We start from the raw sequence: 288,358 nt of genomic DNA, 5'->3' as shown, positions 1-288,358 counted from the left end.
TGGCCAGGTCAATGAAACACCATGGTTTATTTCGGGTGCTCTACGTAATTAAAGAGAAAGGATATTATACCTTCAATAACTTGTGTTATTGTATCATAAATTTATTAAACCAATAAATGTCGATTTTTGATCCAAACTGATGAATTGATGGATTGTGGTTTTGCAAAACACGCACCTAGTTGCGATTAATTCGCTGCCTTTGTTCACTTTAGTAATTCTGTTGAACCCTGAGGTCCAATTCATTTTTGTTTTACTTATTGCCCACACCCACCTCATCAACGGTTATGCAACATAATGCAATCAGAATTTTAAGAGTCATCTTCACATAATAAAGGCATTTCCAATTAGGCTTGAACCTGTCCTTCGGACTTTCAGCACTAACCGAAGTTTAATGACTTGCCCGAGCTTCGATATTCCGAATGGATAAAGTGAGGCGGAGGAGAGACGCCGAGCCGATGAAGTAACCAGACTGCCGAGCTTCACTTGCAAACGCTCTCTGTAGATTTAAAACACGGCGAACAACTATTGTTACTCCCGTCCATGAGGATGCTTTATCCTTTCCTTTCTTTCAAAATACAACGGAACCTTAGTGCTAACTTTACAGAATACAACGCTCTGTATATTCTGCAAAGTTAATTTGAGGTCTCGTTTTACTTTTGGGTTGAGAGGAATGGAGAAAACCGGAAAACCTCATGCGAATTTCTCACCTCCATGTCAACTTAAGTGCTCGGTTTGCTTTAATCAGTTCAACATTAAAATACAGATTTCCAAGATTTAAATATAAATATATATATGGTAAAACTGAGTCTTTTTACTGTTTCCAAATAATATATATATATATACACACACACACACACACACACACACACACACACACACACACACACACACACACATTATATTATCATATATGTGTGTGTGTGTGTGTGTGTGTGTGTGTGTGTGTGTGTGTGTATGTGTGTGTGTGTATGTATGTGTGTGTGTGTGTGTGTGTGTGTGTGTGTGTGTGTGTGTGTGTGTGTGTGTGTATACATACACATATATATATATATGATAATATATGTATGTATAATATGTACATATATATGATATATATAATAATATATAATTTTTTGGAAACAGTAAAAAGGCTCAGTTTTTCCGAGAAAAGTTTAGATTTTGTCAAGGATAGACAGAAAAAGCCGGAGTAATTCTGTGGGTCAGGCAGCATCTCTGGAAGAAAGGAATGGGTGACGTTTCGGGTCGAGACCCTTCTTCGGCTTATTGATACCCAATTCCGCCTATCCCAGTCTCTACATTTATATGCAGGGATTGAACGGATTTTATAATTAATTAATTGATTAAGCGCATGTTACAATTAATTGTACGACCAGCCACTGGAGGTGGCCGTTTTGTGGGGATTTCTCTGCCTTCGGACTGTGATTGCCGGTTGCTGATTTAAACTACGGGTGCCAATATCGCAACTATAACACTGCTGTCGGATAGGGCAAAGCTAACGAATATTTCCTCAGCGGGAACCTACCACCGGACACAGCACTGAAATGTTTAATTGGTGGAAAATATACTCCCACGCAGTTGCAACCAACCTTTACATAAAATCTAAAGCGGGTGGTGGGGTGGGATTTAATTGCGTTCGTTTTCAATTATCACCAGCTATTTATCTTGTACTTATCTGTAACTTCAGAGCTGAAGCGGAAGCTCTGGAGTACTGCAATGCCAACACGCTGGGGCATTTGTGTTAAGGGATCCCTCCTGGACTGAGTCCTGGCGTGTAGTGGGATTAGCAAGAAAGTCGCGGACGCATGGGTCGAGGCAGCGCAGACGTGGGCTATTGAGCCCGTCGTGCATTTACAGGCCGACTCAACCGGAGGCCCTAACCCCCACCCGCCCCCCTTCAGATTCCAAGCGGTAAATCATCCCCGACAGGTACACAAAAATGCTGTTGAAACTCAGCGGGTGCAGCAGCATCTATGGAGCGAAGGAAATAGGCAACGTTTCGGGCCGAAACCCTACACGCCAGGACTCAGTCCAGGAGAGATCCTTTAACACAAATGCCCCCGACACATGGTTTCCCTTCCCCCGACTCTCAGTCTGAAGAAGGGTCTCGACTCGAAACGTCACCTATTCCTTTTCTCCAGAGATGCTGTCTGACTCGCTGAGTTGCGCCAGCTTTTTGTGTCTATCCTCCACACATGGCCTCGGGTCTCAAAAAATTCGTCGCACCCACCCGGTCCCCAAACCAAGTTTATATTATTAACATGACCCACTCATCCTTAACGCTGTAGTGCACTGTGATCCACAGTAGCCTTACGCGGATTTGTAAATTCCTTCATTCTGGTGCTCCCACTAGCCCCAAGTCCCCCCTAAAGGGCAGGAGAACCTGGGGTTTGGGGAACCCCGAATGTCCTCTCCGCGGGTGTGTGTCGGCAGCCAGTTTACTCGAACAGTAAATAGCTTTAACGAATTCGGCGCGGTCAACATTAAACCGGGTACATAACATTTAATTTCTAACCCCCTGCCCAAGAAATGTGTGAGAGGATCGGATTTGGGGCCAATTGTCTCCCCGACTGAGGGGAGAATTGAAGAGGGGGGAGGGGAGAGGGGGGGGGGGGGGAGAGAAATCCATACAGAGGATTGTATACCATCACATACAACATTTGCAACAAAAATGCCCACGAATTAACGCATCGTTTAAAATATCTTGGAGAAGATTCGGTAAAGTGAAGAAAGATGCATTTTCTTTGGTCACCAAACACGAATAGGGCAGAACAGTTTTCGCACACAGATGAACCAAGATCTTGGGGGGTTGTTCAGGGATGACTGAGAATTGAATACGCATCGAGCCAACTGGCTACTAAGGCCTTTATCTGTTTACTAAAGGCTATTCTGTACTTCTCTTAAGAGTACTTTTAAACAAAATCTCACGGGACCCATAGCACAAAAATAAGACACGGCCGAGTGATTGACTCCCACTACCTTGATGCTGTGCCCAGTATGTGACTATGTGACTGCGGACAGGCGGCATTGGTCAGCTGAAGGTGCAGTTCACCCGGCCTTTCCCCACAGTAACATCGTTTCCAATGCCCATTTCCAACAACTGGGAATATTTGTTACCTGCTCTTCAAGGTAATCGCTTTGATTTCACATGGTATTCTGAACATTCTCTTTGTTTTTGCGGGCAGGTTAAATACATATATATTTTGTATAAAATTATATTTAAATATATATAAAAGAGATTTTTCAGAATAGCATGTGAAATCAAAGTGATCAACTTGAACCGGTAACAAATATCAACAAGTGATCAACTTACACGTACTATATATACACACACACACACACACACACACACACACACACACACACACACACACACACACACACACACACACACACACACACACACACACACACACACACTTGCAAACAATTAAATATATATATTTTGTATAAAAATTTTTTTAAATATATATATATATATAAGAGAATGTTCAGAATAGCATGTGAAATCAAAGTGATCAACTTGAACCGGTAACAAATATCAACCAGTGATTAAAAAGAATGCTGTTTGTAATATATATATATATATATATATATATATATATATATATATATATATATATATATATTACAAACAGCATTCTTTTTAATATATACATCAGTGCATCAGATACCAGTGTACACACACATACATATCTTACAAACTGCATTATTTTTAATATATACATTAGTGCACCAGATACTAATGCATGATCACGCCAAAACGAATACAATTCTGATGTATTTCTGTCGCTTTAAATTATTTTTTATTCCCCGAACTGTTGTGGCAACGATTGCTGTTTGCTTACTGCAGCCGAACGAGTTTCACCTTGTCTTTGAGGTACTTACAAAGTAATTGCCTTTGATGCCTTTAATGAATACCAACCCTCAACATTTAAAAAATAAATCAGGGGTTCATGTGAAAAATCTGCGACTTGTCAGCGATCGGCAGCAGACACGGGCAGGGCCACTTATGAACGTTGGTTTCAGGGCTGCTAATCCCACCTCGGTCAGCGAGCGAGAAAGAAAGCTGAAAGTAAATGTCGCCTCACATATTCGTTTCACTCTACATACACCCGCATACATCGCTTCGCTTCCATAAAGTGTTTGTGTGTGGAAGGAGCGTCCATATTGTGTGCACCGGTGTTTTCAACATCGTATGAACTTAAGAAAACACGGGAAAAATGATTACAAATTATGGTAAATCGGCGAGAATTAAAGGCAGAGAGATGATTGTGTGTGAATGCTTGCACTGGGCATAAGATGCACCAACACCTGTCATGTCACCTTGCATCGCTTCAGAAATTACCACAATTACCAAACGCATCATTGCAAAATGTCGATTCGTCTTCAAGTATTGAATCAAGCAAGTGTACACGGAGTTATCACACCCAACCTTTTCACTCTAAACACCTTGGCGATGGATGGTAATGCGCCTCCATTATACATCTTTGTCAATTCGGTAAAAGCAGGAATTGGTGATACAAACGCAGTCAGAGTTTTCAAATAGCCCCCATTGACAAAGCAGTCAGTGCCACCATCCCATATAAATCGCCGACCGCGAGGCGTTATTAGTAAATTTGCAATATCTTAGCAATTCTCCGCGATACTAAATATTCCCGTGAAACTTTCCTCAGATAATTCAGTGGAATCTAGTTCATTGGTCGGGCCCATTCCTTTTTGAGGGAACTTTTATCCGGGAGCGTTTGATGGGGCCGTGGTCTACCTTCCCTCGTTGAATGGAGTAGACTCAGATGGAACAGTAAAGTGGAAAGTCACCTCACATCTACCACCTTTTTCTAAATTTAAAAAATAACATTGTGGAATATTTATTTTAATAACCTTGTTTCAAAAAAATATATATATATTTAAATTCCGCACGGTGATTTGTTAAGGGACGTTTGGACACACATTGCAACTGGGCGACATGACTGAAATGTATATGAAGAAACTGCAGATGCTGGTTTACACCGGTTCGACGCAAAATGCTGGAGTAACTCGGCGGGACAGGCAGCATCTTTTTTATGCCCCTGTCCCACTTAGGAAACCTGAACGCAAACCTCTGGAGACTTTGCGCCCCACCCAAGGTTTCCGTGCGGTTCCCGGAGGTTGCAGGTGGTTGCCGGAGGTTGCAGGTAGTGGAAGCATGTAGGGAGACTGACAAAAACCTCTGGGAACCGCACGGAAACCTTGGGTGGGGCACAAAGTCTCCAGAGGTTTCCTAAGTGGGACTTACTCCTAAGGAGAGAAGAGATGGGTGACGTTTCGGGTCGAGACTACCTCTTCAGACTGAGAGGCAGAGGAGAGGGAGACATAGAGATATGGAAGGGTAAGGTGTGAAAACGAGAGATCAAGGTTCAAAGAAATGTTGTTCGCCAGGGGAAGTTGACAACGGGGCATTCAAGCAGTACAATTTAATCAGGAGGACAGTGGAACTAATCGGAGAATTAGAATGGGGAGGGACGGAGAAAGCGATAGGGGGAAGGCAAGAACTACTTGAAGTTCGAAAAGAGATATTGAACATAGAAATGAAAGGCATGCAAACAAATTAACGAGGTGCAATACACAAGACCCAGGGTGTAGGTTATGGGGGATAAAAAGGGGAGAAGAAAGCGCCAGCGCTATAGTTGGGTGAATAAACCACGTTCAATGCTTTACCCCGAGTTTTGCAAAGCCCGTCCGCTCACGACCCACGCCAATGTTTAAGAAACATCAGATTATAAATTTGGGTTCATATAATACTTTAAAATCCCATTTCCAGTCACATAGACGACATAGACACGTTTCATGTGTAGTCACTTGTGCATTGCAAGAGGACCAGCAAGATGTCTGTGCAACAACCTCATACAAACAACCACGCGGCGCCGACCAAATCATTTGATTAGAGATAAATATTGACCAGGATAAATTCCCTCCTCTTGTTGTTGATAGGGTGGTGAGATCTTTTACCTCTACTGGAAAGACGGAGAGCAACAGGTTTCACATCTCAAGGTACACAAAAAATGCTGGAGAAACTCAGCGGGTGCAGCAGCATCTATGGAGCGAAGGAAATAGGCAACGTTTCGGGCCGAAACCCTTCTTCAGACCCACATCTCAAGGACAATGTTTCTACAAATGAAGCACTCCCGCCGGTGGACTGGATTGGTACCGGGAAGGAACTGGAATCTATAAAGTTCTGCAGCGATTTTCTTTACACCGGCTACCCCGAGCGTTTCGTTTCATAAAATTACCTCTAAGTCATTCAAGAGTATACAACCAGTGACTGCAGCAGAAATGAATAAAAAGTACATTTGGACACTAAAATGCTTCACAGCGAAAATAACCAATGCTTATTATATTTTGACAGTGAATGTAACGTTGGACTGTTTAACGCATGATTAATGTTCTAGCCGATTGAGCTGAATAGCCGCCTTCGTTTGTTTTATCCCAGCTTTCGCATATTTTTAATGAAACTAATTTTCTGCAAGCCGCAATGGAGGTTTCTTTCTTAAGTTTGTTTAGAGTGTGAAGAATGGTCTCGACCCGAAACGTTACCTATCCATTTTTCTCCAGAAATGATGCCCGCATTTTGTGTCTATCTGAAGATTCTTTGATAACTTGTTGTGGGTCAATAGACAATAGACAACAGGTGCAGGAGTAGGCCGTTCGGCCCCTCAAGCCAGTAGGCCATTCAATGTGGTCATGGCTGATCATCCACAATCAGTACCCCGTTCCTGCCTTCTCCCCGTATCCTCTGACTTCGCTATCTTCAAGAGCCCTATCTAGCTCTCTCTTGGAAGTATCCAGAGAACCGGCCTCTGAAACAAAGAATTCCACAGACTCACAACGTGAAAAGTGTTTCCTCATCGCCGTTCTAAATGGCTTACCCCTTATTTTTAAACGGTGGCCCCTAGTTCTGGACTCCCCCAACATCGGGAACATGTTTCCTGCCTCTAGCGTGTCCAAACCCTTAATAATCTTATATGTTTCAATAAGATACCCTCTCATCCTTCTAAATTCCAGAGTACACAAGCCCAGCCGCTCCATTCTCTCAGCATATGACAGTCCCCCCAACCCTGGAATTAACCTACCTGCACTCCGTCAATAGCAAGAATGTCCTTCCTCAAATTTGGAGACCAAAACTGCACACAATACTCTAGGTGTGGTCTCACTAGGGCCATGTACAACTGCAAGAGGACCTATTTGCTCTTATACTCAACTCATCTTGTTAGGAAGGCCAAAGAAGTCTGCTTTCTTCACTGCCTGCTGCACCTACATGCTTACTTTCATTGACTGATGAACAAGGACACCCAGATCCTGTTGTACATTCCTTTCTCCCAACTTGACACCATCTCGGTCCTAAAAGACTTCCCCCTTATCCTTAAATTGTGACCCCTTGTCCTGGACTTCCCCAACATCGGGACCAATCTTCCTGCATCTAGCCTGTCCAACCCCTTAAGAATGTTGTAAGTTTCTATAAGAGTGAGTTGGGGCTGCAGTTTAACTACATAAAAGGTCTGGGATTGATTATTGTAGCTGGGACCAGTGGACAATATACAGTTACAAAGCAGCATTCCTGCTGTCACGGACACCCGATGGTTACACTCTTCTGCATGGCTCTGGTGTTCAATATTAAAGCTGAAGTGTTTTCAGAGTGGATAGATTCGACCAAACACTCATAACTTAAAACAAAACACACCCTTTCCATTTACTATGTACTTAAGCAAACAAGTTAATTCAGCATTTGATAAATTCAGTTCAGTGAAACACAACTATTTCAACAGAGCCGCTCCCGAGAGGAGAGGGGACCTAGATCTGGAGTTACGTCACTATTTTAGCAGGAACCCTTTAATTTAGAGTGAAGCATAAGTAAAGGATTAGCTACCCTACTGAAATGCTTTGATTAAAATGATAGTGTCTACAGTGGAGATTAAACAAGCTGCCTTTCCTTCTGCGCAACTATCAAATGTATGTGAGATTGTCATATATTCCCTTTGCCATTACATGAAGTTATCATCAGAGGCTGTCATGTATCATTTGCCAGTAATTCAGGTTCAAGGATTTGCAAATGTTCACAATTACACACACTCTTTATGACATTTCCAAAGAGAATGTATCGGAGCGGGACCGGTGGTGCAGCGGTAGAGTTGCTGCCTTATAGCACCAGAGTCCAGGGTTCGATCCTGACTACGGGTGCTGTCTGTATGGAGTTGTACATTCTCCCCGTGAACTGCGTGGGTTTACTCCGAGAGCTCCGGCTTCCTCCCACACGTACAGGTTTGTAGGTTAATTGGCTTGATAGAATTGTAAATTGTCCCTAGTGTGTGCAGGATAGTGTTAATGTGCAGGGATCGCATGGAGCCGGTGGGCCGAAGGGCCTGTTTCCACGCTGCATCTGAAAACTAAACTAAAGCTAACCACAAACCCACGTTTATGGTGTATACCATCTGCTCTGTCTCCTCCACATTCAGCTTCAGTGATAAAAGCAGACTTCTTTGGCAATAAGATTGGGACTATCCAGTCTTCCATCCTTTCTCTCCATGACTTACAATGCCTTACTTCTCTGGTTGCCTCTTCTAAGGTTCCCATAATGCCCTCCCATCACCTCCTCATGAATTGTGTACATTCATGTCATCCAGTTCCCCATTCTCATGATCTGCTCATTTCCAACTCAAACACTGACCTTCATTCCCAGCTGCCGAGCAAGATGATATTGATATTTCCCTGAGCTCAGTTCCATGCCCCTTTTGAAAGTGTGATATCATTAACTCTCTCCTGAAAAAAACTCTGTTCACCCTTCCTTCCCTGCAACTTCCCATATGTCCTCCACCCTCTTTGCATTACTTGTATCGTGGCTTGGTTATGCATTGTATGATTTGACTTGATAACATACAAACCAGGTTTTTCACTGCATCTGGGTATCATGACTATAATATTAAATAATAATAATAATAATAATAATAATAATAATAATAATAATAATAATAATAATAATAATAATAATAATAATAATAATAATTTTAAAAAACTATAATTTAGACTCAAGGTGCAGACAAGGGGCAACATTACATAAAAATGCATTAAAAAAAATATCATAAAGTACATATAAAATCTTAGTATATCACTTATAAATCATAAATTATATATTTTAAAAATACACAATACATGAATTAAAATCCAGAATAAAAGAATGATCAATGTCCTACAACGAGACAACGATACCAGTGTCTCCACAGCTGGGATTCGTAGCGTGTAGTGCTAACCCTTATGTTTGACAAGGCCACAATAATTACATTTTTAGAGTCATTTATCCTGCAAATGAATTTGTACATATGATTTCTTAGGATAGCTTCTAAAGTACTGACTCCTGCAGCCACAAACATGTTACTAGCACTACACCATCTAGGTTTCCTTAGCAGTGTTCTCATGACATCGTTATATGCCACCTTTAGTCTCTGCAAACTTGTCTTTCCATAGTTCGACCACAGGTGTGCAGTGTAGAGTGGTGTGCAGTATGCTCTAAATAGCGACATCTTCACCACATCTGCACACGCACCAAACTTATGCAAGAGAATATTTGCCTGTACATACAGCATGCGTCGTTGCCTATAAATATCCTCATCATCTGTCATTTGTTCTGTAATAAAATGCCCTAGATATTTTACCTTATTACAGACACTAAGATTATTGTCAGACAATTTAAAATCAGGAAATTTAGACATTTATCCTCTTTGGTTCTACAGATCATAACAGCACTCTTGCTAGCATTATATTTAATATCATGTTCCATGCCATACCAGATACCAGCTCAATAACAGATCGTCTACTTGGAATCAAAGTGTAACCTCCAATAGAAATAGGGGCCTGGACAATCAGAGGTTTGCTTACATCAAAGGATCACGCAGTTTTAACTGATAAGAAAAACTGTGCAATAACATTAGATTGACGCAACTATTTAACCTTTGTTCACTACAATTAAAGCAAATCAAATGACCGAAAAATAGGGGAAACTGAGATTACTTCTAAATGTCCCTTGCACTGCATAGTCAGGCAATCACTTCCACTATAACCAACAAAAACCAAGCTCCACTTTAAAGAGGCATTCTGTTCCAGGGAAATGTCATTCTGTAGTATGTAGTCGGAAGGCCTGCACCTCATGGCTTCCGCTTTGAATCAGAAAGAAATTGATGTGATCTCTGAAGGTGAGAAAATACTTGATGTGAATATCAGTCAAGTATAGAGAATCAAACACATTGCACATACCTGGCACAGTGTCATATTAATAAAACAAATTTAAGAATATACTTGAAAGAATAATTACAGTTGTACATTGTCCAAGTAGATCTGATTTTCACTGTTCACGTAGAATCATCGAAATATAGAAAATTGGTGCCGGAGTAGGCCATTCAGCCCTTCGAGCCAGCACCACCATTCAATGTGATCATGGCTGATCATCCACAATCAGTACCCCGTTCCTGCCTTCTCCCCATATCCCTTGATTCCACTAGCCCTAAGAGCTCTAATTCTCTTTTGAATGCATCCAGTGAATTGGCCTCCTCTGCCTTCTGAGGCAGAGTATTCCACAAATTCACAACTCTCTGGGTGAAAAAGTTTTTCCTCATCTCAGTTCTAAATGGCCTACCCCTTATTCTTAAAATGTGGCCCCTGGTTCTGGACTCCCCCAACGTCGGGAATATGTTTTCTGCATCTAGCCTGTCCAATGACCCCATAGCAGAAGCGTCCACGTCGCGGGGCTGGAAACTGGAAGTATCCTGAGCTAATTCTGCTACCACCATCATCTATTGTAACAAGTGGTGGCTCCCACTGATTGTTGCCGGAAGCTTGCGTCCTTTTCAGGACGGACGATGACAGCAATGTCAACAAGACGGACTCAAAAGAAGAAGAAGAATCCCTTAGTAATTTTATATGTTTCTATTAGATCCCCTCTCATCCTAAATTCCAGTGAATACAAGCCCAGTTGTTCCATTCTTTTATCATACGACAGTCCCGCCAGCTAGGGAAATAACCTATGCTGCACTCCCTCAATAGCAAGAATGTCCTTCCTCAAATTAGACGACCAATACTGCACACAATACTCCAGGTGTGTTCTCACCAGGGCACTGTACAACTGCAGAAGAACCTCTTTGCTCCGATACTCAAATCCTCTCACTATGAAGGCCAACATGCCATGAGCTTTCTTCACTGCCTCCTGTACCTGCATGCTTACTTTCAGTGACTGATGTACAAGGACCCCCAGGTCTCGCTGCACTTCCCCTTCTCCTAATCTGACACCAATCAGATAACAATCTGCCTTCTTGTTCTTGCCACCAAAGTGGCTAACCTCACTCTTATCCACATTATACTGCATCTGCCATGCATCTGCCCACTCACCCAACCTGTCCAGGTCACCCTGCATCCTCATAGCATCCTCTTCCAGTTCACATGGCCACCCAGCTTTGTGTCATCTGCAAATTTGCTAATGTTACATTTAATTCCTTCATCTAAATCATTGATGTATATTGTAAATTGCTGCGGTCCCAGCACTGAGCTTTGCGGCACCCCACTAGTCACTGCCTGCCATTCTGAAAGGGACCCGTTAAATCTACTCTTTGTTTCCTGTCAACCAACCAATTTTCTATCCATGTCAATATCCTATCCCCAATACCATGTTCTCTAGTTTTGCCCACTAATCTCCTGTGTGGGACCTTATCAAAGGCTTGTTGAAAGTCCAGGTACACTATATCCACTGACTCTCCCTTATCCATTTTACTTGTTACATCCTCAAAAAATTCCAGATTAGTCAAGCATAATTTCCCCTTCGTAAATCCATGCTGGTGGACCGATCCTGTTCCTGCTTTCCAAATGTGCTGCTATTTCATCGTTAATAATTGTCTCCAGCAATTCACACTGATCCTCTTAGAATTAATGAAGCATTTGCTAAATTCTACGCTGAACTATACGTTTCCGATTGTCCTCCCACTGCAGGTGACATGCTCAGTAGTATGACGTTTCCCCGAATTGACGATGAAGCCATGAGAGACTTGGGTGGTCCCATAACTGTTGCTGAGGTCCAAGCAGCCATCACATCGCTGCAAAGCGGAAAGTCACCCGGCCCTGACGGCTTCACTGTAGAATATTACAAAGCTTTCTCTGCTCTCCTCGCACCAGTCCTGAGAGATATGTACACTGAGGCGTTTTTACATTGTCGCCTACCGCCCACCTTGTCGTTGGCTACTATCTCCCTAATTCTTAAAAAGGAGAAAGATCCCCTGCTTTGTAGTAGCTATAGACCAATTTCACTCCTGAATGTGGACCTCAAAATCCTCTCTAAAGCCCTTGCGCTCCGTCTTCAACGAGTGATGCCCTCTATTATCTCGTTAGACCAAACAGGGTTCATACCAGGTCGACAGTCCTCCCACAATACTAGGCGTCTCCTTAACATCATCCATTCACCGAGTAGTGAGACCCCGGAGATAGTGGTCTCCCTCGACGCCAAAAAAGCTTTCGACAGGGTCGAGTGGAGGTACCTATATGAGGCGATGGACAGGTTTGGCCTCGGTAACAGTTTTATTCTTTGGGTCAGTCTATTATACTCGTCCCCGGTGACCTCAGTACAAACAAACGGCACACTGTCGCCCCACTTCCCCCTTCAGAGAGGTACCAGGCAGGGTTTCCCGTTATCACCACTTCTGTTTGCTGTCGCGATAGAACCCATGGCGGTCTGGTTACGCTCAGAGAAGGGCTTTAAAGGTATTACACGGTTCGACACAACTCATAAAGCCTCATTGTATGCGGATGACCTGCTCCTGTACATCTCGAACCCAGTCCTCTCCCTGTGATTACGAATATTTTAGAACGGTTTGGCGCGTATTCTGGTTATAAACTTAACTACCAAAAGAGTGAGCTATTACCGATTAACTCATTGGCTAAGCAGCTCCCTCGCTCTTTAACCTCATTCAAATGGGCAGAGGACGGGTTTCGCTACCTCGGCACTTTATCACAACACCCTTATCTGATATGTTCCGCACAAACTTTCTGCCTCTGGTTGAGAAAGCTGAAAGAGACTTTGACCGCTGGTCAGTTTTACCGCTATCCCTCGTGGGCCGGATAAATCTGGTCAAGATGGTCGTCCTACCCAAATTCCTGTATCTTTTCCAGCACGTCCCTATACTTATCACTAAATCTTTTTTTGATAAATTAGAAAGGACAATATCTAAATTTTTATGGGGTAGCAAACCGGCTAGAATCCGAAAGGCGATACTGCAGTCTCCTAAGATTGACGGCAGTTTGGCACTTCCTGACTTTAGGCGATACTATTGGGCAGTTAACTTGCAAAAACTCCTGTATTGGATGAATGATGATTGCGATCACCTACCGACCTGGGTACACATGGAAAAGGCGAGTTCACATCTCCCGTTGCGGTCTGTCCTATGCTCCCAACTCCCTCTTCCTATAACATCTGTGGGTGCAGGCCCAATTGCGTCCCTCTCGCTCAAGATATGGAGTCAACTCAGGAAAAACTTCGGTTTACAAGGCCCTTCCATCTTGACCCCACTGCTTAAAAACCACATCTTTAAACCTTCAAGTACAGACCACGCATTCAAAACCTGGCATAGCAACGGTATCAGAAGTATCAAAAACCTATACAAGGATGGCATCTTTTCGTCTTTTGCGGAGCTCTCGTCCAACTATAACCTCCCAAACTCCCACCTTTTTCATTTTTTCCAGATTAGGGATTTTGTGAAGAAGACATTCCCCCATTTCCCAAATCGCCCCCCTGAAACCCTGACCGATACCATCTTAGCTCTAGATCCCAACCGGAAGAAATGCATCTCTGTTTTGTATAACTTGTTAGGGTCGGTTATATTGAAACCTCATACCTCATTAAAAGCTGCGTGGGAGGGCAAGCTGAATACGAAACTAACAGACCAGCAATGGGACTCTGCCTTGGACTTGACCCATTCTTCCTCCATATGTGCCCGTCATGGCCTAATCCAATGCAAAGTCCTTCACAAAGTCCACTACACAAATGCAAGATTATCTAGAATTTACCCCGCTGTTAGGGACACCTGCAACAGATGTAATCAATCTCCTGCCAACCATAGCCATATGTTTTGGTCTTGCCCTAAGCTAGCAGCCTTTTGGAGGAGTGCTTTCGACTTGATAAGCAGAGCCTACGGCCAGACTATTCCTCCAAACCCACTGTCAGCCATTTTCGGTACCCCTCCCAACACCAACCTCTCTGTTGCGGTGAAACGGGTCCTAGCTTTTACAATCTTGTTAGCCCGGAGACTGATCTTGCTTAACTGGAGGCTCACCTGTCCCCCGACACACGCCCGCTGGATTAAGGAGGTGCTTTACAATTTAAAGCTTGAAAAACTTAGGTTCTCTCTCAAAGGCTCTACCAAGACATTCCTAGATACATGGAACCCTTTCTTGGAACTTGTTAACTCTCTCAACTTGTCCCCGGACTCGGAAGAGGACTGAGTGCTCTCCACCATTGTTCTGCTCTACTGCAGCTGCTCTCCCCTTAACCCCCCCCCCCCTCCCCACACTTATTTATTTAATTACTTACTTATTTACTGTTATTAGTGACCCCTTTTTAAATTTTTTTTTTTTTTTTAATTTTTTAATTTTTAAATTTTTTTTAGTACTTTTTGTTTCGTTTATCTTACCATATTTGTGTGGATGTGTATGTATGTGAGTGTTGTTTGTCCTCGTTTGGTTCCGACCTGATTCGGGTGGGTTGAAGGTGGGTAAGGGTAAGGGCTTTGAGGGTCGCTTACATACTGTTGCACAATTATGCCTTGACTGTCACTGTCTGTTATCATTGTATGTATGCAAATTGCTGTGAAATTCAAATAAAAAGATTTAAATCAATAATTGTCTCCAGCATCTTCCCCACCACCGATGTCGGGCTAACTGGTCTATAATCCCCTTTTTTCTCTCTCACTCCTTCCTTAAAAAGTGGGATAATATTAGCTACCCTCCAATCCACAGGAACTGATCCAGAATCTATAGAACATTGGAAAATGATCACCAATGCGTCCACGATTTCTAGAGCCACCTCCTTGAATACCCTGGGATTCGGACCATCAGGCCCTGGGGATTTATCAGCCTTCAGTCCCATCAGTCTACCCAACACCATTTCCTGATTAATGTGAATTTCCTTCAGTTCCTCCATCCTCCTAGATCCTCTGTCCCCTAGTACATCTGGGAGATTGCTTGTGTCTTCCTTAGTGAAGACAGAACCAAAGTATCTGTTCATCTCGTCTGCCATTTCCTTGTTCCCCATAATAAATTCACCTGTTTCTGTATTCAAGGAACCCACATTTGTCTTAACTAATCTTTTCCTTTTCACATACCTAAAGAAGCTTTTACTATCCTCCTTTATATTCTTGGCTAGCTTACCTTTATACTTCATCTTTTCTCCCCATTTGCCTTTTTAGTTAACTTCTGTTGTTCTTTAAAAGTATCCCAATCCTCTGGCTTCCTGCTCATCTTTGCTATGTTATATGTCTTCTCTTCTAGTTTTAAACTGTCCTTGACTTTCCTTGTCAGCCACGGTCGCCTCTTATGCCCCTTAGAAATTTTCAACGACTCTTGGTTTGTTCTTCATACAAGTTATTCAGAAATGGATTTCTCCGGTAAGCTTCCAGAAATGTCAATAAATCATTAAACCTTCCAAGTTAGAAGCACAACAATGAAACATGGACCAAAAGCCATTCTCCAGTCTAAAGTCAAGTCATTTGTTACTAGAATCTGAAAATTAGTCATTTGTAATTCAACACAATCAAAGTTTTAGCATATAACATACTGACACTCTGCTGATTCCTTGTCTTTATTGTTATCCACTTTGACTCAAAGCACGCACACCTGCTTTCAATAGCTGCTTCATTTCTAATAAGGCCTTACCGCTATTTAAATTAGGAAGGATAACTGTTTCAAGGTCTAATTTCTAAGTGAACCTGTTCTAAATTAATCACAATAAAAGGTTTAAAAAAAAACTAGTCTGTTCAGTTTGACTAAATTCTCATAGGAGAAATAAGTCCCTTTCTTAGCACAGCAATATGTCACATATGTCATGCTGTTATGATTTATTATTTCCTGGCTTATACCTGATAGAAGCAAAGGAAAGCTTGGACTATGTGTGTGTGTGTGTGTGTGTGGTTGCTGTGCATACATCATCTGCAAGGTGCACTGGAGCAACTCAACAGAGGCTCTGTAAAAGTATTTCACAAATTTGTAATTTCATCCATTTAAAGGCACAAGGGGTACAGGCACACTAGAATATCTTTAACTTCAAGTTGGCCTATAACGCAATTATCAAAAAAGCTCATCAGCGCCTCTACTTCCTGAGAAGATTACGGAGAGTTGGATTGTCAAGGAAGACTCTCTCTAACTTCTACAGTTGCACAGTCGAGAGCATGCTGACCGGTTGCATCGTGGCTTGGTTCGGCAATTTGAGCGCCCTGGAGAGGAAAAGACTACAAAAAGTAGTAAACACTGCCCAGTCCATCATCGGCTCTGAACTTCCTTCCATCGAGGGGATTTATCGCAGTCGCTGCCTCAAAAAGGCTGGCAGTATCATCAAAGACCCACACCATCCTGGCCACACACTCATCTCCCTGCTACCTTCAGGTAGAAGGTACAGGAGCCTGAAGACTGCAACAACCAGGTTCAGGAATAGCTACTTCCCCTCAGCCATCAGGCTATTAAACCTGGCTCGGACAAAACTCTGATTATTAGCAACCACTTTCTGTTATTTGCACTACCAGTTTATTTATTCATGTGTGTATATATTTATATCATGGTATATGGACACATTTATCTGTTTTGTAGTAAATGCCTACTATTTTCTGTGTGCTTAAGCAAAGCAAGAATTTCATTGTCCTATACAGGGACACATGACAATAAACTCACTTGAACTTGATCTAAGGTGAAACTAAGGTGAAACTATCTAAGGTGAAACTTATCTAAGGTGAAACTATCTTTATCCAGAGTTTTAAGGCAAGGAGGATTTGTTGAGATTATGTAGGACTTTAATGAGACACCTTTTGGAGTATAGTGTACACAGCCTTGTTCTCTTCACCTCAGCAAAGATATAAGTGCAGCTTACAATTTCCTAATTGATCCTTTAAATTTTTTTGGGGGGATTCCTGAATGTGTAATGTTCCAAAAAATGTAAATTATCCATTGGTTGTGGGAAAGATCTTATGGAATAAGACTTGAAAAAGATTAATACATGGTATTATAAATATTTCAATAAGTCTACAATGTATGAGAATACAAATTCTTCAATGTTCTACAATACCTGCACTCTCTGTGGCATGCTTTAAAAACCTATCAAAAAGCGATGCCAAAAATCTGAAGTAAACGATCTGGAAATACTCACTAGGTAAAACAGCATAGTGCCCCTGTCCCACTTAGGAAACCTGAACGGAAACCTCTGGAGACTTTGTGCCCCACCCAAGGTTTCCGTGCGGTTCCCGAAGGTTTTTGTCAGTCTCCCTACCTGCTTCCATTGCCTGCAACCTCCGGAAACCACCTGCAACCTCCGGGAACCGCACAGAAACCTTGGGTGGGGCGCAAAGTCTCCAGAGGTTCCCGTTCAGGTTTCGTAAGTGGGACAGGGGCATAAATGTTTCAGGTTGATACTGTTGTTGATAGTCAAATGAAAGGTCCTTGATTGAAATGTTAACTAAATTTGTTTCTCTGCAGATGCTGCCCAATCTCCTACGTATTGCCAGCAGTTTCTGCTCTTACTTTAAAATATATATATTCCTGTACAATTGAATTAGTTTAAGATAATTCACTCATTTAAATCTAAAGGCTTGGCAATTGCATTGTGGAAGTTGCTGCCAACCAAAACCTGTACCAATGCAGGGTTTTATCGAATTGTAACTTTATCATTTTATACTTAGAACTTCGCATAAAGGTACACGAAATGAGGAAGTTATATAACATAAAGAACCAATGTATATTTCCTTTACCTGGGAAAGATCGAGTTATTTTTGCGTTAGTGCCATTTAGAATCACCAGACTGTTTCTTGGGATGAGGAAGCTCTCCAGCAGAGGAGAGTAAAAGCCCTGTCCCACTGTACAAGCTCATTCAAGAGCTCTCCCGAGTTTAAAAAAATAAATCAAACTTGTGGTAAGCACGTAGAATGTACGTAGCGGGTACGTCGGAGCTCGGGACGTCTCTTAGCGGCTCGTAACGCTAACGGCAGGTACTCGGGAAACGCGGTAAGCTCGGGAAGACTCGTGAAGATTTTTCAACATGTTGAAAAATGTCCACGCGAGCCCCGAGTACCTATGGCCATTACCGTAAATCTCTGAGTTTGAATCAGGGGAAACTCGGGAGAACTCTTGAATGAACGTACAGTGGGACAGGGCTCTGAGGGTAAGACTGGCAAAAAAACTATACACAAAGGAGTTTAGAAGCCTAGAAGACGAGAAGAATTGGCGGAGTAGTCTAGTTGGAACTAATGGGTAGTGACCCAGAATAAGAGGATGTGAATATAGAAAGGTGATGAGTTGTAATTTATTTTGGTTGATTTTGGCATTCTCTGCCTCAAGAAGCTCGAAGTTCCCAATCATTGAATCATACCATTAAGCAGGAAAATGCACATGCCCAGAGTCAATCATGATTTTATTGAATAGAGGATCAGGGTGGAAAAGTTACCAAGCCTTTTGTATGTTATAACCAGGCTACTGGAGAGCAAGTGGCACTGGATTGCATTGTCACCTCTTTGGTAATAATTGACATCAAACTGAGAGATAGACAGGTCTAAAGAAGAGTCTTGACCTGAAACTTCACCCATTCCTTCTCTCCAGAGATGCTGTCTGTCCCGCTGAGTTACTCCAGCTTTTTGTGTCTATCTTCAACTGGACTTGTCTTGCTCTTTATGCTCATGGGAGAAACTTGTGGTTGAGTAGATCCCACTATTGTGGTCACAAGTTAACAGCTAGGTTGTGGAACAGCTATTCCAAACTGTCATTCTCCAGAAATCCAGCTTGGATGCTATCCGGAGCTGAGGACTTTGCTTTATCCAGTTATTCTCACTCAATGATGAGTGTTTGACGGCACTGGGCCTGTACTCGCTGGATTTTAGATGGATGTGAGGGGGGACCTCATTGAAACCTACTGAATAATAATAATAATAATAATAATAATAATAATAATAAATACTTTATTGATCCCCTCAGGGAAATTCAGATGTCCAGAAGCCCCCAACCAACAAACCCACAGATTCAAAACAAACGCAGACAGAAAATACATAGAATACAATGTGGACACTACCTGAGAGCAATAAATACTTAAAAAGACCAATAATTAACAATTTAAAATTAAAAATTGCAAAATGCATCCCCCTACAGCCTAGAATTATAAAATCTAATGGCTGCAGGGGTGAAGGATCTCCTGAACCGCTCCGTTCTACAGGGCAGGGAGAGGAGCCGGTTGTTGTTCCGAGTGCTCTTTTGACTCTCCGGAATTACATGGAGGGGATGCCCGGGGTTTTTCAGGATGACCTGCACCTTGTGCCTCATACGCCTCTCAAGCACATCCATCCCAGAGTCTACTCTCCCCTCCAGCACTGAGCTAGCTCGTTTAACCAGTTTGACCAGCTTCTTGTTGTTTTTTGCACTAATGCTGTTGCCCCAGCAGACAACAGCGTAGTAAATAACACTTGCAACCACCGTGTTGTAAAAACATGTGCAGCATATCATTACACACATTGAAGGATTTGAGCCTTCTGAGGAAAAAGAGTCTGCTCTGGCCTTTTTTGTAGAGGGAGTCAGAGTTGACAGACCAGTCCAGTTTGTTATCAAGGTGCACTCCAAGGTATTTATATGTCTGCACCACCTCAATGTCAGCCCCTGCAGCGTTGACCGGCTGAAGGGGGAGCTTGGACCTGCCAAAGTTAACCACCATCTCTTTAGTCTTAGTTGTGTTCAGGATGAGACAGTTCTCTTCACTCCAGGCACAAAAAGCACCGGTCAAGTTCCTGTATTCCTCCTCCTGCCCGTTCCTTACACATGCCACAATCGCTGTATCATCTGAATATTTCTGTACGTGGCATGTGTCAGACTTATAGTTAAAGTCTGCTGTATACAGGGTGAAGAGGAACGGGGCCAGAACCGTTCCCTGTGGGGCTCCAACATTGCACACCACTGTGCCAGAGACACTGTCCCCCAGCTTGACAAACTGTGGTCGACCCGTCAGGTAGTCGTATATCCAGGAGATAAATGTGGAATCCACCCCCATCTTCTTAAGCTTGTCATTCAGAATCAGGGGTTGGATGGTGTTGAACGCACTTGAGAAGTCGAAGAACATAATAGTGAAAGGCCTGGATAGAGTGGATGTGGAGATGATGTTCCAACTAGTGGTAGAGTCCAGGATCAGAGGCCATAGTCTCAGAATAAAAGGACGTTTCATTAGAACGATGAGGAGGAATTTCTTTAGTCAGAGGGTGGTGAATTTGTAGAATTCAATACCACAGAAGGCTATGGAGGCTGAGTCAATGGATATTTTTAAGGCAGAGATTGATAGATTCTTGACGAATGCAGAGTTATGGGGAGAAGGCAGAAGAATAGGATTGACAGGGAGAGATAGATCAGCCATGATTGAACGGCGGAGTAGGCCTGATGGGCCGAATGGCCTAATTCTACCCCTACAACCTCTGAACTTATGAATACTTGTCATGCCATGGAGTGGATCCAGTTGCCTGAGGGGTGACCTCTGAGATGTTGGAGCCCTCAGGGAGAAGCTGCTGGAGCTTTTACTTGGTCTACTGGAGGAACGTGGTTACGAATGTTTCAGTCTTGTCGATAATACTCACATGTTGGGCCCCGCACCAAAAATAATAAGGATCTTCTCCTTCTTCTCATGTTAGCTGTTTCTTTGTCCACTATCATTAATGACTGGAATACAGATGGTAATTAACACAATCCAGCTCCAGAGGTTCTCCCCAGTAATTAGAAAAAGCAATGCTAAATGCATGAACGATGTCAAGCATTTTAATGAGTGAACGTTGTGGCAGTAACGTGGACCCAGGAAGCAGAGAAGGAACAGGTGAAGTGCAATAAGTGCAACAGCAAAATGTAATCTTTGCTAGATTTCACCAAACAAATATAACATAAAAAGCAGAAGACAGCTTTTGATAGATTAAAAATCTCTTCTCTTCAATGACTGTCAGTTGATATTGGCTAAAATTAATTACAATTCGCAATTACATCATAATATATACATTATTCAAAGTTGGTATTGACTGAAAATGTTTGTAAAAGCACAATGTGAATGTACAGATATTTCCTTATACTTGCTATTATTATATTGATGTAATTTCAAGGAATTTCAGAAAAGCAATTACTTTGTGCAATATACCATGAAAATAGACCTCAAATCCCACTTGAGTGAGAAATGTCATCTTGAAATGTACTACTCCTTTAGAGATCTTGCATCATTCAAGACTCACACAATCAGAGGCTGCCAACCCATACTATCGCTGACTGCTGGCAATTTATTTCTCTAGAAGCTGCATTGAAAAATAATGGTGGCAGCAAACCACGTCTGAGCCAGGCTCTGATTCCATATTAATTAAGCCGATTTATTTACCAAAATCAAACATCATATAAACTGCATTCAGTGACTTCTGCAATCTTTGACAAATTTCTGATCTTTGAAAAAACATACTCTGTTGCTGACAACTGTAAATGTAGCCAATCTCTTCATCAGAATTCCGTCATACCTGTTTTCAGTTCTGCTTCACCCAAGATCATCTGGTTCCCATACTTTTGAGATCCAGTTTTCCACTCCCTCATTCCTTGGATGAAAGTTTGGCCAGCCTAAAAGTGCAGTTAACAGGTTAGAGTTTCCTCTGAGATTTTCATTGCCAGATTCAATGATCTGTACATTGGTGTTATTCACTCTTCTTAAATTCTTGACTTCAAGAACCTTCATAGATTTGTGGTGTTGAAGCCCAAACTAGAGAGATTGCAAATTCTCCGAAGCCAGGTAAAACAGGCAGATTGATGGTGGATACAATACATTTGAAGAACTATCTATTTCTCTTCTGGTCTTGCCTCAGTCCAACTTTATACAGGACCAATTCCTACCAAAATGACGCTGAAACTGGAATTTTGCTGGATTAACTGAGTGGGACAAGCAGCACCTCTGGAGGACATGGATGGGTGCTGTTTTCAGTCAGAAACAGACTCTAATAATGTACTTTAATTAGGCCAGTATAAGCAACTAAATCAGTACCCCCTTTACATTTAAAAAAACACAAAGTGTTGCAGTAACTCAACGCGTGAGGCAGCATCTCTGGAGAACATGGATAGATAACGTTTCAGGTTAGGACCCTTCCTCAAACTGATTGCGTGGGAGGGGAAAGAAAGCTGGTGAGATGTGGGGCAGGACAAAGCCTGGTCGGGGGATAAGTACATGGTTGCACAAAGGCCAGAGATGAAACGACATACCCGTGAGACAAAAGGAGTGAAGAGAAAAAATGTAGGTAGAATGGGAGGGGACAAACAGGTCCAGGTGGGTCACAGGGGAGAGCAGAGGCAATAAGAAAGGGAAGGTGGGTGATGGAGGGTGAGGGGGAGTTTTGTCATGAACTAATATTGGACAGTTCAATGTTCATACCATTGGGTTGTATGCTAAAATCTATCCAGGACAGGTCCTTCCAGTTCCAGGTGAGACAGAGGTTCCTCCTCTCACCTCATCTACTGCATCCAATGCTCCCGATGTGACTTCCTTTACATCGGTGAGACCCAGCGTAGACCGAGTGACCAATTAGACCAAACACTTGCGCTCGATCTGTCAAGGCCTACTGGGTCACCATGTTGCTAACCATTTTAATTCCTCTTCCCATTCCCATATTGACCATTCTGTCTTGGGCTTCAACCACTGCCAGAGTGAAGCCACGTGCAAACTGGAGGAACAGCACCCCATACCCTGCTTGGGTAACAGGCAACCCAGTGGTATGAACATTGATTTCTCCAATTTTAGGTAACTACAACCCTCCCTCCCTCTTCTTCCCTCAGCCTCCCTTTCTGTCACCTCCCCTCTCCCTATGCCACACCTGGACTTGCACCAATTCCCCCCTCCCCTTTCCACACACATTTCTCCCTCTAGCTTCACAAATTGCAACTCTTCCTTCCTTTTGTCTCACACCTTGTGTCTTTTTACCTCTGTCCTTTGACAAACCATCTCCCTCCCCCCCTCACCTGTATCCACCTATTACTTTTCAATCTCTCTCTTGCCCCTCCTCTCTTCCAGCTTTCTTTCCCCAGCCCACTGTCAGTCTGAAGAAGGGCCCTGACACGAAACTTCACCCATCTATGTTCTCCAGCTGACTCACTGATCCATGTTACACCAGCACTTTGTATATTTTTTTCTTGTAAACCAACATCTGCAGTTCCTTGAGTCTGTTCATTTGTATCAGTTCTGTGCGTTCGTCCTGGGACCTGCTCTGTTAAAATCCAGCCCATGAAACAGTTTCGACACGTCCATCTACATTGTAATTTCAACATTACATCTCGAACATCTGGATATATACCCCAAGAAAGAAATGCCCCTTTGTCAGTTGAAATCTGTCCTTCCAGGTGGAGCAGTTTAGACCAACACAAATCAAAATTTATACCTAAGTTTTTCATTTTAGTTTTGATGGCACAATTTTCTTAGCTTATTTGAAAATCTAATATTGCATTTGAATTTATTCTTCAATGTTCCATTAATGAAAGACATAATTTAATTCAATTTAAATTATTACATAGACTATATTATTCAAAAACGAGGTTGAATAGATTTTACCCAAACGTCTCTCCCAGATGCGATAAATGTTTGTTTCAAAATGCTAATATAACACATTCGTTTGTAGGATGTATAAAGTTGAATACATTTTGGAGCGATATATTTGATATATTTACAAAGCTTTTCAAGTCAAGAATAGAACCTAATACGGAATGGATTATATTTGGAATAATAGTAGAAGATATCAATTTAAATAAGGACCAAAAAGTTTTTTTTAATTATGGGTTAATAATTGGAAAGAAATTGATACTTAAATTTTGGAAAAATACAGCTATTCCAACTGTTAAAATGTGGATTAGGAATATGATGGACATAGCACGCCTTGAAGAAATGAGACTCCGACTAATAGATAAATATGACCAATTCTTAAGGAGTTGGTCTCCTTTCATCGACTTTTTGGAATCATGTGATGCAGTGGTACCGTAGGATTGCTGATTTCAGTTCATGACGTGGATAGATCTACATCTCCGAATAAAGATTTGAAAATATCTCTTTTATGGGTCTTTTACTCATATTTCTACTTTCCCCTTTTTCTTTTCTTATACACACACTTCACGTTTTTCTATTTTCTACTATCTATTTTTCCTCTTTTTCTCTTCTCCAATTCTTTTTTTTTTCCCCCTTCTTCTTGTCTTTCTTATTTTCTTTTCAAAAACATAAAACTAGAGGTTGTACATAGAATGTATAATTACGTTATGACAAAGTTGGCACCTAAAATTAGGTCCCACTGTATTGTTTTGTATTGTACTAACTTCTAATAAAATTAAATAAAAAAAAGAAGAAAAAAAAAGAATTTATTCTTCAATTGCATTTATTCCTCAAATCAAACTGGGGTGGATATTTTAAAGTGGTTTATCTGAAGATTACGCATGCTAGGCTTAATATAATGTGCAGGGAGGAACTGCAAATGCTATTTTAAACCAGAGACAGACAAAGGGCTGGAGTAGCTCAGCGGGTCAAGCATCTCTGTAGAAAAGGAATAGGTGACGTTTCAGGTCAAGATCCTTCTTCAGACTGAGAATCGGTAAAAGGGGAACGAGAGATACAGTGGGTACTTAGGAGAAATTAATGGTAGATATGCAAAAAGCAACGATAATTAAATAAATATGGGGCACACAATAGGCCATTGCTGGCAGTGGGTTAGGTGATAACGAGTTAGAGATAGAGGAACTCACCAGGATGACAGTGAAACTAGTACAACGACTAGGGTGGGAGGGACGGAGAGAGAGAGGGGGATGCAAAGGCTATTCAAAGATAAAGAAACCAATATTCATACCGCTGGGCTGTAAGCTGCCCAAGCAAAATATGAGATGCTGTTCCTCCAATTTAAGTTTGGCCTCACTCTGACAATGGAGGAGGCCCAGGACAGAAAGGCCAGTATGGGAATGGGAGGGGGAGTTAAAGTGTTTGGCAACTGGGAGATCACGTAGGCCGAGGTGGACTGAGCGAAGGTGTTCAGTGAAACAATCTCCCAGTCTAGGTGTGGCTTGGTTCAGCGAATCGATGGTTGAACGTAACCACTATTTCATTACATGCATTTACTCTAGAATCATCCCAGATACTTGTCTCTGTCAGAAAGCTACTTGTTCAAGTCCTTATCTGGAATTCTACCAACAAAGATCTAGACTGATGTCCAATGTAGCACGGAGGGAAGATTGAACTCTCAGACTGGCTATTTTTCAGATGAGTTGCCAAATCAGTGTTCTATCCATAACACCTTAAGTGGCAGCGCATTGTGGCAGCGGCTCGACTGCAGTCCGTCTGTCTTTTCTATCTTTTTGTTCCGTTAGGTGTATGTTCTTGGATTTTTTTTTTTTAGATGCGTATATGTGGGGGGTGGGGAAACTTTTAAAACGTTTTCATATCTTCTCTGTACGGGGACCCGACCTTTTCCCTGTCGTGTCTCCGTTGTCGTTTACCTAACATCGTGGAGCCGGCGGCCTCCAACTGGAACCAACCTGAGGGCTCCAGCCGCGGAGCCTGCGGACTCGCCATCGTGGAGCTGGCCGACTTCGGAGCGTGGAGAGCTGATGTGGCGTGCGGCTGTGACCCGACTTTGGAGCTTCGGAGGCTCCAGCCGCAGGTCCGGTGGTTGGTGACATCGGGAGCTCGTGGGTCCCTAGTGGGAGACCGCTTTTTGGAGCTCCCGCAACGGCAACTTCTTCCGCCCGAATCACGGGGTTAAAAACGACCCGGAGTGGGGTCTTACATCGCCCGGCGCGGCTTTAACGACCGCGGGACTTGCCATCGCCCGCCGGGGGCTCCAACATCAAGACCCGGAGCAGGGCCTTACATCGCCCGGTGCGGCCTTATCGGCCGCGGGACTTACCATCGCCCGCTGGGGGCTTTAACATCGGGAGAAGAATAAGGAACGGGGAGAGACAAGACTTTGCCTTCCATCACAGTGAGGAGATGTTTGTAGATTCACTGTGATGGATGTTTGTGTAAATTGTGTTAATTGTGCGTCTTGGTTTTTTTCTTGTTCGTATGACTGCAGAAACGAAATTTTTTTGAACTTAGGTTCAAATGACAATAAACGGTATTCTGATTCTGATTCTGATTCTGGTGAGGAGTAGAGTATCCTTGCCAACTTTTCCAATGTTTATCCCCCAACCAACGTCGCAAAGACAGATTACTAATTTGCCAGAATTGTTATTTAGGAGAGGTTGTTATGTTTGAAAGAACAGTGCTTCAAACTGGCTGCTGCCTTAACTCTCTCACCAGCTGTAAAGCTGTATTGGAACAGCCAGAAAGGTATGTGATTGGAATTAAATAAAAGCAAGTTTTTATTTCTTTTGCTTCAGTGGGTCCAACACTAATAATTTAAAGGGGATTGCAACAATTAAATCATGGACCTACTTTAAAAAAAAAGATATTGTTTGCAGATTTTAGGTCAAGCTGTATTTTAGAGGAAGCTCCACAGTACACATTGGAATTTACCCTGCTGATGCGCTGAATTGGTCGGTCGGGGCGCTGCAAGCCAGCAGCCCTGCCAGCAGCGTGTTTGTTTTTTCTACTTTCTTTGTTTTTTTAGTATGTTTTTAATGTTTCTCGGTGTGTCTTGTGTGGGGGCTGATGACGGGGGGTAAGGGGGAAACCGTTTTGGCCGCCTCCTCCATGGCAAGGCAACTTTTTCCATGTCGCCTCCCCCTTGGCCTAACAGCAAGGATCGGTGCGGCCTTTCCTGGAGACGGGCCCGGGGCTTCGGGTGCGGGCGCAGTGCGGACTCTCGTTGTGGAGCGGGCCTGGGGTCCCTCGTTGGGGACCCGGGAGAAGAGCTCCAAACGCCGGCCCTTGGCCAACTTCTACCGCGGGTGCGGTGGGGACTTACCATCGGGGTTCATTTGCCAGGGATCCCTGGAGAGGAGCTCTGACCATCGGCCCTGCAGTCTGCGGTGCTTCTGGCTGCGGCGCGGCGGGGACTTTAAATCTTCGACCGCCGGCCTGCGGCCTACACCAACCTGAAGCCGCGGTCTCCGGTGGGGAGGCACTGATTCAGGACTTACCTGGACTTTACCCTGTCTGTACATCTGGACACCCGCAGCGGCGACTGCGGAGGGTTGAGGTCCCGACCACACGGTAAAATGGAGGAGGACTGGCCAAATTTTGTGCCTTCCACCACAGTGATGAATGCTGTGGTGGATGTTTGTGTTACATTTTTTTATTGTGTATGTGTGTTCTTTCTTATTGTACCGCTGCTGGCAAATTCATTTCACTTGAACTTATGTCCAAGTGACGAATAAAACTTGATTGATTGATTGAACTCAGAACACCATGACAATGATGGAGTTACTCAAATCAATTCACACAGTGGAATATGCGTGGGTTAGCAGCTTGGCTCTGCTGGTGGAGTTGCTGCCTCACAGATCCAGTGACCCGGGTTCGATCCTAACCTAAGGCTAAGATAGCCACAAAAAGCTGGTGTAACTCAGCGGGTCAGACAGCACCCTGCGACTCTTCTTCAGACCCGAAACGTTATCTATCCTTTTACTACAGAGATGCTGTCTGAGCCGCTGAGTTACTCCAGCATTGTGTGTCTATCTGCAGTCTAAACCAGCATCTGTAGTCGTCCCTACACCAAACCAAAGGCTGCTCTTTGTGTGGGCTTTGTATTTTCACTCTGTGATGGTCTGGGTTTACCCCAGCTGGCCTAGTTTCCCTCCACATGCCAAAGACATGGGCGGTGGCGCAGCGGTAGAGTTGCTGCCTTACAGTGCCAGAGACCTGGGTTCGATCCTGACTACGGGTACTGTCTGTAAGTAGCTTGTACATTCTCCCATGACCTGCATGGGTTTTCTCCGGAATCCCCGGTTTCCTCCCACACTCCATAGAAATGCAGGTTTGTAGGTTAATTGTCTTGATATAATTGTAAATTGTCCCTAGTGTGTATAGATAGCATTAATGTGCGAGGATCTCAGGTTGGCGCAGACGCGGTGGGCCGAAGGGCCTGTTTCCGCGCTAAATCTCTAAACTAAACTAAACTAAACTAGACATGCTGATTGGTAGGTTAATTAGTTACTGTAAATTATTCCCAGTGTAGGTGGTTGGTAGGAAAACCAGTGCGGTTCATGGACATATAAGAGAAAATAGGTTACTGAGAGACATGTGGGGAAATAGAAATTCATTAAGAGCTGGAATAGTATCAGTGGACTGAATGGCCTCCTTCTATAGCACATTAATCCAATGATCTAGAGCAGTGGTTCTCAAATGGGGGTACGCGTACCCCTGGGGGTACGTGAAGGCACTCCAGGGGGTACGTGAGATTTTAAAATATAGGCCTACATATGTAGGCCTATATTTTTGCGCTGGTTAGGGGGTACTTGGCTGAAAAAATATTTCACAAGGGGTACATCACTGAAAAAAGGTTGAGAACCACTGATCTAGAGGCACGAGTTGAGATCCAACAAGGATACCAAGATGCATTCTATTGAATGAAACTCTGAGATTTATCTAAAAAAAATGATCTGGTACAACTAAAGGTGGCTGTTTAGTTTAGTTTTTTAGTTTAGTTTAGAGATACTGTGCGGATACAGGCCCTTCGGCCCATCGAGTCCGCACTGGCCAGCGACCCTCACACATCAACATTACCCAACACACTAGGGACAATTTTGCATTTACACCAAGTCAATTAACCTACAAACCTGTAGGTCTTTGGAGTGTGGGAGTAAACCAAAGGTCTTGGAGAAAACCCACGCTGGTCACGGTGAGAAGGTACAAACTCCGTACGGACAGCACCTGTAGTCTAGATTGAACCCGGGTCTCTGGTACGGCAAGTGATGTAAGGCAGCAACTCTACCGCTGTGCCACCGCGATGCCTTACGGCTGTTAATAGAACTCAAGAAATTCACTCTGCTGTTTTGGCAAAAAATCTGCCATCCTTAGCTGGCCTGTTCTCTGTGTGACATCAGAACCATGGTATAATCTAGCTGACTCTGGGCTGACCTCTGATTGTCCACCCAACCCATTCAGTCTAAGGATGATTAGGAACCGGCAGCAGGTGCCATCGTTAACAGCGACACTTATGTCTTGCAAATTAATAGAACAATTCCAATTTAGGAAATAGATTAGGGCAGGCATGATGGCGCAGTGGTAGAGTTGCTGCCTTACAGCGCTTGCAGCGCCAGAAACCCGGGTTCTATCCTGAATATGTCTGTATGGAGTTTGTACATTCTCCCCGTGACCACGTGGGTTTTCTCCAGGATCTCCAGTTTCCTCCCACACTCCAAATACGTACAGGTTTGTAGGTTAATTGGCTTGGAAGTGTAAATTAGCCTTAGTGTGTGTAGGATAGTGTTAATGTGTGGGGATCGCTGACCGGTGCGGACTCAGTGGGCCGAAGGGCCTGTTTCCGCGCTTTCTCTAAACTAGAATGGTCATCTAATTCAGATTCAGATTCAATTTTATTGTCATTGCACTTTTCAGTGCAATGAAATGGTTTAGCCTGCAGTCATAACATGGAATAAACAACAAAACACACACTCAACACAGTTTAACATCCACCACAGTGAGCTCACCAGGCACCTCCTCACTGTGATGGAAGGCAAAAAGTCCCAAAGTCATTGTCTCTTCCCTCCTTGCTCTTTCTCTGCGCCGAGGCAATCTAGGCCTCCGATGTTGTGACCCCGCCGGGTGATGGTAAGTAAGTCCCGCGGCTGAATCCGTGCTCCGCAAACGGGCCGGTTCAAACTCCGCGGCCCGGGGCGGTCGAAGCTGCCGAAGCTGCCGCCCTCCAGTCCAGCGGACGAAGCTGTTGTTGCGGGAGCTCCGGAAAAACAGGTCACCAACCTGTGACCTGCGAGCTCCCGACGGTGTCGTCCACTGGCCCGCGGCCAAGGCTCCGAAGTCGGGTCGGAAGTTGGGTCTCAACGCCACTGACAGCCCCGAAGTCGGCCAGCCTCGTGTTGGTAAGTCCTGGCTGGCTCTGCCTCCGGAGCCTCGAGGTCGGTCCCAGTTGGAGGCCGCCAGCTCCGCGATGGGCTTCAGCGCAGACGGAGACGGAGACAGGGGATACGGCAAGAAAGGTCGCATCCCCCCCGAAGGAAGTGTCAAAAATCATGTTTCACGCACCCCCCCACACAATACACAACTAAATAAACCGAAATAAACTGTAACAACGGGACAAAAGAAAACATAAAAAAGAAAAGACAAACGGGCTGCAGGCGAGCCGCAGCTGCAAGGCAGCGCCACCACTTCCGGTAGCATGTCACAGCTCAGGAGATGTTCCATAGTCTGGAGACCCCATCCGCACTGGCAGTCTAACTTTCCAACTACATATATTAAGCTCACTGGCCTATAGTTCCCAGCCTTTTCCCTGCAGCCCTTTTTGAACTGAATTGCCAATCAAGCTGTCTGCAAATGGAAACAGCTCAAAGAGGCTGATTGTCATAAAAGTGCCACATCCACTGAAGATGCAGCAGACTGCCAGTGCGGATGGGGCCATCACAAAATTCAACAGTTGTGTGATGACACAAGAAAAAATATATATAATTATGAAATGAAATGAAATGAAAGCAGACCGTTCAGCAAATACTCTACAAGTCAGGCAGCATCCGTGAAGTCAGAAACAGAAGAAGGGGCCCAACCCAAAACATGGCCCGTCCACTTCCTGGTGAGTTAGTCCAGCACTTTGTGGTTGCTTGAAACAGTTAATGTTACCTGAAATTTAATAGTTGTTCTGATTTTAACCATAGTCAGCCTGAATTCTCACTATCTGCAATACCACCCACTTTTGTATCATCTATAAACTTGCTAAACTTGCCATGTACATGCTCATCCAAATCATTGACAGAGATGACAAACAGTAATGGACCCAGCACTGAACTTTGGGTCACATCACTAGTCACAGGCCTCCAGTCTGAGAAGCAAGCTTCCACCATCACCCTCTGCTTCCTTCCTTGGTCAATTTTCTATCTATTCAGCTATCTCTCCTTGGATCCCATGCGATCTAAATTTCCAGAGCAGCCTACCATGCGGGACCTTCTCAAATGCTTTGTTGAAGTCCATGTATACAACATCTACAACTCTTCCCCCATCAACCTTTTTGATCACATCTTCAAAAAATTGTAAACAGATTCGTGAGACACAAAATCCAAAGTACAAAACCATGCTGACTATCCCTTATCTATCTAAATGCGTGTATATCCTCTCCCTCAGAATACTCTCCAGTAACTTTCCAACTACAGATATTAAGCTCACTGGCCTATAGTTCCCAGCCTTTTCCCTGCAGCCCTTTTTGAACTGAATTGCCAATCAAGCTGTCTGCAAATGGAACCAGCTCAAAGAGGCTGTTTGTCATAAAATTCACAAGGCACTCTGGAAATATGTTCTTCATTCAAGTTCTCTTTCAACACCACCTCACATACATCCCATTTCCAAGTAAAAATCCATCCCATTGTTGTAGTAATGTTCTGCAAATCACTGGTCAGCTCTTACTCGTAATATACCTCTGTTTAAAAGGAAACAATTTCTCCCCAGAGAATCTTTACTGTTCATTGTCTGTAAATTTAGAACTTTCTTTTGAGCCATGCATTTCAGACAATGAGGTCGTTAAGTAATACATCGGATGGTTTATCTGCTCCCCTGGTACACCTAGTGCAGAGCATCAATAGTTCCTGTCTATGTTGCCGAACTAATTAGATGGGACTGTACATACTGAAATGGGTTTTAGAGGCATTCACAAACTTGACACATTGCAAATTGCATCTTGCAGGTGGGATTGGCTTGTATTTAACAAGTGCAAAACATTTCATGCTGGAGGCAACTGAGGCAGTGAACTGAATCCAACCTTTTCAGGAGCAGGTGGCAGTCAAGATGTGCACTCGTTTTGATTTCAGGTCCAATTTCTCCCCATCATATGTTTTCTCCCTTGCCCTATATCCAAGTGACTCAGGTACCTTCAAAACACTCTAGCCTGGAAACTGGATACATTGGATTTTAATTGGAAAATGGTATTTGAACATAGAGTATATTATCTTAGTTTAGTTTAGTTTAGTTTCGAGATACAGTGTGAAAACAGGCCCTTTGGCCCACTGAGTCAGAGTCGACCAATGATCACCCGTACGCCTGTTTTATCCCACACACTAAGGATAATTTACAGAAGCTAATTAACCTACAAACCTGCATGTCTTTAAGATGTGGGAGAAAACTGGAGCACCTGAAGAAAAGCCACACGACCACAGAACGAATGTACAAACCCTGTACAGATAGCACCAATAGTCAAGAGTCTAACCTGGGTCCATGGCGCTGTAAGGCAGCAACTCTACCGCTGTGCTACTGTGCGCTCTAAGGACAAAATCATGCCCTTTGGGAAATTGGACTGGCTACTCTTGTGAACTGTTCAGAATACATTGCCTGATAACTTCCCCACTGTTAGGGACACAGCTGATGACACTACCATTCACGCTATGACCAGGTCTGCCGTCTCAGACATAACATGGAGCCTGCAGAAGGGTCCCGAAACAAAACGTTGTCTGCCATTTCCTTGCACAGATACTGCCTGGCCCACTGAGTTCCTCCAGCAGTTTGTTTTTTTGGTCACCATTTAAAGATAAAAGTGTAATCTATAGCCAAATTGGAACACTCAGTATGACTGTCAGCACATTGTTGCTTTTATCGAACATAGACAGAAAATGCTGGAGTAACTCAGCGGGTCAGACAGCATCTCTGGACAAAAGGAATAGGTGATGTTTCAGGTCGAGACCCTTCTTCAGACTGAGAGTCAGGGGAAAAGGAAACGAGAGATATAGATGGTGATATAGAGAGATATCGAACACATGAATGAAAGAAATGCAAAAAGTAACAATGATCAAGGAAGCAGGCCATTGTTAGCTGTGTTCTAGGTGAAGATGGGTACAGACAGAGAGACTCAACAAGATGACTTTGAAGCTGGTACAATTTGCGTGGGGGAGGGATGGAGAGAGAAGGAATGCAGGGGTTATTTGTAGTAAGAGAACTCATTATTCATACCACTGGGTTGTAAGCTGCCGAATCAAAATGTGAGATGCTGTTCCTTCAACTTGCGTTTAGCCTCCATCACGTTTAGCCTAGTGCTTTTATTATTGTTTACAGAGACATTTTGTGGACATGGGAACACATGTGGGTTGAGTGCTCAGACATGGCCAAAGTCAGAACAAACGCAGTGTTTCCTCCAGCATTTAGTTACTGAGGTGCTCATTCCACGGGTGTCTGAGCCATGACTTTCCTGGCAGCATTTCACTGGCAGCTTCCCGGGGTGAGGAATGGCAGACTGAGCGATGCCAACAATCTCTGCGATTTACCTAAAACAAGGATGTTTTCACACAGTGCCAGGGGAAGTCAAAATCATAAACTCAACCGTTACTGAAATCAAAAGCGGTGTGTGTGGATGTACCTGCCTGCTGGGGTGAGAACTGCAGATGCTGGTTTAAATCGAAGGTAGACACAAATTGCTGGAGTAACTCAGCAGGACAAGGCAGCATCTGGAGTCTAAAGAAGGGTCTCGATCCAAAAAGTCACCCATTCCTTCTCTCCAGAGATGCTGCCTGTCCCGCTGAGTTACTCCAGCATTATGTGTCTATCTGCTGTGATTCTGGCCGTTTGCTGGCTCAGCCCGGCTCTGTAGGTTCGACAGGTGGCCCTGAACTCTGGGTGCCAGCAGAATGTTGCTCTCTTGTGTGGCCAGAACTAGTCTGCATGTTCGGGCTACTGATGCCCCTTCGTGAGGAGATACACAGTTCTAATACGGTGGTGTAGAGGTAGAATTACCGCCTTACAGCGCCAGGGAACCCGGGTTCGATCCGGACTATTTTGATTTGATTTTGATTTGATTTCGTTTATTGTCATTGTCTTCAATGAAGAGACAGCGAAATTCTTTTTCCCTTACAGTCATACAAAAATAAATAAATAAAATAAATAAAAAACACAATAGTCCACAACACAAACATCCCCACAGCAGCACCAAAGTTCCCCACTGTGAGGGAGGGAACCAAAGTCCAGTCAACCTCCTCGCCGATGTTCCCCAATGTTCACCCCTTGTCGGGGCGTCCACTACGGGCGCTGTCTGTACGGGGTTTGTACGTTCTCCCCGTGACCTGCGTGGGTTTTCTCCAAGATTTTCGGTTTCCTCCCACACTCCAAAGACTTACAGGTTTGTAGGTTAATTGGCTTGGTATGAATGTAAAATTGTCCCTAGTGTGTGCAGGGTAGTGCTAATGTGCGGGGTTCATTATTGGTCGGTGCGGACTCAGTTGGCTGAAGGGCCTGTTTCTGCGCTGTATCTCTAAACTAATGTAAACTGAACTGAACTAAATATGCCAGGTCTTCACTACTGTTGCAGTGTCATGCTGCAGCCCTGACCATCAAGTGCAACTGGTTGCTCACTCACCATGAAGCCACTGGGGAACTGCATGGTGCCCAGCGGTCCATCTCTGTGCATACGGAGAGGAGCTACCCTTTTTGCCACTCAATGACATTAACCTGCTCCAGCTGGTGACATATCTTAGCTGTTTCAGAGCTTCAAGCTGCTCCCGTGTGTGACACAGCTGATCAGAGTGAGACCACAATGATCACATGGCCTCCCTCTGAGCCTTCACATCAGCAGCCCTGTGAACCAGGAGGTGTTATGGAATGGGGTCGCCCCTAATCTTCAGCAGAGACGTGCATACAACATCCAGAGTGAACCTCATGGTCTCCTGACTCTGCACAACCTTCCGTCAGAGCATGGAGATGGAATCCCAAATGCTCCTTATCGTAAGAACATACAGAATTAATGGAACAGCTATTGCAGTAGGATCTGGCCTCAGGATCTCATCTTGGCCTCAGTACTATGTTCCTGCTTGTTCCTCGAGTCTCCTGGTTCCCCTGCTGTCCACAAGCCTATTGGTTTCAGCCTTAAATATAATCACTGAATCAGTCTTCATAGCTCTCTGGAGGAGCAAATGACACAAATTCACAGCCCTGTGGATAAAACACTTCCTCACCCCCATCCTAAATGCTGTTACCATAAAATAATGTCCCCTGAATTAAGAATTTGCCATGAGGGGAACCATCTCTCAGTATCTAATTTGTCAAGCCCCCTTATAACCTTAAGTTTCAATAAGATCACTATTTGTCTATCTTATGTTTCAATAAGATCACTATTTATTCTGTAGGAAATGAACTGCAGATGCTGGTTTAAACCAAAGATAGACACAAAAAGCTGGAGTAACTCAGCGGGATGGGCAGCGAACATCTCTGGAGAGAAGGAATGGGTGATGTTTCGGGTTGAGACCCTTCTTCGGACTGGAGAAGGGTCTCGACCCGAAATATCACCCATTCCTTCTCTCCAGAGATGCTGCCTGTCTCACTATTTCTTCTTCTAAGTTCCAACAAGCAAAGGCACAACCTGTTAAATTCCTCCTCCCATAGTATTCCCTTCATCCCAGGCATCAATCAACACAGAGGACCTTCCCTGAACTGTTTCCATTGAAAATACACCTCCTCCAAAATAAGGAGACCAAAACAGCACACGATATTCCAGCTGTGGTACCACAGCTGTCACAAGTCTTCCCCACTTACACACTCCATTCCCTTTCTAATAAAAGGCAGCATTCCACTTGCCGTCTTAATAACTTGCAACACCTGCGTGCTAACTTGTTCTGTTTCATGTCAATGGACACCCAGATTCCTTGGTGCAGCAATATCCTGAAGTCTCACTATTAAAGTAGTATTCAGGTTTTCAATTCTTCCTGATTGAAGTCTCTTCTCTCCATTCACCATTCCATTTTTACTGTGATTTGGATCGTTTTAATATTCTCTGCAGTCAAAATATATATGGTCAAAATCTTTTACCACCTCCTTACATACCGTTCATCATTGCTCGCATTCATCCTTCCATCGACCCACATTTACAAGGACTACATTCTTCCTTTCTGTACACCTGGTGAAGTGTCTCCTGTGTGCATTGTGGCAGGCCTGATAGCTCACTGCTGCCTTGATGTGTATCCACATTAGCCTGGTTATGGAAAAATATCCTCGGCTGAGTTCACTGGGGCATGGGCTAACTAAACCCCAAGCAGCAACACGCCTGCCCTGTGTTCCTTGTAACTGGCTCTGATTGCAGTTCTTAAATTGTCCAGAAAACCACCACCCTCTGACCTAATCTGCACAGCTTTAGTGGTGCCTCTGTCTTAGATGGTGTGTTGGACCCCTTATCATTGTTGTCTTCTCCTCTTCTTCCCCTTCCTTCGTTCCCTGCTTTATCTCCCACTCCTCCACCTCTGTGTCCCCTTCTTCTAGGGTTCAGGAGACTCATCAATATCCTGTAAAGATAACATAGTATGTGCATTTATATGGTGCATTCAAAACATCTGCATGATGATGCATCAGCGCTGATGTTACTGGGGGTATCTGCAGTTAATCACATCAAAAGCAACATAATAATTGAATGGAATGGAATACTCTATTGTTGCATGTGACAAGTCACAGTGAAATCCTTTGCTTGCGTACCCATGGTATGTAAATAGTTGACATGTAAATGGCACTGACAGTTACAACGTACCTCATGCTGGCTCCTCCATTGTTCTTCCCCCTCCTCGCCCTCACAGCGGTTCCCCTGCGCCCTCATCGACCGCCGACCGTGGACCGACCCGCGAGGCTCCGTCGGCCATGAGGCCCTGCTGCTGCTCGCAGCCGCCGAGTCTCACCGCTGCCAAAGCTCCACCACTGCCGAGGCTCGCCACTGCCGAAGCTTCACCACTGCCGAGGCTCACCGCTGCCAAAGCTTCACCACTGCCGAGGCTCGCCGCTGCCGAGGCTCACCGCTGCCGAGGCTCGCCGCTGCCGAGGCTCACCGCTGCCGAAGCTTCACCACTGCCGAGGCTCACCACTGCCAAAGCTCCACCGCCGCCAAGGCTCGCCGCTGCCAAAGCTTCACCGCCGCCAAATATTCACCACCACAGCCAAGGCGATTTCATTGAAATGCTGCTAGTGAGCAGACCAGTGGGCAAGTTAGTGGGCAACTTGGGCCGAAGGCCCTGTTTCCACGCTATGACCTGTCAGATTGCTGAATGCTTTTCCTCCTGAGGAGCTTTATAGCTTGGTGGGCCTTCGGCCTGTGCAGGATGGTCTCATCAATCTTGGTCATGTGTTGCACTCAAGATGTCTTCCCTTGATGTCTGAATGGATGCTTGAGAGTGTGGTGTGTTGTGATGTTTGTCTGACTCAGCATGAACAGGGAAGAGCGGTATTTGTTCTGGCCTGGGAGTCACTGTGACATATCCTGGAGGAGCCAACAGCTATCACCTTCTGCATGCCTCTTCTCCGTGCAAACCTAGCAGACTCCTGGCCCATCTGATGCACAGAATATCCCCCAGGTCTTTATGTCCTGTGCATGACTTTGACCTGTGAGAGTGAATTGTGGTGTTCTCTCCCGCTCTCGGCCGTGACATTATTGTAGCTTGGCCACCATGGGAATGCACCTTCACAAGATGACTCCCTTCTGCCATCGATGGTAGCTACTTTGAGCAGTGCATGGTCCTGTGGTGAATGCACCAGGGCTCTATTATAGGGCTCCTTTGTCTACATCATTGGTGATCCTCGGACTATCTGTAATCGGACTTTGCTGGCTTTACCTTGCACTAAACGTTATTCCCTCATGTGTAGGAAGCAACTGCAGATGCTGGTTTAAATCGAAGATGGACAGAAAAAACTGGAGTAACTCAGCGGGTCAGGCAGCATCTCCGGAGAGAAGGAATGGGTGACGTTTGGGGTCGAGAGCCTTCTTCAGATCATTTATCTCTACACTGTAAATGGCTCGATTGTAATCATGTATTGTCTTTCTGCTGATTAGTTATGGCCCTGTCCTACTGTACGAGTTCATTCAAGAGCTCTCCCGAGTTTAAAAAAAAATCAACGCGTGGTAAGCACGTAGAATGATCGTAGCGGGTACGTCGGAGCTCGGAGATGTCTCTTAGTGGCCCGTAACGCTAACGGCAGGTACTCGTGAAATGCGGTAAACTCGGGAAGACTCGTGAAGATTTTTTAACATGTTGAAAAATGTCCACGAGAGCCCCGAGTACCGACGAGCGGCCATTACCGTAAATCTCCAAATTCAAATCAGGGCAAACACGGGAGAACTCTTTGAATGAACTCGTACAGTGGGACAGGGCTTTTAGCACGCAACAAAAGTTTTCCACTGCACCTCGGTACACGTGACAATAAACTAAACTGTACCTGTTATAGTGTGTCTTTCTGAATGTAAATCAGACTGACACTCTTTCAAATATCACTTTGGCCAACTTTATGATATTTTTCGTGGGAATTTGATCCGGTATTGGCATAAAAACAATAACATTCAGTTACCAGGCTTCATGACTTTAGGTGCCCATGGCAATGGTCCCACTCTGGTTAATGCAACAAGGTGACCGGAGCATTAGCCCCAGCTTACCTCCTACATTCTGCAACATTGATCTTCAATTAAAAAAGGAACATTGCAATGTGATTAGCAAATTGTTGATACCGTACTGTTAGCAAAAGAGATGAAGAGCATTTTCAAAAAAGTATTCACAAGTCCACAAGTTATAGGAGTAGCATTAGGCCATTCTGCCCATCGAGTCTACTCCGCCATTCAATCATGGCTGATCTCTGCCACCTAATCTAATTTTCCTGCCTTGTCCCCATAACCCTTGACACCCATTCTAATCAAGAATTTGTCTATCTCTGCCTTAAAAATATCCACCGACTTGGCCTCCACAGCCCTCTGTGGCAATGAGTTCCACAGATTAACTACCCTCTGACTAAAGAAGTTTCTCCTCACCTCCTTCATTAAAAGAGCGCCCTTTAATTCTGAAGCTATGACCTCTGGTCCTGGACTCTCCCACCAGTAAAAACATCCTTTCCACATCCACTCTATCTGTGCCAATATTGTCAATTCCCTCTGTATATTGACCTACATATAACTGGTTAAGTAACTCTTTTGCCGAAGTTATGCTGGAACTAACTGCACCTGTGGAGGAGTTGAAGCCCGCTTTCTATATAACAATTTTGTTTCCACATACAGTACAACATCAGAACGTGTGTGATCTGACTGAATAGCTTGAATCCAATCTGGGGATCTCCATTAAATATGTCCCATAGTTTTGTGCTCGGATGCTTGCTGCTGTGTGGCACTCAGAGAAAATTATCTGTACAAAAATAGGAAAAAAATAGGAAAACATTGTTGCTTCCCATGCCGAATGAGACAGGAGAAATTATTGGGCAATATGGAAAAGGAATAATTAATAATTAAATAAATATTTATGCGATATGGAATAAATAAACAAATATTTCTCGTCTGAAGATTACATTGAAAAGCTTCTTGCAAATAGTGAAATCTTGTTCTTCTTCTTTTCGTGTCCGTCTTGTTACAAATGTTGGCCTCGCTGTCATCGTCCGTTCTGAAAAGGACGCAAGCTTCCGGCGACAATCAGTGGGAGCCATCACTTGTTGCAATAGATGATGGTGGTAGCAGAATTAGCTCAGGATACTTCCAGTTTCCAGCCCCGCGACGTGGGCGCTTCTGCTATGGGGCCAATAGTGGAAGAAAGAGTTTAGAGTGATTAAGGAACTGAAAGAAATTAGCACTGGTACCAAAATAGTCGTGGATAAATGGACGTGCCTGAAGGCAAATAAAACCAAGGAGCTGATGAAGATAGAAGAGGCCGGACTCTGGAATCTTGAGCAGCAAACCGATTGTTGGAGGAACTCAGCGGGTCTGGCAGCATCAGGGGAGGGAAATGGAGAGACAACGTTTCGGTTCGGGGCCCTTCTTCAGACGGATGGAGAAAGGGTGGGAGAAAGCTGGAAAAGAGAAGTTGGAATGGGCAAAGCTTGGCAAATAATAGTTGGATACATGTGTTGAAGGGGTGACTGGAAGAGGAATGGAGATAGTGACAAGGCTGGAGTGAACTGGAGCCTAAAGGATGTCAGATAAGGGAAGAAGAGGAGGAGTGAAATGTAAATCTGGAGGGAGGGATATGGGTGGAAGTGGGCGGAGGGAATAGGAAAAGGGGTCGAAATGGGAGCTCAGAGATGGGAGGAGTGGGAGATGACCTGAAGGTGGGAGGGGGGTAGGGGGACGGGAATGATGGGAGAAATGTTTGCAGCTGGGAGGAGAGCTGCTGGGGTAGGAGTGGGGAGAAAGAGAAGTACAGGGGTCTGGGGGCATTACTTGAAATTGAAGAGTTTATTGTTCACACCATTGGGTTGTAAGCTGCCCGAACGGAATATGAGGTCCGGTATTTCCAGATTGCGTGTGGCCTCACCCTGGCCAGGGAGGAGGTGAAGGGCAGGAAGCTCAGTAAGGGAAGGGGAAATGGGGTGAGAATGGTTAGCAACCCGGAGATCCAGTTGACGGACCGAGCGCAAGTGTTGGGCAAAATCTACGCTTGGCCTTGCCGATGAAGAGAAGGTCACATCGGGAGCAGCAGTGACAGTAGATGAGGGGAGAGTGACCCTCTATCCCTCCTGGAAGTTGAGGATGTAATTAAAGAGGAGTAATTGAGGATGTACGTGAATGAGAGTGCACTCCAGCCCAATTGATCTTTGCTCCCATAACTTATGATTAGCTCGCCTGCCTCTTCAATGCTGTAATTCATTGATTATCTGCTCGTATACCGGCTTGGAGAAGAATTAACCTCTGAGGCAAGGCGATCTGAAGGAATATTTTCCTCATTCCATTGGCTCCAGTCAGACAGTGCCATCACCTGTCCTTTATGGGAACTCACTCAGCGTTTCCTGTTCAAAACCCCAACACGTCCATCTGTGGCACAGATGGTTGCAGGTGCCTGAGTTAGAAGGGAGTTAGAGTGCGGTTAAAGCTGCCCTAAGGTTGAAGCTCTAATGAAGTCATGGGAGTGTGCTGTAATGTCAGAGGTACTGCCTTATAAAGAGGACATTTAACTGAGACCCTGCCCACTGCTCAGCTGAACATGAATGTCCTTTGGTACACTTGGTATAACAGCCAGGAAGTCAAGTTGCAGATTTATAAGACTTTACTGAAGCTAGTTGGAGTGTTGTGCGAAGTTCTCTTTACCATATCATAGAATGGATGTGAAGGCTTTAGAGAGGGGGCTGATGCTTACCAGAATGCTGCCTGGACTAGATTGTATTACCTCTAAGAAGAGGGTAGACAAACTTGGATTGTTTCCTCTGGAACGTTTGAGGCTGAGGGGATGCTTGATAGAAGTCAGATTCAGATTCAGTTTCAGATTCAGATTCAATCTTTATTGTCATTGTGCAGTGCACAGTACAGAGACAATGAAATGCAGTTAGCATCTCTCCCAAAAGAGCGAACATAGAATAATGAGCAGTAAAATATATATATGTACAACATTAGTAGTAGTGCATTTTTTCTGGGGGAAGGAGTGTCCGGGGGGTGGGGGGGGGGGGGGTGACTGGCAATCACCAAGGTGCAGAGTTGAGTTGTGTAACAGCCGCAGGGAAGAAGCTGTTCCTGAACCTGCTGGTCTGACAACGGAGAGACCTGTAGCGCCTCCCGGATGGTAGGAGGGTAAACAGTCTGTGGCTGGGGTGAGAGCAGTCCTTGACGATGCTGAGCGCCCTTCGCAGACAACGCTTGCTTTGGACAGACTCAATGGAGGGGAATGAGGAACCGGTGATGCGTTGGGCAATTTTCACCACCCTCTGCAGTGCTTTCCGGTCGGAGACAGAGCAGTTGCCATACCATACTGTGATACAGTTGGTTAGGATGCTCTCGATGGTGCAGCGGTAGAAGTTCACCAGAATCTGAGGAGACAGATGGACCTTCTTCAGTCTCCTCAGGAAGAAGAGACGCTGGTGAGCCTTCTTGACCAGTGTTGAGGTATTGTGGGTCTAAGAGAGGTCAGAGATGTTGACCCCCAGAAACCTGAAGCTGGAAACACGTTCCACCTCCGTCCCGTTAATATGGATGGGGGTGTGCGTGCCGCCCCTAGACCTTCTGAAGTCCACAATGAGCTCCTTGGTCTTCTTGGAATTAAGGGCCAGGTTGTTGTCAGCGCACCATGCTGCTAGGAGCTGGATCTCCTCCCTATAGGCCGACTCATTGTTTTCACTGATGAGGCCAATCACCGTTGTATCATCTGCATACTTGATGATGGTGTTAGTACCATGTACAGGTGTGCAGTCGTAGGTGAAGAGGGAGTAGAGGAGGGGGCTCAGCACACAGCCCTGTGGAACGCTGGTGTTCAGGGTAAGGGTTGAAGAGGTGTGGTTGTCTGACCTAACAGACTGGGGTATATAAAATCATAAGAGTCATAAGTTTGAGTAAATAGTCACAACTTTTTACCCAGGGTGGAAATATCAAAGACAAGAGGGCACAGCTTTAAGGAAAGAGGGGCACATTTTAAAGATGTGCGGGGCATATGTTTTACCCAGAGTGTGACGGGTGCCTGGAATAGGCTGCCAAGATGATCGTGGACTCTGCATATCCGACAATGGCTTTTAAGAGGCTTTTAGAATGGCATATGGATATGCAGAGAATGAATGGATATTGATCATATGCGGGCATAGGAGATTGATTTAACTTTGTCAGGGCCTGATTAGCTTAACCTGGAGCCATAGAATCGGCCTATCTGGTCTTTTTCATGTGGCAGTTTCTGAAGGTTTGCTGTGTGTAATAAGGCTGCCTTGCTTACATTGCAACCCCATGAACCCACTTCTAAAGTAATTAAGTTAATGTAAAAGATAATTGGAATTGCTTAAATAAGGATATAAACGGCAGCCTTGACCTAACATATTCCTTCATTACAGTGGGATAGGCTCTCTGAACTCAGTTCATGCTCCCTCTCATTATTCAGTAGAGAAAAGGTGAACATTTTAATGTTTTTATGAAGGGATTCAACACTGGTTCCTCAATGATTTATGACATTAAACCACAAAGTGCAAAGCTTGAGAAGTTCTTTGTTGATTTGGAGAGTGATAAAATATGGTTTAACAACAAATACTCGTGTATGATGTACAGTCAAGTTTTTTCTGTACAATTTTCAGGCAACCGGCGTATTCATGCTGCAGGCATCCCATTCCCAACAGATGCTGGGTGGCTGAGAGTGTACTGTATAAAGTTTCATGCTTAATTATGACATTTTTTACTGCTTGTATCTGCTTAGCCCCAGCGCATTATATCTGCTTGCACAATCCAGTGGGATTATTGACGGTTTTTTATCTGGTGTGTTGTGAGATGGTTCATGCATACTTTGTACACAACAGGCTATTATACCGCCCTTAAACTCCCTGGAAGCACATGAATGTGAGTAAGGCCAGTGTCTCCGCGCTCTCCAGCAGCATCTGCGATCAATAAGCAACCAAAATGAACTCTTCAGAGTGCAGATTACTCAGCTGTTATAGTAACTAACTCAACTACCTCCTCCGGCAGCTCGTTCCATATACCTATCACTTAAGGATGCCCAGGATTAATTTTTGATCTCCCAACCTACTTTGTACTTTTTCAATCTGCACTTTCTCTGTAGCTGTGACACTATATTCTGCCATTCTGTTTCTTTTTCTCTCTTGCACTACCTTGGTGTACTTATGCATGGTATGATTTTCCTGGGTTGCATGTAAATCAAAGTTTTTCACTGCGCCTCAGTGCATCTGACAATAATAAAACCAATACCAATCATATTACTCACATATAAGAAAAACCTGTGGCAATATGTATAAACTCTTGGTTGATGTAGCATGCAAATGTGATTTTGTTACTTGACAGATGAATTAACATTGATGGCTGTTGTTTATCATTCTCATACATTAAAAACATGCTTTGGCTAAGACCATTTACCTGCTCCAAAATACCCTGATGTTATATTGACAGCAGAGAGGTGGAAATGAAGGACTCTGGTGATTTCAACTGTGGCAACCAAATGGTGTAAACAAACTCGTGCCCTCATTTGAGATTAGAGAGCTCCAGGGCATCAGGTGACGAGCTGGTGTGACATGGTGTGTGCTCCCATTTCTCTACAGCAGCATGGCACCCACTTATTAGTTGAATACTCTGATGGTAGGACAAATATTAATACAAGTCAGTTAGCTAACGCTATGACGCTATGTGAACCATCGACCAAGATGTGATCACAGCAGGCAAACAAGCAAACTTTAAAGGAACGCCTTGTGTATTAAGTTTATTACAAACACCATGTCACAGTACATTCAAGTCATTTCATCAATTTTCCTAAGGCTAGATGTAAGAGTACTGAATTCAATGCTCCCTGAGTAACCTGCTCTCTATTCACTTTGGGGAGAGTGAATCTGCTCTTCATGGCCTTGCTTTTGACAGCTGCATCAAAATCCGGACAAACAGACTCAAGACCCAGTTTCTTTCCCTGGGCTATCAGAACTCTAAATATCCTCAAATATACACATGACATGAAAAGATGCTGTCATCCATTCCACTATAAAACAGACCACTCCGCTAATATTTCTCCTTTTTTAATTATTTTAAAGTCTATCACTGGCATCAGCCTCTCCATCAAAGGGCATCCACACGAGACACTGCTTCAAGAAGGAGGCATCTATCATTAAGGATCCCCACCATCCAGGTCATGATCTTTTCTCGTTCCTACCATCAAGCAGGAAGTACAGGAGCCCGAGGTCACACACCACCATGTTCAGAAACAGCTACCTTTCTATAACCGAAGTCAGACACAAAATGCTGGAGTAACTCAGCGGGTGAGGCAGCATCTATGGAGAGAAAGAATGGGCTTTCGTTTTTTTTTAAATTATTTTTATTAGAAGCAAACCCATATTACAAACATTTCATGTATATCAGTCATACATTGTTAATATTACCAGTTATGGATTGGTTCTGCTTCTAGTTTTTTTTTAAAGATAGAAAGAGAGAGAGAAATAGGAAAAAAAAAAGAACATAGATGTCAAGATAAAAAAAAGAATTGAATGGTTTACTAATAATACATCTTTGGAGATAGGTTCGTGGATTATAAAGTATAACTTTCATCTAATCCTGAGTTCAAGCTTCGGTTAGGTTCCCGTGCTGGACCGATCTACCCCTTCAAATAGTCAATGAATGGAGACCATATTCTAACAAAAAGTTCTTGTTTGTCCATTAAGACAAATCTGATTCTTTCCAGGTGTAGGGTCTCTGACATTTCCATAAATGGGCGACGTTTCGACCTGAAATGTCTCGATCTGAAACGTCGCCCATTACTTCTCTCCATAGATGCTGCCTCACCCACTGAGTTACTCCAGCAATGTGTGTCTACCTTCGGTTATATCCAGCATCTGCAGTTCTTTCTTACACACCTTCCTATAACCCTCAGGTTCCTAAACCAACCTGTACCGCCATAATCCTACCTCAACAACAGAACACAACAGTCCATTTCTTGCACTATCATGGAATTATATTTTTCTATTTTCTTTCTTTTTGAAATTCTATGTGTAATTTATGTTAATGCATTTGTCAGAATCGATGTGCTTGCGCATCAAGCTTTTCCTTGTACCTGTACCTTGTCATGCATGTGCATCTAATAAACTCCACTTGACTTGACATCAAACTCTGTCATTTCATCGTGAAACATCCCCATCTTATTTACTCCCTTTAATTCACATCCCCTTCCTTCGATCTAGCATTTGGCCCAAATATCATTTTCCTTGCTCAGACTTTCTCTGGTCAATTTGGGGACATTGTTCTGTGTGAGAAGTAACAATAACATAATTACTAGTCATTTTCTTCTAGGATGCCATTCCATAAAACCGAGGAACTTGAACTTTTGAACCATGGTCTAACAAAGAGCTTGCAGATCTCAGCACTGCAAATGTCAAATGTATGAAAGAGGACAAAAAAACAACCTAGCTGACCACTGGTCAATAACTGGTGCAGCAAATATATGTAACAGGGGCAAGCAGATTAAGCTTGCTTGGTATGGCCACTATCTTATACTAACATTGCAAGTCAAGGCTTTTACGTGAAGATAGTTGTGAACGATTGCAGCAGGATCTGGATCGATTGGCCAGGTGGGCAGAGGAATGGTTGATGGAATTTAATACAGAGAAATGTGAGGTGTTGCATTTTGGGACGTCGAACAAGGGTAGGACCTACACAGTAAATGGTAGGCCTCTGTGTAGTGTTGTAGAGCAGAGGGATCTAGGAGTACAGGTGCCTGGTTCCTTGAATGTCGAGTCGCAGGTAGATAAGGTGGTCAAAAAGGCTTTTGGCACTTTGGCCTTCATCAGTCAGAGTATTGAGAATAGAAGTTGGGAGGTCATGTTGCAGTTGTATAAGACGTTGGTGAGAACTCATTCAGAATATTGTGTTCAGTTATGGGCACCAAGTTATAGGAAAGATATTGTCAAGCTTGAAAGGGTTCAGAGAAGATTTACGAGGATGTTGCCAGGACTGGAGGGTGTGAGCTTTAGGGAGAGGTTGAGGAGGCTGGGTCTCTATTCCATGGAGCGCAGGAGGATGAGGGGGGTTCTTATAGAGGTGTGCAAAATCACGAGAGGAATAGATCAGGTAGATGCAGAGTCTGTTGCCCAGAGTAGGGGAATCAAGGACCAGAGGACATAGGTTCAAGCTGAAGGGGAAAAGATTTAATAGGAATCCAAGGGGTAACTTTTTCACACAGAGGGTGGTGGGTGTATGGAACAAGGTGCCAGAGGAAGTAGTTGAGGCTCGGACTATCCCATCGTTTAAGAAACAGTTAGCCAGGTACACGGATAGGACAGGTTTGGAGGGATATGGACCAAGGTGGGACTAGTGTAGCTGGGACATTGTTGGCCGGTGTGGGCAAGTTGGGCCGAAGGGCCTGTTTCCACACTGCATCACTGTATGACTCTAACCAGGAGCTAAGTGGAGGAGGAGCCATCTTGGTGAACGGCTGCTAGCCAGCAGCCGTCCGTTTTAAATTCGTTTTTTTAATAGTTTTTAGTGAGTCCTGTTTTTTGTTTGTAGGGGATATGGTCTTTTTAATGTGGGGGGTAGGTGTAAACGTTATTTCTAGGTCCCTACCTGGTCGGTGTGGCAGCCTTTTCTCCGGGCTGCCCGTCGACCCGTCCTCGTGGCCTACCAGCGGGCTTGGAGCGCCGTTTCCTGGCAGGGACAGCCCAGCCCCTCGGCCTCGGCGGCGGCACAGCGTTGAAGCGCCATCGCGGAGCGGAGCGGGCGACGCCTTGCCTGGGTCGCCGCGCTGGACCGCCGAGAGCAACATCTCCGGGCTGCGGGTCTGCGGAGCGGCGAGGCGGCGGTGCGGAGAGGCGGCAGTGCGGAGAGGCGGCGCCGACTTTTTCATCGGGAGCCAGGGAGCTCCAAACCGGCGCGGCCTTGTCGGCTTCGGCAGCCGCGGGCTCCAACCAGGAAGCAGCCGTTCCAGGTGGCCCAGCCGCCGAAAGGACTCTCCCGACGCCGGGGCAAGACCACCCGGTGAGAACGGCCAGGGACATCGGGCCTCCGTAGAGGCAATTGCGGTGGCCTCAATAGGCCTGACTTTGGGGGTCAACATGGGGTGGGGATGGACATTGTGCCTTCCTCCACAGTGCTACCCACTGTGGGGGGATGATTTTTTTGTCTAATTGTAGTCCTGTAGGTCTGTGTCCAAGATGGCTGCCGTGAAGAGAGAGTGGACGCTGGCGCGCTTTGGCTGCCGCTGCTCTCTCTTCACACTGTGTTTTTGATTTTCTGTTTTTGGATTGAATTCTGTTTTTAATTTGTGTCTCTGTGATGTCTTTATTACTTGTTATATTCCGATTATATGTTATTCCGATTACTATGTAAGGTGTCCTTGAGATGTCTGAAAGGCGCCCATTAAATAAAATTTATTATTATTATTAATAAGTGACATGCTGCCATGGAACAGGACTCCAGCAAGAGTCAGCATCTTTGGGAGTATGAGGGAGAGATGTGAGTGTACATAAGTAGAGCCATAGCCAAGAAATCTCAGAACAAAGAACAGATACCTGAGAACAAAGACATGGCCTGGGGCAAGATGGATTTGTTCTGCTCTCTTGCATGCTCCATGCTAGGCGTTAGAAGTCTGTGCAGTGATTTACTCAACAACAGGCTGGATTGCCTTAAAACAACTAGCAGATCAGACATAGCACAACTTGTTCTTGCCATCTGGTGCTGCAACCTAGCGAGCAGGAATTGAGGGTCTCTTCAAAAGGGCTTAATATTGCAATAATTTAAAACAATATATATATGGTAAAGTCGTATTTATTGAAGGATTGAATTGTAGGCAACCACTGAATGGTTTTAGTTACTACGATACCTTAATTTCATATTGCAACAAAGGAACACTTTCAATGCAGAATATGGAAATATTTTATACTGTATAATATCCTAAATTCTAGTGTAAGAACCACATTTGGAACCAGCACTATTTTAGTGTGATAAACTGCATCGAAAATAGCAATGAACTACAAATGCCAACTTAATTTCCCAGCAATTAGGATGAATTACATTGTAACTCTGGTACCGAAGTGCAGTGTCTATTCATAGGCCAGAGTCCCACTGCCGTACTTCCTGTCCATTCAGCTGCTTTCTATGTGTCCACATTAAATCTTACCAGCCATTATACAACATCTCCTTTACACAAAGGCTGAGATTCTCTGCCACCTCCCAGGACGATAGCAGGATGCTGGTTTGTCAACATCCTGCTGATTCATGCAACTTGCAACATCTTCGGCAGAAAGGAAAGTGGTGCCCATTGTGCTTCTACCAAATTTAGGTGTTCCATATGGATCAATGCAAGACTTGGCCCTTTGTTAACTGTCTTGGCAGCTCTTAAGCATTCAGCTCCCAATACCAATATCCAGCTTCTGAGCATCCATTTATTTTAGCAATCAATAATCAATCTGAAGTGTGCAGGAAGGAACTGCAGTTGTTGGTTTACACTGAAGATAGACACAAAATGCTGGAGTACCTCAGCGGGACAGGCAGCATCTCTGGAGAGTAGGAATGGGTGAAGAAGGGTCTCGACCCAAACGTCATGCATTCCTTATCTCCGGAAATGCTGCCTGTCCCGCTGAGTTACTCCAACATATTGTTTCTTTCTTCGATAATAAATCTGATATTGCCTGCACAATAATAGTTGCATATAATCAGCATGTGTTATTATGAGGAATATTTATCGCTTTGGTACAAACTAGACATTGTTGCCATAGAGGGAGTACAGAGAAGGTTCACCAGAATGATTCCTGGGATGTCAGGACTTTCATATGAAGAAAGACTGGATAGACTCGGTTTGTACTCGCTAGAATTTAGAAGATTGAGGGGGGATCTTATAGAAACTTACAAAATTCTTAAGGGGTTGGACAGGCTAGATGCAGGAAGATTGTTCCCGATGTTGGGGAAGTCCAGAACAAGGGGTCACAGTTTAAGGATAAGGGGGAAATCTTTTAGGACCGAGATGAGGAAAACTTTTTTCACACAGAGAGTGGTGAATCTGTGGAATTCTCTGCCGCAGAAGGTAGTTGAGGCCAGTTCATTGGCTATATTTAAGAGGGAGTTAGATGTGGCCCTTGTGGCTAAAGGGATCAGGGGGTATGGAGAGAAGGCAGGTACAGGATACTGAGTTGAATGATCAGCCATGATCATATTGAATGGCGGTGCAGGCTCGAAGGGCCGAATGGCCTACTCCTGCACCTATTTTCTATGTTTCTATGTTTCTATTAACTATTGATTTCATACCTTTCAGTATTTTACAATTCAATTCAGTACTGATCTGTATAACTCCTTATATTCAACTCATCGAGCTTTGCCATTAATAGGTGGATGGGTGCAAAGGAATTAACAGGTAACCGAATCCTCCTCCCTCCTGTAACATTACTGTTAGTTGACCTTAGCCATGCATTTATTATCTTTACTTTGCTGCCTTGATGCAGTCTCTTTATCAAACCACATTTTGAAAGTGAGCTACAGTTATCCATCTGTGGCTGGCAAACCATGGAGAGCATTTGGCTGATGGACACCCTTTCTGAGGCAATGTGAATCTGGCCAGGAGTATCTTTTTGCCCAGGTGGATGGTCACTAGCTGGGTGGCCTGAGGTTATCCCAAATTTGCGATTGCCAAATCAATTTGCCAATCTGTGATGGTGCAACAGAATGGCAAGGCAGGCAAGATATGCCATATTTCCATTAACATGTGCGCGTTTGTGTGTGTGTGTGTGTTGGCTTTCTCTTCCTGATCCCAGTGTGGGATATGGAGGTGTCCTCAAGGCATGAATGGCTGCCTCGTGGTTTAAGAATGTTCATTTATACTAATATTTCTAGAAATTAAAATTATTCAGCAGTAAACATGTCTGTACAGTTGTGGTGAAAAATAAAATGCTTCATTCATCTCCTTAAGGGAAGTAAACCTGGCTTTCTGACCTAATCTAGCCCATGTTCACCTTCAGTTGCCATAGAAGTTGTTGACTGGCACTTGCCCTCTGTGCAGTTATCTCAAACCTCTACAGCCTCAGACTGCAGTGCCCCAAGTACTGCCGGGGCAGCACGGTGGCGCAGCAGTAGAGCTACTGCCTTACAGCACCAGAGACCCGTGATCGATCCTGACGACGGATGGTGTCTGTACAGAGTTTGCACGTTCTCCCCATGACGCACGTGGGGTTTCCTCTGGGATCTCCGGTTTACAACCACACTCCAAAGACATACAGGTTTATAGGTTAATTGGCTTGGTATAATTGTAACTTGTCACTAGTGTGTGTAGGATAGCGTTAGCGTGCGGGGATCGCTGGTCATTGTGGACTCGGTTTCCACGCTGTATCTCTAAGCTAAACTAAACTCAAAGTAGAGGATCACTCCAGCACCTTCTTGGGGCAACTACAAATGGATAGGTCAATGCACTAGTGACCATATGAATTTAAAACAGCAACAGTGCGGCCTTATGGTTTCTGCAATTGGAATCCCGGACCTTCTGCAGCAGGTAATCATCTCTTGGCGGTCGAAAGGGCCCGTCCCACTTGGGCGTCATTTGCGCATCACGCAGGTGGCGCGCGAAGATTTTGTGAATCCACAAATCCTGGGGCGTAGCACACGATCGAGTGTCACTGCCTACGTCACCATGCACCATGCGCGCGTAATGCACGCCATGCGCGTAATACCCGCCATGCGCGCATAATGCACGCCATGCGCGCATAATGCACGCCATGCATAAATGATGTCGCGTAAATGACGCGCAAATGACACCCAATTGGGACAGGCTCTTAAGGAACTGAAGTCATTATGCCTGGGTCTGAGCCTGGGCTCCAATGCTCAGCGGTAGACACAAAATGCTGGACTAACTCAGTGGGTGAGGCAGCAACTATAGAGAGAAGGAATTGGCAACGTTTCTGGTTGAGACCCTTCTTCAGACTGATGTCAGTGGAGGGGGCGGGACAAAGAAAGAATGTAGGCGGAGACAGTAAAGACTGGTGGGAACTGGGAAGGAGGAGGGGATGGAGAGAGTGGGAAAGCCAGGGCTCTCTGAAGTGTCAGTGTCCAGTCAACATCCTCTAGCAGTTGTCATTACAATGCCTCGGTTTTCCTATCCATTTGTGCAATGGAGACCTGCCTGGTACAATCTTGTACAAACATCTGCTTTGTAGTCTCATCAACATGTTCACAATAATAGAGACACAGACACTGCAAATGCCAGAGTCTGATTTCAGTTAAATCCCCAGACTCTTTGCTTCTCATCACTGATGAGCACATCTTTCTCCCATTCCCCTCATCTGTTATCCTCTGTTCCTTGCATCTCCTGCTTCCACTCATCTCCCACCTGTCCCTACTTTGTCCCTTGCTTTCCTTTTATCGCCCATTTTTCAGCTCCCTTCGATCCCCTTCTTCTCACTATCCCTCCCACCGGCTTTACATTTCACTGCTCTTCTTCCTTACCTGGCACCTTTTTGCTCCATTTCACCTCTAGCCTTGGTTACTGTGTCCATCCATCTACCCCTCACCGCTCCCCACCTTCACCCACGTATCATTAGCCAGTTTTTGCCCCACTCCGTCCCTTCACTTCTCTTTCCCAACTTCTCCCCTTTACTTCATTGGTCTGAAAAAGGTTTCCCAGCCCGAAATGTTGCCTGTCCATTTCCCACCACAAACGCTGCCTGGCCCGCTCAGTCCCTCCAGAATCATGCTTATTGCTCGAGTACAGAATGATATTGCCACTGGCAAACTGAGAATTTCATCCTGAGAATCTCAAGAGCAAACGCAACATTAAATATCAGTGCAAATAATCGAGATCCAAAAAACATGGAGAACTAATGCCATGTCCATATCTTGTGCTTTTCAGATATCTCTGGACTTATCTCAGGATGAATATCACTTTCAGACACGGAATACCAAGTAATTACAGGTAAATCACCAAATAAAGGGCCTGTCCCACGAGCATGCGACTGCATGCGGCAAGCGCGACCAACCGGAAGCGGGGGCCACGCGGGGGACGCGCGGAGGTCGAGTGATCACCGTACAGGGCCGGTCCCACCAGCATGCGACTGCATGCGGCGAGCGCGACCAAACCGGAAGCGGGGGCCGCGCGGAGGTCGAGTGAGTGACGTGAAGTTCGAGCGAAGTCCGCGGGAAGTTCGCGCGTGACGTACAGCGTCAAGACGCTGCGTATGCCCATCGAGGCGGTGCATACGGCGTCGAGGCGGCTGCGGGCCGGCAGGCCGTTGCCGCACGGAATTTTTGAACACTGTCAGTTTTCCGGAGCCGCGCGCGATGTCGGGACCAGCTCCGCAAAACTCCAAACGGCTCCAGCGATCGAAGTGGGACCGGCCCCGCGAGGCTGTACGACTCAAGCAACCATGTTAGGTCGCCCTTGCCGCATGCAGTCGCATGCTCGTGGGACAGCCCCTTAAATCTCATGATATTCCAGGAGACCAAGGGGTGACATTTATTGGGATGTACAAGTCCATGAGGGGCGTGGATAAAGTGGACTCTGTGTGTTCACTTTATCCATGACCCTTATGGTCTTGTACGCCTCGGTAAAGTAATTGCGGTAGAAGATTCTAAAACTAACTAGAGTGGATTTCCAGTAATGGGAGTGTCATGGGCCAGAGGGCACAGCCTCAGAATAAAAGGACGTACCTTTAGAATGGAGATGAGGAGGAATTTCTTTAACCAGAGGGTGGTGAATCTGTGGGATTCACAGACAGCCGTGGATGCCAAGTCATTGGGTACTTTTAAAACTGAAATTGATAGGTTCTCGATTAGAAAGGGCATCAAAGGTCACGGGGAGAAGGAAACAGCATGCGGTTGAGACTATGAACGAATGGCAGAGTAGACTCGATGGACCGAATTGCCTAATTCTGCTCCTGTCACGGTCTAACTAGAGGGCAGAGCCTTAAAGGGAGAGGGGAGACATTTAAGAGGAACTTCAGGGGCAACTATTTCACTCAGTGGGTTGCCTGTATTTGGAATGAACTGCCAGAGGCAACTTGAAAAGCAGATACTATAATGACTTTCAAAAGACATTTGGCAGTAGTATGGACAGGAAGGGTTTAAAGGGATACGGGTCTAATGCAGGTAAATGGGACTAGACCAGTAGGCCAACTTGGTCGGCATGGACAATGTAGGTCGACGGTACTGTTTCTGTACTGTTCTGACTCTATGACTAGGTGTGCCTGTAAGGGTCAGATGAAATGGCATGCTCCAGCTGAAAAGAACACTATGTGGCAACGTGGCCAGACCTGTCCTGCATAATACCCGAGACTAATGAAACTCAGCACAAAGTGACACTTGGTGCACACGTATCCACACTTCATGCATACTTTGATCCAGCTACATACAAAGTAGGTATGTTACAAAACTTACCTTCAGCGGCGCTGCAGTTCTGCCACTGGCCGTGTGCGCGACTTTGGCGCCTTTGAGGGGGGGGGGGCGGAATGAAGTAATTTTCTCATGCCTGTCCGAGATATATTTTCTCGGGCTGCTAGCTGATGCTGAAAAATCGTTCCGACTTGCGTTCTCTGAAGTTTTTTTTTTAAATCGCGGGACAATTTAATCGCTGGAGTAAAATAAAGCGACTTCTAACGCCGTCAACGGGACGGATCTCACGTAGGGGACAAAATATAAGGTAAGTCGTTTATTTTACATATAAACTTGCTTCTTAGGATGACTTTAATCAAAATTTCCGTGGCGAAAATGTGATTTTTCCTGCCGATATGGGGTTCAAATTCACTGCTACCGCAACGTTCCAATCGATCGCGTTCCACAAAAACCCACTCCCAAGATTATTAAATGGCCATTAATTTACGGGAATTAAACATTAAATTCCTTCCATTTGGCCTATAAATTCATGACAATGAGATTTTAAAATCATGTTATATTGTGAATTCTTGTGTGAATGTTATTTGGACACTTAGGCTATTTAAAAATGTTAATCTTTTCTTAAGAAATGGATAGATGTTTAGATCTAGTAATTGAATTTTATAATTAGCTACAATTAGGTAACTAACTAATTATATGCTTTAATTTAAGGTCATCCAAGTAAGATTGTTTCATATTTGTTTCAGAATGCTTCAATCTATAATCTGAAAATTTTGTTCAGTTCTCTTAATTTTTAAGAAAGTTATGGGCTTTTGACTGTCCTCGATCACAGCTTTTGTGTTAAGTCAATGGAAAAACAATAGGGAACAAGATGCTAATGTCCGAGTATGAAATTGGCCATAACCTTTTTAATACTGAAGATATGAAAGTGAATTAGGTGTCAAAATAAGCTTCTTTTTATGCTTTGTCTGATGGGATAAATTGCAGACTTGATTTTTTAAATCTCAAAATGTTGTTACTTTCCTATACAAAGGTAGTCATTGGGGTGAGGGCATGAGGAGTTTATTGTTCTTCCTTTCTCTGGACATTTGTACATTAAGTCTTTGTGAGGTATTGTCTGGTTTTGGTACCTGATAAAGGTGATGGCTGGAGTGCAGGATGACAACTGAATCCCTTACAGCAGCACTGAGGACTCGTACTCGGCCCCCCCCCCCCCCCCCCCCCCCCACACAATCTCCTGGCCGTGTTGCTTCTTGGTAAAGCACTCAGCCAGCTTGTGGGTGCTGACCCATGTTCCCTCCAGTCTTGGTGACCAGAACTGACTTTGTTTAGTTTAGAGATACAGCATGGAAACAGGCCCTTCAGCCTATTGAGTCTGCACCAACCAGCGATCCCCGCAAATTAAAGGGCCTGTCCCACTTAGGCTATTTTTAGGCGACTATGCTGTCGCCACATGGTCGCCGGGGTGTCGCCTGTATGGTCATGAGTAGTCTCCTCAGTCGCCCAAAGAGTTGTAGCATCTTTCTGGTCGCCGCTGGATTTTCAACATGTTCAAAAAATTTCGGCGACAGTGAGTTGATGCCAATGAGCGTTGCTTGACTTCTCCTGACGTAGGTGCTGACGTAGGTTGTCGCCAGGTGACTTTGGTTGTCACCGGTGCCGACTTCAGTGAATTCCATTGGCGACTACCTACGTCAACCTACGTCAACCGGCTTCAGTCGTCTACAGTTGTCGCCGACAGGGTCGTAGCACGGGTGGACGTAGGTTGACCGGTTGTTGTAGGTTGTTGCTTGTGTGGTTGTAGGTTGTTGTAGGTGTGGTCGTAGGTGGACATCCTAATGGGTCGCTGGTAGCTTGCCATAGCTTGACGTTGACTAGGTGGTAGGTTGTTGTAGCTTGTCGTAGACATTATCGTAGGGGGCTCCAGTCGCCGTTTATTCGGCGACCTGCTACCACTGTGACAGTTACCTAAATAAATCGCCTAAGTGGAACAGGCCTTTAACACGACCCTACACACACTAGAGACAATTTTACATTTATACCAAGCAAATTAACCTACAAACCTGTATATCTTTGGAGTGTGGTCAGGTCACGCAGGTCACGGTGAGACCATAAAACTCCATACAGACAAGCACCCGTAGTCAGGATCGAACCTGGGTCTCTGGCATTGTAAAACAGTTGCTCGATCCACTACACCACAGGGCCATCCCCAATGTATGCTGCAATTATCTCTACAAAGTATTTCTCAATCTCCAGATGAACAGTGGATCCAGGCAGAAGGGAATGATTCATCCATGCACGGGGAGGCTTTGACCTATCACCTCCCCTGCCTGACCACATCATCCTTTCTATAGCCGCATTCCTCCTTATTGGTAGAACACAAACCAGAAAGAGAGAAGCCATCCTTCTGTCTGAAGAAGGGTCTCGACACTCGGCACTACAACCTATTCCTTTTTCCAGAGATGCTGTCTGACCCGCTGAGTTACTCCAGCGTTTTGTGTCTAGCAACAGGGGTATTGTGCCAATCCAACTTGTGCAACCCAGTTTAAACCCCACTATTTTTTCTGGGGTCAACAGCTTTGCAGCAGCTTCCAAACCCTCTGCACTTCCTGTAGCTGGCATCCAGCCAGCAGGAGGCAGTGATCAGCGAACATAAGAATTTCGTCACTGGTGCTGCCCAAAGATCTTATAGCTGTCCCGCTGAGTTACTCCAGCTTTCTGTGTCTATCTTCGGTTTAAACCAGCATCTGCAGTTCCTTCCTACACAGATAGTTGAAGTCACTGCCCCGAATGGTTGAATGGGATGTGGTCCGCAATGGTGGGAGTTGCTGGAATTGTTCATGCAGTATCTGGCCATACACACTGATGCACTGGGATGGAACATTTTTGTTCAGGCCAGTTATTGAAGAGATATTTGGTTCTATGGTTCTATTTTGGGTTTGCGTCGGTATTAGGGCGTAACGAGTCATAGAAGCGTAGAAACATAGAAAATAGGTGCAGGAGGAGGCCATTCGGCCCTTCGAGCCAGCACCGCCATTCATTGTGATCATGGCTGTTCGTCCCAAATTAATAACCCGTGCCTGCCTTCTCCCCATATTCCTTGATTCCTTGAGTCATGGCCAAAAGTTACATAGAGTAGCAACCATTGATTTAATGATCCAAGCAAGAATCGATCTTCAAACCACTTATAAATGTAACTTACATGCAGGAATCAATGTTGAGATTACAAGAATGGTACAATAATAAATAGCATTGCCTGTGAAGGGAGCAAGCTATCTTCTCACAACAGGATGACACTTTAGACCAATGCTAGAGAAACAGAAAGGAGTTGTATCTCAAGCACCTGCATGGGAAGATGAAGGGAGGGGGGGTGGGGTGGGTGTTGTTAGTGAAGAGGAAGGAGTGAGCTCGATGTCACCAGAGGAACAGGATCTGTCACAGAGGACCCAGGGGAACCACTGATTGTGGAAGGTTGAGAGCAGAAATTCAGGAAATCGAAGAAAGGGCAAGGCACATCAGAGACCTTCATTCCTAATACCAGTGGAGGGAGTGGAGCCCGCAGATCTCTGGTATGCACGCCATGACAACGTGAAGAGGAGAAGGAATAACACCTTTTATCTTTTGAGTCTGAAGAAGGGTCCTGACCCAAAATGTCACTCATCCATGTTCTCCAGAGATGCTGCTTGAGTTCCTCCAGCAGACTGTTTGTTGTTCCACATTCCAGCATCTGCAGTCTCTTATGGCTCCATGTCTTATAACTTATTGATATTCCTGGGTAATTTCTTCTCTCCTCCTGATCAATACATGATGGAATGCTGCGTTTCCAGACCCGAGACAAAATCCCTGCTACCTGCTCCATGATAAATCTGTGCTTCCTAGTAGCCTAGTTGCCTCCAAAATCAGCTCAGACCAATTTTGAGACACCATTAATGCCGGTCACTCTATCAATAGGTGAGCGGACCAGTGTGGTGTTCACTGGTTCAAAACATCTCTCGAAAAAAATATCCGACAAGAAGCCTGAAGTGTCAAGCAACATCTGCTTTGTTCAGCTGGACACAGCATGCCAGGGTAGAGTCCACATACTCAATTCATTTTAAGCCCTTAGGTGTTACATGGCTGTGTGTGAAGACATTCCTTTGATTCAATCTTTGCACGTGGAAAAATTCTCAATCTGGAGAGGAAATATAACAGACGGCGAGAGTCAGATCATGTTTTCCTATCCGCTGAGAGATTCTGAGTTCAATTTCCCTTCTTTCCACCCGAAGCACCGGAACAGAAAGCACCGCGTAACCTACATGCACTCAAATATGGTCATTACTTCTCCGTGTATATTTCACCCTACATGCACTCAAATATGGTCATTACTTCTCCGTGTATATTTCACCCTGGTGCAGTAATGCCAACAGTATAACCTCTGCCAAAACATACTTATAAAGTAATTGAACATATAATCCAAATTGTTTTGATTTCTACTTCATTTATTTTTCATGTCAATGTAAAACTGCAGTGTAGAGATAAATCACCAGTTGTGTGTCAATGCTTGTGTGCATTTGTGTGTCGACATATCCATATGCATGTCTGTGCGTGTATAGAAACATAGAAAATAGGTGCAGGAGTAGGCCATTCGGCTCTTCGAGCCTGCACCGCCATTCGATATGATCATGGCTGATCATCCAACTCAGTATCCCATCCCTGCCTTCTCTCCATACCCCCTGATCCCTTTAGCCACAAGGGCCACATCTAACTCCCTCTTAAATATAGCCAATGAACTGGCCTCAACTACCTTCTGTGGCAGAGAATTCCACAGATTCACCACTCTCTGTGTAAAAAATGATTTTCTCATCTCGGTCCTAAAAGACTTCCCTCTTATCCTTAAACTGTGACCCCTAGTTCTGGACTTCCCCAACATCGGGAATAATCTTCCTGCATCTAGCCTGTCCAACCCCTTAAGAATTTTGTAAGTTTCTATAAGATCCCCCCTCAATCTTCTGAATTCCAGCGTGTACAAGCCGAGTCTATCCAGTCTTTCTTCATATGAAAGTCCTGCCATCCCAGGAATCAGTCTGGTGAACCTTCTCTGTACTCCCTCTATGGCAAGAATGTCTTTCCTCAGATTAGGAGACCAAAACTGTACACAATACTCCAGGTGTGGTCTCACCAAGACCCTGTACAACTGCAGTAGAACCTCCCTGCTCTTATACTCAAATCCTTTTGCTATGAACTGTGTGGCTGTGTGTGTTTATATGTGTCTGTGTGTGTGTGTGTCTGCATGTGACTCTGTGTATGTGTGTGTGTCAGGACTTGAATGTTTGCACACACACTTAATCTGCATGTGCTATATGTGTGTGTGTGCATGTGTGTCTGTGCCTGTGCAAGTGTATTTGCCTGTGCAAGTATATGCATTTGTAGAAACGCTCCGGTCAAGAATGATCCCAGGAATGAGTGGGTTAACCTATGATGAGCGTTTGTCGGCACTGGGCCTGTACTCGCTGGAGTTGAACAGAATGAGGTGGGCCTCATTGAAACATACAGAATAGTGAAAGGCTTGGATAGAGTGGATGTGGAGAGGATGTTTCTACTAGTGGGAGAGTAGAGGACTAGATGTCATAGCCTTAGAATTAAAGGACGTTCTTTTAGGAAGGAGATGAGGAAAACTTTCTTTAGTCAGATGGTGGTGAATCTGTGGAATTCTTTGCCACAGAGGGCTGTAGAGACCAAGTCAGTGAATATTTTTAAGGCAGAGATAGATGGATTTTTGATTAGAATGGGTGTCAGAGGTTATGTGGAGAAGGCAGAAGAATGGGTTTTGGAAGGGGAGATTGATCAGACTTATGTGCGCGCGCACGTAGACATGATAGGCCAAATGGCCTAATTCTATTCCTATCACCTTTGACATGATCTAATATTACATGGATAACTCACCCAATTATTCTTTTCATCTTTTATTTTGATTTAAAAGGATAATTTACCTGGTATATTCATATTAAAGTATCTTCCAATTAAATATAATGATGGATCCAATAGAAACAAAGGTAATGTGCAACATTTTACATTGTGGAGACTGCTGAATATGAGCCATTTTAGGAAGTCCCATTTTCATCACTTGATGGATGGCAAGATGGTGAGACAAAAGTGAATGAAAATGGGTTTACTTTCCAGCAGGATAATGTTCACAAGTTCACAAGTTCCAGGAGTAGACTTAGGCCATTCAGCCCGTCGGGTTTACTCCTCCATTCAATCATGGCTGATCTCTTCCTCCTAATCCCATTTCCCTGCCTTCTCCCCAATACCCTTGACACCCGTTCCAATCAATAAGGTTGCTCTGATAATGATCAGCAATGCTGCCAACTGGTGGATCACACTGCCTGGGCAGCTTACAACCCGGCGGTATGAATATTGATTTCTCTAGCTTCAAGTAACCCTTGCTTTCCCTCTCTCTCGTCCCTTCCCCCCCACACACCCTAGTTCTCCAACTAGTTTCACTGTCCTCCTGATAAATGTTATTGTTTGTATGCCTCGTTGTCACCTTCCTCTCAGCCAACATTCTACGTTTCCTAGATCATCGTCTGCTTTGATCTGTTGTTTTCACACCTTACATTTTCTGTTCCCTTCCATATCTCTCGTTTTACTCTACCCTGACTTTCAGTCTGAAGAAGGGTCTCAACCCGAAACGTCACCCATTCCTTCTCTCCGGAGATGCTGCCTGTCCCGCTGAGTTACTCCAGCACTTTGTATCTATCTTTGTATATATTATATACATTCCTTCCTTCTCCCATCAGTCTGAAGAAGGGTTTCGGCCCGAAACGTTACCTATTTCCTTCGCTCTATAGATGCTGCTGCACCCGCTGAGTTTCTCCAGCATTTGTGTGTACCTTTGTATCTATCTTTGGTTTCAGTTTTCCTGAGTCAGGTGGAACAACTTCCCTGGTGATTTGGAGCCATTCTCATCACGCCCACAACACAATATCAATCCACAAATAAATTTGTCTGAGCTCATTCTAAAATAATACTCTGTCATTTTTTTAGAATATTCGGATTCTTGTTGATTAGTTTTGAATAATAATAATATATATTTTATTGTCATTGCACGTCAGTGCAACGAGAATACTAAATGTTGGTTTTGATACAGATCCTGTAGCAGTCTCCAAAGGATTCACATTGGGCTCGTGAGGATGGGAATTTGTTTTAGATTTCACAAGATAATTTCTGCCATACAACTTCCTGTTTAGTTTAGATTAATTTAGAGATACAGCGTGGAAACAGACTCTTCGGCCCACCGAGACTGCACCGACCAGCGATCCCCGCACATTAACACTATCCTACACACACTGGGGACAATTTATAACTGTACCAAGCCAACTAGCCTACAAACCTGTGTCTTTTGAGTGTGGGAGGAAACCGGATATCCCATGCAAGTCACAGGGAGAAAGTATAAACTCCATATAGCCAGCACCCGCAGTCAGGGTCAAACAGGGTCTTTAGCGCTGAATGGCAGTAACTCTACAGCTGTGTCACCATACCGCCCTGTTATAAAGCTTTGGTGTAATATTTTATGCACACTGGATAGGATTATGATAATACATCTAATCAGACAATTGATTTCCTTTGCTCTCTATCCTGCTCATGCAGGGAGCCAAAGATCAACCTTAACTTACTGGGATTAATACATCCTGAAGTCTACCCTCTTCAGAGACTGCAACAATTCTCTCTTCAAAGACTACAAAAAAAAACTCATCCCTTATTTCAATTCCCCATCAAATAGCTGATATTACCTCCATGTTTGGAGATTCTTGTGGAACTGCCTTGTGCAACAGTGAAGTCCTATTCTCAATTATCCATTTACAGATAAGTTATTGTTTCCTTTGGATATCTAAACCAACACAATTCAATGTTCATCTCAAGAAGAAAAAAAAGAAATATTTGTAAATCTTCGCAAAAATAGGAAAAGCTGGAATTGCTAAAGCAGATTTGTAAAAATCTGAAGAGGGACAATTTAATGTGCCAGGTGCAGGCTTTTCAATCATTTTTGATGAAAGGTCCAAGTCTGAAATACTAACTTATTTTGTTACTGTACAGATGCCGACATGTGTGTTGTGTATTGCCAGCACTTTCTGCTATTTCATTCTGGGTGCAATTCAATCATTTCTGTATTTCTTTTTGACCTGAACAAATGTTATTAACACACAATGTGTGCCTACCAGAGCTAATTACTTCAACATGAGGCGAAGAAGAGACATAAGGAATAGGTTTGGTTTCTGTTTTATCATGTATTGGAAATGTACTTCCAACTTTTGAAATCGCTCATAATACAAACTAAATGTCTAAATACATAAAGGCAAAGCAATCTAAGCATAGTGGGATTAGTAATAGGTCGCACAAGCAAGAAACCTACACAGCTTCCATCAATTGAATAATCCCTGGTTCTGCAAACATCTATGGCTCTTCAGTCTTAATTCAATACAATGTGCTACCTCAATTAAGCAACTAATGTGGAATGGTCAGCATTAATGTGGCGATCAAAGTATGAATATAATGGGAGGTATATCGAAATATTTATCTAGATGTCAACACACACCCCTCAACATCAGTGGCACCACGGTGGAGAGAGTGGAGAGCATAAAGTTCCTCGGAGTTCAAATTACAGACAGTCTCACCTGGTCCAGGAACAACACTGGGATTGTCCAACGGGCTCATCAGCGATTGCACTACCTGAGGAAACTCAAACAGGCCTCACTCCCCACCAACATCCTCAGGACTTTCTACAGGGGCACGGTGGAGTCTGTACTCATGTGCTGCATGAACACGTGGTACTCCAACTGTAACTGCTCAGACAGGAAGGCTCTGCAGAGGGTAGTGAGGGGAGCAGAGAGGATCATTGGCGTCTCCCTACCCTCGGTACAAGAACTGTTCCAGAGCTGCTGTCTGAAAAAAGCTCTGAGAATAGCTAAGGACAAACTGCACCCCCGCCACATACACCTGGATCTCCTGCCATCAAGCAAGAGATACCGTAGCATCAAAGCCCGGACTACCAGACTACTAAACAGCTTCCTGCCACAGGCTGTGAGGCTGCTAAACAGTCACTCTGTACTCACAGTCACCTGATTCTGCGGCTTTGCACTGACATTTTAATAACTCTGGCACTGGCCACTCAAATCAGCTGCCCTGGACATTTTAATGATTGTTTTTACTGTATTTTAATGTTGCTGTTTTACCTGCTTTTAATTATTTATACTGTTTCATCAGGGACTGGATTGTTTTTACTGTTATTATGTGTGAAATGTTTGAGTTATGTGCGATGCTCCGGTATTCCCTAGGAAACGTCTTCTCATTTTGCACTGTACAACTGTTGCTTGCAAGATGACAATAAAGGTCTGAAGAAGGGTTTCGGCCCGAAACGTTGCCTACTTCCTTTGCTCCATAGATGCTGCTGCACCCGCTGAGTTTCTCCAGCATTTTTGTGTACCTTCGATTTTCCAGCATCTGCAGTTCCTTCTTAAACAATTGATTGATTGATTGATTGATTGATTGATTGATTGATTGATTGATTGATTGATTGATTGATTGATTGATTGATTGATTGATTGATTGATCTACATCGGTGAGACCAAGCGTAGGCTTGGCGATCGTTTCGCCGAACACCTCCGCTCGATCCGCATTAACCAACCTGATCTCCCTGTGGCTCAGCACTTCAACTCCCTCTCCCATTCCGAATCTGACCTTTCGGTCCTGGGCCTCCTCCATGGCCAGAGTGAGCACCACCGGAAATTGGAGGAGCAGCACCTCATATTACGCTTGAGCAGTCTGCACCCCAGCGGCTTGAACATTGACTTATCCAATTTCCGGTAGCCCTTGCTGTCTCCTCCCTTTCTCAGCTCTCCCTCAGCACTCTGGCTCCTCCTCTTCCTTTCTTCTTCCCGCCCGCCCCCATACTACATCAGTCTGAAGAAGGGTTTCGGCCCGAAATGTTGCCTATTTCCTTCGCTCCATAGATGCTGCCGCACCCGCTGAGTTTCTCCAGCACTTTTGTCTACCTTCAAATTATTTATCTCTTTCATCTGATCAATTAAGACAACTGCATCGAGTTTAAAAAATATAACAACAAACAGACCAATATTATCTCCTGTAAACAGACGGAATCGGATCCACTCAGAATAGTGACTGTAATAAATAGGTATGGTCATTGGTATCTGAAACTCCAATTGCAAATGAACCTGTCACTGGATTGAAATAAAACATGAAAACTTTTTTCAGCATTAATGGTTGATAGAGGTACTAATGTGATAATGGTATGAATGAATACAAGGATAGGGCAACACGGTGGTGCAGCGGTGTTGCTGCTTTATAATAATAATAATAATAATAATAATAATAATAATAATATATCTTTTATTGTCATTGCACGTCAGTGCAACGAGATTTAGTGTGCAGCTCCACTGATGTACAAGAAAGGTAAATAAATACAATACATAAATAAACAAGCTGAATTGATTGACGTGACCATCTGAGGGAGACTGTCCAAAGGGAGTGGGTGGGGGGGCACTCATTAGGGCCGGTTCAGAGCCGCTATAGCTCTTGGGATGAAACTGTTCCTGAGTCTGGAGGTTCGGGCGTAGAAGGCCTTGTAACGTCTGCCGGAGGGAAGTAGTTGAAACAGACCGTGGCAGGGGTGTGATGAGTCCTTATGGATGCTGAGGGCCTTCCTGAGGCACCGCGTGTGGTAGATGCCCTCCAAGGCTGGTAGCTCTGTCCCGATGATCCGCTGCGCTCTGTTGATGACGCGCTGAAGAGCTCTCCTCTCCGCCTCCATGCAGCTGAGATACCACACAGAGATGCCATACGTTAATATGCTCTCTGTGGTGCAGCGGTAGAACGTTGTCAGCAGCTGTTGGGGCAGACCAGTCTTTTTTAATGTCCTCAGGAAGAACAGTCGTTGCTGTGCCTTCTTGACCAGTGCGGCGGTGTTTGTGGACCATGTGAGGTCTTCTGAAATGTGAGTGCCCAGAAACTTAAAGCTGGACACTCTCTCCACACTTTCCCCGTAAATGGAGATTGGGGCGTATTCTCCAGAATGGGACCTCCTGAAGTCAATAATCAGCTCCTTGGTCTTGGAGGTGTTTAGTGCCAAGTTGTAGTTGTTATAGCGCCAGAGTGCGGTGCTGTCTGTGTGGAATTTGTACATTCTCCCCGTGTCCTGCGTGGGTTTTCTCTGGATGCTTCAATTTCCTCCCACACTCCAAAGACGTGCAGACTTGGAGGTTAATTGCCTTTGGTAACATTGTAAATTGTCCCTAGTGTGTCCCTGGTCAGCACGGACACAGTGGGTCGAAGGGCCTGTTTCCGCCCGGTATCTCTAAAACTAAAAAAACTAAATAAAAATCATGTTCCCAGCCTTAAATACATATCTGAATGGATAATTACCTATCGTCAGATGGCACAATGGGCTAAGTGTTCGGCTGGCAACCGGTAGGTAGCCGGTTCGAATCCTGCTTGGAGTGCATACTGTCGTTGTGTCCATGGGCAAGACACTTCACCCACCTTTGCCTGTGTGTGAATGTGTGTGAATGTGTGTGAGTGATTGGTGGTGGTCGGAGGGGCCGTAGGCGCAGATTGGCAGCCACGCTTCCGTCAGTCTGCCCCAGGGCAGCTGTGGCTACAGAAGTAGCTTACCACCACCGAGTGTGACTGAGGAGTGAATGAATAATGCGATGTAAAGCACCTTGAGTATTAGAAAGGCGCTATATAAATCCCATCCATTATTATTATTATCAACTTTCATAACAGAACCTCCCGTACACACAGGATCTATTGAATGTGCATCCCGAACCAGTATCTAAAACTGTATTAAATACTTTAAAAATGATAAAACGTTGATCTAATTTCTAGTTTTAAACTGAACTATTCCACTGCCGTTGTAACCCGTGAATATCAACCATACAATATGATTATCATTTTGTTGGGATTTTTATGGGGCTTAATTAGAGAATGTTGTTTTTGTAAGTGGGTAGGATCGGAGAAGGACTCAACACATTGCTGGATGTGTATTTTTCAACCAAAATAAAAAGCAAGCACCAGTGGAAAAATAAGAGGATGCAGCACATATTAATTTGCATACCTAAATCTGGGATGAAAATTATAACCATGGATAGAAATAATTACATTTCCTTGACCATACATTCGTGCTAGGCTACATTTGTGTCCGTCAAAACATTATTTAAAAAATAAGAAGTATGTTACTGACCAAAAAAAAACCATTTAATTGTGCGTTGCGGTTGTAGATCTTTTCTGGTTAACCCAGCATGTAGTTAGTGGCAAAGAGGAGGATAATGGTCTAACTAACCGACATATAGCATTCTGATGAAAGGTCGTCAACTTGATGCATCAACTCTACTTTTCTCTCGAAGATAGATACAAAATGCTGGAGTGACTCAGCGGGACAGGCAGCATCTCTGGAGAGAAGGAATGGGTGGCGTTTCAGGTCGAGACCCTTATTCGGACTGAGAGTCAGGGGAGAGGGAGACTGTGGGATATGGAGGAGACCCTTGTGAGGGCCTCATCTATGATGGAAGAGAGGAACCCCCGTTTCCCTAAAGAATGAAGACATCACAGATGGACACCTCTCCACTGATACTGCCTGAACAGCTGCATATTTCCAGCACCTATTTCAAATTTCTGGCATTTTGCATTTGTTGTCATCAATATAAATTCCTTTTTGCCAGGTGCAGCATTAATAGGACAAAGGAAAGGAGACCTTTTTCCAGCATCAGTCATCTCCTCTCCTACTGTGTGACAGTATCTTCAGTCAATTAGTAGGTCAACACGACAATCATACCACTACCTCAATCTGTCATGGTGAAATGACTTCAGCACAACAGCAGCATAGAAACATAGAAATTAGGTGCAGGAGTAGGCCATTCAGCCCTTCAAGCCTGCACCGCCATTCAATATGATCATGGCTGATCATCCAACTCAGTATCCCGTACCTGCCTTCTCTCCATACCCCCTGATACCTTTAGCCACAAGGGCCACATCTAACTCCCTCTTAAATATAGCTAATGAACTGGCCTCAACTACCTTATGTGGCAGAGAATTACAGAGATTCACCACTCTCTGTGTGAAAAATGTTTTTCTCATCTCGGTCCTAAAAGATTTCCCCCTTATCCTTAAACTGTGACCCCTTGATCTGGACTTCCCCAACATCGGGAATAATCTTCCTGCATCTAGCCTGTCCAACCCCTTAAGAATTTTGTAAGATTCTATAAGATCCCCCCTCAATCTTCTAAATTCTAACGAGTACAAGCCAAGTCTATCCAGCCTTTCTTCATATGAAAGTCCAGACATCCCAGGAATCAGTCTGGTGAACCTTCTCTGCACTCCCTCTATGGCAAGAATGTCTTTCCTCAGATTAGGAGACGTAAACTGTACGCAATACTCCAGGTGTGGTCTCACCAAGACCCTGTACAACTGCAGTAGAACTTCCCTGCTCCTATACTCAAATCCTTTTGCTATGAATGCTAACATACCATTCTCTTTCTTCACTGCCTGCTGCACCTGCATGCCTACTTTCAATGACTGGTGTACCATGACACCCAGGTCTCGTTGCATCACCCCTTTTCCTAATCGGCCACCATTCAGATAATAGTCTACTTTCCTGTTTTTGCCACCAAAGTGGATAACCTCACATTTATCCACATTATACTGCATCTGCCATGCATTTGCCCACTCACCCAGCCTATCCAAGTCACCTTGCAGCCTCCTAACATCCTCCTCACAGCTAACACTGCCCCCCAGCTTCATGTCATCCGCAAACTTGGAGATGTTGCATTCAATTCCTTCGTCCAAATCATTAATATATATTGTAAATAGCTGGGGTCCCAGCACTGAGCCTTGCGGTACCCCACTAGTCACTGCCTGCCATTCTGAAAAGGACCCGTTTACTCCTACTCTTTGCTTCCTGTCTGCCAGCCAGTTCTCTATCCACATCAATACTGAACCCCCAATACCATGTGCTTTAAGTTTGTATACTAATCTCTTATATGGGACCTTGTCGAAAGCCTTCTGAAAGTCCAGATATAACACATCCACTGGTTCTCCCTTATCCACTCTACTAGTTACATCCTCGAAAAATTCTATAAGATTCGTCAGACATGATTTACCTTTCATAAATCCATGCTGACTTTGTCCAATGATTTCACCACTTTCCAAATGTGCTGCTATCCCATCTTTAATAACTGACTCTAGCAGTTTCCCCACTACCGATGTTAGACTAACTGGTCTGTAATTCCCCGTTTTCTCTCTCCCTCCCTTTTTGAAAAATGGGGTTACATTAACTATCCTCCAATCCTCAGGAACTACTCCAGAATCTAAAGAGTTTTGAAAAATTATCACTAATGTATCCACTATTTCTGGGGCTACTTCCTTAAGTACTCTGGGATGCAGCCTATCTGGCCCTGGGGATTTATCGGCCTTTAATCCATTCAATTTACCTAACACCACTTCCCGGCTAACCTGGATTTCACTCAGTTCCTCCATCTCATTTGACCCCCGGTCCCCTGCTATTTCCGGCAGATTATTTCTGTCTTCCTTATTGAAGACAGAACCAAAGTAGTTATTCAATTGGTCTGCCATGTCCTTGTTCCCCATGATCAATTCACCTGTTTCTGACTGCAAGGGACCTACATTTGTTTTAACTAATCTTTTTCTCTTCACATATCTATAAAAACTTTTGCAGTCAGTTTTTATGTTCCCTGCCAGTTTTCTTTCATAATCTATTTTCCCTTTCCTAATTAACCCCTTTGTCCTCCTCTGCTGGACTGAATTTCTCCCAGTCCTCTGGTAGGCTGCTTTTTCTGGCTAATTTGTATGCTTCATCTTTTGTTTTGATACTATCCCTGATTTCCCTTGTTATCCACGGATGTACTACCTTCCCTGATTTATTCTTTTGCCAAACTGGGATGAACAATTGTTGTAGTTCATCCATGCAGTCTTTAAATGCCTTCCATTGCATATCCGCCGTCAACCCTTTAAGAATTAATTGCCAGTCAATCTTGGCCAATTCACGTCTCATACCCTCAAAGTTACCTTTCTTTAAGTTCAGAACCCTTGTATCTGAATTAACAATGTCACTCACCATCCTAATGAAGAATTCAACCATATTATGGTCACTCTTGCCCAAGGGGCCACGCACAACAAGACTGCTAACTAACCCTTCCTCATTACTCAATACCCAGTCTAGAATAGCCTGCTCTCTCGTTGGTTCCTCTACATGTTGGTTTAGAAAACTATCCCGCATACATTCCAAGAAATCCTCTTCCTCAGCACCCCTGCCAATTTGATTCACCCAATCTATATGTAGTTTGAAGTCACCCATTATAACTGTTTTATCTTTGTTGCACGCATTTCTAATTTCCTGTTTGATGCCATCCCCAACTCCACAACAGGGCTTGCTGTCTCTCCCTTCGTGGGAATGCCACTTTTTTGTCGTATCCCCCTTCTCTGCCTCCGTCTGCGCTGAGGCCTAATGGCGGAGCTGGCGACCTCGAGACTCCGGAAGCAGAGCCAGTCAGGACTTGCCCTGGGCTCGCTCCCGTGAGGGCGGTCCGGCTCGGGGCTGGAATGGCGCTCCCGTGAGGGGCTGTGACGCTCCCGTGAGGGCGGCCTGGCGCGGGGCCGAGACTCTCCCGTGAGGGGCTGTGGTGCTCCCGTCGGGGCGGCCCAGCCCGAGGGTGGAATGGCGCTCCCGTCGGAGCGGCCCAGCTCGAGGGAGGTACGGCGCTCCCGTCGGAGCGGCCCAGCTCGAGGGAGGAACGGCACTCACGTGAGGGCGATCCGGCTCGCGGCTGGAACGGTGCTCCGGTGGCTGGGACGGCGTTCTGGCGGCGGTGACCTGAGTCCGGGGTTCAGCCGCGGGCCAGCAGCTGCGTCCGCTGGACTGGAGGGCGGCAGCTTCGACCACCCCGGGCCGCGGTGTTTGAGCCGGCCCGTTTGCGGGGTTCGGTGAGCCGCGGGACTGTTTGTACCATCGCCCGGTGGGGTATCGCCTCAGCGCAGAGGGAGAAGAGGAGGGAAGAGACAGTAACCCTAAGATTTTTGCCTCCACCACAGTGAGGAGGTGCTTGGAGGACTCACTGTGGTGGATGTTAATTTGTGTTCATTGTTGTTTATTATTGTATTATTGTATGTATGACTGCAGGCACGAAATTTCGTTCAGACCGTAAGGTCTGAATGACAATAAAGGTAATTCTAATTCTAATCTGCACATTCAACTCATCCACCTTATTACGAATGCTCCTTGCATTGAGACACAAGCCTTCAGGCTTGTTTTAACAACACTCTTACCCCTTATACAATTATGTTGAAAAGTGGCCCTTATTGATTTTTGCCCTGGATTTGTCTGCCTGCCACATTTCACCTTGCTACCTATTGTTTCTACCCTCATTTTACACCCCTCTGTCTCTCCGCTCACACATTTAAGAAACATTTTCCCTTTAACTCCATCCTCGACTATCCCATTTGACCCCCCACCCCCCTTATTCAGTTTAAAACCACCCGTGTAGCAGTGGCAAACTTGCCTGCCAGAATGCTGGTCCCCCACCTGTTAAGATGCAATCCGTCCCTTTTGTACAGTTCCCCCTTACTCCAAAACAGATCCCAGTGATCTAAGAATCTAAATCCCTGCCCCGTGCACCAGTTCCTCAGCCACACATTCAGGTCCCGTATCTCCCTGTTCCTGCTCTTGCCAGCACGAGGAACTGGAAGCAAACCGGAGATAACAACCCTGGAGGTCCTGCTTTTCAGCATTTTTCCGAGCTCTCTAAAGTCACGCTGCAGAATATTCATCCTCTTCTTTCCGACATCGTTTGTGCCGACATGCACTACCACTTCCGGCTGTTCACCTTCGCCCTTGAGGATTTTCTGCAATCTGTCCGTGACATCCTGGCACCAGGAAGGCAGCACACCATCCTCGAATCCCGTCTGTTGCCGCAGAAACCCCTGTCCGTACCTCTCACAATGGAGTCTCCCACTACAATGGCGTTGCCTGACTTTGGCCTATTTGGTTTTGGCTCAACAGCCCTATTTGCTTCGCAAGCCAGTCCGCCGCTCAGTGTAACAACGTCCTCTGTCCCGACAGCTTCTAAGTGGGTGAACCTGTTCACAAGAGGTACAACACCCGGGGACGTTTGAATTCCATGCTTCCCTCCCTTTCTCACCGTCACCCACCTTCTCTCTTCCAGTACCTTAGGTGTAACAATCTTACTGTAGGACTTGTCGAGGAACGACTCAGTTTCTCGGACGAACCTGAGGTCATCCACTTGCTTCTCCAGTTCCCCAACATGCCTTCAGGAGCTGTACCTGGATGCACTTCTCACATTTGTAGCAGCCAGAGGCACCAGCAGTGTCCTTGACCTCCCACATACTGCAAACATCACACTGAATCAGTTTGCCTGACATCTCCTTCTTTCGTCTCTCCCTCTCCAGCGTTTTGCGTAGCCTCCTCTCCTCAGCCTCCTCGCCGAAGACTCTCGAGCCAAAGACTCATACTTTTCTCACAGGGCACTTCCCTCACAAGGCCACTCCCTCACTGCCACTCCCTAAGAACAGTCTTGTTTATATTGACTGATAAATTGCCTAATTTACCAATTTACAAACCAAATTCCTCAGTTTTCAACTGTTTTCCCCCCTCTGACTCACTTCTAACTCTCCTCCCACTTGGGCTAGAGGCAATCAGTATTTTCTCTTGCTGCTCTTTGTTGCTGTTGCTTCCAAATTCACAGGAGCATGGAGTCATAGAGTGATAAAGTGTGGAAACGGGCCCTTCAGCCCAACTTGCCCACACCAGCAAATATATCCCAGCTACACCAGTCCCACTTGCCTGCGTTTGGTTCATATCCCTCCAAACCTGCCCTATCCAAGTACCTGTCTAACTGTTTCTTAAATGTTGGGACAGTCCCAGCCTCAACTACCTCCTCTGGCAGCTTGTTCCAGCTTTGTGTGAAAAAGTTACCCCTCAGATGCCTATTAAATCTTTCCTGCTTGACCTTAAACCTATGTCCTCTGGCCCTCGATTCACCTACTCTGGGCAAGAGACTCTGTGCATCTACCTGACCCTCTCAGCAGCAATAGATCTTTGGACTTGAGTTGATATTCTGACTCCAACTGCACTAAAGATAATAAGTGTAAAACCACTTACCATCGTGGAGCGTGCAATCCCTTCGCCGGGGATCGACTGTGGAGAGCTCCAACCGCGGGCCTGTGGACTTTAACATCGTGGAGACCGCATTCCCGGATTTGAGACCGATTCTGGAGCTCCAAGCCGTGGAAAGTTTCAACCATCCCGGCGCGGGAGTTTCGATCACCCTGACACGAGGGCTTCGGATCGCCGGCTGCGGCAGCTTTGATCGCCCTGACTGTGGATGGTTCGACAGCCATGACCGCGGGAAAATAAATAGGGAGAAGATTGGACTTTATTACCATCCATCACAGTGAGGAATGTGGGGACCCGCTGTGGTGGATGTTTATGTTAACTTTTATTTTATGTGGCTGTGTGTCTTGCTTTTCACTTAGTATGGCTGTATGGTAACTCATATTATTAATGTTTAATGTTTTATGTGTCATTCCTAATTGTCACTGTATGTCAGGTTGTCACTTGCAGGCGGAGCACCAAGGCAAATTCTTTGTATGTGAATTCATTCAAATTTCACTGTACCTTAGTGGTACATGTGACAATAAACTGACCTTGAAACCCTTGAAACCATGATAGTGAAAGTGTTTTTTTGTTTTTTTTTTAATTTGTTTATTTTATTAGAAGTTAATACAATACAAAACAATACAGTGGCACCTAATTTTAGGTGCCAACTATGTCATACCGTAATCCATTCTATGTACAACCTCTAGTTTTATGTTATGAGAAGGAAGTAAGCAAGACAAGAAAAAGAAAACAATAGAAAGGGGAAAGAGTGGAAAAATAGATGGTAGAAAGTAGAAAAATGTGAAGTGTGTATATAAAAAATAAAAATAAAAAAATAAAATAAAAAAGAAAAGGTGGAAAGTAGAAATAGAAGAGAAGGCCCCTTAAAAGAGAATTTTTCAAACCATAAGGATTGCTGATTTCAGTTCATGACGTGGATAGATCTACATCTCCGAATATAGATGTGAAAGTGTTTGTTATGCATACTATCCAGGCAAACCATATCAAAAATGATATTGTAAAAAGTAAAAGGAAACAGAGTACAGAACATATTGTTACAGCTACAAAGAAAGTGCAGATAAAAGAAGCGCAAGGACTCCAACAATGTAGATTGGGAGATAAGTAAAGGGCCTTCCCACTTGGACGTCATTCGCGCGTAATTTACGCGACATCATTTACGCGTCGTGACACGCATGTGATGCGCGCACGGTGCACATTATACGCGCATGGTGCGTGGTGACATAGGCAGTGACGCGCAGTCGCACACGGCGTCCCAGGATTTTGTGATGTACAAAATCTTTGCGCGCCATCTGCGTGACAGGCAAATGATAGCCATGTGGAATAGGCCCTTATAACATCCTTAGCATATGAGAGGTCTGGTCCAGTGTCTTATCACAGCAGGGAAAAAGCTCTTCTTCAATCTGGCAGTACATGCTTTAAAACAGCAGTGACGTCCTTGTAACAACAATAAAATAATAATCAGATCATCTTCTGACACCGGTGAAGGAACCAGAACATTGAAGGAGAGCAAGGGTTTTTTTTCCCCCCCCAATTAATAGCTAGAAATTGTTTGCACATCACCAAAACAAAACATTGCAGATTTGACACAAATAGCTGAAGTAACTCAGAGGGTCAGACAGCATCTCTGGAGAAAAGGAATATGTAACGTTTCGGCTCGAGACCTTTCTTCAGGTCTGAAGAAGGGTCTGGACCAGAAATGGGTCTGAAGAAGGGTCTCGACCTGAAATGTCATCCTTTTCTCCGGAGATGCTGTCTGACCCGCTGAGTTACTCCAGCTTTTTGTGTCTAACTTCGGTTAAACCAGCATCAGCAGTTCCTTCAAGATTCAAGAGAGTTTATTGTCATGTATCCCTGATAGGACAATGAAATTCTTGCTTTGCTTCAGCACAACAGAATATAGTAGGCATAAATACAGAACAGATCAGTGTGTCCATATACCATTGAATATATATACACACATAAATAAATAAACAGATAAAGTGCATTGGGCTATTAATGTTCAGAGTTTTGTTTAATAGCCTGATGGTTGTGGGGAATAAGCTATTCCTGAACCTGGATGTTTCAGATTTCAGGCTCCTGTACCTTCTACCTGAAGGTAGCGGGGAAATGAGAGTGTGGCCAGGATGGTGTGGGTCCTTGATGATGCTGCCAGCCTTTTTGAGGCAGCGACTGCGGTAGATCCTCTCGATGGTAGGGAGGTCAGAGCTGATGATGGACTAGGCAGTGTTTACAACTTTTTGTAGTCTTTTCCGCTCCTGGGGGCTCAAGTTGCCGAACCAGGCCACGATGCAACCGGTCAGCATGCTCTCCACTGTGCACCTGTAGAAGTTAGAGAGTCCTCCTTGACATTCCTGCAAATTGCTGAGTTGATGCTTTTCCCCCCACACATTTCCAATGGCTAATTGGTCCCATTTGGACAAGATATTTGTGTTCACCAGTACAGTTTTTCCACCATCAGAGGATGTCAACAGTAGCTCTATGTCATTGACAGTGAAAGCTTTCAACCACATTAGCCTAAATAAGAATAGTTGCCAATCACCTGCAAACACATCAACATTGAGACTTGAAGGGGAACAGTATTTAAAGATCCAATCACAGCAGACTTCATCCACAGCTGAACTATTACCTCCGACCGCACAAATATACAGTTCACTGCTCATGCAGCAGATTGGCCTATGCTAGACAAGGGACAATTACAGTAGCCATGAACCTACCAACTGAGCTGGCAACTATGTATGCATCTGCTGTTGCTCATTTGCTGCCCTATTTTTGCCATGTATTCTGATTGTAAATATTTGAAAGATTGGGAAATTGAGGGTTATGGGCTACTGACGCAGAAGAGGATCTGTGGGCAGCATAGATCAGCCAGGATTACATAAGGCAGGACAACCTTGAGGGACCTGGTGCCTACTCCTGCTCCTATATTGTTTAAGAATTTAGAATTTAGGAGATTGAGAGGGGATCTTATAGAAACGTATAAAATTCTTAAGGGGTTGGACAGGCTAGATGCAGGAAGATTGCTCCCGATGTTGGGGAAGTCCAGGACAAGGGGTCACAGCTTAAGGATAAGTGGGAAATCCTTTAAAACCGAGATGAGAAGAACTTTTTTCACACAGAGAGTGGTGAATCTCTGGAACTCTCTGCCACAGAGGGTAGTCGAGGCCAGTTCGTTGGCTATATTTAAGAGGGAGTTAGATGTGCCCCTTTTGGCTAAGGGGATCAGAGGGTATGGAGAGAAGGCAGGTACGGGATACTGAGTTGGATGATCAGCCATGATCATATTGAATGGCGGTGCAGGCTCGAAGGGCCGAATGGCCTACTCCTGCACCTAATTTCTATGTTTCTATGTTTCTAAGAAGGAACTGCAGATGCTGGAAAATCGAAGGTAGACAAAAATGCTGGAGAAACACTGCGGGTGAGGCAGCATCTATGGAGCGAAGGAAATAGGCAACGTTTCGTGTCGAAACCCTTCTTCAGACTATATCCTTCGCTCCATAGATGCTGCCTCACCTGCTCCTATATTCTTGTGTTGTGGCTATTGATAGAGTTGGCATGGGACCAAATTCAAAGAGAAAAACCAAACAAAGCTAAAACAAGGAAAGATTAACACAGTTCTTTAAAACTCAATGCCCTTGTTCAAGGAAGGTTACAGATCGAAGATAGATATGAACCACCTGATGGTCACACACACACACACACCATAAAGTCAGTTAATTATTATTAGCTTCAAGGAAGTAGTGTTAAACTTGCTTTAACCCAGGATGTACCCTATGCATCTAATAATGAGTTCAACAGATACTGTATTTTTTAGATTACAATCATATATAACTTTACAGCACAGAAATATGCAATAGAATTTCAGTAAGTAGTTCTGCAGATCGATGGGATTACGGGACCATTATACTTCAGTGATCAGATTTGGACCAGAACGTGCAAAGAATAAAGTAAGATTTCAAGGTCTTATGTATATATTACAACTCTGCTCACTGCAGGCAGAAACGTGCATGTTAAAGCAGAGTTCCTCTCAACAACATGTACATTTGCACAGCAGCCTTGCTCTGCCACGATTCTGCTAATATTAAAATATAAGTTTGCAATGACACTGCAGTGAATGTCAGTTTTAATCATGCAAGGCGACTTTCAAAACAACCAACCTCTCTAAAATGGGCAACATTGGATTGGCCATAACAAAACCTAGCGAGGTCAGGGAGGAAAAGACTGCTATGGTGTATAGGGGACAACCACTCCACTCTTGGCCACCTCACACCCTTTTTATAAAGTTGATTTTTAGCCCGAAAGTAATGTAATCTGGGCAGCAGGAATACAATGCAAAGGGGTCTCGGCATCAAATATTAATATCACTGAATCTTTAAATATCCTAGTCATTTCAGTGAGTATTAATATCTTGTTTTTATTCAATGACTCAAGAGTAACAAATATTTATTGTGAAAATACAGATCAATATAATATGGTTTTGGCTGCCAACGTTGATAGTCGTCCTCAGTTTAAGACATTCAGGTGTAAGTATCTATTGTCGACCACATTCAAACATTGCGTATAAAAATGGGATTGAACATCACTAAGCACATGAGTTCCTTCATGTCAAATGCACCAGGGAGTTAAATTTCAGCTATATCATTCAAAGTTAAATCCCCAATTTTGTTATGTTTCAGTTTTCTGAAAGAACTGAACCACATTAACCACAAAACATTCCTTTTCACAAAATCAAGTTTCTTGGTTACCTTATCAGTTTACTTCTTCTGCCATTAATGTCCTAGTTATTCAGCAGAGAGCCCTCTGAGTCTGTGACAACCATCAGGCATTTACACTAACCCTGTGTATCCTTTATACTCACTACACTCCCCAGAATTCCCCCCAGATTCTACCACAACTACACCCTTGGGCCAATATTTAGTGGTCTATTAACTTATCAACCAATATGTCTTTGGGATGCAGGAGTGAACCCACGGGGATCACAGGGAGAATGTACAGAGTCCACACAGACAGCACTGAAAGCCAGGATTGAACCAGGGCCGCTGGTGCTGTTTAGGTTAAGACTCATTGTCACGTGTACCAAGGTACAGCCAAAAGCTTTGTTTTCCATACTATCCAACCAGATCAGATAATACAATACATAAATACAATTGTGTCATAGTCAAATACAATAAGCAGGGCAAAGGAGAAGATACAGAGTGTAGATTATAGTTCTCAGACCTATTGTAGTGCAGTAGCTCCTGGCACAAAGTCCAATATCTGCAATGGGGCTGAGGTGAAACGAACAGTATCAAACGAACACCAACTAGTGGACTGGTGCGGCAACAACAATCTAGCATTAAATGTCGACAAAACAAAGGAGATGATTGTCGACTTCAGGAGGGCGCAGCCAAAACACACACCCCTCAGCATCAGTGGCACCACAGTGGAGAGAGTGGAAAGCATAAAGTTCCTCAGAGTGCAAATTACAGACAGTCTCACCTGGTCCAGGAACACCACTGGGATTGTCAAACGGGCCCATCAGCGACTGCACTACCTGAGGAAACTCAAACAGGCCTCACTCCCCACCAACATCCTCAGGACTTTTTACAGGGGCACGGTGGAGTCTGTACTCACGTACTGCATGAACACGTGGTACTCCAACTGTAACTGCTCAGACAGGAAGGCTCTGCAGAGGATAGTGAGGGGAGCAGAGAGGATCATTGGCATCTCCCTACCCTCGGTACAAGAACTGTTCCAGAGCCGCTGTCTGAAAAAAGCTCTGAGAATAGCTAAGGACAAACTGCACCCCCTCCACACACACCTGGATCTCCTGCCATCAGGCAAGAGATACCGTAGCATCAAAGCCCGGACTACCAGACTGCTAAACAGCTTCCTACCACAGGCTGTGAGGCTGCTAAACAGTCACTCTGTACTCACAGTCACCTGATTCTGCGGCTTTGCACTGACATTTTAATAACTCTGGCACTGGCCACTCAACTCAGCTGATGATTGTTTTTACTGTATTTTAATGTTGCTGTTTTACCTGCTTTTAACTATTTATACTGTTTCATGAGGGACTGGATTGTTTTTACTGTTATTATGTGTGAAATGTTTCAAGTTTTATGTGCGATGCTCCGGTATTCCCTGGGAAACGTCTTCTCATTTTGCACTGTACAACTATTGCTTTGCAAGATGACAATAAAGGTTGATGTTGATGTTAGCTTATGGAAGGACCATTCAGATACAGAGGGGAAGAAGCTGTTTCTGAGTCTGGCGATGTGCTCTTTCAAGCTTCTGTACCTTTTGCCCAATGGCAACAAGGAGAAGAAGGAATGACCGAGGTGGGACAATTCTTTGGTTATGGTGGCTGCTTTTTCTTGGTAGAGTAAAGTATTCAGTGATGGGGAGTCTGTGCTGGACTGGACTACATCTACAACTCTGCAATTTCTTAGGGTCTTGGTCAGAGTTGTTTCCAAACCAAGCAGCGATGCAACCTGACAGTTTGCTTTCAATGGTGCATCTGTAGAAGTTTGTAAGAGTCATTGGAGACATGCCGAATTTCCTTAGCCTCCAGCAGAAGTAGAGGCATTGGTTTGCCTTGGATGCCACATCAATGTGGTTGGTCAACGATAGATCGTTGGGAACATTAACACCAAGGAACTTGATGATATCATCCCTTTCTGCTTCAGCACCATTAACGTTGGTTATGGCTTGTACTCCACCACCCTTCCTGAAGTCGGTAACTAGCTCCTTCGTCTTGTTGACATTGAAGGAGAGGCTAAGTTACTAAGTTTCCTATCTCCTTCCTATACATCATCTCGTCATTGTTCGTAATTTGGCAAACCGCAGTGGTGTCAGCTGCAAACCTATAGATGGAATTAAGAGCCAAATTTAGCTGTACAGTCGTGAGTTAAACTCACCAGGAAAGCCGGCTCCACCCTGGGGACGGAGTTGGATTCATGGCAGGTGGTCTTGGAGGGGAGGGTGCTCCTCAAACTGCGGAGCATCCTGGACAATACAGCTCACCCCCTCCAGGACACACTGGTCAACCTGAGGAGCACCTTCAGCAACAGGCCCGATCTTTGCACATCCCAATCCTTTCCACTCGTCACTTTAATTTCATGTTTCATGTATTTTGTGTTTTATGACTGTTGGCAATTTCCCTCCTGGGTTAAATAAAATTCTATCATATTGTGCAGTATCATATATAGGCAGGATATTAGAACGCATCCTTGCAGGGGACTGGTGCCGAGAATTATTGTGCTGGAGGTATTGTCAGCTATCCTCACTGAATGTGCTCCGCGGGTCAGAAAGTCAAGGATCCAGTGTCAGAGGGGGGTGCTGACTCCGATGTCCAACACCACAGTGCCTGTAATGGCAATTTCAAACTTTTCCAATGTCCAACTTTCCATTGCCATTACTACACGGGTAAGTGGGAGTGATCTGATGCAGACTAGATGAGGGGGGATCTTCGTTATTTCCAGCTCAATTGGTTATTTATTGAAGTAGTAGAGCTTTTAAAGATAGCAGAGTCAAGGGATATGGGGAGAAGGCAGGAACGGGGATGATCAGCCATGATCACAGTGAATGGCGGTGCTGGCTCAAAGGGCCGAATGGCCTACTCCTGCACCTATTGTCTATAGTTGTACAGACAAAAAAATGAACATTCCAGATCCTCTTCTTATACAAATTGTAGCTTTCCGTTCTTACTATCTGTTACGAACCGTTTTCTCTCCAATTCCCGTGGCGGGTCTGATCTGGTCAGTCCCTCTCTCCCTATAATATAGTCACGCCCATCTACATATCCAATGCCCACCCCCAAGCATTCATAATAATACTGCTAGAAATATCTAGACAAAATAATATACGCTAACAGTAACTATCCTAAGCATGAATGGCTCCTACAGTGCCAAACAACTCTTATAGAGGGTAGAATTTTAAATGGGCCTTCCAGTTACAAGGTCTCCAACAGGAGGCAGTTCACCAATATTAATAATTTCAAATCACTCCATTGAATTTGAAGATAGACAAAAAAGCTGGAAAAACTCAGCGGGTGAGGCAGCATCTGTGGAGCAAATGAAATAGGCTACGTTTCGGGTCACAGAAACATAGAAAATAGGCGCAGGAGGAGGCCATTCGGCCTTTTGAGCCAGTACCTCCATTCATTGTGATCATGGCTGATCATCCCCTATCAATAACCCATGCCTGCCTTTTCCCCATATCCCTTGACTCCACTAGCCTCTAGAGCTCTATCTAACTCTCTCTTAAATCCATCCAGTGACTTGGCCTCCACTGCCCTCTGTGGCAGGGAATTCCACACATTCACAACTCTCTGGGTGAAAATGTTTTTTCTCACCTCAGTCTTAAATGACCTCCCCTTTATTCTAAGACTGTGGCCCCTGGCTCTGGACTCGCCCAACATTGGGAACATTTTTCCTGCATCTAGCTTGTCCAGTCCTTTTATAATTTTATATGTTTCCATAAGATTTCCCCCTCATCCTTCTAATCTCCAGTGAATACAAGCTTAGTCTTTTCAATCTTTCCTCATATGACAGGTCGATTTGATGGTATTTTTTGTTCAGGCAGTTGCAATTATTCAATATTGGAGTTGTGGAATTTTGATAAAACAGCGGGTTGTTTAACTCTGTAATAGAACATCATTTAAACAAAGCAGTTTCAAATTGAGCACATGTCCAACTACAGGGTGGTCGGGTGCAGGTTTTTAGGGGGCGCTGCACTGGCAGCAGCCTGTCGGCAGCGTGTCCGTTTTTTCCAACTTTTTTTATTTTTTTAGTATGTTTAAAAGTGTGTTTTTAATGTTTCTTTGTGTGTTATGTGTGGGGGGTGGTGTGGGGGGGTAAGGGGGAAACCGTTTCGGCCGCCTCTTCCATGGAGAGGCGTTTTTTTCAGGTCGCCTCCCTCGTGGCCTAACAGCAAGGATCGGCGCGGACTTTCCCGGAGACGCGCCCGGAGCTTCAGCGGCGGGCGCAGCGTGGACTCTCGGCGCGGAGCGGGTGAGACCTCGCTGGAGGGGAGCACTCCGTTACGCTGGCCCGCGGCAGCCGGCAGCCGGCAGCCTGAAGCCGCGGTCTGCAGAACTCCAGCTGGTGCGGCGTCTACAGCCCGGGATCCCTCGTGGAGGACCCGGGGGGAAGAAGAAGCTTCCACCGCCGGCCCGCGGCCGTCTTCTACCGCGGATGCGGTATGGACTTACCATCTCCCCTGGAGGGGAGCTTCGACCGCCGGCCCTGCAGACTGCGGTGCTTCCGGCTGCGGCACGGCAGGTACTTTAAAACTTTGACCGCCGGCCTGTGGCCTACACCAGCCTGAAGCCGCGGTCTCTGGTTGGGAAGAGCCGATCCTGGACTCACCTTGACTTTGACTTTGTCCCTTACCATCTGGACGCCCGCAGCAACGGCTGTGGAAAGTGGAGGTCCCGACCACGGGGGAAAATGGAGGACTGGCCAAGCTCTGTGCCTTCCACCACAGTGATGAATGCTGTGGTGGATGTTTGTGTAAAACTTTTATTGTGGTTGTGTTCTTTATCACTGTACCGCTGCTGACAACCCAAATTCCACCGACCTTGGTTGTGCGGCAATTAAATTATATCTATCTATCTATCTATCTATCTTTAATCCTAATTCCCCTCAGCAATTCCTTGACCCAACCACAATCCCAGTGAGGAGTGCCTCAGACAAGATGCAGTCTCTTGCCCAGAGTAGGTGAATCGAGGACCAGAGGACATAGGTTAAAGGTGAAGGGGAAAAGATTTAATAGAAATCTGAGGGGTAACTTATTCACACAAAGGGTGACGGGTGTATGGAACAAGCTGCCAGAGGAGGTAGTTGAGGCTGGGACTATCCCAACATTTAAGAAGCAGTTAGACAGGTACATGGATAGGACAGGTTTGGAGGGATATGGACCAAACGCAGGCAGGTGGGACTAGTGTAGCTGGGACATGTTGGCCAGTGTGAGCAAGTTGAGTGAAAGGGCCTGTTTCCCCAATGTATGACCCTATGACTGGACTCAGTGCAAAAGTACAACTGGGGAAGATCATTAGTTTAACCTCTAACCTGAGCAGATGTGCCTGCTAGCAGAATTTAAGGCCGGGTACAGAGGCTGAATACAATAGGTTAAGAAAAGATTAGTGTACACAAGGGTGCTTGATGTAGAAACAAAAAACTGCAAATGCTGGATAATACACGAAAGGACACCGAGTGCTGCAGTAACTCAGCAGGTCAGGCAGCATCTCTGGAGAACATGAATAGGTGACATTTCAGGTTGAGACTTGTTCAGATCCGAAGAAGGGCCGCGACCCTGTGTCCTTTGCTGTTTGGTGTGCACGCAGTATATAGCACGTGTGCTATAGTTCTCTATGAATCTTATGACCTGTAGTACGGCAAGTTAGCGCGTCAGTCTTCAGGGAGAGAGGAAGTATTTTCCATGGTGCAGAATCGATGTTGGGTCCTGCCAGGCATACATTCAAGGAGAACGCTGGAGTCCAGCGGTTATGTCATCAGATTAGTTGAAAAGTCAACAACGCATTTACAGAAAGGAAATCAGGAGTAAAATGATACGCTCTTTAAGAAACTGTTTTAAATGTTTTACACAGTGTAAAAATAAGTCAGACCATACACAAGATGAAAGCAGTTGAAATACTTTTTAAGATTTATTTTTGAAAGGAATCCATGACATTTAAAAAATCATGATATTTATGTGAGGAAATAATATAATTATATCAAATTTTTTTAGGAAAAATAACTTGCTCAATAGTAACCCGGCAGAGTATATTATTAACATTTGATTTAGTCCTCGAAGCATAGCAGTCGCAGGGTATTTAACAGGAAGATTGATTTGTATATAGCTTATGTTAGGTGATTCCCCTCGGTGCAGTTGGAGAAGACTGCAACAACCCAACTTGTGGGGACAGACAGAATCCCGGATAGTATCTTCACATTTCAGTGTAGGAAGGAACTGCGGATGCTCATTACATCAATGATAGAGACAAAATGCTGGAGTAACTCAGCGGAACAGGCAGCATCTCTGGAGAGAAGGAAAAGGTAACGTTTTGGGTCGAGTCTGAAGAAGGGTCTATATTGACTGGCTCTGTAAAGACTGTCGAGTTTATACTCAATACTCTGACCGGATGAAGGCCAATGTGCCAAACGCCTTTATGACCACCTGCGATTGTTCATTGTTTTCAGATTTGAGGCTTTCACTCCTCCTATCACCGCAATCCCCTCATAAATTCTTGCAGCCTTCTATTTCTGGCCTCTTGGACATTCCTGACCGTGTGTAGGAAGGAACTGGTAAGATGCTGGTTTAGACTGAAGATGCACACTAAATGTTGCAGTAACCCAGCGGGACATGCAGCATCTCTGGAGAGAAGGAATGGGTGATGTTTCGGGTCGAGACCCTTCTTCAGACTGAAAGTCAGGGGAGAGAGAAACTAGAGATATGGAAAGCAAATTGGAGGAACAGCACCTCATATTTTGCTTAGGCAGCTTGCAACCCAGTATCGATTTCTCTAACTTGCTTTCCCTCTCTCTCCATTCCTCCCCCACCCTTGTTCTCTGACCACTTTCACAGTCCTCCCGTTTAATTTTTCGGATTGCATGCCTCGTTGTCACCTTCCCCCCCCCCCCCCCACCCCAGCTAACAATGAACTATTCACATTTTTGTGTTTATCAAAATGGACACAGAAATCTCAATGTGGTTGTTTCATGAAATTCTTGATAATCCCATCGTCATTACTAATGCCAAATCTGGGTCAACTATCAGGCACACCTCCCCGGCAAATTCAAGAGATGTCAAGAGTAATACAGGCATTGATTTAGAATTCCAATCCACCATCTCAGGGCAACTTTTTTCTTCTCCTGGTTCATTCTGGCTGCCAGACCTCCATAAGTATTTCATCCCACTCATTGAACATCTATCTTCTTATTAATTGTCCCCAAAATCGTAATTAACAGACTGATAAACAAACCCACATATAGTGCAATCAACACAATGTGATAAACACAACAGCATTAATTATGCCAACAAGCCCCACTTACATTGTAAGGACCTTGCGCTTCTTCCAAAACTCTCCAGTTCCTTCCCCTATGGCCTTTTCTGCCAAATTCTTGCAACGTTCAGGTGTAAAACCAATTAACGCAGTGCCCACTGTAGCAACTCCAAAGTTATTAGCCAGTTTTTTAATATGCTTCTCGATAGAACTTGGGGAGAAGTACACGTATTCTTCACCCTGAATGCAATAAGAAATGTGTTTCTCCTTCTCTTCTGTCAGAGGTGACGAAATTTCACCTTTACAGCTCTCCACGTTACAGGCAATCTCCACAGTACCCTCATGAGGAAAGGCCATCGCCTGGATACCCGCGAGGCCACCAACATTGGCTCCGCGGACGGCGCAGGCAATCTGTCGGCCGATGTTCAGATCCTGCGTGTCTATGGTCACATTGCAGTTAATAACATAGGGGCTGGCACCAACACCTGAAATGCAAAAAAAGAATTGACATTTTCGATAGATGCTACTTTTCAGAAACAGCGTTTGCTTTCAATGCAAAGTTTGGTTTCAAAAATACATCTTGATCTTTCCCTGATTCTCAGTAGTGCACAGTTATTGCTACTACCTTAGTGTTCCCGGTTCGATCCGGACCTCTGGCATTGTCTATGTACATTCTCACCATGACTCAGTAGCCTCTCTCTAAGTGCGGCAATTGTTTCAAACCAAAGGCACGCTTGTAGATTAATTGGGCGCGGTAAAATACGCCTAAAAAGAATCAGAGGAGAGTTGATGGGCATGTGTGAGACAATAAGTTGCAGAGATATAGAGATATAGAGTGGGGAATGGGATTGATGGGATTATTCTCTGGAAGGCAGCATGCACCCAATGGGTATCTGTGTTATAAAATTAAAAACTTGCAAAGGGCTTTTTCAAATGCTCATCAATCTGAAATATTAAAACGGCTCATTTTTCTATAAATGTTGCCTGTCCTGCTGAGTACCTCTAGCATTTTCAATTTTTGTTTGGAAAGGGTAATGACTTTATCATTATAACTCAACAATAGACATTTCACAAATCTTCGTCAAAGAGGAAGGTCCTAAGAAGCTTTTTTTTTTTTTAAATGAGAGAGATGTAGAATGGTGGCAAGAGAAGGAAATTTGGAGAGTAAAGATTAGGCCACAATAAATAAAGCAATGGAAGCCGGGAATATTCAAGATGACAGAAACAGGAATTTCTGAGGAGATTGCAGAGACAGGGAGAGTGAAAGCCTCAAATCTGATAACATTGAAGTGAATGTTAAAAGACTTGCATTTCAGTCAGTAAGTCAGGATGGAATATAAACCATGTGCTGAATGAGCTCAGACTTAACCTGTGTTGCAATGTGGCAATCAGGCAGGAATGCAAAGTATAATTACTATTTCGGCACGGACTTGTAGGGCCGAGATGGCCTGTTTCCGTGCTGTAATTGTTTATATGGGTATATATGGTTATAATGACGCATCTAAAATTGACAAAGACATGGTGGTGAATTTTCTCAGCAAACAGGGTGCAACCAGGAAGGAGGAAATGGCAGGTGACATTTTGAAATGGACAGTGTGGACAATAGAGCCTGTTCCTGTGCTGAACTGTTCCAAATGACGGAGCAAATGGTGACTGTGAAGCTCATCAGATGCAAATGGTCAGATTCAGCAGCTGAACAAAGGGAGAAAGACAAACTTTGAGAGAAGGTGCATGCAGTATGCTGACTCCTTAAATTCCCCTTTCCTCCCTTAAAGAGAGTATTCCAGCCTATGACCAAATGAGAGTGGCCTAACTAATAACCAAAAAACGCAATTTTCTTTTTTATTCAACTTTATTTCGGGGGAGTTTTGCTTGGGATTCAATCCAGAGTCTGAACTGTCCTCCACTTAACCAAGTGTGCTAAGCATTACCTCTTCCTTGATTAAATGCTACCGGTAACTTAATATGAAACTATAAACCCACTACAAATATACCTTTTCAATTGACAATCCACTGATAAAGGCCGCAGAAAGGGTGCAGGTGAAGAACCTTTCTATTCTTTGGAATAAGGGAAAACTCTGTAGAACAACTTGTTGCAAAAATGATGCTTTTAAAGGTTGAATGCGATGTGCAATTATTCACCAAAATATATCATTATCGCTGTTGTGCCAACAAGAAGGGTCTCGGCCTGAAACATCACCATGACTTCTCTCCAGAGATGCTGCCTGTCCTGCTGTTACTACAGCATTTTGAGTCTCTCTTCAGTGTAAACTGGCATCTGCAGTTCCTTCCTACACATATAGAGATTCTTACAGTTTCTGCTTTGGAATTAAGAGGACATGAAGTCCTGTACTTATAGACATTTAGTCTTAATTCCTTTTGTAGGAGTAAGTGGGCCTTTGGCTGGGTGACGAGATAAAATACATAATATATGATCAGGCATATTTCAAGTGAAAATAGTATATGAATCAAACAATATTCCTGGAATCCCCTAAATCTCACTTGATGAAAATTGAGCTCTGATGTATTGTGTTACACTTCAAAATCAACATCTAAAAGCTGCAAATCCACCTGACGAAGATACAGAAGCATTAATAACGAAGTAATTCAGTTCAATTAAGGAAAATGGAGGGAAATGGGGCAATTTCCTTGGACTAAGTAAGAACAGATGACACATTAATGGATTATGGAGATAAAGGCAGTGGTGGAAACCTAAATTTTCTGAGTGTAATTCGGACACTCACTTCTTTCAATCACACAATCATAGATTCCAATGCAGGATACCAACCTGTTAAACCACATCTGGAGGAAATCGCAGCTCCCACATCTGCCTTCCTTTCCGTGCCCTTCAAACTGCTCCGGTTAAACCATTTCAGTTCTTTTCTGCGTTGGACCAGGGTTCGTTTGAGAGGTTGATCAGCATATCCAAAATAAAAGAGACTGCAATCCGGCACATCGAGGGTTAACTTTTCAGCAACATCTGTGAGTAGGTGGTGAAAAGGAAACCAAGTAAAGCAAGCCTTTCAGAGCAGTCTCTGTTATCTGCCTCTTGGACCAACACATCTGGTAAAAGGTTTCTGCATTGGATCAACAGAACACAAAAACAGAAGGGGGAAAAACAATATTGCACAACTTTTAGGAGGAAAGTTATTGGATTTTCGCATTCTGAAGTGAGCATTGGGAAAAGATACTGCACACTTTGTCAAGGTTCACAAACTACTTCACTACCACAGCAGTCCGCTCCAGGAGAAGAGTCCCTCCTGAACTTGCCACTCCTTGCCTGGTGTATTACACTGTTGCATCTATATGCTGAACACATTTCACTTGATCATTTGTTTCCTCCCTTTCACTCCCAAACGTTAAATCCTTACTGGGTTGCAGTTGCGTAAGCACCTGCCTGTTTTAGATACCTCAACCAAGAAACTGTTGTTGAAATATAAATATAAAGTTAGTTTCTGGTCGCCAAGCTTGTGCAATCAGTTTTAATTACTCCCGTCTTCATTCTTACTTGTTTCACCTTTGGAGCTGCACTACGGACTAATTCTAACCCTTTACCTAGGCTACTCATATTAAACAGAATCCCCAGTTTTTAAACACTTTTTTTCTTAAAACAAGTTTTTTCAGAGGAATCTTATCTTTCATATTATCTTTGAAAATTTGGGGCAATTCAGTGCTCTAATTCAAAGGTGACTCTCAGCGGCATTCAAATAATTCCCTCTCCTTGCTATTAAAATATCTCCATCAGTATATTTCATTGAAAATGTAGTTGTTATAGAAGGCTGTTGTTATGCCATCTCACAACTTAAATGTAGAAGGCAACTTTCAAGCAGCGAAATGACTCGAGGTGCTTCACAGTAGTGTTATTAAATAAAATTGGGCGTGAGATCACACAAGAAGCATATAGAAATGGCATAAAACCTGGTCAAGGAAACTTTCGGAGTACCTTAAATGATAATTTTAAAATGGAATCATTACTACACCAGGTTCCAACATGGACAAGATGCCAACTGGTCCAGCTTCCATCATCAAGGTTCCAGACAATATGATTGCAAGCAATCTGTACATAAGAAAGAGGACGGGGCCAAGGATAGATCAGAAGGGGGAGGAGGAAGAGAAGGAACCTCAGAGGGAGAAGTATGGGAGCAGGAAGAGAAAATATGTGATTTGCTGGCTATGAGATAGATAACAATGGAGGAATGTCAAAAGTTGTCTTTCCTTGTCAGATTATAGAGTTAATAATGAAATGCTCAACCATGGCAAGTGACATAGGCAGGTCTAGAATCCGGCATAACTTGCCTCAATCACAGTTATGTAGGGTGCCATTTACAAAAATAGCAACCAGAGTAACACACTTCCTCCGAGTATGAGGCACAGTAACGCTCCCTGTGCAAATCCATAACACCTCCACTGCCTGCTTTGGTGAACTCATTTAGAGACCCTCAGACTATCTTTGATCGAACTTTACTGTCTTTATTTGGCACTAAATGTTTTTCCCTTATCATGTATCTGTACACTGTAAATGGCCCGATTGTAATCATGTATTGTCTTTCCGCTGACTGGTTAGCTTTTCACTGTACCCCGATACACGTGACAATAAACTAAACTAAACTGCACTGTGGTTGCATATAATGCCAAGCTGGCAAGCAGAGGGGAAGCAACAGGCACTATGACCTTGCTACTTACAGGATGTCGATTATCCATTCAATCAAGTTACTGCACAACCTCTATAAATTGTTTGACATTACGTTAATAATGAATTACATTTCTATGGTCACAACCCAATTTGTTCACATGTGTGCTTGTCCAAATATATTACTACATAGCACAATGAAATGAATGCAGAATCAAAGCTGGTCACCATATTGTTTATCAGTTGTCATTAAAACCACTCAGGAAATCTGCCATTTTTGGAGGTGGTCTCGGAAAGGAGGATGCTCCTCAAACTGCATCTTGGGTAATACATCTCATCCCCTCCATGGCACACTGGTCAACCTGAGGAGCACCTTCAGCAAGGTCCCACCTAGAAGCAGCACAGAATGTCACAGGAGATCCTTTTTCCCCTGTGGCTATTAAATTGTACAACTTCCAATTAGCGAGAGGTACTCTTCAATAAAGGGCACGACATTTTAGGATGGACACCAAGGCATTGCAATAATGGTTCCAGAGGTTGGGGATTACAGATACGAGTTTAGACTGTAGAAACTGGGGTTGTTCTGCTTACAGGGGTAATACTTGAAAAAAAAACAAACTGCTGGAAAAACTGAAGGAGTCATGCAGCATCTTTGGAGGTAAAGGGATGATTGGTGTTTCCGGTTGAGATTCTGCATCAGGATTGGTGTTGGGTCTCAACCCGATACGTCCGTCTTCATACAGGGTCCCAATGCAAACATCAACCACCCCTTTGCCTCCACACATGCCATTTGACCTGGTGAGTTTTTCCTGCAATTTGTTTTTTCCTCCAGATTTCAGCGCCTTGAGTCTCTTGTGTCTCCAATGCCTTGAAAGGATTATGAGAACCTGTTTTCAATGGCTGAGTGTGTAGGAAGAATCTGGAGATGCTGGTTTAAACCGAAGATAGACACAAAATGCTGGCGTAACTCAGCAGGGTCAGGCAGCATCTCTGGAGAGAAGGAATGGGTGACGTTTCAGGTCGAGACCCTTCTTCAGACTCAATGGCTGAGTGACTGCTACCTAGAGGATACTGATATGAAGCACCACGAGGGGAAATTTCCTCATTGCTGCCAAAGGTTAATGATGACATTGGCTGATAAGGGTGGTGGAAACATGCAATAAAGCGTTCAAACTGAAAGAGGTAAACGTACAAGAGCAGGAAATGTGGGGATATGGGTAGTGAACTGGTGAGCAGGGAGAACTTAATTAGTTGATTCAGGTAAAATTGATCAAATTCGCTCTCTTTGATACAGTAAACCAGCATGATTTTTTAATGTATATAGCATTTACCATGGCTTCTGCACTTTCCAAAGTGCTTACAAACAATGAAGTATTTCAGAAGTGTGGTTACTGTTAAAATGCAAGAAATATAGCAGCCAATGTGCGCAGAGCAAGTTCCTACAAACAGCAATGAATTAACAGCTGCTGGTTGAGGGATAAATAAAAGACAGGCTTCTAGCAAGAAATCCCCTCCACCACTCCAATACACTGTGCCGATCCCATCTGCAATCTGGTGTTTTTAGATTAATATCTCATCTAGAATATGGTACCTCTAACGGCTCTGTAATGAAACACAGAGAGTCATGAGTCTGTGGAATTCTCTGCCTCAGAGGGTGGTGGAGGCTGGTTCTCTGGATACTTTCAAGAGAGAGCTAGATAGGGCTCTTAAAGATAGCAGAGTCAGGGGATATGGGGAGAAGGCAGGAACGGGGTACTGCAACGGATTGTTCCAGCTTCTACGTTCAGGCAAACGCCTCCGTTGCCATGCTGTGAGAACGGAGAGGTTGAGAAGGAGTTTCTTCCCAGAGGGCATTAGTACTGTAAACTCCTAAACACCAGGGACTAACTTTACTGTACCACTCTACTGCTTTTTTTAAATTTATTTTTATTTATTTATTTATTTTTAAATTGCTGGGTTTTTTTCCCCCCTTTTTCCTTCCGCCCACAATATTTAATATGTAAAAGAATGTGTGATTCTGTTCCATTCTGTTTGTAGGTTGTTTGGTTGTTTGTTTGTTTGTCTTTTTGCACAAAGTCTGCGAGCATTACCACTTTTCATTTCACAGCACATCTCGCATGTGTATGTGACGAATAAACTTGACTTGACTTGATTGGGGATGATCAGCCATGATCACATTGAATGGCGGTGCTGTCTCAAGGGGCCGAATGGCCTACTGCTGCACCTATTGTCTATTGAAACATCACCCTAGATTTGATAAAAGATCATCAACCTGAAACATTATCTGTTTATCTCTGTCTACAGATGCTGACTGACCTGCCGAGTCTTTCTCGCACTTTGTTGTTGTTGTTGTTGTGTGCTCTGAATTGTGGAGTGAGAGTGTAATCGGTGAATCAAGGCAGATGATAAGATACCAACCGAGCTGTCAATTCAATGGCGAACGAAAAGAAGCAAACCCAACCTCAACGTCAACTCACCGCAAGCCACTCTGCCACACTCCTCGAGGCTAACGGAGTCCGAGAGAGGGTAGATGGGGACAAGGTCCACTGCTCCAAGGCAGGGGTGAATGCCAACATGAGCGCTCATGTCAATTAAATTAAATGCTTCAACACATGCTGTCAAAACCGAGTTCCCTGAAAGAGGAAAATGGCAGTGTATTTTCATCATCATTGAAACCGAGTGTAAAAATGCTACCACTATTCTAACCCTGCTCCCTTCTCACGCCCAACAAGGACTGGCATTAGGAAACTATCCACCACATCCTTACCCGGTGCACCTACCTAAAGGTGGGACATATCCTCAATGTTTAACTGATTTATTTCCAGGCATAAAGGAGATGCTAAGCTGACAGGTCCAATGTCTGCAATTGTACAGGGCTCTGGTGAGACCACATCTGGAGTATTGTGTACAGTTTTGGTCTCCTAATTTGAGGAAGGACATCCTTGTGATTGAGGCAGTGCAGCGTAGGTTCACAAGATTGATCCCTGGGATGGCGGGACTGTCATATGAGGAAAGATTGAAAAGACTAGGTTTGTATTCACTGGAGTTTAGAAAGATGAGGGGGGGATCTTATAGAAACATATTAAATTATAAAAGGACTGGACAAGCTAGATGCAGGAAAAATGTTCCCAATGTTGGGCAAGTCCAGAACGAGTGGCCACAGTCTTAAAATAAAGGGGAGGTCATTTAAGACTGAGGTGAGAAAAAACTTTTTCACCCAGAGAGTTGTGAATTTATGGAATTCCCTGCCACAGAGGGCAGTGGAGGCCAAATCACTGGATGGATTTAAGAGAGTTAGATAGAGCTCTAGGGGCTAGTGGAGTCAAGGGATATGGGGAGAAGGCAGGCACGGGCTATTGACAGGGGACAATCAGCCATGATCACAATGAATGGCTCGAAGGGCCGAATGGCCTCCTCCTGCACCTATTTTCTATGTTTCTATGTAATGTTTTCTGAAGTTTAGAAGACTAGGAGGTGATCTCATTGAAACATATAAAGTGCTTTTGGGGCTTGACAGGTTAGATAGCTGCAGTGACAATGTTTCTCCTGCCCGAGGTGACTAGAACCAGGGATCTTTTTTCTGTTTCCAAAAATAAACTTTATTCAGAATGAAAAAAATATACCAAACAAATACTCTCTAAAAACTCTTCAGACATTCTCAGCATTTAAACATTCATTGGTGTCATAGCCAGTAATTTCCGCACCTATTTTTAAGCAAAACAAACCATCCTTGCCACTCATGTGACTCTGGGGTGATATCCTTTTCCCCATTTGAGGGGGGTCCCCACTGGACTCTGCCCCTCAATGTCCAGCAGCGGAATGACCCTAGTTTGTTGGTGTTGGCTGCACCAAGCTTCAGTGAATCAATCCCTCACCATCTCACAATTTGGGGTCAGGCATGCACCATGAGAAGAAATGCTTCACTCAGAAGAAATTCTCTACGTAGGAAGGCTGTGGAGACTCAGTCACCTAGTAAGTACAAAACAAAAATTGATAGATTTTGGTATATCAAAAGAATCGAGGGATATGGGGCTAGTAGCAGCAAGTTACCCAGTGGTGTAAAAAGATTTGGTATGATCTGACCAAGTGGAAGCGCAAGCAAATGGGCCAAAAGACCTACTCTGTTTATTTTCTCATATTATTTGTAAGAAGTGATTGAATTTGACTTTGTTGGCTTGCTCATGAGTTTCCCTTTCCTCACAAATCTTCCCTCAGAGTTCCACTGAGATAGTCCTACAACAATCATGACTTCACTAACAAGTTTCAATCAACGTGTAGGAAGGAACTGCAGATGTCCTCGCGGCTCAAACACCGCGGCCCGGGGTAGTCGAAGCTGCCGCTCACCAGACCTGCTGACGCAGCCGCTGGCCCGCGGCCGAACCCCCGTTCTCAGGCCACCGCCACCAGAACTGCCGTCCCAGCCCCCGAGGCATCGTTCCAGCCCCGAGCCGGATCGCCCTCACGTGAGTACTGCCACCGTCTCAGCCTCGCGCCATGCCGCCGCTCCTCCCTCTGCAGCCAGGCCGCCCCGACCGGATGCGGCCGCTCCTGTCCTCAGGCTGGGCCTCCCCGACCGGGCAGCCGTCTCCTTCCTCAGTCTGGGCCGCCCCGACCGGTGCCGCCGCTCCTCCTCAGGCTGGGCCGCCCGACCGGTGCGCCGCTCCTTCCCTCAGGCTGGGCCGCCCCGACCGGGAAACGCTCCTTCCTCATGCTGTGCCGCCGCGACCGGGCGCCGCGCCCCCCCAGGCTGGGCCGCCCCGACAGGCACCTCTCTTTCAGGCTGGGTCCGCCCCTACCGGGCCACCGCTCTCCTGCTGGTTTACACTGAAGAAAGACACAAAATTCTGGAGTAAGTCAGCGAGACAGGCAGCATCTCTGGAGAGATAGAATGGGTGATGTTTCGGGTCGAGACCCTTCTTCAGACTCACCCATTCCTTCTCTCCAGAGATGCTGCCTGTCCCGCTGAGTTACTCCAGCATTTTGTGTCTATCTTCAGAATCAACTCATCAGGACCATCCCACTGCCAATCAGTTGGTGCTGCCAGATTTTTTTGTGACACAACCCCAGGCAAACTTCTCCTTCATGATGAACTTGTAAATACCAAACCTAACACCCACTGAGGAACAGAATCTGAGCTTCAAACCAGAAGTTTGATTTTGGGGCCCTATCTTTGAGCACTTACGTCCTGGACCAGAAAACACTTAATTTCGTCTGTTTCTGGAGTTAAGAAAAACAATAACCTTAAGAACAAAATGTATTGAAATCTTACCCAATGTCTCAACTGGACCAACAAGAGTTATAACTGATCTGTTGTAATCATAATCTGAAAATATGTTCAGCACAGTTGTTTGTATTTTCTTCTCTCCTGTGATCAAGACAAAACACAAATATTTCCATTTTTAATTTTTACTCAGAATTTTAGCAGTAACTAGACTAAGTGGGACCCGTTGGGTCCCACTTCACACGGGAGGGCTGGTCTCCCGACGCAATATTCCACCTCTCCACCAATTCCAATATTGGTGGCCAGTGGGGGGGGAGGGACACTTTCTGGAGCCCTAGTATGGGTGTTGTGAGCTGAAGGGACTGGTTTCCAGAGAGCTAGTATGGACATTGTGGGCCGAATGGATTCTTGGGCTGGCGGCTCAGTCACTCAAGCCTGGTGTGCTGGCAGCTCACTCCCTCACGGCTGGTGGGCTGGCAGTTGACTCACGGCTATTCCTTGAAATGCCACTTCAAGCAGGGTGCAAGGCCACGAAATTCAAGTGCAGTCATACCACTTCAGGCAGGGTGCAAGGCCAATAAATTCGAGTGCATTGTCATACCACTTCAAGCAGGGTGCAAGGCCACCAAATTCGAATGCAGTTTCCTACCATTTCAAGCAGGGTGCAAGGCCACCAAATTCAAATGCAGTTTCATACCATTTCAAGCAGGGTGCAAGGCCACCAAATTCAAGTGCAGTTTCATACCATTTCAAGCAGGGTGCAAGGCCACTAAAGACAGTCATGACCTCTCCATCCCCCTTCTTGCAGAGACTGTGCCGCGCCCACACTTCCAGGGGCATGGCCTTCATGGCGTGATTGACAGGAGAGAGAATCTCAACATTTTTTAAACACTAATAACTTTTATTTTTCATCGATGGGAAAAATCCTCGGCACCTGATGAGCAGAGGGGGACTCTGAGTAAGATGGCCAAAAATCACAGCCGTACGTGGTAGCGTTTTTCCTAAAATCAATATACAACGCAAACTAGAAGCGGTCAAGATTAGACTTTTAATTATATAGACGGCAAGGCAACTTTAGCATTTTCAAACCAACTTTTTAATTAGGCAAGGCAATTTTTGCATTCTCAAGCCAACTTTTCAATTAGGCAAGGCATTCTCAAATCAACTTTTCAATTAGGCAAGGCAACCTTAGCATTCTCAAACCAACTTTTCAATTAGGCAAGGCAACTTTAGCATTCTCAAACCAACTTTTCAATTAGGCAAAGCAACTTTAGAATTCTCAAACCAACTTTTCAATTAGGCACGGCAACTTTAGCATTCTCAAACCATCTTTTCTATTAGGCAAGGCAACTTTTGCATTCTCAAGTCAACTTTTCAATTAGGCAAGGCAACATTTGCATTCGTAAACCAACTGTTCAATTAAACAAGGCAACCTTTGCATTCTCAAATCAACTTTTCAATTAGGCAAGGCAACGTTAGCATTCTCAAACCAACTTTTCAATTAGGCAAGGCATTCTCAAACCAACTTTTCAATTAGGCAAGGCATTCACAAACCAACTTTTCAATTAGGCAAGGCATTCTCAAACCAACTTTTCAATTCGGCAAGGCATTCGCGAATCAACTTTTCAATTTGACAAGGCATTCTCGAATCAACTTTTCAATTAGGCAAGGCATTCTCGAACCAACTTTTCAATTAGGCAAGGCATTCTCAAACCGACTTTTCAATTAGGCAAGGCATTCTCAAACCAACTTTTCAATTAGGCAAGGCATTCTCGAATCAACTTTTCAATTAGGCAAGGCAACTTTAGCATTCTCAAACCAACTTTTCAATTCGCTAAGGCAACTTTAACATTCTCAAACCAACTTTTCAATTAGGCAAGGCAACTTTAGCATTCTCAAACCAACTTTTCAATTAGGCAAGGCAACTTTAGCATTCTCAAACCAACTTTTCAATTAGGCACGGCAACTTTAGCATTCTCAAACCATCCTTTCTATTAGGCAAGGCAACTTTTGCATTCTCAAACCAACTTTTCAATTAGGCAAGGCAACATTTGCATTCGCAAACCAACTGTTCAATTAAACAAGGCAACCTTTGCATTCTCAAATCAACTTTTCAATTAGGCAAGGCAACTTTAGCATTCTCAAACCAACTTTTCAATTAGGCAAGGCTTTCTCAAACCAACTTTTCAATTAGGCAAGGCATTCTCAAACCAACTTTTCAATTAGGCAAGGCATTCTCAAACCAACTTTTCAATTAGGCAAGGCATTCTCGAACCAACTTTTCAATTAGGCAAGGCATTCTCAAACCAACTTTTCAATTAGGCAAGGCAACTTTAGCATTCTCAAACCAACTTTTCAATTAGGCAAGGCAACTTTAGCATTCTCACACCAACTTTTCAATTAGGCAAGGCAACTTTAGCATTCTCAAACCAACTTTTCAATTAGGCAAGGCAACGTTTGCATTCTCAAACCAAAAGACACTTTTGCATTTTCAAACCAAAAAACACTTTTGCATTTTCAAACTACATTTTCAAACCACAGGTCGGTAAAACCACTCAGTTTAGTAGACATCTGTTCAGTGCTATTCACAACTCAGAGTGAGAATTGCGACCTTTCGCTTATCCCCCCCATCTTGCAGAGAACCGAGGTACCTCCACACTTCTGTTTTTTATAGTCCCTCCGGAAGGGGCGTGGCCTTCAGGAGAGAGAATCTCAACATTTTTTAAACATTAATAAGTCTTTTATTTTTCATAGATGGGAACAATCCTCTTGTCCTGGCCAGCGGAGGGGGACTCTGAGTAAGATGGCCAAAAATCACAGCCGTAAGTGGCAGTGTTTTTTCGAAAATCAATATACAGCGCAACAGGAAGTGGTCATGATGAGACTTTTAGTAATATATAGATAGATAGAAGAAATTAAATGTACCTTGGTTATTCCAGAGTGCAGCTTTAGCGACCCTTTCCACAACGTCTTTCTTTCTAGCTTCAGAAATATTCAGCAAACACACAGCCAAGCGGAGACTTAATTTTTGCAATGCCATACCTTGATTTAATCAGAAAGCCAAAAACTGCAGAAAGTAAAAATTCATTTTATTAATATTTTGCAGAATAATCTCCCCAATGACGCTTACAGCTTTTCAAGCAAGAGAACAGCATTCTCTGAACTCACGCACGGCGGCACAGTGGCTCAGCGGTAAAGTCGCTGCCTTGCTGTGCCAGAGACCCGTATTTGATCCTGACTACGGGTGCTGTCTGTACGGAGTTTGTACGTTCTCCCGTGACCTGCATGGATTTTCTCAGAGAACTTCGGTTTCCTCCCACACTACCAAGGCGTACAGGTTTGTAGGTTAATAGGCTTGGTATAATTGTAAAAAATCGTAGAAATGTAAAAAGGAAAGTGTTAATGTGCAGGGATCGCTTGTCGGTGCAGACTCGGTGGGCTGAAGGGCCTGTTGCCACACTGTATCTCTAAACTAAACTAAAAGTTCAAATGTACGAGGAACCACGCTGCAAGTTCTTTGCCAATTTTCCTCTTGACTGGGAAATGTCCTTATAGCCCTGTCCCACGGTACGAGTTCATTCCAAGAGCTATCCCTAGTTTAAAAAAAATCAAATTCGTGGTAAGCACGGAGAATGAGCGTAGCGGGTACGTCGGAGCTCGGAGATGTCTCTTAGCGGCTCGTAACGCTGACGGCAGGTAAGCACGGGAAGACTCATGAAGATTTTTCAACATGTTGAAAAATGTCCACGGGATCCCCGAGTACCGACGAGTGGCCATTACCGTAAATCTCCGAGTTCGAATCAGGGCAAACTCGGGAGAGCTCTTGGAATGAACTCGTACCGTGGGACAGGGCTTTTACTCTGCTTTGCACTGCTGCCTGCAGCTCTGCTGACTTTGAACATTTACCTATTAAGCTGCTGCCTGCTTTATTTTGCATTACATTGAGAATGCTCAGAGCCATGCAAGCACTTCACTGATCAGTCAGTACTGTACAAATCCAAATGAACTTAAAACCAAGGAGTTGCATTCTTGCAAGAAACACTTGTTAATGAACACTTAGAATATAAAATGAAACCAAAAAATTCTGGACACACTCAGCATTTAAGAAAGTGTTTCTGGAGATGTAATGTTTCAAAAACAGATCTTACGTTTCAGGTCAATGACCTTTCATTGTAAGAGAAGGATATCGAGTCAGTGCTACTCTGAGTGGGTGAAACTGCCAATACTGCAACTCTATGTACTGTAAGCAGCACAGAGCTAACTTAGTACACAACAAGACAAAGACTTAACATATTTGATCTTCATACATGACAATACATTAGTTCAATCACATTTATTTCACACTCACATAAGCAATAACCTCAAATGGAAAATCAATTCAGATCACATTTATAAAAAAGCCAACTAAAGACTCTTCTTTCTCCGTCAGCTCAAGAAGTTCAGAGTGAGGAAACATCTCCTAATCCGATTTTACACAGCCATCATCCAAAGCATGCTCACTTCATCAATAACAGTTTGGTACAGCAGTTTAGACACTCACTCCCGTAATAAACTACAGCGCATTGTCAACAAAGCATCCAAAATCATCAGCACTCCCCTCCCATCAATAGAATCACTCAATCTCAAACGGTCCGTGTCAAGGGTGAAGAAAATCATTTCTGATCCCTCCCACCCAGCTCACCACATCTTCCACCTGCTGCCCTAAGGGAGGCGCTACAGCTCACTGCCTGCCAAAACATCACGATTTAAAAACAGTTTCTATCCATATGAAATTCGAACTCTGAACACTCTATGATAATATCACAAAGCCACCTCGTGCATGTACTGTATACTGTATGTTGTTTGTGTTTCATGTTATGTTTGACAGGAATCAGCCTATTGTGTAACATCCTGTACTGAATATGAATTCCACCAGCTTGACTGTGTGGTCATTAAATAATCTGAATCTAAATAATCTGAATTTCAGAAATAATATTTTGTGGCTGTGTGGATTGTTTACAAATGCATAAGAAGTAACAATGACTCTGAGACAATAAATGGCAATAAATTAAGTGATTGGGGTTGTTACATTTTATGAGTACACAAAGGTTTCACATTGATGAGCACTGGGTAGAGGATGACCTTTGGAAATACAATATTGGTATCTTTAGTAGCTCAGGGGGTCATTAAACAAGCTCTTTATTATCTATCTTCTTGCTTTGGAGCAAGCCTATAAACTGAAAGTAATAATAATGCAATTAAAGGGCATATAGAACATATAGCACAGGAACAGGCATTCTGCCACATCCATTTGTACACCATTAGTTAAATGCACCCTGAACTCATGAAAGATCTATCCAGATGCAAATATCCAGTCAATTTCCCGGCTGGAGAACCTGCAGCCACTCACCGAGAAGTGCGTGGTCTCCCAGTAATCCAAGGGTATATTGTGGGTCCAAAGTACTGTGGGAGCTGGGTTCCTCCTGCAGAGACAGGTATCTCACTGGGCCGCCACCATCACTTAACACAAGCACACTCCAAACTAACAGACCCTCCATCTCCAACACTCTGCACACTCTCACAGGACTTCTGTCTCTTTTGCTCCTCTTAAGTTCACACAACCTCCTTCTCCCACACTCCTCTGAAATCAAAGGATGGTGTTTCTAAACTCAAAGGACCTCTGTTTCCAGTGCTACAAGAGTTGGGCAATAACTGATGCAGACCCTTTAACCTGAGGCTCTAGCTCCTACTTAAATTCTCCCCTATTCCACAAGATCCACATTGCCAAACACGTCCACAAACATCCATGTTTAAACAATATCACCTCTCATTCTTTTAAACTCCAACCAAATCGCAATCATTCAATCACTCACAGGAATCAATCTGATGAACCTCTGTCTTCTATGACTGTATAAAATCATGAAAGGAATCTACCGGGCAGATGCACAGATTCTCTTACACAGAGTAGGGGAAATCGAGAACCGGAGGGCGGTGAACGGGGAAAGATTTGATAGGAATCTGAGGGGTAACATTTTCACACAAAGGGTGATGGGTAGATGGAATGAGCTGACGGAGGGGGTAATTGAGGCAGGAACCTTTGCAACACTTAAGAAGCAATTAGATAGGTACATGGATAGGACAGGTTTAGAGGGATGTGGTCCAAACGCAGGCAAGTGGGACTAGTGTCGATGGGACATGTTGGTCGGTGTGGGTAGGTTGGGCCAAAGGACTTGTTTCCACACTATGCTATGACTCTATGACGTTAAGACTCTATGTTCCACAAGCTCAGCTCATCTTCTTTAAATGCAGAGACTATATACAGGGCTCTAACTGTTCGTTAGACACCAGTGGATCAACTTTTCCATAGAGCTCTTATTTCCCAGATGATTGCTGTTCCCTTATTTATTGGCAAATATTTTAATTTCCAATTCTAATCCATTTCACCACTCACACCTCTGTACAATAAACAATCTTCTGGAGAAACCCAGTAGGTTAAGCAGCATTTGAGAATGGAAAGACACTAGAGACCCAGATTTGATCCTGAACTCGGATGCTGTCTGTGTGGAGTTTGCATGTTCTCCCAGCGACAGTGACTTTCCCCCAAGTTCTCCGGTTTCCTCCCATATCCCAAAGACCTCCGGGATCTCCCGTTTCTTCCCACATTCCAGACATACAGGTTTGTAGGCTAATTGGCTTGGTACAATAGTAAATTGTCCCTAGTATGTGTGCAGGATCGCTGGTCAGCACAGACTCTGGGCTGAAGGGCCTGTTTCCACATTGTATCTCTAAACTAAAAACCTGTTGGTTTGTACTTTTAAGTTGGCCACTGTTAAATTGCTCCTATTGTGTAGGAGTGGGATATCATAACTGTGAACAGGTGATCAGTGGTCATTGTGTACTTGGTGTGCTGAAAGGTCTGTTTCCATGCTACTCAACCCACTGAGTTCGTCCGGTGGATTGTTTGCTGCACAAAACTGCTGTCTCAGCAGTTCCTTGTGTCTCCACTCATACCTATGTAATTCATTTCTAATTCAACTCTACTTTTGATAACTTCATGCCCATCTTGGACTGAATATTAAAAAAATTATTCTGATTACTTCCCTCGAAGATCATTTTGTAAAGATGACTAAAATTAACCATGTTTCATTAGAGTCAAAAATGCATTGTTCCTACACTTTTTCGATAATGCATTGCTCTTTAAAACTGAACCAACTTTATTTTATTCAAAAAGATAGACACAAAATGCTGGAGTAACCCAGCGGGACAGGCAGCATCTCCAGAGAGATGGGCGACATTTCGGGTTGAGACACTTCTTCCGACCCAAAAAGTTATCTCCATAGATGCTGCCTGTCCCGCTGAGTTATTCCAACATTATGCGTTTCTCTTTGCTGTAAACCAGCACTTGCAGTTCCTTCCGACATATTTATTTTATTAAAATTACTTTTTCCAATTTGATTGGCCTCGTCCGTTGAGGATTAAAGTTTCTCGAAGATTTTAGATTATTCTTGCTGCAATTCTCCCTATCTTTTGATCAATATTACAAACTATTAATATTTTCATTTGTGTTATTGGTGCTACTGTGCAGCCTACAAAACAATGCCATTGGTAACTTTGCTCCTTTGACTCTGCCCATACTGATTCTGTCTGGACCAGAATCAATGCACACTGCTGCCCTGACGTTATGCTTTATTATCAGGGCTGCAAGCCCCTGCATCTCCCCTTTGTATTTCCCTTTTAATTATTGTGCCCTGCAATAATTAAAAGGCCATCTTGGCCATTGCAAAATCACCTTTCTGTGAAGGGCAAAATAACTGTACTTCACGTTTACCTTGGTGTTCATTGGGGAACAGATCTCAACTCTCATTGCAGCACTGGTTATTCCAACACTACATGATGCACATCCACAGCTAATGGCAGTCCAGGTCTTAAAAACATAGAGCTTTACTTCTTTATTTGGGCCAGATTAGTTCAGTACATAAGCAATTAAAAATGTGACCTGAGCATTCAAATATGTTGAAAAAATTTATATAAGCATATAATAAAGGAGAAATCAAACCGAGAAAAGGAAAAAATATTTACAATGTGCTATTTATTACATTATCACATTACTATTACACAAATTTATATACACACACGCATGCATGTGTGATGTAATATATAGGGGGGTTGCACGGAAGGTCACTGGGTCATAGGGCTCGACGCACGGAGCCGCTAAATCCAACTGAAAGACATCCGTCACTTCCGGTATATGTTATTAATGCTTAATAAATTTGTGGGAGTCGGGGTAAGTGTGAGAGACATGTACCCAACTTTAGAATTCCAAAAGTGAAGTGAAATGAAGGTATAGAGAAGCGAGAACTGAAGGGACTACAGCAGCTAAAGTGCTTGGTAAACATTGAAAATATTGGGAATTATCGCGTTTGCTCACTGCATTTCATGAAGTAAGGCATTATTTGTGTTTTCTCTTGATTCCTTTGGTATCTAAAAATTCTCAGAAGTGATAAATCTGGCTGTAAATTTTTCTTCAGATGCGTTTTCATTTTGTATGTAAAAAACCACTTGAGAACCATGGGCGATTTAAAAAAATTACAGCCAGATTTATCACTTCTGAAACTTTTTAGATGCCAAAGGAATCAAGAAAAAACACAAATAATGCCTTAGTTGATGAAATGCAGTGAGCAAACGGCCAATGTTCGTCAAGCACTCTGGCTGTTGTTGGCCCTTCAGCTCTCGCTTCTATCTACTGTCATTTCTCCTCACTTTTGGAATTCTGAAGTAGGCTAAATGTCTCTCACGCTTATCCCGATTTCCATAATTATTTACAGCGCAAAAATTGACAATTTCAGCGGGTTTTAACGGGCCCGCTACGCTGGAAACAATGGTAAGTGCCTACCTGCAGTACATCGTGTGTACTCCATTTGGAGTAGCGTAGCAACAGTACGGGTCATGGGTCGTGACCCGACTGCCGTGAAACCTCCCTATACAGTATATTATATTTTATATTACATATCACATAATATATTGTTATATATTAATCAATGTATAATACATCACGCATGTGTGTGAAAATATATTTATATATATATTTGTGTATACACACACACACACGCATGTGTAATGTATAATATATATATACATAATCATGTTTTATAATATATTACATATAATATATTGTAATATATGAATCAATGTATATATTATACATCACAAATAAGTTTTTACAATATATACATACATGATGTATAATATATACATGTACACACGTGTGCGTGTGTGTACAAATGTAAAACATTTGTAATTATTTTCTTCTTTTTTTATCTACTTGATTTCCTACCTGGGAAATACAGACTACAATGACTTGAACTCTCAAATAACAAACTAGTGGCAAGTGTAGTCTGAAAGCTAAGCAATCCTCAGCCTTCACTGCACAGTCCAGTAAAAGGATGCAAACTACAGCCCAAAGATTTAGCACCTCTTTTCAAAACTGCCGAGCAACTTTTTCCCCACTGATTTGACAAAGCGCAATCGCGGGGTGACCCCTTTCTGCACGGGCGGGAAGTACATTCACTGGCAGGATTGCTGCCTGCGACCAAATCCGCTCTGTGATCTTTGCCTGCGACCTTCGCCGCCTTGTTAATCACCCTATCCCCGGGCTGGTGATGTCGCCACCTGAAACCGCCCACAAGGCAGGCAGGCAGCCGCTCGCCAGAGCACACCGCCCAGACGTCTGACTGTCACACTGAATTAGCTCTAGAATGTATTGCTCTTGTATAATGTTTTGCTCTATAATGTATTGCTAAAGGAATAACTGAACCAGCTTTATTCGTTCCAAAGATAGACACAAAAAGCTGGAGTAACTCAGCGGGACAGGCAGCATCTCTGGAGAGAAGGAATGGGTGACGCTTCGGGTCGAGACCCTTCTTCAGACTGATTTTTTATTTTATTCAAACCACTTTTTCCTATTTAATTGCACTAGTCCACGCAAACATAACGTTTCTCGTAATGTTTGCATTACTCTTGCTGCAATCATCCATATATTTTGGTTAATATCACAAACTATTAATATTTTGATGACACACTCGCCCTTTGATAATTTAGTTCTCACTTCTGCCGGAGTGTTGTTGATTTTAAAGTGCCACGTGCATCACTCGGATCAAATGATGTTGCCTTGCAAATATTTGAAAAGGATACCAACTTGATTAAGGCGCCTCTATATATTTTTTATGAATAAAGTCTATTTTTGACATTTAGATTTTAAAGCTCACCTTCAAATTGAGAAGGACGGTTCAGTTACTCGAATTTATAATGCGGAAGCAAACAGGAGACCTTTGACCATCGGCAGCACACTCCGAATATGGCGAGTGACACAATCCAAATGTTATCAAATGGTGCCCTCCTCTGGCATTGATAAAGTATTGCTTTTCGAAATGCTGGGTTCCAGGCAGATATGATTCAGGTTCAGATCAGATTCAAATTAATTCATTGTCATTTACAGCAAGGTGCAATGAAATTCCCTGTTTGTATGAAGCTCATGGAATAAACTGTATATATGCAGTAATGACAAATACAACTATAAATAAATGAGTGCAAAGCAGCAGAATAGTGCAGATTGCAATATGATCTGAAGTGGTGCTATAAAGACTAAAGTAAAATGTAGAAACAAGTAACTGCAGATGCTGGTTTACAAAATAAACAATGTGCTGGAGTAACTCAGTAGATCAGGCAGCATCTCTGGAGAACATGGATAGGTGACTTTTCAGGTCAGGATGCTTCTTCAGACATGGATAATAATGGATAACGGATTGAGATAGTGTTAAAGTAAGAGTAATTGGCAGCACCTCAGGTAGACACAAAATGCTGGAGTAACTCAGCGGGACAGGCAGCATCTCTGGATAGAAAGAATGGGTGATGTTTTGGCTCGAGACCATTTTCAGACTCGCCACGAAATGTCACCCATTCCTTCTATCCAGACATGCTGCCTGTCCCACTGAGTTACTCCAGCATTTTGTGTCTATCTTCAGTGTAAACCAGCATCTGCAGTTCCTTCCTACACATACCTCAAAGATTGGTTCTGGCGTCTGATAGCAGTACGAGAGAAGTAGTTCTTAATTCTAGACGTCTGGGCTTTTGAGTTCCTGTATCATCCCCCAGAAGAAATAGCAGAGAAAAGCGAATGGCCAGGGTGTCAGCAACCCTTGATGATACTTCCAGCCTTCCTGGTGTAACGCACCATGAAGATTCAATACTTAAATATTTATGATGGAACCTGGATTCCTCTTGCTTTGTATAACTAAAAATCCCATAAAATGATGTGCTGTAGTTATAGTCATATTTAAATTGGTAAATTCACATTAGTCCCATAGTCCCCACCAACTCCATAATCCCCATCAGACTTGCGGATAAGCTGCTGGAACTGAACACCCCACTGTGTGCCTGGGTCCTAGACCTCCTGACCACCAGGCCCCAGGTGGCCAAGATGGGGAGACATACCTCCAACCCCTTCACCCTGAACACAGGATCCCCCCAGGGTTGCATCCTCAGCCGCCTACTGTGCACACATGACTGTGTGGCCAGGTGTAGCTCCAACTCCATCATCAAGTTTCCTGAAGACACAGTGGTGGTGGGCCTGATCTCTGATAACGATGGGAAGACCTACCTGGAGGAGGTAGCTGACCTGGCACTCTGGTGTCAGGCTAACAGCATCCTCTTGAATGTCACAAAAACTAAGGAGCTGATTGTGGACTTTAGAAGGGCACAATAACCAAGGACGTACACGCCACTGGGGATTAATGGGACCACTGTGCATAGGGTGAGCAGCTTTAAATACCTGGGAGAACACACTGGCGCAATGGTGAGTAAGGCAAGGCAGCACCTTTATCACCTCAGGCAGCTGAGGAAATTCAGAGTCTCTCTAAGGATCCTTCAATCCTTCTACTCTGGTGCTGTAGAAAGCATCCTGACCTGAAACATCTCGATCTGGTTTGGCAACATCTCTGCCCAGGACAGGAAGGCTCTGCAGAGAGTAGTGCGTTCGGCCGAACACACCACGGGAACTACACTCGCCCCCCCCCTGCAGGACCTATACACCAGGAGGTGTAGATCCAGAGCCAGCAAGATCATGAAGGACCCCTACCACCCTAGCAATGGACTGTTCCAGCTGCTGCGGTCAGGGAAGCGCCTCCTCTGTCACGCTGCAAAAACAGAGAGGATGAGACGGAGTTTCATCACACAGGCCCTCAGGACTGTAAACTCTGATCTCACCAGGGCATAAATACTGTTGCGTCTTCTTTTTTAAATGTAAATACTGGTTCAGTTCTGTTCTGTTGTTTTGAACAATCCCGCAAGTATTGCCACTTTCATTTCACTGTACATCTTGTACGTTTATGTGACAAGTAAAGTTGACTTGACTTGATTACTCCATAAGATAGTTACTATAATTGGAAAGGTAGGAAGAAGAAAGCAAGGCACATGATAAAAGGGTTCATTTGAAAGTAGCTCACACATGGAGAAAGCAACATTGTCTTAGTTTCTTCAGAACTTATGTTGAAAGGTTATTGACCCAAAACAGGTTTTATCTCAGCACGTGAGTAGTAGCAGCATTTGCTGTTTAGTTTAGATTGTTTACAACATGAAAACAGGCCCTTCAGCCCACCAAGTCCATGCCAACCAATGATCACCCGTTTATCCTACACACTAGCGACAATTTATAGAAGCCAATTAATCTGCAAACCTGTATGTCTTTGGAATGTGGGGGGAAACCGGAGGACCCGGAGGAAACCCACAAGGTCACGGGGAGAACATACAAGCTTCATATATACAGTGCCCGTAGGCAGGATTGATCCCGGGTCTCTACCTGGGAAGGGGATCAATTGACCTTATCCCTACTGACCTAACAATACTCCAAAACGTGGTTGAGTTTTAAATACTGTTTGAAAACAACAGAAAAATAACACATAAGTATGCAATTTGGCCCATCATATCCATCATATTCATTTACAAAAACAATCCAGCTAATCCAGCTCCCCCTCACAACCTGAAATTATTCACCATTCACTTACCTATTCATTTTTCTTTTGAACATCATAATTTATCCATGATCCTCTAACAGTGCCTTCAAGATTCTAACCACTCACTATATAAAAATATTTTTCCCAATGTCATTTTGAGTTGTTTTGACACTTGCCTTCATTCTATATCCTTTAGTTCTTAACTCTACTTTGCCTATACCATTCATGGTTTTAAATGTTGCTATCAGATCCTCTCCGAATCTCCTCTGGTGCCAAGAGAACAACCACAGCTTCTCCGATTGATCCCTGGAATAGTTGTAATTGATTCAAAGATACAGCGTGGAAACAGGCCCTTCGGCCCACCTAGTCCATACTGACCATTGACCACCCGTTCACATGAGTTCTACGTTACCCCATTTTTGTATCTACGTCTTACAATTTAGAAATACCAATAAACCTACAAACCCGGACGTCTGTGAGATGTGGGAGGAAACTGGGGCACCTGGAGGAAACCCACACAGTCACAGGGATAACTTCCAAATTCTTCAAGGTCAGCACTGGAAGTCAGGATCGAACCTCGGTCTCCCGCTCTGTGAGGCAGTAGCTCTACTAGCTGCGCCAATATGCCGTCCCTTAATCTAGTAATTTATTTTCCAAAGCACACACATTGTTAATAAAATATGTTGTAGCCTCCTTGCTCTAAATATTATATGCATCTATTTATAAAGAAAAACAAGATGGATGAGTACCAAATGCCCACATATTCAGGATGAAGTTTACAACTCCCCTCTTCAATACCATACACCTTGTCCTTGATGTTATATTTCAATTATATATGAAAGACTTCCAACGTCTTCATTTATAAAGCAAATTGTCCGTTTAAAATCATTGCAATCACCAGTCAGAACATTGAGTAAAGGAATTAGGCCATTATGTAACAAGTGTCTATGTTGTTGGTGAGACCACACATGGAATATTATGTACAGTTCTGGCCTGTCAGTTAGAGGAAGGATATCACTAATCTGGAAAGAATATAGAAAAGTTTCATGAGAATGATGCCCAGACTGATGGCTTCAATTTTAATGGCTAGTTAGGCTGGGGTTGTTTTTGCTGGAGGGTAGGAGGTTGAGTGGTGACCTTATAGAGGTACAAAGTGGATGGTCACAGTTTTTTTTCCTCAGGGTAGGGGAGCTTAAAACTAGAAGGGATAGATTGAAGGGGAAATGGGAACAATTAAAAAAGGGCATGAGGGTGCAACATTTTCTACACAGGTATATGGGTATATGGAATATGCTGCAGGAAAGAACTGCAGATGTTGGTTTAAACCGAAGATAGATATAAAAAGCTGAAGTAACTCAGCGGGACAGGCGGCATCTCTGGAGAGAAGGAATGGATGAAGTTTCGGTTTGAGACCCTTCTTCAGAGTGTATACTGCCAGTGGAAGTTTTTTTTAAGAGATGGTAGGCAATTAGATGGATAGGAAAGGTTTAGAGAGATATGGGCCTAAAGCAGGTAATAAAGGACTAGCTTAGTTAAGCAACTTGTACAGATCATGGACATGATGGGCCAAATTGCACCCTTGTGTGCTGTCAGCATGTGCAAGCTGTGCCGAAAGTACATGTTTCTCTGCTGTGCCTCTTTGACAAATCTTTTTATTATTCTCTGCAAAGGGTTCCTGACACACGTTATCTGCTTTCTCTTTCCGCAAAAGCTGCTTAACTGACTGAGGTTTTCCAGCATTTCTGTTCTTTTGTTTCAGATTTCAACATCTGCAGTTTTATTTGTTTTCCTCCACAGTTCTTTCATTTTGTTTCACAGACTAATCAGTAAACCTGTAATAAAAATGAACTGCGGATGCTGATTTATACCAAAGATAGACAGAAAATACTGGAGTAACTCAGTGGGTCAGAGTCTCTACACAAAAAGTAATCTATGTATTTTCTCCAGAGATGCTGCCTGACCAGCTGAATTACACCAGACTTTTGTGTCTAATAAGTAAACCTGCATTATTATTCCAAGTCCACCGCTGCTTTGGGTTTATCTCCTACCTCAAGTAAAACTTCAGATGCAAATGTGAAATAGCAGTGAACAGATAGATACAAGTTCAGAAGTTATTGGAGCAGAATTAGGCCATTCGGCCCATCAAGTCTACTCCATCATTCAATCTTGGCTAATCTATCTCTCCCTCCAAACCCCATTCTCTTGCCTTCTCCACATAATCCATGACACCCATACTAATCATGAATGTATCTACCTCTGCCTTTAAAATATCCATCGACGACAGCCACAGCCTTCTGTGGCAATGAAGTCCACTGATTCACCACCCTCTGACTAAAGAAATCCCTCCTCATCTCCTTCCTAAAAGAACATCCATTTATTCTGAGGCTATGACCTCTGGTCCCAGAAGTGGAACCAGCTTCTCCACATCCACTCTATCCAACTCCAAGTCCAAGCATTCAAAATTCTGGTACAGAAACCTCAAAAGTGTATTTAATTTATAACAATCCATGGAAGGAACCCACCATGAAAGGCAGACCATTTAGGAAATCTATCGAAACATAGCTCCCAGGAAAGCAAGCCATGATGGTGGATGGTTAGTGGTTAAGTAACATTTGATAGTAGTTTATGGAGAGATCCTGTTTTAAATATATAAAGAAATCCCTCCTCATCTCCTTCCTAAAGGAAAGTCCTCTGGTCCTAGACTCTCCCACTAGTGGAAACATCCTCTCCATCCAGGTTTTTCACTAAATCAAAGATGATATATGATCTTTGGTTTCCATGAGGTCCCCAATTATTCTCCTAACCTCCAGCGAGTACAGGCCCATGGGATGATTCGGGTCAACCTCCTCTGGACCCTCTCCAGTGCATGGTTTGACAGGAGTAGTTCGCAGCGTCTCCGTCTCTGTCTCAGTGCCGTTCACTGGTTTGGGTGGCGACTGGCGACTGGCGAGGGTTCAGGGGGCGGGGATATTGATGTTGATGTTGGCTGCAGGGCGCTAGGACGCTGCCAGCTCCCCGCTCTCCGGCCGCTCTGTGGCCGGGGCCTAGTGGCCATGAGCGGGCGGGTCGGGGCAGCAGAGGCCGAGGCCGCTGGGCCCGGGGTGGAGGTGCTGAAGCTGAGCGGGGTTCCGGGCTGGGGCCCGGGCAAGAGCAACGACCTGCTACTGGGGCTGGGCGGGCGCGGCGCCAGCCGGCACCACCTGCTCTACTTCCCGGGAGACGTGCAGGTGAGCGCCGGGGATGGGAGGCGGGCCTTGTCGCACCGGAGAGCGCTGGGCCGGGCCGGGCCGGGCGGGGCGGGGAGAGGGTGAGGGTGAGGGGCCGCGGGCTGTGGAGGCGGGGTGTCGGGCGGGCCCTGGTGCCCGAGCAGAGGGGAGGGAGGGAAGCGAGAGAGGGAAGGAGGAAAGAAAGAGGGAGGGGTGGAAATACGGAGAGAAAGAGGGGAAGGAGGGAGAGAAGGAAAGGAAGAAGGAAGGAAGGAAAAAGGGAAAGATGGAAGGAAAGAAAGAGGGAAGGCAGAAAGAGAAGGTGGAGGAGGGAAGGAAAGACAAATGAAGCGACGGATGGAGGACGGGAAGTACAAAGCGAGTCGGCCAGCACGCCCGCACGACGCCCAATCGTCAGTGGAAGCACGAAGCAGCCAGCGGACGGCTGCCCGCCGGACCGCCGCCCTCGGCCGGCTGCCACTCCTGCCCCCCGCCCCCGCCCGCGGGCGCTGCCGCAGCCGCCCGCCGCCGCCTCGGGCTTCTCCCGCCCGCCCGGCCGCCCGCGTGCCGCTGGCCGCCCGCTCCCGCCCTGGCCGGCTGTGCCCCGCCTCCCCCGCGGCCGGCTGCCCGCCCTCCCGGGCCTCCCGCTTGCCCTGCCCGCCCGCCCGCCGGCGGCCCCCTCGCCCTCCCGCCCGCCCGCCCTCGGTGCCCGCCCCGCCCGTGCCGGCTGCCCGCCCCGCCCGGCCGCCCGCGGCCGCTGCCCGCCCCCGCCCGGCCGCCCGCGGGCGGCTGGCCCGCCTGTCCCCCCGCCGGCTGGTCGCCCGCCCGGCCGGCGCCGGGGCAGCGCGCGCTGGGCGGCGAATGAGGGGAGGGAGGGAGGAAGGAAGGAAGGGTAAATAACTGCAGGTGGTGGAAATCGGACATCAAACCAGAAGAGTATGCGGGGAGGAACTGAAGGGAGTAAACAGACAGAGAAACTAAACAGGACGACAGTAAAACGTACGATGACCATGATGAGAGAGAGACAGAGTTACTTGAAGTTAGAGAAATCAAAACTCATACCTCTAGGTTATAAGCTGCCCAAGCGAAATATGAGATGCTGTTCCTCCTATTTGCATTTGGTTAAACCAGAAGATGACCCTCGGTATAGGTCGGGTAGACCAACCCAGCAACTGCCTACTGTGGAAGCACCTTCACCACGCAGATTGTAGCCCTTCCAGGTGCCATCTCAACGTTGTTAGAGCCCGTCGGATATTCACATATTAATATTTAAAATAATTATTATATCCCAGATTCAGAAACAATATGACAGTCCATTCAGACTGTCTCCGCTTAACGTTTAGGGTTTTCAATGAAAAGAAGCTGGGAGGGCAATCACACCTATTTTATCACCAATTTAAAAAATATTCCTCAGTTCTATTATTTTCTTGTCTCACCTAACCTGCCTTTATCCCATGAAGTGCATCCTTCCAGCCCACATTACCACCTAACAGGACTCCAGATTGAATCTCACATACCAGTTATCAAACTGGAACATTAACCCATCACCTATTCCAGAGAATTCAGCTGTGATTAACCAGTCTTCACCAATCTGTCTCAGCTGACATCACCAGCATTCAGTCTCTCTCGGTCTCCATCATATCACACATTCCCTTTGTTCTTTTCATTTCTCCTCAATTCCTGCAACTTAAAGTTTGCTTAATTTCTAAGATACAGTGCCCTCCATAATGTTTGGGTCAAAGACCCATCATTTATTTATTTGCCTCTGTACTCCACAATTTGAGGTTTGTAATAGAAAAAAAATCACATGTGGTTAAAGTGCACATTGTCAGATTTTAATAAAGGCCATTTTTATACATTTTGGTTTCACCATGTAGAAATTACAGCAGTGTTTATATATAATCCCCCCCCATTTCATGTCACCATAATGTTTGGGACACAACTATGTCTTGTAAATGAAAGTAGTCATGTTTAGTATTTTGTTGCATATCCTTTGCATGCAATGACTGCTTGAAGTCTGCGATTCATGGACATCACCAGTTGCTGGGTGTCTTCTCTGGTGATGCTCTGCCAGGCCTGTATTGCAGCCATATTTAGCTTATGCGAGTTTTGGAGGCTAGTCCCCTTCAGTTTTCTCTTCAGCATATAAAAGGCATGCTCAATTGGGTTCAGATCGGGTGATTGACTTGGCCACTCAAGAATTGCCCATTTTTTTAGCTTTGAAAAACACCTTTTGTTGCTTTAACAGTATGTTTGGGATCATTGTCTTGCTGTAGAATGAACTGCCGGCCAATGAGTTTTGAGACATTTGTTTGAACTTCAGCAGATAGGATATGTCTATAAACTTCAGAATTCATTATGCTACTATGTGTACTATGTCTCATCAGTCCACAAGACCTTTGTCCAGAACTTTGGTTGCTCTTTTAAGTACATCTTGACAAACTGTAAGCCGGCCATCCTATTTTTGCAGCTAACCAGTGGTTTGCATCTTGCAGTGTGGCCTCTGTATTTCTGTTCATTAAGTCTTCTGCAGACAGTGGTCATTGACAAATCCACACCTGACTCCTTAAGAGTGTTTCTGATCTGACGGACAGGTGTTTGGGGGAGTTTCTCTATTATTGAGAGAATTCTTCTGTCATCAGCTGTGGAGGTCTTCCTTGGCCTGCCAGTCCCTTTGCGATTAGTAAGCTACCCAGTGCTATCTGTCTTCTTAATGATGTTCCAAACAGTTGATTTGGGTTAGCCTAAGGTTTGACTGATGTCTCTAACAGTTTTATTCTTGTTTCTCAGTCTCATAATGGCTTTTTTTACTTTCATTGGCACAACTTTGGTCCTCGTGTTGATAAACAGCAATAAAAGTTTCCAAAGTGATGGAAAGACTGCAGGAAAGACTAGGTGCTGAGAACTGTCTTATACCTGCATTAATGAGGCATTTAAACACACCTGAACACTTAGAAATGCCTGTGAAGCCATTATGGTGCCATGAAATGGGGAGACTATGTATAAACACAGCTGTAATTTCGACATGGTGAAACCAAAATGTATAAAAACACCCTTTAATAAAATCTGACAATGTGCACTTTAACCACACGTGATTTTTTCTAGTCAAGAGTCAAGTCAAGAGAGTTTATTGTCATGTGTCTCAGATAGGACAATGAAACTCTTGCTTGCTGCAGCACAACAGAGTATTGTAAGCATAAATACAGAACAGTTCAGTTTGTCTATATAGCATAGACCATATATATATACACATAAATAAACAGATAAAGTGCAAAAAGCTGTTATATTTGAGAGTTTGTTTGATTGCGAGTTTAATAGCCTGATGGCTGTGGGGGAAAAACTGTTCCTGAACCTGGATGTACCAGATTTCAGGCTCCTGTACCTTCTACCTGATGGTAGCAGAGAGATGAGTGTGTGACCAGGATGGTGTGGGTCCTTGATGATGTTTACAAATCTCAAATTGTGGAGCACAGAGGTAAATAAAGAAATGATGGGTCTTTGTCCCAAATATTATGGAGGGCACTGTATGGTGAAAGATCATGGACTTATCAACCTAAAGGGTTTCCCCTTTGTTTTTCTCTCTATACCACTTGACCTGTTCTATATTTCTAGTATTTTCTGTTCTAAATTTTGACTTTCAGAGGGATGATTAAAAGTTTGACTAAAGAAATGTTTTAAGGTGCATCCATCTGTGCAGCTGAAGATATGGCTAATTAAAATTGCAGTGTTATTAGTTAGAATCGGAGGATTTCAAATGTTGTGTATGTTAGTACAGCACCCACTCTTTACAATCTCAGAACAAAGAATGAAATCACTGTGAAAAACTCTGCAACGTATTCACCAAACATAAAAGATTATTAAGGGTTTGGACATGCTAGAGGCTGGAAACATGTTACTAATGTTGGGGGAGTCCAGAACCAGGGGCCACAGTTTAAGAATAAGGGGTAAGGCATTTAGAACGGAGATGAGGAAACACTTTTTCACACAGAGTTGTGAGTCTGTGGAATTCTCTGCTTCAGAGGGCTGTGGAGGCCAGTTCTCTGGATACTTTCAAGAGAGAGCTTGATAGGGCTCTTAAAGATAGCGGAGTCACGGGATATGGGAGAAGGCAGGAATGGGGTGCTGATTGTGGATGATCAGTCATGATCACATTGATGGTGGTGCTGGCTCGAAGGGCTGAATGGCCTACTCCTGTATCTATTGTCTATTGTCTATAAAATGGCGAGAGATTTGGTTTAAAAATGGCAAAGTATGTTTTGTGCAAGAAAGTGCTGCAGATGCTGGTTAAAATCAAAGGTAGACACAAAATTCTGGAGTAACTCAGCGGGACAGCCAGCATCTCTGGAAAGAATCAATGCGTGACGTTTCGTGTCGAGACCCTTTTTCAGACTGAAGTAGGGTCTCAACCTGAAACGTCACACATTCCTTCTCTCCAAAGATGCTGCGTGTCCCGCAAAGTATGTTTTGTTGGTTTGATGAAAGGAAGTATTATTGAAGATTTAATTTTTCATTATTTATGAAAAGGTTATTATAGCTGATTTGTATTGGGAAGAATACCTAAATTGATTGGTGATTTGATCTGGTGAATCAGGGTATTCACCAGATTATAACCATAATTTGGAAACAAATGCAGATAAACGTGCTTTAGAGAAAGTTAATTTGATCATCATTCAAAGTCGGTGTGGGACTGGAAGATTTATGAGTGAGGAAAGTTGGTTTAGTAAGTTATGTGAGAGAGTTCAGCTGAATGCCACATGGAGAGGGGGAAGTATGTCGCCATAGGTGGGGAGCAAGAGATGGCCATAGCATGCTGGGTTAAAGTAGATCTATCTGACTCAGTTTCCCAGTGCCAGCCTGCACCTGATCAAGCACATTGGGACAAGCTGGTAGAGTTGCTGCCTCACAGCACCAGAGCCCCGGGTTCGATCCTGACCTCGGGTGCTGTTAGTGTGGAGTTTGTACGTTCTCTCTGTGACCATGTCAGTTTAAACAGAGTGCATCATTTTTTTTCCCACATCCCAAGGAGGTGCAGGTTAATTGGCTCTTGTAACATGTAGGGAGTGGATGAGAAAGTGGGATAATAGAGAACTGGTGTGAACGCATCAGCGTGGGCCGAAGGACCATTTCCATTCTGTCTCTTTCAGATTAAAACTAAGTAGATCCCTCATGTAAACGTAGGAGCAGCTTTCACAGCTGTGTTAGAAGAGTTAGAGGAATGAAGGAGACTGCAGAGAGTGGTAGACACTACATGGTCTATCACAGGCGCTAACCTCCCCACCATCTCAGGGATCTATAGGAGGCACTGCCTCAAAATAGCAGCCAATGTCATCAAAGACCCAGACTGCCCTGACCACACTCTTATTTCACTATTACCATTGGGAAGAAAGTACAGGAGCCTGAAAATCATGACCACCAGCTTCTTCCCAGCAACCATCAGGCTCTTGAACACTACAGACCACAAACCTCAGCAAACATGATATTCTATGGATTGTGTCTAGTTATACTGCAGACTTTGGTTACCCTATATTATGATTATTAATCGAATTTTTGATGACTGTATGTTATCTGTCAATTACTGTGCTTACAGGCCAGTAAAGCTGCAACAAATCATGAGAGGAATAGATGGGATAGAATCACAGAGTCCCTTGCCCAGAGTAGATGAATCGAGGACCAGAGGACATAGGTTTAAGGTGAAGGGGGAAAAGATTTAATAGAAATCATTTTTTCACACAAAAGGTGGTGGGTGCATGGAACAAGCTGCCAGCTAAGGTAGTTGAGGCAGGGACTGTCCCAACATTTAAGAAACAGTTAGACAAGTACATGGATAGGACAGGAGGGATATATGGACCAAACGCAGGCAGGTGGGACTAGTGTAGCTGGGACATGTTGGCCGGTGTGGGCAAGTTGGGCTGAAAGGCCTGTTTCCACACCGTATCACTATAACTATCACCGTTAAATCATTGTTGGTACATATGACAATCAAACAGTCTTGACTCTCTCTTGACTTGGTCTGCAGGCAGCTCAGCATGAAAATCGTAGCTGTGACACCTTATGGATGCCTGACTTTCGATGACCCTTTGCTTGTCCAGTCTTCCATGCTTTTATGGGATAGATAGAAAAAATTGGAAAGACTGAGCTCATTTAAGAAAACCTTATTTGGTGATCAGCCCTGGAACTTTCAGAGCTAAAGTTCTTTCCTACAGAAGTGGTTAGATTAACAGAAGGAATTCTGATTGATCATAAAAGCAGAAAACTACAGGAATAGTAGGTAAAACAACAGCAGTGGAAAGAGAAAGAGAGTTTCTCAGATTATTGTTTTGATGAGGTTGGCTTGACTTGAAATGTTAACTGTTTCTCTTTCATCGAATGCTGCCTGGCCTCCTGAATGCAACCAGCATTTTTAGTTCTTAAGTTTTTTACATCTGCCATGGTATGCCTTTTAAATTCTGACATTCTAGAATCCTATTTCCACTGTTTCAGAACTATAAACAAATGGATTTAAAAACTAAGGTAGACAAAACTAGCCTATTATGCTAAATCTATCAAATAATCTGTTTATATCTGAAAGAAACTAAATGTGCATCAGTGGGTTGAGAAGGGAATGTAAGCAATTCTAAGTAATTAATTTTGCAAAAATGTAAATTGAAGTATTTTCAAGTCAAAATAGGTTTGGTATGGATTTTCCGTGTGAAGGTCGTGTTTGTGCTCTGACAGCCTAATAAGCAAATTGTGATGGCTGTTTTCCAACTTGAACTGCTTCCAAGCTTGGATATTCACCAGTTTCCACTTGCAAGCCCAGGCAATAAACCATTACCAACTATTTCTTGGAAGTCTCTTCTGTGAATTGTTGAAACCTTTAAATGCTATTTGGTCAAAACAAATTTTTTTTAAGAAGCTGGAGTGAATGTACAATGGTGTAGATACCTGGGATTGACTGTGACTCAGAGTTTCAAAGAAGTCTAAATTAGTGACTAATATCAGTGGAAAAAAAAGATTTGCCCACATTTGAATTCCGGATGTAACTATCTGGCTTTTACTGTCAACAGGTATTTCAGTTCAGTTTAGAAATGCAGCACAGAAACAGGCCCACAGAGTCCGCTCTGACCAGCGATCCCACACACTGGCACTATCCTACACACTAGGGATAATTTTACATTATTTCCGAAACCGATTTAACCCACAAACCTGTACGTCTTTGGAATGTGGGATGAAACTGGTGATCCCGGAGAAAACCCACGCGGTCACGGGGAGAACGTACAAACTCTGTACAGACAGCACCCATAGTCAGGATTGAAACTGGCTCTCTTGCGCTGTAAGGAAGCATCTCTACCGCCACGCCATTGCGCCTTCAAGTAATGTGAATATTCCGGTGTTTGGTGCGCAGTGAAACATGTATTTGCATTTTCTTTGCAGGATTATCATGATCTGATGATACGCCATCCAGAAAATGTTCGCTGGCAGCAATGGAGTCTCGAAGAAGTTGCCATTTTACTATTCCATCGTTTTCCTAACAGTCACATATGGATCATAAAGGCTTCCCGGATGCATCTACACAAGTTCAATTGCTATGACAACTTTGTGCAAAGCAATTTGTTTGGTGCTCCTGAACATAGCTCTGACTGCAGGGCTTTCAAACACTTGTATTCACTGTTGATGAATGGGTTTAAGGAAGCACGCACTGTTCTGCGCTCACGGACAAATACTGATGGAAAGTCTCATGATTCATTTACAGCTGCCCACGATGAAGCCTGTAGTGGTCATTCTAAAATTGCAAATGGCCTCGCTTCTAAGAATGACCTGAGTACTCCAAGTCTCTCTGGAAATTACACAGAGGTTGAAAACCAGAAATGCACTGACCCTTCATTGAAATTTACATTGATTGGTTTCAGCAAAGGTTGCGTGGTATTGAACCAGCTACTGTATGAATTGAATGAAGCGCAAAAGGACAAGGAACTAGCTGCCTTCATCAACAACATTACAGCAATGTATTGGTTGGATGGTGGCCATGCAGGGGGAAGTAATACCTGGGTCACTGATCCAGAAATCCTGAAGGGATTAGCCAAAACAGGTATTCCTGTGCATGCACACGTGACACCTTATCAAGTGCGGGATGGCATGAGGGCTTGGATTGGGAAAGAGCATATGAAATTCATTCGACTCTTGGGGGAGTTTGGTGCTAAAGTGACAAACCAGCTTCATTTTGAAAATGAAACCCCTTCTCTGGGTAATCATTTTAGGGTTCTTCAAGTGTTCTGATGTGCTGAGAATCCATTGTGACAGAAGAATCACTAATTGTTGTTCTGACTTGTTCTTAGTAAAGCCAAGTAGAAAAATGCATACATGTGAAACTGGTACACTGGAGAAATCCATTTCATATTTTGAGAACTGAGTAATTGCATGTAATTTTGTCCATCTCACAACCCTAATGGCGACTAAACGATGTTTCTGCACATTAAAATAGTGTTGTGGGTACTGTCTGAGTAGCCTTTACTTTGAATTCTATTCTCTTGCATTTTATGGACGCCCTAATTAAATATTTCATTTGTACATCTTCAATCTTCAAATTGAAAATTTTCCAAGTCAGTGAGGGACAATTGATTTTCTTTTGTCTAACCTAGACCATGTTCTTAAATTGAGGTCTCCATCAACAGATTGAGGATGCTTGATTTGATTTTGGGAATTCATGCTTAATTGCTGAACTTATCAGCACTCTTGATTCTTAAAAGCAAACTTGAAAAATTACTCATTAGATAGTTACTAAATGAAAATTTATGGTCATTGACCAGGGGTGGAAGATTGCAACCTTCACGTGGTCCGCCCTGTTTCGACTAATGCAATCAACTCGACGTGCACAAACAGAAGATCAAATAGAACAAGTTGTCCAACAACTTTAGGCTGTGCACGCCACACAAAAGAAGAAGAAGAAGTCATTGATATAGCAGTGTAAATAGTCAGAACCTTTTTCCCAGGATGGAAATATGAAATACTGGAGGAAATGGCTTTGTTAGAAAGGTAAAGATTAAAGGTGATGTGCGGGTATGGTTTTTTTACGCGGAGAATGATTAGTGCCTGGAATACGCTGCCAGGAGTTGATGGTGGAGGCAGCTATAATAGTAATGTTTAAGAGGCTGTTAGATAGGCACATGGATAGGCAGGGAACAGAGGGATATGTATTATGTCCAGGCAGATAAGGGTTTGCCATGGCATGTTCGGTACGGACAATGTGGTCCGAAGGGCAAGTTCCTATGCTGGACCGTTCAATGTTCTATGATGCTAATAAAGAGAAGGGAAGGGAACTCACATTGGCTAGGTTAGTACATTCCCACAATCTTTCCATTCAGTTGTTGTGGCTCATCTGATTCATAGTTGATGTGTCAAGCAGATGCCACTAAAATTAATTTAGATTCCCTTGCATTTAAAGCCACTATATTGGTGATGATGAGGGCACGGTCAAGTACATTTTAATCATGTATTTACGTAAGCATTTTTTTGGTTTACACCAGATATTATCAGACATTCAAAAAAGTAAACCTGATACTGCTTGCAGTTTGTATATGGGGTTAGCGACAAGAAAATATCATTATTTCACCACGGATAGGACAGGTTTGGAGGGATATGGACCAAGTGCAGGAAGGTGGGACTAATGTAGCTGGGACATGTTGGCTGCTGTGGGCAAGTTAGCCCGAAGGGCCTGTTTCCACGCTGTAGGACTGATTTTCTAGTCAAAGGGAAAACTTAATCCACTCCTATCAGACCAAGATTTCCATTCAGAATTTGTGTATGCTTTATATTGACTAGACAAATTCGAAGTTAGTTTCAATAGGCAAGTGTATTAAGTATTTACTTTTCATTACATACGGATGTGTTGTAATAATTCACAGTTTGCTATATGCTTTCAAAGTGTAGTCCTGTTGCGCTAAAACAGTGGATGCCACTTTCCACTACACACAAGTAACTCTGGAGTTTATCAGGTGCAATGAATGTCATTAAGTCAGCGGCATGCTAGGAGGATGTTTAATGCCAAAAGCACAATCTGTACATGGTCAGGAAGGTGGTAATTGTAGTGATTTAAAAAAAATCAAAACTGAAAGTTATTTCAGGTTTAAAACATTCGATTTTCGGGATATACACCTTCACAGAAAAAAAAACATGGCAACAAATAACATTTTCAGGAATATTAATGGAATGAAACATCCTCATAATCTTGTAAGAACCAAGAGAATGCTGAAATAAAGTAGGTTGAGGATCTTCTAAGTAATATAGCCGCAGGCAGGCTGAATGGTTCTTCTCATTGGTAACTTCCCTGTGATATATTGATACTTCCGACATCTGCAGTTTGAAAACAGCACAGACCCAAAAGCAAATACAAATGTCTGAAAACGGGCTTCTTGAGTAAAACCGATCTCCATTCCAGCACAATTCTAATCCCTGTGAAGCCATAGGAAAACAAAATATTGGATTACTGCAACCCATTGCTTCTTTGTAGTTACTGGCACTCAGAAGACTACAGTCAACATTGAAGGTATAACCAACATTTGCCAGCGACAAAGGAAATTCAAAATGATGGCATTGGCCATTTAAAGAATTAACATTTCAGTCAACTCAGAGTGTTGTATTTTCTGTAGTAACTTGCCCCTTAAGTAGCCAATCAGTTGGCTTGTGAGTTGATAAATCATGTGTGACCTTGTATCTAAACTCGTGCATGCAACATCTAAGATTTAAAAGACAAAACTCCCTTAATTAATCACAGAGGATACAAATGGTCCTTAAAAGTTTGATGTTACGCCAGAAGTGTGTCGTAAAGAATAATATGACCTGAATGTGAAAATGCACAGCACGTTTCAATCTAGAAATGTAGTTCACCGTGGACTGATGAAAGATGCATCAAAGGCAAACAGTCAGTGATGTTTGGCACTGATGTTGCAGGATAACTTGCACTCCAAACACTGAGCCTTCAGGCATTTTGTGGAGTTCAGCTTCCTAACTTGCTGGAAAGCCTCAATGTAGGCTCACTTACCGGCCATGACTTAAACCAGCCTTGATGTGAGCTCTTGCGGAATGTTGTTCCCAGGTGCCCAACGATAAATTTCTAGAGCATAGGAAAGAACTGCAGATGCTGGTTTAAATCGAAGATAGACACAAATGCTGGAGAAATTAGCGGGACAGGCAGCATCTCTGGGGATGGGTGACGTTTCGGGTCGAGACCCTTCTTCAGACTGATACATTTCTAGAAGTCTTGCTTGATCTTGTCTCCGCGCTGGAGCTTCAGTGTTCCTCTGCTAACCCTAATACAAAGATGCACTTGAGAACTTAAGGTTTTAAGTAATCAAATCAATAATAAATTAACGATTAATGCTGGGATGTGTCAGAATTGACGGCCACCACAGCCTTCTGTGGCAATGAATTCCACAGATTCACCCACCCGCTAACTAAAGAAATTCCTCCTCATCTCCTTCCTAAAGGAACATCCGTTTATTCTGAGGCTCTGACCCCTGGTCCCAGACTCTCCCACTAGTGGAAACAGCTTCTCCACATCCACTCTATCCAAGCATTCAAAATTCTGGTGCAGAAACCTCAAAAGTGTATTTAATTTAGAACAATCCATGGAAGAAACCCACCATGAAAGGCAGACTATTTATGGAATCTATTGAACCATAGCTCCCAGGAAAGCAAGCCATGATGGTGAATGGTTAGCGTTTTAAGTAACATTTGATAGTAGTTTATCGAGAGATCCCGTTTTAAGCCAACTGACAGAAATGAGTCACTACTGAGTCACCCGAGGCCGCCGTGCACTATGATAGAGTGCGTAATACTTCTGTTATGAAAATTTGGTTGGTACAGCATTCCAATAACATTAGTGAACAAAAGTAGCTTTGTTGCTTTGCTATTTCATTGGTCTGGAATTGATTGCACAAAATGCTTTTCACATGTAAAATCATTTTTAAATACTGTGATTTTCAGCTGAGAAGTTAAAGTTAATTTTGAAAAGTGTTCCATACTAACCAAACAATCCCACCAATTCTGTGAGCTAATATGTTATTGAGTTAAGTAAAATGGAAAAATCCTCTCATGGATCGAACAGTAATTATTGTCTTGTAACTGGCAACTGTGCTAAGGACAAACTCAGCACAAAGGCTAACTGTTTGCTCGTCACTCTACTGCATATATTTAGAAATATCTTTGACCTTATGAGTTGTCATGAACTATTTCAGCTGAAAACATTACCCTTGAATTTGCTCAGCAGTTCCCAGATAACCTTTGACATCGCCTCCAAAAGTCGTTTTCCCACATCAGAATTTCCATGCAAAAGTGGAAATCCTAAAATTGCAGTCAGCTGCTCTTGGCTGCTTTCCATCCACTGCCCCAATGCTGACTGTGAAAGGGCAGCTACATCCTCACACTCGCACAAGTGAGCAATCTGCATGCATATTCTGTGTTCGGCATGATATCTTCCCCAGCTCTTTGGGCGGCACGGTGCCACAATGATAGAGTTGCTGCCTTACAGTGCCAGAGACCCAGGTTCAATCCTGACTACGGGTGCTGTATGTACGGTGTTTGTACGTTCTCCCTGTGACCTCGTGGGTTTTCTCCGGGTGCTCCAGTTTCCTCCCACATTGCAAAGCCATACAGGTTTGTAGGGTTAATGGTTTTGGCAAAAATTGTAAATTGTCCCAAGTGTGTAGGAGAGTGCTAGTGTATAGGGATAGCTGGTCGGCACAGATTCAGTGGCCGAAGAGCCTGTTTCCACACTGTATCTCAAAAACTAAAAAGCACAACATTCATTTCAAAGGAGGAGAGTGCTGGCACAATAGATCCATTAGTTTTCCGGAGCTCCCGCAACTACAGCTGCGTCCGCTGGACTGGAGGGCGGCAGCTTCGGCAGCTTCGACTGCCCCGGGCCGCGGAGTTTGAACCGGCCCGTTTGCGGAGCACGGATTCAGCCGTGGGACTTACTTACCATCACCCGGCGGGGTCACAACATCGGAGGCTTGGATTGCCTCAGCGCAGAGGGAGAGCAAGGAGGGAAGAGACAATGACTTTGGGACTTTAAACTGTGTTGAGTGTTTGTTATTTATTCTATGTTATGACTGCAGGCTAAATCAAATTGAATCAAATTAGTTCATTTAATATTGACAATTATCTTGAATCTCAGAAAGCATTTTAATGTTGCAATAGGAAGTTGTTGTGGACAACCATACCTGACTCCAAACTCCAAAAATAACCCTGTTCCACACATGGGAAGTGAATACCTGATGGACACATGATAAGGTTCAAGGATGACCTCCTTAAAAAATTGCATCAGCCCGACCTACTCCTAACTGCCTGACCCATTAAGTTGTTCCAGTTGTTCTCCGTAAGATCCCAGCATCCGCAGTTTGTGGAATTCCTTGCCACAGAGGGCAGTGGAGGCCAAATCACTGGATGGATTTAAGAGAGAGTTAGATAGAGCTCTAGGGGCTAGTGGAATCAAGGGATATGAGGAGATGGCAGGCACAGGTTATTGATTGGGGACGATCAGCCATGATCACGAGGTGGGAGATTGCAACCTTCACGTGGTCCGCCCTGTTTTGACGAATGCAATCAACTCGGCGTGCACAATCAAGTAAGATCAAATAGAACAAGTTGTCCTACAACTTTAGGCTGTGCACGCCATACGCAAGAAGCAGAAGCCATGATCACAATGAATGGCGGTGCTGGCTTGAAGAGCCAAATGGCCTCGTCCTGCACCTATTTTCTATGTTTCTATGTTTCCTTGCAACTTCTGGGAATTTCTGGCCTATGACCACACATCAGGGAGAAGAAGCAATCAGGATTCAGGATGAAGTAGAGGATCTTAGCTCTATATCGACGGCAGACGGAAGCCCTTTGTAAGCAGAAGATGCAAACCACGGCATAACCTACCCTCCAACCCACCCCACTCACCACCACCTGCCTCATCTGTAAAAGAGTCTGTGGGTCCCATATTGGCCTCAGAGCCCACAAGCGCAGAGTGGATGTGAGACATCCTTGATTCTGAGGAACTGTCACAGAAGAACTAGGAAAGGTGCATCGAAGAATGATGACCATTTCCACAACTGGTGGTGTTTTGGCTGTTTCACTTATAAGCAGGGGCGGACATACATTTTGGGGGGCCTGAAGCTTAAACTGTTATGGGGACCCCTTCGCAACCAACAACCAGGTCTGGGTAACCACTGTTATCTTCTTCAATGGGGTTGTACCACGACAGGCTGGCTAGGCCCCCGGTGTGGTCCAGGGGCAACGCTCCGGGGGGATTCAGGGGGCCTACCCATATTGAAAGTGATTCTCAAGCTTTCTGCTGGTAGTTTACATTACAGAAGCTTAGAATTTTTCTAACACATACTGTAAGCAGTAAAATAACCCCAAAAGATATATATTTCATTAAATAGACAATAGACATTTCTATGATAATCTACAATCAGTACCCCATTCCTGCCTTCTCCCCATATCCCTTGACTCTGCTATCTTTAAGAGCTCTATCTATCTCTCTCTTGAAAGCATCCAGAGAATTGGTCTCCACTGCCAATCCACTCTTGAAGATAGTGGAGTCAGGGGATATGGGGACAAGGCAGGAACGAGGTACTGATTGTTGATGGTACACAAAAATGCTGGATAAACTCAGCGGGTACAGCAGCATCTATGGAGCGAAGGAAATAGGCGACGTTTCGGGCCGAAACCCTTCTTCAGACTGATGGGGGGTGGGGGGGAGAAGGAAGGAAAAAGGGAGGAGGAGGAGCCTGAGGGTCAGCCATGATCACATTGAATGGCTTGAAGGGCCGAATGGCCTACTCCTGCACCTATTGTCTATTCACGAGTATTTCCTCATCTCCGTTCTAAATGACCTACCCCTTATTCTTAAACTGTGGCCCCCTGGTTCTGGACTCCCCCAGCATTGGAAACATGTTTCCTGCCTCTAGCGTGTCCAAACCCTTAATAATCTTATATGTTTCAAAAATGGCCTCATACAGCTAAAAAAAATCTTTATAAAAAAATTGTTACCTGAAATGCCTCTTTGCCTAGCACTGAGATGAGAAAAAAACGTTTTCACCCAGAGTTGTGAATTTTTGGAGTTCTCTGCCACAGAAGGCTGTGGTCTCGTCTCCTTCAGCAGCACCTCGGTCTCCCTTCCTGAGCTCAGACATCCACTTCTCCTCACCTCACCTACGCTCACTCCTCCTCACCGACACTTTGTAGGTGTTGGCAACCTTCTTGTGGTCTCTCCTGTCAGTCCAGTTAGTCTTCTCTCGTGGAATACTTCGTGGAGACAGATGCCGATAACACAAAACCAAACCAAGGATTGGACAAAGACTGAGTGTCGCAGCCCTGAGCCAAGCTTCACGCTCGTTTCGCAGCGGATGGCAGTTGCCATCAAAGGCAAGGATGCTGGGATACTACAGCTGAATGTCGACGGTCTCACCAGTAGACGGTTGAATCGATCGACTTCACCCACTCGAGCCGTAAGGCATGGCACACAATCAACCGCCTGACCGGCAGAGCTACATCCAAACCCGGCAAATGCCCACTGACCGCCAACGAAATCGCATCTCAACTAGTCAAGAATGGCCGATTCACAAACTCTGACTGATTTCTCGCGCAAAGAGGTGGCCGAGTCATGGAAAACTGACAGAGTGGATACGGACCGAACAATGGCTTTCACCTCCGAGGAAATGGCCACACCACGCAAGATGTTGACAGCAGGAAAGGCCCCCGGATCTGACAGCATACACCCGGAGTTTCTACTACATTCTGGAGACGCTGCTACCAACTGCATCCGACAGTGCCTGTCGACCTCCATGGACATGTGCAATATACCAAAGATCTGACGTCGTGCAACAGGCATCACTCTCCCGAAGCCGAACAAGCCAAAGGATGATCCTAAAAGCTACCGGCCCATCTCTCTCCTCTGCATCCCATACAAACTCCTTGATCCACGGGCATATCAACCCCATCATAGACCCTCAACTACCCCACGACCAGGCTGGTTTCCGTCAGGGTCGATCTACTGCAGACCAGGTAACCCTCCTCACCCAAGACATCGAGGACAGCTTTGAGGCAAATGAGAAGGCAGAAGCTGTTCTTATAGATCTGACAGCTGCCTGTGGCACCGGGGACTAACTGCAAAGCTACTTCGGGTGCTGCCAGACAAGCGCATGGTACGCTACATCATGGAACCGATACCAAACCGCAGCTTTGTGCTTAAGACCAGTGATGGACAGCAGAGTAGGCTACGTAGACTGAAGAATGGCGTCCCACAGGGATACGTCTTGGCTCCGCTGCTTTTCAACGTGTACATCCATGACCTCCCAGAGGCCATCGATGGAAAATATGGGTATGCTGACGATCTAGCCATCCTGATGAGACACAAAGAGTGGAAGACAATCGAACGCTCCTTGAGTCAAGACATGGGGACTTTGGCAGTATACCTAAGACTGTAGAAGTAGACATACTAGCCTGGTAGGCACGAGCCTGAACAGCACCTTGCGAACCATCACTGGAATCCTTCAACCTACTCCAGTGGAGCAGCTCCCTATACTTGCAGGCATTCTGCCTACAGGGATCTGAAGGCAAGCAGCAACTCTGGCACTATCTCGTCACGCCATAGACCCAGATCACCTCCTCCATCGGGCTATCAGCGGAGAGCAGAGGCCACCCCGACTGAAGTCCCGTCACCCCCTTTGCTCCACATGGAAAACAACTCCTAGCATCCATCCAGCCAACTGAGACAAAAGCATACTGGATAGCCACCAAGTGGTCATAGGAGTGGAAGGCAACCTCATCTCCATTACGCAGCTACATCTCTTCACCAGCCTCTTGTCCAGGGTCTGCCCTCCCCAGAGGAGCATGGGTGAAGCTCAACAGACTTGGTACTGGAGTTGGGCGTTTCAATGCCAGCATGTGGAGATGGGGGCTCCGCCAGAGCCCAGCCTGTGGATGCGGAGCAGAACAACAGACAGCCAACCATGTCATCTTGGGGTGCCCGCTCTACCACCCACCAAATGGAGCTCAGGGCCTGGCAGACATTGACGCAGAGACAATAACCCGGCTGCTCAACACCCGACTTGAGATGTAACTATTCCTTTGATTTATGTTTCAATCGCAAGAAGACCTACACACCTACACCTCGACTAATCTCCTCGCCTCACAAAACCCCTCGCCTCGACGATACCTCACTACCAAACTTCTCCTCATGCCTAAACCTCGCCTCGACTAAACCTCGCCCCTCAAATAAACCTCACACCTTACCTCACACCTTCACCCCACCTCAACTTAACTAAACCGCACACCTAATCCGCGCCTCAACTAATCGCCGCCTCTCTCCCGCTCCCACTATTTATAGACCCCAGCCCTTGGCGGCGCCTCACGTGAGCGGAATGGCTCCAACAAGGGGGGTGGGGGTGAGCGCGGAGACCGGCGCAGGCGCATTGCTCGAGAGAGAGAGAGCCGGTGGGTGGGGCGGGGAGGGTCGCACACGCACTGACGTTGATGTCAAACCCGAGCCCCCCCCCCCCCCCCTCTGATTCGCGATTTAAATGGGAAGAATATGCTTCTGGGGCCCATCCGGGATTAGAGGCCCTGAAGCTTACGTTTCATTAGTTTCACAGTAGATCCGCCCCTGCTTATAAGTGTCCGATTATTTCACTTGTACATTAAATAATGTTTCTCCAGTCCATACACATCCACCCCATTTCTCTCTTGAAAGGTTGAGGTTACTGATCCTCACGGGGATACAGATCCAATGACTTTATGCTCTTGTCCATTTGTGATTCCCCTACCATACTAAACAGACACCAACCACCTAGATACGCCTCTCATCATTTATATATCTCTATTAAGTCACCATTCAGCCTTATAATTGCTCCTGTGATGAAAGACCTAGCCTAACCAATCTCTCCTGATGTTTAAGCTCTCCAATTCTGACACCATCATTTTGAATTTTTTTCTGCAAGCTCACCAACTTCTTATAGTGTGGTGACCAGAATGCACACTCTATCCAACATGGCATCCTAACTCCTATACCCAATGCTTCGGCTGATGAAGGTAAACCACCACCCTGACTCCATGGGCTCCAGGAACTATATACTTGTACCCAAAAGGCAGACTCAAAATGCTGGAGTAACTCAGCAGGACAGGCAGCATCTCTGGAGAGAAGGAATGGGTGACGTTTTGGTGCGAGACCCTTCTTCAGACCCGAAATGTCAGCCATTCCTTCTCTCCAGAGATGCTGCCTGCACCACTGAGTTACTCCAGCTTTTTATGTCTACCTCCGATTTAAACCAGCATCTGTAGTTCTTTCTGAACACTACTTGTACCCAAGGGTCTGTGTAAAACAACACTCTCCAGGGTACGGCCATTTACAGTGTATGTCATGCCATGGCTTTAACTTCATAAAATGCAAAAGTTCACACTTGTCCAAGTTAAATTCCATCTATCATTCTCTTGCCCAGTTGATCCTGTGGTAAACCAGGCCAACAGTCTTCACTATCCATATCATCTTCAATTTTCAAGTCGACAAGTCACATTTATTTATACAGCAAATTTAAAAAACAACTCTCGTTGGCCAAAATGCTTTACATTTATTATAAGAATAGCATAAACAAACAAACTACATACATATATACATATAGCCCTCGCTCAGTGGACGTCAGGAAAGGCTTGGGAGTATAGATAAGATTTTAGTCTTGACTTAAAGGAGTCGATGGAAGGGGCAGTTCTGATGGGAAGGGGGATGTTGTTCCACAGTCTAAGAGCTGCAACCGCAAAGGCACGGTCGCCCCTAAGCTTAAGCCTAGACCGCGGGATATTCAGCAGCCCCGTCGGCCGATCTGAGGGACCTGGAGGTGGAGTGGTGGGTGAGAAGACTTTTGATGTAGGTGGGGGCAAGCCCAGTGAGGGCTTTGTAGACATAGAGGAGGCTCTTGAAATGTATACGGAACCGCACAGGGAGCCAGTGGAGAGAGAGATAAGAGAGAGAGGATGACACTTTTGGTGTCATCCACAGACTTTACTAATAATGCCACCGACATTCTCATCCAAATCATTGATATATATGCCAAACACCAGTGGACCCAGCACCAATCCCTATGCCAAAAGAATCAATTTTTGCAAAGTGCTACTAGCTTCACTGGGATCAGTTGATTGAATACAGCTTAGGATCTAAACCTCTCCTGTCATTATAGATCAGAAAACTTCAAAAACAGGACGCAAACTTCACAGGAACGAGCCCACAATGTTTGCACCAAACACGATGCCAAGTATAACTGATCATAACTCTCTGTACGTGACACATATCCCACTATTCCTTGCACGTCTGTGTGCCTATCCAAAAGCCTCTTAAACACCACTAAGACATCTGCCTCTACCAGCACAATGCAATGCAATGCGTTCCAGGCTCTGTAAAAAACTTGCCCGCATTAGGTTCAATTTCATATCAAACAGTGAGATTAGTTGCTGCATGTTTAATTGGATTTAAAGAATTCACATAGAACATACATAAAGTTAATATCCTTGAAAATCTGGTTTTCTCTATCAATAACGTTGGCATTAGTCTATAAGAATGGCTAGGCTAGGTCTGTTTGGATATCCAGGAAGACCTTGCGAGGCCATTCTCTTCCATCCCTTCACAAGCAAAGGTGGGCAGAAACTTCCATTCTTGTGGTGCTCCAGGCTTTCACAGTGTATAATAGGCAGAAATATGTTAGCTGATGGTCTTGGGCTCTGATTGAAACCCCTGGCTAAGTTTGAGATTGCTGGAATTATCCATGGACCACCGAGGGAAGAGGGGAATCCAGACTGCTTGGGCACTGGCCTTTTTACAGACTGTTGTAGCAATTGTCTACAGTTGTAGGATCTTTGCTGGGATTAGCACCAGAGCTTCTTGACAGGTACAATTGCAGGGTAAATGCTAGGATTGATTTTCAGCACCAATCTTTTTTATAAATAAAAAAATTACTATTTCAGTCTGGTCTTTCCTACCTTGTTCAAGGTTTTGATTTTCTAGAGGCAGTGGAGAAGAGATTTTGTTCGGGTAGGGACATTGCTTGTAATGTGAAGTGAATACATGGTGTACTGTTACGTTCTTTAGCCAGAGAAATTAGGGGGAATGTCAAAATGAATCGGTGGGAAATCTGCCACAAAGTAACTCCACTTGGTCTCAAGTCGTCATGTCAAGTTTATTCGTCACATACACATACGAGATGTGCAGTGAAATGAAAAGTGGCAATGCTCGCGGACTTAGTGCAAAAAGACAAACAAACAAACAACCAAACAAACTACAAACAGTATGGAACAGTATCACATATTATTTTACATATTAAATATTGTGGGAGGAAGGAAAGAGGGAAAAAAACAGCACTTATCAAAAAAGCAGTAATGGTACAGTAAAAGTTAGTCCCTGGTGAGATAGGAGTTTACAGTCCTAATGGCCTCTGGGAAGAAACTCCTTCTTTTGTAATTTATTTGTAATTTATTTATTTAGGGACAGTGCATATTAATAAACATTTACATGTAATACGCAAGATTGTAGCCAGTAGCTAATTTCCATCTTTAGTCCCTCTGGTAAACAAGGTAAACACATCACAACACAATCAATCAATAAGAAAAGAGACAAAACAAAAGACAAAAACAAAACAAAACAAACAATAAAGTAAAAGAGTAACAATAAAAGAGTACCATAGGATAATTTTAAGGTAGATTATGATTGCAGTTTTGATTTTGCAGTAAGCATGTTTTTAGATGTTTGGTAAATGAGGTAAGGGTTGGCAGATCCCGTACGACGCATGGTATCGCGTTCCTGGTCTGCGACGCTCGATATGAAAATACTGACTGCCCAAAGACACTTTTCCTAAACGGGACTACACAATCACCCCTGGAGGCTGCTCTTGTCGACCTATTTGTGTTTTTCTTTATGAAGTCCTTTAACGGAGGTGGGGCTAGTCCACGGAAGATTTTGTAAACCAAAATCGAGTCCGAATATTTTATTACGTTTTCCCAGCTCAGCAGATCAAATGTCTTCAGGATGCTACAGTGATGGTACATTCTGGGCTTTTTGTCAAGAGTTTTTAGGGCTTGTTTATAAGCAATTTCAACAGGCTTTAGTGTGGACTTACATGCCAGTGACCAAGTTGTTATACAGTAGGTCATGTATGGCACAATCATTGCATTAAAATATAGTTTGGCTGAATCAATAGTTAAATTATTTCTAATATATCTAAAATTGGACAAATTAAATTTAATTAAATTTACTGTTCTTTTCACCTGTTGTTTGAAACAGAGCTGTGAATCGATCACGATTCCTAAATATTTAAACTCATGTACAATTTTAAGTTTTGTTCCATGTACAAACACATCAGGATCTCCATCAGTACTTGCCTTTTTGGAGAAAAACATACAGACAGTCTTTGACACATTAAGATGTAGATCAGAAAACTGCAACCAGTTTGACACATTAATCATAGCAGCTGATAGGTCTTGTGCAGCTTGATGTTTGTTTTTGGCATGTACATACACAACTGCATCGTCAGCATACATCTGGCAAGTTACATTTGATGTACAGCTACTTGGTAGATCATTAATGTACAGACTGAATAATAGCGGTCCCAAGATTGAACCTTGAGGTACACCAAGAGGGTTTTTAGAAGTTGCAGATTTACTGTTGTGCACTCTAACACATTGTTTTCTCTGTACCATATATGACTCAACCTCTCCGTTCACACAGCATGGCAACGGAGGCATTTGCCTGACCGTAGCAACAGGAACAGTCCGTTGCAGGGGTGGAAGGGGTCTCCCATGATTTTATTGGCTCTGGAGTTGCACCTCCTGATGTATAATTCCTGCAGGGGGGCGAGTGAAGTTCCCATAGTGCGTTCGGCCGAACGCACTACTCTCTGCAGAACCTTCTTGTCCTGGGCAGAGCAATTCCCAAACCAGATGGTAATATTTCCGGACAAGGTGCTTTCCACAGCCGCTGAGTAGAAGCACTGGAGGATCCTCGGAGACCTTGAAAAATGCAAGAAAAAGTGAATATTGTGGCCAGAATAGAAAACATGTGAAGAGTGAAGAGGAGGATAATATCTTTGAATTTACAGTGTTAAAATGGAAGCTGTGTGCCTTCTCCCCACTCCCCTGTCTCTTCTAGTTCGGTTTGGCTTATTCCTTTGACTCAACCGTCTTGCAATCTTTAATTGGTGGATAGCATCAATAATAGAGGTATCTTCCATTGGCCATGCACCATCTAACTCAGCTCCACATGAATGAAGAATCTTTGAGGGATACAGCACAGAAACAGGCTCTGCTGCTCACTCAGTCTGCACCTCCGGTCAACTAAATTAAAGGGATCAGGGGGTATGGAGAGAAGGCAGGTACAGGATACTGAGTTGGATGATCAGCAATGATCATATTGAATGGCGGTGTAGGCACCAAGGGCCGAATGGCCTACTCTTGCACCTATTTTCTATGTTTCTAACTACCCATTTATACTAATCTTACATTAATCCAGTTATATTCTCCCACATTCTCAGCAACTCCCCTCAGATCTCCACACTGGGAACGATGTACAGTGGCCAATTAATCTACCGCCGCTGCTCTCTCTTCACACTGTGTTTTTGATTTTCTGTTTTTGGATTGAATTCTGTTTTTAATTTGTGTCTCTGTGATGTCTTTATTACTTGTTATATTCCGATTATATGTTATTCCGATTACTATGTAAGGTGTCCTTGAGATGTCTGAAAGGCGCCCATTAAATAAAATTTATTATTATTATTATTACTAGGGTTGGGATGTGGGGAGGAAGCAGAGCAACCCGGGGAATCACACACAGTAGCTTCAAATATGTATCATCTCCTCATCTGCTGCTCAGTCTGTGATGTCCTAACTTGATGATTATTGGTGTAGAGAACAATGTTGAAGAAAAAATGTCAATATATCTTCTCAACCAGAGTAAGTGGTAGAGAATGGGAAGTTAAGTTGAGTTTATTGTCATATGCATGAGGTACTGTTGCAATGAAATCCGTGCTTGCAGCAGCGGCATCACAGACACATAGACAACGCAACAAGCATTAACTATATAAAAATTATACAAGGCAGAAAAAAGAAAACGACTGTCCAAATTCAACACATTAGTGCAAAGACACAATTAGTAAACATGGTAGGTCCATGGTAGTGACGCAGGTAGTGGGCGGTGTTCCCGTGCAGAGGTGGGGTTAAGGAATCAATCCTGTGGTGAGCCATTGTCGAGCTTCTGCTGTTGGAATAACTTAGGTCACACACAGTGATTATGATCCAAAGACTTTATTAGCGTTACAGCATAGGTAACTTCATCTTAATACGTAATTCAAGACTAAGGGAGAAAGGGCTGAGAAGCTTTGTGTTAAACTAGTGGGTGTAGCTACAAAGTATGACTCATAGCATGAGTGACACTGATCTACATCCTCCCTCTTAAAGAATTAAATGTCAGTACAAAACCATTGACTACATAAGCATGCATAGCAATTGATAATAAGCTGTAGGAAAGTCAAATGGTGGGCTTGCAAGCACGACCAGCACGTGTGTGATAAAGACCATCTCCGATTTTCCCCACCGGGGACAGAGCTGGTGGCATCACAGGTGACGGAGATTGAACCAGCATTCCTAGTGATGAAACAGGGGACTGCAGTGCAGGCGGAGAGGGCATCGCCACTGGCAAAGCAGCCGCTCCCGAAGTGGGTTGTTGTGCTGGTGTGGGCAGATCAATGCCGCTGGGCACGGACGGCAGTACATTTGTACGGTCTGGTTAATACGGAGGTGGAGTCGGCTCATTCACAGGCAGGATATGTTGTCTGTTACACCTGTAGGTGCCGCCAACGGGACTGACCAGATATGAGCGTGGCTCAGAAGCAGTTCCAGAAATTACACCGATACGGTCATGGCCTTTTTCAGTTTGCAAATGAACCACCTGCCAATTGTTCAAGCGCTTTTGATTGCAACATGCGCCTTAATTCAGTTCAACAAAGAAACTGACAAGTTACTAAAGTTACTACAAGTTGGTTAACGGTGGCAGCGGCCAACTTGTCTTGGCAATACCAATGTTTTTGAATGTCACACTTTTGTTGTAACCTCGACTGGACTTCCGATGGTGGGACCACCTGTGGGATCAATGCCTGATCTGCCACAGGCATGGTGGCTCGGGTCTGCCTTGACAATAAACGTTGAGCAGGTGAACCCAAGATGGGGTCGCGGCAGATGTCGCGTAGGCTGAGCAGGCCCAGGTACACATCGGAATTAGCTCTGTACGACCGTTCCACGAGCTGTTTGGCACTCTTGACAGCCCACTCAGCTAGTCCATCCGACTGTGGGCATTCAGGGCTGCTGGTGATGTGCCGAAAACCCCAGCATGCAGCAAACTCCTTGAAGTGTTGGCTGGTAAATTGACTGCCATAATCAGATGACAGTATGCACAGAGTCCGTCACCCCATCAAGTCTACTCTGCCATTCAATCATGGCTGATCTATTTTTCTCTCTCAACACATTCTCCTGCCTTCTCCCCATAACCCCTAACACCCGTACTAATCAAGAATCTACCAATCTGCGCCTTAAAAATATCCATTACCTTCACCTTCACAGCCTTCTGCGGCAATGAATTCCACAGATTCATCATCTTCTGACTGAAGAAATTCCTGCTCATCTCCTTTCTAAAGGTATGTCCTTTTATTCTGAGGCTCTGCCCTCTGGTCCTAGACCCTCTCACTGGTGGAATCATCCTCTCTGCATCCAGGACTTTCACGATTCGTATTGCATTGTTGTACATGGTCAAACATCAACCATGTCAAAGGCAGCCCCGCGCACCCACACTTTGATCTAAGCTTTTACTCTCTTCTAGGAGGTAAAAATTATTGCAGGGAAATAGTAAGATAGAAATAAAATGAGAATCATAGTCAACCAATTCTCATCCAGAAAATCAACTGGAACATACAGATAAAGACACCGCTCAAGTCTAAAACGTTTCCAGCAGGTACACAATGTTTATCCAGAAACCCTGACACATTTCTGTAGTATTATCGCTGTGGTATCTTGTCTTCTCATTGCCATCTCTTCAGAGCTGATTAGGCAAAGAGGATTTTGAGGTTGTCCTATCCTGACATTTCTGGGTGCTTCATTTACCGCAGAGCTGGTGAGGCTGGTGGGGTGGGCGACATTGGACATTCTACACACCAGATGGAAGGCACAGAATTACTCCTCTTAACCTCATCAGTACATTCGTAAAGTTCTCTGCCATTTCCATCACTGTTTCCAGGCCACTTTGATGGACTAGTTATCTGGGCTACACTTCGTCCCACCCTGCCACTTGCAAAGACACCCATTCCCCACTCTCAATTCATCTGTCTCCACCGCATCTGCTCTCAAGATGAGGCTTTCCATTCTATGACATCCGAGATGTCCTCTTTCTTTAGTGGTTTCCTCCTTCTGCCAAAGATGGATCCACATCCCGCATCTCCTCTGCGCCCTGGGATGGCGGGACTGTTATATGAGGAAAGATTGAAAAGACTAGGCTTGTATTGAAGTTTAGAAGGATGAGGGGATATCTTATAGAAACATATAAAATTATAAATGGACTGGACAGGCTAGATGCAGGAAAAATGTTCCCAATGTTGGGCGAGTCCAGAACCAGGGGCCACAGTCTTAGAATAAAGGGGAGGTCATTTAAGACTGAGGTGAGAAAAAACTTTTTCACCCAGAGAGTATGAATTTATGGAATTCCCTGCCACAGAGGGCAGTGGAGGCCAAGTCACTGGATGGATTTAAGAGAGAATTAGATAGAGCTCTAGGGGCTAGTGGAGCCAAGGGATATGGGGTGAAGGCAGGCACGGGTTAATGATAGGAAACGATCAGCCATGATCACAATGAATGGCGGTGCTGGCTCGAAGGGCCGAGTGGCTTCCTCCTGCACCTATTTTCTATGTTTCTATGTCCTGCAGTTTTATTCTCACTCACCCTCCTCCGAGACGGACTTCCTTGAAACTTACAGAATGGTGAAAGGCTTGGATAGAGTGGATGTGGAGAGGATGTTTCCACTGGTGGGAGAGTCCACGACTAGAGGTCATAGCCTCAGAATTAAAGGGCATTCTTTTAGGAAGGAGATGAGAGAAATTTATTTTTTAGTCAGAGGATGGTGAATCTGCGGAATTCTTTGCCACAGAAGACTATGGAGACCAAGTCAGTGGATATTTTTAAGGCAGAGATAAAAAGTATAAAGTATAAAGTATCCTTTATTGTCATTCAAACTTAATAGTTTGAATGAAATTGCGTACCTTGCTGCCATGACAGAAAATAAAGTAACAGACATAAAATCAACACAGTTTAACATCTACCACAGTGAGTCTACCAGGCACCTCCTCACTGTGATGGGTGGCAAAAGTCTTAAAGTCCTTGGCTCTTCCTTCCTTGTTCTCCCTCTGCGTTGAAGCGATCCAGGCTTTCGATGTTGGGCCCCCCGCCGGGTGATGGTAAGTCCCGCGGCCGAATCCAAACTCCGCGAACGGGCCGGTTCAAACTCCGTGGCCCGGGGCGGTGACATGTACAAGAGGGACGGGCTGCTTCTGACCTGGAGGGGGACCAATAACCTTGCAGGGAGTTGCACTAATGCTACTTAGGGGGATTTAACTAGCGAGGCAGTGGTGTGGAGACCAGTTGTAGGTCAGACATTGGAAATAGCAATAGGAAGGTATAGATTAGGACGAGTGAGTCTGAAGGGGGAGGTGTAGAAATGTGATGAAGCTGATGGACAGCTTCACCACATGTGCTTATTTCATTGCAAGCAGTATTGTGGTGAAGGCAGATGACTATAGAGTCTGGGTCAGTGCTTGGGACTGTGACACTGTGGGCATTGTGGAAATGTAGTTGAGGGAAGGACACAACTGGACTGCTCTATGTTTCAGGTGTGATAAAAAACATAGACAATAGGTGCAGGAGGAGGCCATTTGGCCCTTCGAGCCAGCACCGCCATTCATTGTGATCATGGCTGATCATCCAAAAAGACTTAGAAAGATCAGCATGTATTAGGTGTATCTGAGAGGGTTTCTTGCAATGGTATGTGGATAGTCCAACCCAATAAGGGGGCAGTCCAAGTCCATAAAAAATAGACAGACATCTTGCTTCAGTTGTGCTGTAACTTTTGTGCCATAAGTGGAGGATCTGGAGAAGGAGTGGTGGCAGAAACCCCTTGGTATCTTCTGATCAACAGCTAACCCGGGCGGGCAGCAATGGATCAGTACATTTTTAACGAACACTGATACCCAGCAAACCAGCAAACTGATACCCAGTTAACCACCGAACAACACCAGGACCCGCCAACTGGCTCCGTATAAATAAAATGATCTGGAAACATCGGCTGGGGAATCGCGGTCTGGATTTAACCAGAACAGATTTAACAAGAATGTCAGTCAGATTGCACCAGCTTGACAAAAAGTTATTGTTGAGTTTCCGATGCCTTGCTGTGCCTATTCTGACCAGCAGGTGGAGGCTGTGGACCATTGCCGCAACTTGGACCCAGTAAAATTAACCTCAATGCACGAACAGTTCCTTTATGGAGCTGTCAGTAAGTCAAGTCAAGTCAAGTCAAGTTTATTCGTCACATACACATATGAGATGTGCAGTGAAATGTAAAGTGGCAATGCTCGCGGACTTTGTGCAAAAAGACAAAAACACAAACAACCGAACAAACTACAAACAGAATCACATATTCTTTTACATATTAAATATAATGGATGGGATTTATATAGCGCCTTTCTAATACTCAAGGCGCTTTACATCACATTATTCATTCACTCCTCAGTCACACTCGGTGGTGGTAAGCTACTTCTGTAGCCACAGCTGCCCTGGGGCAGACTGATGGAAGCGTGGCTGCCATTCTGCGCCTACGGCCCCTCCGACCACCACCAATCACTCACACACATTCACACACATTCACACACAGGCAAGTGTCTTGCCCAAGGACACAACGACAGTATGCACTCCAAGCGGGATTCGAACCGGCCACCTTCCGGTCGCCAGCCAAACACTTAGCCCATTGTGCCATCTGTCGTCCCGAGTGTGTGAATATGTGAAGTGTTTCGTAAATGGCATTCACAAATATCTTGCTTTACTTTACGTCACAGTGTCTGATCATTTCAATATAAAAAAGTAACTGCAAGAAGTTCACATTCACGAGTTATAGGAGTAGAATTAGGCCATTCGGCCCATCGAGTCTACTCCGCCATTCAATCATGGCTGATCTCTGCCACCTAATCCCATTTTCCTGCCTTCTCCCCATAACCCTTGACCATTCCTGCTAAGGTCCCTTTCCAATCAACTTTAGCCAACTCCTCCCTCATGCCTCTGTAGTCACCTTTGCTCAGCTGTAATACGAACACATCAGATTTCATCTTCTCCCTCTCAAATTGCAGGTTAAATCTTATCATATTGTGGTCTCTACCTCCGAGTGGTTCCTTTACCTTGAATTCCCTTATAAAACCTGGTTCATTACACAACACTAAATCCAGAATTACCTTTCCCTGATAGGCTCCACTACAAGCTGCTGTAAGAAACCATCTCAGAGGCACTCTACAAATTCCCCCTGTTGGGGTCCAGTACTAGGCTGATTTTCCCAGTCTACCTGCTGATTCAAATTCCCCCATGACCATCGTATCAGAGGCTTTCTTACATGCCGATTGTATCTCTTGATATAATTTGTAACCCATATCCTAGATAGTGTTCAGGGGCCTGTAAATCTCCCATCAGAGTCTTTCCACCCTTGCACTTTCTGAGCTCGACCCACAAGGATTCTACGCCTTCTGATCCTATGCCACCCCTCGCTGAGGACCGAATGTCATTCCTTACCACATTCCTTACTATTCATTAGATATATGGGAGAGAGATTTTCAAAATAAAAGGAAACAAGGTTAAAGATCCTTCGCTCCATAGATGCTGCTGCACCTGCTGAGTTTCTCCAGCATTTTTGTCTACCTAAGGTTAAAGTTACCTCTGGAGAAAGACAAAAATGAAAAGTTGCAGATACATTGACCAATGATGACTTATTTCAAATCCACAAGTAATCATTGTGTCATGAGAATATAAAAATGCTCTAGGTACTGTGATTCTTTGAAAACACTCTCAGAGTGTTACCCAGTATGCAATGTTAAGGCCTTCAATAAACCGCCTTATTCGATAGACTCATCTATAACCTGTTTAATTTTGGGGTTTTTGAGAGATAGCGTGGAAACAGGCCCTTCGGCCCACCGAGCCCGCAACAATCAGCTATCCCCGCACATTAACACGACCCTACGCACACCAGGGACAAATTTACATTTATACCAAGCCAATTAACCTACAAACCTGTACGCCTTTGGAATGTGGAAGGAAAACGAAGATCTCGGAGAAAACCCCCGCAGGTCACAGGGAGAACGTGCAAACTGTGTACAGACAGCACCCGTAGTCAGCTGTTGACTAGATTTCTGTAGCAGGAGCTGAACATATGTCTATTTTGCAGAGGACATGATCTCTTTAGTCAGAGGGTGGTGAATCTGTGGAATGTATTGTCACAGAAGGCTGTGGAGGCCAAGTCAATGGATAGTTTTCAGGCGGATCAGATTCTTGATTAGTAAGGGTGTCAGGGGGTAGAGGGAGAAGGCAGGAGAATGGGGTTGAGAGGGAAAGATAGATCAGCCATGATTGAATGGTGGAGTAGACTTGATGGGCCGAATTGCCTTATTCTTGCTTCTACAACTTATGAGCTTATGTAGGACACGTGCTGCAGAACAACGGCCATGAGATTATTGTGCAGAAGATGTCCCTCCTGAAGTGTGCAAGGGCCATCTTGATGCGGAAAGGCAATTTTATGGAGAACAGGATCGATTACGCCAGAAAGGATTGTTAATGATATTATTTTATTATTGTCATTTGTTTCTAGATACAGTGAAAAGTTGTTTTTGTGGTATCCAGGTAAATCATATATACACACACGAGTACATTCAAACCATACAGAATGTAGTCTTACAGCAGCAGAGAAAGTCCGGATAAATTAGTACAAGGCTCGCAATGATGTAGTTTGGGAGAATCGAGGATGTATGCATGGCTTATGTGAGGTCTGTTTAAGAGTCCGATAACAGATACGGTGGTGGAGCGGTAGAGTTGCTGCCTGACAGCGCCTGAGACCCAGGTTCGATCCTGACTACGGGTGCTGTCCTTACATAGTTTATACATTATCCCCGTGACCTGCGTGGAATTTTCCCGGGAGCTCCAGTTTCCTCCACACTCCAAAGGCATACAGGTTTGTAGGTTCATTGGCTTGGTATAAATGTCAAATTGTTCCTAGTGTGTGTAGGATAGTGTTGATGCGCGGGGAGCACATAACGAAAAAAGTTTTCCACTGTACTTTGGTACACGTGACAATAATAAAGGAATGAATCCAAACCTTCCGATGGTAGACAAAAATGCTGGAGAAACTCAGCGGGTGAGGCAGCATCTATGGAGCGAAGGAAATGGGCAACGTTTCGGGTTGAGACCCTTCTTCAGACCCGAAACGTCGCCTATTTCCTTCGCTCCATAGATGCTGCCTCACCCGCTGAGTTTCTCCAGCATTTTTGTCTACCTTCGATTTTCCAGCATCTGCAGTTCCTTCTTAAACCTTCCGAATGTGCTTCGCAACTGTCTTGTTCAGGGGAATGATAATTGGTTGGGAACGTTGTCATCTTTTTCTCTTTCCATGTTTCCCTCCGGCCCTGATGTTCTGCTGGTAGTGGTAATTTAATGTAGGTCATAAGGTCATAAGTGATAGGAGCAGAATTAGGCCATTCGGCCCATCATCTACTCCGCCAGTATAAGGTACATGTCAATGAGGTCCCCCCTCATTCTTCTAAACTCCAGCCAGTACAGACCCAGTGCCATCAAACGCTCATCATAAGCTAACATCTTTGAATCTGTGGTGAAGATTGTGAGTTCTCCCCAAGACCATCATTTACTTGTCATCAAAACCTTGTTTCCAGCAAAACCTCCATGACAAATGTACTCCCGCCATGCGTCCACTTCTGGTGATGCCAAGTAGAGTGAGGTTGAGGTTGCTGGGCCTCTATTCCATGGAGCGCAGGAGGATGAGGGGGGATCTTATAGAGGTGTATAAAATCATGAGAGGAATAGGTCGGGTAGATGCACAGAGTCTCTTGCCCAGAGTAGGTGAATCAAGGACCAGAGGACATAGGTTCAAGGTGAAGGGGAAAAGATTTAATAGGAATCTGAGGGGTAACTTTTTCACACAGTGTATGGTGGGTGTATGGAACAAGCTGCCAGAGGAGGTAGTTGAGGCTGGGACTATCCCAATGTTTAAGAAACAGTTAGACAGGTACATGGATAGGACTGGTTTGGAGGGATATGGACCAAACGCAGGCCAGTGGGACTAATGTAGCTGGTGAAGGCATGTTGGGCCGAATGGTCTGTTTCCTCACTGTATTACTCTGGGACTCTATATAGTGTTCAGGAGGGTGTCTCAGGAATGCAGATGTTGCAACTGAGGCAGGACTTCATTCTCTTATGCTTCCTCGCTCCCGTCTCTGCCTTCTAAACCGTCGGGTCAGTGATGTTATGCACTCGTGGATCGAGACATGTACAGTTGACAGGTTTTGACAAATGGTCAGAAAACCGAGTCATGAATCACAGTCATATTCAAGTTCAAGTTCAAGTTCAAGTTACATTTATTGTCAACCTGAGGCTGGTTGAACCCAAAATAAGGTGAGTTCTGCTTTTCAATAGAGGCAGATCCATAGAGCCTGGGACAAGAAGGACGTTATGAATATATGTTTCCTGTAGGGGACATTTGCCTTCAGGATGCTAGCTCTGACATTCGCTCTGCCTGGTTGAGAACTGGCCGATTCACCCTGTTGGCTCAGTGTACACTTAGAGCCCAGGAGACTAAAAAAACTCTCCCCATCCACACATCTGTCTGAAGATAGATGCAAAAAGCTGGAGTATCTCAGCTGGACAGGCAGCATGTCTGGGGAGAAGGAATGGGTGACGTTTTGAGTCGAACCCTTCTTCAGACTTTTGTGTCCATATTTGGTTTAAACCAGCATCTGCAGTTCCATCCTACACATCTATCCCAGTGTCTTTTGAAACTTGTAATTGTATGCTTTATGCAATTACTCTATATTTAGTTTATAATTTAATTACATGTTATATCCAATTATAATTACGCTAAAGCTCAAATGCTTCCTATGGCAGGTCGACCCAGATGCGGACTTATAGAGGTGATCTCATAGTGGTGTATAGAATCTTCTACTTCTAACCGCGGGCGCGGCGGGGATTTACCATCCGGAGCGGGATCCCTCACCGGGGGTCCCTGGAGAAGAGCTCCGACCGCCGGTCCGACGGTCTGCGGTGCTTCTGGCTGCAGCGCTGCAGGGACTTTAGATCTTCGACCGCCGGCCTGCGGCCTACACCATCTGAAGCCGCGGTCTCCGGTGGGGAAGCACCGATTCAGGAGTTACCTTGCCTGCACATCTGGCCGCCCGCAGTGGCGACTGCGGAGGGTTGCGTTCCCGACCATGGGGGAAATTGGAGGAAGACTGGCCAAATGTTGTGCCTTCCGCCACAGTGGTAAATGCTGTGGTGGATGTTTGTGTTAAATTATTATTGTGTATTGTGTGTTCTTTTTTATTGTACCGCTGCTGGCAAATTCATTTCACTGTAATTTATTGTGCACATGACGAATAAATTTGACTTGACGACTGCACCCCTTGAGTGCACAATTTGCCACCAACATCCCGTTTAAATCTCTGTCCTCTCATTTTAAGCCTCTGCCCTCATGTTGTTGAACCTTCACTGGGAAAATGTTTGTGAGTGTTCACTTCATCCATAAACTCTCGAGCCTGTATACTGTAATCGGGTGACCTCTCAGCCTCGTTCACACCAGAGAACAACATGTCAACCCATCCAATTCCCTACAACGAACGGGCAAATCCTGGTGAATTTATTTTGGATCCTTTCCAACTAAATTACTTCCTTCATACAACTGAGCGACCAGGACTGCGCAGAGTACCCCAAGAATGGACTTTCCCAGCTACATCATGATGTCCCAACCCTATAGTCCATAGTCAGATTTATTCATCATGTACACAATGAAGTGCAGTGAAATGAATTTGCCAGCAGCGTTACAATTAAAAAGAACACACAATACACAATAACAAATTTAACACAAAACATCCAGCACAGCATTCATCACTGTGGTGGAAGGCACAAAGTTCAGTCAGTCCTCCTCCATTTTTCCCCGTGGTCGGGACCATAAACCTCCGCAGTCGCCGCCGCGGGTGGCCAGATGTACAGGCAAGGTAAGTCCCGAATCGGTGCTTCCCTACCAGAGACAGCGGCTTGAAGATGACGTAGGCCGCGGTTGGAGCTCTTCTACAGGGATTCCCGGCGAGGGATCCCGCTCCAGATGGTAAGTAAGTAAGTCCCCGCTGCGTCCGTGGCTAGAAGTATCGCAGACTGTGGCTTCAAGCTGTTGTAGGCTGCGGGCCGGCGGTCAGAGCTCCTCCAGGGTCCCCCAACGAGGGATCCCAGGCTCCGGACGCCGCGCCAGCTGGAATCTCCGCAGCGCAGACCGCGGCTTCAGTCTGCCTCCCCAACAGCGTCAAGCGTAACAACTCTTCTTCACCCACCCTGCCCACGTGAACCGCCAGTTGCAGAGAACCATGCACCTATACTCAAAGATACCTCCATTCCACAAAACCCTTCTGGGCCTCCACCATTGATTTTAATCCCTATCCTGTTTTGACGTAGCAACATACAACATCTCACAGTATTCAGAGGTAGGACTTCCTTTGTCACTCATCGGCCCACCCTTCCAGTTGATCCAGATCCTGTTGTGAGCTTTGGTAACCGTCCTCTCTGCCTACTATGCCGCAACTGTCGGTGTCAGCAGAAAATCTTCTGATGATTGTAACTACATTGTCTGTCAAATTGCCACTGTAGATGTAAAGAATAGTGAACCTAGCACCTACCCCTGTGGCACACGACTGCTCACAGTCCTCCAATCCAAAAATAACATCCCTCCACTGCTACTCCTTCCTGCAGTCTCATTTTGTATCTAATTTGCCCAGTTTACTTGGATTCCATAACCAGTTCTTTTAATCGCAGCTCAGGTCGGAAAAAAACACAAAAGAAATCTCATAGAACAGTGTTGCATTACTCAAACAAATGGGCTTATTCAGGCCTTAACAGTGTGCACTCTGTGGCAACCCAAACTGTTTCACTGATTCACAGCACCCACTACCTCTTCTGTTCTGCATTTCAATGGGTACATGCGGATTTTCCATTTTTGGGATAATTCATCAGTGAACAATGTTTCTTTGTCATCTTTCATTCTTGTATGAGTAACTTTCTTTCTTGCGAATAACCATCAACTTTCTGTTCCCGGCTAACTAATGGAAAAAAACCCATCCCATTTGTCCGACAGATGCATGTAATAAAGAACTCTTTTTTCATTCAGTATGGTGGTCCTTAGCCTAATTTACCATTATCTATGTTTATCTTTACTTTAGTTTATAGATACAGCACGGAAACGGGCCCTGCGGCCCACTGAGTCCGCAGCAACCAGCGATCCCCGCACACTAACACTATCCTACACACACTAAGGACAATTTATAATGATACCAAGCCAATTAACCTACGAACCTGTACGTCTTTGGAGTGCGAGAGGAAATCGATCCTGGAGAAAACTCACGGAGAGAACATACAAACTCCACAGAGACAGCACCTATAGTCAGGATCGAGCCCGGGTCTCTGGCACTATAAGGCAGCAACCCTACCGCTGCACCACCATGCTGCTCAAATTCAACTGGATTTATCTTGTAATATAAACAACTCCTGAATCTTTCTATCGCCTCTACTAACATAACATCTACATCACCGCCACTATGTTGGCCTATTTTCCTAACATGCTTCCCCATTATGTATGTTATGGGTTAAATTGGCAGGTCTAAGCTCCACCTTCAGCCGGTCAACGCTGCAGGGGCTGACATTGAGGTGGTGCAGACATATAAATGCCTTGGAGTGCACCTTGACAACAAACTGGACTGGTCTGTGAACTCTGACTCCCTCTACAAAAAAGGCCAGAGCAGACTCTTTTTCCTCAGAAGGCTCAAATCCTTCAATGTGTGTAAGGAGATGCTGCACATGTTTTACAACACAGTGGTTGCAAGCGTTATTTTCTAAGCTGTTGTCTGCTGGGGCAACAGCATTAGTGCAAAAAACAATAGGAAGCTGGTCAAACTGGTTAAACGAGCTAGCTCAGTGCTGGAGGGGAGAGTAGACTCTGGGATGGAGGTGCTTGAGAGGCGTATGAGGCACAAGGTGCAGGTCATCCTGAAAAACCCCGGGCATCCCCTCCATATAATTCTGGAGAGTCAAAAGAGCACTCGGAACAACAACCGGCTCCTCTCCCTGCCCTGTAGAACGGAGCGGTTCAGGAGATCCTTCACCCCTGCAGCCATTAGATTTTATAATTCGGCTGTAGGGGGATGCATTTTGCAATTATTAATTTTTAACTGTTAATTATTGGTCTTTTTAAGTATTTATTGCTCTCAGGTAGTGTCCACATTATATTCTATGTATTTTCTGTCTGCGTTCGTTTTGAATCTGTGGGTTTGTTGGTTGGGAGCTTCTGGACATCTGAATTTCCCTGAGGGGATCAATAAAGTATTTATTATTATTATTATTATTATTATTATTATTATTAAATATATTAAAACTTGCTCATTTTTCTTATAATTTCCAAAATTTATTATATGAAATCCTTCTTACGCTCTTGGCCAGGCCCAAGTAAGTCACATTAAATAGCACCATCTAACACACATTCCAGAAGTAATTGTTGCCTGTTTATTTCACTTCCCTCCTGCTTCCTTCTAACATCAAGGTCTTCTACTTATTATATTGTTCTCTATTATCACAAAATAAACTAAATCAAAACAATTACAATCAATAACAGCGCAAATGCTAATACGTGTAATATAATCCTATTGGATGCACATGCATTCTCCGTGGATTGTCACCTTGTCGTGGTGGAGAAGCTTGTGTGGACCTGAGATCCTGAGAGCGATGCCGTCTGGAGCTATGCTACTGGTAGGGCCTCCCATGGTGGTACGGTCGAGGGGGAGGTCTCTGACAAAGAGCAATCCAACCAAGACCTCAACGGTGGAACAGGCGGAGGATGATGGCTGACCTTAGTGGAGCGTCACAACGGTTGGGAAGGCGGATGAAGGCTGTAGCAGAAAAGGGTCTCCGGTCGTCTTGGACTCCACGCCACTGGATCCTGACCCAGATCTGTCAAGGACCGTGTGGTGGCTGTCTGTGCACCAGTCTTCCCACGTTAAACAAAGTCATGCACAGGCGTCCTCCATATAGGAAATAGCACCCTGGAGTCACCCATGGTCAGCCATGATGGAAGGAGGCCTAATGGGCCTGTCCCACTTAGACTATTTTTCAGCAGACTTCCGGTGACTGTCAAGTTGCCGGCAGCCTCCTGAAAAACCGGCAACCGGAATGGCGGCAGTCAGAGTGGAACACACACACACAAACACATCGCTTCCCTCACCAGCCGTTATGCAGGTGGGGAACAGGGCAAGCGGGGGGAGCGTTGTCTAAAAAATTCACACGGTGCAAAGCCAAGGTGAAACAGACACACACCGCGATGAACAGGAAGGTTGGCGCTGTAAAAAGACGGCTAAAGCACAGTGTACGGTAAGTCCTTTAAAGGAGGGGGTGAGAGGGAGGGGGGAGAAGGAGGGAGAAGGAGTGGAGACAACTTTTAAGAAGCCAGAGATACACGGCTGTGAAGCTCGGCAACATTAACATTACCGGTCGGTTATCCTTGGTTCTGAAAACTACTGCTTACGTTTTGTTTCCCAATGAGTGAATGAAATTCACCGGTCAGCACCGGCTCCAACCTACGAAAACCAACGAGAACTTTCGACCTCCTGGCAACTCACTAGGACCTCCTGGCGACCCACCTACGGCACGAGAATTCTCGCTACTCTCCATGGCGGCTTCATTCTAGTCGCCGCTAATTTTTCAACATGTTGAAAAATTCACGGCGACCAAAATGAGGCCGCGACTAGTTCCCAGAATGCGGGAACTCCTCACGACCATGAAGGCGACTCCCCGGCAACCACCCGCCAACATGTGGCGACCATGTGGCGACGGCATAGTCTCCTGCAGTCGCCTAAAAAGTCATCCAAGTGGGACAGGCCTATAACGGTAATGAACATTCACGCTCCAGTTCGTGGCTGGTTCCCACCAAATCCAATCTCTACTTCTTTGCCATGCTTTCCAATAGTCTTAGTGCTCTCGGACCAGTCACAAACGACCATCTCACTCCCCATCATCGGTATCTTCCAACTATCATGGAGGTGTGGAATTGTTGGATGGTTGGTCGCAATAAATCTCCTTCATGTCTCATCCGGGTCATGTGGCAGCACAACAAAGTTTATAGAGTCATAGAGTGATACAGCATGGAAACAGGCCCTTTGGCCAAACTTGCCCCACACCGGCCAACATGTCCCAGCTACACGAGTCCCACCTGCCTGCACTTGGTCCATATCCCTCCAAACCTGTCCTATCCATGTGCCTGTCTAACTGTTTCTTAAACATTGGGATAAAGTCCCTGCCTCAACTACCTTCTCTGGCAGCTTGTTCCATACACCCACTGTGTGAAAAAGTTACCCCTCAGATTCCTGTTAAATCTTTTCCCCTTCACCTTAAACCTATGTCCTCTGGTCCTTCATTCACCTACTCTGGGCTAGAGACCCTGTGCGTTCACTGGTACCGTCAATTCCTTGTGGAGAAACGAACTGAAGATGCTGGTTTAAACCAAAGATAGACACAAAAAACTCAGTGGGCCAGGCAGCATCTCTGGAGAAAATGAATAGGGCCTTGACCCGAAATGTCAGCTATTCTTTTTCACCAGAGATGCTGTCTGACCCGCTTTTTGTACTCCCAGCTTTTTGTGTCTATCTACCATCAATTCCTTGTCTCCGATAGTGATTTACTGAGCTGTGATACCCTGAATTATGAGATTCTGAGCAGCTGGAGTACATTGGCCATTCTCTTCGTTATTTCTTTCAGCAAAGGTGGGGACACAAGAATTTCCCAGCAGTGGACGAATACTCACAAAGAAAGCATTTGTTTTTGTATCGAAAGCAAGTTTGCCGTTACATTGTTTAAATCCATGACGAAACTTTATCACAATTATTATCTGTTCTTTGCAGGAGAAGCAGTGATTCCCCCCTTATTGACATATATAGAAACGTAGAAAAATAGGTGCAGGAGAAGGCCATTCGGTCCTTCGAGCTAGCATCGTCATTCAATATGATCATGGCTGATCATCTAACATCAGTACCCCGTTCCTGCTTTTCCCTCATATCCCTTGATTCCTTTAGCCCGAAGAGCTAAATATAACTCTCTCTTGAAAGAGGTGGTGCTGCCCAAGCAGTTGCGACTCGCCTGGTCCATCTGTCTTTTTATTTATTTTTGTTTTCTTTTGTCTTGTTGGACGTATGTTTTATTTTATTTTTAGGTGTGTATGTGTGGGGGGTGGGGGAAACTTGTTTTAGTCTCTTCCTTCGGGGGGGATGCGACCTTTTCTTTGTCGTATCGCCATCTCCGTCTCCGTCTGCGCTGAGGCCTAATCGCGGAGCTGGTGGCCTCCAACCTCAAGGCAGAGCCAGGACTCACCATCGTGAAGCTGGCCGACTTCGGAGCTGTGGTGGCGCAGCGACGGCGGCGGCGACCTGACTTCGGAGCCTCGGAGGCTTCGGCCGCGGGCCTAGTGGATGACATCCTCGGGAGCTCGCAGGTCCCAGGTTGGTGACCGATTCTCCGGAGCTCCCGCAACAGCAGCTTCGTCCGCTGGACTGGAGGGTGGCAGCTTCGTCCACCCCGGGCCGCGGAGTTTGAACCGGCCATTTCGCGGAGCTCGGATTCGGCCGCGGGACTTACCATCACCCGGCTGGGGGCCCAACATCGAAAGCCTGGATCACCTCAACGCAGAGGGAGAACAAGGAAGGAAGAGACAAGGACTTTAAGACTTTTGCTTTCCATCACAGTGAGGAGGTGCCTGGTAGTCTCACTGTGGTGGATGTTAAACTGTGTTCATTGTGTGTTCTGTTATTTTATTCTCTGTCATGACTGCAAGGTACGTAATTTCGTTCAGACTAAAAGTTTGAATGACAATAAAGGATACATTATACTTTTTATAAAACATCCAGTGAATTGACTTCCACTGCCTTCTGTGGCAGAGAATTCCACAGATTCACAACTCTCTGGGTGAAGGAGTTTTTCCTCATCTCAGTTCTAAATGGCCTACCCCTTATTCTTAAACTGTGACCCTTGGTTCTGGACTCCTACAACATCAGAAACATTTTATCCTGCATCTAGCCTGTCCAATCCTTTAAGAATTTTATATGTTTCTATAAGATCCCCTCTCAACCTTCTAAATTCCAATGAATACAAGCCCAGTCGACCCATTCTCTCGTCATATCAAACATGATGCCCCCTGGCTCTTCACCAATAATTAAACATGGTCTGGAGCATTGGGTAAAGCCATCAAAACTCGATGATTATATTGTCCAAAATAATGCACCTGGTGTTGGGCAAGTCTTATTTTCCCGCTGATATGGAAGACGGAGAATAAATGTCAGATAACAGGTGTCCCCGAGCATCTGAGCATATCCTAATCCACTTGACCAGCTATAGTTAGCGATCGCGCGTAACAGTCAGGTTGACTCGGAAGATAGACACAAAATGCGGGAGTAACTCAACGAAACAGGCAGCATCCATCTCTGGATAGAAGGAATTAATTCTATCCAGAGATGCTGTCTGTCCCGCTGAGTCGATGTAAACCAGCATCTGCAGTTGCTCCCTACACACTCAGGTTGGCTATACTGACTACACTGCCTCAGTTGTTCAGTCCATATCCATTTGGTGACTTGGTAGATGGCTAGTGGTACCTGGGACATGAAACAGTTGTGAAAGACACCACACGCCCGTTCCCCTGCCCTTCTGAAAAAATAGTAATTACTCTGTCAATCATTCTATTCACTGTTCTCTCATGCGGGTCCTTCATAGGGCGGCACGGTGACACAACGGTAGAGTTGCTGCCTTATAGCACCATATAGACACAAAAATTGCCATAGAGGGAGTACAGAGAAGGTTCACCAGACTGATTCCTGGGATGGCAGGACTTTCATATGAAGAAAGACTGGATAGACTCGGCTTGTACTCGCTAGAATTTAGAAGATTGAGGGGGGATCTTATAGAAACTTACTAATTTCTTAAGGGCTTGGACAGGCTAGATGCAGGAAGATTGTTCTCGATATTGGGGAAGTCCAGAACAAGGGGTCACAGTTTAAGGATAAGGGGGAAGTCTTTCAGGACCGAGATGAGAAAAACATTTTTTTACACAGAGAGTGGTGAAGCTGTGGAATTCTCTGCCACAGATGGTAGTTGAGGCCAGTTCATTGGCTATATTTAAGAGGGAGTTAGATGTGGCCCTTGTGGCTAAAGGGATCAGGGGGTATGGAGAGAAGGCAGGTACAGGATACTGAGTTGGATGATCAGCCATGATCATATTGAATGGTGGTGCAGGCTCGAAGGGCCGAATGGCCTACTCCTGCACCTATTTTCTATGTTTCTATCATCCATCTGCATCCATTGGAGTCATTGGTCTGAATGTAGCACCTTGCACTGAGAAGTAATTTCAACATGTATGTAAATGAATGGTGTTTGCTGCTAACGGGCTAATTCAATGTTTCCAAAGCAACAGAGTTGTTTTTCATACAGCGGCTATCAACTAAAAGGTAGTAAGTAACAACATATTGTAAACTAACATCTCTGATATACCTCATCATTCGGCATCGACTGGGGTCATTGGTTTGATTGTAGCATCTTGCACTGAACAGTTATTTGAAGATGTAAGGAAATTAATGCCCTTTGCTGCAAGCAGGCTAACTCACTCTTTCCAAAGCACAGGTTCACAAGTTATAGGAGTAGAATTAAGCCATTCAGCTCATCGAGTCTACTCTGCCATTCAATCATGGCTGATCTCTACCTCCTAATCCCATTTACCTGCCTTCTTCCCATAACCCTTGACACCCATTCTAATCAAGAATTTGCCTTAAAAATATCCACTGACTTGGCCTCCACAGCCCTCTGTGGCAATGAGTTCCACAGATGAACTACCCTCTGACTAAAGAAGTTCCTCCTCACCTCCTTTTCTAAAAGAGCACCCTTTAATTATGCGGCTATGACTTCTGGTCCTAGACTCTCCCACCAGCGGAAACATCCTTTCCACATCCATTCTATCTATGCCTTTCATTATTCCGTAAGTTTCAATGAGGTTCCCCTTAGTCTTTCTGCAGAATCCTTGCTTCCGCTACACTGCCTGCCCCTCCACCTATCTTAGCATCACCAGCAAAATTGTCCACAAAGACTTCATTACCTTATCCAACTTATTAATATACAACGTGAAGAGATGCGGCCCCAACACCGACCCTTGCGGAACTCCGCTAGAGTGGAGTAGAGTTGGTTTTGATACAACGGCTTTCAAATAAAAGTAAGTAAAGTAACAAACTACCTTTTCTAATGTATTTCATCACTGCATACATTGGAGTCATTGGTTTAATTGTAGCACTTTGCAAGTAAAAGCAATTTCAAGACCGGGTGGTGCCATACGATGGCAGCCTCGCCAACGGCCTGTCTTGTCCTTTTCTTCTTTTGTTGTTTTTAATCTGTTGTTAAATGTATGTTTTAGTGTATCTTTAGTTTTGTGTTATGTGGGGGGTGGGGTTTTGGTGGGGAAACTTTTTTTATCTCTTCCCTCGACCGAGATGCGACTTTTTCCGTATCGTATCTCCGTCCGCACTGCGGCCTAACATCGTGCAACTGGCGGTCCCTTTACTGGGGATCGATGTTGGGAGCTCCAACCATGGGACCCTGCGGACTTAACATTGTGGAGTTCACGGTCCCTTGGTTTAGGGACCGACTTCGGAAGCTCCCAGCCACAGGAGCTTTGAGCGCCCTGACGCGGGAGCTTCGATCACCCCGACTGCGGATGGTTCGACTGCCCCGACCGTGGGAGAAAAGGAGGGAAGAAGATAAAACTTTATTTCCTTCCATCACAGTGCGCTGTGGTGAATGTTTATGTTAATTTTTATGTAGCTGTGTGTCTTGTTGCTTTTTTGGTATAACTGTATGGCAAATCAAAATTTTTTGTAAGTTTTTACAGACTTGGCTAATAAATTAATTACAATTACAAATATGTATGGGAACGAATGGTGTTTGCTGCAAACAGGCGAATCCAATGTTTCCAACGCAGTAGAGTTGTTTTTCATACATCAACTAAAAGGTACTAAGTAACATATTGTAAACTAATGTTTCTGAAGAAAGGTCTGGACCCGAAACGTCACCTATTCTTTCGCTCCATAGATGCTGCCTCACCTGCTGAGTTTCTCCAGCATTTTTGTCTACTTTCTGATATACCTCATCACTCTGCACCCACTGGTTTGATTGTAGCATCTTGCACTGAAAAGTTATTTCACGATGAGTGGGAATGAAGACAATTTATTGCAAGCAGGCAAATTCACTCTTTCCAAAGTGTTGGAGTTATTTTTCATACAACAGCTATCAACTAAATGTTAGTAAGTAACAACTTGTTTTAAAATATCTTTTCTGATGTACCATCGCTTTGCATCCATGGGAGACATCAGTTTGACTGTAGCACCTTGTACTGAAAAGTTACTTCAAGATGCATGGAAATTGATGCTGTTTGCTGCAAGCAGGCACATTCACTGTTTCAAAAGCAGTAACGTTGCTTTTTCATACAACAGATATCAACTGAAAGGTACTAAGTAACAATGTGTTGTAAACTAGTTTCTGGTGTATTTCTCCATTCTGTATCCATTGGTTTGATTGTAGCAACTTGCACTGAAACATTATTTCAAGATGCATTGAAATGAATGCTGTATGTTGCAAACAGGCTAATTCACTGTTTCGAAAGCGGTAGAGTTGTTTTTCATACAATGGCTGTCGACTAAAAAGCAGCAAGTAACAGCTTGCTTCTTCTTCTTCTTCTTCTTCTTCTTGCGTATAGGCGTGCACAGCCTAAAGTTGTAGGACAACTTGTTCTATTTGATCTTATTTGATTGTGCAAGCCAGGTTGATTGCATTCGTCGAAACAGGGCGGACCAAGTGAAGGTTGCCGTCTCCCACCCCAACAGCTTACAAGCTACCTTTTCTGATCCTTCATCATTCTAACATCCATTGGAGTATTTGGTTTGATTGTAGCAACCTTGTACTGAAAAGTTATTTCAAGATGTATGGAGGTGAATGCTGTTTGCTGCAAGCAGGCAAATTCACGAATTCCAAAACAGTAGTTGTTTTTCATCCGATGGTTATCAACTAAAAAAAAATCCCTCTGCTCTATAACACTTCCCAGAACTCAACCATTTACTGTGTAGGTCCTGCCCAGCTTACCGAAACACAACACCTCTCATTTCTCCGTATTAAAGTCCAACAACCATTTCTCAGCCGACCTGGCCAATCGTTCACGATCCTGCTGCAATTTTTCACAACCATCTTCATTATCTGCAATATCAACCACTTTTGTATCATCTGCACACTTGCTAATCTTGCCAAGAAAGTTCTCATCCAAATCATTGGCATAGATGACAAACAGTAACGGGCCCAGCACTGCACCGAGGCACACTACGAGTCATAGGCCTCCAGTCCGAGAAGCAATCTTCCACCATCACCCTCTCCTTCCTTCCATGAAGCCAATTTTTTATCCGTTCAGCTGTCTCTCCTTGAATCCGAGAGTGGTTTTTCATACAACAGTTATCAAAAAGGACGTTTTGTAAACTACCTTTTCTGATGATTTTCATCACCCTGCATCCACTGGAGTCATCGGTTTGATTGTAGCAACTTGCACTGAAAAGTTATTTCAAGATGTATGGAAAAGAATGCTGTTTGCTGCAAGCAGGCTAATTTATTCTCCAAACCGGTAGTGTTCTTTTTCATACAACGGCTATCAACTAAAAAGTAGTAACGTGTGCAGGGAGGAACTGCAGATATTGGTTCAAGCCAAAGATAGACACAAAAAGCTGGAGTAACCAGGCAGCATCGGGAGAAAAGAAATAGGTGATGTTTCAGGTCAAGAACCTTCATTAGACAGTCTGGGTTAAATTAGTTGCTGCACATAAACACTCCAAGCTCCCAGACAGAGCAGCTGTGTGTTTGAGCTAGTGCTACTGCTGTACCTTACAAGTAATCATTCTCCTAAATTCTACACCCATCTAGTTTTATCCAAATGTTACAAGTGACAATAAACTAAATTGAAAACAGTTCATGAAAACTTAATAACTGTGTCTGAAGAAGGGTTTCGGCCCGAAACGTTGCTTATTTCCTTCGCTCCATAGATGCTGCTGCACCCGCTGAGTTTCTCCAGCACTTTTGTCCACCTTTCACAATTGTGTCACCTAACTTGTTCCAAATGATGGTGAAACAATACACAACTTCAGAAAAGGAACAAGTAGGCAACGTACAAGGGGACAACATACAATGTATAAAGAAACGGGCAACAAACAGAAAATGTACAAAGGAACAGGTGGGCAACATACAGACAAGGAGATAAAGACCAACTTAACCCCAGACATCATAAATGGCAGCGAAGATAGTTCTGTTTGCACTGCTGACTAGCAGGATCAAATCTAGAAAAATGCCAGTCTGGATAGGCAAATATAAACACAGCATGGTATTCTTGGATGCCATGTTTGTATCAATTTGAATTAATATATATAAGCATCTGGATAAACAGGGTCTGATTAGGAACAGTCAACATGGATTTGTGCCTGGAAGGTCATGTTTGACTAATCTTCTTGAATTCTTTGAAGAGGTTACTCGGGAAATTGATGAGGGTAAAGCAGTGGATGTTGTATATATGGACTTCAGTAAGGCCTTTGACAAGGTTCCTCACAGAAGGTTGCTTAAGAAGGTTCAATGGTTGGGTAATAATGGTGGAGTAGCAAGATGGATTCAACAGTGGCTGAATGGGAGATGCCAGAGAGTAATGGTGGATGGTTGTTTGTCAGGTTGGAGGCCAGTGACTAGTGGGGTGCCACAGGGATTTGTGTTGGGTCCACTGTTGTTTGTCATGTACATCAATGATCCAGATGATGGTGTGGTAAATTGGATTAGTAAGTATGCAGATGATACTAAGATAGGTGGTGTTGTGGATAATGAAGTAGATTTTCAAAGTCTACAGAGAGATTTATGCCCATTGGAAGAGTGGACTGAAAGATGGCAGAGGGAGTTTAATGCTGTTAAGTGTGAGGTGCTACATCTTAGCAGGACAAATCAAAATAGGACGTACATGGTAAATGGTAGGGAATTGAAGAATGCAGGTGAACAGAGGGATCTGGGAATAACTGTGCACAGTTCCCTGAAAGTGGAATCTCATGTAGATAGGGTGGTAAAGAAAGTTTTTGGTGTGCTGGCCTTTATAAATCAGAGCATTGAGTATAGAAGTTGGGATGTAATGTTAAAATTGTACAAGGCATTGGTGAGGCCAATTCTGGAGTATGGTGTACAATTTTGGTCGCTTAATTATAGGAAGGATGTCAACAAAATAGAGAGAGTACAGAGGAGATTTACTAGAATGTTGCCTGGGTTTCAGCAACTAAGTTACAGAGAAAGGTTGAACAAGTTAGGGCTTTATTCTTTGGAGCGCAGAAGGTTAAGGGGGGACTCGATAGAGCTCTTTAAAATGATGAGAGGGATAGACAGAGTTGACGTGGATAAGCTTTTCCCACTGAGAGTAGGGAAGATTCAAACAAGGGGACATGACTTGAGAATTAAGGGACAGAAGTTTAGGGGTAACATGAGGGGGAACTTCTTTACTCAGAGAGTGGTGGCTGTGTCGAATGAGCTTCCAGTGAAGGTGGTGGAGGCAGGTTAGTTTTTATCATTTAAAAATAAATTGGATAGTTATATGGACGGGAAAGGAATGGAGGGTTATGGTTTGAGCGCAGGTATATGGGACTAGGGGAGAATACGTGTTCGGCACGGACTAGAAGGGTCGAGATGGCCTGTTTCCGTGCTGTAATTGTTATATGGTTATATGGTTAATATCAATGAAAAATAATTTAGAGTTAGATTGTGTGCAGTCTATGCACATCATTTTATACAACTTGTACATGATATTAGAGCAGTTTGAAACAATAGACTCCGGTCCTGCTGATGGTAACAATGCTATTCCATGTTAGATGTCCAGGGCTCCTTTTGGAATAAACCACCTAGATGATCATTTGGCTCAAGGCGAGTAGACACCCAGGCAGTGGGACAAGAGGCAGGGTGAAGGTACATGTCCAATGTTGCAGTGCTAGTGAGGAATCTACAATCATTTCAAAACTAATCTGGGGTGCTGCTGGGCTGGGAACTAAAGCAATCACATGGATAGGCAATAAAGAACTGAGACAACAGCCTCATTGTGTCAGAAACCCCGATCAGAGAGATGCGAAAGAATCTCAAAATCAGTTAATTCATGTGCTGAGAACTGACCTGACTGAAGTCGAGTTAAAATCTCCAACTACAATGCAACAAAAAAACCCATCATGTGCATTTTAAAAAGCAATTTTATTTAGCGTATTTGGCACAGTGTCTACGTAGGTGGGAGGGAGGGAGGGAGAGTGAGTGAAGTTAGCAGGAGAAACTAGTATTCCTCTATAAACCAAAAGGACTAGGCCATCCGTGAATTCTGAACATTTGACAATTTAAGCAAATCGAAATAGAAATAGAACAAAATAAGCAGTAATCATTTGTTCCCAGGTAGAAACGTGTACAAGATTGGCAGAAAGATTAAGGCACCTTTGTTTAGTGTTTCTTATTCAGTTTGGCATTTAAGAGAAAATGTATAAACTACAAATCGCATCAGTTACGTCATTATTCTTTTTTGATGTCCAAACAGGTGGTGTTTACAAGTGTTCAAATTCTCTCTTCTGTCATCTGCTCTTAACCTGACAATTGGTTCTTAATTTCTTTTTAAACAAAGATCACCTTCACGTTAAGCTGTAATGAAACAAACTTTTGTAACCCACCATTTTAGTCAGAACAAAATTAAAGAATTGTACCTCTTGTGTAAAGCCTGCTTACAATGGAAGTGAACTTAACCCATTGGCAGTTCTGGCGTCGTTAACTTAAATAGTAGAATGGCAATTTTCTCTCCAAAAACATGCTGTAATTACTGAAGTGTTTCACTATCAATCTTTAAACAATGATAACATTACTGCAGTTACAAATTAGTGTCAAGAACTGAATGTTAGTATTTAAACACCAGCAGGATTTGGAGGAGGAAGAGAATAGTAAAAAAAGGAACATTTCTCCCATGTTTGCAGGTAGGATTAAACTGGACTTTGCCACTGACCTGCTTGTTGACAGGTTACAAATCCAGTTACCCTTGGTATAATTGACACACATGGAATGACAAAATGGCATCCAAACTAATTACCATCAATTTTAACAAGTGGTCATTTGCAAAATATTAAGGTCCTGTATCATTAATCAGGCTGGTGGCTGAAAGGTATTTCCTCCATTTTCCAGCCAAATATCAGAACGTGCTGAATGGTCAGCTGCTCACTTAGGCAATTACAACATTCAGCTACAAAATAAACTGGAATTTGCTCAAAGACAAAATGTAATCTACCTTTTAAAGAAAGGTTGAGACAGGAGTGGAGAAGGTTAGACCCGTAACCCTATTTGAGCAGTCATACATTTTATGATCGTGGCAACTAGCCCCGATGAAAGCCTTTGCAAAATGTCAAAAATAACAACAATTGGCACAATGCAACCACATCTGGAAATGATCTGAAGCCTCCAAATCCACAGGAAGAAACCAGCATAGCATATGGATTAGTAACAGAATGAAATTCACTGCCTGCTTTCCCCTTAACCCCACATCCCTGGAAACATGAGTTTTGAACTTTATTAGTAAGACGCTTTCTTACAAAAGTTTCTTTGTGCCCCGTCAACAGTGGATTCAGAAACACATACAATCGCTGTAAAGAGGATTCCATGTGCTCAACATATACATTTTTGAAATCTACAATTTGTGCTTCTCTTCATGTTCAAGTTTATTGAATGCAAACGTTTACATCTTGCTAAAGCATTCCTTCGCATTGGTCCAAACTTGAATTCCCTGGAAAACAAAAAATGCATTTTACAATTACTTTAGGTGATATATTTCCAAAACATTCTTAAGTAACTTAAGATGCATGCTTTTTCAAGACTAACTTGTTAACTAGAATATATTTGTTCAAGTAACAAACACAAATAATGCTCAACTTCATTTTAATCATGTTGTCTTCTTCCAGAATCTAACATTTTATAACGATATCAGCTATCAACGTCTCCAGTCAGGACCAGCAAATCTTTGCCTCTCATCCCAATGCTTGCCTGCACCCATTCACATGGTCCATGTTCATTCTTCCCCAATGGGAAAACAGTGAATCTCTATTGTTGCAAAATACACTAGGCCTCTTTTAATTAGAATTAAGACATTTAAAGCCAAGCTCCAACATTGCTGGAAATTTGAATTAATGCCAACGTGCCAATTTTGGCAAAAAGCACCAAATCTAAAATAATCAGCACATTTTGCAAATCACTAAATTACAATATCCTCATCCATATCCCTATAATGCAACGATACGTATCTGCAACCCTTAAAAGCATTTTAATTTGCAAACAATTAATAAACCAATTTCCATTTTGCACCTCACTAGCATTCATCCCAAACCACGCAAGGGAATAAGAACAAACTATTGTATGGTATGCCCTCAATTTACCTAACCAATGCAGAAATGATTCAATTGGAGTCTACCATGAGCTTCTGTTCTTTCCCAGCGGTGAGCATTTGCTCTCCACTGTGGGAACTGCAGCAGGATTGCCATTCATGCATGAGAAAGTAGAAGGGAACCAGGAAACTCATGATGCATTTATATTAATCCATTGCTGATCCCCAAACCCAGAGTTGATTTGACCGTTTCAATCTATACTCAAGCTTTAATCAAATTGTTTAACAATTACAAATTGCTTTGAGTAAATGTCTTATTTTTTTTAAATAGGGAGGAAGAGAAAGTTTCTGACGTTGTTCGTGGTTGTGTTTAAACTCTCTTGTGCGTCAGTTAAGTTAACTGTTCCCTTTCTTACTTCCTACAGGGATCACTGGTCCGTGCAGACACGGTGGGCCAAAGGGCCTGTTTCCGCGCTGTATCTCTAAACTACACCAAACCCAAAGTACATATTCATGCTAACCGAAATACTCATCGCTTCCAAACTGGGAATGTTTCACTCAGCTGGAAATGTTTCATCATGAAGCACAATATTTTCAGTTTTAATAATAAGTTTAAACTGTTGCCATGGTGGCGCAGCAGTAGAGTTGCTGCCGTACAGCGCTTGCAGCGACGGAGGCCCGGGTTCGACCACGACTACGGCGGCCGTCTTCACGGAGTTTGTACCTTCTCCCCATGACCGCGTGGGTTTTCTCTGAGATCTTCGGTTTCCTCCCACACTCCAAAGACGTACAGGTATGTAGGTAAATTGGCTAGGTGTATGTGTAAATTGTCCCTAGTGTGTGTAGGGTAGTGTTAATGTGCGGGATCGCTGGTCGGTGCGGACTCGGTCGGCTGAAGGGCCGGTTTCTGCGCTGTATCTCAAAGCTAAACTAAAACTAAACTCACCCATAAACAACTTCAGAAACTTTGAAGAACAACAGATTGCTACTGCTTCAAGAAGCCATTTCTTCACACAGGCAAATATACGAGCGATGCATAAAAGAGTGTTTATCAAAATGTTTTTTTTTTAAATCGTCAGCATTTTGTGTGTACTCATGACTTTGTTTATTTAGTTTCAGTAATCTGATAAACTGGAGCAAATGCTTGTTCTCAGCAGGTCATTTAAACCTCTTTGCAAGAATTTCAGTACAAACACCAAACTGAAAATAGACTGTTTTTAATTATTAGAAACATAGAAAATATGTGCAGGAGGAGGCCATTCAGCCCTTCGAGCCAGCATCGGCATTCATTGTGATCATGGCTGATCGTCCCCAATCAATAACCCCAGCCTGCCTTTTCCCTGTATCCCTTGATTCCACTAGCCCCTAGAGCTCTATCTAACTCTTTCTTAAATCCATTGATTGATAAGACTATATCTTCTTTTTTTTTAAACTAGCATTTGCACCTGGTGAGATTCCAGACTGCAGAACTCAATAGCTGGTTTCTGTTTTAGTAGGGAATTACTCAGAAGAACTGGGGTGGAGAGAGGGAGGGAAGGAGCCAAAATGTTAGAGCATCATGTTTGATTTAAAATGGCAAAACTGCACATAGGGATTTGTTGAACACATACAATTGTCTGCTCAATGGAAGAATGAACAATGGAATCAAACAACTTGCACCGTGCAACCAAATCTCAATAAAAGCACTTTGAAATGGACAATGATTATTTTTGAAGTTCTAAAATTACCCCTAAAACAAAACAGCCAAGTTTCTGTAATTGGCATCGACTTTCACATAGCACAGGGACAGAGTAAATCACTACCTGAAACTGGAGATCACCGTTCATTTCTATCACATTTGTTTAAAAAAAATCCAATCTTAACATTGCTTAATTTTTTTTTAAACTCCCCATTCTCTCATAACTCTAAGGAATTCCAACATTCCCCGTCCTTGTACTTCAAATTAAAAGAATACCTCATACCATCGTCCTACACGCTCGACTCCTTAATGGGAATATGCCCCAATCACAACTTCCTAGCCAAAGAGAAACATTCCACATCTATCCCTCACGGGGAGAATAGCTGCACAAAATCACCCGATTAGCCTGAAGTCCAAGTAAACGAGCACATTCCATTCTATCTTTTATTGTCCATCATTCTCTGTCAGTAAAAATTAAAGCAAGCCAAAAACTCACAGGAAACACTCTGCAATATACAGTGAAAATGTTTATTAAATGGTCTCGGAATTAATATTCCTCCCAACCATCTATCTGCAATAATGATGCCCCATCGACATACAACTGTGTAGTCCTCCTTTGGCATCTAACCAAATACTACACCCACTGGCTCCGCTTTACCAACCCATTAACTACTTCTTCAAACATGATAATCGGATGCTAGGATATCTGCTGGAGGGGACGAGTGGGATTCTTTGACCCTGCAAATTACAGTGTCCACCTTAATTTGAGAAAATGTGAATAATCCACTCACCTTTTTACACATACTTATCTGCATCACCGCATAGCTGATCAGGGCCTCCTTCAAATCCTTGTTCTTCTGTTCCTTGAAACGCTCAATGTCAGTCCAAGCATTTGTCACAAAATCTCTAGAAGTAAAACATACCGTAACAGCTTTAAAACGGGAATAGAAGATGGTGTTTAAATTGAAATGAAAGCTGAGTAAAGGTGTCAAAGTAAACTAAAAGAAATCCGATGCATCTCAAGTTGCTCAGCTCAAATCACTGAAGCACGTTCAATACTTATTAACACCAACATTTAATAAACACTGAGCAAGACATTCGTAAATAGAGATCCAACTTCATTTCAAAAGTTAATCAAAGTTAACCAGAAATAGCAACAGTGATCCAACCTTGCTTTCACTCCACCAGAAATACTAATATAAACTTGCTTTTCAAGAGATAAATAGCTGGGAACCATCAAAGGAAAAACATTGGAATCTTAACCTGATTGGTAACATCAAAGATGTGCACAAACCTCTACCCAGTAATAGCCGGAGGCAAGATGATTAAATTGGGGCCACTTCTACATAAATGGTCGATGTAACACAAAAACTATTCCTTAACAAAAGCCTACTCTTTGGAACAACTTCAATTCAGATCTTTATAACTGGTGATAGGGATGGAGTAAATGTCAGTTTAAATGGGAGGATCTCACTGTCAAGCAGTCTTGAAGAACCAATAGCATCACCATCGAACCAAGGTTTTAATCGTGGATATGCTAATAAACAGCACTCAACGTTCATAAGCGGGAGTCGAGGGCACTGAAAGGGAAACAGACCGGCCACTCAACCTGCACTCCATAAACTGCCAGTTTAATTTAATTCGAGAGAGCACCATGCTTTCTATGGATAACGTTAGAAAATTACTGCTAAGCGAGGGAAAACGGGGCCATTTTTGCATCGAGTAGGCAAAGACATCCAACAGTACATTCGATCAGAAAACTGACAACCAAAAGACTTTGAAGACATCATTCTTGAACATAAGGGACAGTAAGGATTTCCTTCGGGCTCCCCTCAACATCAAGATCATCACAGAATTCCACAATAAACAAAAGACAAAAGGTGCAGGAGTAGGCCATTCGGCCCTTCGAGCCAGCACCGCTATTCAATGTGATCATGGCTGATCATCCCCAATCAGTACCCCGTTCCTGCCTTCTCCCCATATCCTCTGACTCCGCTATTCTTAAGAGCCCTATCTAGCTCTCTCTTGAAAGCATCCAGAGAACCTGCCTCCACCGCCCTCTGAGGCAGAGAATTTCACAGACTCTCCACTCTCTGTGCGAAAAAGTGTTTCCTCGTCTCCGTTCTAAATGACTTACTCCTTATTCTTAAACTGTGGCCCCTGGTTCTGGACTCCCCCAACATCGGGAACATGTTTCCTGCCTCTAGCGTGTCCAAACCCTTAACAATCTTATATGTTTCAATGAGATACCCTCTCATCCTTCTAAAATCCAGAATGTGTCCAAATCCACAGTCCCGCCATCCCGGGAATTAACCTTGTAAACCTATGCTGCACTCCCTCAATAGCAAGAATGTCCTTCCTCAAATTAGGGGACCAAAACTGCACACAATACTTCAGGTGTGGTCTCACTAGGGCTCTGTACAACTGCAGAAGGACCTCTTTGCTCCTATATTCGATTCCTCTTGTTATAAAGGCCAACATGCCATTGCTTTCTTCACTGCCTGCTGTACCTGCATGCTTACTTTCATAGACTGATGTACAAGGACCCCCAGATCCCGTTGTACTTCCCCTTTTCCCAACTTGACGCCATTTAGATAGTAATCTGCCTTCCTGTTTTTGCTACCAAAGTGGATAACCTCACATTTATCTGCATTAAACTTCATCTGCCATGCATCTGCCCACTCCCCCAACCCATCCAAGTCACCCTGCATTCTCATAGCATCCTCCTCACAGTTCACACTGCCACCCAGCTTTGTATCACACAAATGCCAAATTATAAAATGCATCTTTTGTGGTGTACTTTGATTAAAAAATCATCAATGCCATGCTCAGTTCACCAATGTGCACATGAAACCCTTCCTTGGAAGGATCCTCATGTTTTAGATCTTGTCAACTGGATCTAGGATGTGGAAACATGCCCTTCGGCCCAACTGTCCATACCAACCAAGATGCCTCATCTAAGCTTGCAATGTTGAATCAGGAAGTCCACCCAAGGAAACACTTCCAACAAAATAGTGTATATTATAAATAAAATATATCTTGCGCAAATTTTAATAATAATAATGGAACAATATGTCGTTTGTACTGAATTTCAGTTTAGTTTAAGTTGCTGCCTTACTCGCACTCTAGATTTTTGGCTTTCACGAGCTCCTCTCCATCCACAATTTGCTCCTCTAACAGTTTCAGCTTGGCTTCCCTTTGTTCTGCAGTCTCTTGTCCAAAGAGTTTGCTGGTCATGCCTTTCAGTGAAAATGTCCGCACGGTCTACATAAATCAGGATATAAAATTAGTAAGACTCACAAGTATAAATACAATTGACTTTGATGTTTTAACCTTTCCAATGTTCCTAGGTATGATATCCAGCATTATACCATGTGCAGAATTGAGTTAAAGGCAAGAATGTGAAGCTGCAGATGAAGCTGGTTCAACCCTGATCTGGAAATGGTGTTTGTTTGGAGTTTACATGTTTGTTAACATTTCTACTGGATATTCCTGTATCCTTCCCATTTCAAAGATGCATTGTGGGTTAATTGGCTGCTGTAAATAGACAATAGACAATAGGTTCAGGAGTAGGCCATTCGACCCAGCACCGCCATTCACTGTGATCATGGATGATCATCCACATTCAGTACCCTGTTCCTGCCTTCTCACCATATCCCTTGACTGCTATATTTAAGAGTTCTATCTAACTTTCTCTTGAAAGCATCCAGAGAATTGGCCTCCACTGCCTTCTGAGGCCGAGAATTCCACAGATTCACAACTATATAACCATATAACAATTACAGCACGGAAACAGGCCATCTCGACCCCTCTAGTCCGTGCCGAACACATAATCTCCCCTAGTCCCATATACCTGCGCTCAGACCATAACCCTCCATTCCTTTCCCATCCATATAACTATCCAATTTATTTTTAAATGATAAAAACGAACCTGCCTCCACCACCTTCACTGGAAGCTCATTCCACACAGCTACCACTCTCTGAGTAAAGAAGTTCCCCCTCATGTTACCCCTAAACTTCAGTCCCTTAATTCTCAAGTCATGTCCCCTTGTTTGAATCTTCCCTACTCTCAGTGGGAAAAGCTTTTCCACGTCAACTCTGTCTATCCCTCTCATCATTTTAAAAACCTCTATCAAGTCCCCCCTTAACCTTCTGCGCTCCAAAGAATAAAGCCCTAACTTGTTCAACCTTTCTCTGTAACTTAGTTGCTGAAACCCAGGCAACATTCTAGTAAATCTCCTCTGTACTCTCTCTGGGTAAAAAAGTTTTTTCTCATCTCCGTTATCAAGATGGCCTACCCCTTATTCTTAAACTGTGGCCCCTGGTTCTGGACTCCCCCAGCATCGGGAACATGTTTCCTGCCTCCAGCATGTCCAATACCTTAATAATCTCATTTATTTCAATAAGATCCCCTCTCATCCATCTAATTCCAGAGTATACAAGCCCAGCCGCTCCATTCTATCAACATATGACAGTCCCGCCATCCCGGGAATTAACCTGGCGAACCTATGCCTCATTTCCTCAATAGCAAGAATGTCCATCCTCAAATTTGGAGACCAAAACTGCACACAATACTCCAAATGTGGTCTCATTAGGGCCCCGTACAACTGCAGAAGGCCCACTTTGTTCCTATACTCAGCTCCTCTTGTTATGAAGGCCAACATGCCATTAGCTTTCTTCACTGCCTGCTGTACTTGCATGCTTACTTTTAGTGAGTGATGAACAAGGACTCCCAGATCACTTTGCACTTCCCCTTTTCCCAACTTGACACCATTCAGATAATAATCTGCCTTCCTGCTTTTGCCACCAAAGTGGATAACGTCACATTGATCCACATTAAACTTCATCTGCCATGCATCCGCCCACTCACCCAACCTGTCCAAGTCACCCTGCATCCTCATAGCATCCTCCTCACAGTTCACACTGCCACCCAGCTTTGTGTCATCTGCAAATTTCCTGATGTTACTTTGAATCCCTTCATCGAAATCACTGATGTATATTGTAAATAGCTGCAGTCCCAGCACCGAGCCTTGTAGTACCCCAATAGTCACTGCCTGCCATTCTGAATGGGACCTGTTCATCCCTACTCTTCGTTTCCTGACTGCCAACCAAGTATTGTGGATTGTGGGTACTGGCCGAGGAATTAAAAGAGAGTTGATGGGCCTGTGAGAGAAGTTGCAAAGATACAAAGAAATAAATGGAGTGGACCCTTCCACATTCTATGACAGCTGGAAGCTGCCATGCAGCCAGGTGGCAGAGTGGCCTCATTTGTGTCATCATTATACAAGTTTGGCAACAATATCGCTACATCACTTATGATGAGAAATTGGCAGCATTTCAACACCGATTCAAGTAACTCACATTATTACTGAACCATCAACATTTTGGAAATGTTTATTGCGATTTGTTTTTCCCCCATTTAGTAGAGCATCTGCTTTCTTCCCTCAAGACATCATCTATAAACAGGGTCATTTCAACTCTTGTTGCAGATCAGTCACAACTACATATTGGCTGGTCCTTCAATTTGGCAACCAAACTGATTTATAACAGCAACTTGAAACTGGTAGGATGACAATACTGTCAAGATCCACAAGATCATAAAGGTTATTTTCTAACCCACTGGCACATCAGCCCGAGGCCTCCTCACACACTCAGTGTGGATGTGGCACAGGAGACTGTTCAGACCATCAAGGCCATATCTGGTTTAAGAGCAATACCCTGCAAACTCTTGCCTTTCATGAGCCTATTCATCTCCTGTTTGAAGGTTAAGATGGAACATCACCCACTACCACTCTCGGCAGTAATTCCCAGACCTGCACTTGCTGTGGAACATTTTTGGACGAGCTTTGCCATTGGTCTTCATTTTGTCCCCAGCTCTCAACCTCTTTGCTGTGGGACAAATTATTCTACTTCCCTTCTGATACCAAAGCTCAACCAGCTGCAAAAAATTATGTTTGACTCAAAAGATTGACTAAAGTTAATTTCAATACATTTACTCGAAAAGTAAATACACCAATGTTCACACGTACACACTCACACATCATGGGGTCAGTCAGAGTCAGGCAGCACAGAAACAGGCCTTATGGCCCAACTTGTCCATGCTGACCAAGATGCCCCATCTACAGTAGTCCCATATGCACATGTATGACCCAGATCCCTCTAAACCTTTCCTATCCATGAACCTATCCAACTGTCTTTTAAATGCTGTGATAGAACCCGCCTCAACTACCTCATCTGGCAGCTCGTTCCATATACCCACCACCCTCTGTGAAAAAGTTGTTCCGCAGTTGCATATTACATTTTGTCCCTTTCACCTTTACCAAACAGAGGTCCTACCAAAGACCCTTGCAGAACTTCACTGGTCACATGCCTCCAGTTGGAATTACACTCTTGCACCACAAACCTGTCCCCTCTGAGAAGAATACTCCACCAAAAATTCACAATGGTATGTCATGTGGTGACAATTCATCATTTGATTGAAACCAAGACACAAACTGCTCACAAGAAAACAGAGAGGGGGCTCGGGAGTGGGGTAAAGACAAGAGAAAGGTAGTTAGTCGTACCCCAGTGGCCAGCTCTTCCTTCTGCTGTTTTTTTGACGTTAGATCCAAAGCAGCCATCTCCAAGTCATACTGTTGTAATTCATGTTTTCTACAAACAGACCTAGAAATTTAAAAATTATGTTAAAAAAACTAATTATGCGATGAGTAATAAACACAAATATTGCACATTGCTAATGTTCAAATCAAACACTAAACTGTCTGAATGCCTATACACACCGAAGAGCTTCTGCAAAGAAGAGATATTCTTTCAACTGATCAGCATAGTGCTCCTCTTCTTCTAGGATGTCATCGATGGATGCTGCATATCTGAAAAGGTCAATAAGTATCAGAACATTAACTGCAAAAATGTAATCTTGCAAAAATATTACAAGTGTTTCTTTTGCCACAACTTGACTGATGTGAAAACCAGTTCATTAAATCAAACAGTTATGATATTCAACGACTCCACAGAGAACCCAACTATTGTTACAGGGCAGTCTTATGTTTCAATGGAAACTATTTCCAACATGTTTATAACCACATTCTTAGATCACCAACCCACTGCATGCTGCTCGACAATTGCTTCAGTCTGATGATGGGCTTCAAACACTCCTGCGTGACCAATTTTTCCAGTCACATACGATCCAAAGCCCTTGATACCATAATTTTGTGAAACAAATGGAACTCATCAAGTGTGCAATACAACAGCCTTTTTATTACTTCACATATTTTGGCAGAGATTTCAAAAGGGATTTGGGAACAATGCCAAAGTGCTCCGACAATTATAAAAGTAGAAATTCCCCTGGAGGTTTTATATTTAGCTACTCAAATTTCTGCTGTTTCTTTGTCTTTGAAACATATGAAAACTGTATCAGTAACATTGCGCTTTTCAACTGCCTTAAGAACAAATGTTTTAAATTCACTTGAAGAAACTGCTGGAGTTTATGTTTACAATAAGTTGTGAACTTTAGTTGGGACCGTTTAAATATACGTACACATCCATGTGGTGACCAGCGCTCTGCAGTCCATCACCCATCTCCTTTTCTATTGCACTCCACTCACTATTCAATGTAAAGAAGTTTGAATTAATATTTGCAATACCCTCAATAAAAAGAAAGCCTTACTCAAAATCTTCCATTGAAAAGAAAATCAAATGTTAGGCAACAAGTATCAAATGTTAAGCATCAAATGTGAAGCATCAACTTTGTTGATGCAAGAAACGTTAGATCTGTTTACACACTCCATTAACAAACAAATTATGGAATTATAGCGTGCCCCGCATAGCCACACCATTTTTAAACTTAATTTCAAAATATGTACTGTTTCTAATTTTCAAACTAAAAACTCAAGGGGTACCAATTCGACGACTTGCCTGAAAACCCTTCCATAATTTCCATGAACTTTGTAAACACCATACAGACGATCTGCCACTCTCTGCAATTAAAATAAGTATTTTAGAAATCTGAAACAATTGATCCACCCTGCGTGCAATATATTATACGTACATCATATCTAAGAGGCTGGACAAAATCTTACATCGCAACAAAAAACATTGCTGAACATTTCTGCATGCTTTTGGAACTCAAGTTTCTCCAATTGCCGATCATGCTGGGAATGAGGGAAAATACTCTTGGAATACGTACTGCTCTGACCCGCAGAAGCTGCGATATGACGGACTGCAGTTCATCCCCATAATGTTTCAGCTCCACAAATCTCCTGCGAATAAGCGAAGAGTTCTTCATTTTTAAATCTTGACCCAGATTACAAAAATGCAAAACTAAACAGCCCCAAAGTCAGTAAATTGTACAATAAAACAGTAATTCGCTCCCTGGAGCTGAGCTCGTCATCTCTGTGGGATCATCAAGCGCTCTTTATACACATTTGCTTCTACCTCTTGCACTCTCTTTAGTCTCATTGTCTAACATCTTAAAGTATTGAAGGATTAAATGGAACAACATTCAAAAGTCCTCAAAATGTGCTTCTCTGTCACATTCAAAGTCCTGAGCACTGATTTTTAGAGTTTACTAGACTATCAAAGGAGTGACGACATTTGTCAGAAAACAAGCTCCTCTTGAAATAGTTTAATTTATAAAATCAACACAACCAATCAAATAGGCCAAATAACTGGTCTGGTTCTTTTAATTGATGACATCTGTTTAAAAACCCAAGAATAAACTTCCATTAATTGTTCAACTAAATGTTACACTATTTAAAAAGTGAAACACGGACACACGTCAAGGCATAAAATGGAATATGTGGGAAATTTAAGTAATTTTTCTCATGATACAGAAGGGGTTATGTAGCATCTTTTACTATCACAGAGCCATTCAAAGCCTCTTTGTGGCAAATGGGGTACTTTTGGCTTGATATTGTTGCAACAGAAAATAATGAGGGAGCCAATATTGAAACAATTCGGGGAATCTTGACCGAGATCTCAATATTAGGCACAGGAAAGAACTCCATTAATGCCTTGTTCACAAGAGACTGCAACATCAAAATAGCATTGTAGCTTGCAATTTCAGCATTGAGGAACAAAACGGTCCTCAGACTCACAAGTCAAAGGTGCTGTCTACCAAGTGACAAGTTGATAAAATCGCCAATGTAGAACAAAATTTAATAGCGGATGTTTAAAATCATTAAGGTACAGATTCATTAATAAAGAATGCAAATTTCAAAGGCTATCAGGGACACAGATTTAAGCCAATTGCCAAAAGAAGAGGTGACATGGTTAGAATTTACAATCCTTCGCCCCTGATTCGGGAGTAGATATGTAATAGGAATTTGAAGATCTGAACCTTATGAAACTCTTCAAAAAAGCACTGCTTTGCATTTTAAGGCCTATATTCTGATTTTACAAATTGGTCTGACATCCATCAGAAAGCACTAAGCAAAATTTTTTTTTTTAAATCAATCAAGTTTGGTGCATATTGTGGGGTCTTTGCATTGAACCTGTTCAAAAGTGGGATAGCATGAATGCAGGAGCAGCATGTTCCTTTTAGGGTGAAGGGAATGGCTTGCAAGTAGAGGGAACACTGGATGACGAGAGATGTTGGGGCTGTGGTCTGGAAGAAAGGAGATAAGTCAGCTTTAGACGACCAAGCAAGTCCCTCCACGAGGAGTGTAGGAGTACACTTATAGCAATCAAGAGTGCAAAAAGAACACGTGAAATGGAGGTGGCAGGCAAAGGAAAACCGTGAGATTCTACAGGTATATTAATATTTAAATGGTGGCTAAAAGATTAGATCATCTTTCAGATCTGCATTGCCATCCTTGTGCAGTGCCACAAGAGATGGGGGAGGTATTACATTAATGCTTCTCATCAGTTTTTACTGAGAAGAACATGGAAGCCAAAGAATAGAGGCAAAGGCATTGTAATGTTTTAGATCAGATATGAACTATCAATGAATGATACTTTATTGTCATCCAAAGATGTGGTATTGGTTGTAATAAAGCACATCAGGGTAAATAAATCCCCAGGGGATGACCAAGTGCTTCCTCGGACTTTGTGGGAAGCTAGAGAGGAAATTGTAGAAACCCTTGCAGAAATATTTGCATTATCGTTAGCCGCAGATGAAGATCTGGAAGACTGGACGGTGGCTATTGTTGGATTGTTATTTAAGAAGGGCAGCAAGGATAAGTTAAGAAACTACAGGCCAGTGTGCTCAAAGTCAGTGGTGGGAAGGTTGCTGGGAGGGGATTCTCAAGGACAGGATCTGCCAGACTTATTTGGGATGGTCAACTTGGTTTTGTGTGTGGGAAATAGTATCTCACAAACCTGCTAGTTATTTTTTGAAGAGCTCACCAGGAGTATTGATGAAGCCAGGGCTGTAGACATTGTTTATATGATCTTAAGCAAGGCCTTTGGCAAAGGCACATGGTAGATTAGATTCATGGAATCCACGGTGAGCTGGCCAATTGCACTCAAAATTGGCTTGAAGGAAGGATTGAAAGGGTAGTTTTGGAGGCCTGTGACCATTGGGGTGCCCCAGCTGTCAGTGTTGAGCCCACTATTGTTTGTTATGTACATTAAAAGTGTTAGTAAGTTTCAGTTGACATCAAAATTGGACAGATATGGATAAAAAATGTTTAGTGGGCTATGGGCCAAATGCAGGAAAAAACATTTCACTAGTGGAAGAGTGCCCAGACAAGAGGCCATAGCCTCAGAATAAAAGGAAGTGAGGAGGGATAACTTAAGTCAGAGGGTAGGGAATCTGTGGAATTCACTGCCTTCATGAGTTCTCATGTACAGCACTTTGTGGCAACTGTAGTTGTTTAAAGTGCTTTATAAATAAAGTTATTATTATTATTATTATTATTATTATATTATATAAGACTGCTGTGGCGACCAAGTCAATTAATATTTTTTTAAGACAGAGAGTGACAGATTCTTAGGGTGCCAGGAGTTATGGGTAGAAGGCAGGAGAATGGGGTTGAGAGGGAAAGATAGATCTGCCATGATTGAATGGCAGAATAGACTTGATGGGCTGAATGGCCTAATTCTGCTCCTATCACTTATGAACATGTGACTACCCCAGTTAATCAACTTGGTTGGTATGGACAAGGAGGGCTGAAGGGCTCATTTCTATGCTGTACAGTTTGATCCTAATTACTTCAGCTATTTATGCTCTGAAAATCTAACTATTACGGCATCTGTAGGAGATGGAGCCATGCATCACTGATAGGAAATGAATTTAAACCTCAACGTGAAGATTGATTAAAGACAAACTGCACAATAACTAAAACAAGCCTTCGGCATACGAGGCAAAGCAGAATTTCAAAATAAGTGACAACATAAAAGAAAACTTACTTCTCGGGGTTTTTGACTCTGAATGTCGCATTGAGAGCTTTTAACCTGGAGTCTGCCTGTTTAAAAGAGTCAGATTTATATTTTAAAACATTTCTCCATAGAAAATGTTGCTCTCAAATGTTAGTCAGTTACTTCCAAACAGGCTAGATTAATAACTAATTACTAAAATTACCAACCCATTACCCTCCTTTGAAATGGTTCATCTCCGTTCATGGGTTCATCAGGATACAAAACAACATACAAGTGTAAACAGGAATGAAGTGCTTTATCACCAAGTGTTTGCTTTGGGCCTCACTGTGACAATACCGTTGGAGGAACAGCACTTCAACTTGTGCCTGCACGTTGCAGCCTTCTGCACACAGTGGTGAATGATCCAGCTTCAGGTAACTTAATTTATTGGCCTGTATTAGTCATCCACCTGGAATAATAGCTCAGCTTTCCCCCCTGGGAGTGGAGTACGTGCACAGTGTGTCCCGCTGGGCTTGTCCTCCTGCTCTGTGTTCGTAATTCCCACATTCTCGTAGGTTCTTTTGTCTATGTTCACTCAATGCTCCCATTCACTCACTGCCCAGATAACCTTGTTTACAGTTTATTCCTGTGGTCACCCCAACTGTACTCCAGTCAGAGACACCTTTTCCCATCTCCCTCCCTAAAACTTTACAAGCTTCTTTTGTCTCCTTTTCCATTCTAATGAAGAGTCTCCATCCAGAAGAGTGAATAACTGTTTCGCTTCTCATGCTGCCCGACCTGCTGAGTGTTTACAACATTTTTTGTTTCTGTTTTAGATTTCCAGCTACTGTAAGTCACAATCTGCTCCCTGTTGGTCATGAAGCTCACAGGCTCAAGACACCGACAGGACGCTGCTTAAGACGGGCCAAAGTTCATTCTGGAGGAATTCCTCTTTCTACCTGCATAGTTTACAAAATGTCATGAACTGGGAATTTTTGAAATTAAGACAACTCGCACTTCATTCATTTGGAGTATTGTGCTCAGTTGAGTCAAGTCAAGTTTATTCGTCACATACACATACGAGATGTGCAGTGAAATGAAAAGTGGCAATGCTCGCGGACTTTGTGCAAAAAGACAAACAAACAACCAAACAAACTACAAACAGGATGTAACAGAATCACATATTATTTTTCATATTAAATATTGTGGGCGGAAGGAAAAGGGGAAAAAAACAGCAATTTAAAAAAAAGCATTAGAGTGGTACGGTAAAGTTAGTCCCTGGTGAGATAGCAGTTTACAGTCCTAATGGCCTCTGGGAAGAAACTCTTTCTCAACCTCTCCGTTCACACAGCATGGCAACGGAGGCGTTTGCCTGACCGTAGCAGCTGGAACAGTCCGTTGCAGGGGTGGAAGGGGTCTCCCATGATTTTATTGGCTCTGGAGTTGCACCTCCTGATGTATAGTTCCTGCAGGGGGCGAGTGAAGTTCCCATAGTGCGTTCGGCCGAACGCACTACTCTCTGCAGAGCCTTCTTGTCCTGGGCAGAGCAATTCACCCTGCCATAGGAAGAATGTCATTACCCTGGAAAGGGTGCAGAGAGGATTTACGAAGATGTTGCCTGTAGTCGAGGGACTGAGTTACAGGGAGAGTGTGGGCACACTAGGATAGTGGTTTGTGTGCATCTTAAATATCTTACAGACTAAATTAAGCTCTAAAGAATACCATGGACTCCCTCATGAATTCTTCACAATGTAAAGCACCGGAGTATTTAAGGATATCAGCAATAGTCTAGCCTGTATTTAAAATATGTTTTTAAAAAAACATCAAGGGGGGGGGGGGGGTGGGGGGCTCTGAGCTGCAGAATAAAATAAGGAGTTACATGTTACATTCTCAATTGAAGAAATTGGGTGTAAACAAAAATGCTGGAGAAACTCAGCGGATGCGGCAGCATCGATGGAGCGAAGGAAATAGGCAACATTACGGGTCGAAATCCTTCTTCAGAAGGAATTGGGTTCAGAGAGATAATTGCAACCTTTATACAGGCAGCAGGGTATCCGAGATTGAACCTTGGTCATCGTAGCCAGGCAGCAGGAGCCTTACTTGTTACACCACCATGTCACTCCTTCAGTTTTGATGAACACTTCATTATTCAAATACAACACATATATACAAGAAATAATACGTCATTATGGCATTATGTGGCTGGAAGTTCTAGGAGCAATTAATCAAATGTTATTTCCCCCCCCCCCCCCCCCCCACAGAGATGCATCTAATTTTGGTTTTAAAAAAAATCAAAAGGATGGAAAGCCTCATTAAATTCATCAAAAAGAGATGCTCCATTCAAGCAACTTAATGTCTCCAGCCGGTCAAATGGCATTTTAAGGACAGGTGTGTCACCCAGTTCCAAATTATAGAATTATTTTGCAGACAACAATCTATTGCATTAATTTGCAATTTCAAAATACTGACTAACCAATACAAGAATGTTTCTACAAAACATCAGCCATTGTGCGCCTGCACTGCTCAAGGTAGGATCTTGCATTTAAAAACAATAAAAAGGACTGCAAAAATGTAAAACAGAATACTTTGAAACAAGGCTACTTTCTCCTTTGAATCCTATTCAGTAGCCCAAAGTGCATGATGTTCAACTGCAATTTGAATATAATTTAAACTCTTGGAAAATGTGAATCGTTACTGCTCCACGTGCAGTTAATGGCCTGTCCCACTTGGCCGTCACTTACGTGACAGGCCGGTAGTGACTGTCGCGTGCGTCATCATGCGTCCGTCTGGAGTGCGTGACGTCATTTGAATACCCAGTTTATGATATTTACCCAGTTTATGATATTTAAGGTGATTTTCTAAAATGTTCCAGTTTCTTGAGTGGTGCTAGCAATTGGAAAAACTGCAGATGTAATGACCCTATTAAAAAAAAGAGGTGAATGAAAAGTAGCAAGCTGCAGACCAAATTAATCTGTGGAAAGGAATTGCAGATGCTGGTTTAAATTGAAGATAGACACAAAATGCAGGAGTAACTCAGCGGGTCTGGCAGCATCTCTGGAGAGAAGGAATGGATGATGTTTCAGTCTGAAGTAGGGTCTCGACCCGAAACGTCACCCTGTCCCACTTGGCCGTCATTTACGCGACAGGCCGGTGGTGCGCAAAGATTTCGTGCAGCACTAAATCCTGGCGAGCTTCGTGATACCGCGCGCAACTCCACACTCCTCCACGCCACTCCATGCGCCCGTCCCGCGCTACCCACACGCTACCCAGTCGCGTAAATGGCGCGCAAATGATGGCCAAGTGGGACAGGCCCTTTAGTGTTATCCCACCACAACTTTGCTTTTTGATACAAATCATGCTCCATCTTGAACGTATGTTGTTATAGTTTACATTTCTCAACTTCGCCAGCAGTAAAAGGTGCAACTTACCTTGGCTTGGAACCCCGAATCATTTACTGCTTCTTTCCACCCATTCTCCTAAAAGAATTTAAAGAAATACACAACTTCATTTTAAATTTAAAATAGACATATACAGTTCATAGGTTAAAATGATCCTAAATGGATTTATTAGTATTTTCATTCGTGGAAATGAACAATATTGTTCTCTTAACTGTCAATTGGAAAATTGACAAATCATTTGAGTGGAGAACATCTGATGGCATGGTACTTTGTAGTACTCCTTGCAATGGGCAGACCTGCAGGACCCAGGGAGAACCAAGTGGGAAACTGAAACCATCTATATTTGAACACCGTGGTTTTATTTCAGCTCTGCATGTTTGTACAGAGCCCAATTTCTTGCCAAACTGCATCGGCACAGCAGTCTCCCAGAACCAGATCAGTACAGATTCTGAATCTCTAACACCAATAACACAAGTGGATTTGAATTGAGCAAAAAGAGAAGTGTATTCGTTAGCTGAGATGTTCGAGCTTTCCAATACAAAACAAAACGACATATCTGCCTGTGGAAACTTATGACCCAAATGACATCTTTATATTTAATAAAGGATATTTTGATTCTCACACGGGCAAATTCCACCATTTATTTTGCAGGGAAGATAGGGAAGAGAACAGAATAGGGGAGAGAACAGAGAAAACTGCATATTAAACCCTTTTGAATGCAATTCCCCAAATACAGATGGAGGAATTCTAGCAGGGTCCCGTGGAATGCCATATTCCCAGCTTAATTGTATGTTTCACCAACAATAATACATTTGTACAATACCAGTCACAACTTTTAGACACCCTAAAGTAATTAGCCTCAGCACTTTGGCAGTGCACATCACTTGCAATTCGTAAAAACATGTTCGCCTATCTGCACATGGCCAAGCAAATAAGCATCAACCTGATAACTGACCAATTAATCTGTTCTAGTGGTGCTGTCTATCTACCTCTGACGCTACTTTCAGGGAACGAAGTACTTGTAAATGATGCACAATGTACTCCTGGATCCTTCTGTTCTACAACACACTCCAAGGCACTGCAAAAAAAAAAAATCACTCCATCCACACGCAACATACCAATGTAAAGCAGATTGATTTCATAATAAACATGACCAAAAGCATTGAAAAATAAAGCAAGCTTCCAATACCTGTGTTAAAAATAAATACAAGATCGTGTCGAGAGAGAGAACAGAATGAGAAGCAACACGCAAAAGAAAGTTTTCAAGTCCAATTCTTCGTCGTTCAACAAAATCAGGATCCATGTTATCAGCAGATAATTTATGCCAGACAAATTCAGCCTGCAAGGAATCAAAGAACAGGTCATTCATGTTGGATTTTGTTAATTGAGTTTCAGAATTATATTGACAAACCCCAGCAGATTAGTGCAACGTATCAACCATCTTTCTTCAAGATTTTTAAATTAATGTGGGGACCAACAAGTCCAATCATTCTAATCATCCAAACTCTCTCAAATGAGTGGAGATTGTTTTGTCTCCACTATCTCACCCTGAAAAATATTGATCCTTCCCAACAAGCTCCAGATTTCCACATCAATACAAACTAATCACACAGTCCTTGATGTCATACAGCATGATCACAGTATGAAAGAAAGGGAAAAATAATCTGCATTTGCGAGTTGAGTTCAAGTTCCAGCAATGATTTAACATTCCCCTCCCCCATATCCCCAAAAGAGAAACATATTTGAAGATCAAATAACAGAAGCTTGAACGGAGTGCAGTAAATTATCAAATGCTTTCTCGAAATCCAGAGAGTTTCAAAAGGCTAGTGAAGAAACTTGAGGCACTTGGGGTGGGAGGGTCAGTCAACTTAGACAAGAAGCTGATTGAAGAATAGGCAGCAGAAAATTGTGTTAAAAGTCTGATTTCCAGTCTGGAGGATCACATATAGCATTGCTCCAGGAGCCAGATTCAGAGGGCAGAGACCTACTGTGAAAGGAATTGAATAACAAGGATGAGATTGCATATAAACAAGACTTTGAGAGCCTAGTTTCTCTAGTAATTAAGCAATGAGGAAGTACTTTCCAGAACAAAATGCTTTTGGTAGTAACCTCAAATCAGTATTCTCCAATTGTTGATTTTTTTAACACCTCTTCATTCACCATTTTGAACATCAACTCTCCTCTAAGCATTCGTTGTACCAACACATCAGCCACATTTTTTCAGAATTTCACCCTACAAATCCTTCATTCTTGATATTAATGCAAGAGATTTTCTGAAACATCGTCATGAAACATAGAAAATAGGTGCAGGAGTAGGCCATTCGGCCCAACCAATATGATCATGGCTGATCATCCAACTCAGTATCCCATCCCTGCCTTCTCTCCATACCCCCTGATCCCTTTAGCCACATCTAACTCCCTCTTAAATATAGCCAATGAACTGGCCTCAACTACCTTCTGTGGCAGAGAATTCCACATATTCACCACTCTCTGTGTAAAAAATGATTTTCTCATCTCGGTCCTAAAAGCCTTCCCTCTTATCCTTAAACTGTGACCCCTTGTTCTGGACTTCCCCAACATCGGGAACAATCTTCCTGCATCTAGCCTGTCCAACCCCTTAAGAATTTTGTAAGTTTCTATAAGAACTTGACATAGTTCCGAGATCAGTTTGGAAATACTACACAGCCCAATTAGGAAAATAAAACACAAAGTGCAGGAGAAACTCAGAGGGTCGGGCAGCATCTCTAGAGGATATGGATAGTGACGTTTTGGGTCAGGACCCTTCTTCAGACCCTGTCACTGAGTTACTCCAGCACATTGTAAACCAGCATCTGCAGTTCCTGGTTTCCAATACCCAATTGGTGTTCTGCAAACATCCAGTACAGCTTTTGCTTTTTATGGTGCTCCAGCAATGTGGCCATTTCAGTTTTCTAATCCAATTTTAATCTTTAAAATAATTTTATCCTTGATAACCTTGCCTCCAACTCACCACCTTGTTCGCTCCATTCTCTTCATCTGCAATCCAAAACACTCACCTTTTCACTCTGCCCAGATCTGATGGGTCCTCAAGCTGATACCTCAACCATTCCTGACTGCAGATACCACTTGACCCACTAAGGGTTTTCAGCATAATGTTTTTGTCTTAGATTTCCAACGCCCTCAGTTATTTGCTCCAATTCCTTGCCTTTGTACTTTATTTTTTATTAATACTACAGAACAGCTTTCAATTTTGCATCACATAGAAATTAGGTGCAGGAGTAGGCCATTCGGCCCTTCGAGCCTGCACCGCCATTCAATATGATCATGGCTGATCATCCAACTCAGTATCCTGTACCTGCCTTCTCTCCATACCCTCTGATCCCTTTAGCCACAAGGGCCACATCTAACTCCCTCTTAAATATTCCCTCTTAAATATAGCCAATGAACTGGCCTCAACTACCTACTGTGGCAGAGAATTCCAGAGATTCACCACTCTGGCCACACTTCATTACCAATGAAGTCGAAGTCTCTCAGCTCTAGCACACCTTCAAACTTACCATTTAGTTTACAATACCTTTTCCTTTGCTCCCACCAAAGCATAGACGTTAACACTAGTTTCATTCCTAGCATGCCTGACCATTTTAAGTCAGTCCTTGAAGTCTGCTTCAAAGCTACACGTTTATGATATCAGTTTTGCCATCTGCAAACTTTAGAATTATACATTCTGTACCCAACTTCAAGAGATGAATAATCGTCTTAATATTGGCACAGGAACACTGCACAATTCACTGGATTGGAAAAATATCCACCAGCATTTTTTGATGCCATTTGCTTTCACTTCACTACAGGTGTATTTGGTGGTCCTTTAACAAAGTAAAATCCCACAATATGTTAATCCTCACTGCCATTTTTTCACATAACTTATCAAATGTGAGGATGCTTTTCATTGACTTTAGCTCCGCCTTCAATTTCATCATCCCCAGCAGACTGGTCACCAAACTCATGGATTTAGGACTCTCCCAACCCATCTGCCTCTGGATCAAGGACTTTCTGTCTAACCGCCCCCAGACCGTCAGACTGGGCCATCACCTCTCCACCCCCATCACATTCAGCACCGGCTCCCCACAGGGCTGTGTGTTGAGGCCCCCTCCTCTACGCCCTCTACACCCACGATTGTGCCCCCGCCCACTCCACCAACACCATCGCCAAGTTTGCGGACGACACAACTGTGGTTGGACGCATCTCAGGAGGAGATGAGACAGCCTACAGGGAGAAGTCCAAAGACTGGCAGCGTGGTGTTCAGACAACAACCTCATCCTAAACACCACAAAAACAAAGGAAATTATCATAGACTTCCGTAAGAACAGTGCAGCCCCCAAACCCCTATTCATCAATGGGGACTGTGTGGAAAGGGTCTCAGACTTCAGATTCCTGGGCACACAAATTACGGAGGATCTCTCCTGGACTACAAACACCACCACAGCAGTCAAGAAGGCCCAGCAGCAACTCTACTTTCTGAGGATTCTCAGGAAAAACAACCTGGAGGAGAAGCTGCTGGTGTCCTTCTACCGCTGCTCCATCGAGAGTGTGCTGGCGTACTGTATAACCACATGGTATACCAGCTGCTCTTCAGCGGACAGGAGAGCCCTTCAAAGGGTCATCAACACCGCACAAAAAATCACTGGCTGCCCACTGCCCTCCCTGAAGGACATCTTCAGCTCTCGCTGCCTTGGCAGGGCAGCCAACATCCTGAAGGACCCTTCCCACCCTGGACACCACCTGTTCCACCTGCTGCCCTCTGGCAGACGGTACAGGTCTTTCAAAACTCGCACAAACAGACTCAGAGACAGCTTCTACCCCATAGCCATACGTGAACTTAACAATGCAAAATAAGAAATAACACTCACATTCAACTGAATGGTTCTACTTCAGCTGCTATTGTTATTTATCTGTAATTTTTTTAAATTTTTTTTTAATATGTATATATTTTTACCTTTTCTTATATATTTAAAATTGCTCTTGTGAATCGCACCGTGGGATTGACTTTTAAATTTCGTTGTACCATGTGCAATGACAATAAAGAGATTCATTCATTCATTCATTCAAATCGATAAACATGGTATATCTTAATACATCTATGCTGACCACGCATTTGCCTTCAGGTTTCCAGACTACAAAATCCAAGCCAGAAGACACTCCAAAAGATTACATACTATTGCGGTGCTGACTGGCCTATAGCTGTAGTTAGACCGACTCAAGTAGAATAAACACAGCATTGTAACATCTACAATCCTGTCAACCTCCCTCCCAATACCAAACTGTCCTTTACACAATTGAAGACATATTGAATAAAATAAATATTCCCATAATCCCCAAATCTGTGATTCTTGCTTCCTTTTACAATTTACTACCAACCATCTCTCCATGATATTAATTAAACTATAAACCTGGAGAGGTATAATGAAGTTACCTTTTCCCTTCCCTCCCTCACACCTTGTAGCCATTAATATGACATCCCAGCCCTTCCCTTGCTCGTGTCAGGCCTCTATAATTCCCACATCACAGTTACAGTGTGTGTAATATGCCTGCAGTTCATATTGATCACACATGCATCTACAAACTCCAAAACCATCTTCACTTACTTTCCATATTTCCAGTCTTTATTAAAGTAAATTCAAATCGTTTGAGCACATGGATAAAGATGAGACTGTCCAGTTGTCCTCATGCACAATTTGTGCATAACTTAATTTCAGAGAGAGTAGTCCTCAAATTAGCAGTGTTAAATTTATAATTTAGCATCCTTGTACAGTAGTTGACTCCTTAAATGACAGCAGTCAAGAAAACTAAAGCTCCATAGTGGAGTATAATTCACAGACACTATTGAGAGGACCATGGTTCGCCCCCCTGCTGTCTTAACGTGATCCCAGGAGGTCAATAACAAGACATGGGGCAATCCTTGTACACATATTTTCCATACGCTGTAACTGGTTTCTTGAGTCCAGAGATCTATGTTAAATTTGTCCTTTAAACATTTGCAGAATCCAAAGAATAAGTACCCAGTTCCGTACAACATTGCTGATGCATGTGACCTCAAGTCAAAACGTTTCTTTCTAGTAACTCCACTATATCCTTGCTAGGTTGGTTCAAATATTAGACGTTAGTTCAACTCAACATCCATAACAATGAAACATAGTCCAATGCGCCCAGACAGAAGCCAGCAAATAGTTTACAAGCTGTCTGCTGCAGAAATGTACCTTTTAGATTTAATACAGGGCATTAATAGATACCAACTTCCCCCTTCCTCAAATGACATTGGGGGATTTCCAAGTCTGCCAATGCAGCAACCTTTCATTTCCATCTACAGTACATGTCTACAACACAAATACAGTGGTCCTTTGCTGTTGACTGAGTCCAACTGATTTTCCAAAGTTAATAGCAGGGAATACCAACATAAGACAACAGATCATCGGCTTGAATTTCAAGTATTACTCACTCTTTTTTCAGGCAGAGGTGGCACCACTACGCAGGGATAACCAATAACCAAATAATTCCTCAGCAGTTCAAATTCACTGTATCTCCTCCACAGAGAGTCTGGCACGCTATTCTCATCGTCACTTTGAGAATCAATTGGCCTGCATGAGGAAATAAATCCAAATCAAGAGGTTAACATTGACATCAAAACAGCAATCTCCAGGTACAAACTAACAAAAATATTTGCTTGCCTGCAAGTTAACAAAAGGTAAACCATACTATTGCTAACAGACATTTTTGATAGAAAGTAGATCATTTGCATTTAACAATACTCTTACAACACAGAATCAAGATGGACAACGCTTCCCAGTTATGCAAAGACAGATCAAAGATGACATCTGTACCTGAAGCCTTATTTTTAATTGGCAAGGCCTTTGGCTTCTTGTCAGGAAGGGAAGCAAGGTTTGTTTGAATAGGGTGCTGTGTGTTGGTGTCACGGGCAACACGCCAAGGATGGAGCTGTGTTTTAAGAGGTCCTCACAGTGTTGCTTCCAGTAGACATTGACTGCTAGGTTCAGTTCAACAGGTTACTGGTGCTCAGTATGGTGAGGACCCACACAGCCTTGATAGTGGTGAACCCGCTATAAGCAAGTTGCTGAACCCCATGCTTTCTTTACCCACTCTATTCCTTAGATTGTTTTCTCTACCGGATTTTGCCTCAATGTGCCTGTGCATCCGTTTATTTCCCCTACACCACACCCCTCTCCCTCATGTGCGACAGGAGGCACTGCAAACCATCGTTGATCTCAACTCATCCATGGGAGAATCATTCAATGGTGCTCACGTTGTTACATTTTGCCAGATTACTCAACGACAGCTCATCCAGGCATCAAAATCCCAACTGGCTGTGAACTATCAGCCTGCAAGCAAACATGCTGATTTCTTTAGGGATTAAAAAGAGTAGATAGCTGGGAGTGGGGGGGGGGGGGGGGGGGGGGGGGGTGTTACATGCGATAGGGAACAAGGGCAAACTGCACATCACAATGACAATACGATTACTTCAGTTACAACAGAGAACAATTATCTTTAGTGGGGTCAAATTCATTTGAGAGACTGTAGACTGACCAAAGTTACTGTCAAATGGAAAGAACAGAATTTGCCCCATATTCCATGATTTGTGCTTATTTTGAATTTTACCCACTCTGCCTTAACTTAAATCCTATTGAATGTAGGACGGTAGCATTTTGTTGTATCAGGAAGACTGTCAAAGATGCCTCCCACCCTGGCAATTCCATTTACTCCATCTCATTTAGTTATTCTGTTATTGCAAGTTCGTTTTTTTAGTACCACAATCTTTGCACCTTTCTGCTGTTTTGCACTTGTTGTACCAATCATTACTATCATGTAGACACATACCCTGGTGTATGTGAAATAAACTAACCTGAATCAAGTGAAAGGTGCAGAAAGCACCAGATTTCACTGGAAGCAGCTAACTCTTTGCACATTGAAGGTGGACACAAAAAGCTGGAGTAACTCAGCGGGACAGGCAGCATCTCTGAAGAGAAGGAATGGGTGACGATTCGGGTCTAGACCCTTCTTCACACTGCACTGGCAGCAACCTTGCCATCTGCTGATAATGTAACCAGAGGATATAACCCAACACTCCCGAATTTGATAGTCATTGAGTATCGAAAGCACAAAAGCAAATCATATTGCAGAAAAATGTTTGATCCTTTTAAGTTTAAGATCCATTATAAATTACCAAAACCTCCTTCTCTCATTGCCTATGCTCGTTCTCACCTAGGCCACAGCTAACAATGGCCTAGATGATTCCTTTATCATCGTTACTTTTTTGCATATCTTTTATTAATTTGTTTTCTATAGCTCTCTACATCACCATCTATATCTCTCGTTTCCCTTTCCTCTGATTCTCAGTCTGAAGAAGGGTCTCGGCCCGAAACGTCACATATTCCTTTTCTCCAGCGATGCTGTCTGTCCCGCTGAGTTACTCCAGCTTTTTGTGTCCTTCTTCCCCCACCCCCGACTACAAATTTCTCACCCAGATTTAAGGTAACTCACTTTGAATCATTCCAGCTGCTACACTGGTTATGTTAGTGCAAGAGTGAGGCAGCTTAGAACCATATTCACACAGGATACAGAGCAGAATAATAAACCTATCATTTCAACATCAACTTTATTTTAAGAATTTTGTGCCTTGGCATGTTCAACTGTGGAGAACATAACAAATCAAGGGAAAAAATAAATAAAGCAACAAACATAATTCTGAAAATGTGAGCCCATCTTTTATAATGACCTGCAGTATGTTGAAGCTATTTTAGCTCCTACAAATCAAGTGGATTCAATTACATTTCTAGTGAACATGGATTCAGGCCGTCAGAAATCAGTACTGAACCAGTTTCTTGTTCTGTTTCTCTTCAATTATTAGATATATTGGCCAATAACTTCAGTTAGCACGACATCTCAAACATGACAACCCAGTGATTGTTTTATGGGCACTGAAAGAAAAAACATTCATAAATCAATTAATTGTAGGACGTAAGTAGCTCACTTCCGTACACTTTTGAGAACTACACATTAAAAGTTAGCTGTAAGGTGGGTGGTTTACACTAATTCATAAAATAAAACCGATGCTTTGAGTGGTTTTGGAAAAATGTTCCCATTTTCAATGTTTATTGCAATTTAAAGGACAAAAAATGTAATTTTGCACAAATCAATAGTTAGCAATTGGAGACAGACTGCAGCAGCATCAAAACGTGGAACCTCCGTCTAGGTTTCCTGCAGTAAAATGCACGGGTGGAGCTCCACATCTCAATTCTGAGTGAAAATTTAAAATACTGTAGTATTATGCATTACTAATATGCTAAATATTTCCAGACTTTTGAGAAATTCAGAGACCTTTGAAATATTCCAAAGACGCCCAGGTATGTAGGTTAATTGGCTTTGGTAAAATTGTCCCTAGTGTGTAGAGGATCGCTGGTGGACGCGTACTCAGAGGGTTAAAGGGCCTGCTTCCGCGCAGTGGCTCTAAAACTAAATGTGCAGGAAGGAACTGCAGATGCTGGTTAAAACCGAAGATAGACACAAAAAGCTGGAGTAACTCAGCGGGACATGCAGCATCTCTGGAGGAAAGGAATGGTTGACGTTTCGGACCCGAAACTTTACGCATTCCTTCTCTCCAGAGATGCTGCCTGACCCTCAGAGTTACTCCAACTTTTTGTGTCTATCTCCAAAACTAAATATGGCTTTACATTTTTGGCCAAATATTAGAGATCCAAATTACCCACTGGTTTAATAAATAGAAATGGCACCTCACAATTCATTGATTTCCATCATTTCCCTCTTGTTCCTCTTTCAGAGGATGGACATCTGAAACCGGGAAATACATTTCAAAGAGGGATAGGATGCATAGGACTAAAATTGAGGAATTTCTTGAGATAGCAAATCTTGGGAATACACTGCTCGGAGGGTTGTTGAGGCTCAAAATCAAAACTGAAAGATTTCTATGTAGAGTAATCAAATGTAGGCAAGACAGAAGGAATTACACATGGTAGAAGATCAAACATGGTCTTGTTGAATAGCAAAGACCAAGGCCCAATGGCCAATCTCAAAACAACGACAGCACCAGAGCACAAATGCATTTTTGGAATAGTATATTTAACTGTGCAAGTAACTATTGGGTCTGGCCTCAACTTATTCTGGCCTTCACACACCATTTACCCAGACTGCACAATATGCCAAAAGGAGTCCAAAATGTACACCTTTGCTTTTTTTAATTTAATAATGCATTACTAAAAATCAAATATGTTAATTCTGATTTGAAATGGGTAAACATTAAGCAGCTAAATCTTCTATAACTCTTCAATGTAATATACGAGATATATAAACATGATGCCAAGAGACTTCCACATAAACATGTTTTTTTCTATTAAAACAATCGGGAAGATATGCAAGCCTCTAATTGCTTAGATTTATTTTCCTACCCACTACACAAATTCACACTCAAATTGCCTGTATCTTCCTACCTGCTTATTTTGGCATTTGTTGATCAGAATTTTGAACAGAAACGAGTCCACACCTGCAGTCTATAACTGCATGTTCCACGGGGTCTTTACCATATTTATATCTTTCTCAGCAGACTAAAGGGAGTTCCAAATATTTACATACGGATTCAAATGAATACAACAAAAAATCTACCTTCGTTTGGTGATCTAGAAGCACAACCAAACCAAATTGTTAAGCTAATTTAAAATATAAGTTGCATCTTTAAACTTTTAATACTAACGAAAGGCATAATGCTGGAGTAACTCAGTAGATCAGATAAAACCCTGGAGACTATAGATAGGGGTCATTGCAGGTCGGGACCCTTCTTCATGTTCTCCAGGGAGCTGCCTGACCTGCCGAGTTACTCCAGCATTCTGCCTTTCCTTGGTAAAGCAGCATCACCAATTCTTTGTTTCTACATTTTGACCTGGCTTTCTATACTATCCAGTCTACTGAAGCCAAAAGTAAATTGCATCAAATAGAAAGTCAGATGAAATGGTCATGTGTAAAGTGACCATTGGAATAATCAAAATGTGTTTATCAAATGCTAAGTCAGTGATATTACCAGGATCGCAACATTCCACATGTGCACTGTATTTAATCAAACAGCAAAGTCATAATAAATCACATTAGCAGCAGCAACAGTAGAATCAAGTGATGTAATTGTACAACCATCTCATTGCTCTATGACATTGTACAATAATTTTCTATAGTAATTATACTAACCCATCTTAGTGGTGTTACACGATAGCCATAACAGCATATCAAAACAAATGCAGATTGCAGTGCATTGCTGATATGTCAGCATCTCAGACAACAATTTAGTTGGGGATGTAAAGAGTAAAAGATTACAAACAGTACAATGCATTTAAGGCAGCTGGTGACTTACTCAAAATTCCATCTACACCTGATTCTAAATGTAGCTGAGAAGATTTCAATTTTAATGTCACTGGACTTTTGGCAAATGCAATTTTCACACCAAATATGAAGATTTTGATACATTGCCTAATTTGCAGTTTACCACTGCTCAATGTTATAAAATCAATTAACTTAAAAAACAAAATCAATGCATCATAATTAACTCCCAAAACTAAACAATCACGGCTAACCATGACATTTGCTGCAAGTTCTGTAAATTAACTTGTCAGCCTTGATACTGACTTGCCAAAAAATATCATCAGCTTCTCACCAAGGGGGAAAAGTGTTGGATATTCACACAGTCCAAGAGGAACAGTAATATTTATATAGAATGCAGATCATAAGCTCTGCAAAGTCATGCCAATCAGAACTATGCAGTGATATGACCATGTTAGACAATGGAACTAACTAAAATGTATGCCTGGCTACAACACAAACATGATATCACAATGATGTCAAACACTAAACCACGTCAGAGTTAAACTTTGATCTTAAAATGCAGATACCTTGTTTCAATGAGGTACACAGTATAAATCTCCTGCATGTTCATTGCATTTTTTCCAGTTCGTTTTTCTGCTTCTGACACGCTGATCTCCAGTTTCTTCAATAAGCAACTTTTGCCTTCCATTATCTATTACATAAAATGCAAAGAGTTAAAATTGTCATTTTAAGTGGTAGATATTCAAAGAGCAAGAATATAATGCTCAGCAAGAGTTTATCTGGGGAGTGATTCTTGAGAAAGACACAGTCCATGAGGTAAAGGATAATGTTGAATTGAAAACAAGGTTATACAAAACAGCAAGGGTTATTGGGAGACCAGTGCACTGGGAAGTTTTTAGGATTCAACAGCAGAAAAAAAAAAACTCAAGAAAATGAATTTTGAGAGAAAATGTGCATACAGTATAGATATCAAACAATAGACATTTACATAGAAGTGATAAGTTTATAGTTTCATTAAGAGGCTGGTGGATATATGGAAGGAGCTGCCAGAGCAGGCAAGTTGAGACAAGTACTATCACAACATTTAGAAGGTATTTAGACAGGTACATGGATAGGAAAGGTTGAGAGGGATATGGGCCAAACGCAGGCACGTGGGACTAGTGTAGATTGGTCGGCATAGGCATAGTTCAGCCAAAGGGTCTGTTTCCATGCTGTATGACTCTATATGGATATAAATAGGAAGAGGACAGCTAAGGTAAATGTGCAGTGTCTTGAGAATGGCGTTGGTGAATTACTAATAGCAAACAAAGGATTGGCAGATATGTTGAACACTTTTTTGCATTAATCTTTACCATTATTGACATTAAGAGCCACAAGATAACAGGCAGGCTAATTTCATCTAAAATGGGAGAAGTTACAAAAATCTCAATTTCAAAGGACAAAGTTATTAAGCCAAAAATACATACGTCACCAGGACCAAATGGACTGAAATGGTTTTAAAGTGGCTAATGAGATAATGAACCTTTCAAATAATGTTTTTCATAATAGTCATGGAGTCATATTGCATGGAAACATGCCCTTTGCTCTAACTTGGCCATGCCGATCAAGATGTCCCATCTACGCTAGTCTGACCTGCCCACATTTGGCTCATATCCTTCTAATCCTTTCCTATCCATGTACCTGTCCAAATGCCTTATAACTGTTGTTATGGTATGTCTCAACTACCTCCCGCAGCTTGTTCCATACATCCACTCACTCTGTGTGGAAAATATTGCCCCTCAGGTTTCTATGACATCTTTCCTCTCTCACCTTAAACCCATGTCCTCTGGTTCTTGAGTCCTATACTCTGGGTAATAGACCTTTGCACTGGCCCTATCTAAACACGTCATGATCTTATTGTGCCTTTATAGATCACTCTTCAGCCTCCCGCATTCCAAGGAATAAAGTCCTAGCCTGCCCAACCTCTCCTTATAGCACAGGCCCTTAATTCTTGGCAACATTCGTTTAAATCTTCTCTGCATTCTTTCCAATTTAACAACATCGTTCCTTTAGCAGGGTGACCAAAACTGAACACAATACTCCAAACGCGGCTTCACCAACATCCTGTACAATTGTAACATAACATCTCAACTTCTGTACTCAATACACTGGCTGATGAAGGCCAATGTACTGAAAGCCATCTAGACCACCCTACCAACCTGTGATGCCACATTCAGGGAACTATCTATCTACACTGTTAGATTCCTCAGCTCTACAACACTCCCCAGGGCCCTGCCATTCACGACGATGGTCCTGCTCTAGTTTGACTTCACAAAAAGCAACATTGTGCATTTATCTGCATTAAATTCCATTACCCATTCCTTAGCCCACCTGCCCAACCGATCAAGATCCTGCTGTTATATTTAATAGCCAACTTGGCTAGCTATAATACTACCTAATTTAGTGTCATCAGCAAATTTACTAATTACGCCTTGTGCGCTCTCCAACAAATCATTGATATAAACCACAAACAACAATGGGCCCAGTATTGATCCCTGAGGCACAATACTTGTCACAGGCCTTCAGTCCAAAAACAATTTGAAAAACGCCATTCCATCATAACTCCAGGGGTGGAAGATTGCAACCTTCACGTGGTCCGCCCTGTTTCGACTAATGCAATCACCTCGACTGCACAAACGGAAGATCAAATAGAACAAGTTGTCCAACAACTTTAGGCTGTGCACGCCACACGAAAGAAGAAGATCATAACTCCAGGAGGGTGGCAGAAGATTGTAAAACAGACAGTGCTATCCCCTTTCTCAAAAAAGAAGAAAGGCAGAAGATAAGGGAACTGCAAGCTAGTTAGTTTAATAGCTAATACTGATAAGATGCTAGTCAAAAATTAAACAGGAAGTGGCGCTTCATTTAGGAAAGCTTAAAAATAATTAAACCTAGTCAACGTGGTTTTATCAATGATAGAGAGTTAAGACATTTGACAAGGTGCACAAATTAAAACCTCCAATCAGAGGAAGTGCATTGGAATGGATTGAAAACTGGTTATCTCAAAAAATAGAATTGAAATATCTTGTTAAGACAGGCAGTAGGTAACTAGTGGAGTAATGCAGATATCAGTATTTAAAAGACATTTGGACAAGTATATGTTTAAGAAGGAACTGCAGATGCTGGAAAATCGAAGGTAGACAAAAATGCTGGAGAAACTCAGCGGGTGAGGCAGTATCTATTCAGACTGAAGAAGGGTTTCGGACCGAAACTTTGCCTATTTCCTTCGCTCCATAGATGCCGCCTCACCTGCTGAGTTTGGACAAGTATATGGATGGGAAAGGTTTGAAGGGATATGGGCCCAATGCAGGCAAAGTGGACTAGCATAGATGGGGCATTTTGGTTGGCCAAGGACAAGTTGTGCCAAAGGGTGCTCTCCCACTGTCATTTGTTGACCTGCAATTGTTCACAATTTACATTATTGATCTGGAGGAAGGAACACAAAGCAAGATTTCCAGATTTGCTGATTATACCAAAATAGGTGGGAGGGCAAGTTGTGATAAGGCCACTTAGATTCTGCAACAGGATACAAATAGATTTTAGTGAGTGGACACAAAATGGTCAAGTGGAGTTTAATGTGGGGAACTGAGATCATGTCCCCCAGCCAAATGGCAAATTATATAAATAAAGAGATTGCAGGTGAGTGAGTGCCTGGGATCTGGGTACTTGACTGCACGGACCTGGCAGACTGGTCCAACAAGTAGCGAAGGCAGAAGAATCAAAAGATCCTGTTTTGCAGTTTTTAAATGCTCTCATATCCACAGCCTTATAGTTGCTTCTGGCAACTTTATAAGTTTCTGTCTTTGACTTTAATGACATGTGAGTCATAAATGAAACTATTTTTGTTGGTGTTTGCACCTTAAAAAGGATTTTGATTTTGCAATGTATGCATTGTTTCTGAAGTGTGAATTACCTGCGCTTGTCAAACCTTTCAATGTCTCAATAAAACAACCAATTCAGAACTAATCAATTTCAAACTCAATACAAACTTCTAACTTATGGTAACCACTTTCCTCAACAGCCCCTTGATGACATAATCTTTAACCATTACCCAAAATAAGATCCAAAAGTCTTCTCGCCAGTTGGTTCCTCAACATATTAATCCAGACACTACATTTCACCAATGTGTCTGTCACCTCGTTAGTGCTAATTTGATTTGCAGTCTACGTGTAGATTAGTCCTCGATGATTACTGCATTATCCATCTTGCACAATTCCAATTTATGATTTGTCCCACCCAATATCACAACTACTATTTGATTGCCCATAAATAACTCCTGTCAATGTTTTCTAAACTTTATTTCTTAGCTTGCCCAAATTGATTTTAATCTGCAAATCAAGAACCATTGGTATAGAACGGGTAAATGCAGTCTTTTGCCCAGAGTAGGGCAAATCAAAAACCAGCAGACATAGGTTTAGGTGGTGGGGGGGTAAAGATTTAATAGAAACCTGAGGGGTGATTTTTTTTATTCCAGAGTATATGGAACGAGCTGCCGGAGGAGGTAGTTGAGGCAGCTACTATCATAACATTAATGTGAAATTGGTACAGGTACATGGATAAGATAGGTTTAGAGGGATAAGGGCCAAACAGGACTGGTGTACATGTTGTTTGGCATGGGCAAGTTGGGCCAAATGGCCTGTTTCCATGCTGTATGACTCTAAATATCTGAACAATTTGCACAGATCTACCGCTTTATCAACTGTGCTACACCATTTTCCTCTTGCCCATCTTTCCTAATTGTCAAATGCCATTGATCATTCAGCTCCCAGCTTTTGTCCCACATTTCCACCTTGGCATTGGGATCATTCCCATTTACTGCCATTAATTGATCTTCCTTGTTGTGAGCGCAGCAAATGTTTAGCTGTAGCACATTTCACTATTATTGCTACTTTGGCCTCAATTTACTGCTGGCTTTTGCTACCACTGTCAATTCATTTGCTTGCTACCTACTAACTACTAATTCCCACTTTCTTTCAAGGTTCCAGTCTCCCTGCCGAGTTGGTTTTAACTTTCCTGATAACCAATGGTTCTTGGTGTGTGAAATTCCCCTCCCCACACCCAGCAAGGAGACTGGTCCCAGCCCAAATGAGGTGCAACACCATTTATACTGGTATTATTTGCTCTAGTACTAGCCCCAATGCCTCAAATCTCAAGGCTACCCACCTGTACTACTTGTCCAGGTATTAATTTACACCATCCTCCTATTTTTGTACTTGGTACACATGGCACTGGGAGTAATCCTGAGACACTGGATACAAGAGCTTACTTTTTAAACCCCTTCCCTGGCTCCCCAACTTCCACCTGCAGAGACTTCACCCCTTTTGCCACCACCATCACAACCTTCTCTCTTTAATATTCTCCACATTCACTTGCCCCAGTTTCTGAGACAATATATCGCCCAGTACCCATTATATCTGCCTCAAGTATCCCTATTAATATTAATTTCCCATTCTTCTTCCCCTCCTCCTGTGTTCACCACAACCCTAATTCCTGCTGTGATCCTGTCTTTGACTGAACTTCTCAAAGACACCATTATTTAGCCCAGAGAGTTTCCAAAATATTCCGCTTAGGCAGCTTATAACTCAGCGGCATGAATATTGATTTCTCCAAATTCAAATTACCCTTACAACCCTCTCTCCGTCTCTCTGACATCCCTCCCGCACCCAAGTCGTTGTACTAGCATCAAAGCCATCTCGTTGAGTCTCATTCAATGTATCTTGTTTTCACCTAGGCCAGTTAACAATGGCCTTCTCCATTATCCTCGTTACATTTTTGCATATCTTTCATTAATTTGTTCTATATCTCTCTAATCACTGTCTATATCTCTTGTTTCTCTTTCCCCTCACTGAAGAGGGGACTTGACCTGAAACATCACCTATTCCTTTTCTCCAGAGATGCTCTCCTTCTGAACCTTCTGAATTTTGTAGTTGGCAGGGCAGTACTCTGCATATCGCCAACTTGGACAATTTAACATTTTTATCAAGCCAATTAACCTACAAACATGTATGTCTTTGGAGTGTGGGAGGAAACCGAAGATCTCGGAGAAAACCCACGCAGATCATGGGGAGAATGTACAAACTCCATACAGACAACACCCGTAGTCAGGATCGAACCCGGGTCTCTGGCGCTGCATTTTGCTGTAAGGCAGCAACTCTACCACTGTGCCACCGTGACTGCCCACTGTCTGACCCAGAGTTACTCCAGCTTTTTGTGTCTATCTTCCAAAGTGGAAAGTGTGCTAGTGAGCACGATTTTCTCAGGTGACTCTTAAAGTTACCCAACTCTTTCTCCCGGGCTGTCTATTTGCCTGGCAGATTATCTTTGTAAATTGTCAGGAAATTTGGACTAAGGGTCTTCATGGTTCATGGTCAGGTCAAGGAACCCTGCATTTGTAACAACTAGGACTAGGCACCATATTCTGGCATCTCTGTATCCTGTCTCAGAGTACTACTACTACTACTACTACTACTACTCACTTATACTGTATCTGAGATGCTTATCCAAAAGGTATCCAAGTGCTTATGTATGTTGATAGTTGAACTAAAATGAATTCCACTGTGCCTCAGTACATTTGACAATAAAATACCATTAAGCCACACCTGTTTCTTCTGCCTACTTACCTTTCAGTGTTTCAGGTCAGGGTTAGGGCACGTTTAGGTTATTATTTATCATTTTATTATGTAGCCTTCAATACAATACAATTCTACACCACAATTTAAGTGCAGCCCCCCGCTTGTTGGTCTAATAACCACCCAGATAACTAAAATAAATATCACACTTCTGAATCAATTGATTTTGGGGTTGAACATATCACCGAGCTGTCCCATTCCCCCTCAACTACAACAACACAGGCAGGTGGGGATGAACAAGACGGTGCTTTAGGGTCAGAGTCAGGGTCGACAGCAGAGGGCCGGGTCATCACCACATCTACCCCCGCCTCACACGCCAGTTGTGGCCGCAACAGGCTGCAGGTGAACCCGGTGATAAACCAGGCCCGGCTCCATCACCCGGAGCACTGCCCCAACCAACCAACCAACCAGCCGGGCCCGGCCCCGGCTCCGGCTCCAGACCACCCCGGCCCGGGATACCCCGGCACAAACCCCCGGCGCGGCGCCTCCGCCCGGGACACCGCGGACTCCAGGCCCCGGCTTCCAGCCCAGGACGCTGCGGCCTTTGCCCCTCCCTCCTCCCCAAACCGAGATCCCCGGACTCATGGCCGGGAGCCGCCGCCGCCACCAGGCCCCGCCGCCCGGGAGCCGGACCCACCGCCCGCCCGCCCGCGACCCCAGGCCCAGGCCCCGGCCCTACCGTGCTGTGGCTGCCGAGCGCGTCGCTGCGGTCCTGGTCGGGCTGGGCCCGGACTCCCGGCTCGTCTTCACCCCCCGACTCTCCCTCACTCTCCCCCTCTCCCTCCACCACCGGCTCCTCCCGCCACCGCTGCCCGGCCTCGTCCGCCATCATCCCCGCACTGCGCCAGCACCGCCCCCGCTTCTAGACACCGCCCACCTCCCCGGCACCCGGCAACACCCGGCACCCTGAACATTGTCACCCTGCACCCAGCAACACCCGGCACCCTGAACCCTGTTACCCTGCACCCTGTCACCCTGCACCCAGCAACACCCTGAACCCTGTCACCCTGCACCCTGTCACCCGGCACCCTGAACCCTGTTACCCTGCACCCTGTCACCCTGAACCCTGTTACCCTGCACCCTGTCACCCTGCACCCTGCAACACCCAGCACCCTGTTACCCTGCACCCTGTCACCCTGTTACCCTGCACCCTGCAACACCCAGCACCCTGTCACCCGGCACCCTGAACCCTGCACCCTGTCACCCTGCACCCAGCAACACCCAGCACCCTGTCACCCGGCACCCTGAACCCTGTTACCCTGCACCCTGTCACCCGGCACCCTGAACCCTGTTACCCAGCACCCTGCACCCTGTCACCCTGCACCCAGCAACACCCGGCACCCTTAACCCTGTTACCCAGCACCCTGTCACCCTGCACCCTGTCACCCTGCACCCAGCAACACCCAGCACCCTGTCACCCTGCACCCTGTCACCCTGCACCTAGCAACACCCAGCACCCTGTCACCCGGCACCCACAGCACCCTGAACCCTGCACCCACAGCACCCTGTCACCCATTGCACCCTGCACCCACAGCACCCTGCACCCACAGCACCCTGCACCCTGTCACCCACAGCACCCTGTCACCCTGCAACACCCAGCACCCTGCACCCACAGCACCCTGAACCCTGCACCCGGCAACACCCTGCACCCACAGCACCCTGAACCCTGCACCCACGGCACCCTGTCACCCACAGCACCCTGCACCTGCACCCACAGCACCCTGTCACCCTGCACCCAGCAACACCCTGTCACCCGGCACCCTGTCACCCACAGCACCCTGAACCCTGTCACCCTGCACCCGGCAACACCCAGCACCCACAGCACCCTGAACCCTGCACCTGGCAACACCCAGCACCCTGCACCCACAGCACCCTGAACCCTGCACCCACAGCACCCTGTCACCCAGCACCCACAGCATCCTGCACCCACAGCACCCTCACACAGCACCCTGTCACCCAGCAACACCCTGTCACCCTGCACCCACAGCACTCTGTCACCCTGCACCCACAGCACCCTGTCACCCTGCACCCACAGCACCCTGTCACCCAGCAACACCCAGCACCCTGTCACCCAGCACCCGGCACCCTGTCACCCAGCAACACCCAGCACCCTGTCACCCAGCACCCTGTCACCCCGCACCCTGTCACCCTATCACCCGGCACCCTGTCACCCACTGTCACCCAGCACCCGGTCACCCTGCACCCTGTCACCCTGCACCCTGTCACCCTGTCACCCACTGTCACCCAGCACCCTGTCACCCAGCACCCTGTCACCCAGCACCCTGTCACCCAGCACCCTGTCACCCAGCACCCTGTCACCCACTGTCACCCAGCACCCTGTCACCCGTCACCCTGTCACCCAGCACCCTGTCACCCAGCACCCTCACCCAGCACCCTGCACCCTGTCACCCTGCACCCTGTCACCCTGCACCCTGTCACCCGGCACCCTGCCACCCTGCACCCAGCAACACCCAGCACCCTGTCACCCTGTTACCCTGTCACCCTGAACCCTGCACCCTGTCACCCTGTCACCCTGTCACCCTGTACCCAGCAACACCCAGCACCCTGTCACCCGGCACCCTGAACCCTGTCACCCACAGCACCCTGTCACCCAGCACCCTGTCACACAGCACCCTGTCACCCGGCACCCTGTCACCCAGCACCCTGTCACCCAGCACCCTGTCACCCAGCACCCAACACCCTGTCACCCAGCACCCTGTCACTCAGCACCCTGTCACCCAGCAACCTGTCACCCGGCACCCTGTCACCCAGTCACCCGGCACCCCGTCACCCGGCACCCCGTCACCCGTCACCCTGCACCCACAGCACTCTGTCACCCTGCACCCACAGCACCCTGTCACCCTGCACCCACAGCACCCTGTCACCCAGCAACACCCAGCACCTTGTCACCCAGCACCCGGCACCCTGTCACCCAGCAACACCCAGCACCCTGTCACCCAGCACCCTGTCACCCCGCACCCTGTCACCCTATCACCCGGCACCCTGTCACCCACTGTCACCCAGCACCCGGTCACCCTGCACCCTGTCACCCTGTCACCCTGCACCCTGTCACCCTGTCACCCACTGTCACCCAGCACCCTGTCACCCAGCACCCTGTCACCCAGCACCCTGTCACCCAGCACCCTGTCACCCTGCACCCTGTCACCCACTGTCACCCAGCACCCTGTCACCCGTCACCCTGTCACCCAGCACCCTGTCACCCAGCACCCTCACCCAGCACCCTGCACCCTGTCACCCTGCACCCTGTCACCCTGCACCCTGTCACCCGGCACCCTGTCACCCACTGTCACCCAGCACCCTGTCACCCTGCACCCAGCAACACCCGGCACCCTGTCACCCAGCACCCTGTCACCCAGCACCCTGCACCCTGCCACCCTGCACCCAGCAACACCCAGCACCCTGTCACCCTGTTACCCTGTCACCCTGAACCCAGCACCCTGTCACCCTGTCACCCTGCACCCTGTCACCATGTACCCAGCAACACCCAGCACCCTGTCACCCGGCACCCTGAACCCTGTCACCCACAGCACCCTGTCACCCAGCACCCTGTCACCCAGCACCCTGTCACCCGGCACCCTGTCACCCAGCACCCTGTCACCCAGCACCCTGTCACCCAGCACCCAACACCCTGTCACCCAGCACCCTGTCACTCAGCACCCTGTCACCCAGCAACCTGTCACCCGGCACCCTGTCACCCAGTCACCCGGCACCCCGTCACCCGGCACCCTGTCACCCAGCACCCTGTCACCCGGCACCCTGTCACCCAGCACCCTGTCATCCACAGTCACCCAGCACCCACTGTCACCCAGCACCCTGTCACCCAGCACCCTGTCATCCACAGTCACCCAGCACCCACCCACAGCACCCTGTCACCCTCTGTCGCCCAGCACCCAGCCACAGCACCGTCACCCTCTGTCACCCAGCAACACCCTGTCACTCGGCACCCTGTCACCCACTGTCACCCTGTCACCCCCTGTCACCCGCTGTCACCCAGCACCCTGTCACCCAGCACCCTGTCACCCACTATCACCCTGTCACCCACTGTCACCCAGCACCCTGTCATCCACTATCACCCTCACCCGGCACCCTGTCACCCTGTCACCCTGTCACCCTGTCACCCTGTCACCCAGCAACACCCGGCACCCTGTCACTCACTGTCACCCGGAACCCAGCAACACCCGGCACCCTGTCACCCAGCAACACCCTGTCACCCAGCACCCTGTCACCCAGCAACACCCTGTCACCCAGCACCCTGTCACCCTGTCACCCAGCAACACCCTGTCACCCAGCAACACCCTGTCACCCAGCACCACCCTGTCACCCAGCACCCTGTCACCCTGTCACCCAGCACCCTGTCACCCTGTCACCCAGCAACACCCTGTCACCCAGCACCCTGTCACCCTGTCACCCTGTCACCCAGCACCCTGTCACCCTGTCACCCAGCAACACCCTGTCACCCAGCACCCTGTCACCCTGTCACCCAGCAACACCCTGTCACCCAGCAACACCCTGTCACCCAGCAACACCCTGTCACCCAGCAACACCCTGTCACCCAGCACCACCCTGTCACCCAGCACCACCCTGTCACCCTGTCACCCAGCAACACCCTGTCACCCAGCACACTGCACCCTGTCACCCAACCACACCCTGTCACCCAGCACCCTGTCACCCAGCAACACCCTGTCACCCAGCACACTGCACCCTGTCACCCAACCACACCCTGTCACCCAGCACCCTGTCACCCAGCAACACCCTGTCACCCAGCACCCTGTCACCCACTGTCACCCTGTCACCCAGCATCCTGTCACCCACTGTAACCCACAGCACCCTGTCACCCAGCACCCTGTCACCCGGCACCCTGTCACCCGGCACCCTGTCACCCTGTCACCCAGCACCCTGTCACCCAGCACCCTGTCACCAAGGCACCCTGTCACCCAGTACCCTGTCACCCAGCACCCTGTCACCCACTATCACCCGGAACCCAGCACCCTGTCACCCGGCACCCTGTCACCCGGCACCCTGTCACCCTGTCACCCAGCACCCTGTCACCCAGCACCCTGTCACCAAGGCACCCTGTCACCCAGCACCCTGTCACCCGGCACCCTGTCACCCAGCATCCTGTCACCCACTATAACCCACAGCACCCTGTCACCCAGCACCCTGTCACCCGGCACCCTGTCATCCACAGTCACCCAGCACCCACCCACAGCACCCTGTCACCCTCTGTCACCCAGCACCCACCCACAGCACCGTCACCCTCTGTCACCCAGCAACACCCTGTCACTCGGCACCCTGTCACCCACTGTCACCCTGTCACCCAGCACCCTGTCACCCAGCACCCTGTCACCCAGCACCCTGTCACCAAGGCACCCTGTCACCCAGCACCCTGTCACCCAGCACCCTGTCACCCACTATCACCCGGAACCCAGCAACACCCGGCACCCTGTCACCCAGCAACACCCTGTCACCCAGCACACTGTCACCCTGTCACCCAGCAACACCCTGTCACCCAGCACCCTGTCACCCTGTCACCCAGCAACTCCCTGTCACCCAGCACCCTCTCACCCTGTCACCCAGCAACACCCTGTCACCCAGCAACCTGTCACCCTGTCACCCAGCAACTCCCTGTCACCCAGCACCCTGTCACCCTGTCACCCAGCAACACCCTGTCACCCAGCAACACCCTGTCACCCAGCACCACCCTGTCACCCAGCACCCTGTCACCCTGTCACCCTGTCACCCAGCACCCTGTCACCCTGTCACCCAGCAACACCCTGTCACCCAGCACCCTGTCACCCTGTCACCCAGCAACACCCTGTCACCCAGCAACACCCTGTCACCCAGCAACACCCTGTCACCCAGCAACACCCTGTCACCCAGCACCACCCTGTCACCCAGCACCCTGTCACCCTGTCACCCAGCAACACCCTGTCACCCAGCACACTGCACCCTGTCACCCAACCACACCCTGTCACCCAGCACCCTGTCACCCAGCAACACCCTGTCACCCAGCACACTGCACCCTGTCACCCAACCACACCCTGTCACCCAGCACCCTGTCACCCAGCAACTCCCTGTCACCCAGCACCCTGTCACCCACTGTCACCCTGTCACCCAGCATCCTGTCACCCACTGTAACCCACAGCACCCTGTCACCCAGCACCCTGTCACCCGGCACCCTGTCACCCGGCACCCTGTCACCCTGTCACCCAGCACCCTGTCACCCAGCACCCTGTCACCAAGGCACCCTGTCACCCAGCACCCTGTCACCCAGCACCCTGTCACCCACTATCACCCGGAACCCAGCACCCTGTCACCCGGCACCCTGTCACCCGGCACCCTGTCACCCTGTCACCCAGCACCCTGTCACCCAGCACCCTGTCACCAAGGCACCCTGTCACCCAGCACCCTGTCACCCGGCACCCTGTCACCCAGCATCCTGTCACCCACTATAACCCACAGCACCCTGTCACCCAGCACCCTGTCACCCGGCACCCTGTCATCCACAGTCACCCAGCACCCACCCACAGCACCCTGTCACCCTCTGTCACCCAGCACCCACCCACAGCACCGTCATCCTCTGTCACCCAGCAACACCCTGTCACTCGGCACCCTGTCACCCACTGTCACCCAGCACCCTGTCACCCAGCACCCTGTCACCCAGCACCCTGTCACCAAGGCACCCTGTCACCCAGCACCCTGTCACCCAGCACCCTGTCACCCACTATCACCCGGAACCCAGCAACACCCGGCACCCTGTCACCCAGCAACACCCTGTCACCCAGCACACTGTCACCCTGTCACCCAGCAACACCCTGTCACCCAGCACCCTGTCACCCAGTCACCCTGTCACCCACTATCACCCGGAACCCAGCAACACCCGGCACCCTGTCACCCAGCAACACCCTGTCACCCAGCACACTGTCACCCTGTCACCCAGCAACACCCTGTCACCCAGCACCCTGTCACCCTGTCACCCAGCACCCTGTCACCCAGCACACTGTCAGCCACTGTCACCCTGTCACCCAGCATCCTGTCACCCGGCATCCTGTCACCCTGTCACCCAGCACCATGTCACCCACTGTCACCCTGTCACCCAGCACCCTGTCACCCAGCACCCTGTCACCCAGCACCCTGTCACCCAGCACCCTGTCACCCAGCACCCTGTCACCCACAGCACCCTGTCACCCAGCACCCTGTCACCCAGCACCCTGTCACCCGGCATCCTGTCACCCGGCACCCTGTCACCCGGCACCCTGTCACCCTCTGTCACCCAGCACCCACCCACAGCACCCTGTCACCCACAGACACCCATGTCACCAAGCACCCACCCACAGCACCATCACCCTCTGTCACCCGGCACCCACCCACAGCACCCTGTCACCCACAGACACCCATGTCACCAAGCACCCACCCACAGCACCCTGTCACCCACCCACCCGCTGTCACCATCACCCACCCGCAGCACCTTGTCGACCACCCACTGTCACCCTGTCACCCACCCAATCACCTTGTAACCCAGCACCTACCCACTGTCACCCATCCATAGTCACCGTGTCATCCACCGACACCCAACACCCAGATCCCACGCACAGACACCCACCCTCACCCTGTCATCTAGCACCCACCCACTATCACCCTGTCATCCTGTCACCCAGCACCCACTCACAGTCACCCAGGCACCCTGTCATCACCCAGCACCAACTATCACCCTACCCTGTCACCACGAACACTCAGTCACCCCGTCACCCCCCTACCATCACCCAGCACCCACCCACAGTCACCCACTCATGTCACCCTATCCCCACCGTGTGATGCACAGTTACGCATCCACCATCACCCTGTCCCCACCCTGGCACCCTGCACCTGCCCTGTCACCCTGTCACCCGCACCATGTCCTCCGTCATCGTATACAGAGGTACGGTGAAAAGCATTGTTTTGCATGCTATCCAATCATAGAGTAATATCGAGTCATAGAGTTACACACTGTGGAAACAGGACCTTCGACTCAACTTGCCCACACCGACCAACATGTCCCACCTGCCTGCGTTTGGTCCATATCCCTCTAAATCTGTCCTATCCATGTACCTGTCAAATTGTTTCTTAAAAGTTGTGATGGTACCTGCCTCAATTACCTCCTCTGGCAGATCGTTCCATACACCCACCACCCTTTGTGTGAAAAAGTTACTCCTCGGGTTCCAATTAAGTCTTTCCCCCTTCACCTTAAACCTATGTCCTCTGGTTCTCGATTCCCCTACTCTGGGCAAGAGACTCTGAACGTCTATCAGATTCAAATCAGACAATACTGTACATAAATGCAATCAAGTTAAACTCAAGTGAAGGAGAAGATACAGAGTGCAGGATACAGTTCTCAGCATTGTAGCGTATCAGTTCCATAGACAAAGTCTAATGTCCACAACCGGGTAGAGGTGAATCAGACAGTACTCTAGACTATATAAGTACCGTTCAGAAACTTGATAACAGAGGGGAAGAAGCTGTTCCTGAGTCTGGTGGTGCGCACTTTCAAGCTGTTGTACCTTCTGCCCAATGGGAGCAAGAATAAGAAGGAATGACCAAGGTGGGACAAATCTTTGATTATGTTGGCTGGGTTTCTGAGGTATCGCTACATTTCACCAAAGGAATGACCGAGTACAACTATATTTGATTATGTTGGCTGCTTTTCCCAATACCTCTGATAAGCAGCCAACATAAGTCAATGGAGGGAAGCCTGGTCTGTGTGATGACTGGGCCACATCTACAACTGCAATTTCTTGTGATCTTGGACAGAGCTGTTCTCAAACCAAGCTGTGAGGTAGCTAAATTTCCTCAGTCTCCTCAGGAAATGGTGTGCCTTCTTGGTAGTCTCATCAATGTGGTTGGTCCATATATGAAATGCAAAAGCCAACTCTGTGCATGCTGGAAATCTGTAATAGAAACCTCTCTCCTGCGCAAGCTGATGAATGGTTTTCACTATATTCTGCAGATATTGAATGGTCTTTTCAGAGTGGATGTGGAGGGAACACTGATTAAAAATCTATCTTCTATCTATCTATATTACTAAAAGTCTGATCTTGACCGCTTTTGGCTCGCTGTGGTGTGATTTCCGAAAGAAAGCCGCCACCTACGGCCAGTCATTTTTAGGCCACCTCGCTCAGAGCCCCCCTCCGCCTTCCAGGACCGGAGGATTTTTCCCATCGATGAAAAATCAGAGAGATATTAATGTTTTTTTTAAATTCCCCATTCTCTCTGCTGCCCCCTCTGGTGGCAGGTGGGAGGGACTATAAAACCCAGAAGTGTAGTCCCTCACTCAGTCTCTGCCAGACCCAGGAAGCGAGAGGGTCATGGCTCTCTGAGCTGCGATTAACACTGAACGAATGTCTACGCCACGGTGAGTCCCCTCGATGCGGCTGTAAGGTGGCTGCTGCCCAATTGTATGCCTCGCCTTTTTAACAAGTTTGTGTTCACAAAATGAATTTTGGTTGTCGGGTGGCTGCTGCCCAATTGTTTGCCTCGCCTTTTTAACAAGTTTGTGTTCATAAAATGAATTTTGGTTGTCGGGTGGCTGCTGCCCAATTGTTTGCCTCGCTTTTTAACAAGTTTGTGTTCATAAAATGAATTTTGGTTGTCGGGTGGCTGCTGCCCAATTGTTTGGCTCGCTTTTTTAACAAGTTTGTGTTCATAAAATGAATTTTGGTTGTCGGGTGGCTGCTGCCCAATTGTTTGTCACAATGTCTATACTAGCCCTCTGGAAACCAGTACCTTCAGCCTGCAACACCCATACTAGTGCAACAGAACCCCCCCCCCCTCACTCAGTCTCTGCAAGATGGAGGAAGCCAGAGGGTCACGTCTCTCTGAGCAACACTGAACACAAGTCTACTCAACTGTGAGTGCCCATAATGTGGTTTGAAAATGAAAATATGGTTGGTTTGAAGTAAAAGTGCACTGCAAATGGTTGTTTGGGTGCTTTGGGTAGAAGTAAAAAGGCACTACTGCAAATGGTGGTTTGGGTGCTTTGGCTTGAAGTTAAAAGGCACTACTGCAAATGGTGGTTTGGGTGCTTTGGGTAACTTCCTGTTTACACTGTATATTGATTTTAGATAAAACGCTACCACTTATGACTGTGATTTTTGGGCATCTTACTCAGTCCCCCTCTGCTCAGCAGGTGCAGAGGATTCTTCCCATCAATGAAAAATAAAAGTGTTATTACTGTTTTAAAATTTTTGAGAATCTCTCTCCTGTCAATCACGCCATGAAGGCCACACCTTTTCCGGTGGGAGGGGGAAGGGTTATGAAACCCAGAAGTGTGGGTGTGGCTCAGACTCTGCATGATGGGGGAGGGAGAGGTCACGACTCTGTCTGAGCTGTAAATCAACTGAACACACTGAATGTCTACTGAACTGTGAGTTTGGTGTTTTGTGTGGTTTTATGGTGGTTTTATGGTGGTTTCACCCTGCTTGAAATGGTATGAAACTGCATTTGAATGTGGTGGCCTTGCACCCTGCTTGAAATTGTATGAAACTGCACTTGAATTTGGTGGCCTTGCACCCTGCTTGAAGTGGAATGAAACTAACTTGAATTTGGCGGCCTTGTACCCTGCTTGAAGTGGTATGAAACTGCACTGAATTTGATGGCCTTGCACACTGCTGAAAGTGGTATGAAATTGCACTTGAATTTGGTGGCCTTGGATCCAGCTTGAAGTGGTATGAAACTGCACTTGAATTTGGTGGCCTTGCACCCTGCTTGAAGTGGTATGAAACTGCACTTGAATCCGGTGGCCTTGCACCCTGCTTGAAGTGGTTGGAAATTGCACTTGAATTCGGTGGCCTTGCACCTTGCTTGAAGTGGTAGGAAACTGCACTTGAATTCGGTGGCCTTGCACCCTGCTTGAAATGGTAGGAAAATGGATTTGAATTTGGTGGCCTTGCACCCTACTTGAAATGGAATTTCAAGGAATAGCCATGAGTCAACTGCCAGCCCACCAGCCGTGAGTGAGCTGCTAGCAGATCAGGCTTGAGGGACTGAGCTGCCACCCCAAGAACCCATACCAGTGCTCCAGAAAGCCCCCCCACTGTCCACCAATATTGGAATTGGTGGAGAGGTGGAATATTGCATCGGGGGACTAGCCCTCCCGTGTGAACATGGGACCCAACGGGTCTCACTTAGTCTAGTAAGTTATATATTTCAGAAAAAGTTGAGGGTTTTTTTTTCTTTCAGAGGGTTATGGTCTTTTGGAACTCTCGTCTACATTTTTAGGACAGATGCAGTTGTGGACTCGGTGTGCCGAACGGCCTGTTTCTACGCTTTATCTCATTTTTTTCTCTTTTTTTTAATATTTTATATTTTGTGAAGAAAAAGAAAAAAGACAAATGAATGAAGAAAGTTGAAGAAAAGAAAATAGGAAAAAGAGAATAAGACATAAAGAAAAGAAGTAAGGAGATCATTGTTTATAATCTTGACCATCCCTCGTCCAGTCCTGAAACAGTTAGCTTTTACAATTGTGTTACACCATATGATTCCAAAAAGACGACAAATGGAGACCAACTCGTTATGAATTGGTCTGATTTATCCATTAGGAGGAATCGCATTTCCTCAAGATGTGCGGTGTCCAACATGCTTGCAATCCACATTTTAAGCATCGGTATTTATGTATTTTTCCAAAATTTAAGTATTCATATTTTTGCTATTATTAAACCATAATTAAAAAATAAATGTTGAGATGTGTTCAATTTATTCCCATCTTCCATTACTCCAAATATAATCATTTCAGTATTAGGCTCCATTCTTATCTTAAATAATTTTGTAAATATTTCAAAAATATCACTCCAAAATCTATAAAGTTTTATGCAGGAAACAAAAGAGTGTGTTATAGTTGCGTTTTGGGATAAACATTTATCACAAATGGGGGATATATTTGGATAAAATTTGTTCAATCTTGTTTTTGAATAATATAATCTATGTAAAATTTTAAATTGAATTAGATTATGTCTTACATTAATCGAACATTTGTGAATATATATCAAGCACTTTTCCCATGTAACCTTCGTAATTTTTATCATTAGTTCCTGTTCCCACTCTTCTCTAAGTACCTCTGTCGATGGTAGGTCTATATTTAAAATACTATTATATAAATATGATATTAATTTTTGTGAGAGCTTTAATATTCATTGCTTCTTCCAATAATTCAGGAGTTCTTTTTTGATATCCTTGTATGTATTTTTTCATGAAATCGCAAATCTGAAGATATTTAAAATATTGGTTGTTTTTCAATTTAAATTTTAATTGTAATTGTGTGAATGATAGTAGGTGTCCCATTTCGTACATATCCCCGATCCTTCTAATTCCGAGACTTTCCCATTGGTTATATGTTTTATCAATAAGGGATGGTTTAAATAAAGGGTTATTCGCTATTGGCATTAACAATGATAAATTTCTTAATTTTAAAGATAATTTTATTTGTTTCCAAATTCTTATTGTACCATATATAATTGGGTTCTTCGCTTTATCTCTAAACTAAACTAAACTACGATGTAATGCACATCGGGAAGTCCAATGAGAATATCATGAAAGCTCCAATAGCCCTTACCTTAGTCTGAAGAAGGGTCTCGACCCAAAACGTCGCCGAGTTTCTCCGGCATTTTTGTCTACCTTACCTTAGACATGTTCAGCCACCAGATTTTGACGATAGAACATACGTACGGTAATTACATTTAACTGCTAGCACCATTTTATTCTACAAGAGTGATGTGTCAAGAATGTTTAATTGTCACGTGTACCGATAGTGGAACAATTACATTCTTAATCGGTGCAGCTTATCACTTAGTAAACACAGATAAATACATTTTAATCACTGGATAATGCATTTCATCCACATTGATATAAAATGTGGAGTATTTCAGCGGATCAAGCAGCATCTCGGGAGAGAAGGAATGGGTGACGTTTCAGGTCATTCATTTCACCACCCATTCCTTCTCTCCAGAGATGCTGCCTGCCCCGCTGAGTAACTCCAGCATTTTGTATCTATCTTCAATGTAAACCAGCATCTGCACTTCCTGACTCACTTCTGAAGAAGGGTTTCGGCCCGAAACGTCGCCTATTTCCTTCGCTCCATAGATGCTGCTGCACCCGCTGAGTTTCCCCAGCAATTTTGTGTACCTTCTGCACTTCCTTCCTATACACTTGGTATAAAATGGCCATCATTACACAATAAAATCTATCTATAATTGTACATATTTAATACTTTAATGAGATACGATCCTCCATTGAAATTCATTAAATATTAATTTTGTGACGACGTGAAATCTTCAGTCACCATGAAATAGATTATTGAATTATTTAAGTCCTTCAAACTAATTGTAGGGAGCTGAAAAGTCAAAGACACACATATATACGGAAGATGGATTTTTTTTTTTAAATCACCAATTCTCTGTCATCATTTATTTATTTATAAATGAAATCGTATGTGTCCGAAAAGGAGCAGGAAGAAGCCAAAGCTTATTAATTCCCACCCCTTATTCAACTGCTTATAATTATCTTATACAAATTTAGCAGCTATATGTACACCATATGTACATCAGCAGCTATATGTACACCAAATTATTTACATTTATACACTAATCAAATATTTACAAAGCCATACAAAAAAAAGAGAAAAAAAGAAAAGAAAAAACCCTCATATACTATACGGTACCTCTTAGTCATATATTCAACCCATCACCCTATAATCACCTGAAATTTGATACCTGAAATATGACCATTCCACATTTAATTCCCATCTTTAAATGCACTTGAGTAGATGGAGGTGCACTCACTCCTTGGGCTGTTGCAGTCCCAGCATCCCTCCCCCACCCAAGTCACACCAGCTTTTGGTTCTCACCTAACAAACAACAAACAATGGCCTGTTTCTTTTATCATTGTTACTTTTTTGCATATCTTTCATTCATTTGTTTTATGTCTCTCTACATTATAGTCTATATCTCTCATTTTCCTTTCCCATGACTTTCAGTCTGAAGAAGGTCTCGACCCGAATAGTCACCCATTCCTTCTTTCCAGTGATGCAGCCTGCCCTGCTGAATTGTTCCAGCGTTTTGTGTCTATTTTCTGTTTTAACTAGTATCTGCCATTCCTTCCTACACATGATGATTCCACAGTTTGGTTATGGAGGAAATTCCAGGATCTCGTTGCAGCGGATAACAGCGGTATATTTCCAAGTCTGCTTAATGCATGAGGTGCATGTTCAGCTGAAGCCTTGGTGAGGAGCCACAGTGCACTTTGTAGATGATGCCTGATGCAGGCAAAGCTGACTGATGATTAAGGAGATGATTTGTCCGCTTTTAGTTTCTTTGATGGATGCAAAAAGCTGGAGTATCTCAACGGGTCAGACAGCATCTCTGGAGAAAAGGAATAGGTGACGTTTTGGGTCGAGACCCTTCTTCAGACTTCTTAGTTCCCTAGTGCTTTCTTTTCATCAAATTGACCTTTCTTCTATTGAATTTCCTTTATGTTGTCTGTGAATTTTACTGTAAGGACAGTTTTAAAATCTTTGTTATGCGTTTCAACCATGTTTCTATCGTATGCTGTAATATTCCATGCCTCAGCCTCAAAGGAATCCATAACTGTTGTTGCCTGTCGCTTTTTACATTTTTGTGGAAACTCTTAAAACATTTTTATTAACTTTCTTGTTGATTTACTCACTTTTTCCATCTTCTCGCTCTTGTTTCTTCTTTCTTGTTTTTTTGTGATTCATCAGCCAATTTTAAAAGCTAAAGCCACAATGGACCAATTTGAGCACACAATCCGGACTCACACATCAGTACGTTGCTGGCAAAGTGCCTGAGTATCATCGTTGCAACTTCCATATGCCCAGCTTGGCCGATTGTGGAAATTGCTGGGAAACTATTTGAAGAAGAGAATACCTCTTGCTGGCCAATATTTATTCATCGACCACCATTCATTGTACAATTTGAGCAGCACTGTTTATTTGGCTATGCAGTGTGCAAATTATCTCCAGGTTTTCCCTACATTGCAGCAATGATTAAACTTCAAACGCTGGCTGTAGACTGCTTTGGGGCGTCATGTTACCAAAGGTTCATTATAACCTTCAGCTGCTGAGAGAGGTTTCCCCGTGACTGCAACCAAGCATGTGCATCTCTCTTTGGGAGAGATGTATTTCTGCCCAGCCAAGCGGGAGCCGGCTAAAGTGAAAGCAGTTCCGTTTTGTTTAAATCTGCACTGCGTGCTGTCAGTCCCAGGGTGGGTGCTGCAATGTAAATATGCACTCAATCTATAGTATTCATGTTAGAATGGCAAACCATAAAAAAGGTACCACGGACCAACTGAGCTAGTGTAAATACTGCTGCGTTTCAAAATTAAGCAACGACAAGAATTATCCACCAATACTGATACCACATTTTTCTAAAGCCCTATTTTATTTGCAAGTTGCCATTTTGGACCTATGAATAAAATAAATATCATTACTTTGCAGAGCAAGTGATGATGTGATTCCAAGGCATCAAGTAGTACTTCAGCATTTCAAAGTTTATGAATGATATTTATGCAGGAGAGGCTTGGAGAGATATGAGTCAAACATCAGCAAATGGGAGGTACACAAAAAAAATGCTGGAGAAACTCAGCGGGTGCAGCAGCATCTATGGAGCGAAGGAAATAGGCAACGTTTCGGGCCAAAACTCTTCTTCAGACAAATGAGCAAATGGGGCCATCTTATATGAGGCATCTTGGTCGGCGTGGACAAGCTGGACCAAAGGGCCAGTTTCAGTGTTGAATGGCTCTATGACACATTTCACTAATATTAATATGTGCATGAACAATCTGTTAGGAATCTAGTCACACTGTATTTGAGCTCTCCCTGTCTCATGTATATCATTATTAGGGTTGCCAACTGTCCCGTATTAGCCTGGACATCCCGTATATGGGGCAAATTGGTTTGTCCCGTACGGGACCGTCCTTGTCCCGTATTTGTCTGCTGCGTCCGGCCCTGCCTCACCCGTCCCGACGTAGTGCAGCCCATGGAGTGCAGCAGCAGCAGCGTCTCGCCCGTGGCCCCGTCGGTCGGCAGCCCAGCCAGCTTTCCGACCTTCAGACCTTCGCTTACCGCCGACACCACCACCCCTCCTTCTCACGGCCGATCATCGGTTCATGAGTTGGATGGGGTGCCGGACTTTGCGCATGACGTCGCGCAGGCCCGGGCCAAAACTCCTCAGCTGGCCCGGCGGCTAGGCTTTGTGTGGAGTCCAGCACCCGGGCCAACTCATCATTCACCCAGCCACGGCCGAGTCGGTCAACGAATTGCCGTTGGGAATTTGTCCCTTATTTTGACCTTTTGCCCCTTATTTGGGAATGAGAAAGTTGGCAACCCTGATCATAATGGTTAATCATATTCGGATAAGAATTTACACTGGGACACTAGCAGTGAGGGTGAGCCGATAAGGAATCACACAGCCCCTTGACGTGTCCAAATCACTGAGGACCTCAGGTTACAACACGACTGACTGGCTGACTTGTTGGATGAGGCTGAGAGGCTCAGGATTAATCATCTGCTGGGGGAACTCAGTGGATCAAACAGCATCTGTGGAGGGCAGTTGGGTGGGTGGGGAGAGGAATGGTCCTGATGCAGGGTTTCACCCAAAACATTGGTCATTCGATCCCCCACAGATGCTACTTGACCTTGACCTGCTGGGTTCCTCCAGCATATCATTTGTTGCTCCCATATATAGCACATGCAGCAGCGTGTCTCAGGATTAATCATGGCAAGTCCACTAGTCAGAGATGATCACTTCAGCATAGTGGAAGGGAAAAAAAGAGAGCCCTTAGAAAAAACTGTTGCGAAAGATCCAGCATCTGTCAAAGTAGAAGATGGTAAAATGAACAGTCCACTATCAGATTTGATTATCATTCTCAGTCAATATATGACAAGGCGCAAAAGCTCTTCAAGCCAAACATTGAATGAAGGGAGATATTTTTCAAGATGAATACAGTAATTTAATTGAAAACTGGAGGTGAGAAGTTTGTGAGTAAATACCCAAGGGCATCCTGTCAGTAGAAACATGGTCACACACATCTGCAACATTGGGGAAATGTGCTTGCATCCCACAGAATTGTCAATGTCCTGTTTGATGAAGTCATTGATATTTGCAAAATCATTATCAGCCAGCAGCATCAGAGATTGTAGAACATTGTAAATATGGAATCTGAAATCGGAGATCAGAAGAGGTGATTAATGATGAAATCATCTCTAATTCAGGGCATTCTTCACTCACTCACTACTAGAAATGTTTGAGTTTTGACAAGCAGATGTGAATATCCATTCCAAGTTATTGAACAAGTTCGTGGTAACATCAGAATCAGAATCACACTTTATTCACCAAGTATGTTTTGCAACATACGAGGAATTTCATTTGCCAGGTCAGTCATACAATTAAAAATAACAGATCACTCAAAAACACATTTTAACATGAACATTTACCACAGTGACTCCTACACATTCCTCACTGTGCCATGCATGCACCATTACTGTATCTATCAACATAGTCTCTTAAAAAAGCAAAAGACTTTTGGGTAGCACACACAATGACAGGAGCAAAGATGGAAGCTTGGTATTCACATGAGGATGAGAGACATATGAATCAGGACCGGTGTAAAAGCTGATGAACATGGCCATTCGCAGTCATAGAAACTGGCCCTTCGGCCCCACTTGTCCATGCCGACCAAAATGACCCATCTTAGCTAGCCTCATCTACCTGTAGATATGCACGAAAAGCTGGAGTTCCTGTTGCTGTTCCATATCCCTCTAAACCTTTCTTATCCACGTACCTGTCCAAATGTCTTTTAAATCTGTTATTGAACCTGCCTCAACCACTTATTCCTGGGAATTGATCAGCCCGTGCTTCAGTTAAGGAAACAGGACAAAGAAAAGGCATATGGCATTTGTCTGCAAACTAAACAGAACATGACAACCAGAATGTTGGCAGTAAAACCCAATGGCATGTGGGTTGGTAAGTTAATTGCCCCTAGTGTGTGGATGAGTGGTAGAATCGGGGATGAGGTGATGGGAATGTAGGGGAAATAAACGGTGCAGGATTCAAGTAGGATCAGTGTAAATGGTGAGTGCCACTAACTTGGTGGGCCATATGGTATGTTTCTAGGCTGCATCTCTCCCTGGCTCCAGAGACATAGAAGGGGTAAAAATATAATACAGTAGGAATTTATTAACATTGAGTAGATAAACAAAATGAGCATTTTTAAATTCCACTGTCTCAAAGAGGATGAGAAAGCTAATGATCAACCTCAATGTGTTCATGTACCAAGGTGTTCATGTACCAAGGTGTTCATGTACCAAGGTGTTCATGTACCAAGGTGTTCATGTACCAAGGTGTTCATGTACCAAGGTGTTCATGTACCAAGGTATTAAGGTATAATACCAAGGAGATCATGTACCGCTATTCACGTACCAAGCTATTTACATACCACGGTATTCATGTACCACAGTACGAATATACCAAGGTATTCATGTACCAAGGTGTTCATATACTAAGGTATGCACGTACCAATGTATTCATATACCAAGCGATCATAAGCGGTAGAATCACCATTATTTGAGTTGGTAGACAAAAGTGCTGGAGAAACTCAGCGGGTGCAGCAGCATCTATGGAGCGAAGGAAATAGGCAACGTTTCGGGCCGAAACCCTTCTTCAGACTGAAGAAGGGTTTCGGCTTGCCTGCTGCATCCGCTGAGTTTCTCCAGCATTTTTGTGTACCTTCAGAGTGAGTACGTTTGTCCAGGGTTCCAGTAACGTTTATGCTAGAGGAGAACCTTCAGAATCTTGAGGAAGATCAGAGATCTTTGTCGAGATCTAAGGCCTGGTTACCCGGTATAACTGTTAATCATTTATTGATTTTTAAAATTATTATATATTATCAGTGTGGATTGCATTTACAGACCTGTTCAGCTGTTGCCTATAAGAATCTTCTTCTTCTGTCATCGGTTCTGGGTCTGGGCTTGTCTGTCAGGGTGAGAGCCTCCAGCATATGATGTTTGCTTTGAGAGGAGGGGGAGGGCTTGGTCTGAGAGGGGGGGGGGGGGGGGGGGGGGGGGGGGGGGGAAGAATACAGAGTCTTCTCATTCTCTGTCTATCAGTCTGTACAATGCCGTGAATTTCGTCAGAGCAGAATGACTGTCCAGAAAATGCCCAGAAGCAAACTAATTTAGAAAGTAACTCTGTTTTTTCTCTAGACTCTCTGTGACCTGTTGAGTTTTTATCATCTAGCATTCCAGATTTCTCAAATGTTTTGAACCAACATGAGAGCATAACAGCTGTTTCTCTTTACACTTTCATATTATGCTGCATTATCACTTGATTGAACAGAGCTAAACTTGTAAACTATCATGTGTGGGAAGGAACTACAGATGCTGGTTTAAACCGAAGATAGACATAAAAAGCTGGAGTAGCTCAGCGGGACACACAGCTTCTCTGGAGAAAAGGAATAGGTGATGATTTGAGCCGAGACCCTTCCTCAGCCAGAGATCAGGGAAAAGGGGAACGAGAGATATATATGGTGATGTAGAGAGATATAGAACAAATGAATGAAAGAGATGCAAAAACGTAACAATGTTAAAGAAACAGGCCATTGTTTGCTGTGGGCTGGGTGAAAATGAGTTATAGACAATGAGACTCAACAAGAAGTCTCTGGTTGAAGCTAGTGCAATGACTTGGGGGAGGGACGGAGAGAGAGGGTTGCAAGGGTTACTTGAAGTTAGAGAAATCAATTCTCATACCACTGGGGTGTAAGTGGCCAAATCAAAATATGAGGTGCTGTTCCTCCAATTTGCGTTTGGCCTAACTCTGACAATGGAGGAAGCTTCAGACAGAAAGGTCAGTGTGGGAATGGGTACAGGAATTAAAATGTATAAGAGTCCACACCTTGCACAACGGATACAGTAGATGAGGTTGGAGGAGGTGCAAGTGAACCTCTGCCTAACCTGAAAGGACAGTCGGGGTCCCTGGACAGAGTCAAGGGAGGAGGTATAGGGACAGGTGTTGCATCTTCTGCGGTTGCAGGGGAAGGTACCTGGGGAGAGGGTAGTTTGGGTGGGAAGGGATGAGTCAACCAGGGAGTTGGGGAGGGAACGGTCTCTGCAGACGGAGAAAAGGGTGGAGATGGCAAGATGTGACTAGTGGAGGGATCCCGTTGGAGGTGGCAAAAATGTCGGAGTATTATGTGTTGTATGTAATGACTGATGGGGTGAATGGTAAGGACTAGGGGTACTCTGTCCCTGTTGCAACTGGGGGAAGGGGGAGCAAGATCGGAGCTGCGGGGTACTGAGGATGCCCTTGTGTGGCAGGGACATGTTGTGTGGCAGGGACATGACTAGTGTGGCAGGGACATGTTGGCCGGTGTGGGCAAGTTGGGCCGAAGGGCCTTCGTCCACCCTGTATCACTCTCTGAATCTAACTTTAACTTGTTCATGTAGGAAATAATCATGATAGTTCACCGCAAAACCAGTGGTAGATACTGCAGAACCAGCCAATTTCCCTCTACCAACACTCTCCTCCACCTAGTGGAGCTGGTCCTCACTCTTAACAACTTATCTTTCGACTCTCCCACTTCCTCCAAATCCAACGCACACCTCCAGATTCAGGGACAGTGTCTTCCCAGTTGTTATCAGGCAACGGAGTCATCCAAGCACATCCAGAGAGCAGTGCTGAACTACTATCTACCTTTTTGTTGACCCTCGGACTTTCCTTAATCGGGCTTTGCCGGCTTCACCTTGCACTAAACATTATTCCCTTATACACTGTAAATGTCTTGATTGTAATCATGTATTGTCTTTCTGCTGACTAGATAGCACGCAACAAAAGCTTTTGCCTCGGTACACATGACAATAAACTGAACTGAAAACCATGTTATCAAGCAACTAAACCACTTTATCCGCAACTAGAAAGCGGTCCTGAGCTACTATCTACCCCATTGGAGACCTTTGGATTATTCTTTATCAGACTTTACTGGACTTCAGCTTGCACTAAATGTTATTCCCTATATCATTCATCTGTACAATGTGGATGGTTCGATTGTAATCATGCATTGTCTTTCCGCAGACTGGTTAGCATGCAACAAAGCTTTTCACTGTACCTCGGTACACATGAGAATAAACTGAACTAACTAAAACTAACTGACTATATTTACTCTTTCAACGAATTTGGAGGGATTTCTGGAGATGGTGTATTTTTCCAAAACCATGCTGATGAGCACTGAGAGTCCCAACACACAGGAGTGCGGAGATTACTACAGCCTGACAGGTGATGCTAATAGATCATATCTGCTTTACTGAAAATTAATGTGATATTTTTGCTTGAATTTTAGGACTAATGACCGACCACATGATTCTGAATCGCGATTTAGAAACATAGCAACATAGAAAATAGGTGCTGGAGGAGGCCATTCGGCCCTTCGAGCCAGCACCGCCATTCATTGTGATCATGGCTGATCGTCCCCAATCAATAACCCGTGCCTGCCTTCTCCCCATATCCCTTGACTCCACTAGCCCCGAGAGCTCTATCTAACTCTCTCTTAAATCCATCCAGTGATTTTGCCTCCACTGCCCTCTGTGGCAGGGAATTCCACATTGGAATATATTTGTTTTAAATGTATTCCGTTGTATTGTTTTGAAAATCTGATCTCCAATTTTCTAACGTTAAGAAATGTATGGTGCGACTTTTATGATATTAGCGATAAGCAAAATTCTTTTGCATACTTTCAACAGAGAGAAAAAAATCAGGCGTTTCATTACCTCAGAATAAACATAATATACACACAGGAACTTGTAGTTACACAGATTTAAAATATTGCTGAGAGTTCAGTTACTAAATGTTATCCTGTGTTATGGTGGGAATCATATATATATATTCTCCACAACTCCTGCCTGACACACTGAGTTACTTCAGCAATTTGTGTCTGTCTTTCGTTTTTTTTATGTGTTGTTTTCTCTCCATGAATCTCGGTGAAACTTTTTAAAGCCGTGGTGTGTGTGTGTGTGTGTGTGTGTGTGTCGCTCACGTCGTGGGTCAGGCGTATAGTTTCATCCGTTGCAGAGTTTGTACAAAAATAATGCGAATACTGATTTGTGGCTGCTGGTTTAGTGGGGATGTGGTTTGTTGACGTTTGAAGCCTTCCTCTGGGCGGCCCCATCCTCCGTGCAGCCGCACTTTAAAGGCAAGCTCCCAAACAGCTGGCGCCAGATGCAGGAGCCGCGACCCCCAGCACCATGAGCCGCCCTCGTCCCCTTTTACGCCTAGCTTGCTCGGAGGAACTAAGTAGGTGACGGCGGGACAGGACAGGACAGGACGGGACTGCCCCGCTCGCTGCTCGGCGCCGGGAGGAGAATGGGGCGCCTCGGGGAATCAACTCCAACCTCTATCCTCATCCTGGCCTCCGGTGAGTGAAGGATCTTTCGCCATTTAACGGGCTTGGGGTCGTAAACCACCGCGACTTTGCCGGCCACAAGCCGGAGCGGTTCAGCAAATGCCCACAGTCTACACCAGAGTGCTAGGTTACAGGAATCAGGGACAAAGTGCTGGAGTAAACTCAGCGGGTAATCCTTGCTTTCCCTCTCCATCCCTCCCAAATCCCCGTTCTCCGGCCAGTCTGACTGTCCTCCTGGTTACATTTTATCTTTATGTGCATCGTTGCCACTTTCCCCCTTGCTATCTCGTTTTCACACCTCACCCTTCCATATCTCTGTGTCTCCCTCTCCCCGGACTCTCAGTCTGAAGAAGGGTCTCGACCCGAAACGTCACCCATCCCTTCTCCCCAGAGATGCTGCCTGTGTCCCGCTGAGTTACTCCAGCATTTTGTGTCTACCTTCGGCGTAAACCAGCATCTGTGGAGACGTTTCGGTCGGGACCCTTCTTCAAGCTGATTGATGGGGTGGGGGGGTGACACGCTCCCGAGTTGGGCACCAGTTGGGCACCAGTTGTCACCGGCTGACCAGAGTCCACATCATCCTTCCAGGCATCCTAGTGGGGCAGAGACCCGCGGCTCCTAGCCTAATGACCCCGGCAGCTCTCCCTGCCTCTGCCTCACTCAGTACATCAGGAGAGAAGGGAAAGGCTCCAACTACGACTAGCTGCCCTGTGTCCTTCCAACAACCACATGTGGCTCAGGAAACATTTAGCAGCAATTAAAGATGCTCCAGATATCATAGAGTGATACAGCGTGGAAAGAGGCCGTTCAGCCCAACCTGCCCACACCGGCCAACATGCCCCAGCTACACTTGTCCCACCTGCCCGCGTTTGGCCCATATCGCTCCGAACCGTGATTTCCTCAATTTCAGATTATTACGAGCGACCCCCCCTCCCTGATTCATTCCCGTTGAGGCAAGTAGTGTGGGTTGGCCCCCGCTGCCACCCCGACCGGGGCAAGATCACCCCGAGATCTTGGGATTAAGCGTAGACTACAAAACACTGCGCTCACCAATCCTAACCAAAACCCAATATAGTCACGAAATGCTGGGTTAAACTCAGCAGGAGAGGCAGCATCCCTGGAAAGAAGGAATGGTGAGATTTCGGGTCATAGAAACATAAAAACATAGAAAATATGTGCAGGGGTAGGCCATTCGGCCCTTCGAGCATGCACCGCCATTCAATATGATCATAGCTGATCATCCAACTCAGTATCCTGTACCTGCCTTCTCTCCATACCCCCTGATCCCTTTAGCCACAAGGGCCACATCTAACTCCCTCTTAAATATAGCCAATGAACTGGCCTCAACTCCCTTCTGTGGCAGAGAGTTCCAGAGATTCACCACTCTCTGTGTGAAAAACGTTTTTCTCATCTCGGTCCGAAACGATTTCCCCCTTATCCTTAAACTGTGGCCCCTTGCCCTGGACTTCCCCAACATCGGGAACAATCTTCCTGCATCTAGCCTGTCCAACCCCTTAAGAATTTTGTACGTTTCTATAAGATCCCCCCTCAACCTAAATTCTAGCGAGTACAAGCCGAGTCTATCCAGCCTTTCTTCATATGAAAGCCCTGACATCCCAGGAATCAGTCTGGTAGGGTCGAGACCCTTCTTCAGACTTTTCCCGAAAACATCACCCATTCCTTCTCTCCAGAGATGCTGCCTGTCCCGCTGAGTTACTCCAGCATTTTGTGTCGATCTTCGGTGTAAACCAGCATCTGCAGTTCCTTCCTACACTACCCAAAAAACCACTCGCCTCCATTGCTAATGCAAACTGCGTTAAAATGTCAATGTTTCGTTTGCATTGAAATGCAAGAGATCTTTTGAAATGTTAGGATGGAAAGATTCTTCCGATTCCGAGACCGTTTCTGCTCGCCGTGAATATCCATCCGTTCGCGTCGGAGAGCCCGGCTAACCCACACGGTAGCTCAGAGAACAGCTTTCGTTTGTAAATTAAGAAAATATCTGGTTGGTTTGTGGTTGCTGGTGTCTTTGCATTTGGCCGAGCGGTTGGCAATGTCTGGCTGTGTGGACTCGGCGCTGCGGAAACAAGGAACTGCAGATGCTGGGTTTATACCAAAGATAGAAGACAAAGTGCTGGAGTAACCCAGTGGGTCAGGCGGCATCTCTGGGAGAAGGGTCTCGACCCGAAACGTCTCCCGTCCTTAGTCTCCGGAGTTACTCCAGCACTTTGTGTCTATCTTTGGCTTTGCGTCCGACTGCGTGGTTTCGAAGTCGAAACACGAATTATTCGTTCAACGTTGATCCTTTCTCCCTCCGACCCTTCCCTGTTCTCTCTCCCAAAGTATCCACTGGTCCTCGTATTTATCACGCGGCTAAATCTCTTCATTCACCTCGTGTTTATTGAGCGGTGAACGCCCATGGATTTAGTCTCCGCGTAAACAATTCATTCTATACAGAGGATTTAACTCGGTTTCCAGCGCGCTTTGTGTCGTACAACTAACAGCGCTTGTTGTAGTTATTACTTGAGCTGATTGCATACGATATTATATCAGTATTTATTTAATCAAGAACGGTGTGATATGAAGAGATATTCAGGGTTGCAACGCAGTAAATAAGGAGCAATGATACACACTACGCTTTGTTTTGAGTTCCACCTCCTTTTTCTGAGAGTTTGTTTCCATTCAGAACTTTACCTCCTTCAGCTTCCACGTCAAACCAAAGTATCCCATTTTCATCATTCCCAAAATGTTGCCCGTACTTACACTGCCCGCTTATCCATTTACTTACTTGGGATCAATTCCGATACGATACGATAGAACTTTATTCATTCCCGAAGTGGCACCCAACAGTCATAATACACCACAAGGTACACTTGAAATTAAAATTAAATTCTATCTCCATTACTGGGTGAAAGACACGTTTAATAAGGCATTAAAAGCGGAAGATTTCAAGTGAAATCACGATTCACAAATTCTACTGTTATTGAGCATATCTGAAACATCCTACGTACATAATGAGGAATGAGAGTATTATTTGCAAAAGGCTGAGTTGGTACCAGTGACATACGTGAACTTCCATTAACTGATCATAGCCTCAATCCCACTTTCCCCAATTATTAGTTCCCATTCAGATCAAAAGTGAATTTCAGCTTTGAGTGTATTCAATAATTCAACCTCCACAGCTGTACTTACTTACCTACTGCCTATTCTGCCTCCTGGCATGTAGGGTAGCAACGAAGGTCCTCCACTCAGTAGTGTTGGTTCCTTCAGTTGCTGTTTCCGTAACATATTTGTTTTACGAGACAGGGTTGTTAGCCCTGTGTTCAACCCCCAACCTGGAGGACCAGTGGAGCGCTCTTCGTCTGGCCTCTACCCTTCGACCTGTCCAGCATGGGAGACCCTAACAGGAGACGAATCTCCCGCTGGCATCGCTCTAGGGGTCACTGAGACGCACAAGCTCCCCGACCACGACAAGGTTGCAATCCAATGAGGAGCTCCACAGCTGTGACAAAGAGAATTTCGAAGATTCATGACATTCTGAGGAACCAATTCCTTCTTCTGTCTTAAACAGGCATCTTATTACTCTGTCTCCTTCCAGAATCTCCCACCATGGGAAGGAAGGGTTTAGAGGGCATGTGTATGAAGGAACTGCGGAAGCTAGTTTAAACCAAAGATAGACACGAAAGGTTGGAGTAACTCAGCGGGACAGTCAGCATCTCTGGAGAGAAGGAATGGGTGACGTTTCGGGTTGAGATGTCTGAAGGTCTGAAGAAGGGTCTCAACCCGAAACGTCACCCATTCCTTCTCTCCAGAGATGCTGTCTGTTCTGCTGAGTTATTCCAGCATTTTGTGTCTATCTAGGGTTTAGATGTCCATGGGCCAAATGCAGACAAATGGGATCAGCCCAGTATGCCAATTTAGTCAGCAAGGGCCTGTATCCATGCTGTATGGCTGTATGATGCTGACTTTACAATGGTCTGAGGACCAAGGTATAGAAGGGTGGAAACGTACACCTTCAGATTTAGGGGAAATTTCTTCCCAACTTTTATCAGGCAACTGAAAAATCCGACCACAACCAGAGAGCAGTGCTGAACTAATATCTACCTCTTTGGTGACCCTTGGATTGGATTGGATTGGATTGGAATCAATTTATTGTCATTGCACTTTTCAGTGCAAGAAATGGTTTAGCCTGCAGTCATAACATAGAATAAATAAAAAACACTCAACACAGTTTAAAGTCCCAAAGTCAATGTCTCTTCCCTCCTTGTTCTCCCTCTGCGCTGAGGCAATCCGGGCCTCCGATGTTGTGGCCCCGCCGGGTGATGGTAGGTAAGTCCCGCGGCTGAATCCGTGCTCCACAAACGGGCCGGTTCAAACTCCGCAGCCCGGGGTGGTCGAAGCTGCCGAAGCTGCCGCCCTCCAGTCCAGCGGACGCAGGTGTAGTTGCGGGTGCTCTGGAAAAACAGGTCACCACCTGTGACCTGCGAGCTCCCGATGATGTCGTCCACTGGCCCGCGGCCGAGCCTCCGAGGCTCCGAAGTCGGGTCGGAAGTTGGGCCGCCCCGCAACCACAGCCCCGAAGTCGGCCAGCCTCGCGTTGGTAAGTCCTGACTCTGCCTCCGCAGCCTCGAGGTCGGTCGCAGTTGGAGGCCGCCAGCTCCGCGATAGGCCTCAGCGCAGACGGACACGGAGACGGGGGATACGGCAGGAAAGTTCGCATCCCCCCCCGAAGGAAGAGTCAAAAAACATGTTACACCCACCCCCCCCCCCCCCCACACATACACAACTAAATAAACCGAAATAAACAGCAACAACGGGACAAAAGAAAACAAAAAAAAAGAAAAGACAGAAGGACTGCAGGCGAGCCGCAGCTGCAAGGCAGCGCCACCACTTCCGGACTAACCTTGATCGGATTTTGCTGGCTTTACCTTGCACTAAACGTTATTCTCTTATCACGTATCTGTATACTGTAAATAGCTTGATTGTAATCATGTATTGTCTTTCTGCTGACTGGATAGCATGCAACAAAAGCTTTTCACTGTACCCCGATACATGTGACAATAAACTAAACTGAAGTGAACTAATAAACTAAACTAAAACATAACTAAAGTGGACCGAGAAAATAGATTAAAGGATAAGATAGAGCCATACCGCGGGGCTGAGACGGTGCTCCGGTAGCTGAGGCGGCGTTCTGGCGGCGGCGACCTGAATCCGGGGCTCGGCCGCGGGCCAGTGGACGACATCGTCGGGAGCTCGCAGGTCACAGGTTGGTGACCTGTTTTTGCGGAGCTCCCGCGGCAACAGCTGCGTCCGCTGGACTGGAGGGCGGCAGCTTCGACCACCCCCGGGCCGCGGAGCTTGAACCGGCCCGTTCGCGGAGCTTGGTGAGCCGCGGGACTGACTTACCATCGCCCGGTGGGGTATCGCCTCAGCGCAGAGGGAGAATGAGGAGGGAAGTGACCCTAAGATTTTTGCCTCCATCACAGTGAGGAGGTGCCTGGTGAATGCACTGTGGTGGATGTTAATTTGTGTTTATTGTGTGTTTCGTTGTTTATTATTATATGTATGTCTGCAGGCAATGACATTTCGTTCAGACTGAAAGGTCTGAATGACAAATAAAGGATCTAAGTCTAAGTCTAAGTCTAAGAAAGCAGATCAATAGTTGGAGATGTCTGAGGAGATATTTCTATCATGTTCTTTCTCGGAACCTTGTACCTTCCAATAAGATCACCTCTCATTCTCCTAAACTCCACAGATTATAGGCATAAAATGCTCATAAATCAATGCTTAATCCCAGGAATCGACCTGGTGAATGAAAAGCCAAAACAAACTAGAGAGGCTGGAAACTTAGGGCAGACAATGCTGGAAGCAGTCAACAGCACCTGTGGAATGAGGATCAGTTATCAGTTCAGATCCTTCACCCTTTTTCAGAATTGATAGGTTTGGTTTAAAAGGTCCATCCCGTTACCTCTTCTCACCATCCCAGGGACCAGACGACTTTCCAAATAAAGCAGCAATTCACTGAAGTTTCTCACAATCGAGTGTAGATATATCTCTCCTTAAACAGCATTTACCTAACGCTGTGGAAAACCAATGATAAAGACAGAACTATCAAGAATGCCCAATGCCAGGTTTTGATGACGTTAATATTAGATTCTGACCTTTCCTGACAATTGCCCCATTGCCCTTTCCATCTTGCCCAAGTTGTGATGGAAAATACTGAGACACAACTATGTCCCTTCTTAAGATTTGTGCGTATTGAGTATGAAAAGGTACTTTCATTTTCAGTACTGGGTGATAGTAACAGATGGCAGCAAGTTATAGGAATGGAACTTTTCTTTGCACCTGAGCTTCTCCAGGAAGTTATGGTTTCACTCCTCAGTGTGTACTTTTTATACCCTCTGCTTTGATTATGTGCTGAAATGTTAGGTTTCTTTTCTTCAAATGTAACCATCTCCATTAGTCAAGCATGATTCCCCTTCGTAAATCCATGCTGACTTGGACCGATCCTGTTACTGCTAGTCAAATGTGGCGCTATTTCATCTTTTATAATTGATTCCAGCATCTTCCTCACCACCGATGTCAGACTAACTGGTCTATAATTTCTTGTTTTCTCTCTCCCGCCTTTTTTGAAAAGTGAGATAACATTAGCTACACAGGAACTGATCGATAATCTATAGAACATTGGAAAATGATCACCAATGCATCCACAATTTCTAGAGCCACCTCCTTGAATACCCTGGGGTGCAGACCATCAGACCCTGGGGATTTATCAGCCTTCAGTCCCATCAGTCTACCCAACACCATTTCCTGACTAATGTGAATTTCCTTCAGTTCCCACATCACCCTAGGTCCTCTGTCCCCTGGTACATCTGGGAGATTGTTTGTGTCCTCCTTAGCGAAGACAGAACCAAAGTACCTGTTCAACTCGTTTGCATTATCCTTTTTCCCCATAATAAATTCATCTGTTTCTGTCTTCAAGGGACCCACATTTGTCTTAACTATTTTTTTCCTCTTCACATACCTCTTCTTCTTCTTCTTCTTCTTCTTGCGTATGGCGTGCACAGCCTAAGGTTGTAGGATTCACATACCTAAAGAAGCTTTTACTATCCTCCTTTACATTCTTGGCTAGCTTACCTTCGTACTTCAACTTTTCTCCCCGTAATGCCTTTTTAGTTACATTCTGTTGTTCTTCAAAAGTGTCCCAACCCTCTGGCTTCCCGCTCATCTTTGCTATGTTACGCGACTTCTCTTTTATTTTTATGCTGTCCTCGATTTCCCTTGTCAGCCATGGTCGCCTCTTAGGTCAGGCAGAGATACTGCTTGACCTGCTGAGTTACTCCAGCATTTTGTATCTTTTGTGTATATCAACATCTGCAGTTCCTTGTTTCTACATCTTATGTTTCACTGACCCAGTACCCTCATAGTTAAATAAGCTGTAGCAACCAGCAGCTGCAGTTCCTTGTGTTTAGGTCAATAGTCACCTTTGTTGTTTGCCATGTTGCATTTTTGTGTCTTATTTCTGGTTTTTCTCAGTATTTTTCTTTTCACTGTCTTGTAGAAAGAATGTGTAATTCACGTGTTAGATTAGATTAGATTAGATTCCTTTATTTGTCATTCAGACCATTCGGTCTGAACGAAATTTCATTGCCTGCAGTCATACAAATAATAATAAACAACAAAACACACAATAAACTCAAATTAACATCCACCACAGTGACTTCACCAGGCACCTCCTCACTGTGATGGAGGCAAAAGTCTTAAAGTCACTGTCTCTTCCCTCCTTATTCTCCCTCTGCGCTGAGGCGATCCAGATCCAGGCCTCCGATGTTGTTACCCCACCGGGCGATGGTAATTCGCTCAACTGAGCTCCGCGAACGGGCCGGTTCAAACTCCGCGGCCCGGGGTGGTCGAAGCTGCCGAAGATGCCGCCCTCCAGTCCAGCGGACGCAGCTGTTGCCGCGGGAGCTCCGTAAAAACAGGTCGCCAACCTGTGACCTGCGAGCTCCCGACGATGTCGTCCACTGACCGAGCCCCGGATTCTGGTCGCCACCGCAGGAACGCCCCCTCAGCCACCGGAACGCCGGCTCAGCCACCGGTGCGCCGCCTCAGCCCCGAGTCGTGCTGCTGCCACCGGAACGCCGGAACGCCGCCACAGCTCCGAATTCGGCCAGCCTCGCGTTGGTAAGTCCTGGCTGGCTCTGCCTCCGGAGCCTCGAGGTCGGTCGCAGTTGGAGGCCGCCAGCTCCGCCATTAGGCCTCAGCGCAGACGGAGGCAGAGAAGGGGGGATACGACAGAAAGAGTCGCATTCCCCCGAAGGAAGAGACAGAAAACCATGTTTCACCCCCCCCCCCCCCACACACATAACACAACCTAATAAACTAAAATTTAACTAAAACAAGACAAAAAAAACAACAACAAAAGTAAAAACAGACGGACTGCAGGCGAGCCGCAGCCGTTCAACAGCGCTGCCACTTCCGGAAACGTAATGTATGTTCTGTCTGTTGTCTGAGTGTGTATGCCTGGCTCTAGCACTTTATCAATGAAATGATTTTCAGAAACCAGCTACAATCAAGATTTGTTAAAAGCCCCACTGGCAAGCAGCGTAAACTACTACATTTATTTTTGTGGTTGGAAACTTTGCAGATTCTGCAAGTTGTCTAATTCATAATTTTGCTCCCTTCTTTTGACTTATGATGTTGCATGATGACTGATTATCTAGCGTTATACTTGTGGTGTGTCCAAGTGTGCATGTGAAAGCTGCACTGGTGTGGAACTTAAGGTAGACACAAAATGCGGGAGCACCTCAGCGGGACAGGCAGCATCTCTGGATAGAAGGAATGGGTGACGTTTGGGTCAAGACCCTTCTTCCCGAAAAGTCACCCACTCCTTCTGTCCAGAGATGCTGCGTGACCCGCTGAGTTACTCCAGCATTTTGTGTCTCTCTTTGGTATAAACCAGCATCTGCTGTTCCTTCCTACACACTGGTGTGGAACTGGCAACATGACATTGAAGGCAATGAAATGGTAGTGAAAATCAACCCTAATGGGCCGGTCCCACTTGGCGATTTTTTAGGCAACTGCCGGCGACTGTCTTGGTCGTAGCAGGTCGCCGTAAAACCTGCGACAACCTATGTCATCTGGCGACAACCTATGACAGCACCTACGTCAGGAGAAGTCAAGCTATGCTCAATGGCGTCAAACCCACTGTCGGCGAAAAATTTTCAACATGTTGAAAATTTAGCGGCAATCAGAAAGACGTATGAATTTTTGCGCGACTGTGGAGACTACTCCCAGCGACCACCAGCAAACATGTGGCGACAAACTAGTCGCCTTTAGTTGCTTACAAAATTCACCTAAGTGGGACAGGCCCATTATTCCAACCCAACCCTACTGATGATCCTTTCTTTACACTCTTCCAGCAGTACTTTTGAAGTTAGTTCAAGTAAAATTGATCCCAGATATATTTATTAAAGCCATATGTAATCTGTTTACCAAAATATATGTAGCCAGAAAGCAAAGAACATTTGCCAGTACTAATCAGAAAATATTTTTTAAAAAGCTCATAAGATTTACAGATGCACTCAAGGCACATGTGGGATTAATAAATGAAATTGACTGAAACATTTTCATCACAAGAACGTGCCTATAATTTGGAGTAAAAATGAGGCAAAGTGCTGGAGTAACTCAGTGAGTCAGGCCGCATCCCTGGAGAACATGGATAGGTGACGTTTCACAGAGTGCTGGAGTAACTCAGTGGGTCAGGCTGCATCTCTGGAGAACATGGATAGGTGACATTTCACAGAGTGCTGGAGTAACTCAGCGGGTCAGGCAGCATCTCTGGGGAACATGGATAGGTGATGTTTCGCAGAGTGCTGGAGTAACTCAGTGAGTCAGGCAGCATCTCTGGAGAACATGGATAGGTGACGTTTCAGGTCAGGACCCTTCTTCTCCTGACAACCTTAATTTTGGGTAGGAAGGAACTGCAGATGCTGGTTTAAACCGAAGAGAGACACAAAAAGCTGGAGTAATTCAGCGGGACAGGCAGCATCTCTGGAGAGATGTAATGGATGTTTCGGGTCTGTAGAAGGATCTCGACCCAAAATATCACCCATTCCTTCTCTCCAGAGATGCTGCCTGTCCCGCTGAGTTACTCCACCTTTTTGCGTCCATCTTTAATTTTAGGTGTATGTTTTTAATCAAATATGGACAGAATTCTATGTCAACATAAAATTTGGTTTCATTCAAATCATCGGGATTAGCTCCAAATGATCATCAGAGAAAATTACGGAGAAAATTACATGACCTTGTAAGTCCATGTTAACTTTTTCTCAGACCAGTTGGCTTCTCTCTACCTATGTTTCTCCATATCCCTGTAATTTTGTTCTCAATCAGGTATTTACCTAATTTTCGTCTGAAGGGTAACAGTGAAGCCATCGTATTCCATATCCCAACCATATGGAATTGTCTTCAGTATATCTCAGGTTCGACACTAGTAAAAACAGAAACTGCTGGGAAGCCGCAATGATTCAGGCAGGTTTCTGTGGAAAGAAAAACAGTCAACATATCAGGTTGGATACATTGACGGTTTCTCTTTCCTGACCAGCTGAGTTTTCCCGGCATTTTCTGTGTTTATTTCCAATTTCCTGTGCCTGCACCTTTTTCTTTGGTTTTTGTTCTTCTCAGGAAGATTGTTCCCGATGTTGGGGAAGTCCAGAACAAGGGGTCACAGTTTAAGGATAAGGGGGAAGTCTTTTAGGACCGAGTTGAGAAAAACATTTTTCACACAGAGAGTGGTGAATCTGTGGAACTCTCTGCCACAGAAGGTAGTTGAGGCCAGTTCATTGGCTATATTTAAGAGGGAGTTAGATGTGGCCCTTGTGGCTAAAAGGATCAGGGGGTATGGAGAGAAGGCAGGTACAGAATACTGAGTTGGATGATCAGCCATGATCATATGGAATGGCGGTGCAGGCTCGAAAGGCCGAAAGGCCTACTCCTGCACCTATTTTCTATGTCTATGTTTCTATGTTTCTATGTTTTATTTGATCTACCTCCAATTTTCAACTATTCAACATTGAAAACTGTTTAGTTGCATTTAAATAGTTATGATTTCAATCTATCAAATCATGTCCACCTTCTGTGTCACATCTTGTCCAGTCAATATGTCATTTTAATTCCTCGCCCCTGGAATCAAGTCCTTCAGGTCATTGTTCAAGCGAGGTGCCAAAACTGGATGTAACGTTCCAGTTCTGTGTGCTGTGTGTATCTTCCTGGATTGTATGTCACCATTGACTGAGACTGTTTCTGTCGACTGGAGCCCACTGAACCGAGGCGGACATAAAGCACAAACTAGACAAAAAAAAACCTGGTGTAACTCAGCGGATCAGACAGCATCTATGGAGAAAAGGAATAGGTAGCGTTTCGGGTCGAGACCCTTCTTCATACTGAGAGTCAGGTGAAAGAGAAACGAGAGCCTAATATAAACGGGAGCTCTCAGTCTGAAGAAAGTCTGGGCCCAAAACATCATCTATTCCTTTTCTCCAGAGATGCTGTCTGACCCTTTGAGTTACCCCAGCTTTTTGTGTCTATCTTCGGTTTAAACCAGCACCTGCAGTTCCTTCCTCCACATAAAGCACAAGCTTCGGCCCCCAGGAGTAGTGAACCCCAGGCCGCTAAATCAGAAGTCAAAGTGTATGTCTTTTTATTTACTTTTCCGTTCATGTTCAAAGGCATCTGCACAAGCCCTTAGAATATTATATCATGCAGGATGTATTGTCTTTCCTCATTCCTTCTCCCGGAATGTATCATGTTACTTCTATTGGTGAATTTAATCTGTCTTGTTCTACTAACTTCTCTGAGTTCATATATAATCAAGCACCTACTTCATATTCGTCAGGCAAAGAGTGTTCTATCCCTATGCCATCATTCTTAATTTCCAGAATCCAGAATCAATTATCGAAATTTAAACTCAGAGAATCAATTCCAATTCCTGTAATATGCTTTGAAGAGATGTTTCTAATTCTGGAATTAGTATGCACTTTATCTGCTTATTTATGTGTGTATATATATATTCAATGGTATATGCTGGTCTGTTCCGTATTTATTTTTGCCTACAATATTCTGTTGTGCTGAAGCAAAGCAAGAATTTCATGGTCCTATCTGGGACACATGACAATAAACTCTCTTGAATCTTGAAATTGGCCAAACCAGTGGAAATAAATGAGAAAGTTCAAATCCTGTAAAAAATAATTAGGGTTAGGGTAAGGGTTAGGGTTAGGGTTCGGGAGAAAGGGGGAAGATTTAATAGGAACATGGGGGGGGGTAACATTTTCACACAAAAGGTGTAGGAAGAAACTGCAGATGCTGTTTACACCTAAGATAGACACAAAATGCTGGAGTAACTCAGCAGGTCAGGCAGCATCTCTGGAGAGGAGAGTCCCCTGACTCTGAGTCTGATGAAGCGTCTCGACACGAAACATCACCATTTCCTTCTCTCCAGAGATACTGCCTGTCCCACTGAGTTCGGTATTCTGTATCTATCTTCACATAAAAGGGTGGTGTGTATATGGGACGAGCTGCTGGAGGTAGTTGAGGCAGTTACTATCGTAATGTGTAAGAAACATTCAGACAGGTACATGGATAGAGCATGTTTAGAGGGATCTGGGCCAAACGCAGGCAGGTGGGGCTTGTGTAGATGGGATATATGTTGGTCGGTGTGGGCAAGTTTGGCCAAAGTGCCTGTTTCCACGCTGAAAGACTCTACGACTAAATAATAATGGTCTGCAGGCCATTTGAGATTATAAAAATCAAGCTAGGAGACACAAAAGACTGCAGATGCTGGGATCTGGAGCCAATGATTGATGAGTTGCTGGAGGATCAGGCAGCTTCTGTAAGTCTTGACGATGGGTGGCAACCCGAAAAGTCAACCATCCAATTCCCTCCACGGATGCTGCCTGACCAGCTGAGTTCCTCCAGCAACTCACTCCCTTTTGTTGCTTAAAATCAAACCCACTGTTTTCTTCGATGCTTGGGCACCACAGACACTTGCAAACAATTTTAGATTTTATTTAGAACACGCTGGCTGCATAATAACAACTGGTCTGTAAATTTTGGGGAAATAATTTTCAGTTATTTTAAATCAGTTGCATCAGAAGCAGTAGACCAGGCAATGTGATCAACATTTTTTTGTTGGTGTGCCACATGCCTCTATTTATAAAGCTAGGCCAATATTTATAAATGTAGCCCAGATCCATTTTTAAACTGTTTAAGAAGGAACTGCAGATGCTGGAAAATCGAAGGTAGACAAAAATGCTGGAGAAACTCAGCGGGTGAGGCAGCATCTATGGAGGCAACGTTTCGGGTCGAAACCCTTCTACAGACTGATGTGAGGGTGGGGCGGGCGGGAAAAAGAAAGGAAGAGGTGGAGCCAGTGGGCTGAGGGAGAGCTGAGAAGGGGAGGAGAAAGTAGGGACTACCTGAAATTAGAGAAGCCAATGTTCATACCATTGGGGTGCAAACTGCCCAAGCGAAATATGAGGTGCTGCTCCTCCCGCACTTCCCATCTCCTCCCCTGTCTGCTTTCTGCAGAGACCGCTCCCTCTGGAACTCCCTGGTTAATTCGTCCCTTCCCACCCGAACCACCCCCTCGCCGAGCACTTTCCCTTGCAACCGCAGGAAATGTTACACTTGTCGCTTTACCTCCCCCCTTAACTCCATTCAAGGACCCAAGCAGTCTTTCCAGGTGTGGCAGAGGTTCACCTGCACCTCCTCCAACCTCATCTATTGCATCCGCTGCTCTAGGTGTCAGCTGCTCTACATTGGTGAGACCAAGCGTAGGCTTGGCGATCACTTCGCCCAATACTTCCGCTCGGTTCGCAATAACCAACCTGATCTCCCGGTGGCTCAGCACTTCAACTCCCCCTCCCATTCCGAATCCGACCTTTCTGTCCTGGTCCTCCTCCATGGCCAGAGTGAGAACCACTGTAAATTGGAGGAGCAGCACCTCATATTTTGCTTGGGCAGTTTACACCCCAGCGGTATGAACATTGACTTCTCTAATTTCAGGTAGTCCCTATTTTCTCGTCCCCTTCTCAGCTCTCCCTCAGCTCTCCCTCAGCTCTCCCTCAGCCAACTGGCTCTACCTCTTCCTTTCATCTTCCCGCCCCACCCTCACATCAGTCTGTAGAAGGGTTTCGACCCGAAACGTTGCCTATTCCCTTTTCTCCATAGATGCTGCCACACCCGCTGAGTTTCTCCAGCATTTTTGTCTCCCTACCATTTTTAAATTAATGTTCTTTCAAAAGGTAAAAGTTCCAAAGATGCTGCTGGCTCGTGGATGCAGGAGTGTGAAGCAGATACCTTGGTTCTAAAGACAATAGACAATAGACAATAGGTGCAGGAGTAGGCCATTCGGCCCTTTGAGCCAGCACCACCATTCAATGTGATCATGGCTGATCATCCACAATCAGTACCCCGTTCCTGCCTTCTCCCCATATCTCCTGACTCCACTATCTTTAAGAGCCCTATCAAGCTCTCTCTTGAAAGTATCCAGAGAACCTGCCTCCACCGCCCTCTGAAGCAGAGAATTCCACAGACTCACAACTCTCTGTGTGAAAAAGTGTTTCCTCATCTCTGTTCTAAATGGCCAACCCCTTATTCTTAAACTGTGGCCCCTGGTTCTGGACTCCCCCAACTTCAGGGACATGTTTCCTGCCTCTAGCGTGTCCAAACCCTTAATAATATTATATGCTTCAATGAGATTCTCCTCTCATCTTTCTAGATTCCAGAGTGAAGCAATTTTGATTGGTACCAGTGTGACCTATTGTTTTCAAGTGGAAACTCTTATCCTGCATGTTTTTAATAACATATCTTAGTCTACAAATCCTAATCCCAACTTCTCAGGAAGATGCAGAAATTTTACTCAGAGCTGATTTGGCGACTTCTATTTATACCAGATACCTCTGGGATATCGTATCCGATGCCACAGGGCACTAGTACACTAATAACGTACGGACCCCCCTGGACATTCCAAGGCTGGTGGACAGGGAATCAGCTCAGCTCAGGGGAAATGGCACCTCTTGCATGCTGGACTGCTTGTAAGCAAAGACTTCGCACATGTGACAATGAAGCACTATTGAATATCCTAACGCTGGATAGAAATGCCAGCCTAATCAGATTGAAGGAAAAACTGATAACCTTAATTCTTTCTTCCACTCACACATCTATTTTGTTTCTTTGTTTGTCTCTCTCCAATGCTGCTTCCCACAGCCTCTCCTCTCTCATCACTGTGGCTTTTCTTTTCTGCCTGTTCCCGCTTGGATCCTTTCTGATCTTCGCATAACTCCACCCACATCTCCCTGGCCATGCTCTCGGCTCGTTCTCCCACTACCTTCCACGGCACCTAATTCAGAGCCTTCGGCCGCAGCAGTCCGCAGCTCCAACTCGATCACCCTTACCCAACTACCCCGTCATGTTCTACCTCCTCCTTGGCAATCTGGCAACGAAGCAGCAGGGAACAAGAGGAACAAATGAAGGAAACAGCAAATTAGTTGACAAAGAAATGCAGAAACACGCACACCAGTAATGGGGAGAGCATGTCTCCTGACTTCTCCTGACGCTTGCTACCAGAGACTCACCAGACGCCTGCTTTAACTCTCGACAATGTTTTAAATTCACATCACATTCCGGCATCTTACTTGGTAAAGTCCACATCTGTGATTTGCTTGTATAGCTCAAATTACACAATTATTTTGTGTCGTGAAAAGGGATTACATGACAAGTTTGTTGGACAGCATGCTTCAGCTCTCTCAGAAAACAAACCACATCTCCAGCACTTGCATGGGAAAGCAAAGCATCTTTGACCAACAGGGTTGAGTAGACTGCATTCATGGAGGTTGCTTCCCCTGGAACTTAGAATGTTTTTCTCATGATATGAGGGAGATATTTCTTCACCTGTGGATTTTCCTGACTTGGGCCCCTCTGTCCTACAACACTCCCCAAGGCCCTACAATTCAACATAGAAGTCCTGCCCTGGTTTGACTTCCTAAAATGTAACATCAAACTCCATTTGCCATTCTTTGGCCCACTTGCCCAACTGATCATGATCCTCCTGTAATTTTTTATAACTATTTTTACTGTCTATGATACCAGATTTTTTTGTGTCATCTGCAAATCTGCTGCTCCTACTTTGTACCAAATCATTGATACAGAAGACAAACAGTAATGGGCCCAGCACCAATTCCTGAGGCACACCACTAGTCGCAGGCCTCAGGTCCAAAAAAACAACCTTCCACCGTCACCCTCTGCTTCCTTCCAAAGAGCCAATTCTGTATCCAGTCAGCTAGCTCTCCCTGGATGTCCCTGGATCTGACCTTCCAGAGCAGCCTACCATGTGGAACCTTCTCAAATGCCTTGCTGAAGTCCATGTAGACATTGTCTTTGGTCTTGCCCTCATCACCTTTCTTGCTTCCTTCAAAAAGCTCAATCTAATTTGTAAGACACAATCTCCACAACAACATGTTGACTCCACTAAATCAGCCCTTACATATCCAAATGCTTAAATATCTTATCCCTTAGAATCCTCTCCAGTAACTGTCCGACCACTGATGGTAGGCTTACTTGTTTATAGTTCTTTATTGGTGTTGTCGCTGTCTTATTGTAGGAAAGAATTGTAATGTAGGACAAAGAAACATAGAAAATAGGTGCAGGAGTAGGCCATTCGGCCCTTCGAGCCTGCACCGCCATTCAATATGATCATGGCTGATCATCCAACTCAGTATCCTGTACCTGCCTTCTCTCCATACCCCCTGATCCCTTTCGCCACAAGGGCCACATCAAACTCCCTCTTAAATATAGCCAATGAACTGGCCTCAACTACCTTCTGTGGCAGAGAATTCCAGAGATTCACCACTCTCTGTGTGAAAAATGTTTTCCTCATCTCGGTCCTAAAGGAATTCCCCCTTATCCTTAAACTGTGACCCCTTGTTCTGGACCTCCCCAACATCGGGAACAATCTTCCTGCATCTAGCCTGTCCAACCCCTTAAGAATTTTGTAAGTTTCTATAAGATCCCCCCTCAATCTTCTAAATTCTAGCGAGTACAAGCCGAGTCTATCCAGTCTTTCTTCATATGAAAGTCCTGCCATCCCAGGAATCAGTCTGGTGAACCTTCTCTGTACTCCCTCTATGGCAAAAATGTCTTTCCTCAGATTTGGAGACCAAAACTGTACGGAATACTCCAGGTGTGGTCTCACCAAGACCCTGTACAACTGCAGTAGAACCTCCCTGCTCCTATACTCAAATCCTTTTGCTATGAATGCTGTTTGACAATTGACAATGACAATTTGAGGGACGAATAACCTTAACTTGGGAAGTCTTATGAACTTCTCAGAATGAGTGGTGGGACACTCTGTCTACTTATCCCACCGAGTTCACCAGCCAATACTTCAAATAAGGATGACTTCTAGGCGGGGGAAGGCATGCAGGAATTATTGTGTTTAAGAAGGAACTGCAGATGCTGGAAAATCGAAGGTACACAAAAATGCTGGAGGAACTCAGCGGGTGCAGAAGCATCTATGGAGTGAAGGAGATAGGCAACGTTTTGGGCCAAAACCCTTCTTCAGACTGATAGGGGATGGGGGGAGGCGGGTAGAAGAAAGGAAAAAGGAGGAGGAGGAGGAGCCCGAGGGCTGATGTAGGAAGTGGAGGGGACAGCAAGGGTTAACGGAATTGTGAGAAATCAATGTTCATGCCACCAGGATGCAGACTCCCCAAGCGGAAGCAGGAATTATTTGGCTTCAGGACCTAAATGGGGTTTTTTTCAGGAGTAGTGGTGTTCTGCTCACCGACTCTGAAAAAGAACAGCAAATGTTCAGTAGTCTCCCTGAAGATACACAAAATACTGGGGTGACTCAGCGGGACAGGTCGCATCAGACTGGTCGGAGAACTAGGATGGGGGGGTGGGGGGGGGGGGGGGGTTGAGAGAGGGAAAGCAAGGGTTACTTGAAGTTAGAGAAGTCGATATTCATACCGCTGGGGTGTAAGCTGCACAAGTGAAATATGAGGTGCTGTTCCTTTAATTTGCACTTGGCCTCACTCTGACAGATGAAAGTCGATGAATATTGACTTCTCTTCAGGTAAACCTTGCTTTCCCTCTCTCTCCATCCCTCCCCCATCTTAGTTCTCTGACCAGTCTGACTGTCTTCCTAATTAAATTTTATCTTTGTATGCTTCGTTGTCACCTTCCCCAAGCTAACAATTATCTATTCTACATTTTCCTTGAACTTTGTCCCCTTTGATGTCTTGTTTTCACACCTTACCCTTCCATATCTCTGTGTCTACCTCTCCCCTGACTCTCAGTCTGAAGAAGGGTCTCGACCTGAAATGTCACCCTTTGGTGACATCTCTCTGGAGATGCTGCCTGTCCCACTCAGTTACTCCAGCATTTTGTGTCTATCTTCGGTGTAAACCAGCATCTGCAGTTCCTTCCCACACATGTAGCCTCGCTGTATTTTCAGATCATGTTGATCACATTCCAGGGTTACTTTTCAAGTTGGTGCTTTGTTTGGTGATGTGCTGGTGTCTGTGTACTGTGTTCACCTTCTGAAGGCCATCCTCGGCATGTACATAGAATGCAGAGTGTGTGAAAGAATAGTCAGTGTGTTCGCCTTCGGAAGCTGAACTAGTCAGCATGTACGGTGAAGGTTTAGTTTAGAGATACAGCGCGGAAATGGGCCCTTTTGGCCCACCGGGCCCGCGCCGACCAGCGATCCCCGCACATTAACATTATCCTCTACCCACTAGGGACAATTTTTACATTTACACCAAGCCAATTAACCTACATACCTGTACGGCTTTGGAGTGTGGGAGGAAACCGAAGATCTCGGAGAAAACCCACACAGATCACGGGGAGAACGTACAAACTCTGTACAGCCAGCACCCGTAGTCGGGATCGAACCCGGGTCTCCGGCGCTGCATTCTCTGTCAGGCAGCAACTCTACCACTCTGCCACCGTGCCACCCATAGCTAGCTAGACAGTAAAGCATAGCTAGGCAGTAAAGAGTTAATGATCCACTTCCAACTTGCCTGTGTTATCCACAGAGCACTTCAAGATTTTTTTATTATGGTATCCCTTACGGGCCCCTTTGCTTGTGCCCTGTTAAAAATGTATATGACTAATGATTCCCTCATGTTGGGAACTCTGCTGACAGAGGGAGAGAAACCACCTCCAGCTCTTGAGATCTCACTGGAACTTCTTGCAGCGTTGGCTGAATAACATACACGGTGCTTCTCAGACATGTAAAGGCAACACAATCTGACCAGGAAGATACTCAGTGAATAATTCATGTGGAGATAGGGAGCATCTCAAAAATCAATTCTTTTAAATTTTTGACCAGTCACTATGAACATTTAAGTTGATTTTTTTGCGCAAGCAGAGGAGTAATTCTAAAATGTGGGATCTTAGTTGGAACAGCCTACTCTGTTTGTGAAGAACAAACCTGACCTTTTGTCTCTAATTAAGCTGCTCGGTAAATCCTTTGTCCACAGAATTCCTGAAAGTTGCATGCACACAGCAATAATTATATCAGAACTGATATCGGAAAAGTGTGTGCGTGAGTTTAGAGAGCGTTTGTGAATGAATTAGAAACAAACCCACTGATTTCACTTTAATTAATGTCTTTCTGGAGGAGACACACATCTGGATGTGGATCTTAAGCAGTGACCCTCTGTACACATCTGTATGTGGACCAGCAGACTGTCCCTCTTTTTACACATCTGTACGCATCAGTGCCCCATTTACTTGTTTATTCTTTTCCGAAGCTTCATCTGCCTGCCTTGGTTTTTTTCTTTATAAATTTACATACATTTTCTTTCTAAATTTATAAAGATAAAACCAAGGCAGGCAGATGAAGCTAAGCTTAATACCCCTGTCCCACTTAGGAAACCTGAACGGAAACCTCTGGAGACTTTGCGCCCCACCCAAGGTTTCCGTGCGGTTCCCGGAGGTTTTTGTCAGTCTCCCTACCTGCTCCCACTACCTGCAACCTCCGGCAACCACCTGCAACCTCCGGGAACCGCACGGAAACCTTGGGTGCGGCGCAAAGTCTCCAGAGGTTTCCGTTCAGGTTTCCTAAGTGGGACAGAGGCATAACTAAGAAAAGAATAAACAAGTAAATGGGGCATTTTTGTTAAATTTTATTTTCAATTATATAGTGTTTTTCAAAGTTGCCTGGTGGTTTAGGACTTGCTTGTGGCAATGATGCTGTCTCCAGAGGTGAGAGATATTGTGCCCACACAGACCACTCCCTCTTCTTCTAACCATGTAATATTAAGCTCATTACTGTGGACTAACTAACTTCATGCTCCTTCATGGTCTCACATTAATTTTAACACAATAATGTTCAGCAATTAAATTTTATACAGTGGGATCAAAAGATTCAGAAACAGTCGTTGCTCGGCCTAAATCATTGTTATAGATATTGTTTGCAGCCATTTAGAACGGAGACGAGGAAACACTTTTTCTCACAGAGAGTGGCGAGTCTGTGGAATTCTCTGCCTCAGAGGGCGGTGGAGGCCGGATCTCTGGATGCTTTCAAGAGAGAGCTAGATGGGGCTCTTAAAAATAGCGGAGTCAGGGGATATGGGGAGAAGGCAGGAACGGGATACTGATTGGGGATGATCAGCCATGATCTAATTGAATGGCGGTGCTGGCTCGAAGGGCCGAATGGCCTACTCCTGCACCTATTGTCTATTGTCCATTGTCTATTGTCTTCATGATAAATTCAAACCAATTGTTAAACACGATTTCAAAACATCGGTGAAACGAGAGAGAGTGCCTCAATTGGTCCAATAAAACTGGAGTAACTGAGGCCAATTTCCACCCACCATTCCAGCTGCAACGTAACCCAAATAGTAAGTTCTCTGCAGGTATCTGGCACAAGGGCACTGAAATGAGCCTTTTGCCAGTCTCTTGGTGTTGTTTTCCCTGCCAGAAAATATTTCCCTTTGATTGATTGATACTCTGTTGTCACATGTACTTGGTGCAGTGAGATTCTTTGTTTTGCGTACAGGACGTGTGTGCAAGAGTCGCCATGTAAAGGGTGACGACAAAGTTATAAACGTTTTCAATATCCCCCCCTCCATGGGGATCATTTCCAGAAGAAATCGCATCGCTTGGGAAAAGGGCCAAAGTCCTTCCCTTCACAACAGCGGCTCACACTTCATGCACAAGATGCAGTCTGTTTATAACGTGTTTTGGGGGGAGGAGGGGGGCAAATAGGTGTCAGGGGTTACGGGGAGAAGGCAGGAGAATGGGGTTAGGAGGGAGAGATAGATCAGCCATGATTGAATGGCAGAGTAGACTTGATGGGCCGAATTCTGCTCCTATCATCTATCATGACCGAATTGCGCAATGTTTGACGGGCACCCACTGGACCACGTGTTGAGTGGACTTCACTGGTGCGGCTTCAGAATAATGCCAGTGAGGGCCAGTTCCAAGGTGAGTAATTGCCCCTGTCCCACTTAGGAAACCTGAACGGAAACCTCTGGAGACTTTGCGCCCCACCCAAGGTTTCCGTGCGGTTCCCGGAGGTTTTTGTCAGTCTCCCTAATGGTCGAAAGTGGTTTCCGCTTCTTCTATGTTCCGGCGATTATTTCAAAAAATTCAAAAACGGCCGCGACTAAAAATAGGTTACCGTTTTAAAAATCGGTAATTTTTTAGTCGAAGCCGGTTGCGATGCTAGTTGAAGGTGGTTGCCGGAGGTTGCCGGAGGTTGCAAGTAGTGGAAGGTCTTACCTGCAACCTCCGGCAACCACCTGCAACCTCTGGCAACCACCTTCAACTAGCATCGCAACCGGCTTTGAATGTCATGGTCTCTCCAGAGATGCTGCCTGTCCCGCTGAGTTACTCCAGCATTTTGTGTCTGTCTGAGCTTCAGGAGAGTCGGACCCTCACGGCCGAACAGAAGACTGTCGGGTCGCAGCCTAGCTTGGCGACCTCCTCCTGCAGGCTGCGACCCGACAGTCTTCTGTTCGGCCGTGAGGGTCAGACTCTCCTGAAGCTCAGAAGGATTGGGTGATGAAACAAATGACCCGAAACGTCACGCACTCCTTCTCTCCAGAGATGCTGCCTGTCCCACTGAGTTACTACAGCTTTTCGTGTCTATCTTTGATTTAAACCAGCATCTGCACTTCCTTCCTGCACAATTCCCCTGAAGCTCAACTTCACTGGGCTTTCAGTGCGACCACGGGGACTGGTTCAGTGGACTCACCCTGAAGCCACGGACATTGAATTCGGTCGCGGGATCGGCTCGACGGGCCCCCTCTTGAAGCCGCGATCTCCGACCCGGGGACCCTCCGCCCGGCTTCTCAAGGGCCACAGACTCCCGGGAGCATCTCGTAGCATCATGAGAGCAAATGACACCAAGGCCCAGATCCGAAGGATTACAACATGGAATTCCGGAAAAGATGTATTTGCCAGGTGTATCTGGGAAGTGACCGTGACATTCACCAATCCCATTCCCCATTTTTCTACCTGTAACCTTTCCATCGCGGAGCTGCGGGACTGTGGAGCGGCCAGCTGCGGGCGGCGGCACTGGCTTTAACATCGGGAACCTGAGATCTCTCGGTGAGATGGCCAGTGGTGGAGCTCCATCCAGCGCGGCCTGTCGGCTTCGGAAGCCGCGGTCTAGAGTAAGGAAGCAGCCGTTCCAGGGTTCCCAAGCCGCTGAGAGGATTCTCCCGACGCCGGAGCATCATCACCCGGCGAGAACGGCCTGGAACATCGGGCCTCCGTTGTGGCAACTGTGGAGGCCTCAATAGGCCCGACTATGGGTGGATATGGGGATGGGACTGGACTTTGTGCCTTCCCTCATAATGGGAACCATTGTGGAGGGATGTATTTTATGTTTAAATTTCTTTATTATTGTCATGTTTGTATTCTTTTTTTATGTGCTGCATTGGCAACAAGCATTTCACCACACCACTGGTGTAGGTGACTAATAAAGAAACCTTTGAACCTTTGAACCTTTGAACCATGTGGCCAACTCCTCCAATCTCCTTCCACCCAACTAAGGTGGGGTAGTTTGCAGCAGCTCATTCTCCCATCACCAAGCAGGTATTTGGGATGTGGCAGGAACCCTTACACCCGGCAGAAACTAAAGTCGGTGGGTTGGTAGATAGTGAAGATCGTTATCAAAGAACATCCTTCACAGACTTGTGTGCAGAATTGTACACAATAATCTACCTAAGCTTTGAGTTCAGTTTAGTTTGTTGTCACAAGTACTGTGTTGTGTGCTGGGGCAGCAGGGCGAAAGACGTGGACATCAACAGAATCAACAAGCTCATCGGGAAGGCTGGCTCCGTCCTGTGGGCAGAGTTGGATTCATTGGAGGTGGTCTTGGAGGGGAGGATCCTCCTCAAACTGCGGAGCATCTTGGACAATACAGCTCACCCCCTCCATGACACACTGATCCATACCTTCAGCAACAGACTGGTTCCACCAAGATGCAGCACAGAACACCATTGGAGATCCTTTTTCCCTGTGGCTATCAAACAAGGTTAATTCCCGGGATGGCGGGACTGTCATATGCTGAGAGAATGAAGCAGCTGGGCTTGTACACTCTGGAGTTTAGAAGGATGAGAGGGCATCTTATTGAAACATATAAGATTGTTAAGGGTTTGGACACGCTGGAGGCAGGAAACATGTTCCCGATGTTGGGGGAGTCCAGAACCAGGGGCCACAGTTTAAGAGTAAGGGGTAAGCCATTTAGAACGGAGACGAGGAAACACTTTTTCCTCACAGAGAGTTGTGAGTCTGTGGAATTCTCTGCCTCAGAGGGCAGTGGAGGCTGGTTCTCTGGATGCTTTCAAGAGAGAGCTGGATAGGGCTCTTAAAGATAGCGGAGTCAGGAGATATGGGGAAAAGGCAGGAACGAGGTACTGATTGGGGATGATCAGCCATGATCGCATTGAATGACGGTGCTGGCTCGAAGGGCCGAATGGCCTACTCCTGCACCTATTGTCTATTGTCTATTGTCTATACACTGTACAACTCCCCCTTCGGTGGTGGGGTAGACTGACTCCCCTCCCCCCTCCCCAATCTTTGCACTTCCTCGATCCTGCACTTCCCACTCGCCACTTTAATGTCATGTTTCATGAATCATATTGTGTTTTATGACTGTTGGCACCAATTTCCCTCCCGGGATAAATAAACTTCTACCATATCGTACCGAGGTCCAGTGGAAAGCTTTTGTCAGCAGAAAGACAAAGCAAGATTACAATCGAGCCATTTACAGTGTATAGATCCATGATAAGGGAATAACGTTTAGTGCAAGGTGAAGCCAGCAGAGTCCAGCAAAAAAGATAGACTGAGGTTCACCAATTATTTAGATAGTAGTTCAGCCATACTCTCTGGTTGTGGTAGGATGATTCAGTTGCCTTCTATACATTTTGCCTGATGGGGAAGGGGAGAAGAGGGAGTGGCCTGGGAGCGGATCATCTTTGATTTTGCTGCTGGCCTTGCCGAGGCAGCGAGACATATAAATGGAGTCAATAGCAGGGAGGTTGGTCTGGGCTACATCCACAATTCGCTACAATTTCTTGCGGTCTTGGATGGAGCTATTCCCAAACCAAGCTGTGATACATCCTAGAGTCATAGAGTGATACAGTGTGGAAACAGGCCCTTCAGCCCAACTTGCCCACACCGGCCAACATGTCCCAGGTACACTAGTCACACCTGCTGCTGGGCTTGTATACTCTGGAATTTAGAAGGATGAGAGGATATCTTATTGAAACATATAAGATTATTGAGGGTTTGGACACGCCAGAGGCAGGAAACATGTTCCAGATGTTAGGGGAGTCCAGAACCAGGGGCCACAGTTTAAGAATAAGGGGTAAGCCATTTAGCACAGAGATGAGGAAACACTTTTTCACACACAGAGTTGTGAGTCTGTGGAATTCTCTGACTCTGAGGGCGGCGGAGGCCGGTTCTCTGGATACTTTCAAGAGAGAGCTAGGTAGGGCTCTTAAAGATAGCTGAGTTAGGGGATATGGGGAGAAGGCAGGAACAGGGTACTGATTGGGGATGATCAGCCATGATCACATTGAATGGCAGTGCTGGCTCAAAGGGCCGAATGGCCTACTCCTGCACCTATTGTCTATTGTCTATTGTCTGCCTACATTGGGTCTATATCCCTCCAAACCTGCCCTATCCATGTATCTGTCAAACTGGTTCACATGTTTCTCAAATAGTCCCAGCCTCAACTACCTCCTCTAGTAGCTTGTCCCAGACACCCACCACCCTTTGTGTGAAAAGGTTACCCCTCATATTCCTATTGATTATTTGCCCCTTCACCTTAAACCTATGTACTCTGGTTCCCGATTCGCCTATTTTGGGCAAGAGACTGCATCTACTCGATCTATTCCTCTCATGATTTTATATAATTTTATACAGGATCTCATTCATCCTGATAGAGATCCTGTATAAAAACCATGTGAGGAATAGATCGGGTAGATGCACAGACTCTCTTGCCCAGAGTAGGTAAATCGAGGATCCTCTGGTGCATCTGTAGAAGTTGGTGAGAGTTGGTTTAATGGTAACTTCCTATTTAAAGAGGCCCATGTTCCCGCACCTAACGTATTAATTTGCATTTATGAATATTCATCTCCAGGATATTTATCTCCCATAACACACAAAGCACTGGTGGAACTCAGCGGGTCAGACAACATCTGGGGGGAGTGGACAGAGGACGTTTCGTGTCGGGACCCTTGTGTCTCCATTATCTCTGGTATCCACCTATGACTCACCAGGCTTTGTCCTGCCTCATTCACTTCTCTCGTCCAGCTTTCACAGCCCCCCCCAATAAGTCTGAAGAAGGTTCCCATCATGAAACATTACCTATCTATGCTCTCCAGGGATGCAGCCTGACCTGCTGAGTTACTCTAGCTGTGTGTGTATGTATGTGTGTGTGTGTGTGAGTGTACTTTGCATGTGTATGTTTATTTGTGTGTGCTTCATCTGTGCAGCAGAATCTTGTCTCCAATATCTTGGACCTATTTGTCATTGCTCTGTGAAGTATGTGCGGTAATGGTTTACAACCCTGACCCCATGTTTCAAAGTATCGTACACATCTTCCAGACCCCAGATCTGTAATGGAAAAACCTGTCTAAGAAGAAGAGTCCTAGATATGATCTGAAACTTGACACAAGATGCTGAAGATAGACACAAACTGTTGGAGTAACAGCGGGATAGGCAGCATCTCTATATAGAAGGAATGGAGGACATTCAGGTCAAGACATTTCTTGAATCTGAAGAAGGGTCTCGACCCGAAATATCACCCATTCGTTCTCTCCAGAGATGCTGCCTATCCCGCTGTTACTCCAGCATTTTGTGTCTATGTTCGGTGTAAACCAGCATCTGCAGTTCCTTCATACACACTAGGATTTGAGTATAGGAGCAGGGAGGTTCTACTGCAGTTGTACAGGGTCTTGGTGAGACCACATCTGGAGTATTGCGTACAGTTTTGGTCTCCTAATCTGAGGAAAGACATTCTTGCCATAGAGGGAGTACAGAGAAGGTTCACCAGATTGATTCCTGGGATGGCAGGACTTTCATATAAAGAAAGACTGGATAGCCTCGGCTTGTACTCGCTAGAATTTAGAAGATTGAGGGGGGATCTTATTGAAACTTACAAAATTCTTAAGGGGTTGGACAGGCTAGATGCAGGAAGATTGTTCCCGATATTGGGGAAGTCAAGAACAAGGGGTCACAGTTTAAGGATAAGGGGGAAGTCTTTTAGCACCGAGATGAGAAAAAAAATTTCACACAGAGAGTGGTGAATCTGTGGATTTCTCTGCCACAGAAGGTGGTTGAGGCCAGTTCGTTGGCTATATTTAAGAGGGAGCTAGATGTGGCCCTTGTGGTTAAAGGGATCAGGGGGTATGGAGAGAAGGCAGGTACAGGATACTGAGTTGGATGATCAGCCATGATCATATTGAATGGCGGTGCAGGCTCGAAGGGCCGAATGGCCTACTCCTGCACCTATTTCCTATGTTTCTATGTTTCTAGATGCTGAATTGGATTCTGTGGGTCAAATGGGAGGAAGAAGGAGAACAGACCCTCCCTTTCTCAGTGAGGTGGGGGTGTACAGCGTGCGACTTGGCAACCCCTTTGCAAGCCATGAGAACGATAAGAAACCAGGTTGAGATTGCAGCCTGAAGAAAAAGCGAGGGTTTCTAGAAATTTCTAAAAATGGTATCTGTTATTGAAAACCCAATGATTTGGCAAAGTTCCACTTACAGATTCACGGGGCCTGGAATGAATGCAGCTCAGGATATGATCCATGTTCCTGTCAGTGAGTAGGCAGGCCTGAAATGGCCACAATTCCAAAACAAAATGTTGCGGAGTATATACTGATAAAGGAAATAATTCCACTGACATCTTCCAGTCGATGCCCAGCCCTTTCCAGTGATTGCCTTTTGAGCTCATAGAAATCCATGTACTTGTGTAGGAAAGAACTGCAGCTGCTGGTTTAAATCGGTTAGACACAAAATGCTGGAGTAACTCAGCAGGACAGGCAGAAAAAGGGTCTCGACCCATAATGTTGCCCATTCCTTCTCTCCAGAGATGCTGCCTGTCACGCTTAGTTACTCCAGCATTTTGTATCTTTTGTATTTGTCATCTTCACAGTCCAGAATTACCGTTGGCTTGTGTGTCTGCACAGGCTTTACGTCAGAGAATCCCTTCGGCCGATTAGGAAAAGGGGAGATGCAACGAGACCTGGGTGTCATGGTACATCAGTCATTGAAAGTAGGCATGCAGGTGCAGCAGGCAGTGAAGAAAGCGAATGGTATGTTAGCATTCATAGCAAAAGGATTTGAGTATAGGAGCAGGGAGGTTCTACTGCAGTTGTACAGGGTTTTGGTGAGACCACATCTGGAGTTTTGCGTACAGTTTTGGTCACCAAATCTGAGGAAAGACATTCTTGCCATAGAGGGAGTACAGAGAAGGTTCACCAGACTGATTCCTGGGATGGCAGGACTTTCATATGAAGAAAGACTGGATAGACTCGGCTTGTACTCGCTAGAATTTAGAAGATTGAGGGGGGATCTTATAGAAACTTACAAAATTCTTGAGGGGTTGGACAGGCTAGATGCAGGAAGATTGTTCCCGATGTTGGGGAAGTCCAGAACAAGGGGTCACAGTTTAAGGATAAGGGGAAAGTCTTTTAGGACCGAGAAGAGAAAAACATTTTTTACACAGAGAGTGGTGAATCTGTGGAATTCTCTGCCACAGAAGGTAGTTGAGGCCAGTTCATTGGCTATATTTAAGAGGGAGTTAGATGTGGCCCTTGTGGCTAAAGGGATCAGTGGGTATGGAGAGAAGGCAGGTACAGGATACTGAGTTGGATGATCAGCCATGATCATATTGAATGGTGGTGCAGGCTCGAAGGGCTGAATGGCCTACTCCTGCACCTATTTTCTATGTTTCTATGTTTCATGAGTTTGTGGTGATCATCAGAATATAGAACATAGAGCAGTACAACACAGGAACAGGCCCTTCGGCCCACAATGTCCGTGCCGAACCTGACGCCAAGTTAAACTAATCTCCTCTGCCTGCATGCGATCCTCATCCCTTCCTTCCCTGCATACCCATGTGACTTTCAAAGGTCAAGTAGCATCTGTAGGGAGAAAGGATCTTTTCAATTTCAAAAATAAACTATTGCATACTAAGAAAAATATACAAAGGAAAGCGATGCAAAGCTCTGAATGCATTTACAGTGTCTGTCTATGCATTCAGTGTTTTGGGTTTATACATAGTGGTGTTAGTGTATAGTGCCTGATAACCATGTCGTGGCCCATTGTAGCTCAAGCAATCAAAGAGAAATAATGTCAAAACTATCATCTTTATGAATTGCATGGAATATATGATAATTCTTAACTTGCAGAATATGCCTTATTGCAGGAATAGTTTGTCACATGCAGAATATCATGAAGGAACTACTATAGTTTCATACAGTATGCAAAGACAGGAAGTTCACAACTTCGAGATTTGTTTTTCTAGGTCCCTTCTCATCTCATTCACTGAAGGAAAATAAGCAATAGGAGAAAGGGGCTGCCAGATACTGTGATACACGACTCAGACTCCCCATCAATCAGCAGAATCAATTTGGAACTTGACCCGAAGACCATAGTGAGAATTATTTTAAAGAATCTTCCCAACATTCTCTGGCATTTGTGTGGGAAGGAACTGCAGATGCTGCTTTAAACTAAAGATAGACACAAAATGCTGGAGTAACTCAGCGGGACAGGCAGCATCTCTGGATGGAAAGAATGGGTGACGTTTCGGGTCGAGATCTTCCTTCTGAAGAAGGGTCTCGCCCCGAAACGTTACCCATCCCTTCTCTCCCGAGATGCTGCCTGTCCCGCTGAGTTAGTCCAGCATTTTGTGTCTATTTTCTGGCATTTTCCTTATTTCAGAAGATACTCGGACTAACTTGTTATTTGGACTTTATTAGTTCTCTTGGGTGGAATGATGACCAGCAGCCAGGGTTTGGAGCAAAGATGCCTAGACACAAATTCAGATCGCACCATGCCTGCTGGAGTATGGTCTATTGTTAACCATATAACCATATAACCATATAACCATATAACAATTACAGCATGGAAACAGGCCAACTCGGCCCTTCTAGTCCATGCCGAACACTTATTCTCCCCTAGTCCCATCTACCATAACCCTCCATTCCTTTCCCGTCCATATACCTATCCAATTTATTTTTAAATGATAAAATCGAAACTGCCTCCACCACTTCCACTGGAAGCTCATTCCACACAGCTACCACTCTCTGAGTAAAGAAGTTCGCCCTCATGTTACCTCTAAACTTCTGTCCCTTAATTCTCAAGTCATGTCCTCTTGTTTGAAATCTTCCCTACTCTCAAATGGGAAAAGCTTATCCACGTCAACTCTGTCTATCTTGATACCATTCTGGCCATCATCGCAGGTGATGATTCAGCTGACACAATATGTCTGGTCCCACCAAAGGGTTACTTCAGTCCCAGCTGTGACAAACGTCCTGAGGTTTGAGTGGAGAGGCACCCAGTTAGGCAAATGCAGAGAAGAAAGGCATGAAGATGGTGCTATCGTGAAGGAAGAGGGCATGGAACAGATAGATGCTTACACAATCTGTAGCTTGTTAATGAGTAGACATTGTGTATCATAAGATCATGTCATAAGGAATAGGAGTAGAATTAGGCCATTCGGCCCATCAAGTCTACTCCGCCATTCAATCACGGCTGATCTATCTCTCCCTCCCAACCCCCTTCTCCCCATAACCTCTGACACCCGTACTAATCAAGAATCTATCTATCTCTTCCTTAAAAATATCCACTAACTTGGCCTGCACAACCTTCTGTGGCAATGTATTCTACAGACTCACCACCATCAGATTAAAGAAAACTCTCCTCGTCTCCTTTCTAAAATAATGTCCTTTAATTCTGAAGCTATGACCTCTGGTCCTGGACTCTCCCACTAGTGGAAACATCCTCTCCACATCCACTCTATCCAAGCCTTTCACTATTCTATGTTTCAATGAGGTCCCCCCTCATTTAAACTCCAGCGAGTACAGGCCCAGTGCCGACGGACGCTCATCATAGGTTAACCTACTAATTCCTGGGATCATTCTGCAGTTGTATAGGGCTCTGGTGAGACCACATCTGGAATATTGTGTACAGTTTTGGTCTCCTAATTTGAGGAAGGACATCCTTGTGATTGAGGCAGTGCAGCGTAGGTTCACGAGATTGATCCCTGGGATGGCGGGACTGTTATATGAGGAAAGATTGAAAAGACTAGGCTTGTATTCACTGGAGTCTAGAAGGATGAGGGGGAATCTTATAGAAACATATAAAATTGTAAAAGGACTGGACAAGCTAGATGCAGGAAAAATTCTCCCAATGTTAGGCAAGTCCAGAACCAGGGGCCACAGTCTTAGAATAAAGGGGAGGCCATTTAAGACTGAGGTGAGAAAAAACTTTTTCACCCATAGAGTTGTGAATTTGTGGAATTCCCTGCCACAGGGGGCAGTGGAGGCCAAATCACTGGATGGATTTAAGAGAAAGTTAGATAGAGCTTAAGGGGTTAGTGGAATCAAGGGATATGGGGAGAAGGCAGGCACGGGTTATTGATAGGGGACGATCAGCCAGGATCACAATGAATGGCGGTGCTGGCTCGAAGGACCGAATGGCCTCCTCCTGCACCTATTTTCTATGTTTCTATGTTTATTCTTGTAAACCTCCTCTGGACCCTCTCCAGAGCCAGCACATCCTCAGATATGGTGCCCAGAATTGCTCACAATATTCCAAATGCGGCCTCACCAGCACCTTATAGAGCCTCAACAGTTATCTGCCGTATGGCAGGCATGCACGGCTTAGAGGAGATGAGGGGGAGCGTTCTGTAGTAATGGCTTCCCCACACCTCTCCTTGCAGCTGGAGATCCACCTGCTCAAAGGCTAGAAGGTGGGCGGGTGGCCATGGAGGGTAAACGCTCAATGGGGCAATCATTTCTTGCAGCCGATATTTAAACAACTCCACGTATCTGGTAGAAATACAAAAACAAACGTGCAGATAGTTACCACAATGTGAGATCATATCATTGAAGTCAGCCAAAGTCTTTGGAGTCCTGGTCACGAATAACTGGAGACTGAAGATCAGAGTTAGAAAATGCTGCAATCATACAGCGGGCCAGTCGGCATTGTGGACCAAGATCTGTCAGCTTCATGCGAATAAGGAATTTCATCACAGGCCTGGTGTATGTATATGGCAATAAACTAATCTGGATCTAAGAAACAGAGTCATGTTTCTGTGTGATGAACCCCTCTGCTTTATGGTTCAGTATTCTGCAAGGCTGCATCTGATTTTGCATCATTTCCCACAGCTATAAGCCGTGACATTGTGTAAGATTTCCAAGTTACTTGCAGCAGATTCACACTATTATTTTCTATCATCAGGTGAGCACCCACACTTGCCTGCATCACCATGTGCACCAGTTTTAACTGCACTCCCTCTCCTCTGTTGCCCCACACCTCCACTGAGGCATTGACCAGACTCTGTGACCTTTCAAATAGACAACAGTCTGAAGAAGGGTTTCGGCCCGAAACGTCGCCTATTTCCTTCGCTCCATAGATGCTGCTGCACCCGCTGAGTTTCCCCAGCAATTTTGTGTACCTTCGATATTCCAGCATCTGCAGTTCCCTTTTGAACAACAGACAATAAACAATAGGTGCAGGAGTAGGTCATTCGGCCCTTCGAGCCAGCACCGCCATTCAATGTGATCATGGCTGATCATCCCCAATCAGTACCCCGTACCTGCCTTCTCCCCATATCCCCTGACTCCACTATTTTTAAGAGCCCTATCTACAGTATCTACAGTAGCTCTCTCATGAAAGCATCCAGAGAACCTGCCTCCACCGCCCTCTGAGGCAGAGAATTCCACAGACTCACAACTCTCTGTGAGAAAAAGTGTTTCCTCGTCTCCGTCCAAAATGGGTTACTCCTTATTATTAAACTGGTTCTAGACTTCCCCAACATCGGGAACATGTTTCCTGCCTCTAGCGTGTCCAAACCCTTAATAATCTTATATGTTTCAATGAGATCTCCTCTCATCCTTCTAAACTCCAGAGTGTACTAGCCCAGTTGCTCCATTCTCTCAGCATATGACAGTCCCGCCATCGTGGAAATTAACCATGTACACCTACGCTGCACTCCCTCAATAGCAAGAATGTCCTTCCTCAAATTAGGGGACCAAAACTGCACACAATACTCCAGGTGTGGTCTCACTAGGGCTCTGTACAACACGTTGTCTGCATTGCAGGGATAGAGTGCAGTTCATGGCACATTATGATCACAATGGCAACATTATAAAATAGAACAGTAGAACATAGAACAGTACAGCATAGGACAGGCCCTTCAGCCCACATTGCCTGTACTGAGCATGATGGCCAAGACCAACTCGTATCTGCCTGCATGTGATCCACATCCCTCCATTCCCTGCATATCCATGTGCCTATTCAAAAGCCTCTTATACGCCACTATCGTATCTGCCTCCACCACCACCCCTGGCAGCGCGATCCAGGCACCCATCATCTCCCTTTGTGTAAAAAAAAATTTGCCACGCACATCTCCTTTAAACTTTACCCATCTCACCTTAAAGCTGCGCCCTCTAGTCTTTGACATTTCTACCCAGGAAAAGGGGTTGACTGTCTTATTGTTTAACTATAATTTAATAAGTACTATGGTAAATTTATCCATTTAACAAAGGTTTATTTAGGAAATTAGTTTTGAATGGCAATTCCATCTGAAGTAAATGCAACACTTCTGGCTTCAATGCATTAGTTTATTTGCTACTTAATATGTACGTTGTGGGGCTGCTAATTCATACACTTTTTGGTTTAAGCAAAGAGAATGTTTATGTAAACTTTGGCAACAGTCCCTATTTCATGTTTTTGTTACGAAACATAATCCACGATTAGATTTGGTTTATGAAAGGAAGGCAGAAGTTCAACGTGAGTTGGGGGAAAATGAACTGTTTTTGATCAGTTTCATTTCACTCCATCGTGGTCTCATCCAGAGTTTTTGAAGTTTGAAATTTTGATGTTTTGGATTTGCCTCAGTGACATCTGGAACTTTTCATAACTGCACAATCATTCTTTTTATGTTTGTGCAGCTTCATTAAATCATCGAAGGCTTAATTTGCAGGGGCATCATCTGGATTTAATTAGAATGAATGTGAATGATGTGGCAGTCAGAATACAGTGGTGGGGGTGGGGGTGGGGGAGGAGAAGGGAAGGAGGAGAAGGGAGGGAGGGGGAGGTGGCGCAGGGTGGAACATTTATCCCAAGAAGTTAATGTCCCTTCTGACAAAAGACCACAATCTAATTTAGTCAATCGTACCCCCGTATACTGTTTAACGGTTCTCTTCGAAACCGCTAATGCAAAACCGTGTCTGATTTCCTCCCAAGAACTGCGGGAATCAGGCAAGGTTCAAGTCGAGCCCTGAAGACAAATGCAGGATGGCTGGCCTGGCCTGGCTTTCAGCAGCAGTGTGAAACCAGATCTCAGCAAACCAGCTGCCTGAACTACCCATGTACTTTTCCTTTACATTGAATTCACAGCGAGTAGTATCTGCCCATTTTATAAAGTACCCAATTATCCATTGGCTTCAATGTAAAAGAGTTTTCGGGCACTTCATAAAATGGGCTGGATTTTTGCTGTGAGCCCATTTTGTGTAATTGGCACGAGACCAATTTTATCCCCGAGTGTTTTGATAGCCATAACAGATTAGCAGACGTGGAGAACTGAAAAGGTTTTATTCTTTATTAGAAGGATTTCTCCTGAGGAATTGCAGGATTTCTGGTGTGTTTCATTGTTGTTATGTTGATGATGTTGAGATCTTATTTTGCATTATTCCAGGTGCTACATTGCATTGGAAACTCATGTTCTTTATATTGGGTGAATCCATTTGACAGCAAAAAACTTTATATTATACGTTGGATAAATGCTGATTACTGAGATACAAACACATTTCCTGTTAATTTTATAAAAAAATGTTTCAACTATACATTCACTGTTTTGTGTCTGAAATTCTAAAAGTAGACACAAATCTCTCCAGCCTATTCTTACATTTCCTTTCATCTTTTGTTCTCCGTCATCACCTTTGCTACTGAGATGAGGGGCAGGTCTAAAGCATGCACTCACCCATTGATGGTGCCACATGTTGACACATGTTGGCACAGTTGCCACATGCTACTTAACTCTGCCCATTAAACCATCGATGGTGACACGTTGCCACATGTTAGCACATGTTGTCACCTGTTAGCATACGTGGCCACCGTTGCCACATGCCACTTACTCTTTTGACTCACGTCAAAAACCTCGGCGTGATATTTGACTCAGCACTGAAATCTGACAAACGAGTCAATGCCGTGGTAAAAGCTAGCTTCTTTCAGCTTCGGACGATAGCTAAAATAAAACAATTCCTCCACTTTGATGACCTCGAAAAGATCATCCACACATTTATCTCATCCCGCCTAGATTACTGCAACTCTCTTAACACTGGCATCAGCCAATCTTCCCTGTCCCGCCTGCAACTGGTCCAAAACGCCGCAGCGAGACTCCTGACGGGCACCCGAAAAAGGGACCACATCACCCCGATCCTGGCCTCTCTCCACTGGCTCCCTGTGCGGTTCCGTATACATTTCAAGACACTCCTCTATGTCTACAAAGCCCTCCTACATTAAAAGTCTTCTCACCCACCACTCCACCTGCAGGCCCCTCAGATCGGCCGACTTGGGGCTGCTGAATATCCCGCGGTCTAGGCATAAGCTCAGGGGCGACCGTGCCTTTGCGGTTGCAGCCCCTAGACTGTGGAACAGCATCCCCCTTCCCATCAGAATTGCCCCCTCCATCAACTACTTTAAGTCAAGACTAAAAACTTATCTACACGCCCAAGCCTTTCCTGACGTCCACTGAGTGAGGGTTACATGTGTATATATGTATGTAGTTTGTTTGTTTATACTATTCTTATAACAAATGTAAAGCACTTTGGCCAACGAGAGTTGTTTTTTAAATGTGCTATATAAATAAATGTAACTTGACTTGACTAATCGTTGAACTATCAACGTTGCCATGTCTGACCATCGATCGCCCGTTCACACTAGTTCTAAGATATTTCGCCTTCTCAAAACATCCACTCCCTACACACTGGGGACTATGTAAATAGGGAGTGTGTAGGGAGTGGGTGTTTTGAGAGGGCCAATTAACCCACAGACCCGGAGATAGACAAAAGTGCTGGAGAAACTTAACGGGTGCAGCAGCATCTATGGAGCAAAGGAAATAGGCAACGTTTCGGGTCGAGACCCTACTTCAGACCCTTCTTCAGGATTTCGGCCCGAAACGTTGCCTATTTCCTTCGCTCCATAGATGCTGCTGCACCCGCTGTGTTTCTCCAGCACTTTTGTCCACCTTCGATTTTCCAGCATCTGCAGTTCCTTCTCAAAACCTACAGACCCGCACGTCTTTGGAGCGTGGGAGGAAACCGGAGCTGCTGGAGAAAGCCCACGCGGTCATGGGGAGAACGTACAAACTCCGTACAGACAGCGTCCGAGGTCAGAATTGGTCCTGGGTCTCTGTTGCTGAGGAGACAGCGGCACTACCCGCTGCACCACTGTGCCGTCCTTGATGTTTGCAGCCTGCCCTGACTGGCCCTAGGTAGTGGATCAGACCGTCACACAGGGGTATTCAATCCGGATGGGTGAAGGATGCAAGATGTTTGGGAGTCTCTGGTTTAAATATATCCCGTGCTGAGAGACTGTGTGTGCTTGTCCTGTTTCTGGAAGTTAGCAGTGCTTTGTTTTGCAGTTGTGAATTCCCTTGTCATCGCGAGTTTCGTGGAGACGAACCTGTGCAAGTGGTGTGACTACTCTAACCCAATCTGCGAGGACAAAGTGTGCTACAGCAACTGTACACTGAACTCCTACTGTGAAAGCTCAGAGGAAATCTGTGTGGCCATATGGTAAGTATTAATTGTAGTTTTACATTTGCTGCCAGTATGGCTTGTGTTTGAATCATCTGAAAATATGGTGAGCTGTCATTTTCCACAGATGCAAATCTAAGCATAACCTTTTACTGCTGCTGCAAAACACCCACTTCCTCCCGTTCCCCATCCCCTCCCTTCCGCCCCTGCTCCCCCTCATCCCCTCCCCTGCTCCTCCCATCCACTCCCCTGTTCCCCATCCCCTCCCTTCCGCCCCCCTCCGTTGCTCCCCTCCCCATCCCCTCCCCCCATCCCCTCCCCTGCTCCCCCATCCCCTCTCCTCTCCTCCCCTCTTCTCTCCTCTCCTCCCCTCTCCTCCCTTACCTTCCCTTATCCCTCCCTCCCCCCTCCCCTCTACTCCAGTCCGTTCCCCCTCCCTTCCCCACGACTCCCTCCCCCTCCCCTGTTCCCCTCCCCCTCCCCTCCCCTCCCCTGTACCCCCTCTCCTCCAGTCTCCTCCCCTCCCTCCCCCTTCTCCTCCCCTCCTTCCCCCTCCCCTCCCCTCATTTCCCCTACCCCTCCCTTCCCCTGGTTGCCCATCCTCCCCCTCCCCCCCCCCCCCCCCCCACAGTTTTGTCTTTATCAGCCCACAGCCTTTTATCTAAGTCCGCACTACTTATTATGGTTGTTATGATTAGCTTGTGATGGAGCTACTCAGACACTAACGTTTTCTTCAATATGAATGTAGTTCCTTTCTGCAGAGATATTTACATTAAACTGGCGGCTGCAGGAAGATGTTTTAACGAGGCCCATTGTCCCCACTAGAACTTATTAATCAGAAATTGGATTTAGTCTCTGAAACTCCTGTTATCTGAAGTTGAAACAAAATACATTAATGGTAAATTGCTGCCAACTAGAATGTTCCGTCTACCAGAATGTTTCAAATGAGCCAACAATGTAGTCCTGACCTAGTAGTTTCAGAGCGCATGTAAATTCCTAATATGGGAACAAAACTCAAGAACTTACAATTAAATAAATGATACTTTAGTGTCACATGTGACGAGTCACAGTGATATGCTTTGATTTGCATACCCAAGGTATGCAAAGAGGTGCTACATAAAGGGCGCCGCAGTTACAAAGTATCCTGTGGCAGGTCCATCTTTGTATTCACCCCCCCCCCCCCCCCCTCACGGCGATCCCCCCACACTGGGTCTTCCGTCGTTCGACACCATTCAATTATGGCTGATCTTTCTCCCCCTCTCATCCCCATTTTCCTGTCTTCACTTTGTAACCGTCGATGCCGTCACTAATCAACTTATACCCAATGACATACCCAATACCCAGCTGTCTGTGGCAATTAATTCCACTGATTCACCACCCTCTCTCTAAAGAAATTCCTCCCTATCTCCATTCTGAAGATGTTCTGAACATCTGAAAATGTTCTGATATCACCTGGAAAGAACTATACTGTGTAAAGAAAGGAAGGAAGGCAATGTCTGTACACCCAGAAACTCTGCGGAGTGGGCTGGGGTAACCTGTTGAACTGATCAAAAATACTTTTAAAAATGATAATATGGAAAGCCTTTCCAACTTGCTTTGACTCTCACTTGAACTCAGTTACTTGAACAGCCATACACGATTTGCTAAATGTTAGACCATAAGACATAGGAGCAGAATTATTCCATTCTTCCCATCGAGACTTCTCCACCATGGCTGATCTTTTACTCCCTCCCAATCTCCTGCCTTCACTTCGTAACCTTCGATGCCCTCACTAATCAAGAACCTATCAACTTATACCCAAAGACTTGGTCTCCACAGCCGTCTGTGGCAGTGAATTCCACTGATTCACCACCCTCTGACTAAAGAAATTCCTCCTCATCTGGTGGCCGACTAGGAAAAGGGGAGATGCAGCGAGACCTGGGTGTCATGGTACACCAGTCATTGAAAGTGGGCATGCAGGTGCAGCAGGCAGTGAAGAAAGCGAATGGTATGTTAGCTTTCATAGCAAAAGGATTTGAGTATAGGAGCAGGGAGGTTCTACTGCAGTTGTACAGGGTCTTGGTGAGACCACACCTGGAGTATTGCGTACAGTTTTGGTCTCCAAATCTGAGGAAGGACATTATTGCCATAGAGGGAGTGCAGAGAAGGTTCACCAGACTGATTCCTGGGATGTCAGGACTGTCTTATGAAGAAAGACTGGATAGACTTGGTTTATACTCTGTAGAATTTAGGAGATTGAGAGGGGATCTTATAGAAACTTACAAAATTCTTAAGGGGTTGGACAGGCTAGATGCAGGAAGATTGCTCCCGATGTTGGGGAAGTCCAGGACAAGGGGTCACAGCTTAAGGATAAGGGGGAAATCCTTTAAAACCGAGATGAGAAGAACTTTTTTCACACAGAGAGTGGTGAATCTCTGGAACTCTCTGCCACAGAGGGTAGTCGAGGCCAGTTCATTGGCTATATTTAAGGGGGAGTTAGATGTGGCCCTTGTGGCTAAGGGGATCAGAGGGTATGGAGAGAAGGCAGGTACGGGATACTGAGTTGGATGATCAGCCATGATCATATTGAATGGCGGTGCAGGCTCGAAGGGCCGAATGGCCTACTCCTGCACCTAATTTCTATGTTTCTATCTCCATTCTGAAAGTACGTCCTTTTATTCTGAGCCAGTGCCCTCCACTCTCCCACTCGTGGCAACAGCCCACTATGCCCGAAAACTCCACAGACACTGAGGGCTGAGAGCTTCCCTGCTGTCCTACCACCTTCCTGCTGTAGGAAGCACCCGGCAGAATTCCTGCAACAATTGCGTTCCATTTGCAAAACGTCTTTCATCAAAACGTTACAAAGACAGGTACATGGATAGGACAGGTTTGTAGGGATATGGACCAAGAGCAGGCAGGTGGGTCTAGTGTAGCTGGGACATGTTGGCAAGTGTGGGCAAGTTGGGCCAAAGGGCCTGTTTTCATGCTGTATCACTCTATAACTATGACAGGATTGCATGTGAGAAAAAGTGGAGCATTGATGTGATGCTTCCAGTTCATGTTCCCCAAGGTTGCGATAAACCATTGCCTGTTTCCACAGGAGGAAGAACAATGAGTCCATCAGTGTTCAAACCATGTGCCACTATCCTCATCTGCCGGTCGAGAACGTGGTCATCAGCACCTACAACACGACTGTTTGCGTAATGACGGAGCTCCCGGCCGGCGAGGGGGCGGTCTACGTCTGTGGCTGCACCAACGAACAGGAATGCAATGACAAACTTATCTTTGAAGCTGATCTCAATGGTGAGTTCTTTATTCCTTGTAAGAATCTTCTCCGACGTCTTTGCATCATTTATCTTTCCCTCATCCCACACTTCTTCTGTCCACCAGAAAATGAATAAGTTCCTGCAAGACAAGTGACAAACGGGCAACGTTATTTGTTAATTTTGTAAATCCAATTTTCATTCATTTGTTTGTTTTATCAGGAATTAAACCAGGTCATAGAAACATAGAAACATAGAAAATAGGTGCAGGAGTAGGCCATTCGGCCCTTCGAGCCTGCACCGCCATTCAATATGATCATGGCTGATCATCCAACTCAGTATCCTGTACCTGCCTTCTCTCCATACCCCCTGATCCCTTTAGCCACAAGGGCCACATCTAACTCCCTCTTAAATATAGACAATGAACTGGCCTCAACTACCTTCTGTGGCAGAGAATTCCACAGATTCACCACATGTTCATGACCCAGGGGGGCATTGGTCCAAGGTGAGTGGGAAAAGATTTAATAGGAGTCTGAGAGGCAACTTTTTCCATGGTGGGTGTATGGAACAAGCCGCCAGAGGAGGTAGTTGAGGCAGTTACTGTAGCAACATTTAAGGGACAATATTTGGATGGGTACAAGGATAGGTGACGTTTAGAAAGAGGTGGTTCAAACATTGGCAAATGGGACTGGTGTCGATGAGCATCTTGGTCGGTATGGAGGAGTTGGGCTGAAGGGCCTGTTTTTGTGCTGTATGAATCCATGACTAGGACTCTAGCACACAGCTTACATTGCACAAAAGCCAGCTTAAAAGCAGGATAATATTCCTCTTGTGCGATTGCCACTTACAACAATGTAAAAATGTTTTGTTTTTTAATTGTCTACTGTATATCGTGTTGTTACTTGCGAGCAAAGCACCAAGTCAAATTCCTTGTATGTATAAATACTTGGCTAATAACATTTATTTATTCAATTCAACTTGCACTAACACAGTTAAAGTGCTCCATTGCATGACCATTATTGAACAAAGGTGACTGAACATTACACACAAATATTGAGGCTGATAAAAGAAGTTATGAGGAATGTCTTAAAGGAGAATGAGTGGTGCAGATGAAACTAAAGAGCTTGGAACCTAGCTGCTAAAATGCACAGTGACTACTTGTTCAGAGAACCAGAACAGGAGCTGTATGAAAATCCTGGAGGATTAATGTTCACAAGTTATAGGAGTAGAATTAGGCCATTCGGCCCATCGACTCTACTCCGCCATTCAATCATGGCTGATCTCTGCCTCCTAATCCCATTTTCCTGCCTTCTCCCCATAACCCTTGACACCCATTCTAATCAAGAATGTGTCTATCTATGCCCTAAAGATATCCACTGACTTGGCCTCCACAGTCCTCTGCGGCAATGAGTTCCACAGATTCACCACCCTCTGACTAAAGAAGTTCCTCCTCACCTCCTTTCTAAAAGAGTGCCATTTAATTCTGAGGCTACGACCTCTGGTCCTAGACCAGGGGTGGGGAACCTTTTCATGTTGGAATGCCGCTTTAAGTTAGCTGTATTTTAATAAGGCCGCATCCAAGAAACTTCAATTCGATATATAGGAGTTCCGGAAACCGAAAAGCTCCGAAAACCAGACATTTTTTCCAGGATGTCGTCTGCACACCAAAGCTCGCGTTTGGCGCCAAACTTGACCCGAAACGACCCACAGTCAACCCAGGTCTGTACTACTGTAGCGGCTGCCTCCTCCCCAGAGACCGGGGAGACACTTAAACATCTGTAAATCATTGCTTAAATGTTAGCCAGTTAGTTTGGAGGGCTTTTATGTGAAGGGGGAGGGGGAGGGGGTGAAGGGGGAAACGCCCTTAAGGTCACAAGACGCCCTTAATCACGGAGCTGGGGCTGCGGGCGTCCGGCCGCGGGCCGTGCTAGATTTGGAGCGCCGCGCAGCCAGGGGTAGAGTTCGCCGGGGTCGGAGCTCCAACCGGCGCCACCCGCGGCCGGACGCCCGCAGCCCCAGCTCTGCGATGTTGGGAGTCGGCGGCCACAGCGCTCCGGAGCTTACTGCACGGCGACCCGGTAAGGCATTGCCCGCTCCCCGCCTCTCCGACCAGGTAGGGGACTAAGAATTAAAGTTTCACCTTTCACCCCCCCACCATATAAAATCCCTCCAAACTAACTGACTAACATTTAAGCAATGATTTACAATGATTCCCCGGTCTCCGGGGAGGAGGCAGCCGCTCCAGACTTTTCAAGCCGCCCGCGCTACCTACCTAATCTACGCTAAAAATCTTCCATTCCGAAATCCGAAAAATTCCGAAATCCGAGAAGTGTCTGGTCCCAAGGCTTTCGGATAAAAGGTTGTGTACCTGTACTTCAAAATGTACATTATTTTGTAAAAATCTAACTATGTACTAACTTCAATAAAATGAAAAAAATGTGTTCATTCTCAAGTTAACTAACTTTGTTCTAAAGTTAATGACTTTGTTGTGACTGCTTTTTGTGGGAAAGCATTTGAATATTTGGTTGCAACATGGAGGTACGCAGTTTCAGATGATCTTCTAGATGGGTATCCATCATTTGTGACCTTAAGGGCGTCTTGATTTGGGTTATGCAGGAGAATGTAGATTGGCAGCAATAAGTGGTTGAAAGGCAAAAAAGCATTTTTCGTGCGGAGAAGATTATTTTGTTGAATCTTCTTTTACTCTTTGGTATTTTAAATACGTTCATTTTAAGATTAAAATAAAAATAATAAAAGTCGAACAAAAACATATTAATAAAAATAAAAGGATTTGTTCTACAAAATTTGGATTCATTCAAAAGGCCGCACTTAATGGCCTAGAAGGCCGCATGCAGCCTTAAGGTCGCAGGTTCCCCACCCCTGTCCTAGACTCTCCCACCAGTGGAAACATCCTTTCCACATCCACTCAATCTATGCCTTTCAGTATTCTGTAAGGTAGCAAAGTGGGAGGAGAGTGTGAGAGGTAAGATCACAGATTGTGAAAACACAATGAGGAGAATTCTGAGTAAGTGTTCCGCCCAGGAGCCAGCAGAGACTAGTCCATATGGGCTGGATGGAACACGGTGAGATTGCATATTAGCAGCAGCAGCAGAACTTCCTGAAGTCTACTCGGGGCCAAGAGTTTATGGAAAAGAGCTTTACAGTAAAGTAAATATTGACATTTCCTCCTCTCAAGCCCTTCCACCAAACTTGCATTTGAAAAAAAATGTTTTCCACCATATAAGGAAACCCCTTGTACGAGTTTCGGATTGACAATGGAAAGAGAACAAAGATTCCTCTCATTTCACTCTTCTCTGGCAGCGGATCATTTAATGTCACGTTCTGCTCTTGACCAGATAGTTCATTCATGGTAAAGCTTTTTTTAAACTATTTCTCAGAACTTTCTATCCTGTGATACCGTTTATATATTCTTCAGTATTGGTTCAAGCAGTCAGCATGGTGCATTCAATATGTATTCTGTGAATCGCTAAACTCAGATGTTCCATGTGTGGGTGGGTGATGCTGAGATAAAGGGCCATCACATTAAATGTGTGCTGCATGTCTAACTATTGCCCCTTAGAAACATAGAAACATAGAAAATAGGTGCAGGAGTAGGCCACTCGGCCCTTCGAGCCTGCACCGTCATTCAATATGATCATGGCTGATCATCCAACTCAGTATCCTGTACCTGCCTTCTCTCCATACCCCCTGATCCCTTTAGCCACAAGGACCACATCTAACTCCCTCTTAAATATAGCGAATGAACTGACCTCAACTACCTTCTGTGGCAGAGAATTCCAGAGATTCACCACTCTCTGTGTGAAAAATGTTTTTCTCATCTCGGTCCTAAAAGATTTCCCCCTTATCCTTAAACTGTGACCCCTTGTTCTGGACTTCCCCAACATCGGGAACAATCTTCCTGCATCTAGCCTGTCCAACCCCTTAAGAATTTTGTAAGTTTCTATAAGATCGCCCCTCAATCTTCTAAATTCTAGCGAGTACAAGCCGAGTCTATCCAGTCTTTCTTCATATGAAAGTCCTGACATTCCAGGAATCAGTCTGGTGAACCTTCTCTGTACTCTCTCTATGGCAAGAATGTCTTTCCTCAGATTTGGAGACCAAAACTGTACGCAATACTCCAGGTGTGGTCTCACCAAGACCCTGTACAACTGCAGTAGAACCTCCCTGATATGAAAATCCTGACATCTGGGAAGTTCAAACAGTGATGGTGCTCCATTGAACCATGGCACCATTTCATTCTCTGGATCAGGTGTGTTAAAAAAGTGCATTAAATAATTGTGATTTACCCACGGAACAGGGCACTCTTTTAACGGTGGCATGTTTTTCTTGCTCCAGATTATCCTGTTCCTCAAAACAATGAGGTCCTTCCTGTGGCGGTGTTGAGTCTCCTGCCTCCCACCCTCATCGCTTTCATGGTGACCATGGCATTTTACCTGTTCCGCACTCGCCAACAGAGAAAAGTGACCCAAGATTGGCCAGAGGTGGAGAGCCGAGCCCAGCCTCGAACGGCCAACAGGAAGTGCGGCGGGTACGAGGGCAAAGGTTCCGTGGAGCCGGGCGACAGTCACTCTGACATGAGTGTGACCTGTGCCAATAACATCAACCACAACACCGAGCTGTTGCCCATCGAGCTGGACGCCGTGGTCGGCAAAGGGAGGTTCGCGGAGGTCTGGAGAGCAAAGCTCAAACATTGCGCCTCGGGGCAGTACGAGACCGTCGCAGTCAAAATCTTCCCCTGTGAAGAGTACATATCGTGGAGAGGCGAAAAGAGGATATTTTCCGATGTTGATCTGAAACACGAGAGTGTTCTTCAGTTTCTCACAGCTGAGGAGAGGGGAAGAGGACTAGAAAAGCAATATTGGCTCATCACAGCCTACCACAGCACGGGGAACCTGCAAGACTTCCTCACCACTCACACTCTGACCTGGGCAGAGATGTATGTGATGACGGGCTCCCTGGTAAACGGCATTGCGCACCTGCACAGCGATTACACTGCCTGCAGAACACCAAAGATTCCTATATCTCACAGAGACATAAAGAGCACAAACGTACTCGTTAGCAACAAAAAAGAGTGCATTTTGTGCGACTTTGGGCTGGCTCTAAGGCTTGACCCCACTCTGACAGCTGATGACTTTGCCAACAGCGGGCAGGTGAGTCTGACGTGAAATTCAAATCAAAGGAATGCACTGCCCAGGTGAGGTGGGAGGTTGGCAGTTTGGGCATTGAAGACACCCCCGTTATAATGAAACAAAAAAAAGGGCATTTTGAAAAATACTTTCATTCCTATGTGTTCAGTTCTAAATGTCGCTGATGTTCATTGTGGCAGATACACAAATCCAGCACAAAGCTGAGTTTGATTCCACTTGTGCCTTTTCACTTCCAGTTCTACTTTGCAGGGAATTTTGCACGAAACGTTTGCAATCAAAAGCAATAATAGGCAGTACCGTACCTGATCGGTGGAAACTGGGTATAGTGGAATTATTCAGGGTGTTTGATTTCCCATGTCAAGATATGTGTCGGAAGATAGACACAAATTGCTGGAGTAACTCAACGGGAGAAGCAGCATCTCTGGAAAGAAAGAATGGGTGATGGAAGGGCTTGACTCAAAACATCACCCATTCCTTCTCTCCAGAGATGCTGGTTGTCCCACTGAGTTACTCCAGCATTTTGTGTCTATCTTTGGTTTAAACCAGCATCTGCAGTTCCTTCCTACACTACATGTCATAAATAACAAATACATTTTACACCAACAGGTCATTTCATGTATAAGCCTAGAAATGATATGATAACATTTTGGTCCATTATTGAAGGGGACATACTGCATCTTAATTCTGTCTTTACATATTTTCCTGTTACATAAACCATCCAAGCATTCATATTGAGTAGTCATCAGAAATGTGGACCTTGTGTGATTTTGGCCCTCTATTGGTTAATTGGTGTTGGTTTTCCCTCCTGTTTCCATCAATGCTTTCATTCACAAAAAATCAACCATCACTTTCTTTAAGAAAGAACTGCAGCTGTTGGTAAAATCGAAGGTAGACACAAAATGCTGGAGTAACTCAGCGGGTGAGGCAGCAACTCTGGAGAGAAGGAATGGGCGACGTTTCAGGTCGAGGTCCTTCTTTAATTTAATTTAGTTTAGAGATACAGCCTTGAAACAGGCCCTTCGGCCCACCGAGTCCGCACCGACCAGCGATCTGTGCACATTAACACTACCCTACGCACACTAGGGATAATTTTTACACTACACCAAGCCAATTAACCTGCAAACCTGTACGTCTTGGGAGTGTGGGAGGAAATCGAAGATCCCGGAGAAAACCCACGCAGGTCACGGGGAGAACGTACAAACTCCGTACAGACAGCAGCCGTAGTTGGGATCGAACCCGGGTCTCAGGCACTGCAAGCGCTGTAAGGCCGCAAGTCTACCGCTGCACCATCGTGCCACCCTGATACAGGGAATAATGTAATTATTCCATAAAATAAAACCACCCCCAAAAAACCCTTAACATGTACATTAGTGGAAACATGATCAATTAATTGGAAAACAACCTTCCAGCAACAATTGAATGGAATTAGTGCCCTGATATTCAGAACCTTTTCCTCCAATATTCTAGCGTGTAAGGTATGCTAGGTACAAAATAACTTGGGAGTGCTGGTGCAGGATTCTCAAAAAGTTAATCTGCAAATCAAATCGGTATTAAGGAAGGCAAATGCAATGCTAGCATTCATTTCGTGAGGACTAGAAAACAAAAACAGGGATGTAATACTGAGCCTTTATAAGGCACTGGTCAGACCGCATTTGGAGTATTGTGAGCAATTTTGGGCTTCATATCTGAGGAAGAATGTGCTGGCTCTTTTCGAGAATGATCCCAGGAATGAGTGGATTAACATACGATGAGCGTTTGACAGCACTGGGCCTGCACTCGCTGGAGTTTAGAAGGATGAGGGGATACCTCTGAAACTTACCGAATAGTGAAAGGCCTGGATAGAGTGGATGCTCTAGGATGTTTTCAGTAGTGGGAGAGTCTAGGACCAGAGGTCATAGCCTCAGAATAAAAGGGTGTTCCTTTAGGAAGATGAGGAGGAATTTCTTTAGTTAGAGGGTGGTGAATCTGTGGAATTCATTGCCACAGAAGGCTGCGGAGGCCACGTCAATGGATATTTCTAAGGCAGAGATAGATAGATTCTTGATTACTACGGGTGTCAGCGATTATGATGAGAAGGCAGGAGAATGGTGTTGAGAGGGAGAGGTAGATCAGCCATGACTGAATGGCAGTGTAGACTGGATGTGCTGAATGGCCTAATTCTGCTCCTTATGTAAGCAGGATACTTCAGTTTGCAAACAGCTGGCTCTGCCAATCTTGTCAATGCAAAGGCTGAATTCTATGCATTGAGCCCATGTCTAAGGGAAACAACATCTGACAAGTAACCTGGTACAGTATAATAGATAGCTTATACAATATAATTTCTGATTGTGATAAACTAATTCATCAGCTGTGAGGTATTTTTATTCATTTCTATATTCATGCTCAGATTAAAATGAAGGGATAAAGGAATGAGTGAATAGATAAGAAATGCCAGGTAGGAAGGAACTGCAGATGCTGGTTTAAACCGAAGATAGACACAAAATGCCTGAGTAAATCCGAAGATAGACACAAAATGCCTCAGCGGGACAGGCAGCATCTCTGCATAGGAGGAATGGGTGACATTTCGGGTCAAGACCTAAGAAGGGTCTCGACCCGAAAAAGATCACCCATTGCTTCTTTCCAGAGATGCTGCCTCACCCGCTGAGTTACTCTGGTTTTTTGAGTCTAGAAATGGGAGATAAATGAGTGGAATTATTTGCTTTCAGGAACAGGTGGGGATGAGCGCATGGAAGGGTTGGGCTTAAAGTTTTAACTGTCATTTCAGAAGTTTAAATTGAAAATTCTGCATTTGGCTTTTATTTGATGTTCCATTCTGACGGTACTGATTGTTCGTGGTGACTGACTGCCTAAGGAGCACTTGTGCTGTTGTGTTGAACAGGTCGGCACTGCCAGATACATGGCACCTGAGGTTCTGGAGTCTCGTGTCAACCTGGAAGATCTTGAGTCATTTAAACAGATGGACATCTACTCAATGGCCCTGGTCTTGTGGGAGATGGCATCTCGCTGCCAGGTCATTGGAGGTAAGATGAATCCGTTTATCAAATGTACATATTGGAATAAAACAAAGAAAATGCTACTCTGTGAACGATGGGTAGAGGAAATTGTGTCGGACACTTTGTGTTCTTTTGTGTATTAACCAGCATCTGCAGTTCTTTGTTTCTACGATATCCACAATGAAGATTGTTTTATTTGGTCACAAGTTGTACAGCTATGGTTTAATGCTGAAACCACTTGTGTCTTTTAGTATTCAAGCAGCATAGATTCATACAGCACAGAAACAGGCCCTTCGGCCCAACTTGCCCATGCCTACCAAAATGCCCCATCTACCCTAGTCCCACCTGCCTGCGTTTGGCCCATAATCCTCTAAACACATGGTATCCATGTACCTGTCCAAATGTCTGTTAAATGTTATGATAGTACCTGCCTCAACTACCTCCTCTGGCAGCTCATTTCACACACCCACAACCCTTTGTGCAAAAATAAAGTGACCCCTCAGACTCCTATTCTATCTTTCCTCACCTTAAAACTCTGTCCTCTGGTTCTCGATTCCCCTACGCTGGGCAAACAATTCTATTCGTCTCATGACTTTGTACACCTCTACAAGATCACTTCTAGTCAACCTGCGCTCCAAGGAATAAAGTCCTAGCCTTCTCAACCTCTCCCTGTAGAGTCCTGGCAACATCCTCGTAAATCTTCCCTGCACACTTTCCAGCTGGACAACATCCTTCCTGTTACATGGCGACCAGTACTGAACACAATACACTAAATGCAACCTCACCAATGTCTTGTATAACTGTAACATGACCTCCGAACTTCTTATTTATTTATTTTTTTATTTATTAGAAGCAGTGTACAAAAATATAAGCAACGGCATATGACATAATACAGTTATTGTACAGCTTCAATTTTAATTTTTAGCTAAAGTTGAGAGAAAAGAAGAGAGAAAAAGCAAGTGAGAGAAAAAGTGGTATGTGCAAGGATAGAACCCCTAGACTACCAAATTGTAGCCAAAGAGTGATTAAGTAAAATAAATAAGAAAGACGTAGAGTAATAAAAAGACAAAAACAAAAGGTGATGATATACCTGCCTCGTATCCCTCCCCACCCATCACCCAACCCGTAATTATATATAACTCCAAAATTGTGTTGCACCATACTATCCTTGTAAAGAATCAATGAATGGTGTCCATGTCTTCGAAAAATGCTCTGGTTTTTCTGCTAAGACAAGTCTCATATTTTCAAGATGTAACGTCTCAGACATGTTTGTAATCCACATTTTGAGAGTAGGGGCAGATGTATGTTTCCAAAACTTCGAGTATTCGTTTTTTCGCCGTTATCAGACCATAATTGAGGAAATGTCTTTGAAATATTGATAGCTCAGAGCAGGCTTCTGACGTTCCTAGAATAATTGGGGTCCAATTATTTTTTTGCGAAAATTTCAAAAATTCCTCTCCAGAAATTACCTCCCAACTTCTATACTCAATACTCTGACTAATGAAGGCAAATGTGCGGAAAGCCTTTTTCACTATCCTATCAACCTGAACCACCACTTTCATGGAAGTATGAACCTGTACTCCTAGATCCCTCTGCACTACGACATTCCCTAGAGCCCTGCCATTCACTGTGTATGTCCTGCACCTTGTTAGACTTCCCAAAACACGTGTCTTTTTCGTGCTGATCACCTCCTGTACCTGGTGGGGGATTCCTTGATGATGGTTGCTGCCTTCTCGAGTGCCTCATGTAGACGCTCTCGATGGTGGGGAGGGTTGTGCCATGATGGATTGGGTTGAGTCCACCATCTCTGCAAAGTGCCCTGATCTTACCATCTTTGTTTCCTACCCACACACGGACAAACTATCTCTGAGCCCTCACTATCTTGTCTCCCACTTACCAGATGCTGCATTTTTCTCCAGCCGTAGCACGCAATCTACTTCAGCCAGGTCCTGACGTACATTGTTGGAATCAGCCTCCCCCCCCACAAATGAATACATTAACTCTGGGGCCAAGCTTATCTTTTTCCCATGACTGCCTTGAAACTTACTGAACTATGCTCGCAGTTTTCAAACAACTGTCCACGGACACATCCACCACTCGCCCATTCTCACACGTGAGACAAGGTCCAGTGTGGCCCATTCCCCATGCCACCCATTCCCCGTGCCACCCATTCCCCATGCCACCCATTCCCCGTGCCACCCATTCTCTCTTCATTCTGCGTCCAAATTATTTCGCGTCCCCTCGTGTGTGCCCTGTATTTTTTTTTGTTCCTTTTCAATCAGCAAATTAGAAGCATGTTTAAACCCATTCCTTCTCTCCAGAGATGCTGCCTGGCCCGCTGCGTTACTCCAGCATTTTGTGTCTATCTTCGGTGTAAACCGGCATCTGCAGTTCCTTCCGACACAGAAGCATGTTCACCACCACTTGCAGATCTTCCCCTCATTGACTCTGGTGGTTACAATGTCCTTTCCTTCGCAGTGTTACACGTCAGCGAGGTGGATAGTTTGTAAACATTCAGGTAGTTGGCTGGGATTTGATAATAGACAATAGGTGCAGGAGTAGGCCATTCGGCCCTTCGAGCCAGCACCGCCATTCAATGTGATCATGGCTGATCATCCCCAATCAGTACCCCGTTCCTGCCTTCTCCCCATATCCCCCGACTCCGCTATCTTTATGAGCCGTATCCAGCTCTCTCTTGAAAGCATCCAGAGAACCTGCCTCCACCGCCCTCTGAGGCAGAGAATTCCACACACTCACAACTCTCTGTGAGAAAAAGTGTTTCATCGTCTCCGTTCCAAATGGCTTACTCCTTATTCTTAAACTGTGGCCCCTGGTTCTGGACTCCCCCAACATCAGGAACATGTTTCCTGCCTCTAGCGTGTCCAAGCCCTTAACAATCTTATATGTTTCAATAAGATGCCCTCTCATCCTTCTAAACTCCAGAGTGTACAAGCCCAGCTGCTTCATTCTCTCAGCATATGACAGTCCCGCCATCCCGGAAATTAACCTTGTAAACCTACGCCGCACTCCCTCAATAGCAAGAATGTCCTTCCTCAAATTAGGGGACCAGAACTGCACACAATACTCCAGGTGTGGTCTGACTAGGGCTCTGTACAACTGCAGAAGGACGTCTTTGCTCCTATACGCGACTCCTCTTGTTATAAAGGCCAATTGACTCACAGGCTCTATCTGGGCAGACACTTACGTGTATGCTTCCCACACACCCCACCCCACCCACACTAAATGCCTCCCACCACTTCTGTCCTATCTTGATTCCTGCTTTCTCCTATTTATTTTTGTTATCTTAGACTTTAACTTTTTTTAAATGTCTTCCAGTTTTCACCCGACTGCTCCATATTTGTAGGCCACATATCCAATCCGAAAGTTTAATCTCTATTGGATATTTCCACGATTTGTAATCCCATGAAAAATAAATCTATTGAAAGGCAAGTCCAGCTGGATGTCCAATGCAGCCAAACTGCTGCATGCAGTGTTGTGTTTGCTGGTGCATGTTAAAGCTACCTTGCATACAATGCAGATAGACACAAAATGCTGGAGTAACTCCGTGGGACAGGCAGCATCTCTGGAGAGAAGGAATTGGTGACATTTCAGGTCAAGACCCTTCTTCAGACTGATAGACCACACCTGGAGTATTGCGTACAGTTTTGGTCTCCTAATCTGAGGAAAGACATTCTTGCCATAGAGGGAGTATAGAGAAGGTTCACGAGACTGATTCCTGGGATGGCAGGACTTTTATATGAAGAAAGACTGGATAGACTCGGCTTGTACTCGCTAAAATTTAGAAGATTGAGGGGCGATCTTATAGAAACTTACAAAATTCTTCAGGGGTTGGACAGGCTAGATGCAGGAAGATTGTTCCCGATATTGGGGAAGTCCAGAACAAGGGGTCACAGTTTAAGGATAAGGGGAAAATCTTTTAGGACCGAGATGAGAACAACATTTTTCACACAGAGAGTGGTGAATCTGTGGAATTCTCTGCCACAGAAGGTAGTTGAGGCCAGTTCATTGGCTATATTTAAGAGGGAGTTAGATGTGGCCCTTGTGGCTAAAGGTATCAGGGGGTATGGAGAGAAGGCAGGTACAGGATACTGAGTTGGATGATCAGCCATGATCATATTGAATGGTGGTGCAGGCTCGAAGGGCCGAATGGCCTACTCCTGCACCTATTTTCTATGTTTCTATGTTTCTATATCAGGGGAAAATGTAGTTGGAGACAGTAAGACTGATTGGAGAACTGGGAATTGGGAGAGAGAGGGAAAGCAAGGGCTATTTGAAGTTAGAGAAGTCAATGTTCATACTGCTGGGGTGTAAACTACCCAAGCGAAATATGAGGTGCTGTTCCTCCAACTTGTGCTGAGCCTCACTAACAATGGAGGAGGCCCTGGACAGAAAGGTCAGTGTGGGAATAGGAGGGGGAGTTAAAGCATGTGCTTTGTGGATAGACTTCTCACTGCGAATTGTAACATTGACCAGAGTTAAAAGATGAAACTCATGGGAAAGCTGAACTCTGGAAAACGTATTTTACATTAGTTCCATTACATTTACAGTTCATGTAAGGTACAGCCTGATCCTTGGCAGGCAAATGTTTGAAAATATCTTCATATTGAGTCAAGTATAGTAAATTTGCCTTTTACATGCTAAGTAATATTATTACTATTTTAAATCTAAGTATTATTATAATGAATATTATTCTGGCACATACCAATGTTATTACATGCCATTTTGTCTCTCCTGATTATTGAATCCAGCTGCACGGCATTGCATTGTGAGCTGTGCCAAGCTTGCGATTAAATGTGCTGTTCTGTAGCTCATCACTGACATATTGTGGTAATCCTGTGTTAGAACAACCTGGTGGCATAGCACCTACCAAGTTGCACCTAATAAAGTGACCGAGGGACAGAGCTGCCTCTGCCGCTCCCAGAGATGAACGCGAAGTGCTGGATCTGTGGTGATGTTTCAGGTTGGTACCTTTCTTCTCACTACTCACTGCTCTGCCACTCCCAGCCTTGCAGCTGAATCTGCCCACTCATGCTGGCAGAGAGGGTCCCAGTCTGTCAGTCTGAAGAAGGGTCTCAACCTGAAACGTCACCTGCTCCTTCTCTCTAGAGATGCTGCCTGTCCCGCTGAGTGTGGGGAGAAGGCAGGCACAGGTTATTGATAAGGGGCGATCAGCCATGATCACAATGAATGGCGGCGCTGGCTCGAAGGGCCAAATGGCCTCCTCCTGCACCCATTTTCTATGTTTCTATGTTTCTATGAGTAACTCCAGCTTTTTGCATCTATCTTCGGTTTAAACCGGCATCTGCAGTTCCTTCCTACACAGAAATGGTCCCAGAATGTGCAAACATAGCCTGTTGATGTTGCCTCTAGTTGCATGCGGCTACAGTCTATTCTGCAATGTATTGAGAGCCTGCTGCTTTTCCCCAGATCCCTGGGGCAATGGTTGTCAGGATTTGGGGGATGGGGGGGGGGGGGGTGAACATAAAGGGTTGCTGTCCCTCCCTCAGTAGCTGGAGGAGGGGGCAGTTATGGAGGTGAGAGTTCGATTCATTAAACTGATTCTTCCTGAAGGTGTGAGCATAAATTTCCCCGTTTTTAAAATGAAACTGTTTCGACAAGTTGCCTGGTTATGTTGGAATTCTCTTTCTGCCATGGATCCAACGCAAAGGCTGCAGCGGGTGGAGCTGCTGCCTCGCATCTCCAGCCACACGGGTTCGATCCTGACCCAGTGTGGTGTCTGCATGGTTTGAACTTTCTCCCGTTCCAACCCACCGCCCCAGAATGTGCCGGCTTGTGGGGTCGTTGGCCACTGTCAATTGGCCACAATCTATAGGCCAGGGGTCATAAGGAATAGGAGTAGAATTAGGCCATTCGGCCCATCAAGCCCGTTCAATCATGGCTGATCTATCTCTCCCTCCCTCCAATCCCCATTCTCCTGTCTTCTCCCCAGTACTAATCAAGAATTTATCTACCTCTGCCTTAAAAGTATCCACTGACTTGGCCTCCACAGCCTTCTGCGGCAATGAATTCCACAGATTCACCACCCTCTGACTAAATTGATTTTTCTTCATCTCCTGTTTAAAAGAACGTCCTGTAATTCTGAGGCTAAGACCTCTAGTTCTGGACTCTCCCACGAAGTGGCGACAATAATGAGTCAGGGTTCCCTGACCAAGGCCGATGGCCTTGCAGATTGGTGAGTCGAAGGGCCTGTATCTATACAATTCGGTTCTGACCCAGTAATGTTTTCAGGGCTTCCCCTTGTTTACAGGGCAGGATCGGCAGCACTCCCCCCAGTGGCCATTGTTGGGAGTGATCCTATATAATAGGTATTTAGGAATGTTACAAATATTGGGGATTGGAATGGCTGGTCGGATTTATTTTAGGAAGTGGATCCAAATCCCTCGTCTGTAAATGGAGTGCACTCACACTCACACTCACACTCACACTCACACTCACAGATGCTCACTGGAACCCAACGTGGTCACACTAACCTTACACTCACACCCACACACTCACATTCTCGCTTCACACTCTTCACTCCACCCACTCTCACCTCACACATGCTCTCACACTCCCACTCTAACCCTCTCTCTCTAACCTCACACTAATGGCCCTGTCCCACTGTACGAGCTCATTCAAGACCTCTCCCAAGTTTTTAAAAAAATTGTTAAAGCACGTAGAATGTACGTAGCGGGTACGTCGGAGCTCGAGGACGTCTCTTAGCGGCTCGTAACGCTAACGGCAGGTACCCGGGAAACGCGATAAGCTCGGGAAGACTAGTGAAGATTTTTCAACATGTTGAAAAATGTCCACGAGAGCCCCGAGTACCTACGAGCGGCCATTACCGTAAATATCCGAGTTCGAATCAGGGCAAACTCTTGAATGAACTCGTACAGTGGGACAGGGCCATAACTATCCTCACATTCACTCTCACCTCACACTCTCATCTCACACTCATACCTCACTCTCACTCCTCTCTCGAACCTTACACTCTCACTCAACTCTCACACACCCACCCTCACACTCACACCCTCACACTCACCTCACATAGGGCTGCCAACTCTCAAGCATTGAGCGTGAGACTCACGCATTTCGCGAAATTCTCACGCTCTCACGCTGATCACAAATTTTTCACCCTCAAATTTGTATAAATAAATAAATAAAGTCACGAACAATTCAATTCACCCAAGGCTTCTAGATCCCCTCCACACTCACCAATTAGAATAGTTTTCTGTCGGCGGGATTCCTGTAAAGAACGAGCAATTGTTGTAGACTCTTAAGCACACTATTTACAATGGCAAACTGCAGTACGTTTGACATTCATGGAACCAAAATCTGCAGGTGCTGAAAATTCAAAATAAAGCAAAAATTGTTTTAGAGGTGAGTAAAAACCAAGAGGGGAATATATAAGGTGAATGCATAGTCTTTGTCCCAGGATATGTGATTCAAGAACTAGAGGGCATTGGTTTAAAGCAGGGCTGTCAAACTACCGACCCGCTTTTGGGGGGAAAAGAAGTAGTTTAGTTTCTCCCCTGCAGATGGTGTGACAGGTGAGACACCGCGGTGGTCCCAGCACCAACCCCCCACACTCACACCTCCCACCCTCACCTCCAGCGGCTCTGTGTCCATCAGCCGCTCTGCCCACACCCCATGGTGTTTTAACCCCGGCCCGGAGCCTGGAGCGGACCGGGTGAGTGGGAACGTTGGTGCCGCTTCCGGAGCCGCAGGGGATGAATCTCAGGCTAAGGCTCCGCTCCGATGCCCGACCCCTGGGTCACTGACCCTTACCTCTGCTTCCCCCTGCCCCCAGCTGGACACAAAGCAACTGGGCCGGCCCGCATTCCCGAGGGGGGCGGGTTAAGAAAAAACACTCACACTCACACTCACACACAACCTAACATATTCACACACACACACTGGCACACACAAGGTTTATAGGAATATGGGCCAAATGTGGATAAATGGGACTAGTTTAGATGGGGCATCTTGATCTGCATGAACAAGTTGGGATGAAGGGCCTGTTTCCATGCTGTAAGACTATGACACATTGTAGAAAGGGTGCAATGGCTCTGAAGAGGATCCAGGGGAGATTTATAAAGATGTTGGCAGGGCTGGAATTTTTTTTTCACTTTGAAGGAAGATTTGATAACTGGGATTGTATTCTCTGCAGCAACGGAGGTGAAGAAAAGACTTAGTTGAGGTGAATAATATTATGAGAATAGGACCTGTTTCGCTTAACAAATAGTGCAGGAAGGAACTGCAGATGCTGGTTTAAACTTAAGATACACACTAAAAACTGGAATAACTCAGCAGGACAGACAGCATCTCTGGAGAGAAAGAATGGGTGATGTTTTGGTCGAGACCTTCAGACTGAAGAGGTTGATAAAACAGTCATAAAACACTACAACTGGAGATGTGTGTTATCCAACTAAGGGCAGAAATCAGAATCATGTTTTCATCTTTATTGACCTGACTCCATAATAAATATATTACAGAAAAAATAATATAATGGGGTGGCACGTTGGCGCAGCGGTAGAGTTGCTGCCTTACAGCACCACAGACCCAGATTTGATCCTGACTACGGGTGCTGTTTGTACAGAATTTGTACATTCTCCCTAATACCACATGGGTTTTCTCTGGATATTCTGGTTTCTGCCACATCCGAAAGAAGTGCAGGTTTGTAGGTTAATTGGCTTCTGTAAATTGTCCCTGACATGTAGGATGGAACTGGTGTATGGTAGATTGCTGGTCAGTGTGGACTTGGTGGGCCGAAGGGCCTGTTTCCATATATATGTTTTACATATATATCTTAATTTCATTGAACCATATGCGGTTGAATATGTGGCATTATTTTTGTCTTGTTTCGATAGTCAAAGGGTAAGGTTGATTGATTTATTTGTGCAGAACAGTGATGGTAGTCCGACTCTTGCCTTGTTTCTCTGTTTTTTTCCTCTATATATATATATGCGTAACAGCATGAATTATGTCTGAAGAAGGGTTTCGGCCCGAAACATTGCCTATTTCCTTCGCTCCATAGATGCTGCTGCACCCGCTGAGTTTCTCCAGCTTTTTTGTGTACCAGCATGAATTATAATCTGATTTCCATACATGAACATTCTAAGGTAATTCATGTGCTGCACCTGTTGATCAGAGCCTGGCTCTACTGGGGAATGTAATTAGGAATGTAATTTAGCCTAACCTTATCCATACCTAATCCAATTTAAAGCATAAATGTTGCATTCAAGTGTAAGTTAAAAGACTCGCTACAGTATGCACCAGATTGCACAATTTCAAGCTGAAAAATGCAAAAAGCACCCTACCGTGAGATGGGGACACACCCCACTCCCACACCCCCCTCCCACACCCTCCCCCCCTCGGTCGCTACGCTCCCTTGCAATTTTTCACTCTCAACTCTCACCCAATGTTGGCAACCCTGCCTCACACTCTCACTCTCACCTCACATTCACCTCACACTCATCTCACACTCCCTCACCTCACATTCACTCTCACCTCACACACACACAGTTCTCACCTTCACCTCACACTCTCACTCACTCACTCTCACCTCACACACATTCTCACCTCACATATGCTCTCACACTCTCACTCTAACCTCACATTCACTCTCACCTCACACTCTCATCTCACACTCTCCCTCCTCACTCTAATCTTACACTCTCACTGAACTCTCACCTCACACTCTCACCTCACACACAACCTCACACTTACACCCTCACACTCACATCTCACTCTCACCCTCACACTCACCTCACACACAGCTTCACACTCTCACCCACACACTCACCCCACACTCACACATACCCTCACACTCACAGTCTCACACTCACATCCGCACACCCACACACTCATTCTCGCCTCACACTCTCACCCTCACACTCGCCTCACACACACCCTCACACTCGCCTCACACACACCCTCACACTCGCCTCACACTCGCCTCACACACACCCTCACACTCGCCTCACACTCACCTCACACACCCCCTCACATTCGCCTCACACTCGCCTCACACACACCCTCACACTCGCCTCACACTCGCCTCACACTCACCTCACACACCCCCTCACACTCGCCTCACACTCGCCTCACACACACCCTCACACTCGCCTCACACACACCCTCACACTCTCACCCTCACCACCACATGCACTCTCACTCTCACCCTCACACTCACCTCACACTCAGTCTCACACTCACATCCACACCCTCACACCCACACACTAATTCTCGCCTCACACTCACACTCTCACACACACATCTCTCACTAACTTCACACTCACTCTCACCTCACATTCTCCGCTCACAACTAACTTCGCACTCTCACTGATAAGTAGCAATTTAGTTGTAACGCAAAACCAATTCTGGGGCAAAAGAAAGAAAAAGAAAGCATTATATTGCAAAACAATCATATTGTGATTTCAGTTATTATTAACAGTGATTATTGGGAAATTATTAAAGAATGAAAGGGAAGGGATTTCCTTTAATGTAACCAATGCCACTAGTGTTCAGAATAAGTATTCAATCTCTACCTGGTGAGGTGTACAGGATGGAGAACTCTGAATTCAACGCTGTCCCTCAACACAGCATGAAGCACATCACCATCTACCTGCCTTTGCAGAGCAGTTCTTGCTACAATGAGGAAAATACATGAGGTGAAACATTTATATGGTCGTTTCATGACACTTCCTAGACTTCCCAAAGGGTTACCACAAAGATACTTTGATGTTTATTGCCACAATGTAGGAAATAGCCCCACAAGTTAATGCGCAAATAGCAAGTGAGGAAATGACCAGCGCTGTGCTTGTGGTTGAAGATAATTGAGAGGGTGTGGTGGGGAGAAGGAATGTTTGTTTGCATTCTATCACCAACTAACCATTCATCCAAGAAGGTAGGTTGGGCCACTTGTTAAAACCTTGATCAAAGTAAAATTCCATCGTCCAGTTAGTTCCCTTGGAGCGTGTGGCTGTAGATTTTAGCATAACGATGGGGAATGTGCAGCATTTCAGGAAAATGATCAATTCATACTTGGCAGATGTAGTGCAGTCTTGACACAAAATACACAGGATAAAAGTGATCCCGAGATGTGATTCACGTTAATGAAAATTGCATCACATCTGAAGCAGCGACAGTTCTTAGGGCCTGTGGGACTTTCGCTGTGTTATTTAGTCACGTTGCCACATTGACACAGCGTGCTTCTCGCCTTTCATCTTCACGCGAACCTCACAGCCAGGGTTAATGTGCCAGATGCCAAGAGGTGTATCATGTACAGTACATGGGCATCCAGTCGGCATGAAGCCTCTGATCTGTGGTTGAACAGTTCAAAGCAATTGTCCTGATCAGGAATTTCTGTGGTAGTCTGGAGGCTGTTTTGTATTTTGACAGGTAGATTTTTTTTTGTTTCTGCCAACTTTCCTGTAAATATTATGTTTCCAAGGTGAGCATCTTTTGGAATGTGGTTGATTGAGATACACCCGCCCGATATTGCTGAAGTTGGCATGTTACAAGATAAAGCCAAGCTGTTCGAGTTTCTGCTTCTGCTTGGATAATTGAGTGTGTGTGTGGTGTGTGCAACCCGGTCCATCACGGGTAATGACCTCCCCACCATCCAAGGGATCTACAGGAGGCGCTGCCTCAAAAAGGCAGCCAGCATGCTGCTTCCATCGGGGAGAAGGCACAGGAACCTGAAAACCGTGACCTCCACGTTCAAGAACAGCTTCTACCCAGCCACCACCAGGCTTCTGAACACTGCACAACACTAACCTTAGCCCTATATCAGCACCGAGCTACCTTTGCACGAATGAATGAATGAATGAATGAATGAATGAATGAATAAGTTTATTGGCCAAGTATGTACCCATACAAGGATTTTGCCTTGGTGCTCCGCTCGCGGGTAGAGCACAGGGACAGGCCATTCAGCCCACAATATCTGTGCGGAACATGATGCCACGATAAACTAACATATCCCTCAATTCTCCGAATATCCATGGGCCTATCTAAAAGCCTCTTAAACACTACTATTATATCTGCCTCCACCACCACCCCCGGCAGTGCGTTCCAGGCACCAACAACCCTCTGTGTAAAAAAACTTGCCCCGCTCATCTCCATTAAACATTGCCCTTAAAACCGTGCACTCTGGTCTTGGACATTTCCACCCTGCGATAAAGGTTTGATTGTCCACCCTGTCTATGCCTCTCAGAATGTTTATACACTTTATACATTGCACTACGTACTAGGTGGTTTGGACGTTTATGGCCTGGTGATCTAGTACTACTCATAATTGATTAGATTATTGATTATGGCATCCTTATTTGTTGTGTTGTTGTGCTGAAGGTCCTGTAAGGCAACAGCAAGTAAGAATTTCATTGCTCCGTTCCATTAAACACCATTGAATGCGATGTGCAGGGCTGTTTTTTTTACATAGAGAGTTGTTGGTGCCTGGAATGTACTGCCTAGAGTGGTGGTGGAGGCAGATATGATAGTGGTGTTTAAGAGGTACTTTATTTTGATATTCTACTTTCAAAACATCCAAAGGGGAAATTAGCCCAAGGCCCAGTCGTCAACCCAAATGAAGTATGGCAAGTGGACTCCAGTTCATAGTAACACAAGTTGTAAGTACAGAATCATACAGGAAACTTGGCAACATCCGGCTACTGCCTATCTCCAGTCCCTGAGATACCCACTGAGTGCTTGCTGCACTAAGACACAGAGTGCTGGAGTAACTCAGCGGGCCAGGCAGCATCTCTGGGGAACATGGATAGACAATAGACAATAAGTGCAGGAGTAGGCCATTTGGCCCGTCGAGCCAGCACCACCATTCAATGTGATCAAGGCTGATCATCCACAATCAGTACCCCGTTCCTGCCTTCTCCCCATATCCCTTGACTCTGCTATCTTTAAGAACTCTACCTAACTCTCTCTTGAAAGGTGGCCATCCATGGTTATTCGGTTACTTGGTTATTCGGCTGCACGGTACCAAGGCTACTCGTCACCCATTCCTTCTCCCCACAGATGCTGCCTGTCCCGCCGAGTTACTCCAGCTTTTTGTGTCTATCTTCAGTTTAAACCAGCATCTGCAGTTCCTTTCTACACGTGGATAGGTGGCCTTTCAGTTTGCGATCCTTCAGAGTTTCCAGTGTGTTGTCCAGCTGGGCCCCCACATGTGGACTGAGTCATGGAAGAGACGTCACTAGGTCGAGCAACCACCTCTTTATCAGTTTGGCCGCATGCCCTTGTATCGGCTGGAAATGGGCAATGGTCCGTCTTAGGTTTATTCACATCAAGGTTGGGGTTCTCAGTCTATGAGTACCACTGTGCATGCAGTACTGAGATGTGGGATCTCGGAGAATCTCACTCCCAATGTCTCGTTTGTGTTCAGTAGGATGATCTCAACGAATAGAGGAGCTAACCTTGCAATTTTAGAGTTGGAGATATAACATCGGATGACTATTCAGTTACAGTTCGGCAATATTGTATGTTCTGCAGCATAAATCAGACACTTTACGAATGCGGAGAGCAGCCTTTATCCCCTGTAGCTGTGTTTTAATGTGAAGGAGCAGGTGCATGACCCTTCTCTCTGCCAGGTCGTATTTATATTTCATGTTCATGTATTTTGCCTTAATCGCATTTATCGATTCTGATTCTCATCGTGGAATATTAAGTACAATCAGGCAAATAAAGAAATGTCCTGTTTTCGCTCCCATTAATCATTTTGTGATGGATGATCTTAAATCTGACTCATCAACTTCCCCTCACAATAGGAATGGTTTCTTCTGGCTTAGTTTAATTTAGTGATACAGAGTAAAACAGGCCCTTCGGCCCACCGAGTCCATGCTGATTAACAATCACCTGTTGGCAGCACGGTGACACAGTGGTAGAGTTGTTACCTCACAGCGCCAGAGACCCGGGTCCGATCCTGACCACTGGTGCTGTCTGTATGGAGTTTGTCTGTTCTCCCCATGGCCAGAGTGGGCTTTCTATGGGATTTCCAGATTCCTCCCACATTCCAAAAACGTGCAAGTTTGTAGGTTAATTGGCTTGGTATAATTACAAATTGTTCCTAGTGTGTGTGGGATAGTGTTAGTGTGCGGGGATCACTGCTCAGCAAAGACTTGGTGGGCCGAAGGGCCTGTTTCCATGCTGTATCTCTAAATTAATCTAAACCAAACACCTGTACACTAGATCTATCCTACAAACTAGGGACAATTTACAGAAGCCAATTAACATACAGACCTGCACGAATTGAAGTGTGGGAGGAAACCGGAGCACCTGGAAAAAATCCGTGTGGTCACAAGCGGGTTCCACATAGACAGCGCCCAGAGTCAGGATCAAACCCGGGTCTCTGGCGCTGTAAGGCAGCAACTCTACCGCTGCAAACCATGCCGTCTGCTCAGATGGATTAAAAGTATAAAGAGTGCTTGGGAGGGGACTGTGGGATCCTCAGTTCAATGCTTAAGGGCCTGTCCCACAGTACGGGCTAATTCAAGAGTTCTCCCGAGTTTCCCCTGATTCAAACTCGGAGAATTACGGTAATGGCCACTCGTAGGTACCCGGGGCTCTCGTGGACATTTTTCAACATGTTGAAAATTCTTCACCAGTCTTCACGAGCGTACCGCGTTTCCTGAGTACCTGCCGTTAGCGTTACGAGCCGCTAAGAGACGTCCCGAGCTTCGACGTACCCGCTACGTACATTCTACGTGCTTACCACGAGTTTGATTTTTTTTTAAACTCGGGAGAGCTCTTGAATTACCTCGTACAGTGGGACAGGGCCTTTACTCATCGCGGAGCCAAGACTTGTCATTTGGCTGGGGTATTAATGCCATGGCATCTGTGAGGGCCTTCAGCAGGAACTCATTGCTTTATTTGCGTGATTGTAAATGAACCTCCTGGTGGATTCAGAAAGTAAGTTGAAAGTGAAGATGAGGGAGGGACAAGACTGACACACTGCGCTGAATATTTTTCTCTTCATACAGTACGCTGAGATATCAACTTACAATTTTAAAATTTGTCATTGGGTATCAAACGGTGGGCGGCGCGACTCTCGTCAGCAGCGGCCTCTGCAGTCCGTCTGTGTTTTTATTATTTTATGTCTATGTTTTTATGTAGTTTTTGTTATTTTTTGTTGGGGTATGTGTGTGGGGGGTTGGGGGTGGGGTGGGAGGGAGGGGGTAACTTTTAAATCTCTCCCTGCACGGGAGACCCGACCTTTTCTTTGTCGGGTCTCCATTGTCGTTGGGGCTGCAACGAGGAGCGGCCTCCAACAGGAAGACCGGGGGCTCTGGTGCCGACTACTCACCTCACCGTCGCGGAGCTGGCCGAGTCCAGAGCGGGTGGAGCGGTGGTGGAGCGCTGCTGCGGCCCGACCTCCGGAGCTTCGGAGGCTGCAACTGCGGGTCTGGCGGACGGCGGCAACGGGAGCCCGCGGGTCCCTGGAGGGAGACCGCTTTTCAGGGCTCCCGCAACGGCGACTTCTCCCGCCCGAGTTGCGGGGTTGAAGAGCACCTGGAGCGGGGCCTTACATCATCGCCCCCCGCGGCTTGGAATGGCCGCGGGACTCTGCGAGCGCACGCCGGGGGCTCTAACATCAAGAACCCGGTGTGCGACCTTGCATCACCCGGCGTGGCTTTAATGGCCGCGGGACAATCGCCATCGCCCGCCGGGGGCTTTGACTTTGACTGACATCGGGGGGGAGAGTGCAGTGGAGAGATAAGTTTTTTTGGCCTTCCATCACAGCAATGTGATGGATGTTTATGTAAATTATGTTGTGTCTTGGGTCTATTTGTTTGTAATGTATGGCTGCAGAAACGACATTTCGTTTGGACCTCAAGGGGTCCAAATGACAAATAAATTGTATCGTATCGTATCTCCCCACAACCCCTGACACCCATACTAATCAAGAATCTATCTCTGCCTTAATAATATATTAATATTGATTGATATTGATTTTCAGTGCCTTACAACGATAATTTTAACCTATATTATAGCACCGTTCCTCATCTCTGAAGATTGCTATAATGTATTTTTGACTTTTTCTTACAGAGGTGAAATGTTACGAGTCGCCGTTCAGCTCGAAGGTCCGTGAACATCCCTGTGTGGAAAGCATGAGAGACATTGTACTGCGTGACAGGGGACGGCCTGAGATTCCCAGCCATTGGCAGCTGCATAAAGTAGGTAGATGGGGGCAATGAAATGACTGCTGATTCTGAAGAAGGGTCTCGACCCGAAAACGTCACCCATTCCTTTTCTCCAGAGATGCTGCCTGTCCTGCTGAGTTACTCCGGCATTTTGTGTCTATCCTCCACACAAAGCTCCCTTTTAAATCAGTTACCTATTTGACGTGTACTGAACGATCAGGATTATTGTTCTATGTCCTAGGTTTAAAGGAAACCATCTTTCCATATTTCAGGAAGAGGATGATATTAAATATTGTAGACCCAATATTATCAGGCAACTGAACCATCCTACCACAACCAGAGAGCAGTGCTGAACTACTATCTACCTCTTTGGTGACCCTCAGAGTATCCTTGATCGGACTTTGCTGGCTTTACCTTGCACTACACATTATTCCGGGGTGGGAGATTGCAACCTTCACATGGTCTGCCCTGTTTCGATAAATGCAATCAACCTGGTGTGCACAATCAAATAAGATTAAATAGAACAAAGGTACACAAAAATGTTGGGAGAAACTCAGCGGGTGCAGCAGCATCTATGGATGCTGCACCCACTGAGTTTCTCCAGCATTTTTGTGTACCTTCGATTTTCCAGCATCTGCAGTTCCTTCTTAATCAAATAGAACAAGTTGTCCTCCAAATTTAGGCTGTGCACGCCATATGCAAGAAGAAGAATATTATTCCCTTATCATGTATCTAATTGTAATTGTAATTGTAATTAATTTATTAGCCAAGTATGTAAAATCACACAAGGAATTTGATTTGCCATCAGTCATACCAAAAAAGCAACAAGACACACAACTACATGAAATTTAACATAAACATTCACCACAACGCACTGTGACGGAAGGCAATAACATATTATCTTATTCCCACCTTTACTGTACACTGTACTGTTCCCATCTATACACTATAAATGGCTCGATTGTAATCATGCATTGCCTTTCTGCTGACTGGTTAGCACGCAACAAAAGCTTTTCACTGTACCTCGGTACCTCGCTACACACGTGACAATAAACTAAACTGATTTTAACAAATTACCAACATAAAGATACACATTGTTGAAGTAATTTAATGTTTCCTTTTAAAAACATGGTACTTTCTTTTCAAACTTACTTCATGAAATATGTTTTCCCCAGGAAATTTATTATTTTCTTATGATTACTTTCAGGAAGATTTTAAAAGGAGATTATCCCAACATGACCAATTCTTTATTATTTCAGCTACAGAGGCTGCCTTCCATTATTAAAATGTCTGCTGCTGCTGCTTGAGTTGTGAAGTTCCTCTGTAGGGAACTCTGCAGATTCAGATTCTGCACAATGGCAAATTGGACTGGGATGTTTGTGTGATTACATTGATGGGAACTGAGGGTGGGGAGAGAGGGTGCAGAGAGAGCAGGGTTGCCAACTTTCTCACTCCCAAATAAGGGACAAAAGGTCAAAATAAGGGACAAATTCCCGACGGCAATTCGTTGATCAACTCGGCCGTGGCTGGATAAATGATGAGTTGGCCCGGGTGCTGGACTGCACACAAAGCCCAGCCGGCGGGCCAGCTGAGGAGTTTTGGCCCGGGCCACAAAGTCCGGCGCCCCATCCAACTCATGAAACGATGATCGGCCATGAGAAGGAGGGGCGGTGGTGTCGGCGGTAAGCGAAGGTCCGAAGGTCGGACAGCTGGCCGGGCTGCCGACCGACGGGGCCACGGGCGAGACGCTGCTGTTGCTGCACTCCATGGGCTGCACTACGTCGGGACGGGTGATGCGGGGCCGGACGCAGCGCTCTGACCCGACAGTCCCCTCGACCCGAGTAGTAGCAGTCAAATACGGGACAAGGGCGGTCCCGTATGGGACAAACCAATTTAACCCAATATACGGGATGTCCCGGCTAATACGGGACAGTTGGCAAACCTAGAAGAGAGGGTGGGGAGAGAGGGTGGGGAGAGAGGGTGGGGAGAGAGGGTGGGGAGAGAGGGTGGGGAGAGAGGGTTGGGGAGAGAGGGTGGGGAGAGAGGGTGGGAGTGACTGTGGGAAATGATAGTGGGAGGTGGCACCTTTGCATTTAAATCTGATCTTTGGGACCTGTAGTTCAACACTTGTTTTGTGATTATGAGTCCCACAAAATTTGAATATACAAGCCAAAATGTTTCAGGTTTTAAGATGCCGGCTTTGCCTTCAATGTGATAGGCAAAATGGAACGTTCAAAGTGAACCTTGACCAGGACTTTGAGTGTTGCTTGTTGTATCGATGTAACTCAAGACTTTGACATCCAGAACCAACACACTGGACAACTCCATTGAGGCCATTGCATTGGGATGCCCAACAGCTCCCCATGGGCTAGGAACATCTAACCGCAGCCTAATGCCCCTGTCCCACTTAGGAAACCTGAACGGAAACCTCTGGTGACCTTGCGCCCCACCCAAAGTTTCCGTGAGGTTCCCGGAGGTTTTGGACACTCCCCCTAATGGTCGAAAGTGGTTTCCGCGTAGTCGAGGCTTCTTCTATGTTCCTCAACAAGGAGCTGCAGATGCAGGTTTACAAAACAAGACGCAAAGTGCTGGAGTAACTCAGCGGGTCAGGCAGCATCTCTGGAGAACATAGATAGGTGACGTTTTGGGTTGGGACCCTTCTTCAGGCAAATATTTGCCTGTGAAGTCTAAAGATATATTTTTGTTAAAATACTTAAAACAAGCACGAGTGCCTCTTCTGAACCTGGAATACCTTCTAACGGTCAGCTTTCCTGATGGGATGTTTTACTTTGACTGGCTTCTAAAATCACTGAGTCAGTGTAGAAGAGCCTTTGGCCATTTGTGCATTTGCTGATCCCTCTGTGTCCTTTTTCCTCATTGCACCATAATTTCCTCTTGTCTTTAATCATTATCAGTTCTCATTTGAATGTTGCTATTGAATCTGCCTTCATGCATTTCAGATCCCAACAATGCTTTGAGCCATAAAGCCGTTTCCTGCTGTTGAGTCAGCTACCTTTGTCATACACCTGTTTTTAAAAAAAATTGTCAGCAGCTATTCATAATTTCGCTGCTCCTTTAAAATGTGTTAATTTCTATCTATGTTTTCACTCCTTTTTCATCAATGCTCTGGCATTGAATCAACATCAATGGATTTTAGTTTGTTATAGAGTCATGGAGTCAGAGAGTGATACAGCGTGGAAACAGACCCTTCGGCCCAACTTGCCTGCATGTCCCAGCTACACTAGTCCCACCTGCCCGCATTTGGTCCATATCCCTCCAAACCTGTCCTGTCTTTGTACTCGTCTAACTGTTTCTTAAATGTTGGGATAGTCCCTGCCTCAATTACCTCCTCTGGAAGCTTGTTCCATGCACCCACCACGCTTTGTGTTCCAAAAATATGCAGGATACTATATTTAACTTAAAAACATACTACAAAATCAGTGAGCAGGTCCGACAGCATCTGGAAAAGAGAAATAGAATTTATGCTTACGGTCAATGATCATTCATCAGATGGTTTATCAGTTTGTCCAGGGGGGATGTCTTTTCACACCTGAAACCAAATGTCGCAGAAGTACGTTAATTCCCAATTTTAACATGAAACTAACATGAATGCAATGGATTGATGAAAACAGGCGGAGGGCCTGAAGTTCGAGTCCAGAACAATGCTCTGTGTGAGCAAGGTTTTGTTGTGTTAACTTCATGTCTCTGGTTGCTGGAGGTTCGTCAGAAAGTTGCTGTTCTATCTAAAAATAAGCAATCTGTATAGAAAGTTGGCATGGCTCATTATAATCATTGAAGTCAACGTCACAGAGACTGCCCAACTGGAAACTCTGCCTCCTTCCTGTCCTGTGGATGTGTCCAACATTTTCCTGGTGTCCAGCATTTTCAGCAGCTGCAGTTATCACTCCAGTGCCTGAATATCTGGGTTTGCTGTGCTGTATTTGGAACTTTACCCTGTTGCAAAGGAGGCTATTGCCAGTTTCAAACCTGTTAAGATTGGTAACACAACTGGAGGCAAAAGCTTAATTGAATGACATTCAGAAAAAAAACCCCTTAAATGTTAGTTTGATCATTGTTAACCAAATGGTTAGGGCTCCAGACCTCACTGCAGCTCACTCAAATGTGGGCAAAGGAGCTGAGCTCCAGTAGTGGTAACTTCAAGGTAATTTTATTTGACTCTGTGGCACCAAGGGGCACAGATGAAAAGAGTCTGTGGGAACCAACAGTCCAATTCTACACGGGCTCAATTCATCTGTGGCACAAAACAGCCCAAGGTTGTTAGAAATCACCCAACCCGACACAGAAACTCTGAGGAAGATCCACACATGGCCATCTTTAGTTGCTCCATCAATAATCTTTCCTCCAAAATAAAGTCAGGTGCGGGCATCTTTGGTGATGTCGTAAACTATTTGCTTTGTTGCAAATTGTTCCTTTTCTCCTTTTCGGCCAGAAACTGAAGCTGGTCATTCATGCCTGCATGCAGCAGATGCCCAATGCACGAGCATATACTGGTCACACCTGCATGTAACAGATGCCCAATGCTCCAGCATATACTGGTCACACCTGCATGTAGCAGATGCCCAATGCTCCAGCATATACTGGTCACACCTGCATGCAGCAGATGCCCTATGCTCCATGATATACTGGTCACACCTGCATGGAACAATAGATGGTCAACACACGAGCATATACTGGTCAGTGGCCAGAAATATTCACGTCACAGCTTCCTTCATCAAACCACGTAATCCTCTGCAATTGCCCATTGATCCATCTCATGTCAATCCTTCAGAGGCTAGTTCCAGGAATTCTACAGACCTGCAGTTTGGGGACTCTCGGACCAAAGAAGCAGCCGTATGGAAACGGCACCATCCACAAGTTGCCCTTCATGGTGCATATTATCCCAACTTAGGGCGGGACGGTGGCGCAACGGTAGAGTTGTTGCCTTACAGCGCTTGCAGTGCCGGAGACCCGGGTTCAATCCTGACTACGGGTACGATGTTTGTACGCTCTCCCCGTCACATGCGTGGGTTTTCTTCGAGATCTTCGGTTTCCTCCCACCTCCCACAGTTTTGTTAGTTAATCGGCTTGGTATAAGTGTTTAATTGTCCCTAGTGTGTGTTAGTGTGCGTTGGTCAGTGCAGACTCCGTGGACCGAAGGGCCTGTTTCCACACTGTATCTCTAAACTAAACTAAATTAAACTTCTGTCTGTATCTCTGTTTCTTCACTGGTGGTGGATCTAAATTTCAAAACTCCTTGCCCCATTTCCATTGTGGGAATATCACATCCAGACACAATGTAGCTATTCCACGACACAATTCACCCACAATTCCGCAAGGCCAATTGAGGGAAAATACATTTTAAATTCAGTTACGGGATAAAGAGTTGCTGGCAAGTTCGGTATTTATTGCCCACCGCAAGTGTTGGCCGTGGCAGCACCACACGCATCCTATGAATTATTTTGTCTTGCAACAGGGTAGTTAGTGGTGGTGACATGGATCCCCCCAATATCACTGACCGGGGGAACAGGTGTAACGGGCTAGTAGGCCATTCCCCCACCCATGTACCACGTTGTACTGCGTGTTGTACATGATATACACGAGTTGTACTATGATGCACCACCTGTTTTACCATGGTGTAAATGTGTTATACCATGATGCACACATGTGTGCGTGTGTTGTACTGCGTGTTGCACCATGATGTACACGTGTTGTACCGTGTGTTGTATCCCTCTTGCCCCGTCATGTTTGACGACATAACTAAAATGCTCTGGTAGAAACATTTTGAAATTATTAGCTGATCATCTCTGGTTCTATAGTTGGACTTGGGTTCCGAGTCCAAACTATAGAACCATGAGGCCTCAATTTCGCCAGATCAGTAAGGAGCATTTAAACACAACATTTAAACACAACATCAGCTGGTTCATAGATTTAACTCAAGAAATATTGTTCAGCCATTCATTACATGATAATTATTTGCTATTTCTGTAAAATATAGAAGGAAATAATTTGTGACATTATTGAACCATGAGCAACAATTGTCTGTTAATGCATTGATATTTCATTACTTTTGCTTATGGTGAAATAATAGAATATCTGCAACCCAGGTTTATTAAAGAGAGAAGATAGACACAAAAGGCTGGAGTAACTCAGCAGGACAGGCAGCATCTCTGGAGAGAAGGAATGGGTGACGTTTCGGGTCGAGACCCTTCTTCAGACAAGATAGTTTGTTATTGGAATTAATGTAAATATATTCCGATTTAAGTCAAATGTAAACTATTGGTGAAAATATGACGTGTTAAACTATGTTTGTTGCTCCATGTACAGGGCATGCATTTCCTCTGTGACACCATTGTTGATTGTTGGGACCACGATCCGGAAGCACGATTAACAGCGCACTGCGTGGCTGAAAGGATCAACATGATGGCACAAATGAACTGTGACGATGGGCTCAATAACAACTCAGCCATTGAAGCAAGAAAGGAAGGAGGTTCTGAGCCCGTAACTCTCGAGAGCACGGCTGAACTTAAAAATATTCAAGTGGTCACGGACGTGTGATCAAGTGTGGACCTTGATCTCTCTCTGCATGAGAAACGACGAGAATGAACACCACGAATGAAACACGCATGTCCCAGGAACAAAACCCCCTTAAGATGAGGTGTCATTAATAACAACTTAATCTGATGCGATCATCAAGTACCTGGGACTCCAGGTAAAAAGTACGTGGGGTCTCGACCCACTCCTTCTCTCCAGAGATGCTGCCTGTCCCACTGAGTTACTCCAGCATTTTGTGTCTATCTTCAAAGAGTACGTGAGGTTTGGTTCCTGCTCTGAACTGCTGCGTATCATCATCTGGTGATCTATAGATTATTTGTCATAAGACTTTGCCCTCCCCCTTCCCATTTCTCCAATCTCTTACTGTCTCCGACTACACTTTATCTCTGTACCGCCCACTCCCCTGACATCAAACTGAAGAAGGGTCTCGATCCGAAACGTCACCCATTCCTTCTCTCCAAAGATGCTGCCCGTCCCGCTGAGTTACTCCAGCATTTTGTGTCTATCTTCGATTTAAACCAGCATCTGCAGTTCTTTCCTACACATACGACTTTGCCGTCTCTAATCTTTCCTGTCTGAATTATGAAAGTAGCCCTGACTTGATATAATTATGAGATGTAATGTACTTTCCAGATTAAATCATATTACATACACAACTGGTTCTCCGCAAAACATTACATGACTCCATATAACTCTAAATTTATACCAAGTAACAAAGATACGATGTAAGGAAGCATAATCTAGGAGTACAAGTGCATGGTTCCATGAAGGTCGAGTCGCAGGTAGATAAGGTGGTCAAAAAGGCTTTTGGCACTTTGGCCTTCATCAGTCAGAGTATTGAGTATAGAGGTTGGGAGGTCATGTTGCAGTTGTATAAGATGTTGGTGAGACTGCATTTAGAATATTGTGCTCAGTTCTGGGCACCATGTTATAGGAAAAATATTGTTAGGCTTGAAAGGGTTCAGAAAAGATTTACGAGGATGTTGCCAGGACTAGAGGGTGTGAGCTACAGGGAGAGGTTGAGTAGGTTGGGTCTCTATTCCTTGGAGCACAGGAGAATGAGGGGAGATCTTATCGAGGTATACAAAATCATGAGAGGAATAGATCGGGTAGATGCACAGTCTTTTACCCAGAGGAGGGGAATCGAGGGCCAGAAGACATAGGTTCAAGGTGAAGGGGAAAGGATTTAATAGGAATCCTAGGGGTAACCTTTTCACACAAAGGGTGGTGGATGTATGGAACAAGCTGCCAGAGGAGGTAGTTGAGGCTGGGACTATCCCATTGTTTAAGAAACAGTTGGACAGGTACATGGACAGGACCGGTTTGGAGGGATGTGGACCAAGCGCAGGCAGGTGGGACTAGGGTAGATGGGACATTGTTGGCCGGTGTGGGCTGTATTACTCTATGACTCTAATCATTATAAAAGGATCCATTGGAGTTAATATATATTTATTGGAAGTCATTTTCCACGTATTAAAGTATTGACGAATTGGTTGCATGTTGTTAGGATTCATAAGTGTAGAATGCAGGCAGCAGACCAGCAAGGTGAACTTGACTCTTGAACACAACAGCCCAGCAGTGAGGAAAACCAGGCAGGGCACAATCTGCTGGCAGAAAGACAGCACTCAGGGTTCAGTTAACGTAATTATCCAGAGTTAACAAAATGAATTTGCAAACCAGGCTTGTTGATGGTGTTCGACGGTGTTATGGCATGGATGGTGTCAGACAAAT

General features: G+C 44.8%; 4 protein-coding genes and 1 long non-coding RNA gene across 6 annotated transcripts; 3 read left to right on the top strand and 2 right to left on the bottom strand.

Moving 5' to 3' along the window:
* The first annotated feature begins 5,333 nt into the window (after window positions 1-5,333).
* LOC116975031 lies at window positions 5,334-6,502 on the top strand. Its single transcript, XR_004412516.1, has 3 exons — window positions 5,334-5,365; window positions 5,968-6,027; window positions 6,135-6,502. It is a non-coding gene; the product is annotated as an uncharacterized LOC116975031 (long non-coding RNA).
* Window positions 6,503-83,822: 77,320 nt separating this feature from the next.
* Window positions 83,823-109,980, bottom strand: ftcdnl1 (formiminotransferase cyclodeaminase N-terminal like). 2 transcript variants are annotated; one of them, XM_033023692.1, is made up of 6 exons: window positions 109,862-109,980; window positions 96,997-97,138; window positions 94,120-94,215; window positions 91,328-91,483; window positions 87,009-87,200; window positions 83,823-84,705 (listed from the first exon to the last, which is right to left on the bottom strand). In XM_033023692.1, exons 2-6 carry the CDS (start codon window positions 97,109-97,111, stop codon window positions 84,266-84,268), a joined length of 999 nt encoding a protein of 332 aa, XP_032879583.1. In that variant the 5' UTR covers window positions 97,112-97,138; window positions 109,862-109,980; the 3' UTR covers window positions 83,823-84,265. The 2 variants fall into 2 exon arrangements, with proteins under 2 accessions (XP_032879583.1, XP_032879584.1); XM_033023693.1 differs by lacking the exon at window positions 109,862-109,980 and adding an exon at window positions 104,316-104,388.
* On the top strand, window positions 109,871-118,737 carry c7h2orf69 (chromosome 7 C2orf69 homolog). Its single transcript, XM_033023691.1, has 2 exons — window positions 109,871-110,284; window positions 117,677-118,737. Exons 1-2 carry the CDS (start codon window positions 109,886-109,888, stop codon window positions 118,517-118,519), a joined length of 1,242 nt encoding a protein of 413 aa, XP_032879582.1. The 5' UTR covers window positions 109,871-109,885; the 3' UTR covers window positions 118,520-118,737.
* Window positions 118,738-156,942: 38,205 nt separating this feature from the next.
* Window positions 156,943-194,377, bottom strand: snx4 (sorting nexin 4). The gene is made up of 14 exons (XM_033023690.1): window positions 194,205-194,377; window positions 187,424-187,548; window positions 181,960-182,098; window positions 176,677-176,826; window positions 175,518-175,565; window positions 172,141-172,196; window positions 168,977-169,049; window positions 168,706-168,767; window positions 168,329-168,394; window positions 167,571-167,660; window positions 167,355-167,454; window positions 163,910-164,055; window positions 161,583-161,697; window positions 156,943-158,519 (listed from the first exon to the last, which is right to left on the bottom strand). The coding sequence occupies exons 1-14, from the start codon at window positions 194,355-194,357 to the stop codon at window positions 158,472-158,474; spliced, it is 1,371 nt and encodes a 456-aa protein (XP_032879581.1). The 5' UTR covers window positions 194,358-194,377; the 3' UTR covers window positions 156,943-158,471.
* Window positions 194,378-215,723: 21,346 nt separating this feature from the next.
* LOC116975026 (TGF-beta receptor type-2-like) lies at window positions 215,724-287,066 on the top strand. Its single transcript, XM_033023689.1, has 7 exons — window positions 215,724-215,992; window positions 252,386-252,539; window positions 255,580-255,782; window positions 260,099-260,913; window positions 263,789-263,930; window positions 279,981-280,108; window positions 286,400-287,066. Exons 1-7 carry the CDS (start codon window positions 215,941-215,943, stop codon window positions 286,628-286,630), a joined length of 1,725 nt encoding a protein of 574 aa, XP_032879580.1. The 5' UTR covers window positions 215,724-215,940; the 3' UTR covers window positions 286,631-287,066.
* Window positions 287,067-288,358: the final 1,292 nt, after the last annotated feature.

Source organism: Amblyraja radiata, chromosome 7 (assembly GCF_010909765.2).
Source record: "Amblyraja radiata isolate CabotCenter1 chromosome 7, sAmbRad1.1.pri, whole genome shotgun sequence".
Taxonomy (NCBI): Eukaryota; Metazoa; Chordata; class Chondrichthyes; order Rajiformes; family Rajidae; genus Amblyraja; species Amblyraja radiata.
The sequence above is the reverse complement of the archived record's forward strand: the minus strand, read 5'-3'. Positions and strand labels throughout refer to the sequence as shown.

Bases quoted from the DNA above. Each gene is read 5' to 3' on its own strand.
- ftcdnl1 (XM_033023692.1), bottom strand. From the start codon at position 97,111: ATGGCATTGCAAAAATTAAGTCTCCGCTTGGCTGTGTGTTTGCTGAAT. The intron at 91,484-94,119 runs GTAAGATTTCAA...TTCCTCTTTCAG, and splicing joins TGGTCCAGTTGAGACATTGG to GGAACTCGGTTTTGACAGCA. The intron at 84,706-87,008 runs GTTGGTATCCTG...TTTGCATTTCAG, and splicing joins CTCCAGATGTGGTTTAACAG to GTGTTGGTGCCAGCCCCTAT.
- c7h2orf69 (XM_033023691.1), top strand. From the start codon at position 109,886: ATGATTCGGGTCAACCTCCTCTGGACCCTCTCCAGTGCATGGTTTGAC. The intron at 110,285-117,676 runs GTGAGCGCCGGG...TTTTCTTTGCAG, and splicing joins ACTTCCCGGGAGACGTGCAG to GATTATCATGATCTGATGAT.
- snx4 (XM_033023690.1), bottom strand. From the start codon at position 194,357: ATGATGGCGGACGAGGCCGGGCAGCGGTGGCGGGAGGAGCCGGTGGTG. The intron at 182,099-187,423 runs GTATCTGCATTT...TTCCTCATGCAG, and splicing joins GTGTACCTCATTGAAACAAG to GCCAATTGATTCTCAAAGTG. The intron at 172,197-175,517 runs GTAAGTTGCACC...TCTTTTAAACAG, and splicing joins ATTCGGGGTTCCAAGCCAAG to GCAGACTCCAGGTTAAAAGC.
- LOC116975026 (XM_033023689.1), top strand. From the start codon at position 215,941: ATGGGGCGCCTCGGGGAATCAACTCCAACCTCTATCCTCATCCTGGCC. The intron at 255,783-260,098 runs GTGAGTTCTTTA...TTCTTGCTCCAG, and splicing joins CTTTGAAGCTGATCTCAATG to ATTATCCTGTTCCTCAAAAC. The intron at 280,109-286,399 runs GTAGGTAGATGG...CTCCATGTACAG, and splicing joins GCCATTGGCAGCTGCATAAA to GGCATGCATTTCCTCTGTGA.